The sequence below is a fragment of the Sinohyriopsis cumingii genome, chromosome 1, assembly GCF_028554795.1.
Source record: "Sinohyriopsis cumingii isolate HCF-2022 chromosome 1, ASM2855479v2, whole genome shotgun sequence".
Lineage (NCBI taxonomy): Eukaryota > Metazoa > Mollusca > Bivalvia > Unionida > Unionidae > Sinohyriopsis > Sinohyriopsis cumingii.
In genome coordinates, this window is record NC_142961.1 from 121,977,356 (window position 1) to 122,265,713 (window position 288,358).

Genomic DNA, 288,358 nt, shown 5'->3' on the forward strand with positions numbered 1-288,358 from the left:
TTAAACTGCAGCCATAAAATATAGTAAGCTCACTTGTTTTTAATATGCCAAGATAATAAACCCTCTTATCATTTTTTTTTGGCATAATCTTTAAAGTTTAATGTTTTATATTGGTTTATTAATAGACTAAATACATACCTTATACTGTCTATACTCCAATTTTTCAATCGTAATTTGGTTTCCTATCATTATTCTTTGTTTTCCTTTGCATTATTTGTCTCCTGGTTGCTGCACAAGATTAACCCTCCACATAAAGGTCACCTGTCCATACAACTATCTGTTCAGACCAGACCCCCTGATGACCATAATATACAAGAAGGACTGGATAATATTAATGTCCAATTATCAAACGCAAGGAGACCATGGCATGCATGTTCAGCCCATTCTCAAAGCATTGACTGAAAAATCTGAATCAAAACCAAAACGATCTGTTGATAACACCGTGTTACCATTTTTTTTTCCTGGGTCGTAAGTGTTATTTCCTAATTGCGTGTGCCTCAAAAGTATATAAAAAATGGCTATTATTTCCCACAAACTTTGCCTTTATGACCAGAACAGTGATATTTTAAAATTTATCTATTTTCCAAAACATTCCAGATAGATTCAGTGCTGAGTAAACTTGCAATAACTTCTAGAACTTTCCAGTAATACAAATGGTAGTAATGGCCTTAAGCCCACCAGTTCAGTTTAGTATAAATACAGGGCCTTAAGCCCACCAGTTCAGTTTAGTTCCAGCTGCCTAAGTGGATACATATCTGCATTTTTCTTTGACACAAGCATCCGGCAGACGCATTTTGCTATGTCTGCGGCCAATTTATCAAGACAAGAGCGAAAAAGTACTCCATGGAAGCATTTGCTAAAATGTGTGAGGCCTACAAGGCATATTTCGGCATGCCTGTCAGGGATCCAGACAAACCCTGTGCACCTCATTTCACCTGCGAGCACTGCAAAAAATCTACGAAAGGTAAGATGGACCATTGCTGCTCCGAATTTTATGTTACAAAATTTGTTAAAACTTTTAAAATTGTAAAAGTTTTTAATTTTAAAATGTTTTACAATTTTCTTGCTTAAAAAATATATCATATATGAAAAAATGTTGCGAGAATCTCTTACACATTAGTCATGGGTGAAATGTCATTTTATAGGATGGTACAGAGGGGAAAAGATTGCCATGAACTTCGCTAGCCCAAGAATTCGGCAGGAACCAATTGACCACTCAAGTAAGTGCTACTTCTGCATGGTGGACCCTTCCAAACGTCGGACTGGCACGAATACACCTGCTATCACATATTCGGACCTTCCTTCATCCGCTCCCTGTACCCACTCCTCTGGAGAGAGAGAGAGAGAGAGAGAGAGAGAGAGAGAGAGCAGCCGTCTTTAGAAGAAAGCAGCAAGTCAGAGCGCGCGAAAGGCGCTGTAGATCCAGATGACAATTGTAGAGGTGGAGCTCAAGAGAGAAACCCATACTACCCCAACCAAAAAGACCTCAATGACTTGATCAGAGATCTTGGTATCACAAAGTCCAATGCTGAGCTTTTGACATCTAGGCTCAAGCAGTAGAATTTGTTGGATGAAAGCGTGCAAGGCGCAGATCAGAGGAAGCTCACCAAGTTTTTTCCAGCTTCTTCACCCGTCAAGATGGGCTCCGCTTCTGCCAATATGTGACCAGTCTGTTCAAGGCAATCGGAATCGCCTGTGACCAGAATGAGTGGCGCCTTTTCATTGCCAGTTCATTCAGAAGCCTCAAAGCCATGCCGCTCCATAATGGGAACAAGCACCCGTCTCTTCCCCTGGCTCACTTGGTGGACATCAAAGAGGATTACAACAGCATCAAGACCGTGCTGGACGCCTTGAAGTATGATAAGTACAGCTGGGAGGTCATCGGAGACTTCAAAATGGTGGCATTCCTGATGGGTTTCCAAGGCGGTTTTACTAAGTTTCCCTGCTATCTTTGCCTTTGGGACAGCAGGGACACCAAGGCGCACTACCACAGGCGGGACTGGCCACAGCAGACCTGATTTCTCTGTGGGTAGGAACAAGGTCAAGTGGGAGCCACTGGTGGACCCCCAGAAGGCGCTGATGCCACCACTGCACATCAAATTTGGCCTTATGAAACAATCTGTCAGAGCTCTAGATAAGGAGTCGGCACCCTTCAAGTACCGTCAAGACTTCTTCCCTACGCTGTCTGAGGCAGAGATACAGAAGATCCTGGAGTGCAATGAATTCCTCACGAAGCTCATTAGTAAGAAGAGAAAGCGGCTTGGAACAGCTTTGTCGCATTGGTTCGGGGCTCCCTGGGCAATCACAAGGCCAAAAGCTATGTGAAGCTGGTTGATACTCTGGTGAAGAACTATGGCACAATGGGCTGCAGGATATCTCTCAAAGTCCATACCATTGATGTTCATCTTGATAAATTCAAGGAGAACATGGGAGCTGTTTCGGAAGAGCAATGCAAGCGCTTCACCAGGATATACTGGATTCTGAACGCCGCTACCAAGGACAGTAAAACGACATGATGGGAGACTACATTTAGGGGCTGATTCGTGAAAATGATTTACAGTATAATCATAAATCTCGAAAAACTACTCTCTTCTAAATCTTTTGTGGTAATTTTTGTATTACTTTAGTATAAATGCATATTATATTTGATTTTTTTTTTCTTCTGACTTTATGTGAACAAAAAGACATAAATTCGCCCATTTTCTCATTGGAAATAGGTAAATTTCAAAATATCACTGTCCTGGTCACAAAAGTAAAGTTTGTGGAGAATAATAGCCATTTCCTATACTTTTACGGCATAAGCAATCACTAAATAACATACTACCCAGGCACAAAAATTGTGTTACATAGTGTAATGACAATGCTGCTACCATTGCCTTAGAAACAGTTACAACTACGGTCTCACACTAGCATGGGCTAAAAATAGTAACACATGGAGCCATAAGAATTACTGTCAGTGGGGTAACAGTATCACTGAAAATTTAATGAATTTTATACAGTTAAAAGAATGCAACTAAATAAATTTTGTGAAACGTGGGGACTGGTCTTCAAAGTGAATTAACCCTCCTAATATCAAAATTTGATCATATGTTTTGGAAGATTAGGGTTTGTCTTACTGTCAAGTATGGATTTATTTTAGAAGGTTTACTGTAATCAGTTTCTCTGAAATACACGAAATGGCTAACAAATACGTTATAATTCACTTTGTATACTGAATTTCAGTAATGACAAGCTTTTAAATTCAAAATTAATGTGGCACAGTCAGGTTGATGTTGGGGTTGATTCATCAAAACAGTAGGAACTAAGTCTGTCACTTGTCCTAAACATAACCCAAAAGCAAAGTTAAATTTTCCTTGGGATTAGTTTTTATGCCATATCTCCCACTCTTTTTTGTTTTAACATGAAACTGGTTATCAAAGTAAACTGTAGACTTTGGGGTCGTTTTTAAGAAAGGTGGAAAGTTCAACAAAAGAAATTATATGCCCTATAATCAATTTTGGTGATAGAAAATGAACATAAATGCCACAGATTCTGGCCAAAACTTCACACAAGGAGACATACTGAATCCTGCAGCCTAAATGAATGTGAACTGCACTGCTGACATATCCAAATCCATTACTAGTAAAATTAATCATTATATCCAATGTTTGATCTAAAAAGCCTAAGAGAAAATGACTTCTACTATAGAAACAGCAGCCAATTTTGTGTTATAACCTATTTTCATGGTAGTTAAATTCTCCCTATTCTCCCAAAGGTTTGCCCGATTTTGGCGGATGAAGGTCATCCAAATAAACAACTCCACCAAAGGATCTTGAAACAGTATCACCCAATAATGCTGTATATGGCAGCCATAGAATATACTACCTTATAGTGTGACCATCTTACACATTACATGTAACTTTGCTACCGAATAACAAAACAGGATCCATGATACATACATTATAACAGGAACCATGTTATAAAGATGGGCCTTATAACAGGAACCATATTATAATAATGGGCCTTATAACAGGAACCATGTTATAATGATGGGTCTTATAACTGGAACCATGATATAATGAAATGCCTTATATCAAGAACCATTTTATAATAATGAGCCTTATAACTGGAACCATGATATAATGAAATGCCTTATATCAAGAACCATGTTATAATAATGAGCCTTATAACTGGAACCATGATATAATAAAATGCCTTATATCAAGAACCATGTTATAATGATGGGCCTTATAGCAGAAAACATGTTACAATGATGGGCCTTTTAACTGGAACCATGATAAAGGATGATTTTTTGAACTGGCAGAAGAATCAGAAATGTGTTCATATGGTACTGATGACCATGCCAATATGATCCAGTTAAAGGAAAAGTATTAGATCAAAGAGGGCCATAACTCTCTCAAATTTATCAGATAACAGGAAACATCAAACCTGACCTAACTGCTCCTTATTTTAAAGTTTCATAGCTAAATTAAAGGAACATGACAAAGAATATAACATTTATTGCAAGTAGCTACGTCTGAAAAAATATGCAAGCCAAGTACTCTCAGCAAGTCTCAGGGATACAGACCCTGGTATAGCTAACACTACTCTAGGAGATCTCTATGCACATAGGCTGTAGGGGAATGCCTAGCTGTTTGGATCAGGGGTTAGTGAGTTAACACTGGAAACATTATTTGAGGAATTGTTGTCATAGTTTCTTTAAAAAGCATTTTCTACTATTGTTTCAAGTATTTCTGTGGAAGAGAACAACTGTAGTGTAAGCAATAGCTTAAATTTGAGTTGCCTCCCTTGACATAAAATTGACCCGACATACAAGTGGATTTATACTTTGTTACTATTATTAGTAAGACCATGCAGTTTGTAACTATTATCAGTATTACAAACTATATTTAGCAAAAGAGAATGGATAATATGCCATATATATAAAGGGACTGAAGTCCCTCTAAGCTGAAAATCATAGTGATTGATTTTGTGTGGCACCTTGGACGGACCCCTATAAAGAGAAACCACTGGTCAAGACATGTTTTATGAGATCTATTTACAGATTATAAAATGGTGACTAAGTAATAGCTGAAAGTGAGAAAGGAAATTAAATGACAGAGATTTAGAATTTACACATCAAAAATAGTTTTAAGTGAAAACCCAACGTGCATATGAACATCTATTCAAATTAATAGCAATAACAAGATTTTATTTTCAAGACTATATCATGGAATATATGTTGGATGTCAAACTGACAACATTATCGATTAGGACCATCTCCATGCGATAAGAAGTTTTTTAGTTAAAAACTCCATGATGATACGAGGATCTGTTCAGGATATATAACAATGCCATAGCAAGATTTTCAAGGTATGGCTACTGATGGTTGACCATCAGATTGGCACCATTGTCATTTAGGGTTGTCTACAAGTGATAAGATATCTATCAGTGAAAACCCCAAGTCAATATAGCAATCTATTCAGAAGGAGTAGTGACAAGATTTTCAGGATGGTCACCATGGCAACCATGGAGCTAACAATTTTGTGAAGAAAAAACCCACAAATTAACGAGCTTAACAGTGAATAATAAATTTATCTAGCAAATAAATGAAAGCAAATGACAAATACAAAGAAATATTTGGCTAAAGTAATTTGGTAAATGATATATTAATCATTACAAAGTAATACAATCACCTCAACATGAAAACTGGCCTTTAAACAAATAATGGCACTAACTTTTAATCTACTTGTATATTTAACAAACATTACACATAAAAATGAAAACATAATATATCACCAAACTTCAGAAACAATTTCTATAGCTTCAAGATTAAACGCCTGATAAAACTGTTTGATGACTCCAATTGATGTCTTGTCTGTGAATATTGTCAGGATTAAATTAAGATGGAGACAACATTTGTTTGCATAACATGGCACAAACTTCACATATACCATAAAACAGTAAAACCTGGATTGAAAGATCACCACTATGATAACACCTGGCCTGCCAGACCAGATTCTTAATACTTGGATTTATTACTTGTACAGTGTTATGACCTAGCAGGAGAGACCACTTGTTCTCTCAGGCCGTGATTTCCTGACAGAATGGGCAGTTTATTGACATATAATAAGCCTACAGTTGAAGACTGTGACAGAAAAGAGAGAACCAAGATGAGTTAAAATTTTGGAATATGATTGAACGATTTCATGACGATTTAAAATATATGATGAAAAAGTACATGCTATCAGGTAAGCTGCAAAGATGTTTATCAATGTGGAGGTATCTTCAACCATGCCAGAGAAAGTATTGCTGTAACCACTGTCAAATGCAATACGAAATTGGGGAAGAAAGTTTATACTTGCAGCACTGTACTAAAAATATGCTTCTGAGCAGAGCAACTTGAATAGACAATATGTGTATATCAGAATTTTTAACATGCTATTTTAACATCGTTGGCACCATCACCCATGGAAAAATGTATTAATGGTGAGACAATAAAACATCTGGACAGAAGAGGAAGTACAGACAAGATTTAAAACGCAATTAAAATTTGGAATATATCTGAATGATTTTATTGTGATTTAAATATTGGATGGATTTATGGAAAAGTAAATGTATCACATAAGATATGTTTTCATTGCTGACAACACACCAAAATGCTGGAAAAGATCTTCCACCAAGCCAGAGGAAATTATTCAGCAGAACTTGATAAATACTTACTCTGTGTGTAAATATAAGTTAAAGTATAATGTCAGAGTAGTGAATAATGTGTGAAATCATCACAAAAATAATTACACAAGTTGTATTAGACTTGAGAACCCCAAAAGGGATGCTTTTCTTTAAAATACAAAGCCTATACAATGAAGAAGAATTAAAAAAACTATATTTTTTGTCAAATGAGCAATTGACTATACACAAGAAAATAGCAATGAAGATCTCAAGCCAAACATGGTCCACGATTCATGACCACAATTTTAAGAATTCCACTCACCCCAAGTCATGAGATCATCCACAGTGTATGTATGTATGTATGTATGTATGTGTGTGTGTGTATATATATATATATATATATATATATATATATATATATATATATATATATATATATATATATATGTTGCAGAGCACTTAACACCTGTCAATATTTATTTCAAAACTGGTGTTTGATGGCATGGAAAATTATAGTTTGCACAAAAAGTATGAAAATGATGTGGATTTCTGTAATGCTCTTGGTGATTTATCAACAGATGCACAAGTTTAGTCATGCAGTGGACACTAGAAGCTGGATACAAGTCTTTCTAGTTTCAAGCTGATAGAGGATCCATATTCAGCAAGGTAAGTCTAGTCTGAAAGAAAGAAGAAGAAAAAAATCAGGGCATGCTGAGTTTTATGGTCATGACTAAAATTTTTAAGAAAGGAAAAGAAAAAACTTGGTATATAAGCAGTGCTGCTAAATGCATGTAGTTTATCTGTTGTCCTCATATGACATGATGCTAGCAGACGAATTCATGCAATCTTCGACACCTATGTTTAAAGGAAAAAGCATAGGCACTGATTCACTGGAACATTATACACTGGCAATCTAATTGTCTGCAGACAGGAAGACCTTACAGACAAGTGAATATGGAAGTGGGGGCCCACAAAGGGCTTACAGATGAGTGAATAAGATATATACATGGTAATTTTAAATAGCCATTATAGGAAAACCTGGGAAATTGATTTTCTTTGAAAATGTAACCCTGTGCAAAATATTAAACTGTAGAGTGCCTCCAGAGTCAAGTGATGACCATGATATTTACCTAGTGTCAATGCAAGTCATCAAAAACTGTGATACTAGTTGAGCTAATGTAACAGTTATACACTTCATTAAGCTGCAAATAAAATGAGCAATAACTCTATCGACAAGTGCCCCATGAAGGGACTCATGCTCTACTGGTAAGAAAGAATCTCCAGGAATTCAAGATACAACCATTTCCTCCTCGAAACCACCTCTGATATTCTTAAGCAATGAGAAGATTTTCAAATCAGCTGCTGCAGATGTCAGATTGGCACCATTTTCAAGATGGAAATCATGGTCACCCTATTGGATATCAGATTCATGACTTTTCTATTTAAAACAACTACAGATCAAATGAAATTTTTTGGTGCAAGCACAATACCAATATGAACAGCTGCTGTAGTAAGACTTTCAGGATGGCCTCTGTATCAGCCAAACTTTATGTCTGAGCAGTAGATTTTCATTTAGGACCAACTAGACATCAAGTAAATACCCCCGGTTAATACAGCCATCCATTCAAGTGTAGTTGTGATAAGATTTTCAAGATGGACACTTGTGACAACACTAGATGTGCGGGCAGCATCCATTTCATTTAGGATCAACTAGATATCATAAGAAGTCTTCTGATGAAAACCACACAGCCATATTATTTTTGATTCAGGAGTAGTGATAACAAGATTTTCAATACGTCCAATCAGCACCAGTCTAACTTATTTATTGAAACACAACCAAATACAAAATAACCTGATTAAAATTCTTTTGTATATACACCAGACAGTGTCACTAAGCTCAATGATGTAAACAATGACCTTGGACATGACCCCAAGGTCAATCAGGTTCTGTTTTCAAACTCCTTCGCAAAAGTGTGAACATGTTGGTGGTCACAGCTGCATTATTTTCATTGTGAATCAAGAAGTATTTAGTTAAAACCCATGTCAATGCATGTAGTGATAACAAGATCTATGAGAAGTTCAATATGGTACCATGATTTAAGTCAGATAAATGTCATTTTCATTCCAATTCCATTCATAATTGCTATAACAGAGGCCTCAGTGAAACACCCCATGTCGTATCAATGATCTGTTCATGAGAAAGTAGTCATACAATGATTTACAGGATGGCTACCAAGAAACCTATTTTGGTGGAGGAGTAAACATAACATATTGTGAGAAACAAGTGGTTTTGTATTGCTGTTATGTCCATTCATTCTGAAGAAATATAGAGATTTTCACATTCTGGGAGGTTGCATCAGCAATATTTTCATTTAAGGTCAGCTACATATTGGGAGACATGTTTCACTGCAAACCCTATTTATCAAGACTGAGGCCATTGTGCTGTAGGTTGCATCAGCTCCATTTTCATTCTGAACCAACTAGAGCATAATACATCTTTTCAGTGAAAGTCTATTAGACCATCTCTAGTAACACTAACAAGATTCTGGGCATGGCTGCCATGATGCCACATAAGGGGCCTGATCAGCATAAATTTCAATTTTGGACAAACTACAAATCATAAGAAGATTTTGAGTGAAAACTTTATAAGCCCATGTAGCAATGACCATTATTTTATCAGAAGTAGCTGTAACAAAATTTTCAAGCTGGAGGTCAAATTAGCACCATTTTCATTCAGAACTGACTAAACAGGTCCTTTACTGAAAACCTCAAGTCAATACGACCATCAATTCAGCAGAAGTACCTATTATACGGTTTTCGAGTGGATTACCATGGCAGAAGTGTCAGCAGTCTGACTCGTAATATTTCAATGTGGGATCACAACATATAAGAACCTTTAATTGAATATCACTGCATTGAATATCAAATCCACTACAATGACACCAGAGTAAAAAAAATACTTTTGCAGCTGTTCATTTTATGGTGGTAACAGCAAAAGTTATTGCAGAATCAACAAGATTTATCATTGCAACAATAACTGCATACAGCTGCAGCAATACATAACAACAGTTAGTGCCAGTAGTTATGACCCTTCTGGTACACAATAATGATCGTTTCAAATTAAACTCATTTAAGAACAATATACTGAAGAATATTCAAACCCATATAATTAATAATTCATCCAACCTTACAATAACTGAGAACGGTTCATATACTGTTATCTTGAATTGACTATTCTTAATTCAAAAACTTGAAATAAATACTCTGATATTGGCAAGAGGTGATGGGTTTAAACCAACATGCTAACCCCTGAACTATCCAGTCTGAGCAATATGTCATCATCATCTGTCTCCAGATCCCTGTCATCACTGACTTCTGGGATTAGAAGTGCCTCATCCGAGTCTCTATGCAAGTGTCGATTTTGTTGTATGTCCAATGAAGCTCCACTTTCCTGTGACTCTTGGACTATTTCTGTTTGCTGCTTCACAAAGTTGATGAAAACCTGTAATGATTAAATGCCATAAACAAAATTTGTCCTGCAATATTACCATTACTGTACCCTGTAACCATAACTCTCAATCACTTCAGATATTCTTCAGATAAACTAGCACCAACAAGCCAAGTTTGATCAAAGTCAATAATAACTTCCTTGTATTATCTTCTTATACAATTTTACTTTTAAAATTTGAGTTATGACCTTTGATCTTGAATCCAATCTTGCATAGTACTTACAACACAGCTCAGTAAATTTCATTCAAATGAAGTTTTCTACAAATTTGGCCTCATGTCCATTTGCATTTGTCTGAGTTAATGTGTTCTCAAGCGATCAATATTGTTAAAAAAATGCAAGTTATTATGACATATGCCATTATGATTACAAAATCTTATGGTCACAATCAGTGACGTTCAAGTCAAGGTCACACACATTACTGTTTAACTCAACTGAAATTTAATCAAACCATATCTGGTCAAACTCGATGTTATTTAAGTTAATGTGTGCAAAAGCTACATTTAGTGAAAAAAAATCTAAAATGCAACTTTCTGAATTTGAACAAAGGTCAAGAAGAGCTGATTATCACAATCATCCAAGATACTGCCAAAATATATCAAAATGACGATTCTATTAGTCTTTTTTAATTTTTTTGTACTCACAAGCAAGTGCTGACAGATGGTTGTTGAGCACTTTGTAATGGACAGATGACGGGCAAAGAACAGGTCTTATAGACGACATAGTTAACAGTATGTAATTATTACTTACATGCTTGCCTCTAAGAAGCTCTTAGCAGTCTCCTGCAGCCATTGTAAATATGAATCAACTTCAAGAAATAAACTGAAACTAATGTGATCTTGTCCTATAAAATATTATACCTGTGAAAGGGCATGAATGAAAAAAAAAAAAAAAAAAAAAAAAATAAATGAACACTCTTGTCAAGGATACAAAATAGAGGTACTACAATGAGTTGATAAATACCACAATTCAGTTTTCTTTTTCAAATCATTGTTCATAAAATGATCCTCATTCATGAGTGGGACCCTGGTGGCTGTATGGTCTATGAGTGGTGGCTGAGTGGTCTATGGTGCTCACATCTCAAATATGTCCACATGGGTTTGAGTCCTGGCTCAGCCAATGTGGGTATGTGAGAAACCTTGCCAGTAGCTTCCTATCGGGGGATCTTCCTCCAACAAATGCACTGACTGGTATGAATAGTCTGTCTTGTGCTCAAAACTGGCACTAAACACCCCCAGTGCTCAAAAATGACACTACACCCCCACCCACCCCAGTGCTCAAAAATGGCACTAAACACCCACAAAAACAAAACCGTTCATAAGGGTCCAAAGTGCAAAGTTTAGATAGATGAAGTTTCTTCTTGTTTTATTCAAACAGCCCTTCATATACAAAATTTCTCTTAAACATTTAATTTTAATTTTCAAAAAATGGAAATAAAGTTCTACTGCCATAAACAAGCATGACTTTCTGGATACCATCAAAATTTCTCAAAGTTGCTTCACTATATTATCATTAATGCTACAGTTACAGTCAAGTGTTGGTTGGTTATCTACCTTTACTTAGATGAACCTATAAATAATATTATTAGATATGTATTCTGAGGGCACTTAGACCTCCACTAATAAAGATGCAAGTAAAGAAATCCTTAACAAAGAGGCAAGGTCAAACTTTAACATTAAATAGGGACTATAACTCTGTCACAATGTGATGTAAAATAATTGAAAACGTTGAACTTTTATTTTTTGTGGTGCATGAGAGGTCTGTACGTATGTATATGTGGACAACCAACACAATATGCCCTTTCCACAGAATTATATATGGGTGACACAAAAGCTAAACTTACATTATCCAGTGTATTCTGGCTAACAGAATAGTCCTCTATTCCCAAGTTTTTCTGAGCCTCTTCCAACTTGGAAAATAAATATGACAAGGACACAGTCTGACTCTTTAACTCATACTGTAACAAATTGTAGTAGTACTCTTTCAGAACAGCCTCTGGAAAATTCTGTTGAATGAATCGCTGACAAAGTCTCTGTGCACGATCATAATCTGGACCTTTGAGACGTAAACTGAAGGTGTATCCCTCTCCAAACTTATTCTTGAGATGCTGTATGCTTCCCAAACACTTGAAACGACCATTCACCATTATTGCAAGTCTGGTACAAAGTGCTTCACATTCCTCCATACTGAAATATATTGTAATTACTACTACTGAAACATACTGTACTGATAATACTGAAACATACTGCATTGCTTGTACTGAAACATACTGTATTGCTTATAATGAAATATACTGTATTGTTTAGTGAAACATACTGTATTGCTTGTACTGAAACATAATGTATTGCCAATACTGAAACATACAGTACTGCTATGTTGAAATATACTGTACTGCTTACACTGAAACATACTGTATTGCTTGTATTGAAACATACTGTATTGCTTACACTGAAACATACTATATTACTTACACTGAAACATACTGTACTGCTTGTAGTGAAACATACAGTACTGCTTGTACTGAAACAGTCTGTACTGCTTGTACTGAAACAGACTGTACTGCTCTGTCCATCAACATTCAAAAAGCAAGCTCTAATTACCACCCCAAAATGGAATGAAAAGATACCATTCACAATAAATGTACCTGAATTTGGACTAGATTCCTGATAAGTCTGTGTTAAATGTCATTCTCTTTATTAGTTACATTAACAAACATGAAATATTTCAAGTGAAAGAACAAATTTTTAATGCATATGGTCACATTCAACCTTCAACTCACAAATATTCTGTTTTCTATCTCACATAAATATCATGTCTGATTTAATCCAGCAAAACCTTTCTTGACATATCACTATTCTGGAAGACCACCTGTCATGAACAATGAAATTTCTATGCATGGAACAATTAGTTAAATAGTTTTATTACCTCCAGTGAATGACCACCTTTCCTGACAGACCACATTTTGTTAGCAGAAGATGTGATTTCTCAAGATAGGTTTCACCATAAGAAAAATAATGAATGATTAAGATAAACAAAAACAGTAATTAACTTGAGTGATGTCACTCAATTAAGTTGGTGAAAAACTCAGCTTTAACAAAATATTTTTTAGCATATGTATTGCAAAAGCTGGAATTTAGTGCTATGCTGTCTCTTTGCAAAATGAATAACAGAGTAGTTTATAACATCAAACGGGGTCAAAGCTTTCAGCATGACACTGTATGAACCTACCAATGGGATGTTAGTATCACAGATCGGCCATCTTTGATAAGACCGAGAACCAGGTCCCAGAGGAAGCGTCGAGAGTGAGGATCCATGCCAGTTGTTGGTTCATCCTAACAACAAATATAAAAAAGTAAAGCTTTACTTGTTGCAGTTACCAAACCCCAGGTCATGATCCAATTGAATATACCAGAGGATTGCCAGGATTTTGTATGAGGGTGGCAAAACTTACCAACATGTGGAAATGGGGTTGTGAGGCTCACAACAATGTTTTTAGGTTGGGAACCCCTGACATATGGTTATTCACTTTCACTGAAGTGATACCAATTATTGTGAAATTGCTGGTGGTATAAAACCTGAATTTAAAGATCAGACTAACAATAACAAAGATACTTTCCTATCAGACGAGTATTCATTAATTTTAGTAACAACAAAATGTTATTTTTGTTAAACAATACACAATTATACTCAAGATAATATTTAAGTGAATTCACATTGTTTTGCATTAGTTTTACAATTAAATTAGTTAAAATTATTTATCAAAACTATTCTCACCAGCAAAGATGACTGCCAAATACAGGTGATGGCTTAAGGCTTTGATTACAATGATGACCCAAGTCTTTGATTACAGACGAAAGCATATTGCTTTGATCAATGATGATGGCCCAAAGGTTTTCATTAAAAATGATGGCCAAGGCTTTGATTAAAAAAGATGACTTTGGCTTTGATTAATGATGGTGGCCCAAGGCTTTGATTAAAGACGGTGGCCCATGGCTTTGATTCAAGATGGTGGCTTGAGACTTTGATTACGATGGGGTCACAAAGTTTGATTAAAATGAGGTCCCAAAGCTTTGATTAAAGATGGTCGCCCAAGGCTTTGATTAACGATGATGGTCCAAGGCTTTGATTAAAGATGGTCACCCAAGGCATTGATTAAAGATTATGGCCCAAGGTTTTGATTAAAAATGATGGCCCAATGTTTTGATTAAAGATGGTAGCCCAAGGCTTTGATTAAAGATGATGACTTTGGCTTTCATTAAAGATGGTGGCCCATGGCTTCGATTCAAGATGGTGGCTTGAGACTTCGATTAAAATAGAATCCCAAGGTTTGATTAAAAATGAGGTCCCAAGTGTTTAATTAAAGATGGTAGCCGAAGGCTCTGATTAATGATGGTGGCCCAAGGCTTTGATTAAAGATTATGGCCCAAGGTTTTGATTAAAAATGATGGCCCAATGCTTTGATTAAAGATGGTAGCCCAAGGCTTTGATCAAAGATGATGATCTGGCTTTGATTAAATACTGTGGTCCAAGGCTTTGATTAAAGATGGTGGCTTAAGGCTTTAATTAAGATGGCAGCCCAAGGTTTTGACTAAAAATGATTTCCCAAAGCCTTGATTAAATATGATGGCCCAAGGCTTTGATTAAAGGTGATGGTCTAAGGCTTTGAATAAAAATGATGGTCCAATGCTTTGATTAAAGATAGTAGCCCAAAGCTTTGATTCAAGATGATGACTTTGGCTTTGATTAAAGATCGTGGCCCAAAGCTTTGATTAAAGATGGTGGCTTAAGGCTTTGATAAGACAGCTGTCAAAGATTTTGATTAAAAATGAAGTCCCAAGGATGTGATTAAAAATGGTAGCCTAAGGCTTTGATCAAAGTTGGTGGCCCAAGGATCTGAATAAAGATAATAGCCAAAAGTTCTGATAAAAATGATGACCCAATGCTTTGATTAAAGATGGAGACCCAAAGTTGTGATTAAAAATGATGGCAAAGGTTTTGATTAAAGGTGGTGTATGTATTGACGATTCAATGGTATGTCAGCAAAATAATATTTATATGATTCATAATTTTCAATGAAGGAAGCCCCAAAAACCACATGATGGCCACTTGTTCTTGCATGTGCCACCTCTAAGGGTTAAACCTGTTATTGATTCAATTTAACCACATAATTATCTTGCTCTAAAAAATATAAATTGTTATTTAAACCTGGTCAAATTTCTAGATACAATTATGTTAAAATAATATTGACCCCCCCCAAAAAAAAAAAACTACAAGTTTTTAACAACAGAAATCAAGATGAACATTTGAATAAATACTTTTACTGTGACAGTGGGATCAAAGAAGGCTCGATATACTGATGATACACAGAAATTATGCTTCTCTTTCTACATGCTACACCATGAAGATATACAAGTTTTTTTCAAGAATTATCTGGATTCACACTTGGGTCAGCTTCTCTAAAGTCAAGGAAACCTCTGCATTTTAAATTAAAAATCTAAAATATGTTTTACTACTCTTCCTGAATGCAGTTACATAAATACCTCATTATTCCATACTCTGGTAGTCTACAAGCTTAAGTTTTTAAATGACAAACATATACTGATCGAAGCTGAATGTTTTCACAAAGAGCCGGTTTGGTGGAATGCAGTTTACCATGAAAATGAGTGCTGGATGTCCAATGAGAGCTATAGCAGTGGACAGCTTTCTTTTGTTTCCTCCACTGTAGGTCCCTGATGGCTTGTTAGCATATTGCTGCAAGTTCAGCTTAGACAGTGCCCAGTCTACAACCTACACAGCAAAAGTACAAGGCTGATTCTATAGCTTTATACAATGTTATATACTGTTTAAAAACTCTCTTAATGTTAAGGTGAATTGAACCTCTAAAAAGAATCTAATTTTCTATTAATTTTTAAAAAAAGGAACAAAGCAACAATTACACAATATGAACTAAATTTAAAAATAAAATTATTATAATTGATCTATGTTACAGGATTGCAAAAGGTTTCATTTTCTAGAAATTACAATCTCTTAAAGAAGAATTTGCCAATGCAACACTGGCTGCAACCTTATAATCTCTTTTTTAAACTAACAATAGGTAAACAGATTTTAAATGGTGACACTTTCAATGATAGGTGCTTTTTTACTTTATATTACTTATTTATATAACAAGTCTTACAATAATATTAAATCCAGTAAAACTACAACTACAAAATGTAACTTGAAAAAACACTTCAGGGGTCAAACTAGACTTAATTTTAGGGATATGTAACATTTCCTTTTGGAAAGATTAGAAAGAAGTGAGAGCTAAACATAAAGATGAAGTAGAAGGAAGGCAATAAACACAATGTGTGTATATGCTTTCATTCTCTTATTTGAGTTATGTCCTCCATTTCTCAGCATGTATATCTGCCTTTAACACTGGTTTTAAGCAATACTTTATTTTCAGGTAGAAGTTTTTTTATGTTGTATTTCTATTATAAACACATTTTGCGCACACACACACACACACACACACACATAAAGAATACAAATCATATGGCAAATAACAAAGTCCTTTCAAGTGCACAGGATCCACCAAGGGATCACGTGTGTCAGGGATTGATTAAGATGAGTGTAATAAACTGACAATGAACACAAAACTAGTATCTAACTAACCTGAGTGCTTTCGACTCTTAATGAGTCTTTTTCAAAGGCAGATACAAAACACGACAAGACAAACAAATAAAACAGAAAAACGGTTATGTTTGCAAACCTTTACATGGCTGTTTCTACAGGAATTAAGCCTTCAAATTTATTATGTTTAAACTAGTTTATTTCAACTTGTTGCGGATACTGGAAAATATTTTTATTGACCTAGAAATTGATAAGCCATAATGACATCTGTTATTTTATGTAAATTTATGTAAGTGCAAATTATATCCCAGATGTGTCATCATTATAGTAGTAATTATAGGATATTAAGCAAATTTAGAGAATTATTTAAAAGAAAATGTGTCGGCTGCAAAAAAGATAATTTTATTTGTGCATGGCTGTCTTTTTCTAGTTTTCTTGGTTTAATCTGCTTGGTTTCAATGTTCTAAGGTGGCGTATCCAGTAAGATTCCTTTTTCTTTCCTGGTTTAGGAACTCCAGTTGGGGTTGTGAGCAATTGCAATAAGTGTTATATCACTGAAAGTGTGGCCAGGGGAGGAGAAGTGTTCTGCGACCGAGGTTCTGTACAGCTTCTCTGTCATCCAATCAGATGTATGAAGGTTGATCCTTTTGTGTTGCTTTTCAGTTTCTCTGACATACTGAAGGCTACAGATCTTACATGTGATGAGATAAATTACATTCTGTTTTGCACATTTTGTCTGGACTATTATGTTTAGTTTTTCTCTAGTCACTGTGCTAGAAAATGTCCTGGTCTCTATCTAATGTTGACAGGTTTTGCACCTTTTATCGCCACAAGGGCTAGATTGACTAGGGTGGTCTTGATCAGTGATTGACGTTAGCTTCGCCCTGAGTAGGATGTCCTTGAGCTTTTTGATCTCCGGTAGGCTACTACAGGTTTGTTAGGGAGGATTAACTTTAGTGCATTCGACGATTCCACGATGGACCAGTGATTTTTGTCTATTTTTAGAAAGAAGGATTTTCTTAATATAACTACTCACTTTCTAGATTTGTTAAAACAATCGATAGGATTGCAAATTTATGGTTTATTATTTTGTAGCAACCTCAAGCCTTGGTTAAACAGTATTTGCTTTACTGCTTTTTCCCACATTTTCACAAAAATGAATGAGGTCACAGTGACTGATCATAAGTTTCTTGAATTCCAAAACATAGCATATGTTTCTGACCTACATAATTGCACTTTTAGTCTAAATCTTGAATCACACAATATTCAGACTTTGCTTTCTATGACTTGTATATTTTACTTAATATATCTGCCCAATGGTTTACAAAAACAGACAATCTAATAAAGCAGTACTTCCAAGACACAGTGATGTCCACCATCATTTCCCCAGGACAGGTTCACTTAAGGTTTCAAACTGATTTTATGAATAATGCAAACACTGCAGTTAAAATCGTCAATTATTTTTTTCAAAGATCGCAAGTGCTATTCAGAGAATTTATTCTTAAAACACAAAATGCTATTTACTTACTGATATTTAAGTACTGAAAAACAAGTTGTATTGTTTACATCATGAAATTGAGCAGTGATAGTTGCTAAGTTGCTCTGGAAAGGGTTAATGGTCAATCAGCTACTAAAACACATGCCCCTGATTGTTAGTGCAATTTATATCAACACCAGCTATTTGACAATTTGATGTATGCAATACATTTTACCATGAGCTATAACACAATACTGTCTAAACTACCTGGCTATGCTGCGGAAGCAATTCAAAAGTCTTGTACTACATTCATTCAAATGTACGTATAAAAACTCACCGGGCGATATAGATTTCACTTTCCTAACAGAAAAACGAAAAATTTCCCGTCTTTTAGGTGACTTAGTCACCTACTTCACCTGGTAGTATGACCCTTGCTACTTGTTTGGGAGATCATCTGTCAATTTAGGACCAGAGTTGTACTGCATGGAACAAAGTTTGCTTCTGTTTTATGTAATATTTTGACCTCTACAGTACTGAGAGGTCACCTAGCCTGAGAGACCATTTTATTAAGGTAGAAGAAATAGCCTCTAAGAACAGTGTACAGTACCGGTAATTAATCTTACCCGTTTTTCTTCCTTTGGTGGAATTCCCCTTAAGCGGCAATACAACTGGATATGTTCTGTAGCTGTAAGTTCATCAAACAAGGCATCAAACTGTGGACAGTAACCAATATTCTGCTGTACCTGTAACATGTCTTTCAAGATGCTGTAAAATACAGAATGTTTTCATTCTTTTACTGAACACTGAAAAATTTCCATGTTGTTTGCTTTTGTGAATTTCTATTACGGAAAAAAAATCATCGTTAATATTTTCCTTTTTTTTTAAATTTTCCACACTTTTATTCCATTCAAGCAATGTTATATTTCATAACTTGTGACGTAGTCACAAAATGTTTTTAAAAAGTAACCTTGTAGAAATGCTGATACATAAAGTCAATGCTGTCACAATGAACGATGAACGTCTAGACAGATTTTTCTGAAAAATTTGGAACAGCAAAAAATTTTGTAGTAAAAAGGTTATTTATGCCCTACCTGTATCTGTTGAGATTTGCATCACCAGACGAGGGTTGAATATAACCAGTTAACATCTTAAATGTCGTGGTCTTTCCAGCTCCATTCACACCCAACAGGCCAAAACACTGAATAAATAAATGTTGAAATAATAATGTAAAATTAAAATCATGAAATATTCGATTAATCTGAACAAATTTTTTTTCTATGCAGGTGTGTACAGAAATAATTTTAAAAACTAAACTTTGCATGCAATTTGTTTCTGTGTGTTTTGATTAGAGTGAAGTTGTTTGGACTTATCATCATTGCAAGGAGCCCTTGTAAGATCCTCCATTTCTGCAATACTTAATAATGCTGTGATTCCTTAAATCTCAACATGTGCTAATAACTGGCCTAAATTGGCATTTCTAAAAAGAAGTATAGGTCGAAGAATAACAATAACAAACCATTATTATTCATGCTGAATATTTATGTAAATACAGTGTAACATGTCCTTCACAAAAAGAAAAAAAAATACTAACATGACATAATAATTTTTTTATATTTGAAATTATATTCAACAAATCATAAAATAAAAAAATAAACAACCAAATCTGTTTTAATGTTATCCAAGATGGCCAGTGAAGTACAAATAATGACACACAACTTTCTTTTGCAGTGGTAAAAATCAACAAGCTTGTTTGAATTACCTCCCCTGCAGGAACTCCAAGGCAGAGTCTGTCCACAGCCAGATGACGTCCTAATTTCCTTGTCTTGTAGACCTGCAATATAAACATTCAATCAAGTCTGAAGGTCTCAAACGCATGACTTTATAGAAATTATACTGATAAAATATCATAATTAAAAATATCTCTTGGTAATATATTCCCTTAAAATTTATGCAAATTTAGAATTCTGAACAATACAGATTAACATTTCTTACATAACCATTCCCACAGAAAATTTTAAGATTTATCTGAAACTTTCACATGTTACAAGTTCATTGGGCTGTACCTTTGTTAAGTTTTCAAGTCTAAGAAGATCATTTTTCCCACTCCCCCTGAGTACCCTCTTTCTCTCCGCAGCAACATCAACATCCTCATCCTGGATATTGGTAGGTGTACAATGATGTCGTCTGAAATGTACAATTAAAATAATGAGAGCTGAATATTAAAAGAATCTATGCCAGGGTTGGCAGTGAAACAAAAAAAACTCCATTTCAAGGATCAAATCTCTTTTCTGGAGGCTTTGGCAATTGTCAATGCCGATTTTATTTTTTCTGATGAATTTGTTCTTTAAGGAGAACAATATCTCTATGACATAACTGTCTCACTTTAATTACATATACATATAATTACACAGACTTCATCTTAATTTAATATAATTTGATAGCGTCACTTGATGCTGAAAAACTGACCAATATAACCAGATCCAAACAATAATATATGCATAAAAAAATTCACATGCCTGGCACAAATAATTTCTCCAAGTCAGAGTCCAATCTAGAGCTGAAAATAAATACTGTACATAAAGATCTTACTAAATTTACTGTAATTTTTTGCTTATAAATGACTGAGCCAGGTGCCAAATCCAACAATCCTGTAAAAATTACACAAGGATAAGGGAAGCATGACAAACCATGAGACAAAATAGGTAAGACCCGAGATAAACAAGCACATCACTGGACATGTGTACTGACTGACATATTTCATGTAAATTGTGAGAGGTTTCCCATATAATGGTGGAATACATATGAACAACAACAACATTGTGTGACATCATCTAACAGTTTTACAGAGGGGCTAGTGTGTTTTCTTTACCTCTGTAAAAGGAAGTACTTCTGTACTGCATGGAATATTTCTTCAGTGAATAACAAAATATATTTTTAAGATTGCCTACATTTGTAAAATTCATGTTCTACTGCAAAGCACGTAACGACATGATCATTAGATCATGATGTCATAAATATGATGTAATTTTTCAATGAGGTGTATCATACAGCTATGAACTCTGGAAAAGACAATATATAAAGTGACATGGTTGTAACATCTATTCCGCAATTAAAATAATAAAAACAAAAAAATTAATCTGAATAATCACAATTAACAAAGAAGTTAATAAAGGCAATGAAAGTAGAACAAACCTTTGAAAATCTTTTTAATTTCTTACATCACCCATTTATGAGGACTCATATTCTGGTGTAGGATTTTTGGTTGTCGCTGTTGAAAATTACTCATTCGGATTACTGATCATGTAAGAAAAATTATCATAAACAGTCTGCCATTTAAAAACATTTGCCACAGCACTTGTAAACATTTTCAAGCAGCAAACTGCACACAATCACAATATTATTTCCAAAGCATGGGATACACCCTGCTTAGCCGACACATTATGTAACAAAAAATCTGGGTGTACGCTATTGATAGTTGGGTATTAATATATTACAGGATACGGATGGTACATACCTCTGTTTAATGAAGAACCTGTACTCAGTCAGTAAAGTGAGAATGAAGAAGATTAATCCACACAAAGACATGGCAACCAGCTTTCTGGAAATCAAATCCCATTCAAATGGAGACTTCATCTTATTGTATTGACCTATAACAAAAAATTGAGACTGATACTTTCACCCGACTCTACAATACTTTCAAGTAAATAAAGCAAAAGGGATAAGTACAGTGTGACCCCCACTTTAACATGGTGGTTGGGGTCCACTGAACCTGACCGTGTTATAGACCAAACTCTGTTATAACCAACTAAGTAAAAGCAATAAAAGCAATATGGACAAGTACTCAACATTAAATACAGACTTGAAAAACAACATGATGAAACTTCAAATTAATCCTGCCTTACTTTCCATGCTACCTTCATCAACAACCATCTCTCATATAAATATTTATGACTGTCCCCTTCCTCCATGTTTTCTTTATTCTGTCTTTTACTCCCCTTTAAAGTTGGTTTCTCTTATGGAGTAGGGTTCAGTTCTGCAGCATTGTACTGGGCTGAATTTCATATAATAATTGAACTTCATATTTTATGGAATTCAGAAAATAATGAAGCATGAAAATTGATTACACACTGCACAAGCAGCAAAATTAAGCAGTGTACTCTTGATTTTGCCGCTTCAATATTACATGAATTACATAAAATATTGGCAGAGTAAAAGTTAAAATATGTGCAGATGTCTGAAGTTCAGTGTCATGATAGAGAATTATTGTAAAAAATTCTTGTTTTCTTTTCTTTTCCTTTAATGCATCAAATTTATGTCGATAAAAAATCTACTGGTTTTAGAAGCCAATCTACTTTATAAAATTTTATAAATCTACTGATTTGATGTCCATTTACTTGTGTATAAAAGTTCAACTTCTACAGTAAGTTTATGTAACAAAATGAAAACACAGGTATGAGACTGTGATATTAAATATACATGTAACAACAGATTGTGCACATCAACTCAATACTTGATGTATAATACCAATAAACAGTTCAGAAAATGAACAGACACAAGATTGAAGAAAAAAAACATTTGGCAGATAAACTTTCCAAATCAATCTAAGCAAGTAGTACTACAAGACAAAATAAAAAAGGCCAAGATGTCAACATTCACTACGACGTATATAAAAGTGTAAAAATAAAGTTGCAATTTTATCCAATATGTACATATGTTCTTGGATATATAGAATACTCTGAAAAATATAGATCCATAGATAATTGGTTGAGTGTGTACCTGTTTTAAAGTAGTACTCATTCATATATTCATTGTAGGCAATATCCACAAGTCCACGGCCAAGGCAGTAGTTCGGGAAGATGAGGAAGACATCTTTAAGAATAGTGTGAATTCTATTGAGATCCTGACAAAAAGATAAAGTTTTACATTGTATAAAAAAGCTAAATAAGAGACAGTTCATTCTGCAACACAGAAGGACTACCGTGTTGTCTCACACGTTTATTGATGTATTGATAAAGGTATGTATACATTTTTTTAAAAGTTAGCAAGGAAACAAGGTGGGTGTGAGAGTGTGTGATTTGAATTTTTAATGTAGCTTTAACAATTTTTCAATCATATCGCTATGATATCTGCAGTGTGGCAGTTTATACTGTGGAAATAAGGTAACAACAATTGCATAAAATAATTAAAAATAATAACAAATGATGATAACAATTACAGCTTTATTTAAAAAGGACCTCCAGCTAGATGCATGACACTAATCCTTGTTGTCTCTTTTACTGGCCTATTTACATAATTCTAAACAAATGCAAACTGTTAAGAAAAAAATTATACAAATCTTCTTTCTAGAAACAAACAAAATACATTTTCATACTGAACAATAAGACTGTCATAAATGATATTGTATACATCTGACCCATTCTGAATAGCTACGATGTCGTAGCCTCAACTTGATTTGTTGTGGTTGAGGCTACGAACTGATCCCATATCATGTAATGGAGCAAAAAAAATTATCACTAAAGTCAGAAAAACAAACAGTGTAGAAATCAACTACATAAGTATAATCATGTTGTGAAAGAAGTTTGGCTTATTTTGAATCTATTAAGCCCTTACATGATAAAATAAATTGGCATGGTTACTCTAACCATATCCTGTTCGCCATGACAGATAACGCGAGACTCTCGCCATGACCCCTTTTCTACGTAAGGCTTGCCAGACCATATTTTGGATATTCTATGCTATATTATTATCAATCAAGTGCAAATAATCGCTTCCTAGTGGAATTTCAAAGTTGCCGATAAACCATATTTACTTTTAATGTGCAGAATTTCTGACCCAAACGGCGCCAAATTTTTACTACGATTTGTTTACATTTCCAAATAAGGCATCAATGTCCTTATAAGGCACACAAACAAACGAGGCTGAGAATGGAAGTAATCATTATTTGAAATAATATGGCGGATGATCTAAACGAAAATATCGGCTAAAAAAGTAAATGAGATTTTACAACTATTTCTACCATGATTTTCGATACTTCTGGTATTAAATAAGAGGACTACTCAATTTATTGGATTATATGCAAGGAATATGTTTAAAGTGTTATTATTAGGCTAAAAGAATGCCGGGTGTGAATCACACCCGGCTTGCTCCATTAACATGTATATGCTCATGTTAGTACCCTGTCCACGAGGTACGAGTAAGGGTACTAATATTAGTACTACATTCTGAATAGTCTTCTATATAAATACTTCTAGAGCATGGTCACATCCCTAAGATTGTGGTTTTATGTAGTTTCCAACATGTAAATACAGGATATAAAAATTGATGATGTAACCAGACATGCTGCCTGGACAAGTGCATGGAACGCTTTCGTAGGATCTACTTCATACTTACCAAAAATGTTAAGTTATTTACAAAGATTGACAACAGCAAATGCTGATGAACTCAAGTTATTGTGTTTAGGGAGAAAAGCATGCCGGGTATATTTTATTTATTAAACACTATAATCAAAAAAATATAAACTCCACATAACATGAGTGATGGCACTAAATATGTGAAATTCCATAAAATAATGTACAATGCATGTAATAACATATCAAAGACACATTTTTTAGGCAACACTGCAGCATTAGCAAGGTTTTACTTCAATTTCATAAAACTTCAAACTTGTTTCCTAATTTTTTTTTTACAAGAAATGTTCATATTGGACAAAAATCATTATTATGCAAAAACACCTGCCAACAAGTATTTAAAATTGCCTGCAATTGTACATTCCTCTAACAATATTGCTATCTTATACTTTTCTTTAGTGACAAATTATAAACTATTCATTTTAAACCCAAAGGTCTATTTCTTTGCTAGGTTGTTGTAGGGTTTAACGCCATTTTTCAGCACACGATAGGCTATACATGGCGGCCAGTATTAATGGTGGAGGAAGAACCTGGGAAATCCCCGGAAAGAACCATTGACCCTAAAAAAGCAACTGGCAAGCTTTCTCACATACCCACAATGGCCGAATCCGAGACTCGAACCTACGCAGACAGAGGTGAGATGGCAGTGATCCGTAACGGAGAGCGCTTTAGACCACTCGGCCACTCGGGGCCCCTCTTTGCTAGGGTTTTTTTTCAGTTCTGCTGATGAAATTTGCACATCTTGTATTCTAAAATTTATTTTGTATATCTTGTTTTCATACATTTTGCAAAGGAAAGAACTCTATAACCCAAAGCATGTGATTCTCAACTGTCAATATTATGGGTCACTTCTCTTACTTTAGTTGAGAGAGAGAGAGAGAGAGAGAGAGAGAGAAAGCAGAAAAAGAGAGAATTTGAGAATTACTTCTAACTGCATTTAATGTTATTAATATACTCAGTTCTTGCTTATAATAGATTTCACTGAAGATCTTAATTCTTGAAGGCTATCTACAAAGTTTATTCCAAACTGAATAAAAAATGACTGTCTCTTGAGTCATAACAAATACAATCAGATACATGATCAATTCAATCACACTTGTGGATCTCACTCATCATCAGAATCATGCAAGATCTTGTTAACATTAAGCCTATATTAAAAGTCTTAAAACTGTATCAGACATATGGACTCTAGACTGGTAACAAGCTCAGTCCGATGCAAAATCAATTCAATCATATATATGGATCTTCTGAACATTAAGCCTATATTAAAAGTCTTAAAACTGTTTCAGAAATATGGACTTGAGACTGGTAACAAGCTCAGTCCAATGCAAGATCAATTCTATCATATATATATCGAAGTTGCTCACTATTTAACTCATGCTGATATAAGTTCATATTCCAAGTTTGCTCAAAACTGGATTAGTGATATGGCTATTAGAATGATGACATGCACAGCAAGATAACCGCACTAATATGCATGATTGTGCTCTTTATCAAACCTGACAGAGATTTTGATAAAATAAGCATATATTCTAAGTTTTATCAAAATCAGATAAGAAATATAGACTCCATTGTGGTAACTTGATCAGCCAATAAGATGCAAGATAACATCATTGCCATGCAATGATCTTGCTCATTATCAAACTTGTCTAAAGGATATTGATGAGATAAACACAAATTTCAAACAAAAAATGGATCCAAAATATGGCCTCCGGAATGGTAACAAGCTTAACCAATCAGATGCAAGATCACCTCATTAATATGCATGGCTCTTGCTCATATACAAATGCATCCAAATTAGTGATAATATAAACACATATTCCAAGTCTGATACAAATCAAATACAAAATAAACAGATATTCTAAGTCTGTTCAATATTAATCAAAAACACAGCCATGTGACAGGAAACAAGCCACAAATTATGAACAGGTAAGGTATGATATGGCAATGTCATAATCTCACTAGGCTTTTTGATGAAATTAAATAATGAGACAGCAAAATAATAATAATAATAATAATAATAATAATAATAATGAGGACTTTGTATGGTGCCTAATCTTTAGAAGCTCTAAGCGCTTTACAACTTTAGACAACATCTATAAGATAAGAAACATAATAATATTATCCATGGTTTTAGAATTAATACTTTGATTCTGTCATGAAATTGCAAACTCAAGTAATTTCACCTTTTTGTCCAGTGAAAGAAATTATAATGAAATGTTTTTGCCATAATGAAATGTATAAGCATCTGCATTTTTAAACAATTTCCTTTGTGATTCTCTTCTAAATAAGTGACCCTGATTATTGAAAACATTTCTTGAAGAGTTCTTTATCTTGTTATGGATTGGAAAGAAGGTCAGCTGAGGTTTATCTTAGATTGGGAGTATTCAATGTGAAATTAACTCATCAGGTTTACAACTCATCCCTGAATCATGTTAATCATTAATTATCAATATCAACAATTAAGCAATATTGATAGACTTCTGCAAAGTTAATGATTGTTTCTGTGATAAAAAGCTAACTGGCCCAGTTTTGTGTGAAAAAGCTGACTGGTCCAGTTTTGTGTGAAAAAGCTGACTGGTCCAGTTTTTTTACCTTGTCATAGGAGAAAATCTCCAGCAGAAAGCTAGACACCAGACATGTTATTCCTGTAAAGAGGTTGATGACAATCAGGAAGATGTAAGCTGTGCTTGGTTCATTAAACTTAAATGAGGCAGGATACATCAGCGGAGTCATGGACCACCTGTGGAGAAAAGTGAAAAAATGTTTACCCTAACACTTCACTCTTCATCCTCCAACATTCTTTCTGACCTTTTTCAATTTCAATAATAATTCTTAAACTCTTGCTGAAAATGTTCCTAAATATTTTAGGGGGAGACATTAAATCAACATGTTGCTTACCGATGCAGCAAAGAGGATGTAAAGAGGCATATACCATATACACTCACTTGCAAGTCGAGTCCAGATGTAAACTGCATAGACTAAGATTTGCTATCACATAATGCATGGGGAGATCTGCGTCTATAATATTTGTTAGATGTAATCAATAGAACAAATGACATTTGGCCCTGCTCTGCCAATGCACTATGTGATGGCAGATAAGGATATGTTAGCAGTCTGACTTGACTTATAAGTGAGTATATACGCTATGTGACTTACAAACAAGTACACATGGTATGTGACTTACAAACAAGTACACATGGTATGTGACTTACAAACAAGTACACATGGTATGTGACTTACAAACAAGTACACATGGTATGTGACTTACAAACAAGTACAACTGGTATGTGACTTACAAACAAGTACACATGGTATGTGACTTACAAACAAGTACACATGGTATGTGACTTACAAACAAGTACACATGGTATGTGACTTACAAGCAAGTACACATGGTATGTGACTTACAAACAAGTACACATGGTATGTGACTTACAAACAAGTACACATGGTATGTGACTTACAAACAAGTACACATGGTATGTGACTTACAAACAAGTACACATGGTACATGATCAATGGTGGTAGTAATGATTCCAGTGTTCAGGGGTGATATATTGTTATAATTAAATGGGTTTCATACATTTTATGTCCAATAAGCATGATTTTAAGATAGCAATTATCATAAAATTTTAAAGACTTTGCATTATGGGGATTTTCAATTGAACATGGGCAATGTTCCCTTGCAAGAATTTATATAAAAAAATGCCTGCAAGGCAAAACAAAAATAAATGGTTCATTGAATTCAAACCATGTGATATACACAGCATGATAGCATGTGCAAATTACTTATTAGGATATGTGAACACATTCCAGTCAGTAACAATCAGTAACAATGAATCAGTAACAATGAGTACCATCCCAATCATCTTGCCTAAAATGAGTAGCCTAAATTAAGGGTAAACTGACTAATTTAACTGCACTATTTTCTTATTTAATCAAACTGTAACCTTTTTTATACCTTCATATCTATCCCTTTTCTATTCATGAGGAACTTGATCTAAACTGTTCACACAGAGAGACTGAGACTCATCCAAATATTGAACTACAATTTGTTACAAATGTTTGTAAAGGAGCTAAATGTGTAAATCCTATGTGCTAAAATACTTTATTTAGACCAAATACTGTTTTACATGTACCTAGTGTCCTGAGTGAGAACAATCTGTTTTTTGTGTGTGAGGATACAATTACAACAGATAGATATTGAATCAGAGGGATTTATAGCTTTCATACAATGAAGACAATGTCATGTGTGTGAGGATACAATTACAACAGACAGATATTGAATCAGAGGGATTTATAACTTTCATACAATGAAGACAATGTCATGTGTGTGAGGATACAATTACAACAGACAGATATTGAATCAGAGGGATTTATAACTTTCATACAATGAAGACAATGGCATGTGTGTGAGGATACAATTACAACAGATAGATATGGAGTCAGAGGGATTTATAACTTTCATACAATGAAGACAATGTCATGTCATTCGGTACATTCAAATAATGCCTTTATTCACAAAACTCTTTTTTTTTTCAAAAATGAGCTTCTGTTCATATAAATTATATTATTATGCCAGTGGAATTCATGTCAACAAAATGTCCAGGAATTTGAACATAACAAGAATAAACAATATCAATAAGAATCTCCAAGTCATCTGCTGAAGGAACTGCACATATCACAGAAATGCAATGTACATGTGCCTGAATATTAGTATAAAATATTTCTTCCTTCCAGTTATATTTGTTCCACATATTTGTTTGTAACAAAAGGCCCTATACAAAACCAACTGAGAGCTGTAGTAGCTCTGTGGTTGGCATGCCAGACTCATGATCAAACAGGTGCAGGTTTGAATCCTACCACTGGACCAGCCTGGGTCAACTAACGTTGTGTGTCTTTGTGCAAGCACTTTACTCCAATTCCCTTGTCACAAAATAACCTGCTTATGTTGCTGTGCCATCAAAGGCCAAACTTAAAACCAATTACATAATCATTTCAGTTTAAGGACAGTTCAATAAACAAAGAAGACAATATAGTCATAACCCCAACATCAGGTCCAGGTCCCGACCAGAGCCAACCAGTGTACACATGGTTTGAAAGTAAATGTGGCCAGTGTGTTCAAAATAATTCAGTTTTATGCTTGTTTCTTCAACTCAAATGTATTTTGCATCAGTTCTGCATCATTATAAGTTTGGTTTTCATTGAAATTAGGTACATGGCAGAGCTACTTCATGCAGATGGGCATATATGCAACAAGTGAATTATTATGACTGACATTAATGGTTGTTATCACTGAAACAAAATGATTCAGTTAGTCAACATGATTACCTAAAGCAGACACTCTGGTAAATACATGTCAAGTGCTGGCAAACCAGTTAACTGCAATATAAGTTAATACATGACAAAAACTCAAGTCTCTCTCTCTCTCTCTCTCTCTCTCAATATAAATACAGCATTTTCAGGCCAAAGCTTATTCTCTAAATTATTCTAAATGAATATCAAGATAAGATCTGTGCTGCCTTTATATACAAAATTTGATGAACTAGCAGCAGCTGACTTGGATTTGTCTGAGCAAGGCTAACTCAAGCATAGTCAGTATTTATTTTGCTTCATGTAAAAATCAATTAGTACTTTCAGTAGTTTTCATGCTGGTGTTTCAAAATGTTGGCATGGCAAAAAGTTAAAATCCAAAGTCAAAGACCCAGTGGTCTATAAAAATGGTATGTGGCATTGCAAAGTGTTATGTCAGCATGGAAGATTCCATCATTAAAATGTTGGGATCAACAACCCCTGGAATTGGGAATTTAAATTCACAAGCATATGGTTCCTAAGTTTCCAACCCTCTTCAATCATAACCTTTTATTTCCTTTATGTGATGTCCTTTAATAGCATATTAAAAACTAATATAATCTATACTCATGTTCTTGTTTTGTAAAGAAGTTGCCATTTCAAACTGTAGCAGTCATAGAAATTGCTGTTGTGTTCTGGCTTTACAAAATATTTTATTTTAATAACAAGTCTTCAAAATGAAAATAAAAATTCTGTTTATTCATATAATATAAATTTAAGTTCGATTGTAATATTTCTGTTTTTACTTACTGGTGTTACTGGAATCAAGATGCCCTCTGATAATATGACACCATTAATTTATTTCACCTAAATTAAACTTCTGTATTTTCGAAGGATAGGTCTCTTTGCAGCACATTTGCCAAGCAGACCCAAGTCAACAAACAAGAATATTTAAACCTATATTCCATTTTCAATAAAAGACCATGGAAAAAAAATGTCATGAAAACCATGATTTGGCTTATTAGAATGAAAAAGTCATTTAGCATTTCATGCCAGACCAAGGATATCCCGACAGATGAATTTCAGGTCACATGATGAGTTTAAGCAATTCAATGCAAAAAATGTATTGACCATTATCAGCATGTACTGTGAGCTATTCAACCAGCTGGTCCAAAAAAGTTATAATTAAGGAAGGAATATGTGTTGGTCATGAAAATGGGGAGCTGTATGTTCTCATGTCACCTTTTCAACAACGTATATATGCTGGAGAATCCAAATATTTACAGGGTCCGCACTAGTAGATGATTCAGACAAAATAGTCACCTCTGAGTTTGTATTTCACCTAACAGGCTCAAAAGGCAATGTTCACTTTGTTGTGCATTATTTTTACACTGCCCCCACCTGTTTGTTTTAATACAACACATTAATAAAATAACAAATTTCATGCCAACGTTCCCTTCAAAGAGAAAGGTAGACAAATGGAAAAATATGCATTATGTTCCCGAGTCAATTCTGCTGTTATTTGATTATCATAAATACCAGATTCTGGACCCGGACTTATTCTGATTAAATATACTTAAAATCAGTCTGTAGCATCTGCATGCATTAGATGGCTTTAGGTAAAGAAAAATGTACACTTATGGTTCTGATTGAGTAACACGTTACAGATACAAATGAAAAGAGGAAAAAGTACTGGCATGTAAGATTTACTAACTTTTGAGAAAAATGTTGGACTTGCCAGTGGAAATTAGGGCCACCAGGCATACCTAAGTGATATTTCATAATCATCCCTGTGTCAGTGTGTCATACAATTTTCATGCCAAAATATCATGACAGCAATGAAGGTGAACATGATTTTCAAAGCAAAACAACAAAGCTGCAATACTAAAACACTTACCCATATAAAAAGAAGAGAGCAATGACAGCTGGGAGGTTGGATGGAGAAACATAGGCAGGTATCTGGAAGGCTATTAGGATCACAATGATACAAAAGGCTGGAATCACATAATTACACTGAAAAGTATCAAAGGAAGAATATAAATTTGACATCAAAAGAAATTGTAACCAAAATACTGAAAACAGTGATGAATGAAATGATACTAATTTACCTAACATAAGATGAATGACTCCAGTGACATTGCTGTTCATGGTCCTTTTTACTACAGTAGAACCTGTCTTGACATCTTATACCAAAAAGTCATTGTCTCTCATGACAGGTGATCTCTCAAAACAGGTCATAATACTATGTAGTTAGTAAGTCTATGCATTGAGAATTTGGTCTCTCAAGGTGGTCTCTCATAGCAATGGTCTTTCAAGACAGGTTTTACATTATCATAAACTGACTAAATAACCTTTCTATAATTATTATTCTCAACTTTACCATAATACATCACCAAAGATTTAATACTACTATATGAAACATGGTCCGAAACCTTAAAGTGATGTTTTGAGTTTAAACGTTTTTAAAAGCATTCTCGACTGCTGTTTCAAGTGTTACCATCAGAAATACCCAAGGTTAAAAACTACTATAAGGTTGTAATTATTTACCAATATTTGAGTTGTCTCCCTTGACATTAAATTGTCTTTGAAAACCTATATATATATTTTGTGATATTATGACCATACAGTCTGTCATTATTATTATTAATGAAAACTATAATTGGTCAAAGTGCTGGCTGAAAGTGTTGGCACTGTTACTTCTAATTATGATTTTCAGCCAGCCATGTATATCCTGGCGCACTTAAAACTAGGTGGTACGAGATCGGGCCAGGCCATAAAACTCTGAGCTCATGTTCAAGATTTAAATTTCCACTCTCAACCAATCACAAATAACCTTTGAAAAATATCATTTTATGATTGGTCGAAACAAATTTGAAACTGAAACTCAGACTTAAGACTTCATGATTTCCAAGCCCTGCAGTTACAAAAATATTGAGCGCAAAAATTGAATTTGGAATCAAAATTTCAAAATTCAAACACATGCCTATTGTTAAAGCTTGGCCTTTATGTACAGTCTTATAATAATATCATGTTTCAAGCTTTGCTCAGAGCAAAGTTTCTAAGTTAAATGTGTTTTTTTTAATAATTCAAGCATTTATTCATATTTTGTGCTGTTTTGTGACTAAGGTTTGATCTGGGTTTAAATGTTTGCAGCTGGGCACACATGAAAAATAAACATGGAAAATGTCATTAATCAAAATATTCAATTTATTTTCTGGAGACCACATTCTAAAACATAGTAATAATCATCAACGAAACATAAAACTTCCCAACTTAAAATTAAGTTCTGATGAGTCAACAAAACAAAATTCATGATGGTGCAGTAATGAAGGAATAGGTGATGATGAACAGATGTTCATCAGTCCATAAAACTAACTGATAACCTTAAGTGACCCTTCAGTAATGGAAGCATACTACCACCTGATGGATTTCCAAGCAATCATCCTGTACACAGACACTGACATATAAAGAAAACTAACTTTGCACAAGATTTTTGTTTTGCTGTGCTTTACTAATTAATGCAAGGCATATTTTTAACAAAACAAATTCAAGTTTGGCTACATATTTTCTTTTATTTAAAAAAAGTTATAAATTTCAAAGAAAATTCTCAATCAAAGCAAACAAGATGCTCTTTTCCATGACATCTACAATACGCATAAACTAGCATCCACCTGCAAACTACTTGGCAGTTTATATTGGCTTCTAAGGGTTTGAACCCAAACTATTAGTATGAAATTGCTTCAAAAATCTGCACTCATTACTGAAGAAAATATCTAACAACCATATTAGGCAGTCTGCATATGGCCTATAAATACAGTTATGTACAATAAAACCATATGTATATCATTTCTGAACATTTTATCATGGGTTCCTAGAGTATTTGAAAACATCACTATTTAATTTCTCTTGATGTTCCGTTAATTTATCTCCTAAGGTGGGTAATAGTTATACCAAAACATTCATGTTTTCAAATACAAATGACCTTTCTTGTGGTGACAATAAGATGCAAGCTATCAAAATAAAACAAGACTCATCAGTAGATGACATGCCCCCATGGTTTCATGCTTATATAAAGACTCGTACTGAGTGGTACCAACGGTCCCCCACTAAAAAGCCTTTCGGGATCCTACTGAACTGGTAAAGTTTTGTTGCATCATTACTACTAACTACTTAATTTACTCATCTTTGGTCTTGGTGCAGAAGAATTAAACTGATTAAGATTTTCATTAAATACTATATTTGTGGTTAAATGCACCATCAATACACTCTGTTACTGTCGTTGGGACACTCTTAAGCATTTTCATGGCTGCCATGAAGAACTTCATTGTACTTGAGAAGTGCAATGCAGTTGTCATGAACATCATGTTAGTACTCAAGTGCAAAGTGCCTGCCATCAACAGCATTTTAGTACTCAAAAAGTACAATATAGCTTTCATGAACTGCATGCTAATGCTCAAGAAGTGCAAAGTAGCATCCATCAACTGCATTATGGTACTCAAGTACACAGTAGCTGCAATAAACAGCATGTTAGTACTCAAGAAGTACAAAGTGGATGCCATGAATAACATCATTGTGCTCAAGAAGTGCAATGTGGCTGTCATGAACAGTATTACAGTATTCAAGAAATGCTGTTGTTGTTGTTCTAGGGTTTAGCGCCATTTTTCAGCACAAGATAGGGTATATATGGCAGCCAGTATAACTGGTGGAGGAAGAACCCTGGAAAACCCAGGGAAGAACCACAGACCCCCGAGAAACTACTGGCCGGCTTTCCCAGGTACCCACAATAACTGAGCCTTTCAAGAAGTGCAAAGTGGCTGCCGTGAACAGCATTATAGTATCCAAGAAGTGCAAAGCTACACATATGATTATCAGCTGCATTATATTTTTCTCTATGACCCTTAGTGACTTGCATCCCTTTCTATAACAGACTAAATAAATGCAGCATACTGCTAAAATCTGCATGAAAATGATTAATCTCTTTAAAATATTTTGAATTTTTTAATCACTCTTTGGCATGACGATGAGGAATACTGGTTAAAAAATTTAAAGTATTCTGAACAAAATTCTAGATAAAATTTTAGCAATATTGTTTTTTTATTTAGTCAGATATATTGATGGTGGTGCAAGATGCAGAAGGTCCTGGAGAATGTTTAACTAACTTGCACCTTCAGTTTCTTGCAAGCAAACAGGAAAATTTTATCTTCATAATTAAACTGAAAAAACACGTATACAATGGCATAAAAAGTTTCTCAAAGTACATGGAACTTTAGTTTTTGTTGTTGTTGTTGTTCTAGGGTTTAATGCCATTTTTCAGCACAAGATAGGCTATACATGGCTGCCAGTATAACTGGTGGAGGAAGAACCCTGGAAAACCCAGGGAAGAACCACCGACCCACAAGAAGCTACTGGCAGGCTTTCCCACGCGCTCACGCTAGCCGAGCCTTGGACTCTAACCCACGCAGACAGAGGGGAGATGGCAGTGATCTGGAATTGTGAGCACTTTAGACCACTAGGCCACTCGGGGCCCTACATGGAACTTTTAAGATTTGTGTGTGTGTGTGTGTGTGTGTGTGTGTGTGTGTGTCCATATATATATATATATATATATATATATATATATATATATATTGACTCACCATATCCCATACATAGTTGGCCAGCCAATACATAACAGGGTTGAGGCCACTGACAAACTGCAGATGTTTGGCGTTGATGGACCTCTCATACACCAAGAACACAACAAAGCTGGCTGGCACAAAGGACATAGCCACAATGATGAAGATGGCTATGAGGACATCTGATCCCTGCAGTCTGAAACAAGTCAAATAAAATCCCTGAATTTCATAGCAAATCCGATCCCTGCAATCTGAAACAAGTCAAATAAAATCCCTGAATTTCATAGCAAATCCGATCCCTGCAGTCTGAAACAAGTCAAATAAAATCCCTGAATTCATAGCAAATCCGATCCCTGCAATCTGAAACAAGTCAAATAAAATCCCTGAATCTCATAGCAAATCCGATCCCTGCAATCTGAAACAAGCAAAAAAGAATCCCTGAATTTCATAGTAGATCTGATCCCTGCTATCTGAAACAAGTCAAATAAAATCCCTGAATTTCATAGCAAATCCAATCCCTGCTATCTGAAACAAGTCAAATAAAACCCCTGAATTTCATAGCAAATCCAATCCCTGCTATCTGAAACAAGTCAAATAAAATTTCTGAATTTCATAGCAAATCCAATCCCTGCAATCTGAAATAAGTCAAACAAAATCCCTGAATTTCATAACAAATCCAATCCCTGCAATCTGAAACATGTAAAACAAAATCCCTGAATTTCTTAGCAAATTTTAAACTGATTGTTAAATATTATTTCAAATATTACAAGAAGTTCATAATTTTCGAAAAATCAGGTAAAGATGAAGGCTAATATTTGTAAGAAATTTCTAATGTCACAAATATTTACAGTAAATAATTATTAATATTATTATTACAAACAGACATGTTATTATTATTATTATTATTATTATTATTATTATTATTATTGATAAGACATTACTTTAAGCATGTAACTAACCAAACATTTAATTTTCTGTCGTAGCATTATTGCCATAAGTACATTTTGCTTAGGAAAGATGAAGAAAAAGGATACATGCTCATGTAAAACATATTTTTCAATTATATGACTCTTATCAATTGTCTAATCCTGCCCATAAATACTGAAGAAAGCACAACATAATTATACCTATGTAATGTTAATCACTGGTAAGATAATTAATAAATTATATTTTTTACACTGGTCTCTTTGCTGGAATTACATGAAGTCCATACTGAATGCAAAGTACTAACTTACATGCAAGTCCATACTGAATGCAAAACGTAAACTTATATGTAGTCCACACTGAATGCAAAGTACTAACTTATATGCAAGTCCATACTGAATTCAAAACACAAACTTATATGTAGTCCATACTGAATGCAAAGCACAAACTTATATGTAGCCCATACTGAATTCAAAACACAAACTTATATGTAGTCCATACTGAATGCAAAGCACAAACTTATATGTAGTCAATACTGAATGCAAAGTACAAACTTACATGTAATCCATACTGAATGCAAAGCACTAACTTACATGTAGTCCATATTGAATGCAAAGCACAAACTTACATGTACTTGTAGTCCATAGTCCATATTGAATACAAAGCAACAACTTACATGTACTTGTAGTCCATAGTCCATATTGAGTACAAAGCACTTACATGTAGTTCACATTGAATGCAAAGCACAAACGAACATGCAGTCCATATTGAATGTAAAACACTATGTTTGCATGTGGTCCATAGTGAATGCAAAGCACTAACTTACAATGTAAATACATACTGAATGCAAAGCAGTAACTTACATGCAGTCCATACTGAATGCAAAACTAACTTTCATGTAAGTCCATACTGAATGCAAAGCACTAACTTACATGCAGTCCATACTGAATGCAAAGCACTAATTTATGTAAATTACATGTAAGTCCATACTGAATGCAAAGTACTAACTTACATGCAAGTCCATACTGAATGCAGTGCACTAACTTACATATAGCTCATACTGAATGCAAAGCACTAATTTATGTAACTTACATGTAAGTCCATACTGAATACAAAGTACTAACTTACATATAGCTCACACTGAATGCAAAGCACTAACTTACATGTAAGTCCATACTGAATGCAATGCACTAACTTACATGTAGTCCATATTCAGCCTGTTGTTTGTCTGGTTCATGGGATGATTGATCAGTGTGATACCTAAAATATAAATTATACTATTTAGTATGTAACAATTTCTGGCATTTTCATTGGTATTCAAATCTGGAGCAATAGTAATGGCGTCAACTCAAAATTTAGATGTGTGTGTGGAAGTAATTAGATCAGTACAACACTGTATTGGAGTCATGTTGTCAGAAACTGGGTGTACCACACTTCACAGGTTTCAGGCAATGATAGAACACTGAAAGGCATTAACATGCAGACAAATATCTTCATACAAAAACTCAAGAGAAACAATCTTTTCAAATTCTCAATGAATAGTTGGGAAAGATGTAACTGAACCTCCACTGCTAGTAATACTAAAGCCTGCGTATCCACATAGAGTCATCTCAGATGAAGGAATTTATTTCCCTAGAGAATATTTTCAATAATAATCCAACGCACTCAGTTTATGCATAATTTACATCATTCTGGACCTACAAACATTGGAATGTAATTTTTGTGTGATTTGCTTGATGCAAGTTTTAGTACCAGTCCATAAAACTGGGACCAGATCATCCTTTGTAAGAAAGATTTATACTAACCTGAAACAGAATCATGTTAGTCATAAAATAGCAGCATTCTGAAAGATATTACATACTACAGTCATTTTGGTTGTTAACGGACATTCCAGATAAGAAGTGTCTATTTTTTTTAAGTGGACATGATCCTGAATTTTCACTGGCAATCAACAGGTAGGTACATGACGATACTGGAACACATTTTTGTGCTACAACAGTGTCATAAGTGAGTATCTGATTCACATTTAAGAATAAGTGACTTTAGTACAGCAACTGAATATCCCTTTAAGAATCAATATCTGTAACTTTTTTTGGGGAATGATTTAATGAATGAATGCCATTCCATTTTTCATGCTGCTAAAATAATGAAAATACAAAAAAGAGACTCATTCTCCAGTGACAAAAAGGAATGTCAAAGAATCCTAAATCTAACAATTTCTTCCTTTTAACTGAGTAACGTTGAAACCATCTTTGATATTCTTGGGTAATGACAAAATTTTCAAGATGGCTAAAGTGGTAGTCATACTGGATACCATTTAGGATTAATCAGACATCATAAGAAGCCGTATGGTGAAAACCCCATGTCAAAAGGACAATCCATTCAGCCTTATGGTGACAACCCCATGTCAATAGGACAATCCATTCAGCCTTATGGTAACAACCTAATGTCAATAGGACAATCCATTCAGCCTTATGGTGACAGCCCCATGTCAATAGGACAATCCATTCAGCCTTATGGTGACAACCCTGTGTCAATAGGACAATCCATTCAGCCTTATGGTGTAACAAACCCATGTCAATAGGACAATCCATTTAGCCTTATGGTGACAACCCCATGTCAATAGGTCAATCCATTCAGCCTTATGGTAACAACCCCATGTCAATAGGACAATCCATTCAGCCTTATGGTGACAACCCTGTGTCAATAGGACAATCCATTCAACTTTATGGTGTAACAACCCCATGTCAATAGGACAATCGATTTAACTTTATGGTGACAATCCCATGTCAATAGGACAATCCATTCAACTTTATGGTGACAACCCCAGGTCAATAGGACAATCCATTCAGCCTTATGATGCCAACCCAATGTCAGTAGGACAATCCATTCAGCATTCTGGTGACAACCCCATGTCAGTAGGACAATCCATTCGACTTTATGGTGACAACCCCATGTCAATAGGACAATCCATTCAACCTTATGGTGTCAACCCTATGTCAGTAGGACAATCCATTCAGCATTCTGGTGACAACCCCATGTCAATAGGACAATCCATTCAACTTTATGGTGACAACCCCATGTCTATAAAACAATCCTTTTAGCCATATGGTGACAACCCCATGTCAACAGGACAATACATTCAGCCTTATGGTGACAACCTCATGTCAATAGGACAATCTATTCAGCCTTATGCTGTAACAACCCCATGTCAATAGGACAATCCATTCAGGATTATGATGACAACCCCATGTCAGTAGGAAAATACATTTGGCTATATGGTGACAACCCCATGTCAATAGGACAATCCATTCAGCCTTATGGTGACAACCTCATGTCAATAGGACAATCCATTCAACTTCATGGTGACAACCCCATGTCAATAGGACAATCCATTCAGCCTTATGGTGACAACCCCTGTGTCATTCGGACAATCCATTCAGCCTTATGGTGACAACCCTGTGTCAATATGACAATCCATTCAGCCTTATGGTGACAACCCCATGTCTATAGGACAATCATTTCAGCCTTATAGTGACAACCTTGTGTCAATAGGACAATCCATTCAGCCTTATGGTGTAACAACCCCATGTCAATAGGACAATCCATTCAACTTTATGGTGACAACCCCATGTCAAAAGGACAATCCATTCAGCCTTATGGTGACAACCCCAAGTCAACAGGACAATCCATTCAGCCTTATGGTGACAACCCCTGTGTCATTCGGATAATCCATTCAGCCTTATGGTGACAACCCCATGTCAATAGGACAATCCATTCAACATTATGGTGACAACCCCATGACAATAAGACAATCCATTCAGCCTTATGGTGACAATGCCATGTCAATAGGACAATCCATTCAACTTTATGGTGTAACAACCCCAAGTCAATAGGACAATCCATTCAACTTTATGGTGACAACCCCATGTCAATAGGACAATCCATTCAGCCTTATGGTGACAACCCAATGTCAATAGGACAATCCATTCAGCCTTATGGTAACAACCCCATGTCAATAGGACAATCCATTCAACTTTATGGTGACAACCCCATGTCATTAAGACAATCCATTCAGCCTTATGGTGACAACCCCATGTCAATAGGATAATCCATTCAGCCTTATGGTGACAACCCCATGTCAATAGGACAATCCATTCAACATTATGGTGACAACCCCATGTCAATAAGACAATCCATTCAGCCTTATGGTGACAATGCCATGTCAATAGGACAATCCATTCAACTTTATGGTGTAACAACCCCAAGTCAATAGGACAATCCATTCAACTTTATGGTGACAACCCCATGTCTATAAAACAATCCTTTTAGCCATATGGTGACAACCCCATGTCAACAGGACAATACATTCAGCCTTATGGTGACAACCTCATGTCAATAGGACAATCTATTCAGCCTTATGCTGTAACAACCCCATGTCAATAGGACAATCCATTCAGGATTATGATGACAACCCCATGTCAGTAGGAAAATACATTTGGCTATATGGTGACAACCCCATGTCAATAGGACAATCCATTCAGCCTTATGGTGACAACCTCATGTCAATAGGACAATCCATTCAACTTCATGGTGACAACCCCATGTCAATAGGACAATCCATTCAGCCTTATGGTGACAACCCCTGTGTCATTCGGACAATCCATTCAGCCTTATGGTGACAACCCTGTGTCAATATGACAATCCATTCAGCCTTATGGTGACAACCCCATGTCTATAGGACAATCATTTCAGCCTTATAGTGACAACCTTGTGTCAATAGGACAATCCATTCAGCCTTATGGTGTAACAACCCCATGTCAATAGGACAATCCATTCAACTTTATGGTGACAACCCCATGTCAAAAGGACAATCCATTCAGCCTTATGGTGACAACCCCAAGTCAACAGGACAATCCATTCAGCCTTATGGTGACAACCCCTGTGTCATTCGGATAATCCATTCAGCCTTATGGTGACAACCCCATGTCAATAGGACAATCCATTCAACATTATGGTGACAACCCCATGTCAATAAGACAATCCATTCAGCCTTATGGTGACAATGCCATGTCAATAGGACAATCCATTCAACTTTATGGTGTAACAACCCCAAGTCAATAGGACAATCCATTCAACTTTATGGTGACAACCCCATGTCAATAGGACAATCCATTCAGCCTTATGGTGACAACCCAATGTCAATAGGACAATCCATTCAGCCTTATGGTAACAACCCCATGTCAATAGGACAATCCATTCAACTTTATGGTGACAACCCCATGTCATTAAGACAATCCATTCAGCCTTATGGTGACAACCCCATGTCAATAGGATAATCCATTCAGCCTTATGGTGACAACCCCATGTCAATAGGACAATCCATTCAACATTATGGTGACAACCCCATGTCAATAAGACAATCCATTCAGCCTTATGGTGACAATGCCATGTCAATAGGACAATCCATTCAACTTTATGGTGTAACAACCCCAAGTCAATAGGACAATCCATTCAACTTTATGGTGACAACCCCATGTCAATAGGATAATCCATTCAGCCTTATGGTGACAACCCAATGCCAATAGGACAATCCATTCAGCCTTATGGTAACAACCCCATGTCAATAGGACAATCCATTCAACTTTATGGTGACAACCCCATGTCATTAAGACAATCCATTCAACTTTATGGTGACAACCCCATGTCATTAAGACAATCCATTCAGCCTTATGGTGACAACCCCATGTCAATAGGATAATCTATTTAGCCTTATGGTGACAACCCAATGTCAATAGGACAATCCATTCAGCCTTATGGTAACAACCCCATGTCAATAGGACAATCCATTCAACTTTATGGTGACAACCCCATGTCAATAAGACAATCCATTCAGCCTTATGGTGACAACCACATCTCAACAGGATAATCTATTCAGCCTTATGGTGACAACCCCATGTCAATAGGACAATCCATTCAGCCTTATGGTGACAACCCCACCTCAATAGAACAATCCATTCAGCCTTATCGTAACAACCCCATGTCAATAGGACAATACATTTGGCCTTATGGTCACAACCCCATTCAGCCGTATGGTGACAACTCCATGTCAATAGGACAATCCATTCAGCCTTATGGTGACAACCCCATGTCAATAGGACAATCCATTCAACTTTATGGTGTCAATAGGACAATCCATTCAGCCTTATGGTGACAACCCTGTGTCAATAGGACAATCCATTCAGCCTTATGGTGACAACCCTGTGTCAACAGGACAATCCATTCAGCCTTATGGTGACAACCCCATGCCAATAGGACAATCATTTCAGCCTTATGGTGACAACCCTGTGTCAATAGGACAATCCATTCAGCCTTATGGTGTAACAACCCCATGTCAATAGGACAATCCATTCAACTTTATGGTGACAACCCCATGTCAGTAAGACAATTCATTCAGCCTTATGGTGACAACGCCATGTCAATAGGACAATCCATTCAGCCTTATGATGACAACCCCATGTCAATAGGACAATCCATTCAGCCTTATGGTGACAACCCTGTGTCAATAGGACAATCCATTCAGCCTTATGGTGACAACCCCATGTCAATAGGACAATCCATTCAACTTTATGGTGACAACCCCATGTCAGTAAGACAATTCATTCAGCCTTATGGTGACAATGCCATGTCAATAGGACAATCCATTCAGCCTTATGATGACAACCCCATGTCAATAGGACAATCCATTCAGCCTTATGGTGACAACCCTGTGTCAATAGGACAATCCGTTCAGCCTTATGGTGACAACCCCATGTCAATAGGACAATCATTTCAGCCTTATGATGACAACCCTGTGTCAATAGGACAATCCATTCAGCCTTATGGTGTAACAATCCCATGTCAATAGGACAATCCATTCAACTTTATGGTGTAACAACCCCATGTCAATAGGACAATCGATTTAACTTTATGGTGACAATCCCATGTCAATAGGACAATCCATTCAACTTTATGGTGACAACCCCAGGTCAATAGGACAATCCATTCAGCCTTATGATGCCAACCCAATGTTAGTAGGACAATCCATTCAGCATTCTGGTGACAACCCCATGTCAGTAGGACAATCCATTCAACTTTATGGTGACAACCCCATGCCAATAGGACAATCCATTCAGCCTTATGGTGTCAACCCTATGTCAGTAGGACAATCCATTCAGCATTCTGGTGACAACCCCATGTCAATAGGACAATCCATTCAACTTTATGGTGACAACCCCATGTCTATAAAACAATCCTTTCAGCCATATGGTGACAACCCCATGTCAACAGGACAATCCATTCAGCCTTATGGTGACAACCTCATGTCAACAGGACAATCTATTCAGCCTTATGCTGTAACAACCCCATGTCAATAGGACAATCCATTCAGGATTATGATGACAACCCCATGTCAGTAGGACAATACATTTGGCTATATGGTGACAACCCCATGTCAATAGGACAATCCATTCAGCCTTATGGTGACAACCTCATGTCAATAGGACAATCCATTCAACTTCATGGTGACAACCCCATGTCAATAGGACAATCCATTCAGCCTTATGGTGACAACCCCTGTGTCAATCGGACTATCCATTCAGCCTTATGGTGACAACCCTGTGTCAATATGACAATCCATTCAGCCTTATGGTGACAACCCCATGTCTATAGGACAATCATTTCAGCCTTATGGTGACAACCCTGTGTCAATAGGACAATCCATTCAGCCTTATGGTGTAACAACCCCATGTCAATAGGACAATCCATTCAACTTTATGGTGACAACCCCATGTCAGTAAGACAATTCATTCAGCCTTATGGTGACAATGCCATGTCAATAGGACAATCCATTCAGCCTTATGATGACAACCCCATGTCAATAGGACAATCCATTCAGCCTTATGGTGACAACCCCATGTCAATAGGACAATCCATTCAGCCTTATGGTGACAACCCTGTGTCAATAGGACAATCCATTCAGCCTTATGGTGACAACCCCATGTCAATAGGACAATCATTTCAGCCTTATGGTGACAACCCTGTGTCAATAGGACAATCCATTCAGCCTTATGGTGATAACGCCATGTCAATAGGACAATCCATTCAGCCTTATGATGACAACCCCATGTCAATAGAACAATCCATTCAGAACAAGCAGACATAACAACATCTTTCATCTGGATGTTGTGGTGGTCAAATTTGATGCAATTCTTGAGCCATTTTCATCGAAGACCAATTAGACCTTGGAATGAATGTGTGTGACAAGTTTCATTGCATTCCTCCAAATACTTTGGAGAATTAACAATAAAAAGGTTGTGCTAATGGATGGATAACAGATAATGGGCAAGAGGCCATCCCATAAACTCTTCCAATCCGTGAAAAAGGTTAACATGTGTTCATTTGTTATATTAAATTACAAAACAATATGAATATCTGTACTCATATTTAATTTACATTTGAGACAGAAGTTGGAATAGGCTTATTTTGGGTTAGAAGTTGGAATAGGCTTATTTTGGGTCAGAAGTTGGAATAGGCTTATTTTGGGTCAGAAGGTGGAATAGGTTTATTTTGGGTCAGAAGATGGAATAGGCTTATTTTGGGGAGCAAGTCTGCTACTAATTTCTCAAAGCAGGGACTTACTTTTGAGTATGGACATAACAGTGGACAAATACAATATAATTGAAAGTAATTTATGACTCCTATTTCATCTGAAACATCAACTTAGCAATTGTAATGAGTACAGTGCTTTGCAAGAACTGATCTTCATACTGTACAGGATTCAAGCAGTCACAGAACTTGAAAACTGATTACCCATTGCCTACACTTCTTAAAATTGCAAATAGTTATAAAAATAATAACGAATCACAAAAAATAAGTTAAAAGTAACAATATTTTAACCACTGTTTACAAAAACTGTAAAAACAAACAATAAAGGTGCATGAATACATAAATAGTTCCTTTCTGGCATTAAGAACTTATAACTTCAAGCTCGCTGCATCACTTAATGTGATTTTAATCAATCTAAATACTTGTTCCAAAGGCTTGGTAAAAAGTCTAATTATACAACTGTGATGGGTCTGATTCATTGGCTCAATCTTAATGATGACATCAGCTTTGCTAGTGTATAAAATGTATGTACCTCAGTTAAGACACTGCTCTGATACCACACTGAACCAGCAGTTAAGACACAGATCTGATATCGCATACAGAACAAAGAATAGGACACAGATCCAACATCACATGCTGAGCCAGCAATTAAAACAAAGATCCAATATCACACAGTAAGCCAACAATTACGACACAGATCCAATATCACACACTGAACCAGCAATTAAGACACAGATCCAATATCACACTTAACCAGCAATTAAGACACAGATCCAATATCACACACTTAACCAGCACTGAAGACACAGATCTGATATCACACACTGAGCCAGCAATTAAGACATAGATCCAATATCACACACTGAGCCAGCAACTAAGACACAGATCTGATACCATACACTAAGCCAGCAATTAAGACACAGATCCAATATCACACACTGAGCCAGCAATTAAGACAAAGATCTGATATCACACACTAAGCCATGAACTAAGACACAGATCAAATACCACATACTGAGCCAGCAACTGACACAGATCGAATATCACACACTCACCTAGCAATTAAGATACATATTCGTTATCACACACTGAGCCAGAAATTAAGACACAAATCAAATATCACACACTAAAGCCAACAATTAAGATGCAAATCCAATATCACACACTGTGCCAGCAACTAAGACAAAGATCCAATATCACACACTGAGCCAGCAGATAAGGGTCTTTATTGTTCATACATTACTCCTTAATTATAAAGCTGTTAACAGGAGCCAGAAAGTATACTGTCTTATGGTGAGACTGACTTAAAACAAGGTATTAAGATAGCATAAGAATTCTTTTTTGAGACTGAACTATTTATAAATCTATATTAAAAGCCAAAAAATATAAAAGTATTTTAAACATTTAAAAAAATCATAGGTATCTTTTGTAAAAATATACAGACACATATGCAACTAAAGAATGTGTCTGTCATTGTTAAGAACAAAGTTATGCAAGACATTTAAAGAAGAATTTGTGCTATCTATAATCAAAAAATTAAAATGAATATCATAATTCCACTGAGTCCAAGTAATGAAGTATATAATAACTTTACTACCACTTAATGGTAGCCATACTTTTACCATGGAACCTAGGGATCTGTGACCATACGTCTTACAACAAGAACCATGTTAAAATGAAGTATATTGTACTGTACATGGTTTAACATATTATGCACAAAAATAGAGTATGTTCAAACTTTTTATTTGATGAATTGGGCTCACCATATGCTGCTGGATTTCCTTTACTCTTGGGTAGATTGGCCCTTAATACTGCATTATTGAGTGTATTCAAGTAGACAGGCATGGAGTGATATCCCTTGTTATTGTACCAAACCTGTAGGAGAAAGAAAATATGGACTGAAGTGTTAAAATATTCTTGAAAATGAAACAAAGACAAAGAGCAAGTATTATTTTTTTATGTAACTGCATAAATTTCCTTGTTAAATTTCCTAAAACTGGAACATGAAGCCAGAAATGTGTCCATATAAAATGAATGCCCTAATTGTTATATATATGTTTTGACTGAAGAAAGCTTAGTTCCATATGCAAAACTGTATGACAAACTGGGATGTATAACTTAAGTTTTGTCAGAAAATGTTGAAAAATAAAAGACTATACCTACGTCTCCTTAAATCAAAGCCTTATATTAGATCTGTATTTAATCCATTAAGTTCTTCAGACATTCCTGAGCTGAAATGTTATATGTGACAGAAAGATGGATGTGACAGGACACAATGGAAGGCATATAAACCTAACATAGCCTTCAAAGCAAATAACAGAGGCATAAATGAAAGCCAGTTTCAATGTAGACATTCAATTATATTTCTTTTCAACTGTAGCAAGTTTAATAACTTAATGATACCAAAAAGGAATAAACCCCTCCCCAAATTTTCTTATTGTGTCGTAACTGCCATGACTTATCTACCTAATAACTTATACACTCAATTACTAACAGCACCGACTTAGATCTAATGTGCTGACACATTGTGGCTCATTTAGTTTCTTAGAAATCATAGAATAGAGCAAACAAGGGCTGGTCTGCTGGCAGATGTGGGTTTTAATTGTTATAGTAAGGTATTTATTACATGTCTTGAACAACCTAGGTTTTTTCAAGAGTTTTCAAGTAAGGGTTTCAAAGAGCTCTAAGAGTTTTCAAAGAGATCGAAGAATTTTTTTAAGAGATTTAAGGGTTTTTAAAGTGTACCTAATATGATGACTTAAACTGAACTTTCTCCACATTACTTGAATAAATAGGTACAAATTAAAGGTAGAAAATAAACACTTGACTGCACCACTAAAATAGCAAGGGGATTCTAGTTCATCTGGTAACTACAATCGTCATATGTCTTCTGGCCCAAACTTTATCACATTTTTATTTATTACTTTTGAAAATACATGAAGAACACAACCCATATTTTATAAATGACATGTTTTCTATTTCCTCAGATAAATTCAAGGAATTTTTAAACTAATTTGAGAACTCTGCAAGGATACAAGAAACTATTTTAAATTTAAGGAATTTTCAAAGTTTTATGAACTGTGAATGATACAAGTGTGCACCGGGTCTTGGTATTTTATGGCACTGTAACACTTGCTGAGGCAAGATGAGTTAAGTGTCTTGCCTAGTGACACACCATATTTGGTTTTGTATTTTATGGGACAGTAACACTTGCTGAAGCAAGCTGAGTTAAGTGCCTTGCCTAGTGACACACCACATTTGGTTTTGTCTTTTATGGGACAGTAACACTTGCTGAAGCAATCCAAGTTAAGTGCCTTGCCTAGTTACACACTATATTTGGTTTTGTCTTTTATGGGACAGTAACACTTGCTGAAGCAAGCTGAGTAAGTGCCTTGCCCAGTGACACACCATATTTGGTTTTGTCTTTTATGGGACAGTAACACTTGCTGAAGCAAGCCGAGTTAAGTGCCTTGCCCAGTGACACACCATATTTGGTTTTGTCTTTTATGGAACAGTAACACTTGCTGAAGCAAGCTGAGTAAACTGCCTTGCTAAATGACACACCATGGTAACCAAATGGGCTGATCCTAGGATGGGAACTGAACCTGCACACTTCTGGTAGTGAGTACAATGACAAAACAAACTGAGCCTAATGGCACCCAAATTGTTTTCAGACATATATCAGATGATGAGGTCATTCAAGTCGGTATACTCTGAATGTATATATTTCCAATGGCACTATTTTCTTAAATTGTTGGGTTTGAAGAGAGAAAAAAAACAATTCCTGGGTAATTCAATTCAAGGAACTGTCTCTGACAGAAGGGATATTTACTGTCAAGATATTTTAAAGTGTTTTTTAATTAGTGATTTCTAGAAACCTTGAAAACAACAAAAATTAGTACCTTATAAATCAAAATGACTTCACTGTATCTCACAAAAAATGATAAAAAAGGGTGGGTTTACAAATATCTGCTGTCATATTTTCAACACATGGCCCAATGAATTTGCAAAATCTATCTTTCTGCGACATAAATTTTGATTTAACTTTCAAAGAAATTACTTGTCACCCCCTTTTGCTGAATGCTTAACAGAAGTATGACTGAGAATTTGAAACATACTATGGCTTGCCCACGGACAGCAAGTCGTCTGAACTGTGTGGGTGATGATTGTCCAAAATCATCCGGGACAAAAGATACTTCGCTGCCAAATCCAAATGCACCATATCTGCAAAGAAAATTTTATTATTTCAACAGCAAGATAGATGTCTATAATATAGTAATATAGAGACATTTGATTCGCATTTATCCATACATTACATAAAAAGGCTTATATGGTTAGAAGTATTCATGTTACATAATTATTACTCACAGAGCTAGGTTTATATGACTAGAAGTATTCATGTTACATAATTATTACATACAGAGCTAGGTTTATATTACTAAAAGTATTCATGTTACATAATTATTACATACATAGCTAGTTTTAAATGACTAAAAGTATTCATGTTACATAATTATTACTCACAGAGCTAGGTTTATATGACTAAAAGTATTCATGTTACATAATTATTACATAAAGAGCTAGGTTTATATAACTAAAAGTATTCATGTTACATAATTATTACATACCTAGCTAGGTTTATATGGCTAGAAGTATTCATGTTACATAATTATTACAGAGGCAGGATTACATCACTAAAAGTATTCATGTTACATAATTATTACATAGAGAGCTATCTTATATGGCTAAAAGTATACACTTTACATGATTATTACATTCCCTTCAAACTGACTGTGTGCAGTTTCTTATTATGCTAGTATCTGCACTTGTATCAGTATAAAATTAAGCTAAATTAGTAGCATCCATGAGGTTGATATGCAATTTCTTTACCATAACTCCAGGTAACTGTATTTATGTGGCTGCCATCTTATTTTTACCATAAATCCTGGTAGGGTAGCTGTATTCATGAAGCTGACAAGCAACTATTTCACCATAAATCCTAGTAACTATAAAAAAACTACCTGCACTCATGAACTCATGAATACTCCAAAAATATCACATTCAACCCTATTTCACAAATCATGGGCATTTAATCCTATGGAAACAGTTGTTCCACCAGTACTTACAGAAAATACTTTAATATGGGCAATATCTGTACTTCAAATTAGCAAATGGTAGAAATGGTTTGTTTATTTCATTTTGGGTTTTTTACCGATGAAGCCGATATGCATCAGTGGTGTATAGATAGTATTTGCCATCAGGATCTGGGCTGGACTGAGAAATATCTTGAAGAATGTCACGCGTAACCACTCGGAACTGAGGAGGCATGCTATAACCATCCTCAGAACAAATGTACCCTGTATTGTCAGCAGAACAATAGCAGGAGGGGTAGTATTTTCCCTTGACATCTGCAAGTAAAAATCAAAGTATCCATGATACTGATGTATACATCAACAGAGAGGAGTGCAAAAAAGTGAAAAGCTGGGAGAAGGATAATGTTCATTAATTACAAGAATTTTGTACCAAATAAAGCTCTAAGGTCAAATGTAAAATCAATTAAATTTGCACTGAAGGAGTGTAAGTTAGTTATTGAAAGTCAAAGTTAAAAAGACAAGTAAATACAACATTGCAAATATATAAACATATACTGAAACACAATATGTACATTACAAAAGGATCACCCATCCACACAACCTATCTTTACTACAAACCACTTGACTGAGACTTAAATAGAATAGACCGTGAGAATAGACCCTGTTGGGAAATGAGGTAAGAAGACAGGTTTTCTGGGGTCAAGGTCATTATGTGAAGTAATGGCAATTCAACTGTTCAAGGACTTACTAATACAAAGGTTCATGACAGATCTGATTGAAATCCAAGATTCCTTCTTAAAATTATACTTTGGAAACAAAAGATAGACTGTGAGCAATCAGGAACCACAACAATTTTCAAATGATGATGCAGAATGCAGTAAATTAAACTGATTCAAGTTCTCATCAACATACACTTGCACATAAAATTTATCCAAGTTCAAACACTCCAAGGTAAAGTAATACTGAAGCAATCAGGGGCCATAACTCTTGCAAATGTGGTCATGAAATGTAAGAAATCAAATTTGATCAAGGTTACCATTATGCAGGTTCATGCTCAATTTGAAATACAAAAGTCCTTAATAAAGATTTGCTGTTGAAAGCAAAGTTGGGAAGTTGGTAAATAATACTGTGCAACATTGGTATTCTTGTTCAAGGTTCATCAATATAAACCTGCTGCTTGTAATTAGCGGATACCCACCCAATGTTCCTCAATAAGAAATGTCATAAAAACCTAAGTCAAAAGAATGGGAAATTGAGGGTGGAAATCATATGTCAATATGACCATTCATTCCGGAGGAGAATCAATAAGATTTTCAACATGACCATAATAGCAGCCATATTGGAGGACAAAGCAACATCATTTTCATTAAGGGCCAACGAAACTTCACCAGATTATTTACTGAAAGCCCCATATCAATATAACCATCTGTTCAGGATGAGTAGATACAACAACATTTTCTAAATAGTTGATATATACCATCAAAAATCTCTTTTTTTTGCTGTAATTCCTCATTATTGCTATAATTCCCTAGTTTTAAGTGCATGAAAGTTTAATTAGTTTCATGTATGGAATAACATCAACAAAACACCTCTAGAACATACGTGATTCCCTACAGGTATGATTTCTCCATACTTCCCTTTGGGAGCAATGATAGCTCAGTTGGTAAAGCAAAAGACTCATGGGTTTGATACCCATCCAAATCAGTCTGCATCAGCTATCTCAGTATGTCCATGTGAAATACACTAGCTTCTATTTACTTTGCATTATATAGCAAAATAAAATGTTGAAAGTGCTATTATAGTGCTATTATAGTCTGAATATACCTCTCCATTTCTTTGTACCCCCCAAACCAATTTAGACCACTCCAGTGGTCTAGTGGTTAGAGTGTCTGCCTCGGATGCGGGAGACTGTGGGTTTGATCCCTGGTCAAGTCATACAAAAGACTTACAAAAATGGTACTAACAGCTGCCTCACTTTTTGGTGCTCAGCATTAAGAGGTTAGTGTTAGGACTGTCGGCCTGGTGTCAGGATAATGTGACTGGGTGGGACATCATGCTAATTGTCTGCAGCATGATGCCCCAGTGCTAGATATCACTATAAACTGTCACACTGCAGACATCGTAGCGATATGACTGAAAAATTGTTAAAGCTACGTTAAAAATCCAAATCACACACACACATACACACCTACTGATTTAAAAAACTAAAAGCACAAATGAGATAAAAGATGCATAGAACTTAGTTTATTTATTGATTTATAATTTCAAACCTGATTATGCCAAGATGGGACGCTTACACCATTATTGTCTGAGCATTTCATTCCAAATGGAAGTTTTCAGCCGAAAAGACGACATTGTTCGCAAGTCATTTCCAGTTCCAGGACAAGTCCATTTGCAGCAGAGGGGTGTATGTACGACTACACATGTACATAGAAAGAAAATACTATGTTGTCTGCTTCTAATATTTACAATTTCGAATCAAGCTAAGGAAAAGAATCACAACTACAAATTTGCTTTTCATGTGGATTTAACAAGCAGTGTAATTTCTATGTACATGAGTGCAAAGGGATATAAATCTAAACTCTCAACATTATGGTAATTTATGGAATCATCCAGCAGTTATCAAATACTGCATGAACTACGTCAATGTTGTCTGAAGAAATCAACTCGCCCACAGTATACACAAACATGGCACCATGGTAGTATGGAAAGTCCATTAAGCATGAAAGGCATAGAGAATGGCAGTGTTAGGGCCAGTCTAGTCATATTCGGGTTAGACATCATAAATCAATCAATGAACTGACTAAGTTCTATGTAACTTTTTTTTTACATTAAAGATTTCCATTTTTGAAATCAATAGTGGGGTAAAATCAAATGGTGAGGTATATTGAGACCATAGTAAAAAAGAACCAATAACAACCCACACATGAAAAAGACCCATTACTATGTACCTGGAGGGTGTGCAGTGGAGTTGATTTTGTCAGTTTGTCCTTTTGTAGAGATGACAGCCACCTGAGGTACATAATTTTCCAGTCTAATCCCAGAGACAAACACTCTTTCACAACCTGGCTCATAATACCGAGACAGCAACTCAAAGGTCTGTTGTGAAACATTCAGGCTGTGGAAAATGTCACTGTCAAACGAGTTGTTGAAGGGTTTCTTCAGCACACAAGTAGCACCAACACCTGTAAATCAATGAACAATTTTGCATTTAAATCGAAACTTTTCTGAGCCAGGTTTTTATAAAATGATATGAATTTTAAAAATAGAAAAGATGTGTACATGTACTACTTCAATATGAATAACAATTGGATTATATATTATTACTGATAAAAATACAGTGCATAAATCTCGTCAACTTCCTATAACCAGACATCATTATTTTAACACATCGGAAATGCCATATATCAATCAGTCTGCATGAAAGGGGAGTTCAAGGTCATCACAAGACAGATAACCAGAATTGTGTTTATACAATACCTATCCCTGTGCTTTCTGGTTTTGATGCTAATTTCACAATTTGAGTCTCTTGTATAGGTCGCTGTCAGTACAACTGCCCCAAGGGAAAATTTCAGTTGTCTATATCCATTAGTTGTTCATGCCTTTTCATGTCTAGCATATATGTACATGGCTACAGGGTGGGGATTTTGATGATTTTCAATCTATGACCCAACAACTAAGTCCCTTGGGGTAAAGATGAATTCCTAAGGCCAATTTCAGTTGCATGTATAAATTTGTCATTTCTTGCCCAGTAAGTGTATAAATAGTAATTGATTTCAAACTTTTGACAACTGGGCCTATGCCAAAAGATGGACCATGGGGTCAATGCCACATGCATGCAGAAAGGTTGTCTTTTCATTCCTCATTAAGTGTATATATATGGTTATATGCTTGGAATCTCAGTAGTTTGCTAGATGTGACTGAGAGCTTAAGTTATTGAGGGTAGAGATGGACCCTATGGCCAATATCACTTGTATGCAAAAATCTAACAGAAATCATGAAATTTTAAAGGCTCTGCCATATATTTTTAACAAACTGTATCAATGGCAGCTATATAAATGTGAAATTTAATATAAAAGCAGTCAAAGGAAACATAAAAATTATTAAATGTACTGGACAATTCAGTACCAGATATGCTGCTGTTTTAGTATTAGTATTATGCTTCCATGATTAAATGGTTTCCTTGCAAAATAATCATTTCACCCAACACAATTTTATTCTATTGTACTGTTCTTAAATAGTAATCATTAGTTGACAACAAACTGTCATAATATCTTGAATAATACATAACAGTCTTGGAGGATGATAATAAAAGTTAGTTGTTATTGCTAACATGTCTTTTCTTAATTCAGACCATGGCTTCACATATTCTGTTCTAAAGCTATATCGTGCTGATACATCATGGTGCAAACCTTATGGTGTGAGATAATGCTGCAAGGGGCTGACAACTTAATTGGGAGGGGGACAGTTTCTTGAACAAAAAATTTCCAGTTCTTAAATTGCTTCAAAACAATATTTGCTCTGATTTACAGAAAGAACAAAAAATCACCTATTATATCCATTATATTCGTTTTTCCAAATTAATTATCTTGAGGTAAAAGGAAGAAAAAAAAACATGGCTCAGAAGGAAATCCTAGCAACCACCACCCCATGAAAATTAAATGGTCTATCCCTAATGTCTTAGTACAGACAGTGGGGCAATAGTTCAATTATAGGGCTTTTGAAAAGTCCAGAATAAGCTTTCACACCTCTTAATGTGTTGTGTTTTGAGGCATACTGATCAAGCACGCTAAGTTGGTGACAAATCTACTGATTATCCAACAATGAAGCAATGTAGTCACCTCTAGCTTAAGCTTAATCAGCAACACCCTCAATCAGCAATACCCCTAATCAGCAACACCCTTAATCAGCAATACCCCTAATCAGCAACACACTTAATCAGCAATACCCCTAATCAGCAACATCCTTAATCAGCAATACCCTTAATCAGCAACACCCTTAATCAGCAACACCCTTATTGCATGCCTGACAAAGAAAGAATCTATAAACTAGCACTAGTGACCACTGAATTTTTACTTCTATAAATTGTTTATCGGCCTGGATTAAGGATAAACAAATCAAAGACTAGTTGACATAATGATATCAGAGAATTGTGACCAATGTCTGGTTTAACAGAGTATGCGGCAGTCAAAACCTTTGACCTAGCAGATGTATCATGCAAACAGTGACACACAAATAAAATGAAATCCATCAAAATTGAACTAATAATCTACGGAAATCAACTGTGGATCAATATTTTTATTTGGTCAAAACATTTTCCCACCTTAAAATAAGTTTTTCCCAGTAAACTGAAACTGCTATACACCAAAATCCAACACAATGATTTTGACCCAATGATTTGACAAACACCTGCTGAACAACCTGACAGTAAATGAAGCATTCTGACAGAGGCCATCTGATTTACCTGATGGTAAATGAAATGTTCTGATGATGTCATCTGGACTGGCATCACTGAGATATTTCTGTGACCTTTCACTGACACGCTCATTTGAAATGGGAATGTAATTTCCCCTTGGCTGGGTGAGGTTAAAATACTGTGAGGGGCTTAACTCAAGCAGTGGAGGGTCCTCATCTTTAGGAGCAGAAAGGGCCACTGTCATGGCAACCGAGACAAAAAGAGCAGGGAGGAGGATTTGTGAGAAAAGTCCCTTCCAGTTTCTTGTGATATAATGGAACCTCTTAACAATGACAGCTCTGAAGTGGTTGACCATGCGCCATTTTTTGCTCAGAACATAAGAACCACGACCTTCCTCAAGCCTGCATGGATCTCTCGGGTTGCCTGAAAAACAAAGAAAACCATCAGAATGACAGAAGTATTTCCATTTTCTGCAATACTTGTCCAGAATGGCTAAAATAGGAAGTCTTTTGAGTGTACTCTGAGGAAAGGTGTTCCTAAAAATAATATGTATCAAATTAGCCAACAGGAAAATATAAATATACTGGTAAAGGCATTCAACCAAGGCAAATCCAAATAAATGCTACAAACGTTTTAAGGATATTATTACAATGTCTATATATTCCATCTGTCTGTTATACTCAGACCTAAATGCTTCGAAAATCAAGAAAGGTCATTTAATTGAGTAGTGTAAAGAAGTCACATACTTAATACTATGCAAGTACCTGCAATCCATCTGGAAATTTGTGCTTTTCTGGGTCAAAAAAAAACAAGATCAGGTAAATAATATCACCAATTATCTAATTTAAAGATTCAAACTATTTTCAGTAAATTTGGAGGTTATACCTATTTGAACAAACTGTTTTGTAGTCTACTATAATATTATCGTAATTATTTTATCACCTTAAATAATATATTATCAACATGTCAAACTCTCATCACAATTTTAAAGGTTGGCAAATTCTGAAAAATGCAAAGAAATATTTCATACTTTGATTTTTAACAGGATTTCTCTGTTTTGGGTTTCTTCTGTTCTCCCCTACATTTAAATTCTCTATAGTTATTTCCCTTGCTGAGGCTTCAGCCACTGGAGTAACGATAATATTTTCAGTCATGTGACCAAGTTCAAGCTCATTTTCTGCACCCTGATTGGTTGATTTGGGCACGTCAGCTTCTGGCTGGCCACCACAAGCCTGATCTAGCGTATCTGTGAGAGGCACATATCCATCACCTGATGCTGAGTCTGCCGTTGTCCTGGGCTCATTCATTTTTGGCTGAGTACTTTTAGCTTCATTGGGTTTATCTTCACTCTTAGCTGCAATAATAAAAACAAAACTTAAATACTCTTAGCTGCAGTAATAAAACAAAATTTAAATACTTCTGAATAATGCTGGTCAAAATCTAGCAGTGAACCTTGAAACACACTTATGGATAACTTCAAAGTGCTATTTTGACTGTTTATGTTACTGCAACAACTACTATTACCATAACTGCCACCACCACCACTACTGTTATCACCATGATAATAACTATCTTCCTTTATTATCCATTAATCAGCAAATAAGAATGAAAATTGATCCCTGATGCATGACAACTTATATGCTGTACAAAAAGGAAAAATTCATCAACAAGAGTCTCCATGCTGGCTAAGCCCAAATGTTGTCTACTACATGTATTACTACTACTACTACCACCATTTTAACCACTATCAGTACCACTACAACCGCTACTGAACAAGAAATTGTTTTCTTCACAACTAATAAACTGAATCATTTGGACACCATACATGTGTATAACCTATTACATCATGGCATTGTAATAATTCTTTTCAAATACTCCATGTTAAAAGCAAATGTTCTCAGAATTGAAAAACCATAAGTCCAGAACTGACAAGCCACAAGTTCAAAACTGACAAGCCACAAGTACAGAATTGACAAGCCACAAGTCTGACAGCTGTTGAAATTCAATAATGAAATGCTATTATGTGCATTAAGACCTTCCACCACCTAATTTTATAGCTTGCAGTTTTTCTCTGCCAAGGCCAGTAATATCGGCAAATAACTAGACAGATTTAGCCATCAAAATAGATGAGAATAAAAGATGTATAAAATAAGGAAGAGTAGTATTCAACATTTGTATCAATTAATATGCCAAAGTCAAACAAGTCAGTCATTACAACACTTCAAAAATACATAAAGAGACCTCACAAAAATGACAGCATACTAAATAAACCAAAATTAAGAATCAGAAATGTAAGACATGCTTTTATAAAATATTCAGCTGTCAGACCTCAGTGCATTGCAAAGGACTGGACTTATTACATCCTTTGATAAAATTTTCAGCTGCCAGACCTCAGTGCATTGCAAAGGACTGGACTTATTACATGCTTTGATAAAAAATTTCAGCTGCCAGACCTCAGTGCATTGCAGATGACTGGACTTATTTACATCTGATGGTCTCAAACAAAATTCAAGTCATCAGTTCTGGGGAATTCATTTAAAGGCTTTTTCTATTTATGCCAACGGTGGCCATTTTCGACAACAGACTGGCATCAAAATTCCAAAACTGTTGGCACCATCTACAAACGTGGAATTATCATTCACATAAGTTTCAGATATCAAGTTCTAATACAGGGGGGTCAAGGACAATCAATCAATGTATATAAATTTATTTTGTACACCTAACATACCAACAGTGTGACACAGCATGTATGCATACATATGTATGTATGTATGGGTGATCTGTGCAATAATATTCCTATGCTTGTTTGAAAGCACATGGATAGAAATAGCCTCTGTTTTGACAAGATATCATGCAAACAAATTAACAGATTATAAATTAATAATGGATTGGTTAGAAGACACTAATGATAAATCATAAAATTTGACAGATTCCAAATGCTAAATCCCAAATATTTCATACCAGTATGCCTTGAAAACTACTTTTATCTTTTGCTGTGGGCTTGTGAGGCAATAAATTCGGTGAATGATGACATGTAAAACGCCAGAACTCAAATTCATCCGAGGCATCACCAACATAAAACTGCATACCAAACCTGACTGAAAACAAACAATTCTTGGTAAAGTTAGACTGCTGGGACCAAAGTAAAGGAGGATGGGCATTCAGTCAAAATTATAATGCCTGTGATCAAATATGTGTAATACTGGAAATTTAAGTCCTTCATAGCCTTACCAATAAAAAAAACTACACTGAAACAGCCAAAAATGAAGACAAGATGTCGGTAGGCAGATAAAGTGGCATGTCAGTGATGACTGTTTTGAGTCTTGGGGAAGGTGATGCCTTGTTTCCTATCCCTCTTATTAAAATGCCTCAAATATTTCTGCGGCCTGCTACTGCCTGAAATTATGCCATTGTCAAAACTGCTGCTATTGGGTAGTGTTTGACCGTCTCTACTTTTGCCAAAACTAATCTTTTTATTGCAGCTGTGACTATTGTGAACTGACTGCTTCCATAACTCTTCAATTTGGTCACCAAAAAGCAATGGCATATCCAAAGGCATTAACAACCAAATCAAAAAATGATGTGACCTTCATGAGGGCAAGCAGACAAAGCCATCAGGGTATTATCCTGGTATATGGGCTGTTCACCTCATTGCATGAACACTGCATTCTGTACTAACTTAATAAGCCATCAACATCAGGCCTGCCTGGTGTACTGGCAGCCAGGCAAGCAGCATGGCTTGTCTTGCTGGCGTGGATGACTAGAAGGACAACTAAAAAGCATGCTGGAAAGATGGCTTGAGGGACAGTGGTCAGATGGATAGCATGGATGGTGAAACAGTTATGGCAGTGTACGGCAGAGATGACTGATAAAACAAATAGTTGAGCTCAGTATTATACCCCATGCACCTAGACTTATAGGCAAAAGAAAGCAACTGGAGTGCCAAAGAATGAAAAAACAACCTCTGGTCAACTCCAAGCCTTTATTTAGAAAGACCTGATGAACATAGGGGTAGAGGTTTCCTCAATACCAGCAAATGTGACATCATTTCCTGTACAAGTCTCCCCACTTGCATCTTGAGCAGCGTCTGAGTTTTATGCAATACAGGCAATGGATACAGCACCTCTGAAGGGCACTGATTCTCAAATTTAAGCTGGCATGATGTAATTGTGACCATGGGCCCAGTGTGCATTATTTTAAATGTGTGGGAGAGAGGGAAATCATCATGTAGTCTCCTACCGATCTTGCTATTAACAACATCTTAAGGTGTAGGCTGAAGAGGCCACATTCAGTTAACCTTCACATGCTTCTCTTTACTTTTCAAATTCTTGTTCGTAACTGTTGACCAAATTCATGCCATTACTGATGAGAACACAAACATAATGATGCCAATATCCAGCATATATATTAATAATCAGTACTATACTGACCTTCTTGATAGACATACTGGATGTCAAGAGGCAGTGCATTATGATATTGATCATACTGCAGCAAAAGCTTAAACTGGTAAATATCTAGTTATGTTTAGCTACCTAGCTGTGGTAAGGGGACATTACTGTGGTAAGGAGACATTACTGAAATAAATTTCTTCTCTTTGTCTGTGTGATACAGCGATGGAAAAGACAAACATTTCATCCTTCTGGATGATCTGGATTCAATTTGTTCAAAAGCTTATTTCAAAACAGAAGAGGGAGAACTAACTTATCTTTACCACTCAAATAAAGAACAGATGATATTTCTGGACATGATGGTTGATCCCAAACCAACATCACTCAGGCCATTGGATGATGGGTCAGAGATAGCGTTCTCCACATTTTACCTCAGAGACCTTTCATCTCAAAGTGCTCAGTGTGACCTAGTAACCTAGATCAGAGGCAAAGCTGGCTATCATCCCAGGGTCACTTGGCAGCTTCAGAATGACACAGTTTTTGTATTCTGTTGGATTTGCAGCAGCAAGTGTTCATTAAACTACATTATACACAGATCATGCATTTATCCAAGCCCATATCTCACACATGACTAGAACCTACTGCAAACACATGTATTTTTACCTCATAGACTTTCCATTAGAGGAACAAATTAGCAAAATGTGGAATAGAGTCTGCAAGTCCACAAGTTCAATTAGGGTGTGGCAGCACAGACTGGATTTGTCAGCAAGAACTCCACTTGAAAGAATATGAAACAGGATGCATTAAGTCTGGTGATTTGGTTCTCCATTGCCTTCTAAAGTAATTTGCTTCATTCAAAGGGATGGGATAAAGTAGAGTGCCCTGTCCACTAAACTGCCAAAAATATTTTTGGGAGACTAAATGAAGCTTGGGAGTCCATCTATACTGGATCATGGTGATGCCAAAGGTTTGAGATTGGTACTGAATGTCTTAGAATGGGGAGTTACCACAGCTGGTACTGGGTTGTAACAGAGTCAGGATTGATGATGGACGTCCAGTGCTGTGCTGCAATATTTCCATGCACCTCGTAAAAGACAGTGCTGGAGAATGGATCACAAATCTGGTAGTGGTTATGTTGGACATCCTCAACAGAAGAATTATCCTGTACCCAGTCCCTTTGGTAGATGGCATATGTCCAGCCTGTGCTAGAGATGAAGACATGGTCAGCTGATTTCTGTTGCCTAAATCTGGTATCAGCTAATGAGTAAATGATCACCCTAGTCTGTACTGGGGTCTGTATTTAGTGACAAAGAATATAGGACTTGTTCAAGTGGCTGTCGCACTATTTCAGTACTGGCCTGGTTGTCTGTGACATGATAGGATTTTCTGGTTGTGGCATAATGGACTGGGTTTATCAGAAAATAGATCAATGAACCAAGTTCAAGCAGCTGAAGGTGTATGCTGAGGCTGTGCCACTGATGGGGTAGATATTGTCCATGGTGTACTGCCAATGTTATGTACAGGAAAGATCACTATAGCCATTACCAGGGTCTGGCTGTGATGATAAATTGTCCAAGACCAGTCCAAATGAACCACCATACCATGCCAGTACTGGCCAGATAGTTTGTGATGTAACTAAATGATTTGTCTGTGGCAGTGGGTGCAATGGTGGGTATGTCGATGTGCGAAAGATCACTGGATTTCCGCCGGGTGCAGACAGCTTTCCATCTGCACAGATTCAGCCATCTACAATGATGTGGTGATGTCTATATTCTTATGTGTATGTTTTGGGGCTCTCATTGGCTGGTTGTACTTTTGACCATTTTGCAGGCAATTAATACTGCATTAATTAGCCCACTGTGCAAGTAAGTTAGATATATGAAGTGCAAAATATTTTTCTACCATGATGAAAACAGAGAGTGAGAAAGAAAAGTGGTATATATCCATTAGGTGATAAAAGTCAAATGAATGGTTTCACTAAAGAAAGACACAAAGCTGATTGGTGTTTGTTAGGTCCCATTAAGATTGTGTTGACCAGCACAAGCAAAAGCAGTAACTGATTGATTGATGGGATTTGGTGCCAATCCATTTATCCAATGGGAAATAACCTCATCTAACTTTTTTATCTCAGCAAGCAGATGACATCTGAAGACCTTTTAGCATTCTTGTGGCCAAAATAAGCTGAAAGACATCATGAATGTATATCTTAGCTTGTGATGGCTTTATTTGGGGATATATCATTATTTGTAAAATGTACCTAAAGAAGAAAAAATGACTATTAAGAAAGTCTGCTTCCAGACAGTAATGATATTAAACAGCCTACCCTGATATATTAAACAGCCTACCCTGATATACTAAACAGCCTACCCTGATATACTAAAAAGCCTAACCTGATATACTAAACAGATATACTAAACAGCCTACCCTGATCTTCTTGACATGCAGTCTCTGTGACCTTTAGAAATACTTCCTCTAAGGTCGTGTCTGCTACTCCAAAACTGCTGATGTGTAAATCCTCCACCCCTGATTCGAAGGCATTAAAAAGTTTTTCAAAGTTCCCCTTTTTGGCCTCTTCATAAGGCAAGATGTAGTGCAACTCTCTGGGTAAATTAGATTTGACATACGCTGTCATCACATGTTTATTAATAAATTCTGTGACCTTTGACTCCAGACACTTTGACACATGGAAATACTGGGAGTTTTCACTGTCATCTAGTTCATCACCTGATTGTATATCTGGAAAGAATAAATAAAACTTAAAGTTGACTGTGTCTGAAAACAACAATGGCTGAAGTAATACAAATTTACATAACATCAGATGGAAGAGCATTAACTCCCGGCATACTGCTACACATGGTCATTTTACAATTGTAAAGCAACTGCTTTAAATAATCCATGTAATATTATTTTAATTTTTTCTTTCTTATAGGTCACTAGAAATTTTATATTAGTGATTTCCTATTAAAAATAGTATATTCTATTGTTTGAAGCATTAGTATCAACTGAACAGTGTCAAAGGGAGACTACTATAAGATGTAATAAATTTACCTTAATTTCGGTTGTCTCCCTTAAATATACAACCAGTGGAACTATACTTAATTGTTTTAGTACTATTATTAGTAATACAAACTTGGCAAACACATAATTCAAACTTACATGCTTTAACAACTGAGTAATTTTTGCACCATGATATAGCAAGCATTTTATATCCTCAAATTTAAATTTTCCTACTTAAAATCATGCATGTTATGTGACAACATAACATGTTTTATATTCTGTTGTACAAGGAATAATTTTACTAAATTTCTTTACCAAAGTATAATCAACTTTAGAATCCATCTCAATGAGGCTTTTAAGGAATCTCTTACAGCCAATGTAAGCATCAATTATCCTGCAGAATACAATTCTGGTTAAAGTGATCCTGACAACAAAAGGTTGACTTTTCCAATAACAAAATAATATTCAAAATTTCAACTTTTAACTGGTTTTACAGCTAATATTATGATGACATGCATACCACTGATCTGTATACATACATGTGTATACATAATTGTATACATACTGTGACAGTGAATAAAAGACATAATAAAAAACAGTTTCCCATGATATCAAAATTACAATAATGATTTCAATAAAAATAGAGATTAATGTTTTTTCTGTATTTCTATTAAACCATCATTCCTAAAATTTGCTTCAAAAGCCATTACTGCTGTCCACCCCTAGAAGCCAGATTGTTTTTGGTAATAGTCACAGTCTTTGAGTAACCTAGGAGTCACAATCAGAAGCATAAGCTAATGAATCAACAATTACTTTAATTTGCTGCTAAATTTTCAACTACACATGAAATGCATGCAGTCAACTCATCTAATTCCTTTCCTCATTCACATGTACAATGTATTTAACCTGATGATTGAAACCCCTTCACAATATACAATGAACAGTCATTAATATACCAAGTTTACAAATACATAAACATATTAATTCATACTTCAAACAACACTACAGAAGTCAAAAGATGTGGTAAGTCAATTAGCACTGGGCTCCTGTTTCCTCAGCGTGACATAGCCAATAATATACTAAAAATGCAATTAAAACAAACAAAACCAACACATTAAAAAACATTCATCAGAAAGGGTCTTCAGAATAGGTAATGGTGTTTGGCTTGGAGCTTTATAGCACAGCAACACATGTAGGTAGTAGACAGCAAATGGACTAAAGTGCCTTGCCCAAGACAAATGGACTAAATAACCTTGCCCCAGACAAATGGACTAATTTAAAAGTGTACTACCCAAGACAAATGGACTAAAGTGCCTTGCCCAATGCAAATGAACTAAAGTGGCTTGCCCAAGACAAATGGACTAAAGTGCCTTGCCCAAGACAAATGGACTAAAGTGCCTTGCCCAAGACAAATGGACTAAAGTGCCTTGCCCAAGGACACACCACAGTAGTTGCCCCTGGCTGGTTTGATGCTAGGAATCTAACCAGCTCTTTTTCAGTCTTGTGTCTGGCTTGTCATCCACTGAGTCATGTATATATTGCATTAAAAAATAATGTCATAAACACAAATACTCAACCCATATTAGTAAAAATGAAGGTCACAGAGACCTTCTATGGTTGTAAGGGTGAAGTACTAACAGAGATGCATCCAATTATCAAGTTTAATGATTACAAAATAAATGAACTTTAAACACAAAGTTTCGACAAAGTAACAGAGACATGAAATATAATTCACAGAACCCTACTTCTTGAATAGGGATACTTTTTGATGAGGGAGTCTATCGAGATGCATCTCCTCTCCAAGTTAAATGATTCCAGGTATAAAGAATGTAAACTGTGTGCAGCTAGGGTACCATTTATCCACAATGTTTAATATTCGGCTGAATTTTTGTGCATAAAGCAGTTTTTCTTTTTATTTGGTCACAGTACAGGAGTCTGACGTTTTATCAACAAAGTATGGCAGGGTAGAAACTGGTAGAATGTGCTACTTCCGTCTAGCCGATTTTGCTAGGAAGGGATTTTGACCTTAGTGGTGAAAATAAAGGTTAATTCGCCAGATTGGATTCAGGACATGGTCGTTTAAGAGATATGCATTGGTACGTTACTGTCTTTTGAATGTATATGTGTAGTTTTTCAGTCTTCTTGCGATTCTGAAGCGATAAAGACGTGTGAGAAAAAGTCGAATCGAGCGAAGGGTTGTGGTCACGCTTGCACTCCTTGTGTTTATTTATATTACCGATAAGGGGATTTCATATTGTCAGAGATTTCACCATACTTTATTGATAAAACGTCAGACTCCTGTGGTCACAGTAACCTTGACCTCTGACCCTGAAATCAATAGGCTCTATCCTTACCCTGATTTCATACTATCAACAAAGTATGGTCCATGTCTGTGCTTTAGAAAATGTTATTGTGTGGGAATCATTTATCTTCTTTTGGTCATGGTTACCTACTCTTTTGACCATTAGACCTCAATGTCAACATGCTTCTATCTTGTACCAAGTGCAACCCATCTACAAAACTTGGTTGATGTATGTTATGCAGAATTAATGTTACTTTGCAGAAATTATTCCTATTCTTTCTGATACAGTGACCATGATCTTTGACCTTTGTAGAAATAATTTTTCTCCTTTATGTTATTGAGACCATGGTCTTTAACCTTTTGACCCTAAACCAAGGGGTTCTCCCATACTCCACCGAGTTTGATAACTGTAGATGGTGGACAACACAAATTACTGTGCAGAAATGAAATTGGTTAAAAAGATGGATGGATAGACAGCACTGAAACATAACGATCTACCCTATGGCAGGCGTAAAAAAATAAATATAGAGCTGAACATAAATCCTTCAGCAAACAGGGTTAACTAATGTAAAGATTCAAATTTAGTTCCCTCATCCCCCTACACTAGTGGTAGGTGCTATGAAACCCATTCCAAACTGCTGCCTAAGTTTGGACACAGGAATAAGAATGCTTGAGAGGATTAAGTGTATGTTTATCTGAGTGGATCCTGATGCCAACACGGACACCAGGAGTAATGCAAGGAAATTGGATATGTGTTCTATGTTACAGAATTACTATTCAATTACAGTGTTCTGTCCATGTGTTTTGGATTTATAATGTAGCTTTAAAAAAATTTCAGTCATATTGTTACAATATCTGCAGTGTGACAGTTTATAGTGATGTCAAGCACTGGGGCATCACGCCACAGACATGTAGCATGATGTCCCACTGAGCCATATTATCCTGACACCAGGCTGACCAGTCCCAACACTAACCTTTTAATGCTGAGCACCAAGTGAGGCAGCTGCTAATACCATTTTTATAAGTCTCTGGTATGACTTGGCCAGGGTTTGAACCTGCGACTTCCCACATCTGATGCAGACATTCTAACCACTAGGCCACCAGAGCAGTCACAGTGTTCTTCATTATAATGCTGTACTTAGGAGTCATAAAATGACCTGTGTTAAAAGTGAGTGTGTCTTTTATTGAGGGTATGTTCTAACAAGGCTGTTTCTGAAGAGTGCAATTTTTATAAACTCACAATTAAAGCACATAACAAGTGAAATCACATTACTATCGAACTTCTTAATGTGAAGAATGAAAATGAAATGTAACTTATTAAAATGAAGTGATAAAACAAACTTTAAAGTGATCAGGACCATACTGCTTATAGTGGGGTAGCAGTATAATGAAGGGCATTAGTAAGGGAACACTGCTCTTATGTTGATAAGTAGTTTGTTTCATAACGTTAATATAAACATAATTCCTTGTAGAGTTGCAAAGGACTGACCAACTTATTAGTGCTTTTGGGTAGAGTCCCCATCATCTCCATCTGCTGTATATAAGAATTGATTTACCTTCTTCAGACTCCTTTTTCACAATGTAAAGATGATAACCCTCTCCAAATGTGTTCTTCAGGAAAAGGGGGGATCCACAGCACTTAAGCTGTCCATTAGAGATGATAGCTATCCTGTCTCCAAGGAAATCTGCCTCGTCCATATGATGTGTTGACAACAGAATTGTGCGTCCACTCTTGTACTTGATTAAAAGATCCCATATGGCACGTCGAGCGTAGGGATCCACACCTGCTGTTGGTTCATCCAAAATGACAGTCCGAGACCCACCTACAAAAGCTATGGCAACTGACAACTTCCTCTGCATTCCTCCAGACAGACAGTCAACCTGGCTGTGCCGTTTCTTTGGTAATCCAAGATCCTCGATCATCCTGAAATCATTTGAAAAGTCTATGAACTTTCAACTTTCAATTAACTTTGAAGCTTTGATACCGTTTTAGAAAGTTTATTTCAAAATAAATAAGAAATAGTTTGACATTTACTGTTTGTATTCACTTACAAGTCTAAATGCAAACAACACAGACCCTGATCTGCAGCTGAATAATAGACTGGCAGATTAGGGTCTTTGCGATTACTCTTTACAAGGTGCATGTGCAACTTAGACAGGCTACATAGTGCAGGCTCTGCATATGTGTCATGCTGACTACCGTATCTCAAGGCAAGTCAATCTTTTGTTTCCATAAACATTTACATCTGTGGAAAATCTGCATCTGCCATCAGACCTGTGTCTACATGTAGGTCTACAATTACAACAAAAAAAAGCCAAACAGCTTGGAACTATCTGAATTAAATTCATAAGACAACTGAGCACAAATCAAGACAGACCAGATCCAAACTAAAGCTGCTGATTAAAGAACTGTGATTATGATGGCTGCTTCTTTTACCTCTACCATCTATATCAATGTAACATATAAATCTGTCCATTCTGAAGTAATACACTGATGTTTGTCCTTAAATTTTTAGTAAAATAAATGAAGTAAATATTTTAACACTTCATCAGAGAAATTAAACTGACCTACAGCACCGTAAAGAAAGAGAAAGGTAAAAAGCGTTTTGTTACTTAACTTAACAATGAATCATTAAAGAACGTAATGTCATATCAACTATACTGCAAGTAACAGTCCTGAGGATTTCAATGATTTGCTTCTGTATATTAAGATACATATATATATATATATATATATATATATATATATATATATATATATATATATATATATATATATATATATAAAGATATATTACAGACGTTTTGAGTATGCATTCAAGTTGAGGAGTTTCCTGATTACTGGACCAAGTGGGATTCTACAAACAGGTGAAGTGAGGAGTTTCCTGAATAATGGACTAGGTAGGATTATACATTCAAGTGAGGAGTTTCCTAAATACTGGACTATGTGGGATTCTACATACAAGTGTCTGAGGAGTTTCCTGAATACTGGACCAAGTGGAATTCTACATATGAGGAGTTTCCTAATACTGGACATAGCTGGGATTCCACATACAAGTCAGGAGTATCCTGAATACTAGACTAGGTGGGATTTTACATACAAGTGAGGAGTTTCCTAAATACTGGACTAGTCAGGATTCTACAACTGGTGAAACAAAACTCTTAAACACTTACATCTCCATTTCCTGATTCATGTCACTTGTTTTCATTCCCTTCAGCCTGGAATAGAACCAAAGATGCTCCTCTACTGTCAACCTGGAATTGTACAGAATTTCGATTAACATACCTGTGAGAAATATAGGTAGCATCTACTGACTGACAAAAAGATAAGAAAAAGTATGACAAGCTCAGGTCAATGAAAAAACTGCATAATACATGATCACAATGTTACCACAGTTGAAGAGTTCCTATGATAAACAAGGCTTCTACAGTGCAGAAAAAATCTTGTCTGCAGTAAATACTGAATACTTTTAAGACAATACCACACTGACATAAGATTGCTCAAGATTCAAAACTACAAACTTGTATTACCATTCTTGCTCTTGTCCATTGTGCTAAAAAAGAATTTTGTCAAGATTTTGGGCAAAATAATAGAAGTCAATGACCATCTGCCCTAACAAAGGTCATACCTGCCTTATAAATGGAACCATGGTCTTATAGTGAGAGAGTGCAAATGAGCAAATTGCAAAATTTTGTACTCATAATACACTAACTGAACTTTCAAACTGCACAAATTTTGCTCATGAATGCCACTAATAAAGATGAACTGCTACTTTGGTTGCCTTTACAAATAATGCTGCATTTTATGCAATAAAGAGCTCAAAAAGGTTAGAGATTATTCCGAGTAAAATGGTTTCCATGTAGAAGGAATTTTGACACAGAAATAACAAAGGCTTTAGGTGTCTTATATAAAGGTGTTTCCTGCTGCAAATCAACACCAAATTCTTCCAAAGAAAGAGTCTGAATTAACACGTTACTGAGCAGGACATATTTTTACCCCAAATGATTTCCGATATTATGCAAAGGTGTGTCACTTGTACATACCTTTGAGGAAATGTCAGTTGGTTACCCCTGAATATTCAAAACATGCCATCACACTAAGTAATTCATGTGTTTGAATCTAATCTGTAATCCTGCTTTGTTATATTCCTTACTATCTTTGATCAAAAAGATGATGAGAATAATTTCATAACTGATGCTAACATTACCTTTATAAATCACGGAGTAAAATTAAGAAATGGACATACTTGTCAAAAAGAACATTGTGCTGGGGACACATGCCAAGGCCCTGTCTAATGACCTCCATGTCCATCCTAATGTCATGACCATATATGGTGGCTGACCCAGATGTTGGAGGAAACAAGCCTGTCAGGATTGACCTGTAAGAATGACACATCTTTAATAAGAATACTGTTCTACAGAAATGAAATAAAACTAGCAGTGGTGTCATGTGCAGTTTAAAAATAGGTATAATTTTGCAGACAATAACAGAAAGTTAGTGACTATATGTGCAACATCGTAATCACTAACATTCTGTTATTATCTGCAGAATTATACCTAATTTTAAACTGCACATGACACTGCTACAGAGATACAAGCAACTATCTCATATGCAACTGTCTATTAATAACATTATTTTGGGTCCTTGTATGGAATATCTTTGAAAAATAGTTAACACATCCATTTGTTTCAATACTGAATACCAATTGTACAAATAGTATATTACAAATGCAAGCAATGATACTCACAAAAACAAGAGATACAAAGATACAGAAATTACTGGTGCAATGATCTAAAATTAATAACAATACAAATATAAAAAGAACTGATACAAAAACAACAGACACAATGATAAAAAATAACAGATATGATGATACTCACAAAAATAACAGATACAATGTTACAGAAATAACAGGTGCAATGATACAAAAATAAGGTACAGTGATACAAGAATAGGTGTGATCATACTAAAAATACTAACAATCGTACTAAATAACAATTTGACATCCTTAATGAAACTGCAGCCAGATAAATATCTTACATGTATAATACTGCACATTCTATCAACCTCTTATGCAAAAAACAAATTGTTGTTAAAATATTCATTCTCACAAATTCTAAGAATAAAAATACATCAAATAATTAAATATGAAGACAGCAATAACATTTACATTTACCAGAGAGGTGTAGAAACTTTTTTTTAACAAAATGTTTTGTGACATTATATATATATATATATATATATATATATATATATATATATATATATATATATATATACATGCTTTCTTGTTGGGTCCTTAGTTCACCCGCAAACTCCAGTGGCAAAACATTACTTACACTCCACACTTCTGAAGTGAACACAGATGGAATCATGTATATTATACATACATGGTTGTTGTCTTGCCTGCTCCATTATGACCAAGAAAAGATGTGATTTGTCCCTCATACAGCCGCAGACTGAGATTTTTCACTGCTAGCTTCTTCCCTGTCTTGTATACCTGCAAAATGACATAATAAAGTAAGCTAACATAAAATGGGTGAAACATGAATAGTGACAACAGTTCACTGTCACACTGACAGACAGCCAACAGCTCATTATCACACACAAATGAGAAACACAGCCAACAGCTCATTATCACATGCAAAATGAGAAACACAACCAACAGCTCATTATTACAGGCACATTGACAACCAACAGCTCGATATCACATGAAAAAAAAAGAAAAAAGCCAACAGCTCATTATCACAGGCAAAATGAGAAACACAGCCAACAGCTCATTATCATGGGCACATTAACAGACACAGCAAACAGTTCATTATCACATGCAGATTGAGAAACACAGCAAACAGCTCATTATCACACACAAAATGAGAAACAGCCAACAGCTCATTATCACAGGCCCATTAACAGTCACAACCAACAGCCATTATCACAGGCAAAATGAGAAACACAGCCAACAGCTCATTATCATGGGCATATTAACAGACACAGCCAACAGCTCATTATCACATGCAAAATGAGAAACACAGCCAACAGCTCATTATCACACATAAAATGAGAAACACAGCCAAAAGCTCATTATCACAGGCACATTAACAGCCACAGCCAACAGCTCATTATCACAGGCAAAATGAGAAACACAGCCAACAGCTCATTATCATGGTCACATTAAAAGACATAGCCAACAGCTCATTATCACACACAAAATGAGAAACACAGCCAACAGCTCATTATCACAGTCACATTAACAATCACAGCCAACAGCTCATTATCACAAGCAAAATGAGAAACACAGCCAACAGCTTATTATCATGGGCACATTAACAGACACAGCCAACAGCTCATTATCACATGCAAAATGAGAAACAAACAGCTCATTATCACACACAAAATGAGAAACACAGCCAACAGCTCATTATCAGTCACATTAACAATCACAGCCAACAGCTCATTATCACAAGCAAAATGAGAAACAGCCAACAGCTCATTATCATGGGCACATTAACAAACACAGCCAACAGCTCATTATCACATGCAAAATGAGAAACACAGCCAACAGCTCACTATCACAGGCACATTAACAGCCACAGCCAACAGCTCATTATCTCAGGCAAAGGGGCCCCGAGTGGCCGAGTGGTCTAAAGTGCTCTCTGTTACGGATCACTGCCATCTCACCTCTGTCTGTGGCGGTTCGAGTCTAGGATTCAGCCAATATGGGTATGTGGGAAAGCTTGCCAGTAGCTTCTCGTGGGTCGGTGGTTCTTGCCGGGGTTTTCCCCGGGTTCTTCCTCCACCATTAATACTGGCCGCCATGTATAGCCTATCGTGTGCTGAAAAATGGCGTTAAGCCCCAAAACAACAACAACAACAACAAATCTCAGGCAAAATGAGAAACACAGCCAACAGCTCATTATCATGGGCATATTAAAAGACATAGTCAACAGCTCATTATCACATGCAAAATGAGATACACAGCCAACAGCTCATTATCACAGTCACATTAACAATCACAGCCAACAGCTCATTATCACAGGCAAAATGAGAAACACGGCCAAAACCTCATTATCATGGGCACATTAACAGACACAGCTCATTATCACATGCAAAATGACAGACATAGCATGATATTACAGATATCTCAAGTGACTACAGCATGTTCTTATTGCAGACTTGAATTGTTAAATTGTTAGATATCTCCAAGTTTGTCAAACAAACAATGCTGGAATTATGCCACCCTGCCTGTCCATGAGTGCCTGCATAGTACTACATAACTTCTCCTACCCTGTTCAATACATCGACTTAAAACCTTTAGGTATGATCTGTAGTGTTCTCCAGATGCACACAATAGTGTTTGAATTTCACTCCATCTCCTGGAGATGGTACAGAGGTCAGGGGTACATGAAACCAAAATAACTTAAATGTCTAAGAAATGGTATATTGATTACTGATACAAATGTAAAGGTCTATCAGACGGGATTTTGAATGTGGTTCCATGGATCACAACTTGGAGGCTATTAAGATACCCACCTTATAACCACATATAAACTTACTGGACATGAAACCAACTAAGATGTGTAGTTGTCTTACCTTTGTTAAATTTTCGATCTTCACGCCAAGGGGCAGATGAGAAGGTTCCATCTCAAAACTGTTGGCATACTCTGAAAGACAGGAAAATAACATCATGAAATTAAACTTTATTTTTTTTTCACACCCACAATACTGACTTATCTTGAAATTACTCTTGGGGTAAATGAAGTAGATAACAAGGCGATGTACAACATTTTGTCCACCATGGATCCTAGCACTTCTGCTTCTTTGAGATCCCCTGCAGACTCATGGGATGTAGAATAGGTCCAATACACCTTTCTGCATGTCATAAAAGACAACTAATGGAGGTAGGAGCCATGGAAGCTCAGTGGTTAGCATGCCACACTCTTGCCTGAAAAAAGTGTTCAAATCCTACCAATGGATCTGTCTGAGTCAGCTAGCTTGCTGTGCTATTGGTCAAGGCATCTTACTCCAATTGCCATGGCACTAAATAACCTGTTTGGTTAAACATCAAACCAAACAAACCAATCCTTGGAAGAGACAAGCTCATACATGATATAATGTGATAAAAGCAAAAGCATGTCCTACAAATGTTGATTTCTTTACACCTTTCGGTGAAATTAATGCTCTTGACCATGCCATTTTTGTCTGTGTGTAATTAATAGAACTTGAAAATATGGTATATGGTGCGAGAAACCAATAACCATTGCCATTTATGTGAACAAAACAGAAAATTCCACATGCTGCTATATATATTTGCATTTTTGTGGCATTGGAAACAAAGAATCCATCCCAAAAGGGCTGTTCCAGTAATATCCACATGGGACCCTGAGAAGGCACTTATGATGTGGAGCAGTTGCCCACAGATGCAATGAGAATTAGGTATCATTATCATGTGAACTCTGAGTAATTAGAGGACCTAAGTTACCATATATTTTGAAAAAACTGCATTCCATGGGTACCATTTACATTTAAATCGAACACCCCTAAAATTAAATAATTGTGAATTTCTTTAATCTTTCTCTCAGGAGTTAAAAATATGAATGTCTGGAAAAATGCAAAATGTAATAACCTTAAAATAGTGTGACATCAGGAAACCTTTAGTAATTCTTGACTAAATATTTGCTATAGTACAAATGTGTATATGACAATGAACCACTGAAACTTCCTTTGCAACTCACCAGGCTCCCTTTCCATAGCACAAGCTTGATCCTCCTCCATGACAGACAGGTATCCTGCCCTGCTCCGCCGACACCAGTCAAGGAGGTTGGGACATTCATGTTCCTGGACTTTAGCATGGCCTCCACACCAGTATGACTTTGTGAATGGGAAATACCAGGGCTTTGGCAAGCCATAGGATCCTGGAATGAATGAATGAATGTCTGAATGAATAATGAATGAATGCCTGAATGCCTGAATGAACGAACGAACAAACAAACAAATGAGCGAGCAAATGAATGAATAAGCAGCTCAGAGTTTATGAATTACTTGTTTGTAAACAGTCAAAATCTCTGACTGATTTAAACATTCCATTTTCACCATTGGCAGAAGTGATACCCATTAGCTCCAATTCCTTTATACAACTGACACAGAGTGACCTGGTGAAGTCTGGGATAGAATGCACTTGGTGACACTTTAACAGAGGTCATTTTGTTTATGATGTTATGAATAACTAAAATGTTTAAAGTGGTTTCAATTTTCACATGAAAAATTTTGCTGGCTTATAAACAGTATTTTTGCTTTATTAAAAATTATTTCTTGCTAAATTTAACTTGATATGCTCTATTTAATGACTAAGGAACTTTCAGATAATACTCCACAAATCATCTTACCATATTTCTTTTACTACTGTTGTAGAGTTAGAAAATAAAAAATAAATTCATCATAGTGGGAGAGAAAACCCACACAAGGGTTCAAAATTTGTGAAAACTAAGCAGATGTTTCACTGCTGGCAACCAATCATGCCCCCAGGTGCTATTTGTGCCTTTCCCACACCAATGCATATGATGGATTCTATTTGTCTATCTGCCAAGGCAGACTTGGCTAAAGGACAAAAGTCAAGCAAACCTTGCAAATTATAGCATAGGTCTTCACATGTAGAAACCTAGGGCTATACTGTTATGCTATCCAAACTCTCAGTTCCCAACCAAGCTATTAGTTCCAATGGCTTTACCTGGGAAGACATTTTCAATGTACCAAGCCAGGATACAGTACAGAAAGGCATCAAAAATCATCATCAAAACCACCATCAGCAGGTTAAAGTCATCATCTTCCATGGGTGAGATATAAACATTGTTCCACTGAACTCCAACACCAGCTTCTTCATAGAAGGCAAAATACTTCCCACCCAAGCCAAAAGCAGTGGTGGAGAACAGGGACTAAAGGAAAAGACAGAATGCAATTTTATAAATTCTTCAAATCAGAAACGCACAGAATGCAATTTTATAAATTCTTCAAATCAGAAACGCTAATATTACATTATTTTTACAAATAAAAAAGAAAGTGATATACATATATATGCTCCAGACTACAATATTATGCATACTCCAAATCTAAATATTGTACATTGTATACCATGGAGTACAATACTGTGCCTTACATACTCCAGAGTACAATACTATGCCTTACATACTCCATAGTACAATATTGTGCTTTCATACTCCATAGTACAATACTGTGCCTTACATACTCCAGAGTACAACACTGTCTTACATACTCCATAGTACAATAACATGCCTTACATACTCCAAAGTACAATAGCATGCCTTATACATAGCTGCCAACCTTCCAGGTTCACAATTAGTGAAAATAGGAATAAAAAGTCGTGAATTTAGACATGAATTCGTGAAAAATACCATAACAATAACTCCATCCACTCTGACCACTCCATCCACTCCAACTGTCAATACTACACTAAATCAAGTTCGCAAAATAAAAATAAAACACTACATATATGCAGAAATAGTTATTTATCAAGACATGATACTGTGGCAACTTGAACTTCCTCAATGCTTGATCGTAAATTTGTTTTCTAAACAGTTCCGACTTCTTGCCTGCTGGTTGATCTTGGGGACTAAAATTGCTGACAAATTTTCTGCACCTAAGAGGCCCTAAAAACTGTCTTATTTTTCCTCACTAAAGAAAATACTCTTTCACTGTCAGTGTTGATGTGAGGAATGCACAGGATCTGCAGCATTTTTGGTTCTTCCAAAGGAAAATTTGGAAGCAATTTTTGAGTCTGGGAACATTTGTCAGAACAAATGTTTAACATGGTCTCCAGCTGATAAAGGTAGATTGTGTTCGACAAGAAAACTCACAAATAATGCTTCAGCATTGGTAGCCTGCAGGTCTTCCGCCAATGGTTTAAAATATTCCAGAGCTGAAATCTGCGAATTCTTAATTTTCCCAACTTCTACGTGTTTTTTTTCAACCGACATTCTTCTTCACATCGTCTCTGCGATGGCATACTGAGTGCAAAAAGCATGAATGAATATCAATGTTTAATGGCAGAATGCATGGCCAATTTTTGATATATTCCAAATTAAACTTCACTTTTTGAGTACTACATTTCTTTTTCCTTGGTGGTGAAGACATTTTCAAGACCTTACATGCGATGCTGAACGGTAACTCAAATCAGTGTTTTGACGCATGCACAGAGCAAATTTCCGGTTAGGCCCCAGTTTCTCTCAAAAGCATTTGTAAAACTACTCTTATACATATAGATTAAAATAGGCTAAAATGCTTGCTACTGGGCCAACTGTACTAATCAGCTGTAGATCTACTAATATCGTGACCAGCAGTAGCGGACGGTTTCGGCAACTGCGAATATCAAGACTAGCGCTTAACGGAAAATCGGTTATTTTATTAAAGATTTAAAACAATTGAGGATTGGAAAATTCGTGAATTTTTGGCTTACGGCATGTATCTGTGAATCTCTGAAAAAGTCGTGAAATTCACACCAAATTCGTGAGGGTTGGCAGCTATGCTTATATACTCCAGAGTACAATATTGTGTCTTATGTACTGCAGAGTACAATAGTTTGCCTTACATACTCCAGAGTAAAATATAGTACCTTACATACTCCAGAGTACAATATTGTGCCTTATTTACTCCAGAGTACAATACTGTGTCTTACATACTCCAGATTACATTATTGTGCCTTACATACTCCAGAGTACAATATTGTGCCTTACATACTCCAGTGCTTTAATTATGCAGTCAAACCTGCCCTAATGGTTACCTTTACATAACATTCACCAAATCAATCAGAACATTCCCATCATCCACACCCTCATAAATTTCCTCTATAAAAGTCATATATTAAATGGTCACTTGTCTTCCATGGTCAATTACCAGTGGTTTCTTACTGCTTAAGGCACTTACACAAGTGCCAATCAAGCATGTTTTCCCAAGAAAAGCACTGTCTGGGTAAATACATGTCATGTGACCTGACAAGCATAGCTTATCTTGCTTATATTTACCATGAATAAAAACACAGTATCACTTACAAATTTCCTGTTGAAGTATATACTCCATATAAATCATCATTCTTATGCCCCCTCCTTATTTTAGCTAGAATAAAGTATGCAATAATGTCCATGTTAAATGCATTCATCAGGAAAGATTAATAGAGAAATAATTTACCCGAATTTGCTTCTTACATTTCCCTATTAAATAATTGATATCAGTGTTTAATGAATATTACTAGTTTTAGGATCAAACATGCAATAAGCTCTTCCTACATAAATCAAATTAAATGTTCATTTCTATCATAATTCTTGGATAGGAATTATTGTAATTAAAAATAACATTAACATCTACTCATTTCATTCCAAGAAAAGGTAACATCATTATTTCATACATGATATTCTTTAAGTTCCGAATTTCAAAGAATGCTATGCAAAATTCTGCAAGAATAGTGATCTGAGGATAAAAACTTGATAGCAAACACATAACAGGAAAAGTGTTTCAACATAATGGCATCATAAGTCTTTGAACAAATTGAAGGTGACCTGTCAATCACTGGGTTTACACTTTCCATATTGACCAAGGTCTTACTTCTGGCCCTTACAGCCACAATATGCAAAAAGGAAAGATTGAAGAAATCTATGAATGAAACCCTTTATTGCCTAACTGTGTGAATCATAAGTTTATAGGGAGAATTTATGTTAACTGCCTGAAAAATCAATAACAATATATGTAATGATGATAATAATAATAATAATAATAATAATAACAGCAATAATAACAAGGATGATAATGGTATTTGGTGCTTGGCATTCATTCAAGAATAAGTTCGAAAGGTGAACCTGCATTCAAAGGTCACCTACATATAATAACCAATATGGCCTTTTCCAACAGGTAGCTGCTACTGATAGGTCTTACTGTGCTTGAATCCTGTCTCTGATTATTTTTATTTCTAAAGACTAAATACTGTATGGCGTTAAGTCCATGTCTTTTTCATTTAAGACAACTGAAACAACAGGGAGAACTACAACCTAATGGATAGTGTAAAAGTAGAGAGCTAAAGAGAACAACTCACCACTAGAGTCTTGACAACAGAGGAGATGTCATCCCCTGCCACATCCTCTTTGATAGCTACATACATGTACGGTACATAGGTCAGGAAGTACACAATGCCAGCACAGGCTGCAGCAACTTTGGCTTTGGAGTACAAAGAACTCACAAGAAACCTGTTGTTTTTTTTAAAATGAAACAAAAACAAGAAATGTGTCAATGGTATTCAATTTCCCTTCCCCTCCAACAAAAATTTAAACTCATGTATGGACAGATATCTTTTCTGATGCAAAAATCAATCAGTGTCTTTCTTATCTCAATTGACAGCCATTTATACAGTTGGCCAGGGTATCTGTTAAACAAGTTAAGCTATTGTGCAATAACAGTCTTCCATCATTCACTCCCTGTGACCTTGACCCTTGAATTCTTGGGCCTGATACCTAAAGGTTTCTTTCTCCCTGCCCTAAAAATTCTGGTAACAGTATCTGGTGGAAATTCAAGGTATCATGTGGAAATAAAATAAGATAAAGACGTACCAATTTATGGACAGACAGAGAGACATCATAATTTAATATGCTCTGCCTTACGGTGGTATATACAAAAATTACATAAAATATAAATAATGTGATAAAAAAAGAACAGAGAGAAATAATCAGATATAAAAAATGAGCATGCTATAATAACAAACACAATATTTTTTGTCAACATCTTTTCTTTCTGTATTTAATTATTAATGAAAATGTATTTTCTAACTGTAAAATCCCAGCAAAATAAACATACTTTTAGATTAACTACACAATTAATATTGAAATCATTTTGAAAAGTCACTTACACACAATAATCCAGAATGGGACCACAAACTTCCCATTTGATTATCAACAACGCCCTCAACTATTTGGACATATGGCAGTTATTGAACACTGCCAAATGATTGCATCATAACTGTGTTAACCAGGCATTAGGTGACATATGGGCAACACTCTTCCCCCTATCTTACCTTTTGTTATATATTTTAAATTACAATAATAAACACTATATACCATAATACTTATCATATTTTGGATTGTTCTAGATAATAATCATTTTACATGTAGATAATATTACTGTTCACAATTCTTGTACACAGGAAAGAAGAATTATACCTATAAAATTAAGTAGGATTCAGAAGTTGGCGTAAAATTACTGCATTGTCTATCTCTGTAATTTATGCAACCTATAATTGTTGGGGCACCATAATAACAAAATGATCAAAATTATTTTTGTCTCTTAATTTTCTTAATGCTGATGACTAAGTATTTTGGCAAAGTCATTTTAAGATTTTTCCAGTTTTAGCAATGGTGGTGATATTTGATGATGGATCAGCAAACACAGAAATTCTCTATGCCTGGACACTTTCCGTCAAATACTGTCAAATTCTGTTACGCATTTTTGGTGAAGTTCTTTTATCTTACTTTTAGTAACAGTGGTTATATCTGATGGAAGATTATCATCTTCTGCAGAAATCTGATAGGCTTTCAGGACAGTATGCTTTCTATTGGTCAACTCCTACTGAATAATTTGGAGAAGATGTTTCAATTTTTTTATATATTTTAATAATGGTGACCATACCTGAAGGAAAATGAGTATAATTTGTACAAATTTGATAGGTTTTCATGCCATAATGCAGTCTGTGAAAAAGGATCAAATTATTTTCAGACATTTAAAACAGCAATTATTGTTGGATGCAAGATGAACACAGGACCATACAAAAGCAACCTGACCTTTTGCCATGTTAACTAAAACATGGTGAAAATTGAAAACTTGACGTTTTAGTGTTGGCTTCTAATCCTAATCAAGTCAACTACATATGGATATGCCTACCAAATGTCATCTATGAAAAGTGGATTCATTTTGTAATCTTGCTAACAACCTTCATGGTATGACTGGCTATACTGACAGATTGACAGACAGAACCCAATTAAGATGCCCCGAAGCTGTAAGCTATGGTGGGCACACAAATTTGGTTTAAATCTATTAAGTCCTTCAAAAGGTATTCAGTGGAATCAAAATTTGGCACAGTCATGATGAGGACCAGACAGGATGGACATTGATAACACTGTATGCCCCTCCATGCATATGGTGGGGGCCAATAGAATGTGCATGGCAAATCATATAAAATACAACACATGGACTGGAAAATTATGTTGATCATCGGATGCTAATCTAATGCCCATACTTACAGGATCCCTTTTATTTTTCCTGCAAAAACTCATTTACCCTATTTTCCTCCCCCACTCAGCAGTTCTCTGAAACATGGTACAATAAGTACTCACCTGTAAGTCAAGTTCAATGAAGACCCTGATCGCAGTTTCATAATAAACTTGTAAATTGGTTTCTATGTTGATTGTGCTATGGATTAACAACTTGCATTGATCCAAATCTGCCTACACAATATGCAATGGTATATCTGGACAGTTTGCAATTGGACTCATTTTATAAGCAAGTATATTCAGTATCAAATGTAGTGCTGTGTATACATGGCTCAAATATATTTATTCACTAATTTAGATGAGAAATCATATGATCAATGATCCTGCTAAACAATTTCACACTGTTTAACATGGTAAAGAGCTGTGATCAAGCAAACTGCACCATGTTCATTAATAAAACCCAGCAATGCAGTCAAAACAACGAAGTGAGTTAGCTTTAACTTTGATCACAATCTCACAATCAATGGCATCTTCTTGAATAATTGCTAATTTGACATGGGTATAGTCACATACATAATATAAGGTGTACAGCAGCATTAATGCATCCTGGATTAACTTTAACTCGCATTTAGTATGTCTCAAAGTTACATCTATAAAATATCAGTGCAGTATAATAACCTCAGCCAACAAAACTCAGCAATTTGGGATAAAAAGAAAGAAACCTGATTATAAACAGAATTTTAAACACAAAGTCATGCTTTGTACTTACACTGTCAATGTATCTTGAACAGACACGTTTTAAACAAGTGGCCATAATGTGGAGACTTTATGAAGATTTAATTAGTACAGTATACACTCGCTTATAAGTTCAGTCCAACTGCAAACAACACAGATCCTGACCTACCACTGCATCATTCACCAGCAGATCAGGATCTCTGTTCTACTGATTATTGATAATGAAATGAACAGACAGTGCATTATACAATGGCAGTTCTGGGTCTGTGCAACTTGCATTTGGACTCTACTTATAACAGAGTATATTTAGTGTTAGGATGGAATAATGTATTTGCCTAGTCCGTACAAGTAGTCAGGCTGCAGAGGGCCCGTTTTGGCAGGTTGATAACGTACTCGAAGGCAGCAATTCATCACTGCCCTTCTCATGGATTTATTCTATCCAACACTTCCTATACTTCAAAATATTTAATACCAAAATGCATCTTATTAAATACTATGAAGGGCAATGAGGCACACTAAAAACTGTCTACAACTGTCTGACTTTACTTACGAGAATGATATTGTCGCTATGGCAAACACTTCCAGTACAGTGAACACAAGTAAAGGATTGCTGTAGTTTAAAACCTTCCCAAATTTCAACATGGCTGTCAGAATTCCCATGGTAACAGTCATCTGCAGGAAGGCAGTTGTAAACCAGGCACACCAATGTACAGCATTATTCAGACCCATCATCTTCATCACCTGAGCAAAGAAAGGAGTTGGAAATAAAGACAATAATCTTAAAATGATGGAACATTCATAAGTCAGAGAGTGCATTGGTTTAATGAAAGTACAAAATTAAAGTGTTATAATTTGATGATTACTGAGACTAAGTGACATATTCTTGCATAATATGCACACATTAACATGTAATGGCACATCAGCACAATAATGACTACATGATGCAGATTAATATTTCAAAATATGTACATAAAGAAAAGAAATACACAAAATACTTTAGGAAGACATCACAGTAGTTTGTGCAATCCTTGAATTAGCCAATATATAACCAGTCAATCTTCCTCTCTCAGATAATGTTGGCAGATATTCATTTTTTTAAATGTTGGCACATTTACTGGTCCGACAGACAGTGCATTGCTGCAAGGACAGTAATGAAAGTAAAAAATTAAAGTGTTATAATCTTAAGATCAATTAGTCATATATTATTATATAATATGTATGCAGTAGCATTTAATGGCACATCAGTACAATAATGACTATGTGAAGCTGATTATAATTCAAAATATAAAGAAAAGAAATACACAAATAACTTTGGGACAAAATCAGAGACTAGTTTGTGCACTCCTTGAAAAAGCCAATGTTTAATGACACCAAATCTTCCTCTATCACATAATTGTGGCAAAATGTTCATTTTTCTGATAATAATCCCACCTGTCCATTCCCTTGTTATAAAAGAAAATGTCTATCTCTTGTCCCTGGGCTTATGAAAGCTAAAATGTAGCTCATGCGCTGTGCTCACCTCCTTAAGTCTCTGTTCCTTCTCATAGACAATGCTCTGGACCAGCATGGCTACGGAGTACACCCAGGATATTGTCAGGCACAATGGCATCACATGCTCTATCATGAAGACAAACCTATACAGAAGACAAACAACAAACTTTTGCAATCTTAATTTCAATCCATGTCTTAATAAAAGTGATTTTGCACACAAAAAACCTAGAATTAAAACTTAACAATGAGAATTAAAACTTAACAATGTCAAAAACTATCATAAATGACATGTGATCATGTGAAAATAATACGACCCTGAAATGGGTAATTTTACTGGCAAAACAAAACAGGAATGCAAATGATGAGCTAAGTGAAAGCAATTGGAATGCCAAATGAACGTAAATGGAATGCAGAATGAATGCAAACAGAATGTTAAACAAATATAAATGAAATGAAATGCAGAATGAATGTAATCAAAATGATGAATGCCTCTGTGAGGAAATCGGGAATGAAAATGCAAAACAAAGAACAATGAATGATAAAACAGTGAAACAAAAATGCATTTATGAAGGAATTTCAAAATGTATTAGTTTGAAGCTGTGCTAAACATTTTTGGTCAAAAGTCCTTTTTGCATGATAATTATGGGTCAGGCTTACATGACTGGCAAATTTTCACTCCATATATGCCATGAAAAATTTTCACTCCATATATGTCATGATAAATTTTCACTCCATATATGTCATGATAAATTTTCACTCCATATATGTCATGATAAATTTTCACTCCATACATGTCATGATAAATTTTCACCCAACACAAGCCGTGACAAATTATCACCCATACAAACCATGACAAATTTTCACCCGATAGAAGAGATTACAAATTTTCACTTCATACAAGTGATATCACAATTTCAACCCATACAAGCCATGACAAATTTTCAACCCATAAAAGCCATGACAAATTTTCAACCCATAAAAGCAATGACAAATTTTCAATCCATACAAGCCATGACAAATTTTCAACCCATACAAGCCATGACATTGTTCCCATTAATACCATCAGTTTTAAACTGCCAATGATGTGGTCACAGCATCGCCAGTGACTGTATCTGTACAATATGTATTGGAATAAAATTGCTGACAATTACTCTACAATGATACTTAAAGAAGTTGTGGTTATATTTTAATTTTGCATGTATTAAATTCTGTCTTTTGCATTATATGTATCTGGTGTTTTATTAAAACACATTTTTAAGAGAAGATACAAAATGCTATAATGGTTTTCGACATTCAACACTCCAAAAAACAGAAAAGCTTACTTCAGTAAAAGCATTTCAAGTTTGTTCCAAAAAAGCATAATATATGTAAACAATGCTTGAAACCAACTGAGGCAAATTCAGAATGCATTTCTGAGGACATAAACAAAAAATGAGATGAAAAATGAACTGCAATCATGAATGGAATGCAACAGAATGCAAATCGCCACAAACAAAAGACTTTAATCGACTGTAACTTCCAATGAAAGAGTTACCAAATTTTGCTAAGATCAATGATTGGAAACAAAATGGCTGCACTTAGTCTTCATGTGTAAGAGAAACAGACAATGACATGACATGTTTTGCTTACAGATAAAATAAGATACTGCATAAATGGAAAAATTGAATTCATTATCAAAGATTACTAACTGACTGGAAATAGTCTTAGTGAACAAATAAATAATGTCATGTCTTGCCCAGGAATGGAATCACGATGTCTATGTTGCATGTCTTTCAACATAGACATGACAGTAATGACAATGCCAAAATCTTAAGTGATAAAGCCATCCCTCACTAAAAAGACCATCATTATAATTGTTCCCCTCTTATAACACAGGTATGGTCATAAATCCAATAAATCCGGCTTAATTAACATGTAGTTTCATCACTGCTATTTCATTTTAATTATTGGCTGATCTGAACTGATGTGGTTTTACATCAATTAACATCCAAGCTTCTGGTGGTTTTGCATACAATGTACTATCTTGAATATGTCAGAATAACACGACCTCACTTGTAATGTGGTACACTTTAAATAGTGTTATAATGAGTAAGCACTTTACCTGTATCCTGCCATTTGCTGACGTTGGCAAAAAATAAGACATGATAAATATATTGACTTACTGGTCATACAGCCAGCAGGGATATGGAAATCTGCGTAGATATGTTCCTGGCTCAACCACATCATGCCCAACCTGGACATCAATGATTGCTCTCTCAATAATATCCTAGAAAGAAAGACAATTCAGAAAAAGTATAGAAAGTAGAATAATTACACTATGATTCTATTTCACACATTATAGTCAAACAATAATGATTACTAAAAATAACTTATGCATGCAAACTTTCAGCACATTAACATGAGTTTTGTAGTATCCTAATGAGACAAAACATTGCAGACTTATAGTGGCCTGAATCTGAGTTATGTAGTATCCCAATGAGACAAAACATTGCAGACTTATAGTGGCTTGAATCTGAGTTATGTAGTATCCCAATGAGACAAAACATTGCAGACTTATAGTGGCCTGAATCTGAGTTATGTAGTATCCCAATGAGACAAAACATTGCAGACTTATTGTGGCTTGAATCTGAGGACCCAATTAAGAAGGAGTTACCTGTGAATAAAGGACATAAAACACATCATACAGATAAACATTTGTATCAACAAAAAGTTCATTTCCTGTAATATTTAAAAAGATTAATAATCTAAAATAAGCAAAACCATGACCATAAGGAATCTTAGGTTGCAGATCAGAATGTCAACATACTTTAAAAACATTTCCCACTAGAAATATAGCTTTCCTTTAATCATTTCAAGGCAAATTAAAGACACCAACCTGGATCCAGACAAATCCAAATGAATAGTATGGATATTGAGATCCTCCAGGTCCAGGGTACCAGTAGCGGTCTCGTACACGCTTAGTAGTAGGTGTGAAGGTCGCATTCTGCCGTATCTTGTATCGAATGTGAGCTGGCAAGCTTCCATTCTTATCAATGTTCTCAAATACCACACCTGTATAAAAATAACAATTCCCAACATGTTAATTTAGTATTTCTGTCACCAGCATATCTACAAAAGGGATTTTTCAATAATAATACTGCAGGTGCTGGAGCATTTAAACAAAATTAAGATATCACGTAAATGAAATGAACACAATTTTCATGGACTTCAGGGTTTCTATAAAGACCCAACAAAGAAAAAAATGCCATTGTTGAATAAAATAGGCCCACATTCACCATTCCAAAAATTTTAATAATGATGAAAATGCCATTTTAAGCACAACCCTGACTACTGAGCTTGAAATTAATGAAATTATAAAAAGAAAATTTTGCAGTAAACTGTGTTTCTCAGATTAATAATAATCCATTGACACTAACATCAGAAATAAGTTCCATTATTTCTTGAACACAGCACTGATAAAAACAACCAGTGATGTCTTTCTGACAGGGACTAAGGGAAGCAACTCTTACAAATTACCCATCCTTTGTCACATGAGTTGGCCACCCACATAACCAAATGTTTACAAGTATTAAGCTTAAGCAAAACCAACAATGGGATGATGGGAAGGGTACAAAGTATTGATAGCAATCTGATCAGAACAATGGGATGCTGGGAAGGGTACAAGGTATTGATAGCAATCTGATCAGAAAATAAAAATTTCCTGTATCCATCAAATACATAACCCGATCATATTAACATCTGGAGAATATGTAATACGAGGAGGCAATACAAACACAAACTCTTTCAAATATGGGTGTGTGAAAAGTAAGTACGGATCAACAGCTGTATTGAATGTCAGATCAAACTTGTAAAATTAAATGGGTATGTAACAAAAGAGCATTTTCTCCACTGTAGTCCTCAGAAATGGAATACATTTATCCTAACATAGCAATAACACACTGTAAAATAGAACTCTAGAATTGTACAGGTCCACCAGCCCATGACAGCCATGGTGAAGGTACTTTCAAGATACTGGATGTATAGAAATACATATTAGTCAGATTAAGGTTGATCCCATGCTGTCTCCATTCTGAAGATTGCAATGGCATATAAACTGACTGAGCCAGCTCATGTCACTGACGGGCCTTTGTTTCCTGCCAGATTTTGTGACCAGAAATAGTATGGAAATAAAATCTAAATAAGTTCAGATTCTAAACTATTCCACTTTACAAGCACAAGCTCCATCTCTTTCTGCATAACATCCAGGATTGTTGAAAATGAAAGAAATGACAAATGGAGTAGACCAAATAAATGAGATCTGCAGCCCCTCTGAAACAACTTGGATCACCCAATAATTTTTCTGGAAGAGGCTAATCCAAGTCTAACAAAAGGGAAGGAGTCTAATGCCCACAGAAGGGTCACCAGGGATTGAAAGATATGTGTGGCCCTATTGACAACCTTGGTGATACAGCACACTAACTCACAAGTGTGCCTGCTACCGGCTGTCTTGGGTAGCCACAAAGTGGTACTAAGGTGAGGTAATTTGTAACAGTTGTTTCCTTCATCTATATGCATAGGCAGAAGAAGAAAAAGTGTTTCATCTGTTCAGGAGGATTTAATTCAGGTGGCAGAGGAGTTTATTCCTAATGTTAATGTAATTGGGACATGTATTATATGAAGAAATTAACAGCATACAATATCCAAACTTATATCCTAAAGCAGTTATCTTGAGAATCCTTAGAAACAGATTGGCCTAAGAAATCTATGTTTTTCCTTTAAAGATTACATTTATCCAATGGTAATCTTCATAGAAAATATTAAACCTGATTTGTGTTTTAACAGCTCTCTATTTAGGCATTAGCACAGTACTAGTTGATTTAGGAGATTACTGACCATGGGTTCTCAATGACCTTGACCTTTTGTCAAGGTATTTTATCTATAAATATGCTTAAAGTGCAGAAACATTACTTTCTTATTAAACTTACCATGACTGAGACCTTTGATCTTTAAATTCCAGAATCAATAGATTTCCTTATGCCAACCATCCACAAAGTTTGGTCAAAGAATTTCCTCTAGAACAAAAGTTATTAGCAAAATCCATTTCATCATGGATAATAATGACCATGACCTTTTACCTCAAAATTAAAATACTTCTTCCATACCTAAAGTGCAAACCTACAAAAAACTTTTTAACCAATGTACATAAGTGTTATGGTAATGTTGGGTTGTTCATTTTACTGATCTTGACCTTGTACCCTCTGACCCTCAAATCAATAGACTTCTTTCTTACAAAGATACTTAACTGAAATTTCTGTGCAGAAACCATTTTTCTTCCTTCAGTCATGGTAACCAAAACCTTTTGACCTGAACAAATTAGGGTCTTTCTATAACCCGAGTTAAATTATTTTGTTCAAAGCAGGCTTGACCTTTGACCCCAAATCAATAGGCTTCTTCACTTCACAAAGTACAAGTTATCTGCAAAGTTTGGTCCAGGTATGTAATGAAGAACTAATGTTACTGTTTGAAAACCATTTATTACTTTTGACAATTTCACCATGAAATCAATACAGTCCTTCCTGACCCCAAGTACAAGCCATGAACAATGCTCATAACTGTAGATGGTGGAACTTGAGTCATTGTGCATAAAAAATATTTATTCTTTCAGTCACAGTGATCTTTTCACTCTGAGATCATTAGAGTGCTTCCTTACCCTAAGTGCAAGCCATCCATACAGACTGGTAACTATACAAGGTGGACAATTTAAGTCATTGTGCGAAAGACATTTTTCTTCTTTCAGTCTCAGTGACCTTGATCTTTGACCTTAAATAAATGTGTGCACCCTTACTCCAAGTGCAATTCATCCCCTAGTTTGGTAACTAAATTGTGGACAACTCAATCTATTGTAAAGATATTAAATTGGTAATAGACAAACATACAGACAGCTAGATGGGAAAACCAAAATATGACACCATCTGCATTAAAGCTGGTGTATCACAAAAATTGTCGATTTCCTTGAACATGACCAATATAGAACATACTAATAAACAACAAAGTCATTTAAGTTCTCACCTGCAATGGCACTGATATTTTCTGCATACTGTTGTGTGAGGAAATAATTGACAAGCTCCTGCTCTGTTGAAAATCCTTTGAAAACATTGAGATTTATGCCTGACAGCAAAGTTGACCAACTGCAAGCTGCATTGTCGATGGTATCAATTTCATGCAATAAAGATTGCAGGTTTGGAATACTGAGATTGAGAAACTTGGTTACTCGAGGGTCCAGGGAAAAAAACATTAGGAGTCCATGATTTGTTCGAATATCCTCTTGCATCTGTACAAATTAAAAGAGAGATCATTAAATCAAAAGGGTGACATTAAATGTTTACTATTTTGCATTATTACAATTTTCTTGTTTGTTTAGCATTACTCTTTAATTAGCAGAATATTGCTATCAAACATCAACCCAAGGAACCTTTAAAAAAAACAGAAACTTTCAGTATGATATCATTTCCATCACTTCTACAATACTGCTACAATACTGTAAAAATATTATAAAGATCTGAACAAAAACACATTATTACATATCTGCCAATCAGTGGATATGGACGTTAAAAAAAAGTTAAATTGCACTATGGATTGAGCAAACATACCACCTATTAAGATCATTCCCATGAATGTACACCACTTTATAAATGATACCTGCTTATAAAGGGAACTTTGTCTTTCTTCTGAATAAAAACTGCATGCTTGACCTCTATTTAATGCACACTTGTCCAAAGAGGGCTAAATTCAACAGTCCCTTGTGTGACCCTTATGGACAGGTTTCAAGTGATTTCTACATGTAGCTGTCACAAGTATTTCTTTGCAATCTCATCCCTTAAATGTCCTTTATGGACAGTTTTCAAGGTGATTTGTCTTTTATGGACAGTTTTCAAGGTGATTTCTTTATGTAGTTAGTGATAAATATCTTTTTTGCAATCCATTAGGTGTCCATTATAGACTTGTTACAAAACAGATCTCTATACATTGCTGTCATAAAAGTCCCTGTGCAATCCTTTATAGATGTTATAAAATACTCTTTGCAGTCCCTTTTCTGTCTTTATGCACAGGTTCATAGGAGAGTTCTTTACCTAACTGTCATAAAAGCCTTTTTGCAATCTACTGTGTGTCTTTTATAGACATGATTCACAGTAGATTTCTGTACTTGTCATTAAAGTCTCTTTGTAGTCCGTTATCAGTCCTATTGACTGGTTTCATAGATTTCCATATTTATCTATCATAAAGATGCCTAAAACACTTGACATTATATAAGCAATCCCTGTCAATCTGAATACATGGGTGAAAGATTTATGACAATATGAACAGCCAGGTCAAGAATTAAACCCCACTCACACCCTCTCTCCAAATCGCAACTGACACCAAAGGATTTTGGTGCAGTACAATATACAAGTAAAAAATGTGTCAACTATATCGTTAAGACATAAATCATTCCTGTCAGATGTCATATGTTCCAGTTAACAATGGCTTTTGTGAGATTAAATCAGGTACCCATGTCCAAAAAGTAGCATATTTTTAAATGTGTAATAAAAGTGTCTTGAAGGAATCTGAACAGAAAATGTATCCTTAAGTTTAGAATGTGAATGCTTTAATTTTTCATGTTTGGTTTCCAAGTTCAAAATGACGATGATGGAGTTGCATGAATTTCCTTTGTGGATTAAGAGGTCATCACCTGACAAGGTTAAAAAAGGATGGATCTTGATAAAACAGCTCTTTTTCCTGAAAATGTGAAACAAGGCAATTTAAATAAAAATATGCCTCTCACTGCAGAGCACCCGACTCACATCTTTTTTAGTTAACCTTATCAGCCCAGTCAAAACAGCATCCATTCATTTTTCATCATGTGGTGGTTGCAATCCCAAGCAAGGTCGAGTTCTATTAAGTAAGTGACCCGAACACTTATCTTACTGAATACATATACGAGTGACCCAATATGGAACTCAAATTCCATAAAGATCAAGTTTATAACTATTACAAGATCTATGATATTATTTCTTGAGATTTATATCAGTAAATTAATGTTTTTCAGTGAAATACATTTTGAAATTAAAGTCCTTTTCAGGACTGCTGACTGTTTTCAAGTACTTTTCCATTACTTTTTGACCTGACCTGAAATTCAAATACTTTTTAAGTTTACCACCAGAACACATGAACATTTCATAATTGTACAAAACCAGGGCAATGCTTTGTTTTAAATTTGAAACTGGTTCCAGGATTCATCACTAATCTCCTCCCAAGCTGTCTAACTTTTCTTTCAGAGAAATCTTTATTCAAACACAAGCACCTTCTCTCAGTCATTGGGTGATAGAAATGACATTTCATTCTAAAACCTCAACTCTGACCAACAAACATAAATCATTGAGCTGGTGAGAGCTTAATTAAATAGTAAATATATTGAACCTAGAATCAATATGGGCCAAAGCCTAAGTGTGTAAATATTAGGTAAAGACTACTTTTAAATATGAAAGGTTTGCATGTCAATACAATCATATCGTGGAGCAGTAATGTTTGTGTTACTATTCTACCTAAGCATATGGGATACCATTTTGATAGCCGTCAGAGTGACAGCCATGGTGTAGCATTATGTGATCATATAGGTTACTTTCAGAGAGCCATAAGAATGCCAGCTTTGATGATCTGTAACATAAAAAGTTGGTACCCTTTTTTATAGCCTTTGGATTGTCAGCCATGGAGTTTTGGAACATGACCATATACATTAACTTTGTTCGACAGCTTTAAGATTCTGAGCCATGGATATGCAAGATGAGTATATATTGTACCTCACTGACAGAATTCAGATTGTCAGCCGTGAATTCTGCTACACGAGTATATATGGTACCTTATTGATAGAATTAAAAATGTCAGCATACAGCTCTGGAGTTGATGGTATTTGATTGACAGCCAAGGAGTTCTGCTATATGAGCATATATGGCATCTTTTTGATACCATTTAGACTGTCAGCCATGGAACTGTGCTAAATGAGCACATATATGACTTTTTCACAGCCTTAAGCTTGCCAGCCATGGAACTGCGCTAAATGAGCATATACATGACTTTTTCACAGCCTTAAGATTGTCAGCCATGGAAATATGCTAAATGAGCACATATATGACTTTTTCACAGCCTTAAGATTGTCAGCCATGGAACTGTGCTAAATGAGCACCTATATGACTTTTTCACAGCCTTAAGACTGTCAGCCATGGAACTATACTAAATGAGCACCTATATGACTTTTTCGCAGCCTTAAGATTGTCAGCCATGGAACTGTGCTAAATGAGCATATATGACTTTTTCACAGCCTTAAGACTGTCAGCCATGGAATTGTGCTAAATGAGCACATATATGACTTTTTCACAGCCTTAAGATTGTCAGCCATGGAACTATGCTAAATGAGCACCTATGACTTTTTCACAGCCTTAAGATTGTCAGCCATGGAACTATGCTAAATGAGCACATATATGACTTTTTCACAGCCTTAAGATTGTCAGCCATGGAACTATGCTAAATGAGCACATATATGACTTTTTCACAGCCTTAAGATTGTCAGCCATGGAACTGTGCTAAATGAGCACATATATGACTTTTTCACAGCCTTAAGACTGTCAGCCATGGAACTATGCTAAATGAGCACCTATATGACTTTTTCACAGCCTTAAGATTGTCAGCCATGGAACTGTGCTAAATGAGCATATATGACTTTTTCACAGCCTTAAGACTGTCAGCCATGGAATTGTGCTAAATGAGCACATATATGATTTTTTCACAGTCTTAAGATTGTCAGCCATGGAACTATGCTAAATGAGCACATATATGACTTTTTCACAGCCTTAAGATTGTCAGCCATGGAACTATGCTAAATGAGCACCTATGACTTTTTCACAGCCTTAAGATTGTCAGCCATGGAACTGTGCTAAATGAGCACATATATGACTTTTTCACAGCCTTAAGATTGTCAGCCATGGAACTGTGCTAAATGAGCACATATATGACTTTTTCACAGCCTTAAGATTGTCAGCCATGGAACTATGCTAAATGAGCACCTATATGACTTTTTCACAGCCTTAAGATTGTCAGCCATGGAACTATGCCATGGAACTATGCTAAATGAGCACATATATGACTTTTTCACAGCCTTAAGATTGTCAGCCATGGAACTATGCTAAATGAGCACATATATGACTTTATCACAGCCTTAAGATTGTCAGCAATGGAACTATGCTAAATGAGCACATATATGACTTTTTCACAGCCTTAAGATTGTCAGCCATGGAACTGTGCTAAATGAGCACCTATATGACTTTTTCACAGCCTTAAGATTGTCAGCCATGGAACTATGCTAAATGAGCATATATATGACTTTTTCACAGCCTTAAGATTGTCAGCCATGGAATTGTGCTAAATGAGTACATATATGACTTTTCACAGCCTTAAGATTGTCAGTAACGGAACTATGCTAAATGAGCACCTATATGGCTTTTTCACAGCCTTAAGATTGTCAGCCATGGAACTATGCTAAATGAGCACCTATATGACTTTTTCACAGCCTTAAGATTGTCAGCCATGGAACTGTGCTAAATGAGCACATGTATGACTTTTTCACAGCCTTAAGATTGTCAGCCATGGAACTATGCTAAATGAGCACATATATGACTTTTTCACAGCCTTAAGATTCTCAGCTATGGAACTATGCTAAATGAGCACATATATGACTTTTTCACAGCCTTAAGATTGTCAGCCATGGAACTATGCTAAATGAGAACATATATGACTTTTTCACAGCCTTAAGATTGTCAGCCATGGAACTGTGCTAAATTAGCACATATATGACTTTTTCACAGCCTTAAGATTGCCAGCCATGGAACTGTGCTAAATGAGCACATATATGACTTTTTCACAGCCTTAAGATTGTCAGCCATGGAACTGTGCTAAATGAGCACATATATAACTTTTTCACAGCCTTAAGATTGTCAGCCATGGAACTATGCTAAATGAGCACATATATGACTTTTTCACAGCCTTAAGATTGTCAGCCATGGAACTATGCTAAATGAGCATATATATGACTTTTTCACAGCCTTAAGATTGTCAGCCATGGAACTGTGCTAAATGAGCACATATATGACTTTTTCACAGCCTTAAGATTGTCAGCAATGGAACTATGCTAAATGAGCACATATATGACTTTTTCACAGCCTTAAGATTGTCAGCCATGGAACTGTGCTAAATGAGCACCTATATGACTTTTTCACAGCCTTAAGATTGTCAGCCATGGAACTATGCTAAATGAGCATATATATGACTTTTTCACAGCCTTAAGATTGTCAGCCATGGAACTGTGCTAAATGAGCACATATATGACTTTTTCACAGCCTTAAGATTGTCAGTAACGGAACTATGCTAAATGAGCACCTATATGACTTTTTCACAGCCTTAAGATTGTCAGCCATGGAACTATACTAAATGAGCACCTATATGACTTTTTCACAGCCTTAAGATTGTCAGCCATGGAACTGTGATAAATGAGCACATATATGACTTTTTCACAGCCTTAAGATTGTCAGCCATGGAACTATGCTAAATGAGCACATATATGACTTTTTCACAGCCTTAAGATTCTCAGCTATGGAACTATGCTAAATGAGCACCTATATGACTTTTTCACAGCCTTAAGATTGTCAGCCATGGAACTGTGATAAATGAGCACATATATGACTTTTTCACAGCCTTAAGATTGTCAGCCATGGAACTATGCTAAATGAGCACATATATGACTTTTTCACAGCCTTAAGATTCTCAGCTATGGAACTATGCTAAATGAGCACATATATGACTTTTTCACAGCCTTAAGATTGTCAGCCATGGAACTATGCTAAATGAGCACATATATGACTTTTTCACAGCCTTAAGATTGTCAGCCATGGAACTATGCTAAATGAGCACATATATGACTTTTTCACAGCCTTAAGATTGTCAGCCATGGAACTATGCTAAATGAGCACATATATGACTTTTTCACAGCCTTAAGATTGTCTGCTGTTGAGTTCTGGATCTTGAGCATAAAGGTTACCTTTTAGAGTGTGTGTGTGAGTGTGTGTGTGTGTGTGTCTTTTAATAGCCTTCTGATTGTCAGCAGTTTACTTAGCTACATGAGCATACACTGTACCTGTCTGACAGCCTTTAGACTGTCAGTATTGTAGTTAGGCTACATGAACATATACTGTACCTTTCTGACAGCCTTAAGACTGTCAGCACTGTAGTTAGTCTACATGAGTATATAGTGTACCTTTTTGACAGCCTTAAGACTGTCAACATTATAGTTAGGCTACATGAGAATATACTGTACCTTTCTGACAGCCCTGACTATTAGCTATAGAGTTCTTAAACTTGAGCATAAAGGGTATTTTTTTTACCCTTCACTCATGGAGTTCAGCTATACTTGCAAATACCTTTTTGATAGCCTTAAGATTGTCCGCTGTGGAGTTCTGTAGGAGATAACCGCGGAGATCTGCTGAAACATTCAACCATTTCCTGGCATATTCACTGACTCTGTCCACAAGCTCAAAGGATTCATTGGCCTGTGATTGCAAAAACAAAACTAGATAATATTACAGTGGTCTCAGCAAAAAAGATGAATTTTTTTAAAAAATCCAACTTACTTTTTTTCAAGCCACTTTGAGGCATTTGGTTGCAAAGTCATTATTGCATGCTACAGGCAAAGATCCACACTGCTCAATTTTCTGTATTAAGATTTCCTCATTTCTCATGGATATGCACGAATAAAAGTGGCAACACTCAGCCAATGAAATAAGCTCTTATACATCAATGGAAATTGCCTCTGATCAATTAATAAGTGAATGTGCTTCAAAGAACAAATCTGATTGGTTCACTCAGTCAACATGAAAGGTCATGATAGGTCAATGGTAGTTGAGCAGATTTCCACATCTTTAACAAAAATGGAGAAAATCTCATTGCAGGCAGCCAGAGAAAAAAAAATGAGTTTAGTGGATCTTCACTCATGTTATTCCAATTAACATGTTGTAAAATCAGTTTCAAATTTCATAATTCCACACAATGATAAGTCTTTTATTTTAGTTAAACTCCATTTTGCACATGTATAATGAATAAATTTGGTTAGTGATTATGTACAATATACATGATTTTTAGTGTTGATCTATTTTGTAAGAATGACTGGGTTGGAATTTACTGCAAATTTAGTCCTCCTGTTAAAAGTCTTCCATTTTGTTCTGTCAAAAACAAAAAAGGAGCCATGCCCTTCTGTCATAAAACTTTACATTACTCTCAGTCTTACTCAAAATATTATCATTCAAAAAACTAGAATTATCAAATTTGAGTAAGATTTCACAAGTATGGAGTAGCATTTCTTAATATGTGAAATGCCAAATGAAATACACTGACGCAAGCACCAAGTACCTTCACATATTAAGTAATGTACCAATGTTTTTACAGAAACTCAACATCCAGTCAATTGTCAAAACAGTTATCTGTAATAATTGACATTTCCTTTCATTTTGTGTGTTTCTACCAGTATGACAGTGGTGTTTTTCTTTTGTCTTTCTACTCTGCCTGGTTTGGGCTGTTTGGAGAAACCAATGACTAGCATAAAGTTCAGGCCTTTATTCAGTTCATCTTAGTGTCCAACTGACATTTGGGACTGAAACCTTCTTCTCAGTTAACAGAGTATGTGGGTTTATGCTTAATAAATTTCAATTTATTCAGATAAATAAGGGGAAAATGGAGAACTGCAACATGATTCAGTTTTATGGGGATTTCATTGAGAGGATTCAGTGTTATCCAATTAGTTTCAAGAAATTAAGTTCAATACAAACATTTCCACCATGCACTTATGTACTGACTTAATTTATATGAAAACACAATAGCTCTGTTAGTAAAGCATCAAACTCATCATCCCCAGGTTGCGAGTTCAATACCTGTTAAAGCCAGCTGAGTTGGTTGCTTCAGTGTGTCTCTACATCATATCCTCAATAACATATCAAAAATGCTTTTAACATAAAAACAAACAAAAAAATGTCTTGTTCTTGAAGCTTATATCCATTGTCTGATGTAAAATCAAGATCATGAAGAATAAAGGATAACATATGCTTCCTCATTTTAATTGCATGTATCAGTGAAAAGTTCTGTCCAAGACTTACCTTTATTATAATACTGTTGGCAGCAGTATTATTGGGGGCATACAAGACTTTGGGATTACTGTACAGGACATGGATTAGAATCTTCAGGTTCTGCTGCTGATTCCAGGACAGGCCAAGGTCATCTAAAGATCAAGATGGGTAGATATTCATTAGAAGAAATATTTTTCTTCGAGGTGAATGCCAGTAAATTGATCTGTAACAGTTCGTAGTAACAAAAAGAATGATTTAGATGGGTAGATATTCATTAGCAGAAACATTCTTCTTCGAGGTGAATGCCAGTAAATTGATCTGTAACAGTTCGTAGTAACAAAAAGAACGAGAGTAAATATGTAGTGATTTTCGTTTTTACAAACAAGAAACTTTATTTTCTAAGGTAATGAGGTTGGTTAAAGCAATAAGCTTAAGGTGTTAAAAATATCGTAATAAGTGTGAAAAATCACATGATCTGGACATTAGATACCTCTAACAAAATTAACTGTACTGTATTTTTATGTATTCATGTTGAAAGTATTGCAGTATGGATACACATTCACACCGCAAATACAAATGGATGCACATACAATCAAATGGAAAGGTGGATGGACAGATAAAAATCAAGGAATATACCTTCTCTTATCCCAGTAAATGTATAAGTAACTAATAATCCACAAAATACCTGTATATGTAATTAATAATCCACAAAATAATCCATAACAAACTATAGGAGCAAGATTAATCTAACTTTCAATCAAACTGCTCTGGTGACCTAGCAGTTAGAGCACCACATCAGATACAAGATGTCAAGGGTTTGAACCCCAGCCAAATCATACCAAAGACTTATAAAAATGACACTAACAGCTGCCTCACTAGTCGCTCAGCATACTAACAGCTGCCTCGTTCGGCACTCAGCATTAAGACGTTAGCATTAGCACTAGTCAGACTGAGGTCAGGATATTGTGACTGGGCGAGACATCATGCTAGATGTCTGCAGCATGATGCTTCAGTGCTAGACATCACTATAAACTGCCACACTGCAGACATTGTAGCAATATGGCTGAAAAATTGTTAAAGCTACGTTAAAAATGTAAATCATACACACACACTTACACACATCGTTCACAAACCAAGACCTGTATCAAGACTTTGCACTTTGACCTTTAAAATGAAGAGGATGGGATTTGTTATTTTAAACAAAGCTGATAAGATCTACTTCTACTGTCAGGTCTGTATTTTAAAGTAAAAAGAAATTCCTAAAAAAGAAATTAAATATTCCAGCTCAAAGAAATTCCTTTCACCCCATTTCCCATGTAAACTATGATCAGACCATAAATTGACAACCTATTACCTAAATTAATGTTCTCCATGTCCTTCTGTGTGTCTCGTTTATTTCGTCTGCGGCGAGGGGGATGTTCAAAACCACATATGGTCCTCTGCATACCATCCCAGAATTTTAGCAGACCAGCAAATTTATTTTTCTTTGTTTCTCCTGTGCCTGTCATGGGAGATGGAGTTGTCTGTAAAAGGTCAAACAGTAACAAAATTAAGAGACCCTTGCCCATGTAGACAGGAAAGTTAAACTGTATCAATGATAGGTCCCTGTAACAAATCTTAATCACTATCTTCTACACACACTCAAAAAGATTTGTTCTGTCATCCAATAATACACTACAATTGACAAAGCCATTGCATAACATAAAGACTGTATACAATTTACAAATTACAAAATGTGCATTGCTGATGACAAGTAAATGACATCATAAATTAGCTTGTGAACTCATCTACTTCCAATTCCTATGTAAGATTTTTATTTTCTTCACTTAGGCAACATAAATCTGTCTCATGCACAAGGTACATTTTTCAAATGCTACCAGTGGGATGTTCAAATTCTATCAGTGGGATGTTCAAATTCTACCAGTGGGATGTTCAAATTCTACCAGTGGGATGTTATTTACTTGATGTTCTCAAACAGTAATAATGTGCACAATACTGCACTGACTGTCCATATTCTGGAATGTTTTGGCAGAACAAAATAGCATCTGGTGGTTAATAAAAGACTCTTCCTCTCAACTAGGAAATCTTTAACTATCATCGACTTATTAATATAGCCAAGGGGAAATAACTCTGTCAACTGAGAGAAAAAAGCCCAATAAAACCGTTTCATTAAATAGGTCGAAAGTTAAGAGGCTGTTCTGTTCTTGAATATTTGGTCCTCCTACCTGCAGTAAATCTCTTACATATTTCTTCACTTGTTCATCAATCAATTATGAATAAGATACAATAGCCAAACAAGGGTTTTACATCACACCAACAATCATGCTATAACATGGCAGTTAGGAAACAAAATCAACAAACATGCTATAATATGGCAGCCAAGATGGTAAAGCACATGACTTGCAATCCAAAGGTTGCGGATTAAGTACCTACTCACGCCAGCTCAGGTCAGCTGCTTTGGTGTCTTACTGAGAATTGCACTTAGTTTTCATTTCTTCAGCATGAAGTAACTAATAATGGGCTCAAAATGCTGCTTAATTTAAAATGACTGCCCATGTTGTAACATGCCCTCAATGTATCTGAATTGCAAAACACAAAATTTTACACCAAATCTTAACACTGACCCTGTCAATGCTGACACCAACAATGCCACTGTATGAGACTGGTCAATGTATGTCACACATGTTAACCTGACACAATAATAAACTGAAAAGTATCCAGCTGTAAACATCAGCCACCATCTGATACAATTGTTACAAAAATATATGATTAATAAATTTCAATGCTGCATTATATTCACTGCAGGATCTGAGATGCAATCTCATTGTATAAGAATTTTTAACTTTACATAGTACATAAGGAAACACAAATCAATTTTCAAATGATATTCCCCACAAAAGTGTTCTATGGTTCAGCTATCTCAATTTATGCCATGCTTTGTTTCCATGGCAACACAAGTACTGAATATGAGAACATATAAATATCAAAAGGAATGTCTATTCAACTTGCCTGATTTGTAACAAGTCCAACTGAAAAACCTTAAACACTTTGAGAGCTATGCTCCTGAAATAAACATATTTATGGAAAGACGGATGGACAGACATGAAGGTAGCTACACCCCCCACCCCATATAACAGTCTTTAAGATAAATAGTTAAAAAATTATTTTTCTAGCTGAAGCGGTTTTCACTTTATTTCAAATCATTTCTTTGTTAAACTAGGTTTGTTTGTGTTGTCTAGCATGTATGTCCCCAATGAAGAGCAAACAGCTTAAAGTCCCCAAAATTATAAACTTAATCAAAAATGTTGGAAATTATGTTACAATTAGATACAAATATAATCAGGTCATCTATAAATGCACACATACATGGATATCAAATTTACTTTGCCTATCTCAGATGGATTTTGATTGACTGTACTAACAAGATGTGTTAATAAAATTGAAAAATGGTTAACAACCCAACATCTTATCAGGTTATTTACACAAAAATACAAAAATGCCAATAACTACTTACAATATAATCCATTTACATATAAAAAGAAATATGCCAATTGAATATCATTTATCAAGTGACTTTTGTTTAATCATACTGTAATCATACTTTAAGGTTTTATGCCAAAAAGGTACCAGGTACAAAATTTTACAAAAAGTATAAAAAGTGTAAAATCTGCTGGAATAGCCTGTAATCCTAATTTGTTCATCTACATATGAATACAAATACACCAATAATATTTTATTTGCCCAACTCAACTGCTTTTTATTAAAGCATGCTAACAAAAACTTGTCAATATAAAAAAATGCCATGGAAAATTTAAGAATGTGTAAAACAAAATTTGAGAAAATTGATGTAATGGCCCAAATATATGACAATGTCCAACTGGCTAAACAAATTTAATTTGTCAATGCTGTGTGGGTTCAGTGCAACCAAGATTCTCTGGAATCATGGACAGCTGTAGAGACATATATGGCCATTAGGCTGCTCCATCTCCTAAAAATAGCATGGATCTAACATTGCATTTACCATCAACTATATTTTTCCAAAAATTATAAAACTCTGCTTGGTTGGGAAAAGGTATTGCTTGGACTTTATAAGATGTGAGAGAGTTAAATAATTCACGGCTAGAATGTAACTGTGCCAAGTAAATATTTTCAGAAACTGAAGGTGGAAGTACGATTTACAATTGATCAGAAGCAGACTACAGTATACCTCAAGCAGGGGGAGACGATTCAAATTTTTGTCTCCTGACCTGCCAAAGATGCTGCATTGAAACTGGTGATGTGAATTTTTAAATCAATCACTTATACTCTCTTACCTTTTCTGAGGCAGGTGGGTTTTCTGTTGCATTAATGTCCTGCATGTAATCACAATCTGTCTGGGGAAGGTCTTCAGCAAGTACACTCAGCTCATACAGAGTTGTCTGGAACTGGTAGAACTTTTCAACCTACGTATGGATTAAAACAATGCATGAAATATATATTTTACCTTCCTACCCAAATAATTTTTGCATCTGCTTATTTCATCTTCTCATTATATAATCTTTATATAATCACATATTTACCTCTCTAAATGGTTTTACAACTTCACCTTATGAAGAGATAGTGAATCTTGAATACTAGCATTGTAATCACTCTATTCAAACAAATCTTCCATGAAGTCAATAAGACGGCAAGTAGATTAATTCGTAATATTAAGCATACATGGACAGTATGTTGATTTTATAAAGTAGCTATTAAAAGTTTTCTTTAGCGTCATGCCATACAAACTAGAAGGAGAACAGGTATTATCATCCTGCTCGTGCCTTCATACACTAGTGCCTGTATTAATGAGTCGTGTGAAAAAAATTCACGTAGCCATTAAATATCAACAAGCATAAATAGCTGGTTTACATATCCTCGTACTGAATACTTACATTTTCAAACAATTCATTGACCTTTGAAGTCAGCTCTGAGATGTTTACTGCATGCAGATGAAGCTGAAAAGCAATAATGATGACAGATAAGACAGATGTACTCACTTATAAGTCAAGTCCAACTGCAAACAAAAATAATATATACCCTGATCTACTGTTGTTTTATGCCCTAGCAGATCAGTGTCTAATTTGTCTGATCCACTGATTACTCCTTGAAAGAACTGCATAGGCTCAGATCTTCAAGTACATTATGCGACGACAGATCTGGGTCTGTGCAGTTTGCAGATGGACTTGATCTACAGGCATGTATATAGTAAAATACAGATAGCAGTTATGAATAATAACAGTTACTACCGGCTGTACCATTCAATTTATGAATGAGACAAAACTTAATTTAGTATTTAAACAGCAAATAGCTTTCATACTTTCTATACTCAGCATAGGTATAACTACTCATTTATAAGAGTCTCAGAAAAATCTAAAAGCTTTCATTCTGGCTGACTATAATACCCAAAGTTATTCTAACAGAAGCCTTGGCATTCATTAGACTACTATTTTAGTTCAGAATGTGGACTGGCATTTACTACAGGAAACATTTAAGAAACAACTGCTTGTATATTTATATAAAGGATGAATCCAATAGTTTTTTTGGACAACAAGAGGACAAAGTAGGCTTCAGAGTTCTCACCTGGCAGGTACCTAAGTTAAAGCCAATATGAATGGGCAATTTGCCAAGAAATCTGGGTTAGTATAATGTTTTCTGACATTTTAAGCAGTTTTGTTCACAATTTTTAGCAACTTCAGCCATACTGGAAGGCAGACAGCTTCGCTTGAAGTAACTTCAGAAACCTTCAACAAGGATGTTTTCTGCAACTTTGCTTAACACCAAGTGACCAGTTTTTTGGAGAAAAATATAATTTAAATGTTTTTCGATTTTAGTATCGTAATGACAACCACATTTAATGAGAGATCAGCATTAACTGCATCAATATGACAGGCATTCAAACCATGATGCCTTCTGTCAAATTTGGTCAAATTCTGCTCAGTGATTTTTAGAAGCTGTTTAAAGGTCTTCTTTTTAGCACTGGTCTTAATAATCCATCTAAACTTGAAAGGCCTTCAACTGGTCTTAATAATCTGTCTAAACTTGAAAGGCCTTCAATTGGTCTTAATAATCTGTCTAAATTTGAAAGGCCTTAAATTGGTCTTAATAATCTATCTAAACTTGAAAGGCCTTCAAGCCAATATACTTTCTGTCAAACCTGGTCATATTTTGTTGAGCGGTTTACAAGAAGTTATTTAATGTTTTTTTTGTTTTCAGTAATGGCAGCCTGATTTCAGGGCAGATCAGTGTCAATTGTATAAACTTAAATGGCTTTCAATTGTAAGATGTTTTCAATCAAATGTGATCTAATTCTGTGCAGATTTTGAGAAACTTTGTTTTGAAAGTTTTTCTGATTTTAGTAGCAGCAGCTAGAATAAATCTCAAAAGTGTACCGGTATATGCCAAGATGGTTCCTATAAAAAAATATGGTCAGATTTTGTTCCCTGATTCTGAAGTTATTTAAAGGTTGTTCTAATTTAGCAATGGTGGTCATATTTGATGGCAGACTGGCATTATTCATACAAACATTAAAAGACCTTTCTGCCAAGATGCTCTCTCTCTCAAATTTGGTCAAATTTTATTCAACTGTTTTCTAGAAGAAGCTGTTAAATGGTTTTCTATTTTTTAGAAATGGTGGCCATATTTGATGGCATTTCAGCATTATTTGTAACAACTTGAAAAGCCTTCATATCCAGAAGCTCTATGAAAAAAATGACTGAAACTGGTCAAAGGGTTCTGTGAAGAAGCTAAAACTAACCTTGCTCGATAACAAAATACAGATGATGAAAGCCATACAAAGAGTCATATCATAAGCTCACAGAACTTTATGGTCTGACGAGTTCAAAATCATTCCTTCTGACAATGAATTCACTGACTTTCATGGGTATTGATTTCTGTGGTTGTAATAAAAATTCCATGTTCATTATTACTTAAATTGGCAGATTTTGGAATAAGTCCTATTATTTCAACACTAGTCACACCAACAGTTTATTGGTTCTTTAGATTCTTAGCATGTAGGAACAAAAATAAAATCCACGAAAACTGGTGTCTCACCATAAATAAGTAATTAAGTGTATGCAATTGTACAGCTGAAACAATTATATATAAATGCTTTATGCAAGTGCTATATGTAAGGTTTACATTTTTAGTAAACAATCAGTGCAATTAAATAAATTTCTCATTTGATACGTATTAGATAAGTATTACTGAATTAGCATTTAACACACTTTTTGTACACAGATGAACCTTTTAACCAACATACATGTATTGTGTAAAGTGTTCCCTCGATAAAAGGATATCCATGGAAGCCATAGAATAAACCACCTTGTCATGAGACCAACTTATAATGAGGTACATTATACACATATTTTGATATCAGCTAGTGAAATGGGATCTTTTACTATACCTGTTACTTTGTAAAAAAGGGCCTTTAGTGAGTGTGAGCTGTATACTGTATTATGTTTAAAAGCTTGCCACGTCTTCTAAATTTCCAACAAGTGGAAGAAGTTTTGTAACAGCCGTACTCGCCTCTCATATAATGACAAATGTCTGAAGCTGGCTGTAGCCAGACTTAAAAAATCAATCAGCAAAACAAACCATGCGTTTTCATGAACATGGTATAATACCAAGTGTTAATACAGTACTGCTCTCAAATGACCAGAGAAATGTACCATATTTGTTGTCTGATGATACATAACAGTTGTACTTACCCTAGTTTTAAATTTTCAAAGAACAAACATAGGACTTTTCTACAGGCCATACAAATTTTTAAATCTGGTTTAAAAAAATAGTATATTGTAATGCAGAGAAGAGAAAACGGCCATTAGTACAACGTGACAATTATTTAAATAAATAGTGAATGTGACTCAAGGAAATCTGCATTGACATTATGAAAAGATATATATATATATATATATATATATATATATATATATATATATATATATATATATATAAAGGTGTTTTGAAAAAGTTTTGTTTCTCAGTCAGGTTATCCAATTATTAAATGTCATTTTGTTTTCACTTTTGTGTATGTGTGTGTGATCTGGATTTTTTTATGTATCTTTAACAAGTTTTCAGTCATACTGCATGAATTTCTGCAATGAAGCAGATTATCGTGATATCTAGCACTGGGGCATCATGCTGCAGACATCTCGCAACATGTCCCACCCAGTCACATAATCCTGACACCAGGCTGACCAGTCCAATAACTAACCTCTTAATGCTGAGCACCAAGCAAGGGAATTGTAAGTATCATTTTATAAGTCTTTGGTATGACTCAGCCAGGGTTCAAACCCGCAACCTCCCACTCTAACCACTTAGGCCACCAAATCATTACTTTTGGTAATGCTGTTCATACACAGGAAATTAACTTTCAAATCATCTGTCCTCTAGTGTATCTTTGAAAATAGGTTTCAGAAAAAAGTCCTTTAAGCCAAAACAGGACAGTATAGAGGATGTGGCAAAGTTCAGACACAATGTTCCTTTCAGAAAGTCTGTCAAGATGGTGGATTTCTTTGCTAGTGCATTCTCGTGCAGAATCCTGATACCTTGGCTATTGGTGCATTGGTGGTTGGTTCAGCAGTGTGCCACAACTTATGGCAACACTGTGGAGCCATAAAAATATGTAGGGACACTAGAAAAGTCAGGCACATGTACTAGGATGACCCCGCCTTTTTGCATAAAAATTAAAGCATATAAAACAGTCTCAAGTTGTGTAGTTGATAATTTGACTACATGGAGCAATTTCTGATCTCTGCTCGTTTTCTCCAATCCAAACTTCATTATTTTCTCTTGTGTCAGGTTAAAAATGCAAATCTGTGTCATCACCTCCAATTCAAATATATCTGGTCACTCTTTTCATATGTGGTGAGTGACTGTTTTGCAATTTTAACCAGTCTGTTTTGAAAAGCTATCAACAAATGTGGGAATCCATCTTGCACAAAACTTATTGAGCTTCAAATGATTCCTAAATATATTACAAAGAACTTAAAACTTAATCCCTGTGATAACAGAAATATCTTAAACTATTTACAAAACATCTTCATAAACTGACTCCTTTGTACCAATTACACAAAAACAGCCATCTTCAGATTCATGACCATCTTTAAAATGACGAAATTATGTCAAATTTGTAGGATACGACTTAAAACAGCATCCACAAACTTTATCCAAGTCAGCCTTGGTATCAATCGGAGAGTATCTAATAGTGCTGGATTTAACATTATGCTCTTTGAAAAGCAGCAGATCTATTCTCCTCCTCCAACAGTTTTATCATTGCTAAATCATAGGCAAATATGTGCGCCGCAGATCATTTATATAATGTTATGTTGTCTATTGATTGACATTAAATTTATTGACAGATTAATAGAAACGAAAAAATTTAACAAAATATCAGAACTGTTCAAGTACTGAGTCTTATGTTAACAGCCTTACTTATGAAATTTGTTTTTGTTAAAATCATTTCAAAGAAAATTAGATATTCAACCAATCTGGACACATTATAAAAACATCATCTCCAATGTGGAAATAATTACTCCAATTTTATTTTGACTTTAAGTGGAAAGTTGAATGACAAGAAATTGTAAACATGCAAAATGCAAATTACGATATTTAAAAATTATGATGTATCAAAACTACAAACAATAATGAAAGACAATATGATTCCATCATGTTTTTTGCAAAATACAGGCAAGAAAATACAGTATATACCACGGTAATAATGGTCTGCAAATCAATGGAAGAGTTGAGTAACTGAGATAATTCCTTTGCCTCTGCATCTGTCATGTTACACAGGACCTCTCCTGCGTCAACCTGTGTGAGCAAAAGACAAGATTACAATGAAAAGTCCGTAAGTACCATTAAATACAGAAAGAAATGATCTATTCCAACAATGAACCAAAAATTGAGTACCACACTGTCTCGAACTTCTTGTACAATATATTAATTTTTTAAGCTGTATATATAATAAATGAAGATTAAATATAAGCTGCAATTTTCAGTTTATTTCCATGTAAAAATCAGAGAGACAAGATATTTTTATGAATGTATTAAACAATGCACAAATTCCCACCCTACTCTGCACAGTTGTACTCAGTCTATATCACACAATCTCTCAATTTAGGTCAGCTCTGCTTAACAGTAACTGATTTAGTTGAAAATTTCAAGCTTTATTTAAATCAGTGTCAACATTCAAATGTAATAAGCTTGGCTGGATCACAAGTGGTTAATTCATTTAACTGGTAGAATGGTTCTCTGTTTTACATGTCATCTGCAACATTTTGGCACTATCGGTCATAATTATAACAAACTAGTATTTATGATCATTGTGATTAAATGTATCATATATACACACTGAGTCTAACTACAAACAACACAGACTCTGAGCTGCTGTCACATAATGCAGTGGCAAATCAGGATCTGTACTGTTTGTTCTACTGATTACTCTAATGAAAACTGCATAGACTCAGATCTACTGGCACAATGTGATAACAGATCTATGTCTATCCATTTTGCATTTGAATCTGATTTGTATGTGAGTATATATGGTAATATAACAATTATATACCAAACTATTCAACTCATTTCATACATTTCTCATCTCATAACAACTTATGTGAGATCCACTAAACATGCAACTCTTTATAATTTCATAAATTTCTCATCTGACCAATCATGTGAGATCAAGTAAATATGCCACTCTTTATAATTTCATAAATTTCTCATCTCCTGCCCAATTATGTGAAATCTCTAAATGTGCCACTCTTTACAATTTCATAAATTTCTCATCTCCTGACCACTCATGTGAGATCAAGTAAATATACCACTCTTTATAATTTCATAAATTTCTCATCTTATGACCGTTTATGTGAGATCAAGTAAATATGCCACTCTTTAACATGAAGACGCATTCTTACCAGATCTTCCTCTGTGTATGGCGGTTCAGGAATAAGTAAATGAAGCATTTCATTCTTATCACAGACAGCTTCCTTAATGGTCACAGGGGACAGGAGAATTATCTGAAATAAAACTAATTTATATTTGAATTTGCACAATAATACTGAAAAAGCAGACGGAAAGCAAGAATGCTTGCTATCTGTTCTTATTCTTTCACTAAACAAAATAAACATAATTTAACATGCAGAGGGTACAAGGCTGTTTTAGAGCAATATTTTGACATTATATGCAGAAAGACATTTAAATACCTTCCATTGAGAAATTTAATATACATTTAGAATCTATGCTTGATGACAAGTTGAGTCCAACAGCAAATAAATTTGATCCCGATCTGTCATAACATAATGCACTTGCAGATCAGGGTCTATGTTGTTTATTCAACTGACTACTCCTAACTAAACTGGGTCTGTGCCGTTTGCTGTTTGACTTGATTTAGAAGCAAGTATGCGATGGGCAAAAAAGAGCTTTCAAAAAGGCAAAATACAAGTAATTTTCTACCCATGTGTCATGATCAACTTACCACAGTATCTCAGACATTGTACACACAGAAATGAGAACTCTGAATACTCAGGGTTTCCACTACATAATATGTTGGCAGATCAGGGTGCATGATGATCACTTCCAAATACAGCTATAAAAACATCCATACTGGAAAAACTGCCTTGGCACCAATTCCAAAATACCAATCTCAACTTTCTCAAATGGCAGATATGTGTGAAGGATGTTCCATTTAAGATATATGGGACCCAGGGAAATGGGGTACTAACCCACAGATGCAATTTAGAATTTTCTTATCATTTTAAAATGAACACTGTGAAATCAAACTAACCTGGCATATATTTTTCAAAAACTGCCTTCCCTGGGTACCATGTATGTTTAAATTAAAAAGCCCTGAGATTTCTTTGCATTTGGGATAAAAACATTCAATACATTCAAAAATCCATCATAAAAATCAAATCAGCACCAACAAATGCAAGAATTTATATCCCAATTTATTTTTTACATTAAAAAAATGTTAACATAAACTGTGATGCATTATTTCTCTGCTAACTGTTAACATTCCTTCCAAATAATTTATTATACCCAGAATGATCAATAACTGTTGAAGTTCATCAATGCGTATAAATATCTGGTATTAATAAACACTGCAATGAAAGCTACGTAAACATGCTAACACAACTCTGATGGTTTAAGTAAATAAACTTTAACATGACACTTACAAGCATATAAAAAATGAACAAAAAGTACAGACAACAGAGATCAAGAAATTATTCATACCTTGAGGACTTCGGCAATTTCCTGTGGCGTGATTGAATCATTTACTTCCTCTCCTGTCACCTGATTAAGAATATGATGTAAAACATTTATCACAGTTTTACGCGTCCATAAATCGCTACCCTCTATGACCTTGAAAAGAATTCCCTCCTTAAAGTAAGGGATATAGTTTTCTATCACAGACTTGAGAACTGCTGGATCAGCAATAACTTCCTCACTGCTGAGAATCATCAGAAGACTGTGTGATATGCTGGTGAAATTATTAATGCCATCTAGAAGGTCACGCATTTGGTTGCCATGGAGATACTCATGAATGTCATGGAGCAGTGTGCTGTTTGCAATACCCCGTTTTAATCGAGTCTTCAAAATCTGATTCAGGTTGGATCCAAATAACAACTTGTACAACTAAAACGAAAACAATATAGTACTTTTGTTATTACACTAATTCAAAACATGTCAATCTAAACTCATATCAACTATTCTCAAGATGTATTAAATATGTATACTTTATACTAAGTGGTGCCCTCATGTAATGTGTGTATATATATATATATATATATATATATATATATATATATATATATATATATATATATATATATATATATATATATATCCAACAGTAATGTGCATATTTTGACATAAATAATGATGGTTTGCCAAACATTTGGTGTGTTCTTTTCACTCCTGTCCTTGTAATTATGTTATTTTCATATCCTGTCTTGATACCATAATATTTGTTTCAACTAGTTACCTTTGGATAATCAGGAGTAAATTTATAAATTGCTCTCCAAGACAAACCAATCATTAGAAAAGCTCCTAAAGAATTAGTTAACAGTGCTTGGCATAACATGAACTGCAAATACAAAGTGAGTTCATTCAGTACATTTATGGGCATTTCAACAAAGACCCCCCAGACCCTCAGACTCCCAAACTGTAACAAGACTTTTTTATTAAGGCAGTCTCTGTTATTCAGCAAATTGGACCAATTTTCTGTAAGGCATAACATATATCATCTACAGCTTCAGTTGACTTGGTAAAAAATGCATTTGAAGAGTTACATTTGGTCTGATGCAGTGTACGCAACTTTATGTTCAGCTATAGGTATACTTTGACCTTTATGACTCCATTTCATTTTTTACAAATTTTTAAAAAAATTAAATTATGTTACTCTAATAAAACTTAACTGATCATATTGGCATTAGCAAATAAGCTCCACTACTTCTCAAATCCAGATGAAAGATTAAAAAGAAATAAAAATTGTCTCTCGTGTTGGCATATAGACAAGAAAATCTTATCCTTTATTTTTCTTTACATCTGCTCAGTAATCACTCATTAACCAGTTGTTTGTGTGTGTGTGTGTGTGTGGTTTGGATTTTTAACGTAGCTTTAACAATTTTTCAGTCATATCTGCAGTGTGACAGTTTATAGTGATGTCTAGCACTGGGGCATCATGCCGCAGACATGTAGCATGATGTCCCACCCAGTCACATTATCCTGACACCAGGCCGGCCAGTCCTAACACTAACCTCTTAATGCTGAGCGCCAAGCGAGGCACCTGTTAGTACCATTTTTGTAAGTCTTTGGTAAGACTCTGCCGGGGATCGAACCCACAACCTCCCGCATCCGAGGTGGACGCTCTAACCACTAGGCCACCGGAGCGGTTTAACCAGTTGTTTAGAAAGATGTTTCAAATGGATGCTCACATTTGCAGAGATATGTGGCAAGTTTTAACATTATTTTTTTTTTAAGGGCATCCGATAATGCATAATTTTGTTATGCCTATCAAAAGTTTGACTTACTATGATACCTTTAAGGAATGCCAGATAATTTTCCCACACTACCACTCAACAACACGTCTGCACCTGCTTAACATGTAAGTACAACACAATGAATGAATACTGGTCAACTGAAAATGATGTACTACATCAAATGACAACTTGATTTTTAGTCAAACAATAAGGGTATTCTATTCAGTACATTGTACTTGCATATATTGAATTTTTCCTGAAACTAATTCATTTTTCAATTGAGCAGTTTGAGCAGCTGTAACTTGATTTTACTGATTTCATATAAATACATTTCAAGTAAAATAATACTTGATTTTACTGATTTCATTTAAATACATTTCAAGTCAAATAATACTTGATTTTACTGATTTCATATAAATACATTTCAAGTCAAATAATACTTGATTTTACTGATTTCATATAAATACATTTCAAGTCAAATAATACTTGATTTTACTGATTTCATATAAATACATTTCAAGTCAAATAATACTTGATTTTACTGATTTCATATAAATACATTTCAAGTCAAATAATACTTGATTTTACTGATTTCATATAAATACATTTCAAGTCAAATAATACTTGATTTTACTGATTTCATATAAATACATTTCAAGTCAAATAATACTTGATTTTACTGATTTCATATAAATACATTTCAAGTAAAATAATACTTGATTTTACTGATTTCATATAAATACATTTCAAGTCAAATAATACTTGATTTTACTGATTTCATATAAATACATTTCAAGTCAAATAATACTTGATTTTACTGATTTCATATAAATACATTTCAAGTCAAATAATACTTGATTTTACTGATTTCATATAAATACATTTCAAGTAAAATAATACTTGATTTTACTGATTTCATATAAATACATTTCAAGTCAAATAATACTTGATTTTACTGATTTCATATAAATACATTTCAAGTCAAATAATACTTGATTTTACTGATTTCATATAAATACATTTCAAGTCAAATAATACTTGATTTTACTGATTTCATATAAATACATTTCAAGTCAAATAATACTTGATTTTACTGATTTCATATAAATACATTTCAAGTCAAATAATACTTGATTTTACTGATTTCATATAAATACATTTCAAGTCAAATAATACTTGATTTTACTGATTTCATATAAATACATTTCAAGTCAAATAATACTTGATTTTACTGATTTCATATAAATACATTTCAAGTCAAATAATACTTGATTTTACTGATTTCATATAAATACATTTCAAGTCAAATAATACTTGATTTTACTGATTTCATATAAATACATTTCAAGTAAAATAATACTTGGTGAATTTATTAAACTGATTCTACTTTGACTACTGTGATCAAGAAGCATCATAATCACTAACACACATTAAAAAAAAACCACACACAGCCTACTCTAGAAACCTGGAAGTGGGAAATCTTGTAAGGACCCTATAAAATTTAAATGTAAGTCCTCAGGATTACATAAATTCTAATGCTAACAGAAGCCAAGGTGATAAGGTAAGTGAAAAACATAATTTAGTGAGAAAACTACTTTCTCCATCTAATACATTGTCTATTAGAAGAATAGTTAAGTGGAGTACGAAATGTATGAGCGTCCAGCCTATACCACTGGCAAAATTATTTGACTGTTCTGATTTCTTTAATGAAGGTGGCTTTACCTATTGCCTTCAATGTGTTGTGTTTGTTAGACAATATCTGAAGACAACACTAAAGTGTGAAAGCAAAAGCGTGATCATGCTGAGATTTTGCATGAACAGAAGCTTTATTTTAAAAGCATATATGGTACACCATCTAAAGTTCATGTTTCCCTAACCAACTCCACTGTAGCTAAAATGAAACCCAGATCCAGATCAAACCTGTACAGACCATTATCTGACCACATCAATCGTAGTCGTTATATTTTGCTATTGTTCTGTAAGTTCATAATTCAGTGTTTCCCCTAAGTATGCAAGACTGAGAGAGAAAAAATCCCCTTGGGGTTAAAATCTGGGGTCAGACTGAGTAAAAAACAAACTCTGGTGACAGAACTGGAAATTAAATTAAAGATCAGGGGGACAGTATGCACAAATGAGGATAAAAGGAAACACTGAAATGTTAGGGTCATCTCAGTAAATCTTATGGTAAAGTCATTAGGACTGGCAGGTCAGCAGGCCCTCTTTTCCTGTGCATCCCAATGATGGCAATTATATACTGTTACTGTTACAATATTTCATCGGCAATCAGCCTTTGAAGTGGGGGGGGGGGCAAACTCACTGGACACGTTAGGGTTGGCCTTTGCTGGAAAACCTTGAATTATGCTGGCCGTAATCTAAATGTGGGGGAAAGGCAAACCATTAGATAATGGCCAATCACAAAAGAATTATATAAGTCATCTGCCTGCATATCAACTTCCATCACATATGGGTTTATTAAGGCATGGTAATAGGATTCTGTAGATTCCCTAGCAAGCTGACATAAAAGTATTATGTGGTATGGGCCTAGGTACAGAATACTGAAGTTAATGTAACATACCTCCTTGACACTGACAGAAGAATGTAGCAAGGCTTGAGAATCCTTGGCAGGCATAGATAAATTCCATTCCATGAAATTCATCAATGACTTGTTTGTCTGAAGAACACTTCCAAGTTCAAAATCTAAAGCAAAAGAAGATAAACTGGCAGCAACATCACTGTTTTTGCAACACAGATACATAGTGTATAAAATAGTTTCTTTTTTTATTAAACTCACAAATACATACAAGAAATCCATAATTTGGATGAATATTGTGTTTCATGTTATTAAAGAATGCTGAAAAATTTTCTATGGATGATCTTTACAACTATGTTACATTGTTTACAAGTAGAAAAAGGTAAATGCACAAACCCTAACCCACTCAAATATTAACAAGAGGTTACTGATAAAAAAAAATGTGCAATAAATAGGCTTAAAATATGTACGCTAAAGGCATTAAGTTCTTAAGTAAGAAGGTGATATCAAGAAATCGTTGTCATTTGTTTACTTTAAATTTTTTTTGTGCAGTAGATAATCTTGTAGAAATCTTTTGTATTTCTACATTGTCATCTCATGTCACCAGGATCTGACTAATCAAGATGACTAGAAAGGTAAAAACACATACACCACTACTAAGCTGGTACAATAGTAAACAGACAATTTTAAATTACTTCCCTGATGTGAGCATTAAAAACACTAAGCAGTGCCACTAGCATTACAATGAGGAATTGTATGCCCTATCAATCCTATTCAATCTAAGGTTTTATTGAGAAAGCAATTGTAAATTGATAAAAAAAATACATTGTTATGTAAATTTAATTTACACTGTGTGCTTTACCTTTGTCCATGATTGAGGGTAGAATTTTGACCCACCTGATTCTGTCAAGTTTTTGGTATGTTTACTAAAATTTTGTTTCAACATCTGAGTTTTTCCTTAGAAAGTAATGTTGTGTCTTAGGTCAAGTGAAATCAGTATATATAGGATTTGGGTAAAGAAAGGCTTTATTCCTGTTTCATGTAAGTCTCTGAGAATCTATGATTAGTTTTTAGATTTATTTGTTCAGATATAATTCGAGAGGAATCATTAATTTAAATTATTCATTGGAATAATACCCATTAATTTTGTGGACATACATACTACCTTTAGGATTATTGTGAATTCATTCAGAAAAGATATTCTGGATTATATCATTGTGATATATCAAGACTATTGGCACAACAACACATTCAAGACTATGCTTCATCAGCATATTCAATATTATTGGAGTTCATTTGGAAAAATGTATACTTTTGGTCTTGTGACAGAATGTTCAGGATTATTATGGATTTAATTCACAACATTAGAAGTTCTTCTTTCTGTTACTTAGTTTAGGACGATAAAGTCGTAACAACATTTTTCTACTTTTACTTAAAATAATTGTCAATTTTTGTGAGATTACGGGTAATTTGTTAATTATAAGGTTGCCCTTAAATAGTATAGGTTACTCTGCACAAGATCAAAAAACATGAGGAATGGAGATGACATGGAGGTGTTCTATCCCTCTAAAACAGAGAACAATAAAGACAAAATACTCTTCTAAAGTAAATTGCGTAAACACAAATTTCAATCTAACTAAAGCCCTTCTTTTCATGTGACCTATGATTATTAAGAGAAACAGCAAAATACATCTGTATGCAACTGGCGACAGGGTTCAATAAATTAATCATGAACACCACAAAATGAAATTGTTCATTTTTTTTATTCTAATATTAATTAAGAGATTACATGCCCATCACTTTTGCCAAAAACAAATTAATTTTTTCATACCTAAACACAAGTTTTATGTCTAGCCAACAGCACCATTATTATCGATTTGCGAAAGTGAATAGCACTCCTTGTACAATAATGTCTGCTGATTTATAAGCAAACCAAGCATAAGAGTCTGGGGATGCAGTTATTGGCATTTCAGAAATAATATATTACATAAGACTGGTTCAATATTTAAGAGCAAAGTCAAGTCAGACAAGAGGCACAACGTAATGAAATCTGTCAACAAATGAGGAAAACTTAATCTGATTAGGTCTTTTTAATGTATAAGCTTCAAACAGATTTTATTCAAGTCCATAAAGCTTTTCAAAAGTTACTAAGTGGAAACAATATGTGTTTGGACATCAAAACAGGAACATCTGGATCAGAAGAACATGGGAATAGTTGATGCCTGCTTCATAGATATGGCAGCTGCATAAAATGTTATAGTCATATATTAAATAAGAGATAAAATCTGTTTATAAAGGACACCCAAGAGACCAAAACATTTTTTCCTTTATGGATAAGTGTCATTTATAAAGAATTGAAATACGTAATTAAATTTAAATGGTCATAAATAATCTCCTCTAGAAAAAGATTCCTTCAAATAAAAGTGTCCGATGAGGGAGGTTTTTGGTATACTGAAACCTTTCTATAACAGATGCTTGAGGGACCATAAAACATTGTTCTTTATGGAAAAGTGTCTTTAAACAGAGGTTAAAGACTAAAATGAAATTAAGAAAAGGGTTTATTAGTTGTCCTTTATAAGCATGTGATCACAAAGACAGGTTTCACTGTATATGCTTAGCATTAATTCTTACTATGTGCTTCCTCAAATGAGTCATGGAGTGTGGCTGGACTGTCAATGATGCTCTTATATATCACAGGTAGCTGTTCCATTTCAGTGGGGGTATACCCTGGGTAGAAAAAATTGTGGGACTTGGCCAGCTGTTGAATTCTTGTCAGAAAAGCTGTAGAGCTAAAAAAATATGTACATAATAATTATCTGATATTATGACACCTCATGAGCAAATGTTATAAGGTAAATAAGTAACAATTTCAGACATTTTACAGCTGTGTTAAAAACCGCTGCACATTTTTCCTACCACTTCTGAGTGTAAAATCAGTTTATTGGACATCTGATAAACAGAATCGTACATCTGTGTTAACTGCAGAATTGCTGAATCACTTCAACCTTGTGTACACTAATCTGAACATATACATTGTCTATGATACAAGCATTCAAGTAAGATTCTGTGTATGTTTCATATTCTACAAAATTCAGTTCTATCTAAGCATTATGATATCTAATAAAATACATATATGCATGCATTTTAAGCACAAGGAATCAAGTAGTTATGTTGTCAGTGCTTTACCACTGAGCTCTTTCTTTCCAGGCTGAATCTGTGAAGAATTCAGACCATGTTTACAATATTCTTCTCACTTTTAACTTTAATAAACTTCCTGGGACCTGAACTGAAAATTGAGATAATAATATATGTGCATTTTTTAATGGCTGCTACTTCAAACTGATATGGCTGCAAAAATAAAACCCTTTTCCAGTATCCCAGAAGTTCAAATTTTGCTGGTAAATACAATATTTGCTTAATTGCCTATTTTGTATATATATGTAATTTCATGAAAATCTCCAATTTAGTCAGTATCCCCATGATCTTCACACAATTATAGTTAATATGAATTCCTGAATTGCCAAAAAAAGCTAAACAATGGATACCATATATACTCACCTATAAGTAAGATTATTAATAAGTAGAACAAACAACATAGATCCTGATATGTTGCCTCAACACATGACAGAAGATCTGGGTCTAAATCATCTGCAGGTAGACCTGATTAGAGGTGAGCATATACCATAGGTGTTTTGTTTTTTTAAATCAAGAGAAATATTCTTTCACTATCCTGATGCCATTCATCGACTTATACTACATGTAAGTTGACAAATTAAAGAATATCTGAAACCATGTGACCACTTGGGTTTGGTCTGATGTCTTGCATTAAGGCACATCAACACAAACTAGGTTATTTAGTGCTGAGGCAACTGGAGTAAAGTACCTTGCTGAAGTTCACAAAGGTCACGCTGTCCCAGGCTGATCTAATGGTAGATTCTAACCCCCACCCTGTAGGTCACGACTTCAGCACACTAACACAAGAACTGAATCATGGGAACTACTATGAAACCTGTTTGAAAGGACACTGCTATAGCACAGAGGACCTTTTCAGGGTTTATTAATGAAAATCTACTTAGAAGCAGGATCTAATTTATAACATTCCTGAGATTTGAAAAGACAATTAAAGCAGTGTTCATGTTAGCTGTCATATTGTGCCACCACCCCTTTTTAATCTATGGCACCATTGGGTACATAAAATGGACCCCCAAAAATAAAGATAAAAGATCTCTACAGTTGATTTTTTACTAAATCAAATGAACCCCAGGAAAGTTTACTGAATATAGTACACTGACTGCCTAACAAATATAAGGCAATGAATTTCATTAGCTGCAAAAATTCTCTTACTGATTCTGATTACTTGATCAACTTAGAAACACATGAATGGTGATCAATGATAAGAAATGTAAAAAACAGAAGATGAAATCTTCTGCAAAACACTGCAACTATTTCCAAAGTAATATACAGGAGGAAAACAATGTAGACTTAAATATTAAAAATAAATGCTGAGGAGAATTGTTACTCGGGTATAAGTAATTCAGACCCAATACAAAAAAGTTGCAGCAGAAATGGGTGGTGGAGGAAGCGGCCAATAAGGATCATATTTGTTTTAATTTTACTCACAGAATAACATTTATTACATGCTCTAATTTATAATAAGCACCAGTTAACAGCTCTTGTAACATCACTCAAGGAAGAAATAACAAATAATTAAAAAATGTGCTCTGTTTATTCTTTCCTCAACTTCATTTATAATTTCAATAGTAATGCACATAAATATATTGGCAAGTTGAATGATGTCATGATGTAAGCTGTCTGATGATGTCATAATGTCAAAACTTTACTGATGTCAAGATGTAAACAACCTGATGATGTCATAATGTCAAAACTTTACTGATGTCAAGATGTAAACTGCCTGATGATGTCATAATGTCAAAACCTTACTGATTTCAAGATGTAAACTGTCTGATGATGTCATAATGAGAAAACAATAATGATGTCAAGATGTAATCTCTCTGATGATGTCATAATGTCAAAATCATACTGATGTCAAGCTGTAAACTGTTTGATGATGTCATAATGTCAAAACTTTACTGATGTCGTGATGTAAACTGTCTGATGATGTCATAATGTCAAAACTTTACTGCTGTCAAGATGTAAACTGTCTGATGATATCATAATGTCAAAACTTTAATGATGTCAAGATGTAATCTGTCTGATGATGTCATAATGTCAAAACCTTAATGATTTCAAGATGTAAACTGTCTGATGATGTCATAATGAGAAAACAATAATGATGTCAAGATGTAATCTGTCTGATGATGTCATAATGTCAAAATCATACTGATGTCAAGCTGTAAACTGTTTGATGATGTCCTAATGTCAAAACTTTAATGATGTCAAGATGTAATCTGTCTGATGATGTCATAATGTCAAAATCATACTGATGTCAAGATGTAAGCTGTCTGATGATGTCATAATGTCAAAACTTTACTGATTTCAAGATGTAAAATGTCTGATCATGTCATAATGTCAAAACCTTACTGATGTCAAGATGTGTAATGTCCGATGATGTTGTAATTTTGTAACCTTATTGATGACATGATGTATAGTGACTGATGATGTCATATTGTTGTGACCTTATTGATTTCACAATGTAAAAGGTCTGATGATTTCATACTGTTGTGACCTTATTGCTTTCACAATGTAAAACATCTGATGATTTCATACTGTTGTGACCTTACTGCTTTCACAATGTAAAACATCTGATGATCTCATACTGTTGTGACCTTACTGATGTCATGATGTAAATGTCTGATGATTTCATATTGTTGTGACCTTATTGCTTCACAATGTAAAACATCTGATGATTTCATACTATTGTGACCTTATTGCTTCACAATGTAAAACATCTGATGATTTCATACTGTTGTGACCTTATTGATCTCGTGATATAAATGTCTGATGATGTCATATTGGTGTAACCTTATTGATGACACGATTTAAATGACTGATGATGTCATACTGTTGTAACCTTATTGGTGACATGATCTAAAATGTCTGATAATGTCATATTGTCATGACCTTAATGAGTATGTATGTTGGTTGAGGAGAACATATACACGAATATTGTATACAGTTACCTTCTATGTTAAGAAAATGGTACAAAAGTCAACAAATATAAAATCTACTAAATTAATGTATAATTGTAATGAACTTCTGAAAGACTCCTTAAATATAAAGGAAATCTACATAAATGGTACAACTGTCCTAGAACCAGCCTATTGTTGGGCTGGTTTTCCTGCATGAAAATAAATGCATGTTACCTTTCTTGCTTTGTATGATGGTGATGAGTCTGGTTTCCTGGTTCATCATGGTTACTCTCACAGAAGGACTGGAGTATGGGTAACACACCAGAAGATGGAAGGGGCTGACTTGACCAGGTCACTTGAAAAACATGCAGAACCTTAATAACATGTTAATTTTGTTTACAAGTAAAACTTGCAAAAAACTTTACTTGAAAAATTTTGGGCTGAACATGTCATACAAAAACTGCATCAGTGTAACCTACTTTCTAAGGTTTATTTAAAATTATTTATAAACGCTGAATCTGCAACACTGCTGGGAATGTAATGAGATACTGTAAGTTACAATCTTGTATCTAACTGAAAAGAATGTAAAGCTCTCACTCCTACCATCAGCAACTCTCTAAATTGACTGACATCTCTGGATGGAGTGTAAAAGACACAAAAATACTTGTACTAAGGTCAATGTCAACATGGTTGAATATGAGGTATACCCTTCCACGTTTCTGAGATACACCTCACATGCCTAGAATTAACATGAATTTCTTTGCAGCCAGTAGTGTACTGAAACTGTACTGTACTTAAAAATGGTTAGAGCATCAGCCTCTTATGCAGGAGGTTGCAGGTTCAAACCCTGGCTGAATCATACCAAAGACTTTTAAAAATGGTACTAACATCTGCCATGCAAGGCGCTCAGCATTAAGAGGTTAGTGATAGGACTGGTCAGCCTGGTGTCAGGATAATGTGACTGGGTGGGTTGTCAAAAATCCAAATCACACCCACATACACACACATCTTGCTTCTTCTGCAAGTCACTGTGATTAATTTTGTACATGGCATTGAGGGTAAAACTGATTAGAAGTCGTACTTTCATTAATTCACACCCTATATCAATGAAAATGTGTGCAAATGATAATCCAATGCTAGTCATGACCAAACTTAACAGAAAATTACCCAAAATGATGTGTGTGTGTGTGATTTGGATTTTAAAGTAGCTTTAACAATTTTTTATCTATATCGCAACAATGTCTGCAGTGTGACAGTTTATAGTGATGTCTAGCACTGGGTCATCATGCCAAAGACATGTAACATCATGACTAACCCAGTCACATTATCCTGACACCAGGCTGACCAGTCCTAACACTAACCTCTTAATTATAAGGCCAAGTAAGGGAATTGCTAGACTAAGTACCACTTTGGAAAGACTTTGGTATGACTCGGCCAGGGTTTGAACCCACTCAATCCCGCATCTGACACAGACACTTTAACCACTTAGGCCACTGGAATGGTCTATATCTGGTTGTAGTGAAAAACACGTAGAAATACTTGTATTAAAGTCTACGTCAACATGGTTGAATATTAGGTATACCCTTCCACATTTGTGAGATACACCTCACAGGTCTAGAATTAACAAATTTCTTTATAGCTAGTTGCAGATGACAATCCAATGCCAGTCATGCCCATAATACTATGACAGAAAATTACCCAAAATGATTTGTAATGATGGAGAAAATTTTCTACTTGAATCTTCAGTGCAAGCACTCACAAATACCAAGAGCCATTCTCCTAATTAAATCTGACATTCAGCTCAAAATAATAACCAAACATTTGTGATGTTTTGATATTGAATTTGTTGAATTATTTTTCTGATAAAATGAAGGATATTTACCTGACACTGTTAAACTAAAGTCCATATATGTGCAGTTTGTAATTAGAGAAAAATGAAATTTGTCTTGTGAATACTTCATAACAAAGCCTCACTGTGACAGTATTTTATAAGTGACTACAAAATTTAGTCTTTCAGTAATGAAGCTCCCAGCTTAATTCAAAAATCAAAAGGAAATATGGCACTTTATGATTTAATATTAATATAATCAATCCTCACTGCTCTTCCATGGTTTTGCAAATAAAATTACTTTTTTTTCAGAACATGTACTTAAATTCACTGAATGGGGAATGAGATCGTTTTGTATTCACAAATCAATAATAATTCAGTGCAACATGAAATAAGTGGTTTACATCAACAACAAAATCTACACATAAAAAAAGTTCATCTGAGTAAAGGTGATATCACTGCCACTGTAAACAACTATACAACTAACCTTGACAAGCAACCTGGGAAAAGACACCCCAAGTTTTCATTTTACATCTAAAGCTATTTCTGGCTGGAAAAAAAAAGAAACTTTTTCATACAGCCTGAGAAAAGACTCCAAAGTGAATGTTTATTTACTGCAGTTGTAAAGCTACTGCCAGGCTGGATTAAATAACATTGTCAGGCAGCCTGAGAAAAGTCTCCCAAGCACATGTGCATTTATTGCAGTTGTTGTTGTTGTTGTTGTGGGGTTTAATGCAATTTTTCAGCACAAAATAAGCTATGCATGGTGGCCAGTATTAAAGGTGGAGGAAGAAACCTGGGAAAACCCTGGGAAGAACCACTGACCCATGAGAAGCTACTGGCAAGCTTTCTTACATACCCACATTGGCTTTATTGCAGTTATAAAGTTACAACACCATGCCCGACAGCCTCTGGGAAAAACTCACACATAAATGTGTATTCACTGCAGTTATAAAGCTATTGCTGGGCTGTAAATAAATAACCTTATCACATTGCCTGGGAAAAACTCGCACATAAATGTGTATTCACTGCAGTTATAAAGCTATTGCTGGGCTGTAAATAAATAACCATATCACACGGCCTGGGAAAAATTCCAGAGTAAAGGTTTATTCTCTAAGGTTATTAAACTACTGCACCATGCCATACAACCTGGAAAAAGACTCCCTGCATAAAAGTTCATTTACTGCAATCGTAATTATGTTATTGCTGGGCTGGAGAAGAAAAAATATTGTCTAGCAGCCTTGGAAATGACTCCCAAATAAAGGTTTCTTCAATGCAGTTGTAAAGTTTATAATTATTAAAAACAAATAACCATATCTAGCAGCCTACAAAACAGATCCCAGGTAAAAGTGTATTCACTGTAGTTGTAGAGCTATTGCATTGCTGGAAAAACCTATTAACAAGCAGCATGGGAAAATTTTTAAAAAAATCTTAAAAGGTAGAATAATACATAGCTTACAACAAATTATATATTTATCATTTATTTCAAATAATTAACTTATAAATAACTACAGTTGGGTCAAATCAAATAGACTTAGAGAGGCCTTTTAAGGCAGATATAATCTGTTACATTTCTGAAACTCCTTACTACAGAATGATGCACAGTCTGCACAAGTGGAAATTATGTTCTACTTCTTCATCACTGTTTAGTTCATTATCAAAAGTGAAATAGCTTTCCTATGAGTCACTCCTTTATGGTGGTGGCTTCATTCAAATCAATATTTTAATCTTGGTGACTAGTTACAGTGTGATGCCTGATCAACCTTTTCAACTGCTATTTTTAACTGAGAGTCCCCAGCTTCATCTGTCTCATGTTGTTTGTGATTATTAATTACTAAGTATTAATGAAGTTTAATCAATTGTGCAGATGAGGCATTGATGCACATTCTATTTCAAATTACTACAATTAACTTCATTATAAACTGACGCATAAGTAAATTAGTGTTGTCCACCTGGACAATGACCTGGGCAGGGTGTTGTTTGGACAATGACCTTGGCAGGGTATTGTTTGCACAATCACCTAGGCAGGGTGTTGTTTCACTAGGCAGATTAAATGAAGGCACAACTAATTCACTGTTGTCCCTAGGACAATCACCTGGACAGGGTGTTCTTTGGATAATGACATAGGCAGGGTGTTGTTTGGAAAATGACCTAGGCAGGGTATTGTTTGCACAATGACCTAGGCAGGGTGTTGTTTCACTAGGCGGATTAAATGAAGGCACAACTAATTCACTGTTGTCCCTAGGACAATCAATTGGGCAAGGTGTTCTTTGGACAATGACCTTACCTAGCCAGGGTGTTGTTTGGACAATGACCAAGTCAGGGTATTGTTTGGACAATGACCCAGGCAGGGTGTTGTTTCACTAGGCAAATTAAATGAAGACACAACTAATTCACTGTGTCCATAATGGACAATCACCTGGTCAGGGTTTTGATTAACCAGGCGCATTAATGGAAGGCACAACTAGATCAGCATTGTCCAAAGGCTAGTCAAGAATGTTGTTTCCTGGTCAGGGTGTATTTAATGAGGGTGTTGCCCAACAGCAAATGGTCTAGGCCAAGTGTTGTTTCCTTCACTTTAAGAGAGGACACTGCTAAATCAATCTGGTCCTCGGGCTTAAGTCTTCTTTGTCAGTTCACTTAAATGAGGATTCTACAACAGTTGTTGTCCACAATAGAAGCTAGTGCAATATGCTGTTTCCTTGTCAGAGTACGACAATAACAAATTCCATGTTGCCCCCAGACCAAACGCCAGTACAGGGTGTTGTTTTCTCATCAGGGCACGACTACAGTTAATGTTGCTCCCAGACCAAAAACCATACTAGGAGTTGTTTTTTGTCAGGACCCTACTAAAATTAGTGTTGCCCCCAGGCCATAAGTGAGTATAGGGTGTTGTTTCCTTGTCAGGGCAAAACTAAATCAATACTGCCATATACAAAAAGCCAGTACAGGGTGTTGTTTCCTTGTCATGGCACTATTAAATCGATGTTGCCTCCACATCAAAAGCCAGTACAGTGTGTTGTTTCTTTGTTAGAGTATTTTAAATTACTACTTGAAATTACTCTAGCACAGTAATTACTTGGCACAATAATAATGCAAACAGCAAAGCTGCAAGTCAGCATCATTAGGTTGATGCAGTACTGTGCATAATGGATGTTAGACCAATGATTACTCCTCCCAATAAGGAGAGCAGGGTGCCACCTGCTGAGGGCACGACGAAATAGGCTCAGAAAACAGTGCACATCTATGCACATGTTTCAAATATTCCTTGCACTTTCTTTTATGCCAACAGAGACCTAACACTGGCTGTTCTCCAACTTGTACAGCAATTACGCTATGAATTCATGATTTCTTGTATTAATTATTAATTTGAATTAACTAAGAGGGAAGGATAATGTATAATTAGGTATAGTTACTGTGATTTCATTGTCAGTCACATAATGGTAATACACTCTTCAATAGATGTATGCCTTATATGTTGATACAAACTAACAAGTTTATGTTATTTCTGGCTGGTAGTTATGCTAATTTCTGGTCATGATATCTTCTCAAAAATTCTATTATATATGTGTGTGTGTGTGTGTGTTGGATTTTTAATGTAGCTTTTAAAAAAATCAGTCATATCGCTATTATGTTTGCAGTGTGACAATTTATATTTAGGTGTATAGCACTGGGACATCACGCCGCAGACATGTAGCATGATGTCCCACCCAGTTACATTATCCTGACACCAGGCCAACCAGTCCTGGCAGTAACTCCTTAATGCTGAATGCCAAACAAGGCAGCTGCTAGTACCATTTTTTAAGTCTTTGGTATGACTTGGCCAGGGTTCGAACCCACAACCTCCCACATCCGAGGTGGATGCTCTAACCACTAGGCCACTGGAGTGGTCAAGATTATATATGTGGAACATGTATAAACAAACAATAAGTCTCCAAGATTGGTCATATCTAAGAAATATTGATACTGTACTTATTCAGTGTGGATAACTAATTTAATAAGATCTTTTTTCAATAATTTTGTGAATAATTGACTATATAATATCTTGTTGCAAGCTTATCCTGTACTTTAAAGGTAAAACCAATGTTCATTCCATCAGTATAAGGAATCAGAGTTCTAAGCACATGTCTGGTTATGACTCCTTGTGAGATAACAAATTAATTACCTTTTCTGTATAAGAGCAAATCTGATGATTCTGATGAAGATGGAGATACGGTCATATTTTTTATCTTACTCCCTAATCACTATCAATTATTTAAAGCAATCTTAACATTTCAATGGAGTGATAATAACTAGGTGGATCAATATCAACGATGCCTTGATCAATCACAATATTTGCTCTGGTGAAAAGCATCACAATACAAACTCAAACAAATGATAAAGCAGAAGGGGACTTAATGATATAAACTGACCAAAAATAAATATTGTCTTTTCTTTCTATCCAAGGCCATTTGGTGAACATTTGAAAGATGGACAGAAAAGGAAACCTTAGTTTACTTCCCTTGCACGCATTTAACATGTCTTACAATGGACAGATCCAATGATATAAGCAATGCTCATTTTTGCAAACATGTATATATTCAATTTATATATGCAATACTACCATGATATATACTGCACTGAAGGCAAATGTCATGCTATATACCATGATACATAATGTATCAAAGGCAAATGTCATGATATATACCATGATACATAATTATCAACGGCAAATGTCATGATATATACCATGATACATAATTATCAACGGCAAATGTCATGATATATAACATGATACATAATTATCAAAGGCAAATGCCATGATATATACCATGATACATAAGGTATCAAAGGCAAATGCCATGATATATACCATGATACATAAGGTATCAAAGGCAAATGTCATGCTATATACCATGATACATAATGTATCAGTGGCAATTGTCATGATATATACCATGATACATAATGTATCAATGGCAATTGTCTTGATATATAACATGATACATAATGTATCAGTGGCAATTGTCATGATATATACCATGATACATAATGTATCGATGGCAATTGTCATGATATATAACATGATACATAATGTATCAATGGCAATTGTCATGACATATACCATGATACAACATCACTGCTGAGACCTAGCTGCAATAATAAGATGTGAGCTACAATAAGTATTAAAAAAATGTCAACTTCCTTAGTCCTTGTATGATATGTACACCCAAAGAGGCTTTAATGTGCCTCCATAAAAATGGCTTAACTGTTTTCATTCAAAAATCAATGTTCATGCTATCATGTAAGCTAACATTACTCTCACTAAAAAAATATTAACTGCATTTATGTACCAATAATTTACACAAATTATTTGGAGTTTACAATTTTTTTACAGCTTAGCCTTAATAAAAGAAGCAACTCAATACGCTGTTCTCGTAAAACAATTCCAAATTTAATTACAAAACATTTCAAGCACTTTAGTGTGGCATTATCATCAACTGTCAAATACACTTTTAATTACAAAACATTTCAAGCACTTTACTCTTTCACCAAACATATCAAACTTGCTTCCATATATATTTCAGAATTTCAACTATGGCAAAGTTTTAAGAAATACTTCTCTACAATAAATGTATAACAATTTTACAGGAAATATATTCCTAATGAAGCAAAATCAATATAACAAACAACAACAATTACTTGCAAACAAATATATATAAATGTGCAAGGAAGTTATAATCCTTCATTTCAACATGCACATTGTTTTGCTAGCCTGCAATTGTACAATTTTTAAAACAGTCTTTCTATTTATACAATTTCTTTAGTAATAAAATACAAATTATTTGTGAATTGTTCTATTGAAATTACATAATGTATTCTGAAATTATGTATCTGGTTTTCATAATTTTGCAAGAAGAACTCTATACCAAACCTGTGATTCTCAGTAGTCAATATCATGTGTTATTTCTCTTGCTTTAACAGAGAGAAAAAGAAAAAAAGATAAAGGAGAAAATATGTATTTTAAAAGCGAAAGTAACCTTTTTAAGCTGCATACAATTTGAGAACTATTTCTAACGGTGCTGAAATTTGTTAATATCCACAGATCTTGTTCCTTTTGTGTGACATCCCGATGATTCAACTTTCCTTAAAGAGTTTACTCAAATTAAGATATAAAATCAGGGTTTTTAGAGTGGTAAAAAGTTCAGCCAATCAAATGCAAAATCACCTCAATAATATGCATGGATCTCACTAGTTACTGAACTCATGTGAGATCTTAATCAAGCAAGTTTATATTCCAAATGTTATCAAAATCTAATCAGAAGTATAACCTCCAGAACGGCAAAATGTTCAGCCAATCAGATGCAAGATCACCTCATTAATATGTAAGGACCTAACTTAGAATCAAACTAATCCAATGTCTTTATGAAATAAATATATATACCAAGTCTAACCAAACTGGATCAGAAATAAGTAATCCAGAGTGGTAACAACCTTAGCAAATCTACTACAATATGACCTAATTAATATGCATGGATCTCACTAACTATTAAGGGGCCCCAAGTGGCCAAGTGGTCTAAAGCGCTCAACATTACGGATCACTGCCATCTCACCTCTGTCTGCGTGGGTTCGAGTCCAAGGCTCGGCTAGCGTGGGTACGTGAGAAAGCCTGCCAGTAGCTTCTCGTGGGTCGGTGATTCTTTCCTGGGTATTCCAGTGTTCTTCCTCCACCAGTTATACTGGCCGCCATGTATAGCCTATCTTGTGCTGAAAAATGGCGTTAAACCCTAGAACAACAACAACAACAACAACTAACTATTAAACTCATTTAAGAAACGTTATGATAATAGCCCCTGCTCAAAGTCTGATCAAAATAAGATGAAAAAAGAATGACTTGGTTGGGCACTCAAATCAAAATAATGTACTTAATATATATGGATCTCACTCATTACTGAACCTGTCTGAGATCTTGCCAATATAATAACTACTCCAAGTTTCACCAGAATCAGATCAGAAATATGACTTCCCAAAATTTAACAGCTCAGCTTATCAGCCAAAAGACCACCCCATTCATATGCAGATCTCACTCATATTCACACACTGCTGAGATACTGATGACATAAACCTAGATTCCAAGTTTGATCAAAACCGTTCCCACCAGGGTAAACATATGTCAACGGATGCATGACGGGCACATGGCCACAACATAAGCTTACAGCCAGATGAGCTATAACTTATTGCTGAGCAAGTAAAATTTCAAGTAACTAGCCCAATTTTTATTTTGTAATAGAAAACAAACAAAAATCTTAAAACATTTTCCTCAAATATGTTGATGCTAGGCATGTATAAGTCAACACAGCATTTGTCACCCCCTGGACTGTATATGAAATATTGTGACTGGATTTCAAAATGTAAATATGGATATAGCCGAGTAGAAGTCAAGCTAGCTCATTTTTTCATGACTGGTTTTACCCTTGCTTGAGCATCAGAAATATCCATTCATATATCTCAGTGTCCATTATCAAAAGAATCCTTTAAACCACTTTCTGGAGATTGAAGAAAATGAGTTCTTAAAGTGCATCCTTGATGTTCATGGGTGAAACAAATGTCATTAAAAAAATGAAGTCAAATAGCAGGAAAGATCAAACAAGAGACCCAAGCAGACCTTATCTTGCTTACCTGGATGACATCTGCCTAACAATTTGTTCCAAGAACAACTGATTTTTCAGTAATTCCGAACATATTTGGTGGTGGATCAACATCATTTGTAAAATCTTTAAGTGCCTCATGACAGAACGCTTTCTGTCAATTTTGGTAAAAATATATTTACCAGTTGTGGAGATGTCATTGATTATTGTTCCTTTTAATTTTAGTAATGGCGGCTATATCTGATAGTGAATCAGCATCATTTGAACAAATCTGAAAATCTTCATGCAAGAATGCTTTCAAACAGAATCAAATTATCACATGGTGCTGGAAAAGAAATCATTTAAAGTTTCTCCTATTTTTAGTAATGGTGGCCATATTGTTGTATAAAACTAACAACCACTATGCTGGATGCTTTCTTTCATGTATGGTCATATTCTACTGAGTAGTTTTGGAGAAGCTCAGTAAAGATTTTCTACTTTTAGTAAAGAAGCCATATTTGATCCCAAATTGTTATTGTCTGTATAAATATGAAAGGTCTTAATGCCAGACTGTTTTCTATCAAGATTAATCAAATTCTATGCAAATGTTTTGGAGATGATGTTACTTAAAGGTTTTCTGCTTTCAGCAATATTTGATTACTGATCTCCATCATTTATACCAATGTGAAAGAACTTCATGCCAGGACGCTCTCTGGCAAATTTGGTCAAATATTTAGTAATATTGGCCATATCAGATTATGGATAGGTTTCACTGTTAAAAAATGCTTCATGCCAGGATACTTTCAGTCAAGTTTGGTCTATTCTATTCAGTCATACTGGATAAGGAGCCATTTAAAGGCCATACATGGAAACATATTAGAATCATCTGTAAAAACCTTAAAGGTCTCCCTTACAGGATGTTAATACAGTTGATCATATAACACTGACAGGCTTCTGAGATGTTTGTTTAAAGGGTTGCTATTATTTTTATAATGGCGAGTATGTCTTACGGTGGATCAGCAACATTTGTACAAATAACAAACCCCTTCATGCCAGCATATGTGCCCAAGTTTGATAAAACTGATCCAGCAGTTTTTAACAATAATTTCAAGATGGCAATGGTTGATAACTTATACAGTATATGATACACACTGGGCCACAACAAATTTTATTTTTAGGATGATTTTCCCTGCATCATCCTTGCTTGGGTAGTAAGTCATTCCCCCATAAAGCTGCCTTATATGATGGGTTATCTTACCATGTTATCTTTGTCCATGCAGATCTGAGTCTTGGCTAGCTAAAAAGGGGTTCTTTCTCCAATAAATATGCTGACTGCCTTACATGGCCTATTATGAAAAATGATGTAAAACCCACACAACAAGCCAACATGTAACATTGATGCAATTACTGATAGAACTCCAGAATTTTTACATCAAAAGCTGGGCTCGCTTACAGTGCTATTCACGAGAGCCACTCTATTTTGTCTGAGATACAATACAATGACAAATGGGCATGGTGTACATGAAACATCAACCACTGAAAATGTATAGATACCAATGAAAACGTACAGACTATAAGATATTTAAGGATGTGAAACCAGAACGAACTGGTTCTCATCAGACAAGAACTAAAATCATGTGAAATATAATTTGAAGCAATTCAGACAATTTAATGGGATCCATGTTTAAACCTGCATTTTGAGAAGCACTATATAATGAAGATTTCAAATTATGGACCACTATACCATCAGACAGAACAGAACAGATTAAATAGGCTGGTCATTAAGTGCACTGCTACGAATGTAAATGGAATGTTCCATGAACAAGATGACTTACTGGAATTTGCTGGACGAGCTGGTTGTCTCTTCCTTATGGATAGGAGAATAACAAACAACACCAGTGGGATAAACAGCTCGAATATGAGCACAAACTGAAAGTATATATAAATAAGAAACGCATAATTAGTACAACAATTCCACAGAACTCACATTTCGCTAAGTTATGTATGTGCAAAAAGACTTTAACATTGAGTCTGTGCTGCTGACAACAACATCAACAGCATGCCAACAACAAATTTTTTAAACACTTGTTATGTTGACACAGCTGTGGAGCAATTGCACAGTAAACTATGAGAACAACAGCTGCATGAATGCCATATTATACAACAACTCCACGTTTAACAGTCCTCAATGCTGGAAAATTAGTAATGGGTCTCTATGACCTTGACCTCTGGTCAAGTTATGTGGTCTTAAAACTCAAGTTATTGTGCAGAAACAATTTTCTTATTGTAGACTTCTCATGACTATCATCTCTGATCTATAGTTGTTGCTGTTGTTGTTGTTGTGAAGCTTAATGCCATTTTTTAGCACACGATAGGCTATGCATGGCGGCCAGTATTAATGGTGGAGGAAGAACCCGGGAAAACTCCCGGAAGAACCACTGATACACAAGAAACTACTGGCAAGCTTTCTCACATACCCACATTGGCTGAATCCTAGACTCGAACCCACGCAGACATAGGTGAGATGGCAGTGATCTGTAACGGAGAGCACTTTAGACCACTCGGCCACTTGGGGCCCCCGATCTATAGATCTCTGAATCTACAGGTTGCTTATTACTCCAAGTGCAAGCCATCCACAAACTCTGGTAAAGGAACTTCCTCTAAAATAGAAAGTATCGTGCAAAACCAACTTGGCTTTGAGCCAAATGACCTTGACCTTTGCACATTTGACTCCAAAATCAAAAGACCTCTTTTGTACCTTATGTACAAACCATCTACACACTTTCGTCAAGGTAAATGGTATAAGAATTTAAAAATTATGCAAAAACCATTTTGATTCTTGAAGCCAGTTACCTTGGCCTTAGACCCTTTTACATCAAAATCAACAGACTTCTTCATTCATTTGTGTGCAAGTCATCACCAAAAGCTTAGTCCAGGTTTGTGAGGCAGAACTAATGTCATCATGCATTAAACCTTTTCTTCCTTCAATCACAATAACCTTCACTTGTGACCCTGAAATCAACAGGCTTATTCCAAATGCAAGCTGTCCACAAAGGCTAGTTAGGTAGATGAAGAAAACTTATTTTGTTGTGCAGAAACCATTTTCTTCTTTAAATAAAATAAGATCTAGATCTCTCTCCAGTTTTCTTCTTTATCCCAACTGAAAACTGTCCATAAAGTTTTATCCAGGTTTTATCGGGAAATAATATTATTGTGCAGAAACCAATTGGGGGGGGGGGTGCAGTAACCTAGACCTTTGAAATTCTGACCCAAAATCGATATGTTTCTTCCATAACCTACATGAAAACTATTAACAACATTTATGAATGTAAGTGTTCTAGAACTTACGCTATTATGAAGTTAAGGAAAAGTTGATTGATGGAGAGATAGTGATAGCATAATTGGTAACAACACATAAAAAATAGTAAATCTGGTAAAACAGAACTATTACAAGGTGCCTACATACCATATATACATGTACTCGCTTATAAATTAAGTCAAATTGCAAACAACAAAAATCCTCATCTACCATATTATAATGTACCTGCAGATTTGGGTATTCATTGTTTGTTCAGCTGATTACTCCAAGCTAAGTGTACAGAACCTGGGTCTGTGCAGGTTTTTGCAGTTGGACTTGACTTATAATTGAGTATATATGGTAATAACTTGGTTTGGTTGAAATACCTTCAATAATATGATGGAAATTAAAATGTTTACATTGATGGACATACAGATCTTTTGATAACTATATCTCTCCACCCCATGGTTGGAATGCAAACAGGTGACTCAACTTTGGAGTTTGAAACAATGCATATTTTTGTAGTGTTTCTCTCATAATAAGTTGTTATGTATTGTTAATTTGTTATTTATATGTGTATTTAGTACCTGACTGTTTCCAAAATCAAGATAATCGTCTACCTGATTAGTGACATTTTGTAAACAAAATAGTACATAGCTAACATTTCTCTATGATTACAGATTCAATATTCTGATTATTATTAATGGAGGTAAACATGTTTATTTGAATATGAATCTAGGACATTAGTTCTTCCATTCAGAAATTCCTAATCTTGTTGACAACTTTGAATGTTTTAGAAAGGAATCTGGCCTACATCCTGGCTCTATTATTGTGTCTTAGAGTTTTGATTAATTTTGTTTACTTCAAAATTAATCATTCCTACCTTAACATCTGAAGCAGAATTAGTCTTATTGTTGTGTTCAGGTTGTAATTTGGGTGGAATTATTTATTCAAATTATTATTCATTAGAATTACAAAGTTTTCAATAATGTTTTGGACAAAGTAATTATCTGGGAATTATTATGAATTCATTCAAGGACCTTTTTGATAATATTATTGTCATACATCAAGAGACCATTAACACATTGCCACATTCCAGAATATTGGCATGTTAGCACATTCAAAACTACAGGCACATCAGCATATTCTATATTGAAACTTATTTGGAATGCCACTGGAATTCATTGTGATATAATTGTTATGACTATCACAACTGTAGGTTCTTTTTAAATTTTCACTTTTTGTTCTGGGAAATAAATTATTTCTTGAAGTTTACAAAACTTGTTGGTTTTATCTAGTTCTGTTACTTAGTTTAAGACCATAGAGTCGCAATAAATGCAAATGGTCTGAATTTATGAAAAGAAGTGAGACCCTCCACCCAAAAAATAATTTTTAATAAGCATAAAAAGCGGAGTTTACAAACAAATCTGGTCAAAATTTGTTCATGTTGGGAACAGGCCCATCATCATGCATGGACTTATTATTGGAGAACTATGGTATGTTCATTTATATTCATCATGAAAAATGGCTAAATGCCAAAGTTTCTATTATTATTATTACTTTTATTATAAGGTATCCAATTATCCTTTTCCCTGACTAATAAGTTATGGTGGCATCACCATACATTTACTTGCCAGGCAGGTTCTTACTAGGTCAAGCATATCCTAAATATCTGCCACTAAATCGTTAATACACTTTAAAAATAAAAATAAAAATTGAAGAGTACTGATGGTAACATGAGCTAAATGATATTGTTCTCTTCAGTTTAACTAAAATGTTCACATTTTACTGCTGGAATGAATTGCATCAACAATGTTATTATAACTGTTTTAAACCAGGAATTGTCTTTGATATAATATTTTGTAATGAATAACACCTGTCTAAATATTCAATCTATCATAAATATTTCTTTTTGCCATGATGAGCTGGATTTTATATTTCTGCAGAAAACCGTAAATCCTTGATAAGCAGCAATTTCTTATGCCTTCTGTTTCCAAAAGTATGATTCCACTTTGTACAAAATATTGTTTATGTCTGCAAGAAAGTAGCTTTGTTGCTACCGAAGTCTGTGGATTTAAGAATCGTTAGTAATTGGATCTTTAAATCCATATTTTGCTTTCGTGACTACCCAAAATTTTGTTTGTAACATCTAATAGTGCTGTGAAGCTTAATAATTCTTTTTTTAAAGAATTATTCACTGCTAATGAAATGGCAATTACCAATCAATATTTCTGAGTTTGCAGAAATTTAGTTCTGTGCCATTTTCGCCATTTCATACATTAGGTAATTTGAAAGAAAGATAGCCTTGTTTTTGACAAGCCACCATGTTGAGATACTGAATAATAATTGCTCATCAACTGGTTATATATATATATACATACAGTAGAACTTTGATTATCCGTCACTCACCTGGTGCAGGACCAAGTCCATGACGGATATGAGAACAGATGGATAATAGAATATGTACATTAAAAATATTATACAGTAGACCGGGTCATCAAAATATCATAATATTTACATATGTACATGTACATGTTTTTAATATTTTGACATCACACATTGCCTTGATGGTTAACAGAGACTGACGGTTAATCGGGTTGCCAGATAATTTTAGTTTTACTATATATATATATATATATATATATATATATATATATATATATATATATATATATATATATATATATATATATATGTATATATAATAAAGGAACAATCAGTCATTACATTTTTATTAGATTAGCAACAATGGTGACTAGAAAACTAATATAAACTTAGAATGTTGACTGGTGCTGGTAACTGATATAAATAGACATTCTAATTTCTCCTTTCTGTACATGTAGATAATTCTCTGCTAAGAAATTTTTGCCCCAGTGACACATTTCATTTTGTTACAGCGGTTATATAAAATAATAGTAGACTAAATGTTATTAAAAATGTCTTATCGCCCATATGTCATGAGATGGTAAGAAAATAACATGTACAAGGTCAGGTCAAAGTTTGTTCCTGAAAAATAAATTCATTACACAGACAGACATGTTTTTGTCAACATAATGTCCCTCAGCTCTACAATGAGGGCTGGTATTTAACAAATGTTGTATGCCATTCTTATTTTACATGTAATTGAATGTCTAAAAATTATTATGTATGCAACGTGAAACGTGTTTATTCATTCACAAATGTGCAAAGCATATTTTATATGGTTATGTTTCTTTTAAAATAATGATGAAATTTTTTCAACATTTTTTGAGTTTCCTAAATTTAACACCAAATGAATAACATTTTAAATTCCAAATGCTTTACTCAAACACAGTTAGAAAATGAAAGTTAAGTAGCAAGAAATAAATAAGTAAATAAATAAGTAAATAAATAAATAAGAAAACATGAATAGATCAAAATATGAATTGGCCTCATTATCACATGTGGAGTTGATATATATTATATACTGTATCTCAACACTGCATCACGCGATTCCTTTCGGGATTTTGCCTCGATATATTTTTCTGTTGGGTTTTCTATAGGTATCGCTTCTTAGGGATATCTACATAAAACCGAATAGTAAAGAATCCTGAGGCGAACTCCTTGAACGGATCAACCATTAATACATATATATACATGTATGTACTCACTGGGCTCCGCTTCTTGAGGGTGAAGTTCTTCCACAGTAGAAGTCGCAATTGGTGACAAAAACCCATCCTATTCTTGTTTTGGGCAGACAGCGGACTCTGAAATTTGTATACTATTGAACAAAAACTATCACCGAGTTAAGTTTACGATCTACATACAACGGTAGACTTTATGACACATGATACAGCTGTCGATCTACTTTATAATGTTATCCTGTGTACGACATGACGTGTTGTCGCGATTTAGCACATGCATCATACAAACGACGCTCAAATCAGCAAGAAATAATCAAGCTTACAATTTTTACTCAAGATATCGTAAAATGGTCGTAAACTATATCCATGTGTCGAATTATAAACGTCCTACATCTTGCAATCTTAATTCTCGTTAAGTCTAGCATCCTTGCGCCATCATCGCACTTTCGTGATCACATGACAACTATACAGCCTATTGATTGGTATGACGTTAGTCCGTTGATTTAAATATAGAAACATTGCATGTGGCTTTGTTTACGTTTATCAGCTGTTTTTGACGGAACATTCCACTGGATACGGTAGGAACAAAGAAACTGAAAAGAATCAACCTTAAAATTGTTAATGTATGGATAAAGTGTATATTTTTGTATATTGCGAAAAATGAGCGACACATATCCCTTCGGTGTATTGTAGCCCGTACATACGGGCAAGGGCCCCTAACCATATTTCACCTCTAAACATAATTTGGCATACATCCGCAAAACATACGAGCATCCCACCCCACCCCACCGATACTAATTTTATAGGCGTACCTTCTTCGGGTGAATTCATTATATATATATATATATATATATATATATATATATATATATATATATATATATATATATATATATATATATATATATATATATATATATATATATATATATTAGATTTCTTTGTTTGGGGATTAGGGTGGTGCCATTATGCCTTTGTTCTGCATTTACATCTACGAGGTTTGGCTCCTTCATGACTAACCTCAATGAGATTAATGCATTTCTACCAATGCGAGAACTTTAAATGGAATTTGTTAATATACTCAAACCTAGCCCCATTTCACCTGTACGTTTAATGTATATATAATGCTGCAGGCATATGCGTATAAGTTACAGCATAAAGAAAAGAAACGTTTGCCTTCGGGGGAGGGTACGAAAACGTTGTCTAAACATGTTTGTTTAATTTTTATAGTAATGTATGGTCATATTTGATGACAGATGGGCTTAATTTGTACAAACGTGAACAATCTTAATGTTATGTTGCTTCTATCAAACATCAAATTTTGTTCAGCTTTTTGGTAACGGCGGGCAGATTTTATCGCGGATTGGCATTATTTGTATAAATTTCAAAACTCCTCAGGCCACAATGCTCTCTGTCCAAATTTGGGCTGATCCATCTGAGCAGATTTTGAAAAGACGTTTATTTTTAATAGCATGAGTCATATCTGATAGCTGATTGGCATCATTTGTTTACATCGACAGCGGTTTATTCTATGATGCCCTGTGCCCGATTTAATTGAAAGTCGTCCTGTGGTTATTGACAAGTATAAAACAGCAAATGCTGACGAAGAACGAACGCCAGAATTGCACAAAGCCGAACGCAGTACCAACAGCACAGAAAAGAAATACCATAGTCCCTTCCTTCGCCACCCTTTTAAATGCTAATTTATGTCTGCTGTTGCATCTAATCGTGAGCAATAGTGAAATTGCTGTATTCGAAAAGGATGAACGATTCATATAAAAATACCAATGTTGCCTACATTGGTCTCCAGTACGAAAGGCAATATACAATAAATAGTGTGTGTGTGTGTGTGTGTGTGTGTGTGTGTGTGTGTGTGCTTAAGCACCTGCTTGATACAGAAAGATTACAATTTTAGTTGATAAAAGTTTGAAACTGACAAATAACAACGACTTATCACGTAGCTTGCTCGGTGACATGCAAGGTCCTTCGTACTTGGATGACTTTATCAGGTCAGGTGACGTCACCTAGGTAGCATATGATTTGGCAGTCAGGTGTATCCTAGATGATCTAGTCGTACACCTGTACTTAAACGCACACACTTGGACTTCTGTTCTGCGTCCATAAATCTCAATTAAGCATGCGAATTTCGCTACGGTTCTAATACGCTAACTTCATATTAGAATTGAACCTCATATTTTACGTTAATCTGCAAGCCATGCAGCCTGAAAATTTATCATACAAATGCATGAACGACGCAGTGAAGCGAAGGATGTTTAGACATAGTGTCTACTAGATTTTCAAATAGATTAGCACAGGTGTTAAGCTGAATTCTTGTAATTATAAATAGTTCTAAAAATAATAAGAAACAAATAACAACAAAAAATAAACTTTAAAAAAAAGGTAGCCAGACAAGTCCAATTATATTATCTACGCTCCTAGTTATATTATCAGCGCTGTTATTTACATGTTGTAATCTCGTTACTCGTTCATATGTCAGACTGCAAACTGTTTATATCCATTTATGCCGTCACAAAATGCGCTGGCAGATCTGAGTTTATGCAGTTTTGTGGAAGTAATCAGTTAGACAAATAACACAGACATTGATACGCCTGCACATCAAGGCCCGCGGCTCATGATATATATGTTGTCTGCAGTTGCATTAGTATAAACGATCCCAGAACCAAGACTTTTGGAATGTACCATTATTAATTTCCGGTGGAGACAAAAATGCTATTTAAAATGCAATTTAGGTTATATTACTGACCAGCAAGTAAGTTTTCTCTTACAGTGAGATGGTTAGAATTATGCCCTGGAAACACTTAAAATGCATGAACCTCCAGACGCTTTGCCCTTTTATCCCCCACCGGTCCCACAGACCCCTCCTCTAATTGTTCACGCACCCCACCCACAAACTATATTCCTGGACCTTCCCATGTATTGCATTATGCCTTCAAACCTTTTTTTTTTTTTTATCTCAAATAATTAATTCCTCATACTTACGTGGTATAAACTGTATTGTATTCGAAACAAAATACGCTTTTCAAAATACACACAACTTAACATCTACATTGTTTTGGACGTATGTTAGTTTCTATTCCATAAGTGCCGCAAAGAATAATTATAACTTAAATTCACTTGACTTATCTATGCATATATTCCGTTTTCTAGCTGGCAATCTGAGGTAAACCGCGATTAAGAATTTGAACATGAAGCGGATACTCGTGGTTATGGAGTAAAGATAACACTGTCTCTTTTGTGCGTGTGCGTGTGCGTGCGCACACATGTGTGCGCAAGGGGAAGTGGAAAGGTACGCTAATCTGTCCCTTTACATTTGTATGATATGTCTAATTTAAAAGGGTTTTGTTTGGGGGTTTTGTAACAGTGTGAATTTATAAGATGTTATTAAATCACGACCGAGTGACTGTTGCCACGGTCAATGTGACATGAAACAAATTGACTATTGGGTTAGTTATCATAACTCATCTCTAAACTACAATGGTTTTGACATTCCTGGCCTGCGTCGTGATTGATTTTTAATTGGCCGTTGGGTCAGACAGATGAGAGACAAGGTGAATTGAGGTTTAGACATCGGAAAAACCACAAAGTTGAAACAGTCCAGAGACGATCTTGTGCCATTTGAACTAATGTCATTAAGTGAAATTTCTCAAAAATCGGTTTATTTAAAAGGAGAGAAATAGACAATTATTCTAACATCGATGAGTATGTGTTACTTTTCGGCGGTAAGATACGTTTAATCCTGATTGGCTAAGCTAAATAAGAAGGGGGGGGGGTATTTCTCAAATTAGATTTAATGTTTTAAGTATTCTCCGTCGGAAAGTGTCAGTCCAAGTTAAGCTTTGTGGAAGGGGAGGTTTTTTTAATCCGGTGGAGTAGAAAGTGTTCTCCCGTTATAAATTGTCCAAGGGATGGGTGTCTGGACGTTTGATGGACACGGAACTTAAAAGGCACAGAAACGAATGAGTCTCGGAAAGCACGAATTAATTGTCTCAGTCGCGTGCAATCTGGTGTAATTTATGTGGCATGAGTTTGTAATTATTCGTTTGAATTTACTTGTTTTAAGTTTATACATAAATTTTCCTTTGATGAATTTGGAACATAACTATTCGCATTCATTCGTCTTGAATGTTATACGACTCGTTTATTATATGAATTTCATGCATTACTTTTAATGTGAGTTGAGAATAGTGTGTGAATGTATCTGTCTTAAGCTATATTAATCACGTAGGCTAGGAATTGATGTCTGGAAATGTTTAGCCAATGAATTGTTAGTTAGCAAATATTGTTTGTTAAGACATGCAGTGGATTTCGTTAATTCATTTGTATAATTAAGATGTGAATTCTTTTAACCAAGAATCAATGGTATTAGCATTAAGAGAGCTGTCTGTCTTCATTAGTCAATTAGTGATTTATGGTCCATAGTGTATGAAAAGTTTATTATGTCATAGTTCAATTAGGGATACCGAATCAACGCTATGGAGAGACATTAATCTTCTTGTACTCGGGTTTGTGTATTAGCTATCAGGCTGTGAACCGATCCATATTAGCCTTAGTTTATGTTTAATTACGATACGACTATATATGACATAACGAGAGAGTGGCTGGTGTTCGAGCCCTAGAAGAAGAAGAAACTTGATAAATATTTAGGCTGTCTATTTTTTATTTAGAAGGGGAATTAACCACATACATAAGTACCAATAGAGAAATTATGGTTGATGGTCTGAAAGCAGGATGGCGAGAGAGGAGCAAAATGAATACGTCGACTCTAACCTGTCATCAGTGTTGAATTTGGAAGGACGGGCAAGTAACCAGGTTATTCAGGCATGCTGGGCGATGTGAGTTCGATCGTTCGGTCGATTTCAAGATGAAACTTGTCTTATCGGTATAAACAGAACTACTGATTGCACTCTTTTTTTAAAAATTTGGAAATCTTATTTCTAAAACAAAGTGAATCATTCAAATGTCATGTTCAGTTTCACTTTGTTTATAAAACTGAATAAATTTTTATACCCCGCAAGTGGGGTGGGTGGTGTTGGATTGTGTTGTTCTATTATATATCCTTGCTTAGGTCTCTGATTTTTACACCCATTAATTTAATATCATATTTCATTATTTACTCGATCCGGGCAATAGCACCGTGGTCGATCATCTTCTAAATAACGATAACCCCAACCCACTACGTAACAATCCCATATCATAGAATAAAAAAGACAAATAATTCGTAACTGAAAAATTCCAATGCAAGCGTCAATAATTAATAGAAGTTTATACATATGACTTCAAATAACGTCAGTTAACTGCTTATACCTGGTATTTCATTCATCTATGTCAAATAATAAAATATGGAACTTGAGTAGCTGTGAATATATATATATATATATATATATATATATATATATATATATATATATATATATATATATATGAACAATGTATTACTCAACGAAAACTTTAATTTCAATTTAAGTTTTAATCCCAAAGATTTTAGTGACCACATCTCATCTTACCCTTACGCTCGCCTCCATCCTTTTCAGCTTTGTTACTCAAATGATTTTACGGGTTCCACGGGTGTGTTACTCAAATGATTTTACCGGTTCCATCTCCATTTATCTTAAAAGCTGGCAACATATATATAGACAATGTATTATTCAACGAAAAATTTAATTTCAGTTTCAGTTTTAATCCCAAAGATTTTAGGGAACACGTCTTATCTTACCCTTACGCTCGCCTCCATCCTCTTCAGCTTTGTTACTCAAATGATTTTACCGGTTCCATCTCCGTTATCTATCGGATCTGAAAAAGATCAACACCGTCTTGCAAAAGAAAGTTCTCACTGTCTTGTACTTTAGTAAAATCTTCTATCCGAAACACGAGAGAGGGTTTGTACCAAACGATGAAAAAAAAAAAAAATCCGCACTTTTAATATTGGAGACAGTTTCCTATCGTTTTAAAAGACACATTTTCGGCTCGTATTAGAAGGAAAATTGTTCAGACGTAATACTAGGTAATTTTCTTACTGAATTACACGCGAGGTCGCCGTATCGTGCTATGGGTATATTTTTGCTACCTAATTATGACGAAATTTTCAGTCTGTATCCCGAGAAAAGTTTTCACATCCTGATATGTCATTTACTTTAAGGATTTAATATTTTTTAAACTTATTTTTTGTTTTATAAATTTTTTGGGGAAGGGGGAAATTTAAGATTTGTTCGTTTTAGTTTTTTTTCCTTCTTCTTCTTAAGACCACATGTTTGGAGTGTTTTACCTTTTGCATTTTTTGCTTTTTTCTATCAACAATCAATATATGCTCATGTCTGTGGTACGTGCTGTTAAACTCCACACGAATATACATACATAAAGCTCCATCTTAGTGTTTATATCACGTGCACTCCTGCGTATCTGACAGTCGACTTTGACCTATATCTTATCCTGTAACAATTTTTAACTCTCCGCACCCCTTAGCTTTTAATAGTACTCGCATATTCAACTATATGTACTTAATTGATAATGGTTAGCATTAATAATCTCATATTTGTGTCCCTCGCTTTATCTAGGAATACCTCTCTCTCTCTCTCACACACACACACACACACACACACACACACACACACACACATATATATAGAGAGAGACAGACAGACAGACAGACAAACAGAGACAGACAGAGACAGACAGAGAGATAGACAACAGACAGACAGACAGAGCGACAGAGATGGTATATGGACTGGTGCGTGCAGATAAGGCAATGGGTACCGTATTTACCCATGGACCTGTTTTCGAATCTCCGTAGAGTACGAAATAAAACGTGTGAAACCGATATAACAGTATTTATAGTCATGATAGATGAAATAGAAAAAATAGCAATAGATTGTGGGGGGGGGGGGGCGGGGAATGCATCTTATTAATAAAGAAACACTAATGAAAGATGAAGAAAAGTGACGATTTAAGATATCGGCATACAACAAGATGTATGTTGTTTTCTGCTGTCCGCCATTGAGTCCGACCAGAATCCGTTTTTATGGAGGTTAACATTAAGTATTCCTCAAGCTGCGAAGTCTCGCGAAGTCTCGCACAAGAAAAGCAACAATGAGTACAAAAGAAGTATTGCCATCAATGTTGGCATACGGTTTACCTTGGTCAGGAGGTAAAAGAAACAATCTCAAGACAAAAATCAGATTTATCTTCTTTTTATTTTTTAAATCGCTCACTGCTTGGACATTAGCCAGTCAGAATTTATTAGCATGTGGAGGAGATTATAAAATCCTCCTCAAGCTCAAACTCAGATTCACCTAAACAATCTGGCATATGACTGGTCCGCTCTTGGACATTAACCATTCAGAAGTCCGAATAGAGAGTTCCGTTTGTGCTTGTGCCAGGTGGCGCTCTTGCCTTTCTTACAGCCACATAAATTGATTTCTGCAAAGTATGTTGCAGAAACTCTTGTTCCTGTTTTCCTTTAGTTTTTCGTTTAACTTATATTGATTTCGAACAATATCACACAAAGTAATACAAACATTTATTTTAATCTTCATTTTCGAAAAGTACTGTGCATGTATAATGTGTAAAATATTTATGAAGCGCGTAAATATTTTTCTTATTTCGAGTCAGGATCTGTACAAAATCGTCGTTAAAAAGGACCCGGTTTAATCACAACTTGTTGTTTCGTCAGCATACGAAAGACACTGACCAGTAACGAGGTCTGTGTCGGTGTTATCAACATTACGCCAAGCATGAAGTTAGCAAAAATAGTATTATTATCAAAAGCAAACTGATCTTCACTTGACGTTGGTACATACACATGCGCGCGTACGTCTTACCAATTGAATCTAACTACGGTGGACAGACGTAGGACGCGCATTTAAGAACGATGCAGGAGACCACAGTTGGAAACGCATGGAGAGTTTGACTTAATAGGGAAAAAAATCTAACCTTCCCGTTGTAGTCTATAAAAATTACAGCTAGTCATCATTTTTTGCAACCGATGCAAATTCTATGCAAATGTCTACCAGTGTAATAACGTTTGTTATGATTTTATTTAGTCTTCTTCTTCTTCTTCTTCTTCTTCTTATTATTATTATTATTATAGTTTTTGACCATTATCCCGATATACAATTATCAAAAATCTTTCTTTTAGAACCTCCTTGCATAACCTCTGGGATATAATTTCATACCAAATCCTGTAGATGTCGCTGATCTCTCGCCACGCTGTGTTTCCTACCTTTGTTCATAACTTAGATTTAGGTTAAAACATGCTGGTTAAGTAAGTGATAAAGACAATAAACAATTCACCTATTATTTTGGCAAAATTTCATATTGTTATATGTCTTGGTGTAAATTACCTTTAGTGATTCTAGCACGTAGGAGACCGAACCTTTGAGGATAATATTGATTTTACAAGGGTTACTATATATATATATATATATATATATATATATATATATATATATATATATATATATATATATATATATATATATATATATATATAAAATGATAATAAATAAAAAATATCTAAATCAACTTTCTTTTTAACTTTGTGACAAATATCATACACACGCACGCACGCACGCACACACACACACGCGCACACACAAACATACATATATACATACACACGCGTGCGGCGTGAGTGATTCTAAACTGTTTTAATGGTTACATGTATACTAGACGTGCATTACGTAAGATCAAGCAATGGTGGAAGTGCGCACGTAGGTCCACCGCTGGGTGTAGAAGTAGTTTGTCCACAGACTTGAAATACTAAAATCCAGTTCCAAGCCAGTCAGGTAGACATGCTCCTTACAAAACAACCGTGAAACTAGCAAAAGCAGGTACTTCCGTACCATCATGCCAGAGAAACCACATGCTGCAGAGCTTGTGAACTGTTTCCATACCACCTTCTACGCCATTGGTTCCTTTTTGAGAGAGAGAGAGAGAGAGAGAGAGAGAGTCCATACCAAGGTTACTGTCCTCTAACGATCCGAAAAGTACTAACTTTGTTTCAACCATCCATATGGAGTTTACACACAGGCACTATTCATGTAATCGAGTTACCAACCACGTATGTGAGGGATGGAATAATTAGTTTTACAACTTTATACGTACACCACAGACACATAACTGATAAACTGGATTCAGAAAGAACATGCCACAGTTACCACAATAGTGCAGCAAGTTTGCAGTAGGAACCCAAGTTGTACAAGGATTACCACACCGCCTAGTTCTACTACGGAAGAGAAGTTCGGGCAGGACGACCATTCCAGAGTTATCTGACTAGCAAGAAATACAACAGTGCAACAAGAATTATCAGACAAAGACTGCAATAACCAGTGAAATTAAATCACTAGTAAACTTTCGCATTAGTAGAGACAGTTACAACAATGTGATTATTTTGTTAGTACTGAGTATACTCTTACTTTGTTACAAAATGTAACAAAATATCTTGAAAATATTAAAAGCTCATAAGGCTGATATTTTGTTTATAATGTTAACATTTCATAGGTGTTACTAATTCAGTTGTGTTCTCCAAAAAAAATCTGCAACATTCAAAGTAGGAATTTTTGTCCTATATGTTTATCATAATACTGAAATTACAAGCTGTGACTTCTTTTCTGTGACTTTCTGCCCTACAGTCTTTAAAAAAAAACATCCTACATTTTTTATTACGTAAATAAAATGTAGATTACAATTTAGGTTGATTATTCTACCCTACTAATACCTGAAGATCTTACTATTTCTGACAAATTGAATCCCTACACTTACTTTCCTCAATGCAGATCTCAACACGCATGCCCGTCTCACACCCCACTCCAACGCCAATATCCTAATTTCAATATTTGTTTATGTTCCATCGAGGTTTGATGTAACCAGGAAACCAGACCTGCGCATTGTACATTTATATACATCTTAACGTTGATCAGACAACAAGCATAATTGGAAACCATACAACCTAAGTGAAACTGAACGCCATTAAATATTAATATAGACTAAATGAGGCAAAAACAGGAATCATACGCGAAAGTCGTGTATAATTTAAACTGAATGTTATCAAAGCATGTACTAATGCTTGTCGATGGTTTGGTTACGGAAAATCTGTTAGTAAATATGAAGAATGTTAAAACAACCAGATGTCTTGTTTAGAATCCCTTATTTTATATTATTCTGATGGTATCTATATCGTTAAACCCCTGTATAAATATGGTGGTACAGTCACCCCTCATAGGACAAATCCTGTTCCCACCTCCCCAAAAAAGAAAAGAAGTATAAGACGTAATACACCCCCACCCCAGCCCACCCCACCCCAGTCTAAGTTTGTACAGTTTTTAAACTGTCACAAACATACTGACCGCTTTTGAAAGGGATATGGGAAAAAGAGAAGATATGTGCATGATCACCAGTAGATCTCATATTTAATTTAATTATGGGATCTCATGTTTATCCAGTAAAATTATGGTTTAGTTTTTAAGTACATACACCATTGGAGGGAAAAGAAGAAATGTGACAATGTCATCGATATACCCCATATTTAATTAAATTATGTAATTTCATGTTTTTTCAATAAAATTATGGCCTAGCTGTTTAGGTAAAATACATGCTCGTGTAGTTAATCTTAAGATTAGTGGCTAGCCAGATTAGATTTGTGGTGTTTGCCTCGCGACATATCGAGTGCTAGAAAACACTTGTCTAAGAAATTGCAAGTTATTGAGGTCGATCTCGGCGACCCACTCAAAACAGCATGGCGGCCCAGTTTTGGGTCGCGACTCATGGATTAAGAGCCACTGCTTTCGATCGAAAAGATCATTTCGGCATGTCTCTTTCCAAGTCTCCTAAGATCAAACCATTACACTATACATCTTTTTTATATACTAAAGAAAAGCCCACGTAAAACTTTAAATCGCCCACACCAACACACAGGGATGTCTATTTGTGATGGTTTACAAAGTTATAAAATGGCTATATTTAGACTGACGGTGGGGAACTGTTGACGTTGGTCGACTGCAATCAAGGTAGATACATATTCCCGGGTCAAAAAATGTGTGTGTGTGTGTGTGTGTGTGATTTATATTTGTTACGTAGCTTTGACAATTTTTCAGTCATAGCCCTACGATGTCTGCAACGTGGCAGTTTATAGTGATGTCTAACACTGGAGTTTCTTGCCGCAGACATGGACTATCATATCTCTTAATGCTGACAGCCAAGCGAGGCAGCTGTTAGTGCCATTTTAAAAAGTCTTATGTGCCACTCGTCCGGTGTTCGAACCTGCGACCTCCCGCATCCGATGCGGACACTCTAACCACTAAGGCCACCGGAGCGGTATAATCATGAACGAGCCTTCAAAAGTTACGTCGTTTGTGATTGGTCGAAGCAAAATTTTAAGCTTACATGTAAGTGTTGCAGAAAAAACGAGTCACAGTCCACAACCGTTAAGAAGGCTATCACAGTATTAATATAGGCTGGGCTAGCGTGGGTACGTGGGAAATCCTGCCAGTAGCTTCTCGTGGGTCGGTGGTTCTTCCCTGGGTTTTCCAGGGTTCTTCCTCCACCAGTTATACTGGCCGCCATGATAGCCTATCTTGTGGTGAAAAATGGCGTTAAACCCCAGAACAACAACAACAACAACATTACTAATATTATGCTGCAGTAGGATGAGTAAATCATAAACAACGTTCTAATATCTTAAACGCATCACATGAGGTGAGGTTGGTGACAGAAGGTCACACGTGCAATACCCTTTTCCATTTGATACATAATTCCCATCTGATTTTTTAAAATATATTTTACAAGAAAACGATGGCATTTATTAAAATATGCGTTTCATTTTATGCATGTATAATAAAGAGATATAGATGTTTGCGGGTGGTAGATTTATGGGTGAGTTTGGGTGGTTGGTAGATAGGTGAGTGGGTGTAGGTTGTTACCCCCACCCACCTAAGTCAGTCAGGGTCTCGATCCATCGTATTTTTTATATTACCAACAATCGTTAAAATCTGGTCAGAGTCGATAGTTCAAGTCCTCTGCTTTCAGCCTTTAAGTTAAAAAAGAAGCTAAATATTTTGTCTTATGGCAAACGCTCCCTAGTGCAGAAGCCTCCTGACGGGGGTAGAGCAAAAGCCCTCAAGGACAAAAAATGGGGGGGGGGGGCTAGGATAAGACCCCTTTGATCCTTGATATTTACAGTATTATGCATTTTCCCTGTTCATTTTTGTAGACCTATTTATGTATTTGATTGAGACTGTATTTTTTTATTTTTTTATTTATTTATTTATTGTATCCATATTTACAATGATATACAGTAATTTTCTTGCACTCTTTAGTAATTTTGTGTATAGTGTACAAAATGTGTAATGTGTATCATGTGTAATGACTACAAGACAGTTTAATAACAGTATGATATATATACTTTTTTCTTTTGATGCAATACAAGCATGTTTTCATAAATATCAAACAAAATCATCAATTTTGTAAACCCATCTGTGTATCTTATAATGCCTAAGTAAACCCACAAAATCCTACAAATTAAGTTTTAATGCGCATGGGATTAATACAAAACCATATGATTTCAGCAACTGCAGGTGTTTATAGATATAAGAATAAAAGTAAATTGCATAGTACTGCTTTTATATTGACAGGTGTTATTCGAACAAAAGTACTCCCTAGTGACACCTTTGGTTACTTTCACATCAAACCCAGTGACACCTTTGGTTACTTTCACATCAAACCCAGTGACACCTTTGGTTACTTTCACATCAAACCCAGTGACACCTTTGGTTACTTTCACATCAAACCCAGTGACACCTTTGGTTACTTTCACATTAAATCGCAGTTCATTGTGCAGATTTTATGGTTCATTACATCTTTTTTCAAAACAAAGCCAACTACCCAGTTCAGATTCGATAACTGCAATTTTAAACAGTTAATTTTTTATACATGCCTAATAGTAGAATTAAAAATTAAAAAATATCAAGCATGTAATGAAAGATTATATATTAACAATTACTCTGAAATTTTTTTATCAATATTTTCTTATTTTAATGAAACATTTACGGTGTTTGAGTGTAAAGTTGCTGTAATTGCTGTGATTTATAGCAAACAAAATAAACAATGTAAATCATAGTCCAATTATTTATGCTGAAAAGTCTAAAGTGTTACGTGTTTAGGCTTGAATAAACAGTAACACAGAAAGAGTGAAAACAACAAGCATTTTAAAAATTAACAAATAATTTATTTTCCTGGACAATTCTGTAAAAATAAAAAAAAGAGAAGAACTTACGGTTTCAAGAATTAAATCCAAAAATAATCTAAGAATAATCCATGAATTAAATTACAAAAGTCCTAGTAATAAATGTTCTAATAATTTTACATTCGAATCCTGATGGAAAATCCAAGATGAATGCGATGACATATGCTGTAGTCAGTACTGTGCTTATCTACAGTTCCTTGTAGAAATACAAATAATGGCACTCCGGTGTTGGAAATCCAAATTAAATTTGTAAGCAATGTCTTTCCAAATTTCTGTGTGAGCACTCCTCAAAATATTTCCAGAGAATAAAGAATTAATCCTTTTGAAATCCAACTGATCCGAAGAATTATTATAGCTCAAATCTGGCTACAACAAATCAACTTGACATCAGTATGAAAAGCCCAAAACCGAGAAATCTCTCTCAAAACAAATATTATATTGTATCATAAGACACAGTTTCGAAATTCCCCCAAGTTGTGAAATTAGAAGGGGTGTGTGTCGCATGATCATGTTTATATCACATACACAGAATATGACTTTGATTAGACTAATGATTTTATTCCCAGAATTTTAAAAAAAAAAGTGTTACTTCTTAACCCACGTAGTCCCATCATGACCTTGACAACAACCAATTTGTTTACTAATTCTGAATCCGGGTCAGAATTTAGATCAACACCTGTTGTGTATAAAATAACAGTCAACAAGGTCAAACAATTTTCTGAAAAAGTATCATCTCTAGTGAATAAATTTACATTACAATAGCACGTAAGAAAAATAAAAAATTAAAACTGACAAACAAACAATTAAATTTTATATATATATATATATATATATATATATATATATATATATATATATATATATATATATATATATATATATATATATATTAAATCAAATATACGTAACAAAAGGGACGGCCTCACTCTGGGCGACTTTTGTCCAGTGAGTCTTATCCCACTTAAGTCAGGGGCGTTTCCCCTAGGGTGCTTTTTTCCTATAGGGCTTTTTTGTTCGTACCCCAACATTACCATAGCCGAAGTTGGAAAGATACCGTATTGCCTAATATAGCTAATCCTCGAAAGAGCTGACGAGCACGTGGACAAACATTATGTATCTGTAAAATTAAAAAATAATCGGCAACTTTTAATTAGCAAAGAGAAGTGTTCATGCTGCTAATTTAATTATAAAATATAAAGCGCAAACGACACAGTGATGGGACTTAAACTTTAGAATAAGGATGATCTTTCTTTCATTATTATGCTGACTTTTCTTAGTCATCAGTGGTAGTTAATAAATTTGCAAACATTGTTATCTATAAATGGGTTGCATCAGACAGTTCTTTGTAATATCTTTTTCTGATTGTAAATTTAGTAATAAGCATTGTAACTAAATCATCACCAATCAATCAATCAATCAATCAATCAATCAATCAATCAGTCAATCAACAGTGTATGAAAAATGTCTTAGATATTCATCATAACATCATTCGGATTAGTTTGTCCTTTTATGCAAAAGTCATTGATTTCTTGGAAATCTTTAACAGTAACCTTCTTCAAGCTGCTATAAACGTTAGGGTATGAAATTTGGATTGTTGTTTTATTTATTTTCCGTTTTATGGTGAATTTCTTGTAATGCGTCCGACAATATTTTTTTAAAATTAAAACTATGAATAAGTGACAGTGATAACAATTGTTCCAAAGAAATCGAAAATAGGATTCCCATTTCGGTCAAAAATATTTCTAGTACGAAAGCTTCAAACATTCAGTCACATTAAGCATTTTCCCCAGAAGACAAAAATTGAATACCGCTTTCTTCGTAAATGCCATATAAAAAGTAGTCTCTTATGGGAGCATTTGTATGGTGCTGAAAATTGTATATGGATTTTTTTAATATAAAACATGTGCTTTTCTTAATTATTGTATATGAAAATAGCTGTTAAAATATAATTCTTTATTATTAATATTGAAGAATAATAATCAAATATGCTAATCAATACTTAAATGAATGAATGAATGAATGAATGAATGAACGAACGAACGAACGAATGAAATAATCACTTAATGGATGTTTAATAAAAAACAAAACTATTGGAAAAAAGAAGAAAGAAATCAAAGAAAAGAATCAGTTTAGCAGAGACATAAAATTGATCAATAAAATTATAGTAAATAATTAAACAGGTAACTGACAGTAAATAAACAGAGAGATAAATGGACAGGATTCCTGCAATCTTTGAAAAGTTTAATTCCATCCCTTTTCCAATAACTTTTAACCAAGTTCAAGAATACGTACTACGTAAATTTACGACCTCTAATACTCACCTAACACAAACCTAAAACAAAAACATATGTTAAAGCTGATTTTGGGCATACTTCGTCCATTCAAATAGGTCATTCTCTGTTGAGTGCCACGAGTACAGTGGTTTTGAATGGCGGTAATATCTCTAGCTGTAGTCTAACTATGACGTTTTATGAGAATCTACTCTAAAAAATCCAATGTCGAAGTTAGGTGGGTTGGTAAAACTATCGCGTCGACAAATGAAAATGCAACCTGATAATGCAAAATAACCAAATTCCATGACTTTTCCCAAACTTTGAATGACTTATGAAAATTTCAAAACTTTTCAAGACCGTTGAAATGATTTTCTGTAATTTACAAATTTTTACAGGATTTCCATGGCTGCAGGAACCCTGAATTGTTGACACTAGGTAGCCCTTTCATAGTTTGTCTTGCTATTTAGGACTTAGAAGTGACACCCTGTTTTTCTAAATATGTTTGTCTTGTATGTGTTTTCCTGTCTGCCCATACAGTGTTTGGAGTTTATTTGTTTTAGATAAATAATAATATAAATAGTATATGAATTTTACAGGGTTGCTTTTTGTTTTACTCATCATATTGTTTTAGTTTCTTTATCCCATAAGCTTTGGGAATATTACGTACTCCCTTCCCTTGGCCTGGGTTGGCCTTGGGCCTGGTTTTCATTCTCCCTTGGCTTGGAGTTTGGTCTGTACTCCCCACCCCTTGGAACATTTTGTGCCACGGGTGGGTTTCCGTCCCTTTTCCCACTGGTTGTTAAGAACGCGTAGTGACTTTGCCAAAGTCATTTTGTCCTGTGATTGTAGTTTATGTGTACGTTTTTTTCTGTTTTTTTTTCCTCATGTTTTTTTCTTTCTTTCTTCTTCTTCCTGTCCTATGAGTTTGGATTTAATATTGAATAATTTGTTGAAGAGTTTAAGTTTGGGATTTGTAGGGTGATTTACTACAGTTGCGGGAGGCTCAAAAGTTACGACTCTCTTGTTTTGGCTCGTCTAAGGATGGCCTTTTCGTATTTGAACTCCCCCCTCAAATCAACAGACGGACCTCAAAACAACGAAGTGGAGTAAAAACAATGTACTTGTTGCCATCGTCAGGATATCAAGGCTTTCTCATGCTACATAAGTACACATGGGCGATATATTATTCATACAGGTCAAATGAAGTGCATATGAAAGAACTACACACCCGAGAGCAATATTTGTTCACTGGGGAGTTAACTCCTGCTGCACGTTTGATGTTTAATTTTAGTTTAAACCTCGCGCACAAAATGTGTACTGTGTGTAAAGTTGAATTGTATCGCACAAAATAATTTAATTATTTGTGACAGTTTGCCAACGAAATGGTGTGTTTGAAAACATGGTCCAGCAATAATGAATAGATCGTCTTTTAGACCGAGCAATGCCTTTAAAATGTTACGTAATCTTATTTTGCTTAAATCACGTTTTCAACGCTAAACATCAAGTATAGTGTAGAAAACAAACGAATATACTCTCAGGGCCGACCTTTGACCCGCCCGTTAGTAAATTTTTTAAAAATATATATATATAGAAAGACAGTAATTTGAAAGCGAGGGAAGAAAACTTGCTTTCAAGGTTTTTTTTCTTCTCCAAATTTCGTGCTCACAGGGAGCCTCGCCAAAATGATCAAAATCTGGCCCCGCGTTTGCTACGGCCAACGCTGTATACATACTCTCTTTGCAATACAAATTTATTTCAGTGAGAGCTCGCTTTATGCAAACTAGATTTTCAATTAACTTACGTCAACATATCTCATGCAAGGGAGAAGCAATGTTTCCTTTTTCACTCCGTCATCATTATAAGTTTGTTTGGTAGAAAGACAAACCAAACATCACTTCTGTTCTTTTTTTCTTTCAGTATCATGCAGTGAAATGGTTGTGCACCTGCACCTGCCCCGAGGGTTTTTAATTTTTCTGTGAGCCTATTTGTCTTACCGATAACATTTCCAATATTACGACGTATGGCGTAGATTAATTCAGCAAATCGATGTGCTGACTGATAAAAGGGATTGTCAAGAATGAGAAAGCTACTAAGTAATTTGCACAGAAAATCACAATACGGTTGATATTAGCTGATAAAGGAATGCAAGAGAGGCTTGAATGGGGTAATTAAAGTGCTGTTAAAGTTAGCCGATAAAAAGTACAAGACTTGTATGTTGGTCTATATATAGCCGAGATAAAATGAAGTTTTGACCTAGTTGGTGATCATTATAGACATGTTATCAGAAGAAAACAAAATGCAGTTTGTTCATAACTTGAGTCAGCCGAAATCTCTATATGCTATGTTACTATATTTCATTAACAATGTACATTATTATTATTATTATTATTATTATTATTATTATTATTTGAAATAAAAGTTAATACAAATGTATTGACTTCATATATATTTTGTGTTCTTACGTTGCAAGATTTTCAGTTTTGCTTAAATGCAGGTTAAGTATAACCATTTCCACACCAAAAGATATAAAGGATAATAAAATAAAAATAAAAAAGCCCATAATCAATGATGTTTTATGGGTCTGACAAGAATTCTAATGCAAAGTAGTATCGGGTTTCCACACCACCTCTTTCGCACACGCACTCACTTCTTGCAGATGGAAATCACAAAAGGAAACTTACCTAGGTTGGTTAGATAGTTGTCCTCAATCTAAGCAGCTATGTGGATCGCTTGTTTAATCCATATGTATTTTACTTGCTGTTGTTGATTTTAATTGTCAGCTATGTTTATATAAATCAAGTGGATACAATTTATCCATTAAATCAAAATTGATAATGGATGTTCATGCTTTATTAGTCTTTCTAACTAAATAATTAAATCCGATGCAGTTCACTAGACATCCGCATTATCCTAAAAAGTTTTTCGTAATTTGGTTTTCCTGTTCAAGGTACATGGCGTATTTTGTTCGATATTATCGCGTCTGCTCGGCAGGGTTCTAGTGCAGCTCATTTGAGGTATGAAATAAGAGACTGCGACGTAACCATATTTGCTTAGCGTGACATAATAGATAATATACTTACTTGAAAGTTTATCTTGAATCGTAAATATCAGTTTCCGTTTAGCTGGTCAATCCTGATATCCGGTAGGTTCGATACCTAGACAACTTTTACAACAGAAGCCGCAAAAAAAAAAAACAACCACCAGTCCATGCACACAAATCAATATTGAAACTGTCAGAAATATGCACGCGAGATTCACGAAACATGCACAGAGATTTTTGTTGAGAAGTATTCGAAACTATCTTACTAAAGAATATCTAGTCTAACTTGTATATGAGTGGACCTTGACGTTTGGAGTAAAGTAAGCTATATATATATATATATATATATATATATATATATATATATATATATATATATATATATATATATATGTATATGTATATATAGTAATTATCTGTGGACTAAGTTTCAGCGGGTACAAATGGACTGACTTGCGGATGAAGTTAATAGGCTAACTAAACTTCATAAGTTACTCTCTTATTTCTTTTTTAAAGCCATCACTTCCGGTCAGGCCTTATGGGACTGGGGAACACAGGCAAGTTTTATTGACCTCCGAGCTGCACAACGTGCAAAACTACGCACCTTGAAACGGAAAATGTAAAAAGCGAAGTGGTGGTGTTTTAATGAGCATGGGCAATTTTACGTTAACTTTTATCGAACAAAATCTTAGGTGTAAAGATTTGATTGTGCAGCGCTTGCTTCTTTAATACATATTTTTCTAACGATGTGAAATAGCTTTCGTATCCTCGGGAAGCTCCGGTGGCCTAAGTGGTTAGAGCGTACGCCTCGAATGCAGGAGGTAGTGGGTGCGAACCCCAGCCGAGTGGTATCAAAGACTTAAGAGGTTAAGGGCATTAAGAGGTTAGTTTTAGGACTGGTCGGCCTGGTGTCAGGATAATGTGACTGGGTTGGACATGAGACAACATGCGTAGGGCATGATACCCCAGTGCTAGACATCACTATACACTGCCACAATGCAGACATCGTAGTGATATGACTCAAAATTGTTAAAGCTACGTTAAAATTATATATAAAACACACACACACACACTCGTAGCTGCGAGAAGCGTCTAACCTAATTTCTTTGTTTTTCCCTTTATTTTATAATTTGGTTATTAACTGTAATTCACAGACCTATTACTAAGAATGCATGTTTATCCCCGCAGAGGAGTCAAATTAAATTACATGCAAGATGGCGAAAATATGGAGTTTTGTTTGTGGAATATAAAGTCTCTGATAGCTCGATGCCCATGAAGCGAAAACTATGGAACAAAGTGACCAATTCAACGAGACACTTCCACAAAGGCGCATGTTCGTAAGTCCTCACTGTGTTAAAAAAATAAAACACAATCACTCCTCTCCCCTTCCAACAACTAACTCACCTAAAAAGACTTAATTATAACTGATAGCCGCACCAGTGGCGTCACTCGGGTTGGTGTCACCCAGTGCGGTAGCTCATGGTGTCACCCCCATGGTCCTCCTTCCGTAACAGACCATACAGAATCCTTAGTAATGTCATTTTGGTGTCACCCCCTCTGATGGTGTCACCCGGTGCAGCCCGCACCCCCGCATCCCCCTAGCGACGCCACTGCTGTGCCTGCTAGTCATGTATTTAACTATGATCGGTTATCCGCTTATGAAATCCGACTAGACCGAGCAGTGTGTGCTCTGTAAAATTTGCAATTTTTCATTTTGGTGTCACCCCTCTGAGATGGTGTCACCCGGTGCGGTCCGCACCCCCTGCACCCCCTAGCGACGCCACTGAGACGCAAAGATAGAGGGCTCGTTGCAGGTACAATATTACACAGACGGACAGATGGAGGGCTCGTTGCAGGTACAATATTACACAGACGGACAGATGGAGGGCTCGTTGCAGGTACAATATTACACAGACGGACAGATGGAGGGCTCATTGCAGGTACAATATTACTCAGACATACATATGAGGACTCGTTACAGGTACAGTATTACACAGACGGACAGACTGAGGGCTCGTTGCAGGTAGAATAGCTCACATACACAATTTTAAATATAAAATCATTCCTAATAGAGTTTTATTATTGTGAATATACTATAATTCCTGTCCTCGATCTCATAAAATTATCATATATTATTACGACTGTATGGTCTCAAAGTAAGTAACAGAAAAGAGCGAAAACCAAAATGTTTTGTAAAATTCAGCAAATAATTTTTTTTCCCAAGAATACAAATTGAAAATTTACAAAAATAACTAGCAGTACTGTGAAATAAATCCCAAACATCCCAAAAAGTTCTATCACCATTCCTATTGAATAAAGTTCTAATTAAATTCTAGAGACGTTCCAAAACGCTTCAACTCAGAATGTGTTGATGTGCCTCTAATGGCCTGTGACGTGGAGATGCCAACAAGTCTTTCGATGAATCACAAGAATATAATCCAAGATGTTTTCTGAATTCACTAAAATTACAAGTTAATGTCAATGTCCAAGAGTATTATTGAGCGCTTTGTAATTCAAGTGAACAATAATTTGAATAAACCCATATTACAAACTGAACACGACAATACAAATGATTCTGCTTCAGATTTTATGAGAATGGGTCATTTTTCAAGTTAACAAGATTGCATAAAAAAACTAAGACACAAAAGTAGAATGTCGACCAGGGTCATAAGTTTATTTCTAGAAAATTCTGAGTTGTCAATAAGATAAATTATGTTAATAAAATTATAATAAGGAATGTAGTAAACACAAGGTACAACCGGTCCATCCAAATGGAAATACCAACGTCCTTGACTCAGATTAAGATAATGATCCTAATATTTAACCTACACTCAAAGAAAAAGCTACGCAGTATCTTGTTACAGAATGAATGACCCTGGTCAGGTACACAATAAAGTTGATTTTGGACAAAGTCAATTACACAATACAACTAAACATAACCCATAATGATAAAAAGATAACAATACAAGTTAGAAAAGCATAACAGAATATGTGTGTGTGTGTGTGTGTGTGTGTGTGTGTGTCTGTGATTCCACTGATGATAAGTCGTTTAAGAAAGGTACGTTGACTGCATTCCACGTAATTTCTCACATCCACAACCAGTTTCACATACACATCACACATGACAGAGGGACTTGTGTTGCATCTACCAACAACTAAAAGATACATTTTCTGACAACTCCAAATGACTAAGTACACAGTGAAAAAGAAAGCATGATTAATCGCGATAAACTATGACTTTCTGATAGGACAATAAGCAAACCAGATATAACTGTTTTGAACTAATCTTCACAAAATGAGTATGTATGTATGTGTGTATGTATGTATGTATGTATGTATGTATGTATGTATGTATGTATGTATGTACAGTTGGGATACAGAATTTGAGCGGCAACCATTAGCAGGATTTGAACCTGTCTCTATGGATTTTGTACGTACAATCGTGATGAAGAGTGCACCAAAGTCATGTGAACTTGATCCAATTTCAACATCACTGCTGCTTGAGTGCTTAGATCCAGTATTGCCTTCACCAACTGATGTTATTAATACCTCTCTCTCTCTCATCCTGGGAATTCCATTTAATTTTCAAAACTGCAATTGTAAAGCCTCTGCTGAAGAAACCAACACTAGACCATAACGATTTAAAGAACTACCGCCCAGTTTCTAATCTCCCATTCATATCAAAAATCTTAGAAAAGGTTGTTCTATCCCAGCTTGTATCTCATCTAAATTCAAACAGTCTTTTTAGCAATGTACAATCTTCATATCGCCCTTGCCACAGTACTGAAACTACTCTTCTAAAAGTAGTTAACGATATTCTCTCTGCTTTGGATAGCGGAAAGATTACAGTCCTCACCCTCCTTGATTTGTCTGCAGCATTTGACACAATAGGCCATGATATATTACTTAACCGTCTCTAGCATGTATTTGGCATTCATGATACAGCCTTACCGTGGTTCAAGTCCTACTTGGTCAACAGGGCACAAATTGTATCTGCAAATGGAATATACTCCAGCCCAGTTGATTTATGTTGTGGTGTTCCACAGGGGTCTGTTCTTGGACCTGTTCTCTTCATTTTGTACACTCAGCCGCTCTCAAGTGTCATAGATCATCATCCAGTGTCTCACCAGTTGTACGCTGATGACACCCAAATACGCAAATCTAGCCACCCAACTGAAGTTGATGCTACCTTCCAAGGTGTAGAGAGGTGCATTTCTGATGTGAAATCATGGATGACATGTACAAGCTACAGATGAACGAATATAAAACTGAGGTCATTCTGATCACAACACAAAGATTTTCTCATTCACATCCTTTACCTCAAACAATAAATATCAGCAACGCCAACATTAAATTCACACAGTCAGTGCGAAACCTAGGTGTTACTCTGGACAGTACTCTAACATTGCACCAACATGTCATGAACATATGCAAGGCTGCATATCTTGAGCTGAGACGCATCAGCTCAGTTCGCAAATATCTTTCAGTTGATGCCATTAAAACACTTGTGTGTTCATTAATACTTTCAAGACTGGACTATTGTAACTCAGTTCTGTCTGGTTCATCTCAATATCTACTCCAAAAACTTCAAAAAGTTCAAAACACAGCTGCTCGGATCATACTTAGAGTACCACCATCAGAGCACACCTCCCCGCTGCTCTGTACCCTACACTGGCTATCCATTCGATCAAGAATCAAACAAAAAATTTGTTCTCTGTGCTACGTTTCACTGTCGGACTCTAGTCCAACATACCTATCCGATCTCACCCATGTGTACACACTAGCAAGATACTCTTCTGACAATCGTATACTCATTATTCTGACTATGGAAACAAAGTCATATGGACAGCATTCTTTTGCATTCCAAGGCCCAGCAACGTGGAATGAATTGCCCACTGAACTTAGACACAAAGACACAGTGATCACATTCAAGAGGGCTCTCAAAACTCACTTAGTTCGACTGCAAGAACAAACTTAAAGACCTAATAATGTTTCCTACCTGAAATATTCTCAGCATGTTTTTTATTTTTTTAATGTTTTCCTAATTTCATGGTGTTTGTTTTTTGTAATAATATTATTCTGTTGCTTTTTTTAAATCTTGTAGGTGATGTCTAATGTTGTAAAGCGCTTAGAGCTTCTAAAGATTAGGTGCTATACAAAGTCCTCATTATTATTAGTATGTATGTATGTATGTATGTATGTATGTATGTATGTATGTACATGGTTTAACGGCACGTTAATACAATGCTGGATATGTAATGCTGATTTAAAGTTAAATTCTATAAAAGTTTAAGTCAAATAAATGCAACAAAAAAAAAGCAAGAAATATTTAAGAAGATAAAGTATTAACATGAAGTATTACAAGATACGGCTCTTGAAATTCTGTAAAGTACATATAACTAATAATAAAGGTAAAACTATGAAATCTTAAAACTGAGGGTCAGTTTTAAAAAAAATATAAACAACATTCCCTCAAAAAGTTTCTTAACTGAGTTCACACACACACACACATATATATATATATATATATATATATATATATATATATATATATATATATATATATATATATATATATAAACGCTAGAATTCCAGCACAAAAAAAAAATAATGAAAAAAGATTAGATATCAGAAGACGCACGAGTGCAAGCATCTAGCTACAATAAGAGGGGATTGAACATCCTCAAGACGGATCCTCTATTGACACGAAGTGAGTAAATACTCACTTTACTTGGAAAATACTAATATCATGATATCAAGTATAATGTCGTTATTTTCGAGGTAAATACTCTCTCTCTCTCTGTCTCTCTCTCTCTCTCTCTCTCACACACACACACACACACACTAATGATCGCTTTGTCCTTGAAGATGGGTACGCTTCGTGTATTGCTATTATTTGTAGAATCTAAAGCCTGCGCACAGAAGGCTAAAGAAAAACTAAAGCACGCATTACCTGGACCGACAGTGAGGATTTAAAAACAGAAAACTTGTATAGAGAAATAGGATGGGTAATAAGTACGCCAGATGAGCGGAAGCAAGAAAAACCACAAAGTACGGCTAACAACAAAGCCAAAGTGTAATCAACGATTATACAAAGTTCGCGACTCCAGGAAGCCCACACATAGCAGTCGTCATTAGTCATTGTAAACATTACTTATCACGCAGAAAGTACGTTTGAACTATAGTGAACTTGACAACATAATTTTTACCACTTTTTTAATTTAAAATAAAAATATTTAAACAAATATTTTCTTTAGACATTTTAGCCTTTAATCTACTGAAATTTTTCAACGTTAAATTTTAACTGGCACTATATTACCACTATTGTGCTGACATACCGTTAAGCCACCTACCTGCGTAATGGGACAGGACATAAAATACTACAAAATACAAATATCAATATAATTCTTATCAATCGTATCAAAATTGAGGTTATATAACAAATTGTAAAAAACCCAGAAACTAAGTTACTGTATTATATATATTTAAAAAAAAAATAGCCAAACATTGTTCTCAAAATCTGTACCAAAAGATTTTACATTATCTATCCCTTGAATCCAGATTTTACTCAGGCCAGTCCGTAGGGCAAGACGAACGAGGCAACCGCCTTGGGCCCCGCACTTTCAGGAAATCAACTCACGCTATGCAATTTTTTAGCTTGGGACCCCGCTCATCGCTTGAATACCTAAGAGTGACAGCAAATACTAGATGTAGACCCGACCTTCACCTTCAGTAGCGTATTAAGCGGGGTGTGGGCGGACAGGGCGTTAGCTTAGGGTGCCAGAGGTCTTGCGACACCAAAATATATGTGAATGATAGAATTTAGATGCCAGGAAAAACACCAAATTGGCATTGACTTATTAAATTGCATAAAAATCGATGGCAGCTTGGACTTCGCCCCGGGCCCCGCTAGGTGATCTCACAGCGATCACCCAAAGCCCTAGCTGGCGGGAGATGGCGCCATTGACGCTACTAGCCCTGGACGCCATTTACCCTTAGTACGCCACTGCCGACTTTATAGTTTGCGACGTACTGTCAGCGGGGCCATGCCGCCTGCCGGTAGAGTTACTGTGTTATGTTTAACCTTGTATTCAATTAGTGCGCGGGACAACGAAGGAGCTGGTCCCAAGGCAACCGCCTTACTGGTCTACCCTATGACCGGTCCTGATCACAAGGTTTGTTCATGCATCAGTAATTACATTGATTAGCCACTACAGACTAGGCCTGACGTAAAAAAAAAAAAAAATCATGCATCATACAGTATACTTCTCTAATTGCCATACTCACTGATCACAGTATACAATGTATGGAATATTTACCACTGAATTAACATTTATTCTTACTTCCAGTTGCACTGGTCAGAAACGACCTCATGCGCAGGCTAGAAGGTAAATATCAGGGGTCGGCAACCTATTTCACATAGCGTGCCACATTTTTTTCTGGATTAATTACAAAATGAACGAGAGCGTGCCACTAGTAAGAGAGCAACACTGTTAAAATCGAGAATTTTGGATGCCCTTCGCATGCAACACGAAACCTCTTGACGTGCAACTTTGTGGCAAGCGTGACGTAGGTTGCCGACCGCTGGTATATAGCATGTTATAATCTATGAGGTCATCTAACACAAATACTTAGCCCAAATTAACAAAGAACAAAACTTAGTTCATATTAGTAAAGCACAAAATGCAAGTCAAGGTGATCTTCATGGGTTTTAAGGGTGTAGCTTCTAATCGAGATCTATCCAGTTATCCAATCTGATTAAAATCAGATCTCGACTGTCCTGGATAAGACCTAATAGGGGTCATGTTCTGGTGACCTTTGCGTTAACCAATGGAAATCCAGCTTTTGGAAATTTAAACCAAATCGAAGACACACACCGATGCTCTTCAGCTATACTGCTCAGTCTCCCCAACGCGAAGATATAAGACTTAATCTGATCGGCTGATAAAATTAGCGCTTATGGTTATAACATAGGTCACCATAAGATGGGACCTAAGCTGTAGCCGTCAAATCTTCATGTAGAACGGTGGATTTTAATCAGATTGTCCAACTATCATGTTTCATGACTAGGGCCGTAGAGAGCGACCACGGGCCCTTGGGCAAGAAACACCCGGGCCTATCCTAGTTCTTGTTTAAACAAAAATTTTCTTTCATTAAATTAAGAAGTGTTGTTTGACCCGGGCCCTCTTACGGGCCCGGACCCCGGGGGTATATCTCGGGTTGCCCTAGCTACGAGTTCGTAGCCTCAACTTGATTTGTTGTGGTTGAGGCTACGAACTGATCCCATATCATGTAATGGAGCAAAAAAAATCATCACTAAAGTCAGAAAAACAAACCGTGTAGAAATCAACTACATAAGTATAATCATGTTGTGAAAGAAGTTTGGCTTATTTTGAATTTATTAAGCCCTTACACGATAAAATAAATTGGCATGGTTACTCTAACCTTATCCTGTCCACCATGACAGATAACGCGAGACTCTCGCCGTGACCCCTTTTCTACGTAAGGCTTGCCAGACCATATTTTGGATATTCTACGCTATATTATTATCAATCAAGTGCGAATAATCGCTTCTTGGTGGAATTTCAAAGTTGCCGATAAACCGTATTTACTTTTAATGCTCAGAATTTATGACGCAATCGGCGCCAAATTTTTACTACGATTTGTTTACATTTCCAAATAAGGCGTCAATGTCCTTATATGGCACACAAACAAACAAGGCTGAGAACGGAAGTAATCATTATTTGAAATAATATGGCGGACAAACTAAACGAAAATACCGGCTAAAAAAGGTGAACGAGATTTTACAACTATTTCTACAATGATTTTCGATACTTCCGGTATTAAATAAGAGGACTACTCAATTGATGGGATTCTATGCAAGGAATTTGTTTAAAGTGTTATTTTTAGGCTAAAAGAGCGCCGGGTGTGAATCACACCCGGCTTGCTCCATTAACACATATATGCTCATGTTAGTACCCTGTCCACGAGGTACGAGTAAGGGTACTAATATTAGTACTAGGGTTGCCCCCCCCCCCCCATGTCGGTCCTGTTCATGACTGGAACAAAAACGACATCCATCAAATACACTTTAAAACAACCAAAATTCAACCAAGTGACTGAAATATTTACAATATGTCAAACAAATCTTTCATTGGCAATATGGGTGCAGAATTTATCAAGATGCACACACTAACCAAGTTTCGTGATTTTAGGTTGGACAGTATGCATATTGCATGCCCCAAACTCCTCCATTCATGAGCCAAACATAAATACTTAAGCAAAGGCAGCAAAAGATAAAATATAGGTCACGATGAGCTTGTTTTGTGGTAAGGATGATCATCGGTTTCATGATTCAAGCATAAGCAATATCTAACCAAAAAAATGGTCGTTAAACATAAAATCTAAACCAATATGAAATATGCGTCACAGTGACATTTTAAGATGACCTGCTGACCAAATCGAGAAGATTTTTACCCTGAACTCCTTCGGTTTCGAAACACACAATTTTCAGCAATCGATCCGATCGATCGAAAGTTGTTTTTGTAGGGTTTAACGCCATTTTCAGCACACGATAGGCTGGCTATACATGGCGGCCAGTATTAATGGTGGAGGAAGAACCCGGTGAAACACCAGAAAGAACCACCGACCCACGAGAAGCTACTGGCAAGCTTTCTCACATACCCACATTAGCCGAATCCGAGACTCGAACCCACACAGACAGAGGTGAGATGGCAGTGATCCGTAACGGAGAGCGCGCTTTAGATCACGCGGCCACATATATATATGTGTGTGTGTGTGTGTGTGTGTGTGTGTGTGTGTGTGTGTGTCCTTAACCTGTAGTGTGTATTTGCAATGAACAGTCGAGGCATTTGTTACTGATTTTTCTACGGAAGGGATTAGAATGATAAGGCGGTCGGAGGTCAATGGCCAATATTGCCCGTCTTGGTTAATTTACGTGTTGTTCTCATTAAGACCCCTTCAAAATGTGCTTTGGGAGAGCACGGAAAATATTACTGAGTTCACTTTGATTGCCAAGAAGGTGAAGTAAAGGCGGTCAGAGGTGAACAACCATCATTGCCCAGATTCATTCATTGGCGTGTTGTTGTAAGACCCCTCTAAACACTGCTGGGGGGCGGGGGGCAATACCACTACGTTCACAAAGTGGAAAGAAAGCAACAACATATTTGATGTTGGCCAAGGGACCTACCACTTAATTTTCGTGGGGGTTGGGATGGGGTGAGGTGGATTTTTTTTTTTTTTTTTTTTTTTTAAAAATCCAGATAATTTTATCTTACCTTATCTCATGATAATTTATTTTTGTCAAGGGATATAATGTATATAACATGTTCTTTTCTCTATAAATAGAGCAAGATTTTGGTTTTCAAGCTGTTTTGATGGATGTACTTTTTTAACAAGAAAAAATAATTCCTAGGCCCCACCAGAGAATGAAATAGTCGGTTGTTAAATCAAACAGATGCGTGTTGAAGAAATGAAAGATATTACTCATCGTTGCCTTCAACGATAATGTTTAAGCCATATTTGTTATAAATTTATTTGTCTGGTTCGTGGCCAGCGACATAATTCTTTGAAGTCAAATTATACTCCAGATAAAACTTGAAAAACAGGATTATTTTGGTAGTTGCAAATAGTGTGCCTGCCTGATTCAGTTTTGAAGGCACAATATCAAACACAGTGTCGTGCAAACTACATTCTTAGCGCTGGGTGTGGGAGACTTTTAATTTCTGTACATACTACAATCACCATATCGATATTGGTTATTCAGGAGTGTACGATGTCCGTCGATATAGTAGTAGTAGTAGTAATACTTATTCTGCAATGATCAACATGTGCAGTATTAATATATAATGTAATAAAACGTGTCTATAATAATAAAACATAATTACATCTGTAGTAAAAAAAAATTTTGTAGAAATTCCATCACCAATATAACTAATTTTTAAGAATATAAGAATTGCATTGCTATTAATACAATAATCTTCTTTGTCTAAAATCATAATACAATTTAAAATAATTTCTTATAACAAAAACATACAAAATTAAATTTCATAACACGCCCTATTATGGCATATGAAAACAGATTAAACAAAGTGTAATAAATTGGTGTGAATCCCCATGCACCCACCCAACCGATGGAAATATGTTGACTTATCTATATATGAACTTTTCAAGTCTTACAGACTTATTTCCATTATAGTCCTTAATTTAATAAAATATTGGGGGATAGGGACGGAATATAAGCCCTAACTTTTTACATTTTATGGAAAGAAACACAACACTGTAGATACGATCAGGGGCGGATTAAGGCTCACTGGTGTCCTAAGCACTGACAAATCTTGGTGCCCCTCTCCTTTCCACGTACACCTGGGAAGATAATCCTAGGGTGCACCATGATCAAGAAACAGAACATTATGATCAATTTGCACGAGTTTTATCAATTTTTTTTTACAAATCTTCATTCGTTTTTTTTCTTTTCACCCTTTTCTCAACTTTGTGGTGCCCCCTTTGGCCCTGGTGCCCTAAGCACGTGCTTAGTCTGCTTACTGGTTAATACGCCCCAGGATGCGATACATTGCTCGATATGTAGAACATTACCCGGTATGTACGACTACAATAGTACCATCAGGGCCGATATAAGGGGGGGGGGGGCAACCGGGCTTATTGCCCCGTTGCCCGGGCCCCATAAGGGGGCTCCGGCAGAACAACACTTTTTAATTTTATAAAAGAACAATTTTGTTTCAACAAGAAATGGGAGAGGCCCGGATGATGCTTATCCCAGGGCCCGTGATCGCTCTATACGGCCCTGAGTACAATACTTATAGTATCGTGTTAAATACCTGTTCGTGCCTGATGCGTGCACAAAAAATTAAGTGGGATCAGATATTTACTTTGAAGAATTTTGAAAACACGGCAAAGTCTTAGTTTCCTGGCTTTTTCAACATATACCATGCCGACACTTGGCTGCTCGAGCAGCAGAGGGGGCGAATCGGACATTTTGTCCAATCGTTATTTTGCTTAATTATTACTTTCTGCACTCAACGATCCGGTGTCGTCAGCGCTGGTAAAAAAAAAACGACGTCGGTCCATCCTACACGATGGTGACGTCATTTGGTTTAATTAACACCTTCTGCGCGTCGATCCCCAGTGTCGTCAGCGTCCGGTAAGCACATCGACGACCGCGTCGATGTCATCGCCCCCTCTGCTGCTATGATCTTACAAACAGAGTGATCACTAACTCCTCCTCTTGCAGATCAATTAGGTTATTTGACTGATCGGTAATTCTAAAATTAATTCTCGTTAAAAACCGATCATGGCATCGCATATAGACCGGATTAATCGGACTCTCAACGATTAAAAATCCCGGAGGGGCTGTTGGTGAAAACGAATAAAGGATATACCCCTGTTGAGCTTGATTTGATTGCTTGGTATCCACCTGGTAACTCCCTTCGATAACATCGCACACTAGATTAATCGCTATCACCGATGCAATATTTACGTTGTACGGGGCAATATGCCTACCACCATCTCCGTTATCGTGTCTGAGGATAGTTGATGGGGGGGTGTCCGCGGGTGGATTCTCAGGCCATCCTAGTATGGTTCTTATTGAACTGTTATAAATATCAACCATATACCCCGGTGTGCTTATTTCAATCGTCGACGATAACGTCGGTTCATGAACCGTAATAGCGATTTTTGATTCCTTTCCTGTGATCGATTTTATCCTGCGTTGAAATTCTTTATTGATTTGCTCTATTTGGTATGACCCAGTTGGTATTGTAACCTCCTCCCAGTTTGGGGTCCCATCGGGTTTATTTGTCCGTGCAAAAACCAGCGAGTTATTAGGTTGTTGTCCGTTAAATGCGTCCGCTCGGATATTAGGCCAACTGTGATATACTCGCAATTTTGCCAGCGCTATTTCCTTTACTGGAACCGGTGATGGGAAGTTCACACTGAATTCGGGTTTCGTTGATGTTATCGATATCATACTTGTTTGTACCGGAGTGGTGTTCTCCGCGATCCGCTGAAGTAATTGAGACCCTTCGGGGTTCAGCGACATTATTATTATTCGTTGTTTTTAGTGTCTAATTTTAACAACCAGGTGGTTCCGGCTTCCAGTTGAAAATCCTCGATTTTTGACATCGCGGAGCTATACAACTGGACCATCGTGGAGAATTCAACATCGGATATGAACAAATTATCAATCGATAACGAGATCAACCCGGATAATTTCGAGTATGCGTCGGATACTATTTGATGTTTTACTGTATACTCGTTGAGTTTTTTCTGAAAACACGATGATATCTTCCTAGTGATTGCGTTGGCAACTCCAGCAACTGTTGTCATTGCGGAGACAGCGATTGGAACAGCGATCGGGGCTATCGTGGTCACCGTGGATAAAATAACACCGGCGCCAGCTACTATGCCCGACACTGAGTACACGACCGCGTCGATGGCGGTTATTTTACGACGGTATTTTTTTATTTTTGCACGGTATTGTTCGGAAAGCGTTTTCAAGTTCGCGGAAAATTCTTTTGCGGTATCGAATCGATATTGATGTGACGTCGGTGATACCTCTGATTCAATTTCCTTGGTGGTCATTTTTATTTTAAAAGAGCTAGTGTTTTTAATTACTTAGATTCGCTACAAATTCCACATACCATGTAATGTTTGCCCTGGTTAAATTTCCATCAACGGCATAAATTGTAAACTGTTCAGTTGCGTTCTTGTCTATAATTGTTGATATTGTATTGTTAAACCCGGATGAACTCGACGATAATATATTAAACTGCATCATTGAAACCAGTGTCAGTCGATAAATACCCTTAACAGTTGCGGTGATATTTACTGTATTCTGTGTAGGAGTCCAATCGAATGATCCATGCCGAATTGTGTATACTGTGTTGATGATGTTCTCATGAGGGATTTTTATTTTTTCGAATTGCTCTGCTACTCTCGGTAGTCCGTCTTTAATCGCTTCAACATCAGTTTTAATCGTTCCTATTTCCTGTATATGCGTGTCCACATCTTTTTTGTTCGCTGCAACATTAGTTTTGATTGTTTCTATTTCCCGTGTATTCTCGGTTATACTTTTTTTGTTCGCTGCAACATCAAGTTTGATTGTTCCTATTTCATATGTATGCACGTCTATACCTTTTTTGTTCGCTGCAACATCAGTTTTGATTAATCCTATTCCCCGCCAATACGCGTCTACATTTTTTTTGTTCGCTTCAACATCAGTTTTGATTGTTCCTATTTCCTGTGTATGCGCGTCCACACCCTTTTTGTTCGCTTCAATATCAGTTTTGATTATTCCTATTTCCTGTGTATGCGCGTCTATATTATTTATGATCGTTGTAACATCAGTTTTGATTGTTTCTATTTTCCGTCCATGCGAGTCTACATTATTTATGATCGTTGCAACATTAGCGCCGATTATTTCTATTTCCCGTTCATGCGCGTCTACACTCCTTTTGTTTGTTGCAACATCAGTTTTGATTGTTTTTATTTCCTGTCCATACGCAGTGATATCATTTATAGTTATTGTGATTTCATCCGGCTTGGTATTTTTTTTACCAAGGAATTTATCAAAGTTGTCATCGATCCTGTTAACATTTTTTCGTAACGTGTAAAATTGGCCCGACAGCGTCGTAAACTCCAAAATAGTATTTTTTATTGTTGCAAGATTTGGTTCGAATACTATCGGGTACCCAAAAAATCTATCGATAGTTGTTTTCACATGCCCTTCGAGTTCGATTATTGATCTATTCAACCTTATAACACCGTCTTGGATTAATTCTATCGTATTCTCTATCTGAAATATATGTCTACCCGGTTTGAGTAGTCCGTCGCCGGTATACAACGCTATGGTGCCATCGGCGGCATCACGCTGTCGTATTAAAACGTCATTCAGCGACACATTACTGGATTTCAATTTACCCTGGCGGTCTTGAAATACAACTATTTCGCCCGGGTCAACACTTGTTAGATTCAACATATCAGCGATTTCATCCTCAATTAGTTTTTTTATGTCGGCGGCGGCCGTTTCCGTGGATTCTTTTAGCGCCGAAACCGGTCGCCCCCAGATATCAATCATCGTTATTGTAAATGTTATTCTCTAAAATCCGTTGAGCTTCTACGACCCCACTAGTATATTCGTTTACAACCATATGAGGTGGTTTTCGCGATGATGAAATCGCCGCAAGTACGTTCAATACCTCACGGCCACATATCGGCGGGTCGCTTAACTGCTGTGTTGGCAACGTGGAATAAAAAACCCGGGTTGAACACGCCGGGGCTGAACACGCCCGGATATACCGCATGAACTCTTTCGGCGGGGCTAACCCGTATGAATCAAAATAGACGATCGCACGCGGATCAATCGCGTATGCAACCCAATGAGTTCCCGCTCCGGAGGACCCATCGAGGTTAATTATGCCTGTTTCAGTATTCCTTGGGGCCGCCGGTAATTGATCCCTCATAAAAACACCTCTGAAGTTTTTTATCGCTAACGCGTTTGCGGCGTCTATTAAATCAAAATTAGACATTGGAGTCATTGACTCCCGAGTTAATAAACGGTTCCCGGTAGTCTTAGACCCTTTCCCGAGTACCATGAATACGGGGTTCCCGGTAGTCTTAGACCCTTTCCGGCCACGGGTCGTTTTTTTTTGTAGCCTTTCCCGGTTGCCTTCTTCAATGCCATTCCCGCCGCGGTACCAACGGCCCCCAACGCCGCCGCCTTCGCCACTGCTGGTGCGGCCGCGGCAATCAATGCCGGAATCGCGGCTAACAACGGAAATATCCCACCGGTCTTTTCCATGTCTTTGATCGCTGCGGCCGAGAAATCTATTTGAACACCTTTTTTATTCTTCATCGCGTCATTGAAATGTTTTATTTGACGCGCCGTCAACGATATCTTATGATTACCACCTGCCATCTGTGACGGCTTCAGCGTTATTGTGGTCCCGCATTGTTTAGCCGACTTTGATCGTAATTTCTTGACTTGACCATCAGTCAACTCTACACTGACGACATTATGCGACATTTTATTGTAAACGCGTTTGTGTTTTCAATTACATGTTTTCCACTGGCGCATCAACGATTCTCATTCGTCCACCAACGCCTTCTAGCAGCATTGATTTATCGCTGAGAATGACAGCAACCGCTCTATATTCGGCAATACCACCAGGACGTTGCACACGAGCTCGGAAATGTATATCAACGACGGATTGTCTCGTTAAATCGAGATGTTCCAACGAAAAATAATAAATCGGATACTGGTTTTTAAAATCAAGTTGTGATATTTGCAAACCAGTGTCGACGTTTTGATCACGACCCATATATGACAGCAATCGATGATACACACGTGCGATATGGTTGTCACCGTAATTGAGTTGTATATCCTCGGATGGTTCCTGCTGTCCGTTTATTCTCAACGAGACCTCATTGACACCGATTTGATCAAATATCATATGGCTGCGTTCTTGGGAGCCTAATCGCGCCTTATTCTGTAGCGCTACAAATATATGACGCGGGGCTGAAACACCCTGTTTGGATGCCAGGTGCCATGTAAATATACCATCCATATTATCCTCTTTAGCATCAGTGGTTACTGTGAGCCAACTCAACAGTGATTTACCACCTGTCTCCATGAATGAGAGTAATCGCTGTTCTGCGGTGATTGATGGGGTCATTACTGGCATCCACAATACTATATTCTTTATATTGACCTTACCGTCGGCAACACCAGCATCATGCCAGATTGCATCATTATCATTGCCCTTTCGCACGAGTACTACTGTATGCTTAGCCCCATAGATGACTTTTCTGACGTTTCTGCAGAATCCGAATATATGATGCAGTGGAATCGCGCATGAAAACTGTCGGCGTTGTCCTTGCAACATCCCTACTCGTGTTGCAAACCCTAGATTGTAATTAGTAATAACATTTATGACATCGAAGCTCCCAGCTGGTCTTACATACCCGGCCGGTGCTGGATCAACCGCGGTGGCATGTGTTGCCTTTACCCTAGAAAACTGATTGTGTTCAGCGTTATCGGTAGTATCCTTCGCAAACATCATAGACGGACCAGCCGACCTTGTATAATCATCTGAGTATCTCGCTAGCCCGATTATCGTCGTTGCAACATCAACATCGCGTTCTATTGATTCAATTTCTCGCCCGTCAATGAGATATTTTGCGCTCTCAAATAACGCCATTACGCCGTTGTTGACAAAACCAACTCGGATAACCGGGTTGTTGTCGTATGGTGCATTATCGGCAGCATTTGTCACGAGTTCCCCCTCAATTTCGATAAACGCTTCGCATGGCAGAAAGTATCTACTGGTATCTTGGACTTGAAGTTCAATTCGCGATCGTAGATTCGGTTGCGTTGCATAATAAGAATAATATTGATAATCACGGACAGAATCATCCCTGCGCACTGGGGCATCCATATCAAACGCGGGATCAGCGGTTCGCGCAAACATTTCTATTATTTATCATGTTGATATTTTCAATTGCGATTTTTTCGTCGTAGACCACTTCCCGCTATCGCGTTCATGAGCGCGTTAGTGGATGACTCAGCCGCCAACGACTCTAGTTTTTCTTCCACGGCGTTATTTATTACTTTACTGACATTTGCAGGCATCACCGTCGTTGATGGCATCACCGGTGGTTTCTGTTTTTTTCTTGAAAATCTCTTGGATTTCACCAACGACATTAGTTTGTCCCGCGCGGCTGAAAGCGCCTTTCCGGCAACATCTCCAATGGCACTAATACCCTTATCACGAATAACATCAATAGCCTTCATTCCTAATTGTTTGGCTAACGGCGCTACTTTTGGAGCCATTCTTGTAAATAACCCCGCAATGGTACTACCGAGACCATCTCCATAGTACGCGCGGTAAACAGGCAATCGCGAGTTTACCACGTAGACGAGTACTGGTTTATCATGGTTGTAGTGTATGATCATCCTTATTAAAAACACCAGTTTTCCAATTAATCATCCACGAGCTCGTCTATGAGCGTTCGATATGCATTAATGTCCATAATACCGCCTGCAAATAACCGCTTGCAAATATCAGCGGCCTCATTGATTATTTCCGTAGAGTTATTTCCGGCTCGTTTTCCTCCGATTAGTACTTCCAGCCGTGATATATCACTGAAAACACTATTAGGGCAGGTAACGCCGTAGGATTCTTTACCAACAGAGTATCCTTTTCCTTTTTTTGGTGTTATACTCTTAACTTCCTTGTGGAATGCGTCGTAATCGGATTTACTACGATGTGGTAATGCATCTTTATGTTTACTTGCTAAATACACTATTCTTGCCCAGTCCTTTAACGACTTTATATTTTTCTCGTAACCGCTATTGATATGCTTCTTATCTCGTATGCTCTTAGCAAAATTGTTGGCAGCAAAATTAATTAATTCTTCCCTGTTGCTGAAGTCTCTAATTTGATCTATTGTGCTCTTCTTGAGTACAATACGGGGTATATTTCCCTCTTTTTCTTCCGGTATTTCTTCTTCTGGTGTTTCTTCGGGTATTTCTTCTTCTGGTTCTTTCGCAGTAGCACCTAGTTCTTCTTCGTCGGCCATTGTAACATAAGGTTCTTGTGGTTCGGTTATAGCGAGTGGTGGTGGCCTCCGTGTTGTAGCAGCCGCTATTTTTGCAGGGAGTGTTTCTAAAGACCTTTTTGTTTGTTCGGTCTGAGCCGCTATCTTTTCAAGCGCATCGAGGACGGGCACAGTTGCCGCCGTAACATCTTTGGTCGCTTTAGTTACCGGGGCAAAGAGTTGTTCGCTTCCAACAGTAAAATCGGTTTGTAGTTGCTGCCGCGTTTGAAGTTGCTCTCGGACCCTGTCTCGTAACGGTATGAACTTTCTAAGCGCTGCTAGCCGCTCTCTGGCTAGCCGAGTAGTGAGTGATTCACCTACCATTATTGCAATTGCGAAGCAATTTCTAATTTCTCGCCGGAGTTTTCGTCTATAATCCTTCTAATGTTTTTGATCTTGCTAGAAATCTCCCGGCGTCGTTCATAAACACGTCCGAGTTTTTTTCGTATTATTTCAACGGCAGTAAATAGTCCAATGAATGCATTTGCGTCATTGTGGTACAAGTTTTCATTAATCGTATGTTGTAATCGTTTTATAAAAAAATACTCGCGGGCCAGGGTAAAACGCCCCCGTTTCGACTGTTCGTTAATAATTTCATAATCGGATAATATTTTTTCACTGTCGAGACCATCAGATAATTCAATTCCTTGATTTTTTAATTTTGAAATCTCAGTTAATATATTATTGATGTCTTCGATATTCATTATTCTTATAAAACATCTTGTTTTTAAATAAAAAAAATGAAACCCCGTGTATCAATTCCGAAGGTGTTCATACTTTGTTTTCTTCCGGAATGGACAATTTATTGTCATGGCGACTTCGTCAGCGCCATAGGCGCCGGTGACTTCGTCACTCGCTGATATTTACATATGAAAATCGAATTCTGTGTCCGGTCCTTTTTGAGATCGCTGTTTGATATACTCGTTCTGCAACAAATCGTACTGAGGCCCTACAAATGTCGAAATATTTTCCTGCCGCATGCATGGAGTGAAATGTTTTTTCCTCGTGCGTTGATGTATTAAACGATTTGACACCTCTTGCTTGATTTGAACACTTACCAGTTTGGCCTTTTTTAATATTTTCGCTCTGAGAGATAGCTTGCAGATTACACAGTCTGTTATCTTGACAATTAGAATTAATGTGATCAATAACGAGGCCATCTTTGATCAATCCGTTAAACGCTTCATATACCACCCTGTGAACAAAATACGTCTTCTTTCCAGCACTAAATTGCAAATACCCCCGATTATTAACGGTACCAACCGGCTTCTTCAGTTTGCGGTTTCTAACAATGCCGTCGCGAGATGCCTCGTAACTGACGAGCACAGGATGCGGCTGAAATTCTTGGTCCATTTGTATAATAATACTATTTGTCTAATTTATTATTTGGTTTAATTATAAATCTTTCAACGTAGTCTTGGGGGGTTTTGATGACGAAGTCTGCGGTAGGGTCAATGAAGGCGTTTTTAATTCGCTTGTCATAATAGCGTTTTAGTTCCCTGTATCGCTTTCCGCCACAATTAATACATAACTGTGATTTTCCTCTTACACCGACGTGGCAAACCAAGCACGGGAGAGGGCCAAGAGAACCATTACGAACGCTTTGTAAATGGTATCCGCAGAATTCACCTCTACATGATTTATTGCACGGGGTTGTCGACCCAATCATCAACCATTTGCAGTGATTCATTATACTATATTCTTTCATTTAAATACTTGTTTTAATTATATGGATGAGTTTGAGAGATTGGCAGCAATTAAGCCCCGGAAAAATATTAAATTCAATCTCGATAGAGTCCTCAAGGACACACCAAAAGCGTTAATAAACGATAAAACCTTGTTGAATAAAATACGCGATTGTATCAATGAATTCAAGCGTGATGGCGCATCTCACAGTTGGTCAACATTTCGAATTGATGGCATTGTTGATGCTACCATGAACGACAACCGCGCAGCAACGATAATATCACAACTTGACGGTAAAAGATATTTCTTCAGAGTAAAATTCATTGTCCGGGTGAAATCAGGCGATTGGATCATACGTGATAAATTTGAACCGGTTCTCAGCGACAAGAAAACAGTCATTGTCAGCCGCGACTCCAAGCCGGGGTTGTTAACCGGAATTGACAGACCATACTATGAACGAGCGTATCCTGAAACAGCAGTTGTTTATGGAATATACCCGTTAAATAAGAAACCTGATATCGGAAAACTGAAACCGATGAAACAGTCAACCGGGATAAATTGTGTAGCAGAACGAATAATAGAGCATTTTACAAATGCGCGTCGAGGAAACAAATTGACTGATTTACGACGTAGCAAAATCAACCAGTGGGAACTAACCGTAAAAGAGCGTGGAGCGACCATCAGCGACATAGCGAGATTAGAAACATCGCTGAGATTTCCAATAACCGTTACAACGATAACCGGTGAAGTATTATACGAATCGAAGTATAAATCGAAGGGAGCCCCAATCAAAATTATTGATCATAACGAACACGCATGGACGCCCGCGATCACAATATTTCCACGGGATAGAACAGTAAAGTATATACCCGAAGAATTCCTGGGAGAACAATTCTCCAAGGACGGTTTTCTCGCGGAGAGGAAACTATTTGATGCTATTGCATACTTGTGTAAAAACGACCCTGTATCAGTGTGGTTACTTCGCAGCGCTGAAAACGATGCGGATACCTTTGATCAGTTTGTAAGACCAAACGGTGAATTATATCGCACTGAAGCATTTCACAACAGGATGAAAAAAACCGCCATAGAATTTGAGGAGCATGATGAACAACTGCTAACAAATTGTTTTACGATTCCATCGGTTGTAGCTCATGTTGCAGCAAGGAAAAATGCGTGGAGACCAACGCGCAGGGAATTTCTACCGGATGTACAATCCAGTTGTTTGGAATACTATCACGGTGGACTATGGAACACTGAATACAACCGCGACGCTATGATCTCGGTTGATATGGTTGCCTGTTATCCAGCGAGTTTTCTCGGGTATGGATCCGCCGCTGAGTACTTTAGACGATTTGGACACCCCAGTCATGAAATGATTCGTGTTGCTATTAATGGACCACTGCCTGATTTTGATTTAACCGGATTCGCTCGCATAGTATCATTTGAATTCGCGGCAGGACTCCATCGCTGTTGCTATATTTGGATCGGTAGACACATGGCTGAAAAGAGATGGCTGCCAATAGCGCTGCTACGGTATATGATTGATTGTAGCATGCTAGTTTCGTTGATTGTCAGTGACGCGATTATATCATACCGGGCACAGACTGAAGTCTGGTTACCAGAACCGGAGCGTCTAGATAGCATAATTGACGAGTCCAGAAAAAACATTGATGCCGACGAGGAATATATCATCGAATGGTCCAGGAGGATATTTAACCAACGAAACCGCGAGGCAAAAGATCTCGGTAGAAGAATAATTGGTAAGTTCACACAAGGTGGAAAAAACCACGACTACAAACGATATTGCTCACGGCTGATTATAGATGACGCAGAATATGATTTCGTAATCAAGGACACAGTGGCAAAAAATAGATACGTGAACTGCAAAACAGCTTTCTTGTCCAATGGAACGAGGTTGGGTACAGTTGTTACCTACAGCGATGGAGACAGCCCGGCGTATCCACATTTGAGGGCGTCTATGCTGGGATATGCCGCTATCAATTTATTCTCGATGATAAATAGATTCCCCGATACCGCGGTTAGAGTAGCCGTTGATTCGTTTTACATAGACGTAAAGTATAAGGAAAACGTAGCCGAGTTTACTAGTCCGGACGAGAGTTGGGGTACATGGAGAATTAAAAATGAAATACGACGCGATTATTCCCCGTCAGCAAATGTCATCGTTGAGAACAATTACCTACGCGGTAATAATTTATCAGAATGGTCTAATGCACCATCGTGTTCTGATCCAATTTGTAGACACAAAACAGTTTATTTAAGCGGCTGTGGCGGGTCTGGAAAGACGACTCGGGCAATTGAATTATTTCAAACGCGGGCAAGTATAATCGTGCTTACACCGACCCATAGACTAGCGCGAGAGATAAAACAACGAAATGTTGACGCCGTTACTTATCACAGCTTTTTTCGATACAGCGGCGGTGAGTGGACTCCTGATCGAATGGGGGAAAAATTTATTCCCGACATTATCATCTGGGATGAGATATGTACTGTTTCGTTAGATACTTTACAAATGTTTCTTGAGTGGTTGCTGCGCGCGAATACAGCAGTAATCATGTGTGGGGACCATGGCCAACCACCACCATTTGTCGGCGAGGGTCCACATGATTGGTTAAAGGGTTTTGTGGACTATTATGAAGAAACCGATACTGATTACCGAGCACTTGACGAACAACTGCGCGAGGTTAAAAAATTAATCAGATTACAGCCGGATAGAGTTCAATGTGAAATAATCCGCGAGGTGATTCCGGAAACGCCGTTAAATGAATTCTGGGAAACATGGAGACCAAACGATTTGATTGTAGCGAGTAGAAAGATAGTCAGAGACACACTTCAGCGGAGGTTGTTTGCGTTGCATAAGGAAAAGTTTCCAACGCGCCCAGTGCCGTTGTGTTATAGACCCGCTGACACACGGCGGCAGAACATTGAAGTTGAAATCCCGGGCCCGACAGCGTCAGGGACAAAAAAACAAATTCTCGTGCTGAATGATATCGTGCTCGTTGATATCAGCGTCGTTGAGGACGCGCTACGTGCTGATAAATCCCCGTGGACGCTAGGATACGCAACGACAATACATTCCTCGCAGGGACTAACCATCACGGATACAATTGTTTGGATAGTTGATAATCGCATCGAATGGTCAAATCTAGTCTATCTTGCAGTGTCCCGAGTACGAAGGATAAATCAGCTTCGAAGAATTGTTGTTGACGGAGTCAGTGACGAAGCCAGTGACGAAGCCGGCGACAAAGTCACCATCGATGCAAGCGTCATTGATAGAAAACTCTCGGGTTACCGCCAACAGGATAAAAAAAAACAGCGGCGTTTTGATATTGATGCCGAATTAATAATCTCGCTACGACAACAACAGAATAATCACTGCGCGAGTTGCAATTGTATAATGAGTTGGCGTTATTCGGATAAAGACACTCGCCAATTTACCGTGGATAGGATCGATAACAGTCTCGGTCATGTCAAAAACAATGTGAGGTTGACCTGTCTTGAGTGCAATAGACGCAACGGCGCTAGTTAAGACCACGCGGGGGTAATTGAGTATCGTTAGGTATCACTTGTAGTTGCTCGCGTGTAAATCCGCGCTGAGGAGCAGTTGAATCCAGTCTATAGATCGGTGGTCTACCAGTTGATCGTGTTATCGTTGATATGTTATGTGTGGTAACACTCCAAATAGGATCAGTAGCTCTTTTTTTACCGCCTTCAAGCTCTCCTGGTTCATATAGATATCTAACAGTGACATCGCCAAGAATCGACTTGGAAACGCTATTTATTTTTGATTTTCCGGGTATATACTCGTATTTAATCGCGTCGCTGGGCTTCATGTTGATTGCTCGGGTAATCTCGTTATTTAACGCTGCAATTACACCTGGCAACCTTTTGACCCATTCTCGAGATCGTTTTTCTTGGATGAATTCCTTCGCGTATTGATATCCAAATAACCGTTCAGCAAGAGTCCGATTGAATCGTTCAACAATTGCCTGATCACGATGTAGCGCAGTATGACCTCGTCGTATCGCGACGCTATGATGTTTCAGCGTTGATAAAACAGCGCCGCGAAATTCACTACCGGGATCAACTTGTAATAGATTTGGCCAGCGCAGAGGGCCTCTTCGATAAATTCTTTCAAACGCAGCGGCTACTTCAGTTGCCGACTTTGTTTTTAACGGCTCCGCTTGTTTGTATCGACTCGCAACATCAACTACGGTTAGCGCGTATTTGTAACCGTTGTCATGCGGCAAAAATAGTATATCAGCCTGATGAACTTCATTAGGTACGCTGACATCAAAGCGCGAGAAGTTGATTTGTTTAGGCGGTGGTAGATAGATTTGCCATATAGCCTGTTTGGATAACCAATTAGCCGCAGTGGTCTTTGTTACCTTTGCAGCGCTTGCAAGCTTACCAATTGCGGCCTTCCCCTTCCAGTATCCTCTCGGAGAATAATAGATGGATTCCATGTTGTTATTATAAACGCTATCGTTTTCAATTACCAGCGCCAGAAGCTCCGCTTCCAATCATTAATTTACCTTTCATAGCCGATTTTACCAACCATGAGGCCAATTTTTCTTTGACGGATTTATCAGGAATAGCATTTAATGCGTGAATTAATTTTATATCCGCGATATGACGCTGTTGCAGATCGCTACTTTTGTAAGCAACATCATGAGCATGACACGCCTTATCGATAGCGTTTATTGGATACTCACCGGGTTTGGGCTGATTTTGATCATCGAGTCTAATATCTATTCGTGTTCCGGGGCCACAGTAGTTATATCCTGGGAGGTGTTTTTCTCCTGGATACTTTGCCCACGGTGTTCCGGGGAGTTTTGCCAATTTGGCTGCGATGTCACCTCCTCGCTTTTTTTTAAAACATCTCCGGGTCTAATAGAAATAAATCTAAATTTCTTTGTACCGCATTGTACACACTTGCCAGTAAGGGCCGATCTGTTATTTCTTGTTGTAGCGGTTGTCATATCATTTGTGCCAGTACGTACTCTACACTTCACACAATATAGATCCATAATTTATGTATAGAGATATGAATATAATTGATTTTTCGGCGACTAAAACAAGAGAACCAGTTAAGCATGTTGCAGCGTTACCAAACTCAATCCGGATGATTATCATCGGACCATCTGGATCCGGCAAGACGCAATTGTTACTCAATTTAATAATGAGATGGATGAAGTGGGATAAGTTGTATTTGGTTGCTCCTAGCGTAGATGATCAACGATGCTACGAGGTGTTGAAAGATTTCAACGAGAATGCATCAGCGATCGCTAATAAAAATGTCATCGAGTTTATCACAGATATCAATGATGCACCGGGTATTGATGATATTGATGGCGACGTTAACAATCTAGTCGTGTACGATGATGTTATGTTAGACAATCAAAAAAACCCAGCTAGGATATTTTCCAGAGGCAGGCATAAAAACACTGACGTGATATATGTCACTCAACGATACACTCAGATTCCAAAAGTAATTAGAGACAACTGTAATATTCTTGCTGTGTTCAACGGCGTTGATACACACACGCTACGAAATATTTGGCAGACATGGTGCGGCGGTGACATGGACTTTAATGTTTTTCGAAACTTTTTTAGTCATGCTCAGTCGACCCCACATGGATTCGTAACGATAAATTTACATGATCCTCGGACACGATATCGTATCGGACTTGACCAAATATTCGGTTAGTTGTAAATAATTTTCATTGTAAGCAGCAGAGGGGGCGATGACATCGACGCGATCGTCGATGTGCTTACCGGACGCTGACGACGCTGGGGATCGACGCGCAGAAGGTGTTAATTAAACCAAATGACGTCACCATCGTGTAGGATGGACCGACGTCGTTTTTTTTTTACCAGCGCTGACGACACCGGATCGTTGAGTGCAGAAAGTAATAATTAAGCAAAATAACGATTGGACAAAATGTCCGATTCGCCCCCTCTGCTGCTGCTCGGATTTTCAGCTGCTGGATATAATTACCTAGGTCATTTTGAGAGGTCCGAATATTACCAGAGTACCAAGCCGAGCACGCATCGTCACAGTGAAAGTGAGGTCTCACTGGACAGTTTATCTGGTGAATTTTCATCCGACGATGACCAATTACAGAAAAGTGAGAATAATTTTACACTGAAGATACAAATAAAAACAAACTAATGATTTTTGCAGAAAGCATACATGTGAGATTTTGACTACAGTAATCAGGTTTATTCCTGATGCAACTGGTGGTTTTTATACTGAACCAACACTGCCACCAACCCCTAAATTTTACATTCATTTTTGACAAGAAATAGCTATTTTGAATATTTTTCTGTGACAAGGCAGCTAAAAGAATCAGTATGTGCCTTATGCATGAATAAAGTTCACTAGTACTATAACAAATTAGCATACTTTTCATCACCCCTCAACCATCTAGATTTTTAGATATTTACCTCTGTAGCAGACACACAAAAATACGTAAGCCAAGTCGACAGCTCATTTGCAGCCCGAGTTACGCATTTGATCTCCAATGCAAATCTAACTGTGACAGGCAGTCACCAACAAGCCAACCTATTTCCAAGCCTAACTCAAAGTAAATCTGAACCACATTATAGATTTAGCTTATGTGTGAATTTATAAATGCTAGGCTTGTGATAATTAGGTTCATGCCTTCTACCTTAAAAATTAGGGGGGTGTCAAAATACGAAACTATCCAGTGAGACCTTAAGAATTCAAATAGCAGTCTGATTAAGGGAAAATCTTCTTATTTTCAAAACTTTGACTAATTCTAAATAAAACGCAACCTTCAGAAGTTTGAAATTCAAAATTGTTTGTTTCCTATGATTTATTGAATTTATTGATGACCAAAAGCTATCAAACAGAGCAACAGCTATGAGACAGCTTCATACTTCATGTATTACTTTCACCTCTGAAACATACACTTTCTTTATATTATGTCAGTTTCATCATTTTTCATAGCTAATACACCCTGTCTTGTTAGTGCCTGGTGATATCAGAGATATCTGAGAGCACAAATAATACAACTCTTCATGCAATCTGAAATAGTAGTGAATAAAAGATGTAAAGAAGCCAAGCTGAATTTCTTGTACAATGGCTGCAGAATGTACATGCCAAGTACTTGAAAGAATAATAACGATGCACGGCATATATAAACTGACCAGAACTCTCTCACTGATTTCATGAAGAAGGTCAAATCTATTTTAGAATAGAGAAATCCAAGGTAGACTTAAGGGAGGCAACTCATCAGGTAACATCAAATGTATGGACCAATCTTTGTAAACTGAACCACATCAGTTGGGAAACTTAAACAATGAAATTCTATACCCATATTTATCCCATCTGTTGATAAAACAATATGCATGGATAATGTATTTTAAGAACACTAAGAAGGACACCTCTAAATCATTTTCATACTGGCCGGCACATAATGTTGTTGAAGTTGCTGCTATTTAGAAGTGTGTTTTGCTAGTGATTGTCACCTGCATAGAACTGAATCTAAAGCAAATAGAAAATCATGCAAAGTAAAAAAGGGGAGGAGAAAAAACACAATGTAAAAAAGGGACATCCATTTAATATAACTCACCGAAAACTTCAATGAAACTGGTGCAGATATATTTGTTCCTGTGAAAGCTCCACAACAATTGGCATGTCTGACTCCCAATAAATTGTTGATGTTGTCCTGCTGTTAGCAATATCACTTCAGCAGGTGTGCTCCCATACACCTTGAGGCCTACAACAAAATAAAACCCTGAACTTCTTATATACAGGTCATTATAACTTAAATTTCTGTAAATAAGATGAAATATATGTATTGAAACATTACATCATGAGTAGATATGGATGTAAGAGCATTAAATTAAGGTAATCATCATAAAATTAGGAAAATATACTAAGTTTATACTGAAGATGTTGATAAACTGAATAAGTATGTGAAATACTTCAATTAAACCACCTTGCTTGAAACTTATAAGGCTTTTGTTGTTCATTAGGAGAATGGATCAGGAGCAATACCTGGTAGTATTAAAACTGTTGAGTTAAGTCCCTTCTTCTACTATGATTAAGTGCAATCAAATCTATAGGAAGTGTATGTTTGGAATACCTAACTATGTCAGATTCAAGATATGGAGATAATAAGGATATGATTTATGGCACAGTGAATCACATTTGACAAGACTGAAAAAATGACACTGGTTCTTAAGGTCTCACTGGACAGTTTATCTGGTGAATTTTCATCCGACGATGACCAATTACAGAAAAGTGAGAATAATTTTACACTGAAGATACAAATAAAAACAAACTAATGATTTTTGTAGAAAGCATACATGTGAGATTTTGACTGCAGTAATCAGGTTAATTCCTGATGCAACTGGTGGTTTTTATACTGAACCAACACTGCCACCAACCCCTAAATTTTACATTCATTTTTGACAAGAAATAGCTATTTTGAATATTTTTCTGTGACAAGGCAGCTAAAAGAATCAGTACGTGCCTTATGAATGAATAAAGTTCACTAGTACTATAACAAATTAGCATACTTTTCATCACCCCTCAACCATCTAGATTTTTAGATATTTACCTCTGTAGCAGACACACAAAAATACGTAAGCCAAGTCGACAGCTCATTTGCAGCCCGAGTTACGCATTTGATCTCCAATGCAAATCTAACTGTGACAGGCAGTCACCAACAAGCCAACCTATTTCCAAGCCTAACTCAAAGTAAATCTGAACCACATTATAGATTTAGCTTATGTGTGAATTTATAAATGCTAGGCTTGTGATAATTAGGTTCATACCTTCTACCGTAAAAATTAGGGGGGTGTCAAAATACGAAACTATCCAGTGAGACCTGAGACTCACTCAAGGCTGATCAGGGGCACCCGCATACTTATTTTCGGCGAGGGGGTTCGGTGGCAAACATGTAGTGGTCAGCTATACAGTTTTACTGATGTAGGACAAAACATGTTTAGAGGTGCAATCCGGGCGCCCACGAGGCTCAGCATAATATTTCATGCTCTTTAAGGGACAGGGGTAGTATTGTTTGTAGAGAAATATTAGGCATGAACTCACTTTTTAAATAATGTCATAAACATTAGTTTTCCTTGACAAAAATTAATTCAAGGTATTTAACAGATTTTTATGGGTTAATGATGTGGCCATTGCACATATCCTTGAGATCAGTGGCTTGCTTTCTTTGATCTTTGATCCCGAAAATTGCGCCGTTTTTCTTAAGTGCATTAACATTTTGTAATTACAACCGTTTTTTTAAAAAAAGATTCAGGTTCTTTGTCTAAAATCTTTATATATATTCTGTGTACTTTATGTGAGAAAGGACCGACACTATCAACGTCATTTAAAAGGTGTTTACAGTTGGAGTTAATACTAATGAACATACCATAACAAATATTAGTAGAGGGCCTGGTTTTTATTTGGCCTAACTGACGTTGATTATTTTTGTTGTTATTCAAATATGATTCAAAACCATTGAACTGGACGAAATCAAATTTATGTTAGTTTTGTACCAATAAAATTAATCGTATATGGTGTCAAAAGCATGATTGATCATCTAGCGCAATCATTACTGCTTATAGACCTTTGGGAGTTTGAGTCTGATACCGTCAGACGGATGAATCAAACATGTTTCTATGCAGTAAGTACCTCTGGACCCAGCCTGATATTTATACAAAAAATTTCTCTCAGTAGGGTATCTTTCAAGCTGCAGATAAACTGCTTTCTCCTTGACTTGCCTTCCTATGGACATATTAACCATAAAAGTAATTGTAAGAACATTGCATATATATTTTCAATGCCAGTACTTTATTTGTATGATTTAGGTAACACAATTTTTGTATACGAATCTTCAATGACAGAGATAAAATTATAAAAGCTTTGATCCAGTACTTGTTTACTTTTAAGTTTTTTAATTTTGTGGATTTAGTTTTTAAAAAAAGTCCACGAGGGGGCAGCAAGATGACAGAGGCTATAGTTGTTGTTGTTGTTCTAGGGTTTAACGCCATTTTCAGCACAAGATAGGCTATACATGGCGGCCAGTATAACTGGCGGAGGAAGAACCCTGAAAAACCCAGGGAAGAACCACCGACCCACGAGAAGCTACCGGCAGGCTTTTTCCCACGTACCAACGTTAGCCGAGCCTTGGACTCGAACCCACGCAGACAGAGGTGAGATGGCAGTGATCCGTAACGGAGAGCGCTTTAGACCACTCGGCCACTCGGGGCCCCGGCTATAGTTGTAAAACATATTTTAAAACAACTTGTAATGAATGAGGGGCCATGACAGCTTGTACCATCCATATTTAGCACAATGTTTGGAGGATCGTTAAGCTAAGCACGGATGCAGAATGCAGAGCTCAGTCCCAAAACTAACTACCGGTCACGTGCTTAAGCAGTGCCGATACAGAAGGATAGTTTTCTATGCTGAGATAAACCTAACGCGTTGTTTGAAGTTTGAACAACAATACCATCCAGTACATGATGAGTACAAAGACGAACTCTGATAACAAGTGCATCGATGGTTACCAGTAAACACCAACAAACTCCTGAGAGCAGCAAATGCTTCATATAATTTAGACGTTATTCCTTTGTTCTGTCCAAGACAGAGACTTGGTTTATTTTCAGTATGATATTTGTGTGGTTGTAATGATCGAGTCTGTACTTATGAATTCGCGTGGTGATGAGATTTGATAAAGGTTAAATCTAACATATATTTTTACAGTGTATTAAGTGCTTAATGGAAATGGTTTTTCTGTTATTAAACTTTGAATTTACAGTCATTTTTTAAAAAGCTTATATGAATAGAAAACTTATTTTAAAATGTACGTTGCCGCTACCATCATGTGACTTCAAAACACACTTTTTGGGTCTTTAAAGTCTCAACAACAACACCCCCCCCCCAATAACACTGCCTGGATGTAAGTGTGTATGGCATGCATGCGAGTGTCGTACACATCAAGATACTTCAACTCATGCTTCATGATTCTATGTATGACAGTACTGTACAGGACCTAAAAAGAAATATTCGTTGTTATGAGCTAAATATAAAATCTTAGGCAGTAAAATGTTAAAAAGTAGGTCACATTTCTTTTCATGGGGTGGTACTAACATACATGCATATACTCCTCTAGGTTGTTGATTCTGGTTTGAACAATGCTTGAGATTGAACCAAATTCAGTGAAGCATTAGATATGTATCACACTGACCTATATATCAAGATGCATTCTTTCACTTAATTTCATAATTCCAACTTTAAAAGTTGTCACGGGATTGTTTTTAAAAAGTGCTTATGCATTATATATTAAAGAAAATGTAGATCGGTTCGTTGTCGCGTATAGCGTTGGCCAAATGTGGCGATTTCAAAATACTTTTTTTTCGGTTCGCTATTTGATGCACACACAAACGGCCAACAATGGGTAACCAAACTGACCTCGCGTTCTCTGACCGTTGATGTGACATACTTATAAACCCAAACTTTATCCAAGTCGTCACAATGCAAATGAGTCTTATCAAGTTTCATTAAAATCTGTTTATACATCAAGAATCTCGTAACAAGGACATCCAATCAAAATCCAGATCACCAGATTAGTAACAGTGGATTTTACTCATTACCAAACTCGTCGGAAATCTTGCTAATATTGAACGAAATTGCACATTTCGTCAAAATCTCTTAATAAATAAATCCCTCCCCGGCATCAAGAAACAATTGCTGGTGGATACAGGGTCCTCGTATAAGGTCACGTTGCCTTCAGCCATACAAGCTTAACATAAAAGATGGGGGAAAACACAAATACTTGACACAGTTTTTTCCACTTGAAATAAGACAGCGGATATAACTTAAATATACAAATATTTCCAAACTTGCATTTTTCTTTTGGGAGGGACTGAAATTAGTTATGCAATACTTACCTGCCATTAATGCATTGCTTCCATTTCCTGGAGGCTACGTTCCCAGTCGAAGTTAAATATTCCCTCATTCAAATAGAGGCTGAAAGTCCCAAACTGATACGATCCGAGTCTGATTTCCTTAGCCAGAGAAAACATGGAATATCGTCCTCTTCTGAGTTGGTCAGAGTCAAAAGTACAACAGAGAGAGGAGTAGAAGGTAAGTGCGGTGGCAGCAGGTAAGTATTACATATTTAAAATAGGTTTACTTCTCCAACTACTTTTTAATAGCGGTACATAATGCACTACCTGATACTACCGCATTGCTGAATCTTACCAGTAAGGAGGGAGGCTGATGGCCTGAGAACAAACACGGGTTATAGAAAAATGCACTTGCAGTTTATGTTTCCTATGGTAAGCCGGCAGATGGCTTCCAACACGCTGTGCTGTCACAATTGGACGTAAAGAATAAACGCCTTCTCTCTGGTGCGTCATAAGGCAAGATGAGGAAAATGTAGAAAGACAGAGTGATTGCGAGAAATGCGGCTCGAATGACATTAGCAGAATAAAGGGGACGTGGGTCTCATCTGTGTCGTTCTTCGTATAATCTGAGATGCGCAGACATCATTTTTGATCGAGAGATGATATCAGCTCATATAAGGAAATGGATCAAGCCAGCGTATTCCGCTATCGAAAAAGCTTTGCTGTAGCTCTTGTAATAACGCTCGGGTAAGTAGACTAACCTCCCTTTATACCTCCTCTCATTTAGAGCTGCAGCTGTTCTTATTTAGACCAATATTTATGGCAGATTATGACGACTGATGACGACTATATAATGATTTTACGCAAAAAGGAATGATGACTTAGCCTGCTTCGTGAATGAGATTGCGCATAAATAATGCTACGAACGAAATGTGACAGTGCTTATACAATGATTTTACACAAAAATGGTGGTACTCTGTGACTGACGCTGTGATTGTGACTGTCACTGGGACTGTGACTGTGACTAAGACTAGAGGTGACTAGAGGTTACTAGAGATGTCTAGAGCTGTCTGAAGCTGTCTAAAGTTGTTTAGAGATGTCTGGAGTTTCCAGAGTATTTAAGGCTGCGTGCTGTCGATACGTATGTATGTATGTACGTATGTCTGTGCCACGGACGTAGACGTAGCAAATTCAAAAGGGTGCTGTATGCTGTCTGTACGTGTATATACGTAATACTGTACATGTGGTGGATCCATAAATGGTGCGAGCGGCCGATAAGAGTGTGGGCCAACCCAAGGAATCGTGCGACTGTACAAGGGGTCTAGAAGCATACGTTTGGTTCAATTATTGTTCCAATTGCATTTTTATGTTCATAAGATTATCTTGAATATTAGTTGTGTTCATAAGATTATTTTGAATCTTAGTTGTGTTCATAAGATTATTTTGAATCTTCGTTGTGTTCATAAGATTATTTTGAATCTTAGTTGTGTTCATAATATTATTTTGAATCTTAGTTGTGTTCATAAGATTATTTTGAATCTTCGTTGTGTTCATAAGATTATTTTGAATCTTAGTTGTGTTCATAAGATTATTTTGAATCTTAATAGAATTTCATATTCGAGATTATGTGAATCTCTCTTGTAGTGTAAACTACTGTTTGAAGCGTATCTGCAGTCCATGCGGTTTCTTCGATTTGTACTTCATATTGATTTAATATTTTTTGTTTATTTTCAATGTGTGAATGTTGTGTAGAGTGATTTGAGTCAGTCGTATGTTGAGAGCGTGAGAGAATCATTATATTTTTACATCAAATATTTTTTTCTTTATTAATTCATTTAATAAATTTCCATCTTTCTCACATTGTGTTTGTCTTATTCATTGAGTCCAAAAACCCACTCAGTTTCTATTCTGCGACAAAGTTACCTCCACTGTCTGCATTATATTTTGAGTTAACACAAGATATAGCCTTTGCTTGCATTCAAATTTTAGGTAACACGACTTAATTCATTGACTACATTCTATTTTTAGCATCACAGAATATGCAAAGTTCGCAAACTATAAACTTAGGAACGGCTGGGCAACACTTTTTGTTATCTTCGAGCTGGGATCCATTCCGGGATTCTGAGACAGAGGGCAAATAACTTCTGATATGAACAAGACCCCAATGGTCGTAAGAAGTTAGATGATTACGGGTAGACAATAGACTTAAATAAGTCTGAAATCCACATCAGACAGCCTTTAACGCAAGAGACCAGGTGCATTTAGAATTCCGATATGTTCCGTAGCTGCCCAGGAACTAAATATTTAACAGACAAACGTTTGCAAACATTTTGCTCCGCGCTCATATGGCCGATTTCTAGTGTCAATAAACACCCCCTTTCAGTTACTACTTGTGAAAAGTTGACATATTTATTCTGCCATATATCAGCACTTACATAAAATGCGCAATTTGAGAGAGACTTGCATGTGACGGCATAGAAAGAACATCTATATATGACCTATATGAGTCGAATGAAAATGGAGACGTAAGGCGTATCCTGCGTCATGAATTTTTTTACAAAAAAAATCTTAATAACGGCTATATCCTCATTGCTGTTACCATCAGAACATATACCGTGTTATTTTCGAATGCCACTACGACCTCATTCCGAAAGATATTATTATTAAGCATTTGAAGGGAAACAAGCCAGACAATCGCATTCATCTGTCTTGAGACCGAATCAAGGCAGCCAAATAATTTGATGAGCAAAGCTGGCAAATATAAAAAGACAGTACGTCAAGTAAATATCGATTCTGGCGAACAAGAATTTTTAGCTCATTGTTTAAGGCTGAAAATTCGCTAGACGCAAGCCGAGACTCTGTCTTGTTATGTTGTTGTAGATTACGAAATAACTCTCCGGTGACCTAAGGGGTTATAGCGTCTGCCTCTAATTCGGGAGGTTGGCGTGGTGTCAGGATAATGTGACTGGGTGGGACATGATACTACATGTCTGCAGAATAATGTCCCAGTGCTAGACATCACTATAACTGCTACACTGCAGACATCGTAGAGATATGATTGAAAAATTGTTAAAACTACGTAAAAAAAAATCTAAATCACACGCAAACTAGATTATGAAATAAGTCTTATTCTCCTTTATGCTAATTAATTTTGTGTTTATTTTGGTGTGTGTGTGTGCGTGTGTGTTTTGTGGAGTAGTCAATATATTTTGTTTTAACATCTAGTATGTCCTTTCTCATGTTTGTGTGATTGGATCCAATCTGATTTTGAATGTCTAAGTCGAGATGCTATAGTATATTAGGGCCTGGAGAGCACACCTTTTATTTGATAACTACGAAGCCAGATGTCTAGGAGTGATAAGACATGTCAAGCATAAACGTATTCGTGCAAAAACGAAATGGTTACATCCGACTCGGAATATCTAGATCTGATACAGCACTGAAGACAATAATGGCGCCTTTGTTCATATTTAAGTGTGTTTAGGGTGTCATCTCTGAAAGAAATGGACCATCTTAAAGGATATACGCCAGGCAATCGTTTGGAAAATGTCGAAGCTGTCACAGCACAGGAAAATTGCAAAAAGGGCATAATGGTGATGGTAAAACTTTAAGGAAGCACGATCTGTGAAAGCGAAAAGTTTAGAGACCTATGCGCAAGAAAGAGTTGTCTCGATATCAAAAGCAAGAAAGTGTTTAGGTACAAAAATATATATATATATATATATATATATATATATATATATATATATATATATATATATATATATATATATATATATATATATATATATGTTGCACAATAAAGTAAACGCGCGTAACACTTTTAATGTCTTCTGGGCGCCATATATTTTTTCTTTAATATTTTTTAAAACAATAATTGTATTTGATTAGTTATCCTAGATCAGGTTAAACTCTGTAAAAAATATCTGGCGCTATCATATTCGCTGCTTATTTCTGAAATGAACACGAAGTTGCGTGCTGACACCATCATTCAAAATAAATGTTTTGTCGTCATAGGCAGAAACAGGGCCGAATAGTGGCGCGGGAGGCGGCAACCGGGGATATAACCCTTACAGGCCCGGGCGTAACAACACTTTTTAATATTATAAAAGAATTTGTTTGTTTGAACAAGAACTAGGATAGTACTGGGTGTTTCTTACCCCATGGCCCGTGATCGCTCTCTACGGCCATGGGCGGAAAGCCCAGTCGTATTCTGAGTTGTCATGTTCTGAACGTAGTGGTATTACCCAAATTTATTAATTTTGACATATTGTTTTTCAACAGATAGCCCCGCCTTATAGTCCTGATGCGTGATGACAATTTTGACAACCTTTTTCTTTATTCTTTTGACGCGTTCTTTCTGATTCGCCTAACAGCTTCGGCTAGAGCTTGGCATATAGTGCGATAACTTCTTGTATGGTAGAGATATGCTCCTCTTCGAACTAAAATATTATTCCTGCCTGCGTCATGGTACTTACTGAGAACCAGAAAAATTAGATTTGTCTCTTATCGCGAAGATGTCCTCATAAACACGTGATGTCATGATTGCTAAACAAAGCGAGTCAGTATCTGTAAGCAGGAGCTTGGCCTGGTCTCACTTTTAAGCTTTGACAGCATTGTAATGAAAATCGTGCATCAAATACTTTGAGGTTCAAGAACGGCAACCACACCATATATTGACTGATATAATTTCAGGTTGGCGTTTCTTCTGTGAAATGCTGTTATGTTCTCGTCAAATAATTTGAAGACGGAAACAGGATCCGATACAAACTTGGGACGTCGCTTACTAGTTCTATGTTGACACGTTTTCTATTATTTTCCACCGTCTAGACAAAGACCGAGTTGTTAATGAGCATTAAAAGATCTAGCTTGAATTCATTTGTCGCTACGCTATCTTTTTCTTTTGTTGAAATCGATGTAAGGCTTTAGCCAAGATTCTTGAATTCTGATTAGCCGCAATTCTAAGTCAAGACATTGTCTCATATTTTTTTGTAATGGATAACGTGGAGCTTTTTATCCAGCAGATATCTAATTAGGCTTCGAACCTGAAAAAGTCCATTGCCAAGGTTTTCCTTAGTCTGTCGAATATGGGTTCAGCGTATTATCGTCTACTGTCGTACTTTCTGTCTCCAGAGAATAGTCTTTATCCGGGTCATGAATTTCTTCTGGATATTCTAAATCGGATTTAAAAAATATAGCATATGTCATTGTCGCTAGGTAATATTTTTTTTCTGCGAAAGATCTCGGTACCATCCAAGAAAATCGCCAACATGTAGGTTCCGCAAAATGACCCAACATGACTGCAAGGACAACAGGTCAAACATAAAAAACAACATAAAAGTAACAGAAAAATGAGATAAAGAGTCAGCAAAAGATTTTTTTTTATATAAAAAAATGGTCAAGAATATGATAATGTAGAAACAATATTACAGGTGATGTATTTTGTCTAATAAAGACGAAGAACCAGATTCTATTGACGATAATGAGACCAAGCCTGTGCCTGCAGGATAAATTACACAACCTGAATCAGTAGTAAAAAATTCCACAACCTGAGGCGCCACAGATTACTGTAATAAATTGTTGTGTATATCTGTTATTTTGTAACTCCAGGTACATGATTTAATCTTATTTGTTTAATTCTTATTCATGGCTGTAATGTGTACAGAATATCTTTAGTTCAGTCTGGCGTACGTGACTTTAGTATAATATTGCATAGAATTTATAAATAGATGTATACGTATGTGTTGACAATTAGTAATAATAATTGTAATAATCGGACTTAAAATGGCGCCTATGGGGTAGTTTCTCAGAGGCTGAAGGGATATCGATGTTTTCCAGAATAGTTAGGTGGCTTCCATTGGGTTGTGCTAGGTCACGTGAATATGCTTAATTCGACGTAAAATCAATAGTGTATGTTGTCATGTGGGGTCTGTTGCGAGGTACAGTTGCATTATACGGTGTATATAAGGAGAAAGTTAAGCAATCATATTCATTCCGATGTTTGGAGTCATTCACTCTTATTGTGTTTTGTTTTAAGTCTGCAGACGTGTTTTATTTTGTACTTAGATATTATTCGAGAGGAAAAACATTTGCTTAGGCAGTTCATTGGAAAAAGTGCCCATTATTTGGACTATAATATTATTCTGTAACTGTTATAAATTATTCGAAGGAATTGTGGACAACGCCATCTTGACAACGTCACGGTTCTTGCAGGACCAGTGCATTTCCAGTAGTGAAATTTATAAGGAACTTTTCTTTCATTTAGGACTTTCATAGACTTTTATAAGGGCAAGCTTCATAATACTGTAAGTTCCTCTCACATTTTTGTTGTTGTTCTTGTTGTAGGGTTTAACGCCATTTTCAGCACACGATATGCTATACATGGCGGCCAGTATTAATGGTGGAGGACCACCGACCCACGAGAAGCTACTGGCAAGCTTTCTCACTTACCCACATTGGCTGAATCCGAGACTCGAACCCACGCAGACAGAGGTGAGATGGCAGTGATCCGTAACGGGGAGAGCTTTAGACCACTCGGCCACTCGGGGCCCCCTCACATTTTTGATTTATAATTTTGATAATTAAACTGTTAAGTTTTATAAACTAGTTGATTTTACTTCTTTTCTGTTACTTATGTTTGTGACCATAGACTCGTAACAAAATAATTGTACAAATATTACAAACGCTTGTTTTTGTTGTCTGTGCTTCAGCGTCTCTCAAATTCGTAAAGACCCACATTCCTTGGATGATTTATTTAACGAGAGAAATTACTTATTAATTTTCCTCCGAGTCCCTCAGATTGTCCTCACATTATCGGCAGAAAAAAAACAACTTATTTCATTTTATGACACCCGTTTCAAATGGCCCAATGTTTCCCAAAATTGTGCTTTGGATTGTCTCATCCCTGTCTATTTCTGCTATTTGACCTATGTTAACATTGTCCTCTTCCATCTCTCTGACCATTATCGAACGGACTCTCAAATTCAATTCATGCCCCAAACAGAGCATATCCCATCCATCGCAGTCAGCAATGTATTACGAGCCTAGCCCATATGTTAAACTTAATGGTTACATGTCAGGCTCACCACGACAGAATGTACTGCGAAATTATCATTTTTTTTGGCACCATTACACAAACACCTGCGAAATATCGTGTCTACAGGAGAAATAACATGATACAATGATAAAATCTTCTAGACTGGATAGCACCTGCAGCAAATTATAAGCAGATATCTTACTGACATCTTTTACGAAGTGACACTTGAATTGCAAAAGTCAAATGTTATTGTCGTCAACTATGTAGATTTCTGGATTGTATCTGAAGTCATCTATATTGCTGATTCTGATATTGTTGCCTACAAGTATTTTGCCTGCAGTGATTTCTAGATGCTTTCTATTGACTGTCTCAAATTACATTCTTCAGCGACAAGGCAAGGTTACATAATCTGCTTGCTTGCCAAGCTGTTTTATTGGCTGTGTCTTCAGGCGATGCAAATGGATAGATACCAAAGAATGTGGCCAATTCAGAGCCACCTAGAAATAGAGGACGATATCAGAAGAACCCTTGAGAGGGAGAAAGAGATGATTATTACCTTTCCTTATCCTTTTTAGGGGAAGCTAAAAAAAAACCCTAAAGTGCTGACTTGGAACAGGAGTCTGGTTTGATCATACCCCAGTAGATACGACTAAAACTGGGAATTTCGATAGAAACAGAGGCTGCTTATGGCAGCTAATTCTAAGCCAGAAACCTCGGTTGGCAAAGAGAAGAAACTGAATCATAGTTACCACTGTTCAGGCCCTATCTGTGAAAAGATTTATGTATAGCTCGTAAATAAATCTTTTCACAGACAGGGCTTGAATTTGCTCCTCTTTGCTGATGGTAAGGATAGCAGGACAACTGTTTTCAGGGTTAGGTCCTCAAACAGAGGGTTAAATCCCTCCCAAAGAACACGCTAAAGCATTAATGAGCAAGAAACCGGCCTCTGAAGATCAAAATACCTGAAGCAATTGGAAAGATGAGATCTACCCTTTATGGCCGAACCCACAGAGAGTTAAAGACTATTAGAAATGGTTCACCTATAGCTCTCTTCAGCAGATATTGAAAATACCCTTTTTTTTAGAAAAGGATGAGACGAATGTCTGCAACTGCATTTGAAGGAGGACATATATAAGATCAACACATTTCCTACTGTACCAATTACAGAACATTCCCCACTCTGTGCTGTAAACTTTGAAAGTAGATTGCCTATTGGGCCATGAACGATGATCACTGGACATGAGCAGAACCTGAAGGTGTAGAATCTATGGATTGGTGTATAGAAGGGAGTAGGTCTTTAATCTCCTAGGTTTGTCTACCAACAGGTTGAGTAGATCATTGGAGACACAAGGGTGCTATCAAAATGAGCAGAGACTTTGAGATTCTGACTTGGCAGAGAATTTGCAGAATTATTTTAATGGGTGCTAAGGTGAAGGCAGCCACTAGTAAGATTTTGAATCAACTACCTGTAATTGGGTCATTGTGACCTTGATCTTACAGCTGTGTAATGCAACAGCTGTGCTACATTTTTTCACTTATCAGTTACTGTTTAAAGTTTGGTGTCATTAGCATTAGGTGTGGTGAATTAAAGTTGTTTTACCCAAACCTTTTTTCTTGTTAATATCACACTTAAGTTGTCCCTAGAACTTCACAATACAAATAAGGTTATATTTTATTTCTTTATACATGTACAAGCCATGCACAAGGTTTGATCAAGGGATGCAATCTAGATCTACATTTCCTTCAGAGAACCATTTTTTCATACTTAACTTACCACGAACTCAACCTGACAAGTCAGTGTTAAAATCTAGTTTTTATTATTATACCAAAATGCAAACCATCAACAAAGTTTGGTGAAGGACTTAAATTTAGAACAAAAGTCCTTGTGCAAAAACATTTTTCTTTCAGTCACAATGACCCTGACCTTTGACCTAAAGTCAACAGGCTTCTTTTCATGCCTTAAGTGCAAAGTGTTCACAAATTTCAGTTAAGGTATTTGGTTTATAATTAAAGTTATAGTGCAGAAGCCGATTTCCTTTTTCAGTTACAGCATACTTAACCTTCGATCCAAAATCCAATCAGCTTTTTCTTACCCAAAATAGGTGCTTGTCATACAATTTGGTCTAGAGCTAAAGTTAATAACCTTTTGGCTACAGTAATCTTGACCTTCAACCTCCAAATCAACAGGCTTTTCTTACCCCAAGTGTAAGCTATCCATACATTTTGGTCAAGGTTTATGAGCCAGAGATTAAGCTATTGTAAAGAAACAAACAGATGGATGGACTTTTTTCTTATCTCAAGTGCAAGCCAAATTTTCCAGACACATTTGTACAGGTCTTGCTGTTGAAAGAAAGTAGAAAATTTGTCTTCTTTCAGTTATAATGACTTTGACCATTGACTTTTGACTCCATAAAATCTGGTCTAGGTCTGTGATCAACAGCTAAAGTTATTGTGCTGAAACCAAATCAGACGGACAGAGTTGGGTATCATAGTACAATACATGTACTTCATCATAATGTGGGACAAAAAACATATTTTAATCTACTTTAATAGGGTTAATTGGTTTAAATCAACTTATGCTCAAAGGTTGCCAGAGGAGATGTTTCTTTTATAGGAAATTTTAAATTCGGACACTCTGTTGAGGAAATGTTTGTGTGGTTTCACTCCGGTAACTTGTGAAGTAGAGCTGTAGATCTAAAGTAAATATCATAATTTTTTTGGATATGAAGAAAAATTTCTGCCAGCAAAATGATAATAACACATAGATTTGTCAAAACTGTTATTATTTAAAACTTACCATTGCAAATTTGCATAGGATGCCTCCGGTCAGATGGCTGGAAAGAATTACTTTTGATGCCCCATTCCAGGAAGCCAGATATGCAAGTTTAATATTTCGGGATTAGGAAAACCTGTATGTGCAGATGCTTCAGCAGGCAAGGAGAAGGCAGGAGATTCCTGGGAATCTCTGCCACTAAATTCAGGAGACAACTGTTTGATTATTTTTCCCACACAAGGGAAGCGATAAGGATTAGTTATGTTCATTTCATTGCTCTTATTATCTTGGAAATCAGGAGCATAGGGAAAGCTGAAAGCATTTAGACTATTCCAGTTCAGCTTATGCTTTCTTATCTGGCACTGACTAAACAAAAATTGGAAGCTTGGTGTTTCACCCTGTCACAAAGAAATCCAAAATGGGATGAATGTACCATGCTGAGTGAATTAGTTGATTTTGGTTTGGACAGAGAGACTGCTAGAATGCTGAACCTGCCTGGGATGTGGCAGAACTGAATATTGATTTGCCAACTTACACCATCTTTGAAAATCACAAATGATAAGGCAAGGATTTGGTTATCACACTTGCCTTCTGAGAAAACTGACTGGAATCAAGTTGAAAGGAATCAGAACGATCTTTTCCACATCTCTTGCCACAATCAAAAGGCATTTGCTAACCTCCAGCAGGCTGATGTGCATGTAGCATTCCTGAAGGGAGCAAACCACACCTTCTTGAAAGGAGGTTAGGAGGTGGGCACCTTAGCCAGTCAGCTGGATTCCTGCTGTAAAACAAGAGAGTTCTACAAATATGCAGAGTTAGGACTTCATGTAATACAAAACAATAGTCTATGGCAAAGTTTTGCTGTCACTGAGATAGAGGATCATCTGCAGCTGTGTTTTGAACAAGTGACACAAAGAGAGATCTTCAGCCACTACAAGAAGACTCACAAGAAAATGAAAAACACAGGGTTCAACAGAGTGAGCAAATGAAGATATTGCTGAGACATTCTTCAAGGTTCAATTTTGAGGAAGGCCCGCTAGATTTATATAGGTTTTGAACCCAACAACGTGACAAATGAAGTGCTGGGATGGAATGAGATTAGATCTGTTCTTGTTAACAAGGAATCCAAGGCAAATCAAGTGAGAAGCAAGTGATTTCAAGTCCTGTTAAAAAAGACCGCTCACATTGTGTTTTTTGGAGAATGTCATCCAGTTTCTTGAGGTCTCTGTCCGTGATTCCCATGAAAACCATGTGACTGAGATTCAAAAACAATCAGGATGGTTTTGAACTTAGACCCTGAAAGTCAGCTTCAAACGTTTTCTGTGAAGACCTGTGAATGGGATTATAATGGCATGCATCTTGAAGGTCTAGGCTGACTGTAAAATTGTCATTCTAAACGACAATAAGGTCTCGATTCTCAATCTGGTTGTCTAAATGCGTAGTTTGAGATAGCTTTGGTTGCTGATTGGTCAGAGCTTGCCACTAGCTTAGGCTACATCGATAACTTGTAGTAAAATGTCATTGAATTTATGCTGTGAATGATCTCTACCAATCTTTTTTAATTAAGAGTGTTTTATATTGAGCTGAATAATGTCGGCCTTGAGTGGGACCTCTGGTAATGTCTGTAGTGAAGGTAGCGATTGATAATGCAAGAAAGCCAAAGAATGTGATCTGGAGGCATTCTGAGACAATTTCAAGGCCAACCAATCTTCATGGCAGAGATTCACCCATTCCATGGTAAAATATTGATGTCTTCCCCACAATGGGAAGTCAGAAATGGGCAATACAAGCATGTTATCAATTTCTGCATGAAGGAGGCTGCCAGGGGGAAACTGCCCAAAATTGTCTCTTCTGTCTGTGTCTGATTATTACTTGCTTTGTGAAACTAAGCCTTATGCTTGGAAATGGGTTTTCTTCTTACTGTTTTTTTTTATCTCTCAAGAGGACTTCTGGGCACCAGTTTGCCTCATCAGTGGCCTATTTCCTGACATGTATGTGACCATGGAATTGAAGGTTGGAAGACAAAGGATGATGTTCAACAGCCACCTTTTTGTGATTGTTGAGCAACATTGACATAGTTAATGATAATTACCTCTAAGTGAAGTGTAAGTTAATGAAGTCAGCTATGGAATAGGACAATGAGTATTTAACTACCCTGCTGTATACACATGCCAAGCATGAAAGAGCTGTCACAAAGATCTGAACTGTGGAATCAAGGATAAGCTCAATATGCCGAAATATAATCATCAAGACCTGGTCATACAAGGAACCAATAGCTACAGCACTGGTGCAGGTCAAGGAAAGTTTCCAATCCAAGAGCATTGAACATGGTTTTGACATTCCCTGGTTTGTCATATTTCTGTCAACTGCTGAGACTTTGGTATGGAAAACTAACATATGCGTTTTGCTGCAGGCCAGCTGGATGAAGAGTCATCATTGCAAAAAGAGTGTACTTTTGACACTTGGTTCTTGAAGTTGCCTTTTGAAACAGTGTGGTACTTGTTTGAAAGAAGGCTCATCCTTCTTGGTTAAAAGGTAGACGGATGCTTGCATTCACAGGCCATTGACAGAACAAGGTAGATGGATGCTTGCATTCACAGGCCATTGACAGAACAAGGTAGATGGATGCTTGCATTCAAAGGCCATTGACAGAACAAGGTACATTGATGCTTGCATTCAAAGGCCATTGACAGAACAAGGTAGATGGATGCTTGCATTCACAGGTCATTGACAGAACAAGGTAGAAGGATACTTGCATTTACAGGCCATTGATACAAGAGGAAAAGGTCATAATTCTTAAGGCAGAAGCCAGGAGACTTCTTCTATAGATGCGAAGAAGGCTGACTCTTCCCTGGATATCATCAAATCATGTTGAGAAATAGGTTTGTGAACGAATTCCTTTCAAATTAGAGGTGTGAGACAACAAAGTAGCAGTGACTAGGAAGGGGAAGCAGATAGTCAGAAACAAAGAACAAGGCTGAGAGACTGTCAATGTTGAGATACATTAATCACTTTGAGTGTAGTCAAAAGTCGGAGAAGGGTGCTGGTTGTCTGAAAAAGGGAAATCACAACTGCAATCAGTGGCTCCCAAAAAAAATCCAGAACCTGTGATGGATCCATATGAAGACTACTGACACTGACTTAACAGGTCAAAAACTGTACATCAAAATATACTTGATAACAAAATATCATGCCAGTTACAAGGTACAGGCCTGGCTGAAATTTGGTGCTGAGGTCTGGTACTGGCTATGGAGGAATAGATCAATATAGCCAGTCCCTGTGACATTGCTGGTGCTGAAGTGGACAAGGTACAGGCCTGGTTGAAATTTGGTGCTGAGGTCTGGTACTGGCTATAGAGGAATAGATCAATATACCCAGTCCCTGTGACATTGCTGGGGCTGAAGTGGACAAGGTACAGGCCTGGCTGAAATTTGGTGCTGAGGTCTGGTACTGACTATGGAGGAATAGATCAATATAGCCAGTACTGGGGTCTACATGTGGCAAGAGGCTGTTCTGGAGTGGGTCAGGTTGCCATGAGACCTTGTTAGTACTTGTACAGGAGTCTGTTCAGTGCTAGTATAAGAATGGTGGAAAACTTTATTGCTAAAACAAGTCAAGAGATGTGATTCATGTTCTTTTTAGTTTGGTAGGTCTGGACTGGCAAGGTAGTGCCTATTTTCGAAACATTATGATTGTTTAACATTTCTGGAAGATTCAACTAATCTTGTCCATGAACACCTGACAAAGATAACCATTATTAGAGCTTCATCATATCCAATGTACACTGAAATGAATTTATGAATAACAAAATATATACAGCCAATCCTGTACAACACCCAGTGTATACATAGAAGACTTGTGTTCAAGATTACACCTTCTAACACTGAGTTAGATCTGGAAGGGAAAAAAACACTTGCAAGCATATCTTCTATATACCACATATACCACAAAAGTCAGGTCCAACTGCAAATTGCTAAGACCCAGATCTGCCATGGTATAATGTGCTTTAAGATCTTAGTCTATACAGTTTGTTAGGGGTAATCGGCAGAACCAATAACACAGGCTCTGATCTGCTGGCAAATTATGTGATGGCAGATCTAGGGCTATGTTCTTTGTTGCTGAACTGACTTAAAAGGCAGCATAAATGGTAATTCTCATTAGAATCAATATCGGTTATGTGCACATGTATTTCCTACAGCAGTGAAGCAAAAAGTCAAAACTATATTTTATAAAATGTATTGCAAATTAACTTCAACAAATTCTGAACTGAATACGAATGTAAGTTTTATAAACTACTTGGAGCAAGTACACTTGCTCAGACAATCAAAATGAGAGATGATGTTGAAGAAATTTTTTTATTTCACCAAATGAAGCTGATCAAATCAGACATACGTAGAATGTTTTTAATATCTTAATGCAAGAAGAACACAAACATACAAAATGCTGAAAATTTCACTCCAAAGAGAAATTCATTTCTAGTCATATATGTTTTTCACAAATTCACAAGGATTTATGATGCTACCATAGTAGAAAAATTTGCAACTAGGTATTTTGGGGGCAGTAAAGCATAGCTGATAAAGTTAACAATTAGGAGCAGAAAGATGTTTAAATATTTCAGAAAAATTGAAGTATTTGCATGAAATTATAAAAGATAACATAGATTAAATCATAACAATGTTTCAAGGACCATACTAAATGGAAAAGTATATATTATGATGTATATATTATTAATATTTTTTGTCTGATGAAAATGACAAACTTTTGAAACTTAAAAATAAGCATCTAATTTTCATGATACATAGACTGTGTGAGAGACAGAAGTACAGTTTTTAGGATGTCAAGACATAATCAAAGATGAATGACTATATGTTTGTTTGTCATAATAACTGAGATTTTATCAATGTGTAATTTAGGTTACAGCAATCTAACTAAAATGTTGACAAAAAGTTAATACTTAAAGGTAGCTCTGCAGAGTGAAACCTTTCTTAGTGGATACTCTATCATAAAGGACACCTGCTCACTATGGGTCCCTTTTGTTTCCATTATCATGTGTGCCTTTTCATTAAGAACATCCATCTATAACAGCACTGTTTTATGCTCCAATGAGTATCCTTCATATACAGGTGTCACTGTATATATCCTTGCTTTAATAGCCAAAGGTTTAGTTTGCTTAATATTTAAATTCCCACATTTGATCATTCAACTGGTCCGTGTTGCCATCTGTCAAATACGCCTGCTATCTTTCTGCTCCTTCATCCTCATAAAGATCTTCTGATTCATATTTGAGCTCTTCCAGGACTTCATTTATCTCTTCCTGGATTCCTTTAATTCTGAAATGAAAATATTAAATTATGCACCACCAGGGTCTAAACAATGTCAGAAATATATATATATATATATATATATATATATATATATATATATATATATATGTGTGTGTGTGTCTGTGCATATGTATATATGTGTGTGTGTCTATATATATATATATATATATTATACTGTATATTAGCCCACAAGGCTACTTAAACAAAAAGATGGTAGCCCATTCCAGCTTCTTTCTGATAGCTAGGGCTATATTTTCTGACAGGCATAGTTGTCACTGTGCCAAGCGCTTATGGAACCTTGTTAATGAAAAGTATATGCACAAAGAAGCAGAGTCTGTCAATGTCAGTTGTTTTATTAAAGGAGTGCCTGGGGTCTACAAGGACCTTAATCCAGCCCTGCTGGTGGCCCCTGACCTTCAAGCACAACTGAAAGTTCCACGATGTCAATCAAACTTACTGAGCAAAGCATTAAAAAATACCAATGAATGTATCTGGAAGCCTGACTGGTATGGTAACATGAAGTAGATGCAAATACAGAGATACATAATGCCAATGAATATCTGGGAGTGGGACTGGCAAGGTAACAAAGTAGACTCTAATACAGAGAAATCTAATACAGGTAAAACCCAATATAATGCTATTCATTGTAACACAATGGCAGCATGGCTCCCATTTTTTAAATTAAGGTGACCTCTCTTTTTAACATCCATATATATGGTTTCAGAAAAGTCGATTATTTTCATCCCTAGCAGATTTTTAATCCCATCACTGTGTTTAATGTTGCCTTAACTTCCAAAATTTTCTAACACATATTGCAGTGTTATATTTGTTAATGAAAATAAAGAAAAGTCATCAAGTTCAGACAAGTTAAAAGAATTTTTAATACCGTCGGCACTGATGACAACTGAAATTTCAATGCACATTTTCTACTGTGAAGTTTCTCGAAAAATATGTTAATGTGATTCTGCTTATATTGTGATGTTATTCTTCGGACCCAGAGCATTGCATTTAAATTGGTTTTACCTTTACCAATGAATGTATCTGGAAGCTTGACTGGCATGGCAACAAAGTAGATGCAAATACAGAGATAAATAATACCAATGACTGTATCTGGGAGTCTGACTGGCATGATAACATAAAGTAGACTCAAATATAGATGTACATGACACAAATGAATGTATCTGGGAGCCTGACTGGCAAGGTACAACAAAAAGACTAAAATGTAGAGAATATTTAGCAAATTTGAGTTTGGATTCACTAGATTTAGCTATAATTTCAAAGTTCACTTAATTTTAGCAAAAGAAATATATCTGCAAAATGTAATTATTTTTTTTTCAATTACTAGGATTCTTTTATGCAAATGACATAAGGACAATTAGTAGAAATAAATAATATATATTAGAGTCAGATCAATTATGGCTTTGCAACAATGTGGTGCTGTGTTAAATTCCAGGTCTCAGCAGATTAGAAGTTTGGTTCAGATTCTCAAGTTTCCTCCCCCTCAAAATTAACCTATCACCAGCAGTGCAGCCAGTGCCAGTACCTATCCAACTGTGAGCACTTCATCATGTGAATTTGAAATATATTAAAACACTAGTAGTATAAAACATCAGATTACAGCTACTGTATATCTCCAATCATACATCAACCATGTAAGTTTAGAAAATATCAGGTATCACAACAAGATTTCAAGGTGTCATACTATAGGACTTTATCTAATTTAAATAACATGTTCTTAGTTCCTTTGAATTAATTCTTAGAAATTATCTGAATTTTTTCACTCTAATGATTCATAAGCCAAAACATAAAAAAATCCAAGAACACGATTTTTCAACCAAGATCCCCTCCAAAGATAACAAAATTTCAATATAAGCATGTATGAATACAGATTTTTTTTTGTAATTCAATAAACAAAATCCCATATTTCATTGTAATCTGACAACAAAATGTGTAAGAAGTCAAAACCTTTGTATTTCACTGTAAGTATACAAATTGAATATAATACAGAACAAGGTTAATCACGCTTATCTAGTGGGCATCAGAGGAATATCACAGTGTTCTATTACTTATACTATTATCTAGTCTTATGTACTGTATTTGATAAACATGCATATTCTATTGCTAGTCTTGTGTACTGTATTTGATAAACATGAATATTCTATTGCTAGTCTTGTGTACTGTATTTGATAAACAGGAATATTCTATTGCCAGTCTTGTGTACAGTATTTGATAAACATGAATATTCTATTGCCAATCTTATGTACTGTATTTGATAAACATGAATATTCTACTGCTAGTCTTGTGTACTGTATTTGATAAACATGAATATTCTATTGCCAGTCTTGTGTACTGTATTTGATAAACATGAATATTCTATTGCTAGTCTTGTGTACTGTATTTGATAAACATGAATATACTATTGCTAGTCTAATGTATTGTATCTGATAAACATGAATATTCTATTGCTAGTCTTGTGTACTGTATCTGATAAACATGAATATTCTATTGCTAGTCTTGTGTACTGTATTTGATAAACATACATATACCATTGATAGTATGTACTGTTGTTGTTGTGGGGTTTAATGCCATTTTTCAGCACACGATAGGCTATGCATGGCGACCAGTATTAATGGTGGAGGAAGAGTCCGGGAAAACCCCGGGAAGAACCACCAACCCATGAGAAGCTACTGGTAAGCTTTCTCACATACCCACATTGGCCGAATCCTAAACTTGAACCCATGCAGACAGAGGTGAGATGGCAGTGATCCGTAATGGAGAGCGCTTTAGACCACTCGGCCAAAAAGGGCCACATAGTATGTACTGTATGCGATAAATATACAGATATTATTGTAGTATGTACTGTATTCAATACATATACCTATACTATTGAAGTATCTACTGTATTTGATAAATATACATATACTATTGTATGTATTGTATTTGATATATATATAAATATACTATATGTAGTATGCACTTTATTTGTTAAATAGACATATACTATTGGTAGTATGTACTGTATTTAATAAATATACTCATACTTGTAGTACTTTTATGTACTGTATTTGATAATCATACTTTTGACAGGCTCTTGCAAAAAATATAGACAGGAAAATGGTGAATAATACTCCAATGTGTATAGACTACACAATTTGTTTAACTTGCACATGAGCAAGTACTTGCAAGTTGTAAAGATGAGCTGGATCAAGCTGAATTTGAGTTTGTCCCAGGATCCATGCACGTGGATTTGTAAGGCTCTGAGGTAGGCACTAGTGCAGTAAGGTACACACTGGAGACTACTGAGCAATGGATTTTAATGACCTTAACCTCTGCAGTCCAGAACTGAACTTATTATACATAAACCAATATTTTCTTCTTAGACTTACTATGATCTTGACCATTGACCTTTACATTCACATGTACAGATCTTTTGTACCCTATGTGTGTGGCACCCAGGAACATACTTGCAATACAAATTTATTGGACAAAAGCTCCTTTTTCATTCAAGTCAAACAGACCTTGAACTTTGACTTTCTGACCCCTCAATCAAAAAGGTTCCTTCCTCATGCTCTGTTTCACCACCAAACTTGGTCAAGGTAAGTAGTCTAGAACTAAAGTTATTAGGCAGAAACCATTTTTCTTCCTTCAGTCACAGTAACTCTGACCTTTGGACCCCAAATTCAATAGGCTTCTTTCTTGCCCAAAGTGTAAGCCATCCTGTGAGCTTTTTGACCCCAAAAGTAATGTAGTTATTTTGTACCCACAAAAGCAAGTCACTGACAAAGCATACTCAATGTTATGATATAGAAGCTATTGTGTAGAAACCATTTTTCTGACCAAAACATTTAAAGGCTTTTTCCTTACCCCATTTCCAAGCTGTCCATGATGTTTAGTCCCTGTCTGTGATGTAGAACTAATGTTATTGTGCACAAACCATTTGTCTCTTTTCAGTCACAATGACCTTATCCTTATATCATCTGACCTCAACATTGACAGGTTCTTCCTTGTCTCATATGCAAGAAATCCCAAATCTGACCTCAACATTGACAGGTTCTTCCTTGTCTCATATGCAAGAAATCCCAAATCTGACCTCAACATTGACAGGTTCTTCCTTGTCTCATATGCAAGAAATCCCAAATCTGACCTCAACATTGACAGGTTCTTCCTTGTCTCATATGCAAGAAATCCCAAATCTGACCTCAACATTGACAGGTTCTTCCTTGTCTCATATGCAAGAAATCCCAAATCTGACCTCAACATTGACAGGTTCTTCCTTGTCTCATATGCAAGAAATCCCAAATCTGACCTCAACATTGACAGGTTCTTCCTTGTCTCATAAGCAAGAAATCCCAAATCTGACCTCAACATTGACAGGTTCTTCCTTGTCTCATATGCAAGAAATCCCAAATCTGACCTCAACATTGACAGGTTCTTCCTTGTCTCATATGCAAGAAATCCCAAATATTTGGCCCAGCTCTGTTTTGCAGAACTCAAGTTACTGAGCAGAAACCATTTTTATTCTTTCAGTTGACCTCAAGTTCAAGTCATTCACAAAGTCCAAAAAAGGTACATGGCATAAAACTAAAGTTATTGTGTGGAAGCTAAAATGTTTAACAGCTGGATGGATATTCAGATGGATGTGTTACAGAACTAATCTTGGGTTCATAGATCTTGGGTTCATAGAAACAGACAAATCAGTCCAGTGTTTAAAAATGGATTTATTGTGTTCGGGGAGTTTGTGCAGTAAAGAATATCTATCATGAGGAAATTGTCTCCTTAAAGTATGGGACAAAAGTGACAGGTAACACTTCAAGTAGGAAGTATCTGCTTAATCCAAACAAATCAACAAATTTGTATTTCACTGCAATCTATGCCTCCATAACAATTCAGAAATGAATCTGTTACACTGGCTCTGATAATTAAAACAAAGTATATTCACTGTTTTCAAACTAAACAATTGTAAAATTGTAAAATTGCTTATTGTTTGTGCCTATGATTGGAACAAAACAGAATAAACAGGTAATCTGGGTATCCTAACTACCCCGAGGGAAAACGAAACAACTTGCACAGGTAATCCTGGCTCAAGGTTGCCTAAGTGACATAGGAGTAAAACAAAACAACTTGCACAGGTAATCCTGGCTCAAGGTTGCCTAACTGACATAGGAGTACAACAAAACAACTTGCACAGGTAATCCTGGCTCAAGGTTGCCTAATTGACATAGGAGTACAACAAAACAACTTGCACAGGTAATCCTGGCTCAAGGTTGCCTAATTGACATAGGAGTACAACAAAACAACTTGCACAGGTAATCCTGGCTCAAGGTTGCCTAATTGACATTGGAGTACAACAAAACAAGTAAAACACAATAACTGCAAGTGGTTACTTTAATGCAATCACAAATGATCATTATATAAAATGAAACAATATCTGATCCTCATAATTAAGGAATATTGTATAACATGATAAGATCCTGAGTCTACTATAGATGTATGGTCACACATTTTAACATTATATGCTCTGCCCTTTGACTGACATGTACGAAACATTCGTCATACTGATACTATAACATCCTTGTACTGGATATACTTGCTTATAAGAGGAATCCAATGGCAAACTGCACCGACCCAGATATGCCATTGCATAATGTGCTTGCAGATCTGGGTCTGTGCACTTTGTTAGGAGTAATCAGAGGAACAAACAACACAGACCATGATCTGCAGGAATATTATGCTATGGTAGGTTAGGATCTTTGTTGTTTGCAGTTTGAGTTGATATGGTAAACTGCATGTGTGTGCAAGGCAACCTATAACTTCTGTAATAACTTAAGTAACTGAACTGAATTAAAACAAGCCGTAAGAATGTAACATTGGTAAAACTAAATTTCTGTCATGAAAAATATGCATCATGAGATAACTTGATGACCTGATTTTGTGTCTTTCTTAATGAACAACTGTGCAAAATGTTTAATAAAACTGCACTCAAAGTCAAGAAAAAAAGGGGAATCCAACTGGGGACATGTATGGTTTATTTCCAGTATGTTGATTGTCATGCACGCTTGAGATAATAGGGTAGTACTATAAATATCAATGGAATGAGAATTAACTTGAACACATTCTTTGTTTTCTTATTGTTTACTTTGACAAGCTACCAGTTCCCACGCTTATCATGATTTAAACAAAACAGCACAATGGTCAGTGATGTACCTGAAATATGTCAAAACCAGTACAGATCATCATATGCACTCACTATCCCAGTGTAGATCATCATATGCACTCAGTCCCAGTGTAGATCAGTATATGCACTCACTATTCCAGTGTAGATCATCATATGCACTCACTGTCCCAGTGTAGATCATCATATGCACTCAGTCCCAGTGTAGATTATTATATGCACTCACTGTCCCAGTGTAGATCATCATATGCACTAACTGTCCCAGTGTAGATCATCATATGCACTCACTGTCCCAGTGTAGATCATCATATGCGCTCAGTCCCAGTGTAGATCATTATATGCAATCATATCCTAGTGTAGCCCATCATATGCACTCACTGTCACAGTACAGATCATCATATGCACTCACTGTCCCAGTGTAGATCATCATATGCACTCATGTCCCAGCGTAGATCATCATATGCACTCACTGTCCCAGTATAGATCATCATATGAACTCATGTCTCAGTGTAGATCATCATATGCACTCATGTCCCAGTGTAGATCATTATATGCACTCACTGTCCCAGTGTTACTATGAAATGACTTCTTACTGAGCCATTCTAACTCAAAAATGTACTACACCAACAGAAAATGAAGACAATCATAGTTGTACCTGCCATAACACAATTTTTCAGGTGAAAATGATTTTTCATGCCCAAACTCCCTCGACTGTTTGAAGAACACTATTTTCTGTAGTCTTAAGAAGAAGAAAAAACGAAGAAAAAAGAGTGAGAGATCTTTACCACCATGACATGCTCATAACCTTAATAACCTGTCAGCTTAGTGCCGATGTAAAACTATCCTTGGGACAGTCTACACAGCTGGTGGTCCTAGAAGTAATTACTTAATTGGCTGACTACAGCTGAATAATGTTAAATTCTTTGAGTATGGCTGTGGGAGAGCCTATTAAGCTAATTTGCAAAGGTAAAGTACACTAAACCCACCCATAAACAAGGTCACATTTTTAGACTGGATTCTTCATAGACCTGATGATAATATTCTAAAGTCTTCATTAGTATCCCAAAAACTTGCATCAGATCATCCTTGCATCATTTGCCATCTCAAACCTAACAACTTTGTTACCCAATACAGCAGTACAACTTGACAAGTGCTTGCGTTTATTGCCTGAAAAACATACCCTAGCAACCAAGTGCAGAGTATCAATTAAAAAGTGTTCCCTATGGTATAGTGGTGTTTGGGACAGCTTAACACTGTTAAAAGAGAACACTGTAAGGCTGAGAGGATTTGCTTTCCACCAGTTTCTCTATTCATAAGCAGATCAATGAAGCTGCTTAGATGTATGTCACATAGTTCATGCAGCAAAATCAGCCTACTACAGTACATGTACTAAGATCACTGAAAATTCCAGCTGCCACGATTCTTTCAAGATTGCAAGCTATGTCAAGGAATAAATGTACACCACTTCCAGGGACCTTATCTCTGGTGGACCTTCCGGACCAATTTGCAAATTTCTTCTGTGACAAAGTTTAATTTATTGGAGATAAGCTTGACAACACAATTTAAATTGACACATCATCACAATACAGTTGTGCTACAGAATATACATGGCAACCTTTAACAGCATTTGAATCCATCTCCGTGGATTTGGTACATTCAATTGTGATGAAGAGCACTCCAAAGTCATGTGAATTCAATCTGATTCCAACATCAGTGGTGCTTGAATGTTTTGATTCAATACTGCCTTCACTAACCAATGTCATTAGTACTTGTTTTCCATCTGGAAAATTCCCATCATTTTTCAAAACTACCATTTTAAAGCCTCTGTTGAAGAAACTGACACTTGATCACATCCATTTAAAGAACTAATGCCCCATTTCTAACCTCCCATTCATGTCCAAAATCTTAGAAAAAGCTCTTCTATTCCAACTTGTATCTCATCTGAATTCAAAGGCTTTTTAGCAATGTACAGTCTCCATACTGCCCTCGCCACAATACTGCAACTGCTATTCTAAGAGCAGTTAACAACCTTATCTCTGCTTTGGATAGTGGAAAGATTACAGTCCTCACCCTCCTTGACTTGAATGTGGCATCTGGCACAATAGATCATGACAGATTACTTCACCATCTCCAGCATGTGTCTGGTACTCACAATACAGTCCGACTATGGTTCAAATCCTACTTATTCAACAGGACACAAATAGTGTCCATGTATGTGGTAAGACAACCATTTTACATGGTTGTGTCTGACAAAGAACATATCATGTGAGTTGGAAAATTGATTTTGAGATGAAACATAGCAATTGCTTTAAACTGCAAATACAGTATGCATATTTTAACATGTTTTGTTTAAAGTCTTAAAACAATACCTTTCTTTGAGCTCTGTAACTTTAGTCACATAACCTTCCACTCCTTGATTGTCTTTTACATCTTTCTCAGCTAGCTGGAGATTCACTGTCTGCAAAAACAAAATTTCTACTTAGTAATAAGTTGATGTCATTTTTAAGGTGTACTCAAACAAAAGAAAAACAATATTGTCAGAAATAATCTGATATCATAAACTTGCAACCATGAAATTCAGATAACAGTTATTCACTTAAAAAGCATCAGACTTCCTTGGATGTATGTACTTAAAGTATTAAAAAACCAGTAACAGTGATTGTGATAATGACCTCGATGCAAAACTTAAAAATTAATTAATCTAGAGCAGGGATCGGCAATCTATTTTACATGGCGTGCCACTTTTTTCCGGATTAATTACAAAATGAACAGGTGCGTGGCACCAGTAAGAGAATAACACTGTTAAAATCGAGATTATTTGCTGCCCTTCGTGTGCCACACAAAACCTCTTGACACGTCATCTTGTGGCACATGTGTTGTAGGTTGCTGACCCATGGTCTAGAGGGTATAAAATACTGAAAATTTATATATTTCCTGGATATCAGTTTTCACAAGGCATTAGTAGGCTTGAGATTCCTCACCTGGCTAACATATGTCTCATAGCCAAATGAGAGCAGCTGGCCAAGAAATTTTGATGAATAGGATGATTTCGGTATAAATTTCTTCCAGTGGTATAGAATGCATCAGTTATGCTGTTGTAAATTCCAATAAACAGTTTTTGTGACTGTTATTTTAATGTTTTTCTGTTTCTGATTACAAATTAGCACTACATATACACACCTGGCAACCCTCTAAGCCAGAATGATTTCTGTCAAATTTGGTCAATTGAAGTAGAGTGGTTTTGGAGAAAACGTTGTTTAAATATTTTTCTATTTTTAGTAACATTGGCAATATTTCATGGTGGATCAGCCTCGTTTGTACAAATTAGAAAAGGCTTTATGCCACAATGCTTTTAGCGAAATTCTATTCAATGGTTTGGAGAAGAAGCTGTTTCAAGGTTTCTGAATATTTAAAAATGGGTCCATTTACAATCTCAGATCAGCTTCATTTGTATAAATTTGCAAGGTATTCAGGGCAGAATGCTTTTGATCAAAATTCTGTATATCAATTTTGGAGAAGCTGCATAAGGGTTTTCTATTTTATTAATGGTGGCCATATCTGATAGTAAATCAGCATCAGAAATACAAAACTTGAAAGCCCTCATACCTTTTTCTGTCAAATTTAGTTGAATTCAGTTGTACATGTTATTGAGATGTATAAATATTTTCCTATCTTAATACATGTAACAAGAGTCATGCAAATTGGTTGATCGTTATCTTTTGTACAAATCTGAAAGGTTTTCATGCCAGGATGTGATTTATAAATTTCATGAATTTTTATTCTGCAGTTCTGAAAAATCAAGTCATTTATAGGTTTTTCTATTTATAGCAACAGTAGCCATATCTGAAGGTGGACTGGCACCATTTATGCCATGATCCTTTCTATAAAGTTTGGTTAAGTTTTATATAAGGTTTTGAAAAATACCATTTTTACAGATCTTTTCATTTTTAGTCATGCTGCCACATATGATTGTTGGTTGGTACCATTTGTATAAATCTGAAAGGTCTTCAGGATGCTTTTTGTTAAATATGATTATATTCTGTTGAATGGTTCTCGAAGTAATTTATAGTTTCTTTTGTATTTGCAATCGTGGAAATATCTGATGGTTTATCAGATCCACCTTTTGATTGCTTGCTATGCCTGGTTGCTTTTGTCAAATTTGGTCAAATTTTGATTGAGTTCTCTTTGCGTCGTTGCTTAAAAGAGTTTTCTGATGCCTTTTTAAAAAGTAACAACAACCCTATTTAATGGCAGGTTAGCATCATTTTGTATAAATCTGAAAGGTTGTTAAACCAGCATAATTTTTGTCAAATATAGTCAAATTGTGTTTAGTGGGGAAGAAGTTTAATTATTTTTTTCATTTAACAATGGTGGGCAGATTTGATGGTGCATTAGCATAAATTGAATAAATATGAAAGCACTCAGTAACTGGATGCTTTCTGTTAAATTTGGTTATAAAATGTTCAGCAATCTTGTTGGATAATATATTTCAAGGGTTTCCTACTTTTAGTAACAATGGCTTTTCTATTTTTAGTAATTGTGGCTTTATTTCAACTTAGCATCATTTGCATAAAACTGAAAGATCTTGCAGGATCCTCTAAATCTTTTCAGGCATTTCTGAAGAGAAATAACTTCAAGGGTTTTTAATATTTTTATTTTTGAAGGTGGGGCAGATCAACATTAATCATACAAACTACTCCTCATGCAAAGATGTGCTTGTGCCAAAATTTGGTCAAACTGGTCCATCAGTTTTTGAGAAGAACTTGAAAAATTAGCTGTTGATGGACATAAGATGCAGGGCTAAAAATTAATTGCAATGCTACTTACGCCCCCATTTTCGGGTTATGGATGCATTTCAAGAATTTGTATTAATTTAAATCTGATCATGTGAGCAGGTTTTGAAAATCTAGTGACATATTGTGACTTGGCCAGTATCAATTACAGTCCTATCCACATATATCGACATCATGTATGCCGATAAGCTGCCTATGTTGATGAAAATACAAAGTCCCAGTCCTGTGGTCTATTATTACTACCAAATTTGTCTTGCTTATGTCAATATCAAGATATAAAGTAACTGTACATGTCGACAGAAGCTCTTGGTCCCAACTTGAACACATTCTTTGTTTTCTTATTGTTTACTTTGACAAGCTGCCACTTCCCACTCATATTTTGCAAGTTATTTTGATGTTGCCACTAGCGTTAATGCTGTCGTTACATTAACAAATGAGCACGTCTTGATTTTTGCAGTGACTTCAATAGCATAAGCACCCTTCATCAATACAAGCCAGCTACATTCTTTTATAAAAACAATGCAACATTTATCAAAAGAAGTCAGCAGTGATTGGAACAAATTGATTGTGTTGTGGAAGTCTAATGTTTTTACTTTCTTTGTGCTTATGATAGATACCAATGGTAGCATAAATCACAAATATAATCTCTTGAAAGAACAACTGTCAAGGCTATAATAGAAGCTTGCATACAATTCTGAACTATTATTATCCCCAATCCCCATCCATTTTGCTAAAAGCATTTAATTTTAATTAATTTAAATTTTAATTAAATTCATTTTAATTTGATGTATTAATTATGCTATAGATCTAAATGCATTTTTCTGTTTGTTTATTCTGGAATTACAAAGTACAAGTTTTGCTTGTGCCTTATTAATTCAAAACTTGGTGACAGGTTTTTATTTACCTATGAGTAGCCTCTTTCCCTTGGTAGCCTCTTTCCCTATGAGTAGCCTCTTTAACTTGGTAGCCTCATTAAGAAAGTTACGTTCGTTGTCTCAGTCAGCCACAAATCTAGGCCAATTTAAGTACATGCAGCAGGTAAGTAACAAATAAACAGCCACCTACTGCTGGTGACAATGCATATCATAGTTGTTTAGTGGCATGTATTGGTTGACAATGGATATACAGTATATTAAAATGACTACCATCTTTTTGATCAATGTGTTTATTCACTTTATATATTTCCTAATGGGGAATGACTGATACAGCAATTTTCTAACATCTGGCATATACCCTAAATTCATGGATTTTTCATGTGCGTGTACTATGTACTTCATGCATTATGGATTGCATAACACAAACATAACACAAATGTAAGTTGTCAATATACAAGTTTATCTCAAACTGGTTTTGTCTTCATTTAATCCAAATTTTCATTTCCTACAGACAAATTTTACTTGTCTGCTAAATTTTTATTTTTTTCAGCCCCCCCCCCCATCTTAACATCTGATTATGTCAGCATTACCTCAGTCCAGTGGATATCAAGGTAATAGGGTAGTACTGTAAATACCAAAAGTGCAAGGGAATGAGAATTAACTGTCATTAGATTCAGCTGTTTAATATACACAGGAGGCCATTTGGATAAAGATGACCATCACTAGACACTTTTCAAGTACAGCTAAATTTAATTCCAAATTCTCTTTTAATGTAGAATTTCATAAAAACGGGCTCTTATTTTATAATGAGTGAATCAAAATGATTTTTATTACTGTAAGAGTATAATCCATTTGAACAAAGATGGGGTCACATATGTGAAATTAACATTATTCACTAAAACTTACCAACTCAAGCTTGCATTTCTCTTTATCTTGAACTTTGTCCACTAATGAGGCTAGTGCTTTCAGATTGTGTGAGTCACTCAGTTCTGTTTTTATGCAAATGATTTCACGTGAAATGCTTTGAAAGGTGTGTGTGATTGCATTTACCAGCTGACGGTAGAGTGGAAAGTTGTAATTTGGGGCTCTAGCCAGGTAGGCCCTGAATCCTCTGTAAGACAGAAAACACAAATCTGATTTGATCTGAAATGAAGATGTTGCAAAATGCCTATATTACATCTGAATATTTATGCAGTATAGCAAGTATTGTATTGCATAGATCCATGTTGTAAAGGTAATGAATTAAACTTACAATTACTATAAAAATGACTAATTTGATTACAATTACAGTTATTCTACCACACTGAACTAATCAATTTCAATTACTTTTTTATGTGGGTAATTAGAATATAATTTGATTAATTCTGTTCAGTCTGTCACAACCCAAAGTTCTCATTGATTAGTTAAAGTTTTGCACAGAACAATGTTCTTTGCATTAAGAGTTCAATGTAATACATTGAATACATTACTGTAGAACTAATTTCACAGATTTGTAAACAATTATTTAAAATAGAACAGTTTCTAAAAGAACTTGTAAGTTGCTAATGGTAACTATGACAAATAATAATTGTAATTTAAAAGTAATCAGAACTTTGCATTGCTTTTGAAGAATTTGTAATCAATTACACACAATTATTGATTACTTTTTTTGCAGCAATTGATCAACATTCAAATTTTATATTTGAAGTAATCAATTACTACTTAATTATTACTTTAATAAGTCATTACTGTACAAAACTGAATATAGCCTTGTTTATCTGAACTCCCTGAAGGTCAAACAAAAACTAGATTTAAAGTGAGTTTGTGCCAATGAGTTTCCATTGTACCATAGCTATATTAGGAATAGCCTTAACCTGGTGTTCTTGTACACATGAAGTAGCCCACTGAGCTACCTGAACTCAACATGTGGTAACCTTAACCCAGTCTTCTGGTACACATGAATTAGCACACGGAGCTACCTGAACTCAATATGTGATAGCCTTGACACTGTGTTTGGAACCCATGAGCTTTGCGCACAACATTTATCAGATCCTGTTGCTTGATCAGGGAACATACATGTGGCATTGATAAACCAACAATCTGGACAAATTAGGTTAGGATCAATGAAATTCTACTGTATAATCTGTCTCCTGCACTTTCATCACCATTGAAATTGAAAATGTTTAAAAAAAGTGTAATACAAATCCAACAAAATGTGTAGCTTACTTGAGTTGTACTATAAGTTATGATCTGATATAAATTATATAGTCTGTATAAACAGTAAACAAGATTATCATAGAAGCAATTAAAAGATAAGGCAGTCAGAGATAAGCAAATATCATTCATTGATTACTAACTGGCTGAGAATTTCTATGATAATCTGTATAGGTAAACTAAGCTAAGTGGAACAACCCACTTCATTTGAAGTTAGGTAAATAAATTAAAAAAACGTATGTTGAAAAACAAAAGCTATTACACAGCCTTACATTTAAAAATAATGTGCAAGTCAACAATATTAAAGAACGTTCTCAAATTTGTGATCAGTAGTAATGTTCATTTTAACTCGGATTTCACTCCATGTATAAAACACTGAGCAAGATTATGTCAGTAGTCAGACGGCTAAGTATCAAATACAGCCGTCATTCAGGGAAGAATAAACCATCTGTTAAGTGAGTAAAGCTCAGTAAAACTCAATTTCAGAACTCCTGGATGGAGTTTGCTTTATTAAAAACAGCAGCAAGAAAGAGTATTTTTTTTCTGCACATACTGCGAACACCATATCAACATCAGCCATTCTGAAGTGTATGACATCCACTAACAAAACTATCCAACGTGTTTGACACTCCCTCACAGCAATGCAATTGTAGACAGATCATTTTCAATGCTCCGAAAAATTAAAAAATATCGTTGGGGTAGTTTGAGCAACAATAACATCCAGTCTCTAATTAGTGCAAAGATGAATTGCCTTCAACCCCCACCCCCAGTTCCCACTGGTGAAAATAAAATATTCCACTGTCTAAATAAAACTTCAAGCCAGAAACATGATATTTTGTTTTATTTATTTAAAGTCTGTGTGGCTGTGATTATGTGAGTGCTGGCTCATGTGTGTATGTGTGCAGTGATGGTACTGGTACTGGACAATGCTAAGTGTATCAACAATATTTGCTTGTAGGTATTAAATGCTTCCAAGAAAACGGATACGTTATTTTTTTTTGTTTTTTTAAATCGAATTTCAAATTCCATTAATTTTGTTTAGGCTTATGTGAAAAGATAAATTGTTCTCAATTAGATGACATCACTTTTTGGGGTCATGTGCACTGACCTCTCTTGAAATCTAAAAACACACTTATTGGACCTGAAAAAAAACCTAACACTGTCTGGGAATAGGGCAGGTATGGACAAATAATCCAAGCGCCATAGACTAAAACCAGTTCTCAGGTTTCCAAATCTTGGCTGAAATGATGTTATTGTGCCACTGCTATTTACATCTATAGCATGTGTGCTAATTTTTATGGTTATAAATTGTAAGGGTCATTTTTAAACACATACATAGCTAAACACATAAAATACATAAAAAAGTTTTGCAAAACCCAATGTATTGCCTGTGTCAATGTACTTGCCAGTATAACCACTATTTCTGATGTTCTAAAGTCTGCTCCAGTGGCCACAGTGGCTAAAGTGCCTGCCTTGGATGCAGGAGATTGCAGGTTCAAACCCCGGCTGAGTCATACCAAAGACTTATAAAAATGGTTCTAGCAGCTGCCTCAGTAGGTGCTCATCATTAAGGGTTCAGTGTTAGGACTGGTCAGACTGGTGTCAGGATAATGCGACTGGGTGGGACAAGATGTTACATGTCTGCGGCATGACGCCCTAGTGCAGATATCATAGCGATTTTGAAATTTTTATTTCTGATGCCACCTCCACCACAAAAATATGACTTCTGCATCTCACCATGTTTACACATATGTGAGAGCTATTATCAATAATCAGTTATGAGAAAAAGTTGTAACCTTACTCCTCAAATAGATGATAGTTTTCAACTCTTTTTTCTTGTTGAGAATAGAATCTCTTAATGAGCTCTTTTGGTGTTTTTGTCGCTGTCACTGGGTCTGTGGACTCTGCCATACTCGGAATTGGTGCACTTTGAAACTGAAAAAATAGTATAAGATTTAGATATATTATTCTTGAAATATGATTCACTGCTGCACATCTCTTTGTATGATAAGTATACAACTGAGATTCCCTATAGTACAAGTCACATGGGTCATGTATGTGCATTTATGCATTTTAAATTAAATATAATTTGTTCTTTTCAAATTTAACACTAATTTTCTTTAACCAAAGCCTATTCAATCCAGATTTTTGAATGATCTGCACCATAAATGTCATCAAGAAACTTCCTGATGAAAATTATTGATCTCTATGGTCTTTCACAATGGTGGCCATGTACTAAACTTGGGTCAAAATAAGAGTGCATTGAGTGGAATCGTCACAATCGAGGGTTGTACGAATGTTTCTCAATAGGCATAGCTTTCATTGTGATGTCACAGCGAATGACATTCAATCTGGAATGTACTAATTCACACATTTAGGTTCATTTCAGCCAAAAGTGTCTATGTACCTTAACACTGATTTTGCCTTATGCACCTCTCAAGGCATCAAAATAATGACCTTCCAAAGGAATATGGATATATACAAATCCAAATGAAGTGAATGCTTGCCACTTAAACATATGTGAAAAAATGACACCTATTACTGTAATAGCAAGTGTTCAATGCCTACATGACCCATGTGACTTGCACTATAGAAAGACAAGTGTAGGTAGATAGACAAATAAAGTAACACTATAATATACACTATGAATCTGATATAAATTCAGCCTATAATGTGAGACTAAATTAATTCACCTAATATAAGCAATATCTAGCATGCATGCTGGTTAACATGTGGACAGAAAGAGCATAATCTTCACTGAAGTAGCAAATATTATAATTTTATGTGAAAATTTAACTAAAAATCATTTATCAGCTAGTGTTTGTTATGAAACACATATATCCACATTCATAAACTTCATCCCAACCACCTCCAATATATGTGACCCATCGGATATACGGTAGTCTCAAGAAGTAAGAATAGTCACATATGTCAATCTTTCATATCTGAATTGCTCTTTCCATGTTCACTACACACACACACACACACTTACACGGTGGTGATTTAAACAGTTTACAAGTAATGACCCATGCATATAGTCCCTAGGGGCTGACACAGACCTCATGACAATGTCAGGTTTATGCAAAAATTTGTCTTTTCATGCTCAGTTAGTGTATATATTGCTATGTGGTGGATATCAATAGCTTCTAAGCTAGGTAATACAGCCCACAACTTGATGCCCTGAGGCATAACCCTGGGGACACAATCTACCACACACCCTTCTAACAAGCATTTACAACAAATCTAATTTGGGATTTATTTTAAACATATGCACACAAAAAACAAGCCAATTCCCCAGCCAGACCCCTACAATTTCTAAAACCTTTGTGTGATCTGCACAGACCACTCCCATTCATAAACCCAATGTAGGAAGTCTTTATCTTGAACAGTGCAGGTGCTATGACACTAAAAATGCACACAGGCATACATGGGTTGCATTACATAATCCCTCTAATCAAGTCCCACTGGTGTAAAGGGTAATTTAGTAAGTCATATTCTAATTGGAATCAAGCATGAGAGACAAGGCCTACAAATTCACCTCTTTCATACAAAGGGTAAGGTATACAGCGGAATGAAGGTGCTGGTAAAGCAGACAAAGTTGCATTGCACTCACCCATTTCCAAATGGAAGATTCCATATAATAACTTCAACAGGATATAAACTGTCGGTCAAACTCCACAAGCAATCATTAATACATCTAACCCATCAGTGGAGCTCCAGTGTTCACTGACAATGGAACACATTTTTGTTGACTATATTAACTTCAAATCCACTGTTTCAGACAAATTCATATGACAAATTTAACTTCTTTGAACACCAAAATATTTCTTGCATAATAGTGTAAAAATCTGTTTCGTGTATAATACTGAAAAGAAGTCCAAAATTGAGATAAACATGTTAGTCACAAACAAATGATAATATATTTTAGACTGAAGCTAAAATTATGCTTCAACATTGTCAGTTTTAATGTGGGTGTGGGCTTTATCCCACAGGTGGACATGATATGTAAAACACCAGGAAAACCATACTAAGGGTGTGTGTGTGTGTGTGTGTGTGTGTGTGAGTGTTTGTGTGTCTGTGATTTGGATTTTTAATGTAGCTTTAACAATTTTTCAGTCATATCACTATGATGTCTATAGTGTGGCAGTTTATAGATATGTCTAGCACTGGGGTATGATAAGGAACCATTCCTAAAATGACATCATAGATGCCACTCTTCAAACATCGATAATGTCTCTTGACTTTCAGGAGTTTTTTCACAGAATCTGAGAAGTTCGAATATCCAGATGGTGCTAGTATTGATATCAAAACCACTTAAGTCTACTAATTGTCTGAATGATGTAATTTGACACCATGATAACAAAAGGTTGTTGTTGTTGGATTTAATGTCATTTTTCAGCAGAAGATAGACGACCAGTGTAGCTGCTGGAGGAAGAACCCTGGAAAATTCCTTTAAGAACCACCGACCCACAAGAAGCTACTAGCAAGTGTCCTCACATACCTACGTTAGCCGAGCATGAGTCTCGAACCCACGCAGATACAGGTGAGATGGCAATGATCCGGAATGGTGAGCAGGATAGACCACTCAGCCACTTGGGGCCCCTGATAACAAGCAGATAGATATTAGTCCTGTCATATAATTACAACAAGAATATAAAACTTGAATATCAGTGGGCTTATACAGCATTTTCAAAATATACGTACTTCACACAGAACTAAATCCTTAATCTTTAACAAATTCTATCTTAGATAAAAATAATGAAATGCTTTTTCATACTGAAAGAACATAAATGAAATTATTAATCTTCACTGTAATTTTTTTTACCAATTTTAAATTCAGCTTTTATCTTATTTTTAATTTAGCAGAGAAAGGTCACAACTTTCAAAACTTTGAATAAGTCCATGTCTTATTAAAAAATATTGTAAAACTAAAAGATATAAAAGACTTTATACAATATGTGATGCAAGAGAAGATGAAAAACATTTTTCATAATGCACATAAGTTGAGGGGTCAATATCGAAAAGATCTCTGAAGTTCATTTAAAATATATCTAAACTACAGTGATTTAAGTTTATATGTACTGAAAAGAACATGTAATTCCAGCAATAAAAACACATCAAAATCAGTACACACTTTTCTATCTCAGGCCCCTACAAGTTACTAACTTGACCTATATACTATATACACTGTATCTTGTGAATGATGTTATAGACCTTCATCTATGTGTAGATGATCCATAGATTTATTATAACTTTGAAATAAAGTAATCCTTTCATAAATTATAAAACCATCTAACACAAAAGTTGTCATTGAACAAATATTACTGCATAAATAGTATCTGAGTTTTACAGCACTTCAATACAACAATGTGACCACTCCGGTGGCCTAAGTGGTTAGAATGTTTGCCTCAGATGGGTGAGGTCACAAGTTTGAACCCTGATCGAGTCATACCAAAGACTTATACAAATGGTACTAGCAGCTGCCTCGACATCATCCTACATGTCTGCAGCATGCTGCTCCAGTGCTAGACATCACTATAAACTGCCACACTGCAGATATCATTGCGATATGATTGAATTTTTTTAAAAGCTGCATTAAAAATCCCAATAACATACACACACTACAACAGTAACTATATGGTGTACTGAATGAATAAGTTCAAAACCTCACTGATGTATAAATAAATAAGTGACTATCAAAATTTACATTGATTCTTGTAGGAATGATTATGATATTAAGCATTTTTTTTTTTCCTATGGTTACTGACCATGGGCTATCAGTAACCAAAACATCTGCCTTTTTCAATTTACACAATAGCTATGTAACTCATGTACTTGGCAACCTACCTGGGAAACTACTGCTTATGTCGATTTTTGTCACAATTATGACCGAATTTATAGATAGTGGAGTAAATTACAGATTGAAAGGGATATTTTTTCCACATCATTTATGCTTAAAATTATATTTTTCCCCTTAGTAAACTTTTGGACATGAAATAAAGCTGTAAAATAGGGTTATCACTGCCTTTTGTAAACATGTTTAGAAATCAGTATTTTAACAGGAAATATAAATATCATTTATTTATTCAATTAACATACAAATTACAAAATTATATTCCATTTATAACGAGTTAAGTGTTTCACCTTGGTTGAGCTGTCATAGGAATACTGTTTGTACCTTTAACAACATTTGATGCAGGTTCTGCAAACATGAATGTCATTGATGGTATATTTGTGTCACAGTTAATATGCTTTAATGTAATGGATTTTCTGCAAGCTGTGTGATATCATTCTTGCCACCATAACAGATTTTAAGAGCAGCTTTATAGGAAGAGCAGAATACATATTCACGACCTTTTGTACTTAACTGCAACCACTGAAATTCATGTTTCTATCCACCATTGAATATTGTGAGATATTTCGTTGCTTGGATTTTGGTGTTTAGGGCATTGTCCAGATTACTTTTGATCATACAGAGTATAGACCCAAAGTCATCCAGAAAACTTTAAGCACTAAAGCAAACATACTTTACTGAGAAAATCAAATTACCTGGTAATGTTATTGTTTCTACTGATTCAACTTTTAGTAACACAACTATAAATGATTTAACAGCTTTAATCCTTTCATTTATACTTCTGCTCACACAAGCTTCAAACAATGAAGCCAGCTGGCCCTACCAACACGATCAAAGGTGAAATTTCCAACTACATTGTCTTGCATTGCTTAAATTAGTTCACATTCAGGTAATCACTGGCAGTATTATCATAAATATCCAACACTGGAACCAAAATGTAATATAAAAAAATGGGAAATGTTATTTTTCAATAATAATTTTGCATATATGGAGGATTTCAGTGAGTGATGGGAAAGATGGGAGTCAACATTATTTTTAGGAGAAATACCATCTTGTGCAGGGTTTTCACATGTATACCCCAGAATAAAATGATTACTTAAGGGCTAAACCAAAGGAAAAATGATCTGCCACTTGGACAAACTCAAATTACACTTGTTTATATTAAAAAAGTCACTTTGTGATGCACATTTAATGGAATACATAAGAAGTGTATTTGGGAGATAACAGCAACAAATGGCAACAATTTGTATTGGGTGAGAAATGGTCCCTGGCCATTATATATCTGATGTGAATCAGTGGTCATACAGCGTGTGTGTGTGTGATTTGGAATTTTAACATAGCTTTAACAATTTTCAGTCATATCACTATGATGTCTGCAGTGTGGCAGTTTATAGTGATAACTAGCACTGCAGCATCATGCTGCAAACATATAGCATAATGTCCCACCCAGTCACATTATTCTGACACCAGGCCGACCAGTCCTAACACTAACCTCTTCTTAATGCTGAGGTCCTAGTGAGGCAACTGCTAGTACCATTTTAATAAGTCTTTGGTATGACTTGGCTGGGGTTCAAACCCACAACCTCCTGCATCCGAGATAGACGCTCTAACCACTTAGACCACTGGAGTGGTCAGGTCATATAGTATTTACTATAGTGGTTGCTTACCCACATTTGTTTGTACCCTCTAATGATTTTAAAAATTAAAAGCACCAAGAATATAAACAATGCACAAAACATATAGTAATTTCATTCATTAAATTATACTTTCTAACCTGGCTCTCGTCAAGGAGGGATCTAACACTGTCATCTTATGCATTTTTCAAACCAAATGGTAGTTTTTTTTAACTAACACTGAGCTATATTTGCATAGGCGAGTCTGTATTTTCAGACAACAAATGTTATATAGTTTAGTTTTCGAAACACTAAATAGTTCTGTACATTTCTGTAAGCTTGGGAGTTACATCCTTTAAAACACATATACTCAAGATTTAAAGTTTTTTTATTTTGTTCAATTAATTTTAGAAACAGTAAAACAAGGCAGTGCAAATACGGAATACATATAGAATACATTTTTGTTTTCTTCTTCTGAAAATGTACTTTCTAGAAACTGGGGAAAACACAGTAAGCTGTCTAGTTTGACTTGCAAACAGGATGACAATGTTATGGGCAACATTCTGCTTTGAAATTATATATTGATGAATGAAATGACTTCGTTTTGTGCATTTAAAAAAAAATATCGTTGATGCTTTTCATTGTTGAACTCTGGGGGTGAAAGACTTTGTGTACAAACAAACACGAGGAGGATGAAAATAATAGATGTGTGTATATGAAAACATTTGCAATGAATGTCAAATAAACTGAATTAAATTCAAATTGAATGATTCGGTTACTCTTAAAGATAATGAGACCCCTTAGAACTTCACTCTATCCGGACAACTAGCAGACCCAGCACAGTCTTTAACAACGTGATACTAGCATTCACTGTCCGGTGTACGAGACCGAAGATTCCGAATGTTGTCTGTGCGTATGCACGAGATGACAGATGTTGTTATTCGAATGTTATCTGTTCAGCGTGCGCGAGATGACAAATGTTTTTAGTATAGCCTAATAAGCGTTCCTTGGAAAAGACTTACTTAAATATGTCTGCTCCCGTTCTCGTGATCAACTAACCTTTCAAAATGTCCTACAAAAGTGTCCATGAATCGTTTGTCAGCGGGCATAATGGAACCACCCCTTTCGAAGTTTCATTTGTCATGGTGTCTTCAGTTATACCGATATATATGAGACAGATACTGCCATTTTTAGCAGAAATAGATGGGCATTGGTGGACTCGTACTTGGTAATTTGTTTCCGAAGATAAAGTATACTTTCTTGGGGGGTGGGGGAGGTCCTGGTAAACACCGCTAAGACTACTAAGAAGCAGTTAGGCTAGAGGCACTAAGAGGCTCTAAGTGCACAAAATTGGGCACTAAGAACATAGTAAAGCATTAAGTTGCCCACAAAACATAAATGGCACTAACCCGGAACGATGTATTATCGCAGTACTTAATGTTCTTATTGGTACATATTTAAACTGTTCTGCTATTGCTGCAGTATTGCAAAGTGTACAGATTATCTGACGTTCCCTCTATCGATTCTTATAAAATGTCTTTTTCAGTTGAAGACCGTAAATGTAAATAGCATATGGTGGCTGACCCCAGTTCACGCGGCAGCACGATTTACCCAAATACTGCCCAAATATACCCAAACACTGCCCAGATACTCCCAAATACAGTCCAGAAACAAGCATGTGATACATTTATTACAGTAGCTACAAAATTTTTAAATTCATTGCTAAGTTAAGTTCTGGGTCAAAATGAAATACGTTAAATTCTAAAGCAACTAGAATTTCTTTGTACTAAATGTAACGACCATCTCCAATTACCATTTGCTCAGAAATTATTGACAGAGGCTGGGACAAGATATATGTCCCTAATTTGAATACTTAATTGCAGATATCTATATTCTAGAATAATGTTAATTTTTATTTGTGTGCCATGTTCCATTTAGAGAATTGTTTTCTCAATTGTTCATTAAAGTTATGAACCATAGTTACTCTGTCATGTTTTGCTTCCTTCACTTTCTTGACTAGGGATTCTGAATGCACACCATTTTCATCTGGAGTTCATTTTCTACTCCAGAAAGCATTGAAGTTAATTTGTCTGTACAACATGTTGCTGAGCTTGATGGAAATTGTGTGAAAGTTCATGAGATTAGGGAAGCTACACTGTCATAACAATGCCTTATGCTCAGAGTGTGCATTCCTCGTTCTTATGCATTGGAGATTGAATAAATCCTGATCACATTATGCGAACCCTTTGCTTAAAAAATATGCACAACGACAAAAAGTGTGTGTTAGATATCTCCATCGTGCATCTCTGACACACAAATGTGCTTAAAGGGAAACACTCATGCCTTAGACCATTTAGATGCCCAATGCCACCAATATAATTGAGAGTAAGTTATCATAATCATTTAAGCCAGAAAGTTCAAATTTGAATACAATTTGAATAAAGAAAACAAAATAACCATTTTCTATCAAGTATTTAACAGAAAAATAGCAGGTCTCAGAAGCCTCAGTTTTTATGCACATAAAGACTTACCATGAAATTATTACATCACTTATACCAATGAAATTATATTGGTTCCATGATGAACCGTCAGCTTGAATTTTCAACAGTAATCTCCTGCAAACGCAGTATGTATTAAACTGAAAATCCTGCTTAAGCTACAGGTAATCTACAAACACTGTCTATGTACTTCGTTACTTTGTTTATGCACATGCCTTGACATTGTGCTGCAGGTGGACCATAGTAAATCTGAATCGGCATCATTTCAGATCTAGAATATTTGATTTTAAAATGGTTGTTTTCAAATTTGATTGACATGTGCATATAGTTTGCTCTATGCTTCTATATATTGGGGGACCGCTCTAGTGGCCTAGTGGTTAAAGCATCCGCCTCGGAAGCAGGAGGTTGTGGGTTTGAATCCCGGCCGAGTCATACCAAAGACTTACAGAAATGGTACAAACAGTTGATTTGCTAGGTGCTCAGCATTAAGAGGTTAGTGTTAGGACTAGTAGGCCTGGTGTCAGAATAATGTGACTGGGTGGGACATAATGCTACATGTCTGCGGCATGATGCCCCTGTGCTAGATATCACTATAAACTGCCACACTGCAGACATCATAGCGATATGACTAAAAAATTGTTAAAGCTATGTTAAAAATCCTAATCACACACACTATATAATGGGGGGGGGGGCAAAGAAAAGTGTCTCTTGTTCTGACTAGTATTTTCTTTGTACATTATATCAAGTGGTGACATTTATCACATCATATCACTTGGCAAAAACTGAATGAAATTGAATTCTGTATTTCAGATTGTGTAAATTGGTTGCAGATGTAACATTTCTCACTATCTTCTATGGATAACTCTGAATCAGATGAGAAATTATAATGATAATGAGAATGAGAATGACCTGGTTTGGGGCACAGGACAGATAAAACCCATTTTTTTATTGCAGTTGTTACAAGTCTATGCTCTTAAAATAAGTAACAGAAAAGAGTGAAGACATCAAGCTTTGTAACATTTAACAAATATTTTATTTCCCTAGGATACACAGTGGAAAATGAGAAAAAAAGAACTTATGGTTTTGTGAATTAAATCCAAAAAATAATTAAACAATTAAAAAATAGAAGTCCTAGTAATAAAAAGTCCTGAATGAAACTGAGTTTGAGTCCTGATGAAATCAAAATTTGAAGGTGGTGATGTCTGTCATTGTCAGCGAAGTGCTAATGTGTCAGCAGTCTCTTGTTGAATCACAGAAAATATTATTCCATGTTTGAATTCAGTATAAATTCCAAGGAATGTCTTTATCCAAGAATTTTGTCAGAGTACTTTTGTATTTCCAGAGAAAATAATCACTTGAATTCAATAATTTGAAGAAAATAAATCAGCCCAAACTAGTCACAACATAACACAACTTAGTGCTGGGTGTTAAAGCACAACTGATCGAATTCTGATAGTCACAAGATAATATTGTTCTCTGTTTGACCTGGGGTCACAAATTAGCATTTTCTAAAAACAACCATTACCTAATGGAAAATAACTTTCCAGCATGATTTAATGAGCCTTGTTTATTTAAAACATAATAGCCTATAAAATTTACTCTGGTTTCTCCAAAACCCTGACCCAAATCAACATGTTTACATAAATGAAATAAAAAAAAATAAAATAAAAATGTCAATCAGGTCAAACAGAACTCAACTCAGTTTTGGAGAAGGTCAAGTCCAATAAACAATCTTACATTACAATAGCATGTAATGGAATAAAAAAATTATGACTAACAGACAAATAATTAAATATACATAACACAGTAGTTGTCTTTTGCAGGGATTTTCTGGGTTTTTGTTTTTGTTGACTTCTTGGTGGATTTACTTTGGTATTTACTATTCCTGTTTGAGTTGTTCTGTTTGTGTTTAATCCCTTCTATCATGTCATTTTGTTATTGCCTTACCACTCACAGTGATTCTGAGATATCGATATTTCCATGATTTCTTTTTGACAGCCAGACCCTTATCCATTGTTAACAAATGATGTGTTCTGTTCAATAGGTGTGTTATTTTCTATAGACTTTGCTGCTTCTTCCTGATCCAGAATTGTAGATGGTTCAAATTTGCTTTTTTGAACAGAATCAGAATTAAATGGGTAAGAGCCTGCTTGCAAGTATGCTTCAGAGTACAATCAATGGCAGATATGTTGTTTCTGGTAATAGATTGAATGCAATGTGCTTTCATCGATTTGTGAGATTTGTTGTTTAAAATATTTGTTGTTAAAGATATGCTAAAATGGTCCAAACCATCCCACTTCCTCTGGCTACATAACATGGCTTGTTTGAGCATACAATAAAAATGATATTGTGATTTTTCTTGATCCAATCTATCAATCTGATTGAGACGCGAGATTTATGCCAATCATACAGCAATGAGACAGGCTTGTCAGGGCTCAACTCCTGTATCAAACTAGTCTACATTATATTATCTAAATATGTCACTAGCTGTCTGTTCAGATTCTCTAGTGGATTCATCAGCACCAGTTGTTCTGCCTCAAGAAGCTCCTGTCTCATTTGTGCACCTGCAAAAGTTAAAAATGGTGAAATATGGTGACCTGCAGTATTCTTACACCCTATTATTGTGAAGTTCATTGGGGTAGAGGATATAACTGCTGGTTTGATTCAAGTTATAGCAACCTCACTGGAGATTTATGTGTGGTTTTATTCATTGGATCATATGTCATAATGATTCTTTATAATGCGGCATAATGGGGATTGCTACATTGTACAGATGTAGCCTTTGAATGCTGAATTTGAAGATAACTTTGAGACCTAGCCATCTTGGAATGTATTTGTCATACCAGTGTAAGCTGAGAGCGTCATCTTTATATCTGTACACTAGGCAAACTGCTTATTATTGACTACTTCGATCCAGTAAAATATGAATATACAAATATCCATTGTGGAGATCCATCTTATAATTTAAAAAAAGTTATGAAATTATTGTAATCATTTAATTATTAGTCCATAAAAAAAATTGAATAATCTTTTATATTTCAGCAGATGTTAATAGTTGTTTCTTTGGTTAAGAGCATCAAGAATTAATTGCAGTAAGTGGTAATAAATATAGTAAATTGCACTTACCTGCTACATCCATATCCAACACTTAAATACTACATCCATGTCCAACACTTAACTGCTAGATCCATATCTAACACTTACCTGCTACATCATATCCAACACTTACTTGCTACATCCTTATCTAACACTCGCCTGCTATATCCATATCCAACACTTACCTGTTATATTCATTATCTAACACTTACCTGCTACATCCATATTCAAAACTTACTACATCCATATCCAACACTTACTACATCCATATCCAACACTTTCATACTACATCCATGTCCAACACTTAACTGCTAGATCCATATCTAACACTTACCTGCTACATCATATCCAACACTTACATGCTACATCCTTATCCAACACTTACCTGCTACATCCATCATCTAATGCTTACCTGCTACATCCATATTCAAAACTTACTACATCCATATCCAACACTTACCTGCTACATCATATCCAACACTTACATGCTACATCCTTATCTAACACTCACCTGCTACATCCATATATAACACTTACCTGCTACATCATATCCAACACTTACATGCTACCTTCATATCTAACACTTACAGTAAACCTCAGATGCTCAGCTGGGTGGGCTTCCTCCTGTGTGAATAGAGTATGTAGGTCAGTATTCTTCCTGTATGAATCAAGTATGTAGGTCAGTATTCTTCCTGTATGAATAGAGTATGTAGGTCAGTATTCTTCCTGTATGAATAGAGTATGTAGGTCAGTATTCTTCCTGTGTGAATAGAGTGTGTAGGTCAGTATTCTTCCTGTGTGAATAGAGTGTGTAGGTCAGTATTCTTCCTGTATGAATAGAGTATGTAGATCAGTATTCTTTCTGTATGAATAGAGTATTTAGGTCAGTATTCTTCCTGTATGAACAGAGTATGTGGACTAGTATTCTTCCTGTATGAATAGAATATGTAGATCAGTATTCTTCCTGTATGAATAGAGTATTTAGATCAGTATTCTTCCTGTATGAATAGAATATGTAGGTCAGTATTCCTGTATGAATATAGTATGTGGACTAGTATTCTTCCTGTATGAATAGTCTGTAGGCCAGGCCTGGTTGCACCTGGATTTACATAACTACTCACATGATGATGGAGTGAAGCTTTGGGTATGCCATTCTCCTAGCAGTTTTTCACATAAAAGAGCCTATTTCCGTGACCTTTTTGAAGGCTTAAATCATTGATGTTGGTGTCTCTTTATTATGCCTTTGCTTCTGAAAGCTAAAGAGAAAAGGGTTTAATAAAAGTACATAAATACAGTTAAGAATCAGTTAAAAACTTAGAAATGGAACAATCATGCCAAAAGATAGATGTATAACAGTGTACATTATGGATAACAGTAAATGAAAAGTAAATCAACTGTCAAATGAGTGTCATGTGACTTGGAAAGATATGTTGGCATTAGCAGGTGGCAAGTTAATTTCCTTAATAATGTAACCCAATATCGATTTCATGGAGGAAATAGAAGACAGTGTAAAGAATGTATTTGTAACATTGTCTATATCTCATTGACTCTCTATTTATTACATGTAGATTACCTTTTAAGATTTAATTTTTAACATATTTTTGTATTTTAAGGAATTCCTTTGACTTCCTGTAAACAAAGCATGTTCTTCAGAGGGTTATAAAATTCATGTGTGCGCTTGAAATGCAAGTTTTCATGGTTGCATCACAATAGGTGCATGTCAGAACAGAAGCTCATCGAAATATCCCAATAAATATAAATGTATGGGGCATTTAACTGATTGTTTTCTGTATGTGCCTTGATGCAGTGTGTTGTTATTGCTGTGTTGGTTTATGTATGTAGCTTTGCCAGGATGTGCTTCATAGATGGTTCATCTTTTCCTAAATCAAAGCTGTGTTTGGACATTTTTCCATATATTACACTTCAATCAATTTAATAGTTCCAAGATTAACTCGGCAGGCACTGATTTTATTGATAAGTGTTTTCTATAATTGTGACACAGCCACATTAGAATCACATCTACCAGTTAGGAACTTTTAAAAATAAAAGAACAATGCCTCTCCAACATCATTTCTATTTTCAACTTTGGTTGAGAAAATATGGAGATATTCTGCAGTGTTCAGAAAGTGACACTACTCCAATGCCTCCGAATACTTATTCCTACATACAGATCATGATGAAATAGGCATATGGTCAGAAATCACAAAAGCTGAGGTGTATGCCACAATTATTCAAAATTTACTGCCTGAGAATAAAGAAATTGTGAAATTGTTGCAAATCTTGTTGATTGTGAGCTTTGCATCAGCAGAATGTGTGTGTGTTTTGGATTTTAACATAGCTTTAAGGGGCCCCGAGTGGCCGACTGGTCTAAAGCGCTCTCCATTACGGATCACTGCCATCTCACCTTTGTCTGCGCCAGTTCGAGTCTCGGATTCAGCCAATGTGGGTATGTGAGAAAGCTTGCCAGTAGCTTCTCATGGGTCGGTGGTTCTTTCTGGGGTTTTCCCAGGTTCTTCTTCCACCATTAATACTGGCTGCCATGTATAGCCTATCGTGTGCTGAAAAATGGCATTAAATCCCACAACAACAACAACAACAACAACAACATAGCTTTAACAATTTTTCAGTCATATTGCTATGATGTCTGCAGAGTGACAGTTACAGCTTATAGAATGTCTAACACTGGGGCATCATGCTGCAGACATGTAGCATCATGCCCTGCCCAGTCATATTATCCTGACACCAGACCGACCAGTCCTAACATTAACTTCTTAATAAAGAGCCAAGAAAGAAAGCTGCCAGTACCATTTTTATAAATATTTGGTATGACTCAGCGGGGGTTTGAACCTGCAACCTCCTGCATCCGAGGCAGACACTCTAACTACCAAGCCACTGGAGAGGTCTCATCAACAGAATATGAATGAGGATTCAGTGATAATATCACAAAATATAAGAGACTAACCATTTAATTTTTCTGGAACAGGCAGGTGTTTCATAATGATAGTAAAAGATATGGCCGTCTCTGGCAAATGGATTTTAAGTTGTTGCACATGATTTTTGAGGGCTTTTTAAGGCAACTTTCCCTGTGCCTGTGTTTGAAAAATTGTTTGAGCGCTGGAACAATTGGACAATGGTTGACAGCAGGACCTCGAGGAAAGCATTGCTTTTTGTGAAATATTTTTTAGAGGCGAATAAACACACAAGTCAATTTAATATGATTTTTAAAATTTCTTTTCATTTTTAAAGTACACCTATTTCAACATTATAAAAATGGGCACAAGGAACTGGAGTCAGTGGAATTTGAGTCACGGCTTGTGTTTTTTTTTTAAAGACACTTGCCTTGGGTCTGTTTTCCATCATACTTTTGTTTCCACTCTATGGCTTTAGAGCCCTTTCTTTTTTAGGGATGAAACTTGGCATGATAACATTATCATTCAAAGGTGTCTTTTCTTTTTTTTACCACATTCAGGATTGTATCTTCAGGTCCATGATCATGGTTGAATATTTTGTTTCCCATTACCATTTCCATTTTTTATTATAACTGAAAAGTCATGAGGTTTCTCTTTTAAAAAACATTTTTTGGGGGTTTTAAGGGCAATTTTAGCACATTATTGGCTATATCATGGCAAGGAAATGTGAGCTTGATGCCTTTTCTAAGGACATACCAAGGCAGCTGACCCTGTCTGGCCTGTTTGGGTATCAACCCCACAACCCTTTAATTTTGAGTAAAAAATTAAGGGATGAAACTTTGCTTATACATTATCATTAGCAGGTGTGTTGCATACCACATTTGGGGTAATATTTTCAAGGTCAAGATTATGGGTCTGTATTTTAAGTTTTCTATTATACTTTCATTTCTTTTCTCTGACATTAAAGATATCTGAGATTAAGGGATGTATTTGCCATGTACCACTATGGGGATCCTGTCTTCCATGTTCAAAGTCATTGGGCGTATCTTAAAAGTTTCAGTAGCTATTTCGTTTATACTCTTTACAGCTGTTTTAGATGAAAGAATTTAGTTTGGTACACTTGCATGTTGTCACTATAGGATATGGTGCATTCCAAATGTGGGGGCCTGTCTTCAAGGTCAAGGTTACAGGTATATATTTCATGGTTGCTTTTGTTGCTGCTTTATATATTGAGAGCTGTATGTCAGGGTTAGGGATGAACCATCGTACACATATGTTTCATTGATGAATGATAAATCAGTTTTGATCATTAAGACCATTGTCATTGATCACTTTGTAGTATTTTTGTTAGTGATTTGGGGAAAATGTACATGTACCTTTATTACATCTATTACAGAGTTGAGCATGATTAACAACTGTTCAGTAATTGGTTTTGAATGGCAACTGGTGCAGACCATCAAAATCACATTAAGCAGTGGTTGGAGGCAAAAAATATTTGGTACCCCGTATACATTTCACAAGGTTGAAAAGAAGTTGGTACCTGTTAAGTAATGGTTTGACATTTTGGCATTTATTCATTGCCCTGTTTAGCATCATTTTAATAATATGTCAAGTGTAGCCTGATTTATTTCATATATGTATGTAACTTAAATAAAAGGTCTGTTCTAGGATGTGCACTGGCTGGTATCATATTAATTTCTGAAAAATGTACTGAAAAGTTTATTAAAACCCTCCTGTAATTAGACCCCCTACGTTATTTCAATGGAGGTGGAACTTCCCTGGAATAGCCCCTGTAAGTATTATGATTTCTGTATCTAATTGTTCTCATCTTTTTCTCTTTACAGGCTGGGATTTTTGGCAGACTTTGTGCTACTTGCCATTCCATGTGAACTGCTGACCTCTGTCTTCAGTGACTTCTCTTTAGAGATTTTCATTACTTTGACAGTAACCTGTATTATTCTAACTTTCACAAATCAGCACATAAAAATGATGCTAACTTCAAACAGAATAAGTGAACTTCTTCAGACTCCAGTCCCAAGCACATTACCATTCATCACAAATTTTAGAGCCATCGCCCTTTTGTCCACAACCTTTCTTATTCTGGCGGTAGATTTTGTTGTATTTCCACGACGCTTTGCCAAAGCCGAAACATATGGAACAGGATTAATGGATATTGGTGTTGGTTCCTATATGATAGCAAATGCCATTGTATCACCAGAGGCAAGAGGGAAGGAATTAACACACAGGTATTACCAGTAACACTCATCCTATTAGTTGTATTTGTTCTTGTCTACATGCACCCATCTTCAAATGGCATAGATTCGTATCTGCCATTGTGAAATATGCTATTGATCTGTAGTTATAGAACATGAAAGATGAACTGGTATGCCATTGTAAAATATGCCATTGATCCATAGTTATAGAACATAAAAGATGAGCTAATTTATCATTGTGAAATATGCCATTGATCTGTAGCTATAGAACATGGAAGATGAACTGATCTGCCATGGTGAAATATGCCACTGATCTGTAGTTGTAGAACATGGAAGATGAGCTGATTTACCATTGTGAAATATGCCATTGATCTGTTGCTATAGAACATGGAAGATAAACTGATCTGCCATTGTTAAACATGACAGTGATCTTTAGCTATAGAAAATGGAAGATAAACTGATCTGCCATTGTGAAATATGCCATTGATTTGTAGCTATAGAACATGGAAGATAAACTGATCTGCCATGATGGTGAAATATGCCACTGATCTGTAGCTGTAGAACATGGAAGATGAGCTGATTTACCATTGTGAAGTATGTCATTGATCTGTAGCTATAGAACATGGAAGATGAGGTGATCTGCCATTGTTAAATATGTCAGTGATCTATAACTGTAGAACATGGAAGATGAGCTGATTTACCATTGTGAAATATGCCAGTGGTCTGTAGCTATAGAACATGGAAGCTGAGCTGATTTACCATTGTGAAATATGCGTGGTATGTAGCTATAGAACATGGAAGATAAACTGATCTGCCATGGTGAAATATGCCACTGATCTGTAGTTCTGTTGTAGAACATGGAAGATGAGCTGATTTACCATTGTGAAGTATGCCATTGATCTGTAGCTCTAGAACATGGAAGATGAGGTGATCTGCCATTGTTAAATATGCCAGTGATCTGTAACTAGAACATGGCACTTCAAGATAAACTGATCTGCCATTGTGAAATATGCCATTGATTTGTAACTATAGAACATGGAAGATGAGCTGATTTACCATTGTGAAATATGCCAGTGGTCTGTAGCTATAGAACATGGAAGCTGAGCTGATTTACCATTGTGAAGTATGCATGGTATGTAGCTATAGAACATGGAAGATAAACTGGTATTGACATTTTTACAATTTTGGTCAAAATTAAATCCAGGTTTGAGTATCTTCCAATATAATGACTCCTATTGAGATCATATTCATAAGTAGAATAAATAAATTCAGTGAAATAGTTCAGATGTATGAAGATTTTGTATGGATTCTGGCACAAAATTGTGTTAAGTTCATAGAGTAATTCTGATTGCAGAGATAATCGCAGTGAGTGGTGAGACCAAGAACACATCATAGCATGTGTGGTTCAGCTAGAATACCCCTTGCATTTATTTCTTAAAGACAATACAAAATATCTTGTAGTCCTACCAAGCCCAGCCTTTCCAAATCATTCATTTTGCGGATATATTTTATTGCTTATGTTATTCAGGCACATGGTGTTTATGGTGCCATTTGCCAATTATTTGAAAATTCTATGCTGTCATAGCTGGAAGACACACCATATGTGTAAATGGTAACAGCTTTCATGTTACAGTCTTGGATCCTGATCATGGGAGTGTTGTAATGGGATGGGGAGAGGGTGTGAAGGGCATAAATTAAAACTTTCAACTTAAGTAATATGTGAGAAGTTTGGAGATTTGGCAATGACAAGCCATCAGAGTTGCTGTAGAATTTTAGAATTTTTTTGTTGTTTTTAAGCCCTGTGATTACTGTTGTTAAGTCCATGAAGGCGTCTGTGCCGCTAGTTCTGCTGGGAATCGTTCGAGTTATTGCTACAAAAGGTGTTGATTATCATGAACATCTAGCCGAGTATGGAACACATTGGAACTTTTTCTTCACTTTAGCAGTAGTGAAGGTAAGTGCGTTTTAGAGTTGCCCAACATCACCGGGCTAATTCAGATTATCGCATATTATTGTACTAATATCACATAATAATATTGTATTATTCATTACCAGTTACATAATTAAAGCAGTATCACACAGTATATGTATTTAAAGAGAGACTAGATGCATTCTTTATGGTGTGGAACTCTTAAAAAAATAATACAAACCTTTTAGTATCATTTTTAGTTCCATTTTCAAAACCTTTGATATACAGGTCATAGGTAATTTTCTATTAATCATCAAGGTCATATCTGTCCATGTGAAGTGCATGTAATATGAAATTATTGATGTAAAATTTACCTGCACAAGCAATCATTGACAAAATGTTTTTGATGTTATTCCAATTTTAAGGTAGCAAAAAGCTTTTGTTTCACAATATTATGAAGCCCCACCCATTAAAATGTTCAAGTAAAAGTAGAACTTTTTGTTCTGGGCAGATATCATCCATTGTATGACTAAAAAACAATTTATCTGTAAATGTTTATTGACAATTATTAACATACAAATTGGCATGCCAAATGAGCACAATGTATATTTTTAGAAAAAAAAACTTGTATAATGGCCCAAAAATTACCCATTCCTTATTGCAATTGTCGACATACATGGTCTTTTGTTTATGGAAACTTGTATTATTCTTACAATTATTAAGAATATAATCAGTGATTTTGTTGTTGTAATTATTTGTAATCATGATTACACTATGCGATTGCACTGCCAATGATTGATAATTATGATTCCAATTATAGAGCTTCTGAAATCAATGATTACGATTATGAATATGATTACATCTTACTGACATTGACATGCCAGTCTTGGACCCAATAGACTGGGCATCATATAGGTTTTAAATATCAATGTATGGACACCAACACTTTTGAAACCATGAATCCTATTAAATTTTCCCCTACAACCCTTAAGAAATAAATCCCAATGTGGCAAGAAAGGTCATCAGATGAACATAAATGGAGCTTTTTTATATTCAGAAAGTGAAGAAGCACTGTAAAAGAACAAAAAACATTGAAATGAAACCAGAAGATAGTAGCTTTTTTGTCAATTGAACTTTTTTCTTTTATAGTTCTATTAATTTACCATATATATACTTGCTTTTATGTTGAGTCCAACTGCAGATATCATAGACCCTAATCTATAATTGCATAATGCACTGGACTAAAAATAGTATCTGCTACAATCATTGACATGGTGTTTTTGAAAACTTTCATATATACATATAGTGATCATGTAATGTTAGTTATGCTTGTGTTTTATTGATCAATGGTCCACCAGGAATCCCCAATAAGTTTTGAATAGTAGTAAATAAGTACATGTATCTACATGGTGACATACCCTAAATGGTGTCAGCATCACAAGTTCAGTAAAGCTCACATTAGTGGGAATCAAGATGCAGCTCTCATTTTTTTATAAAATGGCAGTGGCAGAAACTGCTTGTTATGGTTCATTTAAAGTTTTTCATTTGCATATATTTCCTAATGGCATGAATCATTATGAAAATAAGACAGTTGATTATAATATTGTATGTTCCTTTCACCTTGGGGTCAAGGTCCCAGTCATTTAAAATAAGGTTCTGGTTAAAGTCTTTTTTATATGCTTATATTTCCTAAACCCTTGATATATTTTCTTCATACATTGGATTATTCATGATGGAGTTAAGCCAGTTTACCTTTTGACATGCTTGTTTGGTCCTCTAACCTTTGGTTCAAGGTCACAGTTTTAGAAAATGTGTTCAGTATTTGATTAAACTTTTTCATTTATTTATATTTCCTAAACGCCAATATTACTGTAAGTTTCATCTAGCAGCAACACTTGCAGTCATATTTCAATGAGTGAATTTCCATTTTATTTTTGCAACTTTTACCTACAGTTTCATTTCATAGTGTCAAAAAAATGTTTTATTTTAGCAATTGTCATTACTTGTTTTTAAAAAAAAAATTGATTTCTTTGTTTGGTCAGGTTCTTTCCACAGTTATTTTAAGCTGCCTTCATGAAAGATTATGGACAGTTGCTGGAGCATGGGTCTTAATAGCTTACCAGTACAGCTTGTCAAGTGGATTGGCAGAGTACATCATCATGGGGCATGATGGGAAGGGTGGTCGCCAAGGGATATTGGATGCCAATAGAGAAGGGCTCTGTTCATGCTTTGGTTACCTGGGATTATACCTTATTAGTATAAAAGTTGGAAAGTACCTCATGAAACCAAGGTAATTTATTTTTCTAGAAAGAGTCTGCACATCATTGACTCTTTAAAAGCTTCCACTGAAAGCTTTGAGAAGATTCTCATTGTGTTTTCTGTGACATGTGTTCATTTATTTGTCTCAGCATGACTTTGTGTTTTTGATCAGTTCAGCTTCTTTAGACACATTTCATGTCATTTTTAGCTTGCATGACTATGAGTCTAAATTAGTATATGGTATGGTCCTGTGTCCAGCACACATTGTATGTTGTCTTTCCATTTAGCATCCATCAGCATATGCTTTTTAACTTCTTGTAAGCCAAATTTGGACAAGAGCATTTATGCTTGAAGAGATTAAAATTTTGTGAAAACAATGCCACTTCACTGTCCAATATGGCCACCATCACTAAAAATAGAAAAACTTTAAATGAATTCTTAAAGATTGCTCAGTAGATTTAGGCCAAATTGAACAGAAAGCATCATTACTCAAAATAACATCACGATTTAAGCAACATTACAAGAACCATTTACCTTTATTGACCAAATTTGACTGAAAGCATTTTTGCATGAAGCTTTTGAGAGCAAATAATGATCGCATGCCATGAAATATGGCCATCATTACTAAAAATAGAAAATTATGTAGACTTGTTCTCAAAAGCCACTGATCAGAAATTGACCAAATTTAACATAAAACATACAAGTATGAAGGCCTTTTAAATTTGTACAAAATATGCCTAGAGTTACTACAGCTTGAACACCTTTAACTGACTTCTTCTCAGAAGCAATTAAACAGAATTTGACCAAATCATTTGGCATAAATGATGCTGATCTGTCATCCAGTATGGGCATTGCTAATAAAATCAGTAAAACCTTTAAATGGCTAATTTTCAAAAACTTTGTGAGAGAATTTAACAAATAGCATAAAGCCCTTTCAAATTTATACTAAATATGCCAATCTGCACCCCCCAGCTACTGATAATAAAAAGAGAAAATCTTTGATTTCTAATTAAAAAATCTGTTGAACAGAAATTGACCAAATTTGTCAAAAAGCATTCTTGCATGAAGGCCTAATGTTTGTACAAATGATGTTGATATGCCTTCCAATATGGCCACTGTGACAAAAATAGATAGCATCGAAACAACTTTTTCTTAAAAAGTACTGAAAAGAATTGTACCAAATTGTACAGAAAGCATCATGGCATAAATATCTTTCAAGTTGGCTCAAATTATCAAATTATGCCAATCCACTATTGAATATGGCAGTCATGAATGCAGATGAAAAATATTTAAAAAGACTATGTTGAATTATAAAAAAATGTGTCAAAGTATTTTGGTATGAAGGCCTTTCAGATAAATGATACTGATCAGGTATCTGATTTAGCTGCCATTACTAAAATTAGTCAAATCTTTAACTTGACTTTTCCCTAAAACTACTCTAATAACATAAAAATGTCATAAAATGAAAGAATCCTGGCATGAAACCATTTCAGACTAATACAATGATGTCAGTCTACTACTCTGTTTGGGCACTGATACTAAACATAAATTTTAAAAAATTTAAATCAGACTTTCCTATTACTTCATAAATTGTGGTTCTATGTTCAACCAAAATTGAAAGTGTATCCTGTTGTAAAGGCATCTCATTTTTTTAACTGATCCTAATCTTTTGTCCGATATTGATTAACCTATTATCATGATCGATTGTTGCATTTTTCTGTTAATCAGATAGCAGTCATGGGACCAGTTGGGCCTCTTGTTTTCTGATTCACTGATTTTAAAGAAAGATAAAAATGTGGGAGACTGACAGTGACAAATGATATCTCTTGTCTTGAAATATTATATGATTTGAAGTTTTCATGAATGAATGTAATTATTAAATATTCTTGCCTTAGAATATGTTTGAATTGTTTTGCTGGGGCTAGTGTATCTGTACTGAGCGAAATGTTTAATTATGTTTTATATTTTAACGAATGACAGTAAGTTGATAATAGAAAAATAAGCAATGGTGAAATTAATGAATTGTAAATAAATATGTGCAGTTGACTATACTCCCAAAAAAGCACATAAGACTTTCAATAGTAAACTTGGAATCCAGTTCAAATGCTATAGATGTAATATTAGCAATACAATTTTTGAAAGAAGACAGAGACCTATTGTTATAAGCAGATCTGAGAGAGGAGAGAGATAAACAGCAGAATAGTCTGAGGGTCGATCTGCTTTTTGGTATTTGTGACCAACTACCTTACACAGGGGGGCCCTGAGTGGCCGAGTGGTCTAAAGCGCTCACAGTTACGGATCACTGCCATCTCACCTCTGTCTGTGTGGGTTCGAGTCCAAGGCTCGGCTAGCGTGGGTACGTGGGAAAGCCTGCCAGTAGCTTCTCGTGGGTTGGTGGTTCTTCCCTGGGTTTTCCAGGGTTCTTCCTCCACCAGTTATACTGTCCGCCATGTATAGCCTATCTTGTGCTGAAAAATGGCGTTAAACCCTAAAACAACAACAACAACAACAACAACAACCTTACACAGAAATCGGCAGACCTATTGTGATAATAAATCCAGATATTTCAAAATTGTCTGCATCAGTCTAACCACCTTATACTATTGGTAGACATCAGACTTTCCTTAATGACCTTTGTTGTTGTGGGCTTTAACGTCATTTTTCAGCAGACAATAGGCTATGCATGGCGGCCAGTATTAATGGTGGAGGAAGAACAATGGAAGAACCATTGACCCATGAGAAGCTACTGGCAAGCTTTCTCACATACCCACATTGGCCGAATCCTTGACTTGAACCCACGCAGACAGAGGTGAGATGGCAGTGATCCGTAACAGAGAGCACTTTAGACCACTCAGCCACTCGGGACCCCCCTTCTTTAAAATTTCTGTTGAAATATTTGGTTGTATTGTTTGAAAATTCCAGAGCTGCTCAGACAATAAACACAGCTTAGAGAGTTAAGTTCACCTCCAATGCCTTTGTAGTTTTTTAAAATAAAACTTAGCTAATAACAAAGTTAGAGGCTTATCACAACTGTTTTTTCAAGATGGGTTTTTGTCCATAATTTTACTATAATCAGAGCAGCACAAAAATGATGTAGCAGACCAAACACACTGAAATATTAGTTATTTATCTTGGATGATTTCCTGTCTAAATGACTTATTAAAAAACTTTGACCAATTCTTGTCACTGGTTGACACACAGTCACAAAGCATTCTGTTTGCTAAAACATAGGCTGATGAGAAAAGGATTGGCTTGAAGCTTTTTGGTATTTGTGACCAACTACCTTATCCAGAAGTATCACATAAATCATCAGTCCTGTTGTCATAATAAATCCAGATATATAAAAGTTTTCTGCATTGGTCTAGCCATCTTACACTGCAGGTAGTTAGATCACTGCAGGGTTTTCTGCATTACCTTTAAAATCCAAGCCAGTTGAAATATTTGGTTGTATTGTTTGAAAATACCAGAGCTGCTCAGACATGAAACACAGCTTAGAGAAATAGGTACTATTCCATTGCCTTAAGTTTGTAGTGTTTACAAAATGTAGCTGATAACAAATTTAGAGGCTTAATATGATGAATCATGTTTATTAGGGATAGGTTTTAAGTTTCCTACAATCATAGTGGCACAAAAACGATGTAGCACACCAAAGACTCTAAAGTACTAGTTATTTATCTTTCGCTGTTTTCATACCTGAATGACTCTTAATTATTCAAATACTTTGACCAATTTTTACTACTGGCTGACCTACAGCCAGACCTAAAACATAGGCTGATGAAGTCTTGTTGATATTTAAAAAATGTTTCTTGCTCATTAACAAATCTTGTTTTCTTTATGAATGTTTCAAATATAAACATTTAAAGTTCCACTTTTTTTCTTCAGAAAATTGGCCAAGGATTGGCTTGAAGCTTTAGTTGTTATGGCAACACTGACGGTCCTATCCATTTTTATGATGCTTGCAGCACAGATTTTTATTCAGCCAGTATCCAGAAGAATGGCAAATTTAAGTTATGCCCTCTGGATGGTAAAATATTTGTTTTGTTCTGCAAATTTGTTAAGTAATTCTTTCTCATATTCTATGCATATTGTCACAATAGATAGGTCTTTGGGATACATTCAGTTTATAGATATAATTATTTACTGTAACTTATATGAAATCATGCCGTTCTACCATCCATGCATGCCTGCATACATTCTCCCACACATCAAAAGGTTAGTCTTTATATACTTAAATCCCCATGTAAATACCTGTACAGGTCACTTGTGCATTCGCTCGCATTACTGTAGCTGTAGTTTATGTGCGTGTATTGTGTGTGCTACAGAAAACTCAAATAAAATTACTGTATAGTTTCTGCTGTAGTCAGATACATACAGATAAGTTTTCTTTGCGTAATCTAGGCACAGTCTCCACTTCATTGTTGTTATAAGTGATGCTTCAGTGATATTACCTGTATTGGTAGGCATTTCCTTCAGGTAACTTTGTATAAAAAGTGATACCACAGCATCCACTTTATGAGTATTAGTAGTGATGCTTTCATACTTTTACCTGTATTGGTTGCCATATGGTCACAGGTAAATTGTCACAGCATGTAGTTCTGTATGTTTACTCTCTGAGTTGATAAATCAGGATTTGTGCTGGACTACACCCATATATATTGTCTGCACTATTTTTGTCTTAAAGATTTAAACCATGAGCAAGACCATATGTAAGCTATGTAAATGCAGGAAACATGGGAGTGACAAATATTCCACAGCTTCAGTTGCCAGTCTGTGAAAACATGTCCGATATGTACCTCATGGACAGAATATCATTGGGCTGCACTATTGTGGAATAAAAGGGAAGGTACAGAAACAATCTTTGAGGGAGGAATACATGCTGATGTAATTTTGATGAATGGTTTAATTTTCAATGGATATCACAATCCATCAACATGAAGCGATCTAAGCTGTCATGGTCAGTGACAGCTATTGCTCCTCCTTCACTGCCTCATAATGATGAACCCTTCCTGGCAGAACCAGTAAACCGTTTACTGCAAGAGTTTCATGACAAATTAGCATGATCACCTGCAATTAGGTGATATCAGTATCAAAGCAAACCACCTCAGTTACTTTCATGCACTTCAGAATTATGAACCAGTTATGTGGATCAAATATCCTGTGCCTGCTCCCAACCTAATGAACAGGACATGCCAAATAAAATATTCCAGTTCCATTTTGACCAGACTTTACCATATGACTTTGATTGCAATGGATCACTACCACAGTTAATTGTACAGTGTAAGCCAAAACATTAAATGATTTGTCCAGTTTGACAACCCCATGCCATAGTCTCAAAGGATCAGCATAACCCCCACATAGTGCCACAAATAACTCAGTGTACTTGATACCCAGCTTAGTGGCTCAGTATGTCAGTTCACTTCATTCTTAAGCCTTTGACACTCATGGGGAGCATTTACTTTGTGATTTTTTGGAAGTAACTGTATCCCAGTTAGGACATTCTGTGAGCAAATTGAACTGCCATCTTTGACATTTTCTCCAGTTACATCGCAGATTGCAGAGGAAACATCACCACATTTTTACAGATATGATTAAACCTGCTATACATCGTCTCATCTTTGCTAGATCTCATTATGATGAGAGTAGACTGCAATCCAGACTTTAGTCTTGGAAGTTTTCCATTTGATGTCACCAGAGTTTTGTCTTCATCCTCCTCCATCAGTGTTCTGAGCTTAAGTTCCAGCATCTGTGGACGTATTTATTAAAAAGGACAAACTGGCATTTAAATTGGTTATGCAATCTGGTAGAGTTAATGAACTTTAGCAGCAGAGGGGGCGAATCGGACATTTTGTCCAATCGTTATTTTGCTTAATTAATACTTTCTGCACTCAACGATCTAGTGTCGTCAGCGCCTGGTAAAAAAAAAACGACGACGGTCCATCCTACACGATGGTGACGTCATTTGGTTTAATTAACACCTTCTGCGCGCCGATCCCCAGTGTCGTCAGCGTCCGGTAAGCACATCGACGACCGCGTCGATGTCATCGCCCCCTCTGCTGCTAAGTGGTTATTTACAATGAAAATTATTTACAACTAACCGAATATTTGGTCAAGTCCGATACGATATCGTGTCCGAGGATCATGTAAATTTATCGTTACAAATCCATGTGGGGTCGACTGAGCATGACTAAAAAAGTTTCGAAAACCATTAAAGTCCATGTCACCGCCACACCAAGTTTGCCAGATATTTCGTAGCGTGTGTGTATCAACGCCGTTGAATACAGCAAGAATATTGCAGTTATCTCTGATTACTTTTGGAATCTGAGTGTATCGTTGAGTGACATATATCACGTCAGTGTTTTTATGCCTGCCTCTGGAAAATATCCTAGCTGGGTTCTTTTGATTGTCTAACATAACATCATCGTACACGACTAGATTGTTAACGTCGCCATCAATATCATCAATACCCGGTGCATCATTGATATCCGTAATAAACTCAATAACATTCTTTTTAGCGATCGCTGATGCATTCTCGTTGAAATCTTTCAACACCTCGTAGCATCGTTGATCATCTACGCTAGGAGCAACCAAATACAACTTATCCCACTTCATCCATCTCATTATTAAATTGAGTAACAATTGCGTCTTGCCGGATCCAGATGGTCCGATGATAATCATCCGGATCGAGTTTGGTAACGCTGCAACATGCTTAACTGGTTCTCTTGTTTTAGTCGCCGAAAAATCAATTATATTCATATCTCTATACATAAATTATGGATCTATATTGTGTGAAGTGTAGAGTGCGTACTGGCACAAATGATATGACAACCGTTACGACAAGAAATAACAGATCGGCGCTTACTGGTAAGTGTGTACAATGCGGTACAAAGAAATTTAGATTTATTTCTATTAGACCCGGAGATGTTTTAAAAAAAAGCGAGGAGGTGACATCGCAGCCAAATTGGCAAAACTCCCCGGAACACCGTGGGCAAAGTATCCAGGAGAAAAACACCTCCCAGGATATAACTACTGTGGCCCCGGAACACGATTAGATATTAGACTCGATGATCAAAATCAGCCCAAACCCGGTGAGTATCCAATAAACGCTATCGATAAGGCGTGTCATGCTCATGATGTTGCTTACAAAAGTAGCGATCTGCAACAGCGTCATATCGCGGATGTAAAATTAATTCACGCGCTAAATGCTATTCCTGATAAATCCGTCAAAGAAAAATTGGCCTCATGGTTGGTAAAATCGGCTATGAAAGGTAAATTAATGATTGGCGCTGGTAATTAATAACAATCATCCAAGAAAAACGATGGATTCCATCTATTATTCTCCGAGAGGATACTGGAAGGGGAAGGCCGCAATTGGTAAGCTTGCAAGCGCTGCAAAGGTAACAAAGACCACTGCGGCTAATTGGTTATCCAAACAGGCTATATGGCAAATCTATCTACCACCGCCTAAACAAATCAACTTCTCGCGCTTTGATGTCAGCGTACCTAATGAAGTTCATCAGGCTGATATACTATTTCTGCCGCATGACAACGGTTACAAATACGCGCTAACCGTAGTTGATGTTGCGAGTCGATACAAACAAGCGGAACCATTGAAAACAAAGTCAGCAACTGAAGTAGCCGATGCGTTTGAGCGGATTTATCGAAGAGGTCCTCTGCGCTGGCCAAATCTATTACAAGTTGATCCTGGTAGTGAATTTCGCGGCGCTGTTTTATCAACGCTGAAACATCATAGCGTCGCGATACGACGAGGTCATACTGCGCTACATCGTGATCAGGCAATTGTTGAACGATTCAATCGGACTCTCGCTGAACGGTTATTTGGATATCAATACGCGAAGGAATTCATCCAAGAAAAACGATCTCGTGAATGGGTTAAAAGGTTGCCAGGTGTAATTGCAGCGTTAAATAACGAGATTACCCGAGTAATCAACATGAAGCCCAGCGACGCGATTAAATACGAGTATATACCCGGAAAATTAAAAATAAATAGCGTTTCTAAGCCGATTCTTGGCGATGTCACTGTTAGATATCTATATGAACCAGGAGAGCTTGAAGGCGGTAAAAAAAGGGCTACCGATCCTATTTGGAGTGTTACCACACATAACATATCAACGATAACACGATCAACTGGTAGACCACCGATCTATAGACTGGATTCAATTGCTCCTCAGCGCGGATTTACACGCGAGCAACTACAAGTGATACCTAACGATACTCAATTACCCCCGCGTGGTCTTAACTAGCGCCGTTGCGTCTATTACACTCAAGACAGGTCAACCTCACATTGTTTTTGACATGACCGAGACTGTTATCGATCCTATCCACGGTAAATTGGCGAGTGTCTTTATCCGAATAACGCCAACTCATTATACAATTGCAACTCGCGCAGTGATTATTCTGTTGTTGTCGTAGCGAGATTATTAATTCGGCATCAATATCAAAACGCCGCTGTTTTTTTTTATCCTGTTGGCGGTAACCCGAGAGTTTTCTATCAATGACGCTTGCATCGATGGTGACTTTGTCGCCGGCTTCGTCGGTGGCTTCGTCAATAACAATTCTTCGAAGCTGATTTATCCTTCGTACTCTGGACACTGCAAGATAGACTAGATTCGACCATTCGATGCGATTATCAACTATCCAAACAATTGTGTCCGTGATGGTTAGTCCCTGCGAGGAATGTATTGTTGTTGCGTATCCTAGCGTCCACGGGGATTTATCAGCACGTAGCGCGTCCTCGACGACGCTGATATCAACGAGCACGATATCATTCAGCACGAGAATTTGTTTTTCTGTCCGGCCTGGAATTTCAACTTCAATGTTCTGCCGCCGTGTGTCCGCGGGTCTATAACATAACGGCACTGGACGCGTTGGAAACTTTTCCTTATGCAACGTAAACAACTTCCGCTGAAGTGTGTCTCTGACTATCTTTCTACTCGCTACAATCAAATCGTTTGGTCTCCATGTTTCCCAGAATTCATTTAACGGCGTTTCCGGAATCACCTCGCGAATTATTTCACATTGAATTCTATCCGGCTGTAATCTGATTAATTTCTTAACCTCGCGCAGTTGTTCATCAAGTGCTCGGTAATCAGTATCGGTTTCTTCATAATAGTCCACAAAACCCCTTAACCAATCATGTGGACCCTCGCCGACAAATGGTGGTGGTTGGCCATGGTCCCCACACATGATTACCGCTGTATTCGCGCGCAGCAACCACTCAAGAAACATTTGTAAAGTATCTAACGAAACAGTACATATCTCATCCCAGATGATAATGTCGGGAATAAATTTTTCACCCATTCGATCAGGAGTCCACTCACCGCCGCTGTATCGAAAGAAGCTGTGATAAGTAACGGCGTCAACATTTCGTTGTTTTATCTCTCGCGCTAGTCTATGAGTCGGTGTAAGCACGATTATACTTGCCCGCGTTCGAAATAATTCAATTGCCCGAGTCGTCTTTCCTGACCCGCCACAGCCGCTTAAATAAACCGTCTTGTGTCTACAAATTGGATCAGAACACGATGGTGCATTAGACCATTCTGACAATTTATCACCGCGTAAGTAGTTGTTCTCAACGGTGACATCTGCTGACGGGGAATAATCGCGTCGTATTTCATTTTTAATTCTCCATGTACCCCAACTCTCGTCCGGACTAGTAAACTCGGCTACGTTTCCCTTATACGCTACGTCAATATAAAACGAATCAACTGCTACTCTAACCGCGGTATCGGGGAATCTATTTATCATCGAGAATAAATTGATAGCGGCATAACCCAGCATAGACGCCCTCAAATGCGGGTATGCTGGGCTGTCTCCATCGCTGTAAGTAACAACTGTACCCAGCCTTGTTCCATTGGACAAGAAAGCTGTTTTGCAGTTCACGTATCTATTTTTCGCCACTGCGTCCTTGATTACGAAATCATATTCTGCGTCATCTATAATCAGCCGTGAGCAATATCGTTTGTAGTCGTGGTTTTTTCCACCTTGTGTGAACTTACCAATTATTCTTCTACCGAGATCTTTTGCCTCTCTGTTTCGTTGGTTGAATATCCTCCTGGACCATTCGATGATATATTCCTCGTCGGCATCAATGTGTTTTCTGGATTCGTCAATTATGCTATCTAGACGCTCCGGTTCTGGTAACCAGACTTTAGTCTGCGCCCGGTATGATATAATCGCGTCACTGACAATTAACGAAACTAGCATGCTACAATCAATCATATACCGTAGCAGCGCTATTGGCAGCCATCTCTTTTCAGCCATGTGTCTACCGATCCAAATATAGCAACAGCGATGGAGTCCTGCCGCGAATTCAAATGATACTATGCGAGCGAATCCGGTTAAATCAAAATCAGGCAGTGGTCCATTAATAGCAACACGAGTCATTTCATGACTGGGGTGTCCAAATCGTCTAAAGTACTCAGCGGCGGATCCATACCCGAGAAAACTCGCTGGATAACAGGCAACCATATCAACCGAGATCATAGCGTCGCGGTTGTATTCAGTGTTCCATAGTCCACCGTGATAGTATTCCAAACAACTGGATTGTACATCCGGTAGAAATTCCCTGCGCGTTGGTCTCCACGCATTTTTCCTTGCTGCAACATGAGCTACAACCGATGGAATCGTAAAACAATTTGTTAGCAGTTGTTCATCATGCTCCTCAAATTCTATGGCGGTTTTTTTCATCCTGTTGTGAAATGCTTCAGTGCGATATAATTCACCGTTTGGTCTTACAAACTGATCAAAGGTATCCGCATCGTTTTCAGCGCTGCGAAGTAACCACATTGATACAGGGTCGTTTTTACACAAGTAGGCAATAGCATCAAATAGTTTCCTCTCCGCGAGAAAACCGTCCTTGGAGAATTGTTCTCCCAGGAATTCTTCGGGTATATACTTTACTGTTCTATCCCGTGGAAATATTGTGATCACGGGCGTCCATGCGTGTTCGTTATGATCAATAATTTTGATTGGGGCTCCCTTCGATTTATACTTCGATTCGTATAATACTTCACCGGTTATCGTTGTAACGGTTATTGGAAATCTCAGCGATGTTTCTAATCTCGCTATGTCGCTGATGGTTGCTCCACGCTCTTTTACGGTTAGTTCCCACTGGTTGATTTTGCTACGTCGTAAATCAGTCAATTTGTTTCCTCGACATGCATTTGTAAAATGCTCTATTATTCGTTCTGCTACACAATTTATCCCAGTTGACTGTTTCATCGGTTTCAGTTTTCCGATATCAGGTTTCTTATTTAACGGGTATATTCCATAAACAACTGCTGTTTCAGGATACGCTCGTTCATAGTATGGTTTGTCAATTCCGGTTAACAACCCCGGCTTGGAGTCGCGGCTGACAGTGACTGTTTTCTTGTCGCTGAGAACTGGTTCAAATTTATCACGCATGATCCAATCGCCTGATTCCACCCGGACAATGAATTTTACTCTGAAGAAATACCTTTTACCGTCAAGTTGTGATATTATCATTGCTGCGCGGTTGTCGTTCATGGTAGCATCAACAATGCCATCAATTCGAAATGTTGACCAACTGTGAGATGCGCCATCACGCTTGAATTCATTGATACAATCGCGTATTTTACTCAACAGGGTTTTATCGTTTATTAACGCTTTTGGTGTGTCCTTGAGGACTCTATCGAGATTAAACCTAATATTTTTCCGGGGTTTAATTGCTGCCAATCTCTCGAACTCATCCATATAATTAAAACAAGTATTTAAATGAAAGAATATAGTATAATGAATCACTGCAAATGGTTGATGATTGGGTCGACAACCCCGTGCAATAAATCATGTAGAGGTGAATTCTGCGGGTATCATTTACAAAGCGTTCGTAATGGTTCTCTTGGCCCCCTCCCGTGCTTGGTTTGCCACGTCGGTGTAAGAGGAAAATCACAGTTGTGTATCAATTGTGGCGGAAAGCGATACAGGGAACTAAAACGCTATTATGACAAGCGAATTAAAAACGCCGTCATCAACCCCACCGCCGACTTCGTCATCAAAACCCCCCAAGACTACGTTGAAAGATTCATAATTAAACCAAATAATAAATTAGACAAGTAGTATTATTATACAAATGGACCAAGAATTTCAGCCGCATCCCCTGCTCGTCAATTACGAGGCATCTCGCGACGGTATTGTTAGAAATCGTAGACTGAAGAAGCCGGTTGGATGGAAAAACAATCACGGGTATTTAATGTTTACTGCTGGAGGGAAAAAATATCTCTGTCACAGAATCATCTATGAATGTTTCCACGGATTGATCAAAGATAGTCTCGTTATTGATCACATTGATTCTAATTATCAAAATAATAGACTGTGTAATCTGCAAGCCATCTCTCAGAGTGAAAATAGTAAAAAAGGCCAAACTGGTAAATACTCAAAGAAAGCAAAACCCGTAAAGTCATTTGATACAACAACTCACGAGGAAAAAATATTTCAGTCGATGAATGAGGCAGGAAAATATTTTGACATTTGTATCGCCTCAATACAATTTGTTGCAGAACGAATATATCAAACAGCGATCTCAAAAAAGACGGGTCATAGAATTCGATTTTCATATATAACATCAAAGGGAGATAACTCGTTTTGTGATAGCGTCGCATGACAGGAGTTACGTCCCTTGAAGTCTAATTAATGTTGCGTCCCTTGAAGTCCAATTAATGTTGCGATTAATTAATCATTTTACGATGAAAACTAATGAAATACACGCTATTATCTAACAGCTGTATTCTTTTTTTTAATGTTTTATTTGAGTATTTGGTTTCATTTAAATGCCGTGAAACACCATTAATAAGTATTTAAGGATTCAAACGATTCAAGGGAATTCAAATTAACACACACCTTGTGACTGACGCCGCTGTATTAGTCACTTTATATATAAGATGACTCGTTATAAGCCTGGGGCTTTCGAAAGCCAATTCAACTAATCAAAACTAACCCACGCTCTTGACCCGGGCGTGTGGTTGTCTTTTGTTTACAATCATGCAACCGGGTTAATTTAATTGGGTTGCTTTTGATTGGTTGAATTGGCCGTAGAGTTCCGCCCCGCCGTTTTATGTTTGTGCTGTCTTGTGCCGTCCCATCATCCATCAATCATTTCATTATAAATATATTCATCCTTAATTAAGTACATGTAGTGATGTCCCCCAAGCATATCTTCTGGGCGGTCTACGATGACGTTTGTCACCCTAGGCCTCCCTCCCGGAGATGTATGCTTTGGGGTTCCAAGATGTGAATGTCCTTAATTAAGTATATGTATATGCCTGCAATCTGCCACAACACTCGAGTGGAGATCTACGGCATTGTACTGTCCATGTATGCCTGCAATCTGCCACAACACTCGAGTGGAGATCTACGGCATTGTACTGTCCATGTATGCCTGCAATCTGCCACAACACTCGAGTGGAGATCTACGGCATTGTACTGTCCATACAAAAAACGGGGTCAAAAATGGCCCCAATAATTTTATTAAAATTTTTGATATTAGAAATAAGATGTTTTATAAGAATAATGAATATCGAAGACATCAATAATATATTAACTGAGATTTCAAAATTAAAAAATCAAGGAATTGAATTATCTGATGGTCTCGACAGTGAAAAAATATTATCCGATTATGAGATTATTAACGAACAGTCGAAACGGGGGCGTTTTACCCTGGCCCGCGAGTATTTTTTTATAAAACGATTACAACATACGATTAATGAGAACCTGTACCACAATGACGCAAATGCATTCATTGGACTATTTACTGCCGTTGAAATAATACGAAAAAAACTCGGACGTGTTTATGAACGACGCCGGGAGATTTCTAGTAAGATCAAAAACATTAGAAGGATTATAGACGAAAACTCCGTGGAGCTCCCGATGGTACACTCGGCGGAAAATTAGAAAATTGCGGATCAATTTACAATAATGGTAGGTGAATCACTTACTACTCGGCTAGCCAGAGAGCGGCTAGCAGCGCTTAAAAAGTTTATACCGTTACGAGACAGGGTGAGAGAGAAACTTCAAACGCGACAACAAATGCAAACCGATTTTACTGTTGGAAGCGAACAACTCTTTGCCCCGGTAACTAAAGCGACTAAGGATGTTACAGCGGCAACTGTACCCGTTCTTGGTGCGCTTGAAAAGATAGCGGCAGAGACAAAACAAACAAAAAGGTCTTTAGAAACACTCCCTGCAAAAATAGCGGCTGCTACAACACGGAGGCCACCACCACTCGCTATAACCGAACCACAAGAACCTTATGTTACAATGGCCGACGAGGAAGAATTAGGTGCTACTGCGAAAGAACCAGAAGAAGAAATACCCGAAGAAACACCCGAAGAAACATCGAAAGAAAAAAAGAAAGAGGGAAATATACCCCGTAATGTTCTTAAAAAGTCCGCAATAGATCAAATTAGAGACATCGACGACGATGAAGAATTAGTTAATTTTGTTGCTACAACATCAACTAAGAGCATTCGAGATGAGTATATCAATGAAGGTTACAAGAAAAAAATAACCTCGACGGAGAACTGGGCAAGAATAGTGTATTTAGCGAGTAAACATAGAGAAGCATTACCACATCGTGGTGATCCCGATTACGATAAATTCCTCGAGAAAGTTAAGAGTAGAACACCAAAAAAAGGAAAAGGATACCCTGTTGGTAAAGAATCCTACGGCGTTACCTGCCCTAATAGTGTTCTCAGTGATATATCACGGCTGGAAGTACTAATTGGAGGAAAACGAGCCGGAAATAACTCTACGGAAATAATCAATGAGGCCGCTGATATTTGCAAGCGGTTATTTGCAGGCGGTATTATGGACATTAATGCATATCGAACGCTCATAGACGAACTCGTGGATGATTAATTGGAAAACTGGTGTTTTTAATAAGGATGATCATACACTACAACCATGATAAACCAGTACTCGTCTACTTGGTAAACTCGCGATTGCCTGTTTACCGCGCGTACTATGGAGATGGTCTCGGTAGCACCATTGCGGGGTTATTTACAAGAATGGCTCCAAAAGTAGCGCCGTTAGCCAAACAATTAGGAATGAAGGCTATTGATGTTATTCGTGATAAGGGTATTAGTGCCATTGGAGATGTTGCCGGAAGGGCGTTTTCAGCCGCGCGGGACAAACTAATGTCATTGGTGAAATTCAGGAGAAAAAAACAGAAACCACCGGTAATGCCATCAACGACAGTGATGCCTGCAAATGTCAGTAAAGTAATAAATAACGCCGTGGAAGAAAAATTAGAGTCGTTGGCGACGACTTCGCCATCCGCCGATGCGGCAACCAACGCGCTCATGAACGCGATAGCGGGGAGTGGTTTAAATTCAAAGAATTTACGACGAAAAAATCGCAATTGAAAACATCAACATGATAAATAATAGAATGTTTGCGCGTACCGCTGATCCCGCGTTTGATATGGACGCCCCAGTACGCAGGGATGATTCTGTCCGTGATTATCAATATTATTCTTATTATGCAGCGCAACCTGACCTACGATCGCGAATTGAACTTCAAGTCCAAGATACCAGTAAATATTTTTTGCCGTGTGAAGCGTTTATCGAAATCGAGGGAGAACTCGTGACAAATGCCGCCGATAATGCACCATACGCAGATGACCATCGTGTTCGAGTTGGCTTCGTCAACAACGGTATCATGGCGTTATTTGAGAGCGCCAGATATCTTATTGACGGGCGAGAAATTGAATCAATAGAACGCGAGGTTGATGTTGCAACAACGATAATTGGGTTGGCGAGATACTCGGATGATTATACAAGATCGGCGGGCCCATCTATGATGTTTTCGAAGGACACCACCAATAACGCTGACCATCTTCAGTACGTTAACGTGCTGACACCACGAAATACCGCAGCTGACCAGGATGAAGCAGCTAACCCAGACCGCAGAGCAAAACCAGGTGACAATTTCACTGTTATAAAAAGCACCAACAATGATTTCAATCTAGGATTCGCAACACGAGTAGGAATGTTGCAAGGACCACGCCGAAAGTTTTCATGCGCGATTCCACTCCATCACATATTTGGATTCTGCAGAAATGTCAGAAAAGTTATCTATGGGGCTAAGCATACAATCGCGCTGACGCGAAGGGGCGATGATAACAATGCAATATGGCGTGCTGCTGGTGTCGCCGCCGGTAAAGTCATTTTAACTAAAATGGCATTGTGGATGCCGGTGCTGACTCCATCAGTTACCACGGAAGCACGATTGTTAGCATTTATGGAACAGGGAGGGAAATCGCTGTTGAGTTGGCTAGCGGTAACAACTGATGCTAAAGAGGATAACGTCGCCGATACGTTTACATGGCACCTGGCGTCAAAACAGGGTGTTTCAGCCCCGCGTCATATATTCATAGCGCTGCAGAATAGGAATCGATTGGGTAGTCAAGAACACAGCCATATGATATTTGATCAATTAGGAGTCAGGGATGTTTCGCTGAGAATAAACGGACAACAGGAACCATCCGAGGATATACAGCTTAATTACGGCGACAACCATATCGCACGTGTGTATCATCGATTGCTGTCATATATGGGTCGTGATCAAAACGTCGACACTGGTTTGCAAATATCACAACTTGATTTTAAAAACCTGTATCCGATTTATTACTTTTCGTTGGAACATCTTGATTTAACGAGACAATCCGTCGTTGATATACACTTCCGAGCTCGTATAGCCCCGGGTGGTGTTAATTATAGAGCGGTTGCTGTCATTCTCAGCGATAAATCAATGCTGTTGGAAGGCGTTGGTGGACGAATGAGAATCGTTGATGCACCAGTGGAAAACATGTAATTGAAAACACAAACGCGTTTACAATAAAATGTCGTATAGTGTCGTCAGTGTAGAGTTGACTGATGGTCAAGTCAAGAAATTACGATCAAAGTCGGCTAAACAATGCGGAACCACAATAACGCTGAAGCCGTCACAGATGGCGGGTGGTAATCATAAGATATCGTTGACGGCGCGTCAAATAAAACATTTCAATGATGCGATGAAGAATAAAAAGGGTGTTCAAATAGATTTTTCCGCCGCAGCAATTAAAAACATGGAAAAGACCGGTGGGATATTTCCGCTGTTAGCTGCGATTCCAGCGTTGATTGCCGCGGCCGCACCAGCAGTGGCTAAGGCGGCGGCGTTGGGGGCCGTTGGTACCGCGGCGGGAATGGCATTAAAGAAGGCAACCGGGAAAGGCTACAAAAAAAAACGACCCGTGGCCGGAAAGGGTCTAAGACTACCGGGAACCCCGTATTCATGGTATTCGGGAAAGGGTCTAAGACTACCGGGAACCGTTTATTAACTCGGGAGTCAATGACTCCTGAGTCTATGACTCCAATGTCTAATTTTGATTTAATAGACGCCGCAAACGCGTTAGCGATAAAAAACTTCAGAGGTGTTTTTATGAGGGATCAATTACCGGCGGCCCCAAGGAATACTGAAACAGGCATAATTAACCTCGATGGGTCCTCCGGAGCGGGAACTCATTGGGTTGCGTACGCGATTGATCCGCGTGCAATCGTCTATTTTGATTCATACGGGTTAGCCCCGCCGAAAGAGTTCATGCGGTATGTCCGGGCGTGTTCAGCCCGGGCGTTTTATTCCACGTTGCCAACACAGCGATTAAGTGACCCACCGATATGTGGCCGTGAGGCATTGAACGTACTCGCGGCGATTTCATCATCGCGAAAACCACCTCATGTAGTTGTAAACGAATACACTAGTGGGGTCGTAGAAGCTCAACGGATTTTAGAGAATAACATTTACAATAACGATGATTGATATTTGGGGACGACCGGTTTCGGCGCTGAAAGAATCCACGGAAACGGCCGCCGCCGACATAAAAAAACTAATTGAGGATGAAATCGCTGATACGTTGAACTTAACCAGTGTTGACCCAGATGAAATAGTTGTATTTCAAGACCGCCAGGGTAAATTGAAATCTAGTAATGTGTCGCTAAATGACGTTTTATTACGACAGCGTGATGCCGCCGAGAACACCATCGCGTTGTATACCGGCGACGGACTACTCAAACCGGGTAGACATATAGTGGAGATAGAGAATACGATAGAATTAATCCAAGACGGTGTTATAAGGTTGAATAGATCAATAATCGAACTCGAAGGGCATGTGAAAACAACTATCGATAGATTTTTTGGGTACCCGATAGTATTCGAACCAAATCTTGCAACAATAAAAAATACTATTTTGGAGTTTACGACGCTGTCGGGCCAATTTTACACGTTACGAAAAAATGTTAACAGGATCGATGACAACTTTGATAAATTCCTTGGTAAAAAAAATACCAAGCCGGATGAAATCACAATAACTATAAATGATATCACTGCGTATGGACAGGAAATAAAAACAATCAAAACTGATGTTGAAGCGAACAAAAAGGGTGTGGACGCGCATGAACGGGAAATAGAAATAATCGGCGCTAATGTTGCAACGATCATAAATAATGTAGACTCGCATGGACGGAAAATAGAAACAATCAAAACTGATGTTACAACGATCATAAATAATATGGACGCGCATACACAGGAAATAGGAACAATCAAAACTGATGTTGAAGCGAACAAAAAGGGTGTGGACGCGCATACACAGGAAATAGGAACAATCAAAACTGATGTTGAAGCGAACAAAAAAAATGTAGACGCGTATTGGCGGGGAATAGGATTAATCAAAACTGATGTTGCAGCGAACAAAAAAGGTATAGACGTACATACATATGAAATAGGAACAATCAAACTTGATGTTGCAGCGAACAAAAAAAGTATGACCGAGAATACACGGGAAATAGAAACAATCAAAACTAATGTTGCAGCGAACAAAAAAGATGTGGACACGCATATACAGGAAATAGGAACGATTAAAACTGATGTTGAAGCGATTAAAGACGGACTACCGAGAGTAGCAGAGCAATTCGAAAAAATAAAAATCCCTCATGAGAACATCATCAACACAGTATACACAATTCAGCATGGATCATTCGATTGGACTCCTACACAGAATACAGTAAATATCACCGCAACTGTTAAGGGCATTTATCGATTGACACTGGTTTCAATGATGCAGTTTAATATATTATCGTCGAGTTCATCCGGGTTTAACAATACAATATCAACAATTATAGACAAGAACGCAACTGAACAGTTTACAATTTATGCCGTTGATAGAAATCTAACCCGGGCAAACATTACATGGTATGTGGAATTTGCAGCGAATCTAAGTAATTAAAAACACTAGCTCTTTTAAAATAAAAATGACCACCAAGGAAGTTGAATCAGAGGTATCACCGACGTCACATCAATATCGATTCGATACCGCAAAAGAATTTTCCGCGAACTTGAAAACGCTTTCCGAACAATACCGTGTAAAAATAAAAAAATACCGTCGTAAAATAACCGCCATCGACGCGGTCGTGTACTCGGTGTCGGGTATAGTAGCTGGCGCCGGTGTTATTTTATCCACGGTGACCACGATAACCCCGATCGCTGTTCCAATCGCTGTCTCCGCAATGACAACAGTTGCTGGAGTTGCCAACGCAATCACTAGGAAGATATCATCGTGTTTTCAGAAAAAACTCAACGAGTATACAGTAAAACATCAAATAGTATCCGACGCATACTCGAAATTATCCGGGTTGATCTCGTTATCGATTGATAATTTGTTCGTATCCGATGTTGAATTCTCCACGATGGTCCAGTTATATAGCTCCGCGATGTCAAAAATCGAGGATTTTCAACTGGAAGCCGAAACCACCTGGTTGTTAAAATTAGACACTAAAAACAACGAATAATAATAATGTCGCTGAACCCCGAAGGGTCTCAATTACTTCAGCGGATCGCGGAGAACACCACTCCGGTACAAACAAGTATGATATCGATAACATCAACGAAACCCGAATTCAGTGTGAACTTCCCATCACCGGTTCCAGTAAAGGAAATAGCGCTGGCAAAATTGCGAGTATATCACAGTTGGCCTAATATCCGAGCGAACGCATTTAACGGACAACAACCTAATAACTCGCTGGTTTTTGCACGGACAAATAAACCCGATGGGACCCCAAACTGGGAGGAGGTTACAATACCAACTGGGTCATACCAAATAGAGCAAATCAATAAAGAATTTCAACGCAGGATAAAATCGATCACAGGAAAGGAATCAAAAATCGCTATTACGGTTCATGAACCGACGTTATCGTCGACGATTGAAATAAGCACACCGGGGTATATGGTTGATATTTATAACAGTTCAATAAGAACCATACTAGGATGGCCTGAGAATCCACCCGCGAACACCCCCCCATCAACTATCCTCAGACACGATAACGGAGATGGTGGTAGGCATATTGCTCCATACAACGTAAATATCGCATCAGTGATAGCGATCAATCTAGTGTGTGATGTTATCGAAGGGAGTTATCAGGTGGATACCAAGCAATCAAATCAAGCTCAACAGGGGTATATCCTTTATTCGTTTTCACCAACAGCCCCTCCGGGATTTTTGATCATTGAGAGTCCGATTAATCCGGTCTATATGCGATGCCATGATCGGTTTTTAACGAGAATTAATTTCAGACTTACCGATCAGTCAAATAACCTAATTGATCTGCAAGAGGAGGAGTTAGTGATCACTCTGTTTGTAAAATCATAGCAGCAGAGGGGGCGATGACATCGACGCGGTCGTCGATGTGCTTACCGGACGCTGACGACGCTGGGGATCGACGCGCAGAAGGTGTTAATTAAACCAAATGACGTCACCATCGTGTAGGATGGACCGACGTCGTTTTTTTTTTACCAGGCGCTGACGACACTAGATCGTTGAGTGCAGAAAGTAATAATTAAGCAAAATAACGATTGGACAAAATGTCCGATTCGCCCCCTCTGCTGCTACTTTTGGGATGATTTACATCAACAATTACTGGACCAGAATGTCAACAAAACATTTTTCACAGTGATGCCCGCCCATAAATCTCAGGAGAAGGTTCTGTAAGACCCACACTCCAGTTTTTTACAAGGAGACAACAGCAGTAGACATTGCAGCATTGAGGATGACAATACCACACTCAGTATGCATAGATTGGAAGTCTTTCAATGACACAGCAGTTGGTGTGTAATGTCATGACAGTTGGTTTTGTGCTGGATTTAGTATCGGTGGCTATATACCAAAAAGCTGAACACACCTTATCTCCCACCTCAGATCCCACTGGACAAGTAGAAGCCTGCTTCTAGAATGGCCCACATTTTAAACAGCCTCCAAGCACACCTTGGCCAATTATGTAACAGCAGCTGCAAACTTAAAACTGGACCTCCACCATTCTTAAAGATCATTATTAAGCCAAGTAACGATCACAGCTATTATTATCTAATCTTTTGTTTAATGACCAGATTGAGGGAGTCTGAAAACAAGCCACCAAAGAGTTTAATTTCCCTAAAATACAGCCTTAGCTACAGAGGAAGGACTTTCAGGGAAAGTAACAATAGGACCAAAAGGACTCTCCAAATACATAAGACAATGGGAAACAGTCCTACTAACCCTACATTGAAGAAGTCCACAGTTCTTAAGAGGGAAAGTGGACATGGAGCAGAAAAAAGCTCTCACTTTTGCCTGTATTTCTTTTCAAGTCACCCTTCCAGTAACAAATAATAACATTGTTTTCCATATTCTTCAAAGCAACCACTCTGCAGCAAGAAATCACCAACGTTCTCCATACTTAGGTGGTAAAAATTTCTTGGAATGCAGATTCAGTGGGTTGTATTCAAGAAAGATGGGAACAGCATGAAGGGTTTTGAATGCAGATTAGAAGGGGGACTGCTCACTCATCATGGAGAAGATACATATCCAAATCTCTCCATTCATTTAGCTTCATTTGGTTTGCTCATAAGACACCAGTTCAAGGCACTTCCATTCAGACCCAACATCAGTTCCTGGGTATTAACATATTTGATGGCCAGAAACATGGCCCATGTCTGGACCACCTCCACAACAGCAATATCCAACTACCTGGATGATATTCTACAAATGGTTCATTGAGTTAAATTTTGGAGCATATCATAGATATACCTTGTTACTCTTTTTCCCAATCTTGGGTTCCTTGTTAGCGAGGAAAAAGATGACCGTATGCTAACATTTTATCCATCTAGGTCTGACATTGAAAATCAATATAATGGTGACTTCATTAGTTACACTGGACAGTCTCGAAACACAAGAATTCCTTTGCCTACTGGGTTTGCTTAATGCAGCAGCAGACCCCATGGACCTTGGTCACCTTTTTATGAGACCATTACAAATAATTATGTTGTCCCAAAGGTGCACCAACCTATAGCAATTTCTGTAACAGTGTCAGAATGTGAACACAGAGGTCTCAGATGCACACCTTTGTCCACCATTCCAGTATGCCAATCAAGTGTGGCCCACTCAGGATCATCATTTACATATAAACAACCTCGATATGAAAGCCATACTGAAAGGATTTAATTGGTGGTAGTAGGAGCTAAATGGAAATGGTGTTCTCATTCCGTCTGACATCTTCACTGTGGTTAATTATCTTAGAAAGCAACGGGGAACCAATAAACCCAGATCTTTGCACTATTATCTGGCATTTTCTTTGGTCAGCATTTTCTTTATTCAGCAACAAATCCAAATAAAGTTCATTATGTTCCAGTCTGACTAAATATACTAGCGGACTTGTTGACCTTTAAGAATCAGATAATACAAATGGAATGGTCTCTTCATCCCTTGGCTTTCACTCGCATCTGTGTCTACTGGGATCAACTAAAGGTAGATCTATTTACAACTAGGTGGAATACAAAATTTCCAACCTTTGTCTCACCAGTACCAGAGATGAATTCTCTGGCAGTCAGTGTTCTTTCTATATGCTAGAAAGGGTTGGATGCATACACTAACTCCCAAATACCTCCTGATTTGCAAAGTTGAAAGCAAAAGAATTGGAGTGTTGCCTCATCCTTATTGCTTTACTCAAGTAGTAATGTGGATCAGTGACCGCTATCTAGCAGTGGAGATACCTTGGAAAATGGAGACGTTTCCTGAACTGCCCAAGAAACCAAAGAAACCATGATGGCAGGTGCTTCATCCCAGTCCAGAGTTTAACCTGCATGATTGGATCACATTAAACAAGCTCTCAGTAAAAAAACAGTTCTCTTAACAAGTGTTGGAAAGAATCACTAGAGCAAGATGGCTCTCCCCTTTGAAAGTGTACAAAGAAAAATGGAGAATTTTCACACAGTGGTTTGAGCAAGAACACATTGCACTTCTGAGTGCAACAATACCTTAAATAGCTAACATTTTATGATAGTGCTTTGAGCAAAAGCTGTTAGTACCAGTCATAATAAAAAGTTACCTTTCCACTGTCTGTATCATACCATGTAACCATGGGGGAGAGGATATAGGACACACAAAGACCTGTCAGATCATCTGGCCAATTTTGAATTCACTTGCCCAAAGGCATTTGCTCTCTGCCCAAAGTGGAATCTGTCTTGGGTACTAATCTGGCTAAATAAGACACTGTTTGGACCATTCTTAAGAGCTTCATTGGTTCACCTCTCATATAAGACCTGATTCCTACTCACACTAGTAACTGCAGGCAGAATCAGAGAAATACAAGCACTTTCAGTTGACCAAAACTTCGTGCAGTTCCGACAGCATGGGTTGGTGTCACACATGATGGCCCATTATTTCTATGAAAAAACACTCGTGGAAGATCAGACATTTGTGGTTAAACCCCTATCTAGTCTGTACACTTCCATTTCATGGATTGTCTATAGGATACAGTAAAAACTCAAAGGTGGTACCTGAAAAGGACTGTACTGGTGTGTAGAGGGAGATCTCATCTCTTCTGACATCACAAATAAGGAAAGAACAATATTTAAGCGAAGACACTTTCATCCTGATATCTCCATGTATTGGGAGTTAACCCATGAAAAATCAGATGGTTCATCCCTAATGATTGTGATATTGTTCACGAGACTGTAGAAGAGGGACTCACATCAAATAAGATTTCCAACAACTTCACAATTTCTGCTTGCTCAGGTGGTAAATTCTGAACAATTGTGGCTAACACCTTGGCTCCTGTAATCTCAACCTTTATGCCTTCAGCTTTGCTTTCATATCAATGTACAGTCAATATTTGATCATGATCTGTAGTGTTACATATTTAGACTCTTACAAGACGTAACAAAAAATAGTGAAGACAACAAGCTTTGAAAAATTTAACAAATAATTTTATTTCCCTGGAAAAAAAAGTTAAAAATGAGAAAAATAACTTATGGTTTTACAAATCAAATCCAAAAATAATCCAAGAATGTTAAAATAGAAGTCCTAGAGACAAAAAGTCCTAATGAAACTGAGTTTGAATCCCGATGAAATCCAAATGGAACGTGATGATGTATGGTGTAGTCAGGATCATACTGATGTGTCAACTGTTCTTTGTTGAATCACAGAAAATAATATTCCAGTTTTTGAATTCTGTGTAAATTTTGATAACTGTCCTTGTCCAAGAATTAATTTAGAGTGCTAGTATTTCCAGGGAAAATAAACTTGTAATCAAAATAAATTAAATTAAACAAAATAATTAGCCCAAAAACTGATAACAGCCTAAAACACTTTAACTTCTCAGGTGTTAAGGCACTAATGACTATTCTTTCTCAAAACATCAATAATAAATCTAGCTACAACAAAAAATAGAACATGAAGGATTGTGTATAAATGTGTGTGTGAGTTTTATTTTTAACATAGCTGAAACAATTTTTCAGTCATATTGCTACGATGTCTGCAGTGTGGCAGTTTATAGTGAAGTCTAGCACTGGGGCATCATGCTACAGACATGTAGCATGATGTCCCACCCAGTCATATTATCCTGACACCAGACAGACCAGTCCTAACACTAACCTCTTAATGTTGAGTACCTAGCAAGGCAGCTGTTAGTCTTTGGTATGACTTGGCCTGGGTTCAAACCCACAACCTCCTGCATTCAAGGCGGACGCTCTGAGAAAACATTTTGTGGACATGAGAAATTATGGAAAATTCAAACAGAAAGCAGTTGCTCTCCCAAAAATCTTACAAAATTTGCAGTCTTAAAAAAGAAAACATGTATTTTACACATTAACATATTCTAGTAAATAACTAAAAACTGACATGCTTTTTTATTTTCCTTTTTTCGAAATCTAAATTTTTTTCCAGAACTTGGATCTGGCCTGAATATCTTTAACAACTGCCCATTTGTCTACCTTGATGGCATATTTGACAAATGTCAAACATGTGATTAAAGGATCATAAACATAATTATATGTGTAATAATTCTATTTGTATTTGTGACAAACACAACTTTAAAAAAAAATTGAATTATTTTATCATGAAGAATGTTGTTGTTTTTGTTGTTGTTGTAGGGTTTAATGCCATTTTTCAGCACAAGATAGGCTGTACATTGCGGCCAGTATTAATGGTGGAGGAAGAACCCGGGAAAAACCTTGGAAAGAACCACCGACCCTCGAGAAGCTGCTGGCAAGCTTTCTCACATGCCCACATTGGCCGAATCCTAGACTCGAACCCATGCAGACAGAGGTGAGATGACAGTGATCCATAACGGAGAGCGCTTTAGACCACTCTGCCACTCGGGGCCCCTCATGAAGAATGAAAACATGCTGTTAATATCATTAAATTCCAAATTAAGATCACTCAGGAATTTCCATACATTCCTTACTGATGGAAACTTACAATCACAGTGAAAAAGTACCAATGCACGTTCCACCCAAAAAGTACCATTTTAAGCCAGTATACCACTAATAATACCATGGTCCCCTGCCATTGCATATATATGTACCTTGTTTGTCAAATGACATTGCAAATGTCACACACTGTCAACATTCATTTTAGCAACTTGTTGATTGAAATGTCTTATTTTGTCTGACTCATTTCCAAGATTACTTTTTCAAGCAGAAAAATATTAGAAAACATTCTTTACATAAATTGTGCATGTAATTCTGTAAAAGATATCATAATGCTTTGGTATGGTTCTGCTGTATCATTTTCCTGTTTTTTTCACAGAGTAATATTTCTGAGGTGAAGTTTGTTAGAAATGTCATGAGGTATTTTCATGTATATTATTGACAAATATCATCCTGTTGTCTGTTGCAGATGGTTGCCAATTTTTCAATATTGACAGTCTTGTTGTTGTTTGATGTCATCACGATGCTGATAAAAAAGAGTAAAGTGCAAGGTAATATCATATACAGAAAATATTACCATCCTCAGTCTTAAATCTATCTTGCTTTCATCTCTGGCAATGTCACACCTTTACAACACAGTATGGTCCTAATGGGATCATTCAAACATTTGATATGCCTGACAGAGTTAAAAAATTTGTTATCTCAGTTTCTCCTGAATTGTCATGTCAGCATAGGGTTTTCACTGAAAGACTTCTAATATGACTTGCATAGTAGCCATCTTGAAAGTCTTGTTATCACGACTTCTCCAAGATGTCTGGTCACATTGACCTTGAACATTGACAAAAAGACTTCTTGTGATGTCTAGTTGGTACCAAATAAATTTCATGCCAATTTCTGATATTAATAATGGCCTCCATGGCATCAGTCTTGAAAATCATGTTTTCATTGCTTCTCCACAATGGAAAATCATATCAACATGGGGGTTTCATTCAGAAGACTTCTTATAATGCTTTCTTGTTCTTAAATGAAAGTAGTTCCAAGTTGACATCCAATATGTTCACCACAACAGATAATTTAAAAATCTTGTTATTGCTAAAGAATATCAAAGATATTTTCAATACTTCACAGTTAAAAGGAAGAAATGATAACATCATCACTTTTGCAGAATTGAAACCCCTCATTGCCAGGATACTTTCTGTCAAATTTGGTCAAGTTTTATTCAGCATATTGGGAGAAGTAATTTAAAGGCCACTAGGTCACTGAAACCCATATTTTATGCTTCACTAACTTTGATTACATATTTTGTTTTAATTTTTTGTCTCGGGTTCTGTTTATGGTGGAATGTTCAAAATAGACTATAGTATGCATCTCTGGTAATGGCACACCTTTACAACACAATATGGTTTCTATGACCAAAATTTAATATTTTACTGGCTTAGGTGAACATTTTGTGCCATCTCATTACTGAATATATTTTCACATAATGTAACCATACTATTATACATAGATTTTTTAAATAAGGTAACAAAGTAAGGGGACAGTGCAAATTGATGTTCCCATCACCCCTTTTTTTTAACTATAGATCACTGTGACCAACATTTCATGCATCACTGACTTGGGTTCAGGTTTGTGTTTTATGTTTATTCCTAGAGTGATGTTCATTCTAGATGGACTTCTATTAGTATCGCACACTTAATGCTACATTATATAAAAAAAACCCTTAAGACAAAAGAAGTTACAGTTCACATTCTTCTGGTGTAGCGTAAATTTTTGTGTTTAGCACATGACCAATTTTGGGTTTTTGCATCCTTAATACATCCTGTTATACCAGAGATATTAAAAGTTGGTGAGTGGATGCATACACACTGTTATACCAGAGATATTAAAAGTTGGTGAGTGGATGCATACACACTGTTATACCAGAGATATTAAAAGTTGGTGAGTGGATGCATACACACTGTTATACCAGAGATATTAAAACTTGGTGAGTGGATGCATACACACTGTTATACCAGAGATATTAAAACTTGGTGAGTGGATGCATACACACTGTTATACCAGAGATATTAAAACTTGGTGAGTGGATGCATACACACTGTTATACCAGAGATATTAAAACTTGGTGAGTGGATGCATACACACTGTTATACCAGAGATATTAAAACTTGGTGAGTGGATGCATACACACTGTTATACCAGAGATATTAAAACTTGGTGAGTGGATGCATACACACTGTTATACCAGAGATATTAAAACTTGGTGAATGAATGCATACACACTGTTATACCAGAGATATTAAAACTTGGTGAGTGGATGCATCTCAAAGAGCAGAATAATCTCATCAAAGAAAATAATAAATCTGAATTTTGAGTGAAAAAAAAGAAGTTGATATTTTTTATTCAGGTTCCTCTTTTTTTTTTAATTGGGATATTCTTGTTCAGATTCCCTTTATCAGGTTTCCATTTGTTCTGTCCCCAAGTCTTGAATTGTATTTTAAAACTCCCCTCAGATATTACACTTTATGGTTGGTTTCCTCATCCATTTGGAAGGTTTGGAGTGATCCTTGCCATGGATCAATATAGTTGGTCTGTTTCATGCATGCAGTGTGCTATGCTTGTTGCATAAAGTGCACATAACCCTTTGATATGTACATATCAGGACTGGCTATTCTTTAGATCAAATCTATTATAAGTTGTTTATCAATATATAGCAATAAGAAAGAAATGTATTTACTTAAAATTTTAATACAATATTTATTTTCTTGCACTGAGCATTAGCCAGGACTAAAATGGACAGGCTGATCCCTGCACAGGATCATCAAAGAAAACTTAATAAACTAGTATCACTATCTGGATTAATGATTTTCTGTCTGTTTTTTTCACAGTGACTATCAGACAAGACAAGAAAACTATCCTGGCCAGTCACTCCCTTCACAACAAAACAAAACACATATGTGTTCAAAACACAGACTTTGTTTTCTGGGCAATGGCATATGACATACTCATTTTGAACTGATTGATCTGCATCTAATCATGGAATATATGTACTCATTCCATGCTGTGTGTTTCTTATCTAACCATGGTATATTTATATTCATTCCATGCTGTGTGCTTGTTATCTAACCATGGAATATATGTACTTGTTCCATGCTGTGTGTCTGTTATCTAACCATGGTATATTTATACTCATTCCATGCTGTGTGCTTGTTATCTAACCATGGAATATATGTACTCGTTCCATGCTGTGTGTCTGTTATCTTACCATGGTATATTTGTTCTCATTCTGACTGTTTTGCATCAAACAGTGGCATATTTTTACTAATTCTGAACTGTAATTCAAAAGTGTTTTAAATTTTCTCAAAAATGTTTTTATTGATTTTAATGTTGTATCTCCTATCAATTGTTTCTTTTTAGGAACAAGAAATGTGGATGTTGATAATCAACAGAAAGAGACACAAAGTGAAAGTGAAGAAACAAGTCAACTGCTGGCAGCAATTAATTACAATGCATTATTTTACTTTCTTTTGGCCAATATTCAAACTGGACTTGTCAATTTGTCCATCAAAACACTGTATGTAGGAAACACCACAGCTATCATCATCTTAACAATGCACATGTTAACTTCATCATTTATTGTTACAATTTTATACAAGCAAAGAATAAAAATCAAATTTTGGTAAAATAGGTTTGTTTTGTTTGTTGACTCACAAGTAAAGAAGAGACTAGTATGGTAAATGTAATCATCTTTTTCCCCATATGTTTAAAAATTATATACATATATAGAGAACAAGTGTAAATAAACAATATTAAACTAGGCACAGAGGCTATATATGTTAAGGACTTAAAATCATTGCAAGAAACATTTAAGTTGCAGATTGCTGGAAAAGTCAGAGGAAAGAGACAAAGTAAAGCAAACAGGGTGGGAATGAAAATCACTGTGCATTAAAACAGGATTTGTGTAGTCAGTAACTTGATAAAGATAAAAGAATATGCCACTTTTGTCTCACATGTGACACAAGGGAGATATATAATTGTCATGATATCAACCCATCCAGCTTAAACTTTTGCTTTTTTTGGGATCCAATATCTTCAGTTTGTATTAGTAGTTCATCACCAAACTTTGCCCATATTTCATGAAGTAGCATGGAACATCCATTGGAATGGACAGATAAAAAGGTCAAAGGGCAGATATTTTAAGGTATTGGGGCATTTGGTGGAGTTTTTACATCAGTACATATTATTGTGGTGGCTTAAAGGTAAGCATGCCAGGTTTGTGGCCAAAAGGAAGCAGGTTTGAATCCTACCATCTGATCAAATTGGGTCAGCTACTGTGATGTGTCCCTGAGCAAGATAGTTCACACCAATTGCCTCAGCACTAAATAACCTTTTGTTGTAGTCATGTAGAATGCCAAATCCATACCAGACCATATCTCCTATTTTAATGGCAAAATTGTCATCAGACCATGCATGAATAGATGTGGAAGATATCTAGGGAATTGATTCAAAAATCAGAAGGTAGAAGTCAAGGTCAAAATGGTAAATATGCCATGTTTTTGGAATGGACTTTAAATCAGTGTTTCCATGAAAGAAGTTATCACTGTAGAAAGACATCAATGTGGATGACAGATGAAATGACCATATATTTAAATAGTTTTAGTTTTTGGTATAATCAAATTTTTCAAAATTAGTTGTATCTATTTCTATAGGTGGATTATTATCAATTTTAGCACAATGGTTTTTTTTAGCAGAGTAAATGGAACATCCTTCTGAATATGATTTAAATTTTGTAAAATAATATTTTCTGCTCATCATAGGCTAGTCATAGGTCTGAGAGCCATCCCATGCACATCCATACAAAAAAGTAAGATATATGATACAAATAATGTGCCATATACATAGATTCATGATAAATGTGAAAGAGATGCTGTATACAAGAAATCAGATAACACTGAAAACTTATCTGGCTACAGAGATCAAAATCTGACAAAATTTATATACAGAATTAATTTTTCATTGAATTTGTACTCTACAAGTTTTAAAAGCGAGAAACTTTTCTGTTGCTTTGTATTCAAGATCTCGGAAGTTTAAAGTGATGAATATATAAATGCTTTTTATTTATTTGACAGTTCAATACTATTGCACATTAGTATTGCATGTCATTGCACAACAGTGTTGCACAGTAATATTGCACAATAGTATTACACACATTATTGCAGAATAGTTTGCACAATATTATTGCCCATAGTATTGCACACAGTAATGCATATTAGTATTCCACAGTAGTATTGCACACAGAATGGCACAAATAGTACTGCACGATATTGCACACAGTATTGCATAGTACTATTGCACACATAATTGCACAGTAGTATTGCACAAGGTATTGCACACTAATATTGCAGATAGTATTGCACACAGTATTCCACAATAGTTTTGCACACATTAGAAAAATCAGGTTTACTTTTCTCATATATGTAATTACTAATCTCATCTTTTTGTATATAAAATTTAATGTTATGTCTTGTGTACACTTTGTTTCTATCCACCAAACAATATATTTTCAATAGCAAGTCACAACTGGACAAAACCACAATAGATACATGTGGTTTTCAGGTTCTGTTTTACAAAAAGAACACTTATTTTCAGAGATACCATTTTAGTCCAAAATATATTTTCAGTCAAGATTCTGTGGAAAAGTTGCCTTGAAAACCATCAATAGTTTGTGGACATGGCAGGCATACATTGTAATCTTCTAGTTCATTGCCCCATTTCTTTAAGTGGGTAATTCATTTTGTTCCTGTCAATAATAAAATATATATTTCTAAATCCTTTAAGACATGTTCATTGCATTTTAATGTAGTTGCAGTATATGGAATATCCAATATTTCTCTATCAGTATTGTTACAGGATGAAACTGGATGGGATTGGATGTGGTGAAAACACTTAACATAGTCACATGAATGAGATGTTTATTGTTAATGCAAATGAAGGATGATTAAATCTCTGACGTCCTAGCTCACACGCTTAATTTCACCTCTCCATCTAAACTATTAGAACTAAAGACACTTCCTGATTCATGCACATGCTTGCTGCTACCACACTCATACACACAAAGTTAAAAAATGGATATAACAAAATGGTATCATTCCTTGATGGTTATGATCAAGGCATGCATTTTGAACAAGTGATCACAAATGATGTTGTATGTCAATGGATATGATCGTTGCATGGATTTTATCAACAGATGAATGATTCATGGGTTTAGCAAGATATATGATCCATGTATGGATTTATCAACAAATATCGATGTATGGAATTATTAAGAATTATGATCAATGTATGAAGTTATTAACAAATTTAATCAATACATGCTTTATCAACATGTCTGATGATGCATTAAATTGTCATGCCTAATATTCCATCAGCAGGTCCAGACGAATGGTTGAGGGATGACCTTGTATGGTTTGCTTCTCCCAGCCTGCTGAAGGATTCCTCGAGAATCTACCTTACACACTTGTTGATTCATAACCTTTGACCCTTCACACAGAGTTTACCAGTATTGTCCCATAAATCAGTGTCGCCACTGATCTCAATATTAATGTTGCATAACCCCATGGAGTTTAACAATCCATTATGAAATACAGTAACTGTAATACACAAAATGTGCACAGTGATATACACTATGCATGCATGCACAAAAACAGACTTCAATATAAATGCAGTCATTTCATAAGAACAACTGTACAGAATGATTATAAGAAATGCAATCATTTCATTAGAACAACTGTACACAATGATTATAAGAAATGCAATCATTTCATAAGAACAACTGTACAGAATGAGTATAAGAACCATATTCGTTCATGAATCTGTCTTCAGCAATAATTGACACTGTACTATGGTTGTTGTCAAATTCATGGCCAGGAACTCGAAATAAATTGGACCCTAACTGCCAGAGCCTTTGTGTGCTTTGTGAGTGTACGGAAGTCACTCTCTCAAAATTGCTAAGGCTAAAAAAACATAACACCACAGGTAATACTTTATATGACAACAAAACCCATCTATATTTTTATTCATATATAATCCAAAGATATTTTTGTGCACATAATTACTTGATGTAAATTTGTGTTCAAAACAAATTGTTTAACTGCCAAAGTTATTCTAATATATACTAGAAATTCACATCTATTTAAAATGTATCTGTGAAATGCTCATGTTTCTGTTTATCAGATCATTTGTAAGAAAATATAATTGCATTGAACTATTTAAAATAAAATAAATATACTTTTTCCACTAACATTATTGTTATCACAGAACCACAAAGATTCTTTTTGGAAAATCAGCGATTAATATTTGCTTTGAACATTTTACAGTCAAATGAATCCAATCCTTTAACATGGCATGCCAACAGAAATTTAATCCATGCATAATCTTTCACACCAAAAGCTTGTCTTAATTCTCTGTTTTGAAACATTCCAAACAAACTGAAAACAATAGGGAAATATGGTTCTTTAATATTTGTGGCAATACTGTGGTGGATTTGGTAAAGGTGACAATGTTTTTAAAATAGTAAATTTTTCCAAAAGGTCTTTAGATTACTTGTAGACCATTTCATAAGCAGATTCCTAATGTCTCTTTGGTTTTGGTTGATGGGTTTATTGCTATTTTTAAGAACATGGTAGGCTATACATTAAGGCCAGTATATCTGGTACAGTCAGAACCTGTGAAGAACCACTGACCCACGGGAAGGTACTGGCAGGTTTTCTCATATCTTCTCTTTAGCCAAGCCCAAGATTCAAACCCAGATAGATGGAGGTAAGATATTAGTGATCTGTAAAGGCTAGTGCCTTGGACCACTTAGTCACCTTCCCCATCTCTTAATTTAGAATCATAGTTAATTGTAACAATTACTTTAAATTTGTTGGAGAATGTGACCCCTAATACATGTACTGTGAATTGCCCTTCTTCCTAGTTGATTAGTTGGGTGGAGAACTTTATCTTCAGTACTGTGAATTGCCCTTGGCCTTAGTTGGATTAGTTGGGTGGAGACCTTTACCTATATTAGTGAGAATTACCCCTGATCCTGGTTGGATGCAGACCTTTACACCTATTAATGTGAATTGACATTGATCCCAGCTGGATTAGTTGGGTGGAGAAATTTACTCTAGTATTGTGAAATGCCCTTGATCCTAGTTGGATGCAGACCTTTATACCTATTAATGTGAATTGACATTGATCCCAGCTGGATTAGTTGGGTGGAGAAATTTACTCTAGTATTGTGAAATGCCCTTGATCCTAGTTGGATGCAGACCTTTATACCTATTAATGTGAATTGACATTGATCCCAGCTGGATTAGTTGGGTGGAGAAATTTACTCTAGTATTGTGAAATGCCCTTGATCCTAGTTGGATGCAGACCTTTATACCTATTAATGTGAATTGACATTGATCCCAGCTGGATTAGTTGGGTGGAGAAATTTACTCTAGTATTGTGAAATGCCCTTGATCCTAGTTGGATTAATTTGGTGGAGCCCTTTACTCCTCTTACTGTGAATTTCCCTTGATCCTAGTTCATTTAGTTGAGTGGAGACCTTTACCTTTAGTACTGTGAATTTCCCTTGATCCTAGTTCATTTAGTTGAGTGGAGACCTTTACCTTTAGTACTGTGAATTTCCCTTGATCCTAGTTCATTTAGTTGAGTGGAGACCTTTACCTTTAGTACTGTGAATTTCCCTTGATCCTAGTTCATTTAGTTGAGTGGAGACCTTTACCTTTAGTACTGTGAATTTCCCTTGATCCTAGTTCATTTAGTTGAGTGGAGACCTTTACCTTTAGTACTGTGAATTTCCCTTGATCCTAGTTCATTTAGTTGAGTGGAGACCTTTACCTTTAGTACTGTGAATTTACCCTCATCTTAGATGAATTATGTAGACATGGGTGGATACATTTAAGCCTATTCCTGTGAATCGCCCTTGAGTCTAGTTGGATAAGTTGGGGGTGGAGACATTTAAGCCTATTCCTGTGAATTGGCCTTGATTCTAGTTGGATTAGTTGGGTGGAGACATTTAAGCCTATTCCTGTGATTTGCCCTTGATTCTAGTTGGGTTAGTTGGGTGGATAACTTTCTTCTAATGCTGTGAATTTCCCTTTATTTTTGTTGGGTTAGTTGGATGGAAGACTTTTCCTTTCGTACTGTGAATTTCCCTTGATACAATAAAGCTCTTGATCCTAGTTGGGTGGCAAACTTTACCCTTATTCCTATTAATTGCCCTTGATCCTGATTGGATTAGTTGGTAGGAGAACTTTACCCATCGTACTGTAAATTGCCTTTGAGCCTAGTTGGGTAGAGAACGTTGCCCCTACTGCTATGAATTGACCTTGATCCTAGCTGGGTAGAGAACTTTACCCCAAGTAATGTAAATTGCCCGTTATTTTAGTTAGGTAGATAACGTTGATCCTATTGCTGTGAATTGCCCAATATCCTGGTTGTATTGGTTGGAGAACTTTACCTTTAGTACAACGAATTGCCCTTGATCCCAGTTAATATTCATTGGCAGCAAGCTTGTAAATTACTGTCTTTCATCCTAACTAACAAGATCAGTTTGGTCATGGGAATGTTCATATGCAATCCACAAAGCGTCACAAAATAAATAAATAAAAGCGTTATCCTCATTTTTTGTGGGGTGGGTGAGGGTGGCTATCAATTAAAGGATGTATAATTTGCATATTACTATTGGAGATGCCCAGTATTATCTTCCTTTTAGTTTTGATTTTTCCTTATAAAATGTGCCAGTAGTATTTTACACAAAGAATGAAGATAAAAGAGGTGAATAGGATATAAATGTTGACACTGGTATCCAAGGTTACATTTGATGGGTAAGGTATTATCAAGGTTACAGCGACATTCGTCACAGGGGAGACGTTAAATAGATTGTTTTAAATTTTATTATAAAGTTTCAAGCGTTAGTTTGTTTTACATAATCCAGCTATTATAATAAGGGGACGTCCATAAAGTACGGACGTCCAAAATCAGCCAGTTTCGACCGACCCGCCCTACCACTTCACAGCGTACACTTTTGTAAACCAAACCCCTGCATACGTACGCTCATGCTTCCCCTCTTTCCAACAAGAGCTGTGACAATCAAACATTGAAAGAAGTTTAGTGCATTCATTCAAAATAAGCAGTTTTAAGTTTTAATGCTATGTAATGGAACTTAACCAGAATGATTGCTTGGAAACAAAAGTGAGGAGATATTAGCATCAACTATAAAACGTGGCTTGAATGTTACACAAAATCCTATAAAAAATGAGCTTGTGTAGCTTATGTATATTGCACCCCCTATAATGGTACAGAACGGATGTACTTATTAACATTCAGCCTTTCCCCCTCCCAATTCGCAGGCGTACGTTTTGTAAAGAAAAACCTCACACACCTACCATGCATATGTAAATTATGTACGTCCATTAACGAAAAATTGAGGAAACCGACTGATCAGTTTCCGAGCGTCAGAATGTTCTAAAATGATATAAAAACAATAGGCTCTGATATGTTTGTACGTCTCTCTCTCTCTCCCTTTCTCTCTCTATATATATATATGTATTTATGTGATATTGTATATCAGTAGAAAGTGTTATGTTGATAACGGAATAGTTGTTACTCCGATCGTAAAAGAAGAAACATCTTTAACTGACTGATTGCATGTGACATTGTCAGTAGAGTGATATAAGGTCCCAATACAATAGCCTCTTGCTTGCATAATATCAGCAAGAACCAAGATATACTTACAAACGCAAATGTATGTAGTTTGCATTCTCTCTCTCTCTCTCTCTCTCTCTCTCAGTTCTCACCATGGCGTTGATCTTCAATTCAAACCCGTCAGAAAACATGTAGCGGAGGTCATGTGCTGAGCAAAAATTCATAGGTAGGCCCTATAATGATTTCTCATATACAGTCTCGTTTATTTTACGATTAAGAATACCATCGAATACATGAAGTGACGCATGATTGCTGCCAATCTAGAACGTAAGACAAATGACAAACCCAATCCAGTAGCTCACCCACTACCCACCCCACCCCAAACAACATGAGTGCAAAACAACCGGAACGTTTTAACAGCAAGTTTTCTGCATAGTTAGATACTTAAAATTATAACCTGGAAACTCTTAAAACGGGGTCTTCGCTCCCTACCCCTACTCCCCCTCCTGGCTTCCATCCAGTGGCGTAACGAGGGTAAATAGCATCCGGGGGTTAGTGGCGTAAATGGTGCCCAGGGCAACGATGATGGCCCATGGGCCGAAGCCATGGGAGAGTTCTTGGGAGGGGACCAGTGCTCCCTCCCATCTGCTATGGGGTTTGAGGGAGCAGTGTTAGCTTCCCAGCTGGGCCCGGGGCTGATCCCTGACCGCCAATGAGTATCCCTCTGTTTAATGGCATTTGGTGTTTTTTCCTGGCACATTTGTATCATTCACACAAGACAGAAAAGCACCATTTTATGCATGTATGTCATTTCCACATTCCTATCATAAAAGAAAGCTGTGGTAAGTTTCTGATTCAGACTATTCTACATTGGGGTTGCTGTTGCAGTGTATTTTGGGCAAGGCACTGCTGCTGTATTGTATTTTTGGATAAGGCTTCTGCAGCTGCAGTGTATTTTGCAATAGGCACTACTGTTGCAGTATATTTTGGACAAGGCGCTGCTATTTTGAACAAGATACTACTGCCGCAGTGTTGTTGTTGTAGGGTTTAACGCCATTTTTCAGCACACGATAGGCTATACATGGCGGCCAGTATTAATGGTGGAGGAAGAACCCGGGAAATCCCCGGAAAGAACCACCGACCCTCGAGAAGCTACTGGCAAGCTTTCTCACATATCCACATTGGCCGAATCCGAGACTCGAACCCATGCAGACAGAGGTGAGATGGCAGTGATCCGTAACGGAGAGCGCTTTAGACCACTCGGCCACTCGGGGCCCCTGCCGCAGTGTATTTTGGACAAGGCACTGCTATTGCTGCAGTGTATTTTGGACAAGGCACTGCTGCAGCAGTTTGGACAAGGCACTACTGTTGCAGCGTATTTTGCTGCTGCAGTGTATTTGGACAAGGCACTTGATTACCATGTTCGACACTAAATTTTCATGTGTTGATGTGCCATATAAGAAAAACTATCAGCGATGAAACATTTGATGAATAAAATGAAAAATTTAAAGAAAATTACGATTGTGAAATTGCATACATATGCTTGGAATATATGCATGTCACTGAGGGTTAGCATATGACGCATGCTTGGAATATGTATACGTCACTGAGGGTTTGCATGCGACGTATGCTTGGAATATGTGTATACCACTGAGGGTTAGCATACGACGTATGCTTGGAATATGTGTATGTCACTGAGGGTTAGCATATGACGCATGCTTGGAATTTGTGTATGCCACTGAGGGTTAGCATACGATGTATGCTTGGAATATGTGTATGTCACTGAGGGTTAGCATATGATGCATGCTTGGAATATGTGTATGTCACTGAGGGTTAGCATATGGTGCATGCTTGAAATATGTGCATGTCCCTGAGAATTAACATATGACGCATGCTTGGAATATGTGTATGTCACTGAGAGTTAGCATGTGACGCATGCTTGGAATATGTGTATGTCACTGAGAGTTAGCATATGACGCATGCTTGGAATATGTGTATGTCACTGAGAGTTAGCATGATGCATACTTCGAATATATGTATGTCACTGAGGGTTAGGATATGTCGCATGCTTGGAATATGTGTATGTCACTGAGGGTTAGCATATGACGTATGCTTGGAATATGTTTGTCACTGAGGGTTAGCATATGACACTTGCTTGGAATATGTGTATGTCACTGAGGGTTAGCATATGACGTATGCTTGGAATATGTTTGTCACTGAGGGTTAGCATATGACGCATGCTTGGAATATGTGTATGTCACTGAGGGTTAGCATATGACGCATGCTTGGAATATATATATGAAAAGCGTAATCAAATTTTGAATTTTCTTTAACCAAGGCATTTAAATTGAGCTAAGTGTAGAATCATGTTCTGCAGATATACACATGTAAAAGATCTTCAGCACTCTGAAGGTCGAGTGTTCGCAATTTGTTTCAATAGCTGATAGACTTACACTTTGCTTCAAATGAACATAACAGACTTTGACTGGTGTTGTATGTAATAGGAACACACTGGGACTGGGAAATAGCAAACATGCTTCTTAGTAAAAGTCTAGAATATCATGAGAAAGTTAAGCAAGCCACGATGATGGGAAATGATGGAGACATCTGAACTAGAAGTTCTTCCATCTCCACACATTTTCAACACACACCTCAGGTTCCGATATCTTCCAGAAGACATGATTTCTAGAAAATGCTAGCTGATACATGTCATTCGGAAACCCAAAGACATGATTATTTCCTGCTATCATCACATGGCTAGGTCCAAGAACTCCTAATACTCGGGGACTTTTCACGAATAGTTTTCTTTGAACTGTGAAGGAAAAATTGTTTTCTTTGACAGCAAAAGGTTTATGCTGTTTTAAATAGTTTAAGTTTACGTTTGATTTCATTAAAATACGTATTTTCATTGTTATTTTACTGTTTTCGTTTATCTTATTTTTAGTAAGGAAATTCTAGATTTTTTAAAATAAACATTGTGTGTATTTGTGTTGGTAATGTTTAACAAATATTTTTCTGTGAACATTTTACACATTTTTTTCTTCAGTTACATTCAGATCATGGTTTCACAAGACGCAGGACTGAGATAATGAGATAGAACAACACAAAGACTACCCATTTCATATGATAGTGTACGAAGATATCAAACTGGTAAGAAATGGTTTAGATTTAAACAGTTTTATCTACAATTCCTTGAAGATATTTGACTTTTGCGCGTTTTTTTACTGTCTTAATGAACAGTACTAATTGCCAAAGGTAAGGGATTGGAAGAATGGACCTGCTTTTGGTGCTGTACATGATGGAAAGTCATACTAGTGCTATGTTGTATGATCTGAAACAAGTTTACTTTATAAAACTAGTACATTTATGCTAATTTTAATATTAGAGCGTAACTTAACATAAATGCTGAGATACATCTGCTGGCCACCATGTAGAATATGTTACGCTTAAAATCGGATTTGCCTTTCACAAGGGAATATTCGCCTGTAATAGATATTTGTCAGTAGGTCACAATCGCTTATTTAAATGTCTGTATATTTCATTTATATTTGGGATATGCAATTAGTAATTATTCCGTATATTTTTCTTTGGGGGTGTGTACAAATGTCAATCATTGGGCAAGGTGCATCTAAACCTGGGGTCATACTGAATGTTATCAGTTACAAAGACGATGATCGCACAGATGTCACTGTGTTTTCTTCAGGCAATTATAGTTTCTTTCAAAGAGATTGAGTTCCCCATATCTTTATTCCACACTAGTTTATGTATATTCTTTCTCAATGAATTTATAGAAATTCTGTTTTTCGCTGAACACACCATTGATTTTTTTTAACCGCATTCTAACGCCCTTACTAATTATAAGTCAAACAGCTGATTAAACGTAACCTTTCTGCGCCAACCTTGTTCAACAATAAACACATGGTAACAAGCACACCATACTAACATTTTCAGAACCACGATCTCAGAGCTCGGGGGGAGGGGCTAAAAGCCATTCAACTACCTCGACATTTGCAATGGTCTATACAATGTATTTCCCTTTTTTGCCTGGCATACCCCATGCCCGTATGAAGCACTGGCAATTCCAGCGCAAGACAGGACTTTTATGCTCTAGCAATCCCGACACAAGCTAAACCGGAAAAATGTTCCGGCTTGACCCAGTGGCAAGCCACACAATGTCCCAGAAAATCAACGATGCACGTTTAAGTTGTTGCAAATGTGCATGAACCTTGGACCTGGGCGGAGTCTTTAGGGCCTGTGCTTGAGCCTGTATTGAGCCTATGAGAGAAATTGAGTAGCCGGGCACAGCCTTGGTGAACCCTGAGCAGGAGCGTTGGTGATCTTCGGCGGAGCCTTTGGGGCCTTGACGGCTGTTTGTTAGAGCAGCAGAGGGGGCAAACATACCGACTTTGGAAGCGTCCAAAAACCGAAATAAGGCTTCTAACTAAAAATATTTCGAGCTGAATATTTGCTTGAAATAAATGATTGTCTTAACAAATTGAGGATTCTCCGGTTAATTAGACCATTTATTTTCGTAAATTGCTTTTCTGATCTGAAAACTCGTGAAATTAAAATTACTGTTACAAAAAACGAACCAAACTTGGGGTCATGACTCCCTCTGCTGCTATTAATTTATCCAAATATTTTATCGAGTCTGATTCGATATCTTGTTCTAGGATCGTGCAAATTTATTGTTATAAATCCGTGCGGAGTAGCTTGCGCTCATGAAAAGAAGTTTCTGAATTTAATTATATCCATGTCACCGCTGCACCAAGTTTGATGAATATTTCACAACGTATGTGTATCAACTCCATTAAACACAACTAAAATATTACAGTTATCTCTGATCACTTTTGGTATTTGTGTGTATCGTTGAGTAACATAAATGACATCAGTGTTTTTATGTCTGCCTCGAGAAAAAATCCTAGCTGGATTTGATTGTTTGTCCAGCATCACATCATTCGTATACAACTAAATTATTAATAAATCCGTCTATGGAATCAACTGATGGTGCTTCATTAATATCAGTTATAAACTCGATAATATCGTTATCTTTATCTATTTGCACGTTTTCATTAAAATCCTTAAGCACATTATAACATCGTTGATCATCAACTGACGGGGCTACTAAATACAATTTATCCCACTTTAACCATCTCATTATAAGATTGAGTAACAGCTGTGTCTTTCCACTTCCAGATGGTCCTATTATTATCATTGTGATGGAATTTGGTAATGCAGGATGGTGCTTGACAGGTTCTCGTTTTCTTGTCGCTGAGAAATCAATTATATCCATGCTGTATAAAATATCTATGGATTTATATTGTGTGAAGTGCAGGATGCGTACCCCGACGAATACACTAACAACTATTACCACAAAAAATAATAGATCAGCGGTTATGGGTAAGTGTACGCGGTGTGGTACAAAGAAATTTAAATTTATTCCCGGTGATAATTCAGGGCCAAAGTCAGCGTTAAAAAAAAAACGAGGAGGTGATATTGCAGCAAAATTAACAAAATTACCCGGGACTCCGTGGGCTAAATACCCAGGAGAAAAACACCTACCAGGATATAATTATTGCGGTCCTGGTACTCGACTCGATATTAGACTTGATAATCAGGATCAACCAAAACCAGGCGAGGAACCAATAAATGCTATTGATAAAGCATGTCATGCTCATGATGTTGCATATAAAAGCAATGATCTACAACATAGGCATATTGCAGATGTGAAATTAATTCATGCGCTAGATTCTATAAAAAATAAAAATATCAAAGAAAAATTAGCTAATTGGTTAGTAAGATCCACGATGAAAGGTAAATTAGCACTAGGGGCTGGTAATATATAAAATGAAATCGATTTATTATTCACCAATTGGATACTGGAAGGGTAAAGCAGCAATTAGTAAACTTGCTGATGCAGCAGCGGTTAAACATTCTACTGCTAAAGCGTGGTTATCCAAACAGGCAATATGGCAAATTTACCTACCGCCACCTAAACAAATTCGATTTGCACATTTCAGTGTCAGTATTCCTAAATGAAGTTCATCAAGCTGATATTCTGTTTTTACCACATGATACTGTACGTAGAAAAACGTATAAATACGCGCTAACTGTTGTTGATGTTGCAAGTAGATATAAAGATGCAGAACCGTTAATGACTAAAACAGCATCTGAGGTAGCCGATGCGTTTAAACGAATTTATCAACGAGGTGGTCTACGATGGCCACAGCTGCTACAAGTTGATCCTGGCAAGGAATTTCTTGGTCCAGTATCATCGCTGATGAGACAATATAATACCAAAATATGACGAGGACATACTGCGATTCATCGTGATCAGGCAATTGTTGAACGATTTAATCGAACACTTGCTGAGCAGTTATTTGGATATCAATACGCGAAGGAATTGATTCAGGATACGAGATCTCATGAATGGGTGGCAAGATTACCAAATGTGATAACTGCATTAAATAATGAGATTACTCGAACAACCAACATGAAACCTATTAATGCAATTGCAAGCACGCACATACCAATACAACGACGTGATTTTTCAGCGCAACCATTATTAGGTAATATCACTGTCAGATATTTATATGAGCCCGGTGAACTTGAAGGTGGTAAAAAAAGAGCAACTGATCCTATTTGGAGTATTACGAGCACAAGATATCCACCGTGACAAGATCCTCAGGCAATCTACAGACTGGATTCAGCTGCTCCTCAACGTGGATTTGTACGTGAACAATTACAAGTAATTCCCGAGGATACACAATTACCACCCAAATCACTTAACTAGCTCCGTTACGTCGATTACATTCAAGACAGGTCAACGTGATATTTTCTCGTGTATGACCAAGATTGTTATTTTTTCTGTCTACGGTGAATTGTCTTGGATTATTTTTTAGATACCGCCATAACATTATACAATTACAACTTGCACAATGATTATTCTGTTGTTGTTTCAGCGCATTAATAAAATCAGCATCAAGATCAAAATCGCGTTTGTTTTTTTTATCACACTGTTTATAACCAGATAATTTTTTTCTTATTATATCGCTTTGACATTCGTCAATATCATCACTAGTCACTGACGAGCCCATGACGACTCGTCTCAATTGAGATATTTTTCTGACTCGAGACACTGCAAGATAAACTAGGTTCGACCATTCGATACGATCATCAACGATCCAAACAACTGTATCAGTAATAGTTAATCCCTGAGATGAATGAATCATCATCGCATATCCAAACGTCCACGGGGATTTATCAGCACGTAGAGCATCTTCAACAACATCAACATCAACTGCAACAATATCATTCAACACAAGATTCTGTTTCCTTGACTCGGTCTGTCCTGGTATATCAACGTCGATATTTTGCCGTCGCGTATCTGCTGGTCGATAACATAACGGAACTGGCAACGTTGGAAACTTTTCTCGTCGTAACTGAAACAACTCCCGTTGAAGTGTATCACGAACTATCTTTCTACTTGCAACTATCAAATCGTTTGGTCTCCACGCGCGCAAAAAGTCTTTCATGGGTGTTTCTGAAATTATCTCGCGCATTACTTCACACTGAATTTTATTCGGTTGTAGTCTGATTAATTTTTTAAATTCCTTCAACGTTGCATCAAGTGCTCTATGATCATCAGATACTTCTTCGAAGTGGTCAACAAAATTTTTCAGCCAATCATGTGGAGATGGTCCAACTACGGGTGGTGGTTGACCGTGATCGCCGCACATTATCACAGCAGTATTTCTTGTTAATAACCAATCAAGAAATATTTTTAATGTTTCTAGCGGTACAGTGCATATTTCATCCCATATTATAATCCTTGGAATGTATTTCTCGCCCATCCTTAAAGATGTCCATGCATCACCCTTCCATCGAACAAAGCTGTGATAAGTACATGATTGTACTCCTCGTTGTTTCATTTCTCGCGCGAGTCTATGTGTAGGTGTTAGCACTATCATATCTGAATTCTGAAATAGTTCGATAGCTCGAGTGGTTTTACCAGAACCCCCAGGTCCGTTTAGATAAACTGTTTTGTGTCTAGTTATTGCATCGTATACCGATGGTAACAACGAAGTTGTCGACGATATCTGATTATTTCTGCCTGATTTTATCAGGTAAATATCTTTAACCGCAACATCAGCGGATTCGGAATAATCGAGTATATATTCCTTTTTTATTCTCCACGAACCCCACGATGCACAAGTGTCTATGTTTAATTTTTCTAGCAGTATTGAATATTTTTTACTTTTATAAAATGAATCAGTAGCAACTCTGACAGCGAGTGTAGAAACCTTATTTATCATCGATAATAGGTTTATTGAAACGTACGCTAACATTGGAGATCTTAAATGAGTATACTGCGGTGACTCACCGTCCATGTAGCTCACAATTGTACCTAGTTTATTTCCATTTGACAAGAAAGCTGTTTCTTGACTTATAAACGTGTTCTTGTTCGTTGAATCAGCGATTATAAAATCTAACTCAGCATCATCCATAATCAATCTTGTACAATGTCGTCTGTGATCATATGCTCCTCCTTGGGTAAACTTGCCGATTATTTTTCTACCAAGATCTTTTGAATCTTGTTCTCGTAATCGGTTTCTTCCGAATACTCCTTTTGTTGTGGAAACCAAACTTCGGTTTGTTTCCGGTATGATATAATTGCTTCACTTACAATCAACCGTGTTAACATCGCACAATCAAGCATATACCGTAATAACACTATTGGTGTCCACATTTTTTCTGAAAAATGTTTTCCAAACCAAACATAACAGATTGGATGAAGTCCTTTAGACATTTCGAATGACTCGATATGAGCGAATCCAGTTAGGTCAAAATCCGGTAATGGTCCATTTATCGATACTCGAGTCATTTCGTGCGTCGGATGACCGCATCTTTTAAAGTACACAGAACAATCTCCGTATCCAAGAAAACTTCCGGGATAACATGCAACCATATCAACTGAAATAACATCACTGTGATTGTATTTAGTATTCCATAGTCCGCCGTGTCCATATTCAACACAACTGGATACTATGTCATCAAGAAAATCAAATCTAGTTGGTTTCCACGAATTTTTCTTTCTAGCAAAATGAGCCGCAACTGACGGAACAGTAAAACAGTTGCTCAATAGTTCGTCAGTGTCATCAGTATATTGCAGTGCAAGATTTTTCTTTTTCTCGTGAAGAAGATCTGTTCGATAAATAACACCATTTGGTCTCACAAACTGATCAAATTTATTTTTTTCTTCCACGCAAGACTGAAATACTGACACAGGATCGTTTTTACTTATTTCGTTAATGAAATCAAACATACCTCCATCAGAATTTTCTATGGGATAACATTTAACAGTTCGATCTCGTGGAAATATTGTTAGTGCGTTAGTCCACGCGTGTGCGTTATGATCAATAATTTCGATCGAAGCTCCTTTTGATCTATATTTTGATTCATACAAAATCTCTCCTGTTATCGTCGCTATAGTTATTGGAAATTTTAATTTTTTTCCTAACTCAGCGACATCTTTGATAGACGTACCGGTATCTTTAACCATTTCTCCCCATGTGTTTATTATTTTACGTTTTTTATCCGTTAGACCGTTTCCACGAGTCGAAACGGTAAAATGTTCTGTTACTCGTTCAGCCACACAATTTATTTTTGAAAATTTCATCGGCGCCAGTTTATCAACGCTGGGTTTTTCATTTATCACATAGATTCCATAAATAACCGCGGTCACAGGATATGCTCGTTCATAATACAGTTTGTCAATACCTGTTAATAGACCTGGTTTGGAATCTTTACTTAGTACAACAGTTTTTTTATTACCGTGGACAGGATCATATTTGTCACGGATAATCCAATCATCTGTTTCTGTCAACACGACAAATTTTATTCTGAAAAGATATTTGCGATTATCAAGATAGTTAATGATAATTGCTGCTCGTTTGTCGTTCGTCATAGCGTCGATGATATCTTTGTTGCGTATAATCTTGAACGTTGACCAGACATGAGATGCACCATCTGTGTGAAATTCTTTCTTGGCGTCGTGAATTTTATTAATCAAACCTTTGTTTTTTGGACCAACCAGACCTTGCATCGGTAGGTTAGGAGATAAATTTATCTCCGCTCAGGGGCTTTATTCGGGATAATCTATCGAATTCGTTCATATTATATTTCAAGCAAATATTTAAATTAAAATATTATGTATACAATGTCTCAATGCAAATGGCTCATGGTGGGTTCATTGACTCGTTGTAATAAATCCTGTAAAAAGGAATTCTGTGGGCAACACATGCAAAACGTTCACCGTGGAACCTCAGGACCAATACCATGTCTGTGATGTGGTGCTGGAGTGCGAGGAAAAACACTTGTGTGCGTGTTGTTGTGGTAAACGATACAGAGGGCTTAAAAGATACTATAACAAAAAATAACGTCAGTGACGGAGCTATAAAATCCGTGGAGGATTATCTAAGTTTTCAGACAAATTATGATTTAAACAAATAATATTATTGTATAATGGAGCAAAATAAGTTTATAAGGCATCCTACAATAACAAACTATGAATCAAATATTGATGGTATGATAAGACACTGTCGATTGAAAAAACCAGTTGGTTTTGTCATTAATACTGGCTATCTGATGTTTACTGCAGCGAAGAAAACTTATTTCTGTCATCGTTTCATATATGAGTGTCACAAGGGGTTGATCAAAGACGGTCTTGTGATCGATCACATTAACGGCGTGAAAATTGACAATATTTTATTCAATCTTCGATCTGTTACACAAAGCGAGAACTCTGCATGGGGAGGTACTGGTAAATATGACAGAACAATTGTAAGGAGGGCGGGAAAATCCACAAACATAGAGACGGGTGAAGAAATTATATTTCAATCAATGTATTCAGCTGCGAAATACTTTGATAATAACTCGCGTGTGGTAAAATACGTCGCAGAAAATATGACAAAACTACTTTTTCCAGTAACTATAAACAGAAAATCACCTTCCAATATTGTTAATGAGATAAACTATCATCATTACCTCGAATTGTATTTAATAACCATTTTTTAACCATTTATCCTTTTTTGTCAGAAAGCTTCATTGTTACACTTCTGATTTTTTGATTATGCAAAAGGGAGATTACTTCTCTAATATATAGTTTTCTTCGTAGATTTCCGATTTTTTATGATCGTAATTAGTTAATTAATCATCTACATCGTAATTAATTATACCAAAGAAAGATATTTATGGTTTCTAACTTACAAAATAGAAAAATAAACGTATTTCACATCGTACAATATAGCGAGTTATTTTTAGATCTGTTATGAGAAATCGAGGTACAACTTGCTGTTTTTAATGCAGATATTTACAATCTGTTCAGAAATACAGAAATATTTAAACTGATCTGTAGGTGGTAAAACGTTTGATGGTGCCGTGGTAGTACAGAACACGCTGTTAGTGCAAGATATTACGAGAAATCTTGGCAGAACACGCTATTTTTAATGCACAAGTATTTACAATCTATTCAGAAACCGCTGTTTTAATACAGAAATTTACAATCTATTCAGAACCGCTGTTTTAATACAGAAATTTACAATCTATTCAGAACCGCTGTTTTAATACAGAAATTTACAATCTATTCAGAACCGCTGTTTTAATGCAGAAATATTTAAACCGATCTTATAGCTATATAATAACCTTTGAAACATATATGGTTAGATGAATTCGATAGCTCAATTGATAACGTATCTGGCCGTGATGCTCGAGGCCGCAGGATCGAATCCCATGACTGACAACTGGTCGGTGGTTACGCATATTAGCGATTTTTATAATTAATTGGGGCACCGCCAGCCCCCCTCCGCTCAACAGAACCCTCCAACCACACATCACTGGTGGTTGATACATGTTTTGTATCACCCACGGGCTGATTATTGGGGGGTGGGGGTGTGTTCTGTTGAGCGTAGAAAATGGCCTCATTTCATTTCATTCATTTCATTTCATTTCATTTCATTTCATTTCATTCATTCATTCATTTCATTTCATTTCATTTCATTCATTCATTCATTCATTGCATATATTTCATTTCATACGTACTGAGGTTCATTTCATTTATATATGTTTGTGCCGTCCTTAATTCATTCATTGCATACTTACTGAACCTGCTAAAACACTCGAATAGAGGTTCATTCATTGCATATATGTTTGTGCTGTCCACCCTCTTGGGCCTCTAGACCGTTGTTTGACGGGTTAGGGGCTCTCATAGGGGGTAGTGTTTCGTGTGAACTTGGTAGAATGCGGTGGCAAGCTACGAGTTCTGGGTTGTGCCGTCCTTAATTAAGATTTCATTCATTGCATACTTACTGAACCTACTAAAACACTCGAATAGAGGTTCAATCATTCATTGTGTGCCCCTTCCTGAACTTGCTAAAAGACTCGAATAGATGTTCATAGGGGAAATATTTTTTTATTTTAAATATATATATATATACTAAATAATGAACTACGAAAATATTAATGATGTAATTGTTGCTATCAAAAAATTGGAAAAAGATGGAATTAATATGTTCAATGAACTAAATCCTGAAAAAAATAGTTTCTGATTTTGAAATTTTACAAGAACGTAAAAAGCAAGGAATACACACACTATCATCTGAATACAAGTTCATGAAACGGATTCAGGCGGCGATGTTCCGGTCACTAGCTACTGTAGAAGATAATCAGGTGAAGGAATTCGTTCCTTTCTCTGCCGCAGTAGAAAAAATTAGATTGGAGTTATCCCACGAGTACGAGGCAAAAAAAACCAATTAGTACTCGCATAAGACTACTAAGAAAAATTATGTTAGCAAGTAACCTCGTTACTGGTGAAACGATCCAAAGTAACCTAGTTGGTTAAGTAGTACAAAATAATTCTGGTGAAAATGAAAATGAAAGTTTCGGTAACTGGGGCCCGTGTCAACGCTGACCACGTGTAGATCTTTGATCAGAAATATTATTCTCAAATTATATTTATTCTGAAATTATATTTATTGTAAAATTATATTTATTCTGAAATATTGTATATTTATTCTGAAATATTTTATTTATTCTGAAATATTTTATTTTTTCTGAAATTGATGGGCTAGTTGGTACTTAAAACTATGTAAAATGATCAATTTCGTAATTTTGATGGGCTAGTTGGTACTTAGAACTATGTAAAATGATCAATTTCGTAATTTTGATGGGCTAGTTGGTACTCAGAATCATGCAAACCAATCAATTTCGTAATTTTGATGGGCTAGTTGGTACTCAGAACTATGTAAAATGATCTAATTTTCAGAAAAAATAAAATATTCCAATACTTTTTTAGTCAAATTTGTCAAGGAAAATTGATAAATTTTCCAATATCGTTCGGGTCAAACCTCAAGCGGTTCTCTAATTGATTTATCGATAAATCGCCAAAAATCAGTAAAATTAGCTCAAAAAATGAGATTTTTCATGCGACTTTTGTTAATTTTTCTGGTAATTTTCGAAAAAAAATGAGGATTTTTAACGATTTATCGATGAATCAATTAGAGAACCGCTTGAGGTTTGACCTGACGAAAAACTGTAATTTGACAAATCGACTAAAAATAACAAATTTGACTAAAAGTGTTGGAATATTAAGATCAAAGATCTA

General features: G+C 36.2%; 4 protein-coding genes and 1 long non-coding RNA gene across 14 annotated transcripts in view; 3 read left to right on the forward strand and 2 right to left on the reverse strand.

Moving 5' to 3' along the window:
• Positions 1-6,525: 6,525 nt before the first annotated feature.
• LOC149807771 (ATP-binding cassette sub-family A member 2-like) lies at positions 6,526-154,652 on the reverse strand. 4 transcript variants are annotated; one of them, XM_089970402.1, is made up of 50 exons: positions 154,552-154,652; positions 141,678-141,754; positions 135,971-136,066; positions 130,879-130,972; positions 119,843-119,963; positions 116,151-116,308; positions 113,565-113,686; positions 109,242-109,643; positions 107,924-108,025; positions 106,719-106,820; positions 101,903-101,965; positions 101,306-101,434; positions 98,347-98,515; positions 97,023-97,144; positions 95,298-95,426; positions 88,864-89,125; positions 85,691-85,866; positions 84,978-85,081; positions 82,844-82,958; positions 81,875-82,065; positions 78,426-78,576; positions 75,057-75,261; positions 74,065-74,244; positions 72,923-72,993; positions 70,723-70,832; positions 69,579-69,710; positions 68,506-68,586; positions 66,888-67,255; positions 62,457-62,768; positions 56,675-56,998; positions 55,693-56,067; positions 53,180-53,413; positions 50,348-50,543; positions 49,254-49,359; positions 46,899-47,010; positions 37,689-37,749; positions 35,587-35,761; positions 31,848-31,963; positions 27,251-27,398; positions 23,025-23,148; positions 21,763-21,895; positions 20,312-20,432; positions 20,008-20,079; positions 19,340-19,446; positions 18,872-19,013; positions 15,812-15,946; positions 13,388-13,491; positions 12,003-12,345; positions 9,959-10,153; positions 6,526-7,328 (listed from the first exon to the last, which is right to left on the reverse strand). In XM_089970402.1, the coding sequence occupies exons 2-50, from the start codon at positions 141,693-141,695 to the stop codon at positions 7,287-7,289; spliced, it is 7,650 nt and encodes a 2,549-aa protein (XP_089826528.1). In that variant the 5' UTR covers positions 141,696-141,754; positions 154,552-154,652; the 3' UTR covers positions 6,526-7,286. The 4 variants fall into 4 exon arrangements, with proteins under 4 accessions (XP_089826528.1, XP_089826536.1, XP_089826545.1 ...); XM_089970410.1 differs by lacking the exon at positions 154,552-154,652 and adding an exon at positions 154,153-154,287; XM_089970419.1 differs by lacking the exons at positions 141,678-141,754; positions 154,552-154,652 and adding an exon at positions 141,469-141,528.
• Positions 139,027-140,991, forward strand: LOC149807772 (uncharacterized). The gene is made up of 2 exons (XR_016423437.1): positions 139,027-139,250; positions 140,629-140,991. It is a non-coding gene; the product is annotated as an uncharacterized LOC149807772 (long non-coding RNA).
• Positions 154,653-200,893: 46,241 nt separating the features above from the next.
• On the reverse strand, positions 200,894-224,306 carry LOC149807773 (required for excision 1-B domain-containing protein-like). Of its 7 annotated transcripts, none has more exons than XM_089970463.1 (6): positions 224,174-224,306; positions 220,411-220,511; positions 217,711-217,844; positions 214,623-214,827; positions 210,418-210,506; positions 200,894-201,882 (listed from the first exon to the last, which is right to left on the reverse strand). In XM_089970463.1, exons 3-6 carry the CDS (start codon positions 217,818-217,820, stop codon positions 201,789-201,791), a joined length of 498 nt encoding a protein of 165 aa, XP_089826589.1. In that variant the 5' UTR covers positions 217,821-217,844; positions 220,411-220,511; positions 224,174-224,306; the 3' UTR covers positions 200,894-201,788. The 7 variants fall into 7 exon arrangements, with proteins under 7 accessions (XP_089826589.1, XP_089826609.1, XP_089826594.1 ...); XM_089970483.1 differs by having other exon boundaries at positions 220,415-220,511; positions 224,174-224,301; XM_089970468.1 differs by having other exon boundaries at positions 220,415-220,511; positions 224,156-224,301.
• A 121-nt stretch (positions 224,307-224,427) lies between these two features.
• LOC149807774 (glucosaminyl-phosphatidylinositol-acyltransferase PIGW-like) lies at positions 224,428-267,685 on the forward strand. Its single transcript, XM_089970433.1, has 7 exons — positions 224,428-224,604; positions 233,724-234,125; positions 235,890-236,046; positions 238,044-238,291; positions 242,143-242,284; positions 264,473-264,554; positions 267,418-267,685. The coding sequence occupies exons 1-7, from the start codon at positions 224,444-224,446 to the stop codon at positions 267,681-267,683; spliced, it is 1,458 nt and encodes a 485-aa protein (XP_089826559.1). The 5' UTR covers positions 224,428-224,443; the 3' UTR covers positions 267,684-267,685.
• A 7,140-nt stretch (positions 267,686-274,825) lies between these two features.
• LOC149807775 (sulfotransferase 1C4-like) overlaps positions 274,826-288,358 on the forward strand; it is a 22,522-nt gene continuing 8,989 nt past the window's right edge. Inside the window, exons 1-2 of the mRNA XM_089945150.1 lie at positions 274,826-274,924; positions 277,745-277,848. Of these exons, the coding sequence (XP_089801276.1) occupies positions 277,822-277,848 (27 nt within the window). The 5' untranslated portion in view covers positions 274,826-274,924; positions 277,745-277,821. The remainder of the gene's footprint in view (positions 274,925-277,744; positions 277,849-288,358) is intronic.

Bases quoted from the DNA above. Each gene is read 5' to 3' on its own strand.
- LOC149807771 (XM_089970393.1), bottom strand. From the start codon at position 139,006: ATGTTAAGTTGTGTGTATTTTGAAAAGCGTATTTTGTTTCGAATACAA. The intron at 108,026-109,241 runs GTATGAATAATT...GTTTTATTTCAG, and splicing joins AAATTGCCGAAGTCCTCAAG to ATAATTCTCCTGTCCCCTGT. The intron at 74,245-75,056 runs GTAAAGCCATTG...CATTCATTCCAG, and splicing joins CATTGAAAATGTCTTCCCAG to GATCCTATGGCTTGCCAAAG.
- LOC149807773 (XM_089970447.1), bottom strand. From the start codon at position 219,546: ATGGAATCTTCCATTTGGAAATGG. The intron at 214,828-217,710 runs GTAAGGTTACAA...TCTGTCTTACAG, and splicing joins AACTATCATCTATTTGAGGA to AGGATTCAGGGCCTACCTGG. The intron at 210,507-214,622 runs GTAAGTTTTAGT...TTGTTTTTGCAG, and splicing joins AGAAATGCAAGCTTGAGTTG to ACAGTGAATCTCCAGCTAGC.
- LOC149807774 (XM_089970433.1), top strand. From the start codon at position 224,444: ATGTCCTACAAAAGTGTCCATGAATCGTTTGTCAGCGGGCATAATGGA. The intron at 234,126-235,889 runs GTATTACCAGTA...GTTGTTTTTAAG, and splicing joins GGGAAGGAATTAACACACAG to CCCTGTGATTACTGTTGTTA. The intron at 264,555-267,417 runs GTAATATCATAT...GTTTCTTTTTAG, and splicing joins AAAAAAGAGTAAAGTGCAAG to GAACAAGAAATGTGGATGTT.